This window comes from Thermothielavioides terrestris, chromosome 1, assembly GCF_000226115.1.
Source record: "Thermothielavioides terrestris NRRL 8126 chromosome 1, complete sequence".
Taxonomy (NCBI): Eukaryota; Fungi; Ascomycota; class Sordariomycetes; order Sordariales; family Chaetomiaceae; genus Thermothielavioides; species Thermothielavioides terrestris.
In genome coordinates, this window is record NC_016457.1 from 4,072,258 (window position 1) to 4,332,810 (window position 260,553).

Consider the following 260,553-nt stretch of genomic DNA (forward strand, 5'->3'; position numbering starts at 1 on the left):
ATACTGCCACATGGACAGCCTCCCAGGGCGCTGGGACAGAGTCAACACTCCCCCTCCGTGAACAGACCACGCAGCAGCCTGGAAAAGCCCCTCCCCACCCCCGAGTGAACACAAACTACGCTAGTGTAGGTGCCAACATAGCGTCCGGAGTAAGCCCCATCGAGGTCCAGACGACACCCGCGCCCCTCCACCTCCTCCGAGTCCCGAATCCACACTTTCACCCTTTGGTGACCGGGAAAGCCCTGTTTCGACCGGCTTGGGCCGACAGCGCTTCCTGCGGGCGGCAAGGCAAGTCCAAGCAAGCCGTCGGCTGTCGACTGTCGAGGCGCCCGACGCGCCCGCCATGCATTTCGTTCCCTCTGCCTACCGAGTTACCTTGTTCGACGACGACGCCTCCTCCAGGTTGCATGCTCCTCGCTCAAACCGGCAAGGCACCGTACCCATGCGTACCCATGCGCAGCAAAAAGCCCATCCCACAGAAATGAGAGAGTGGGAACAAGAACACGCGCGCGGCAAATTCCGCTACTTTCCTTTTACCCCCTCATGATCCTCATCATCCTCTCACCCGTTCACCGGGCCCCTGTCCAGTGGTCAGCCAGTCAGCCAGTCTGTCAAGTTAACCTTCACCGGGATGTGTAATCAGTTGTGTAGGTAGTGAAGTGACTCAGTACCGCGTGAAAAAGGCTTAGATGGGGCCCTGTCCAGTGTAATGTGCGGAATAGAGGATACATAACATCCAAGCAGCGACTCACTGGGCGACCTTCTTGCGGCGTAACTTCATCCATACCCTGGCTGAAGTCGTGGATTGAGTTGTCAGGTAAGAAACGTTCACGTTAACCAGTGAACCATCGGCAGCGTAACGATACGAATTCGGATTACTGTACTGTACAGATACACAATGCACATCCGTAACGAAATCCAAAAGGTAATCAGTCCGTGCTCACTTTCCCAATTATGCGCGGCGGCGGCACGGGCGGGTGCCCGCGTCCAACCAGCGCCGCTGTTGCTGCGTGCCGTGCCGGGGACGTCGGCATCGGAAATTGAGTGCTGCAGGATGGTCGGCGACCACTTTCCCCGTGCATTTGCAGACCGGGCGTCGGCCTTCCTTGCTGTTGTTGTTTCCCACAGCAAGGTTAAGTTAGTTCCTGTGTATACGAGTTTTTCGTTGTGTTTTTCTTGGTCTCGTTCATCCAGTCCGGGTCGTCGACGGCTGCGAGCCGGGCAGCGTCACCGCTTGTCTCTCTGTGTTTCTGCACGGGATCCTTGTGTTGGTTGGTCTGGTTGGATCACGAGGAGTGATAATGGAAGGAATACGGAGTAATACGGAATAACTAAGCCAGGAGGTAGTTACTGGAGACCAATCAGGCGTGTTGTTGCCTGCTGATCGCTGTGGCCGAGAGAGAGGCAGTTCGTTTCAGACAGTTCCAACTCAGAAGCGAAACACACTACTGCGGTGCTGTTTACAGCTCAGACTTGGGAAACCAAAAAGCTCACTGGCCAACCCGCCGGGCGGGGAGGCGGCCAGGTGCGAGCACCCCGGAGGTCGGGTTTTGCTTCGCGACGACCCGGCGAGCGCCTCATTGGGAGTCAAAAGGGATTCTTCTGAGCGTCCTCAACAAGGTCGAATGCACCGGGAGTCGAACGGTAGACCTTATAAGCGTCCTCACAAACATCGCCCGTTAACGGTTGCCCGGCGAAGTCCCCGTGCCCCCGCCATTGAGCTGCGCAGCCCGTTTCTCAACGGCGGGGCTGATGATAGGGGGAAGACGCGCGAACTGGTTTATGTAGGGGCTGCCACCGACGTCACCATCTCTTCCACCTCGCCGCCACCATATCATTGTCACAAGTCATCAATGTACACCATCCAAAAAAGCCCAGGCGAGACACAAACTACAACACGTCGCCCCTCCATCCCAACATGACGGTCCCAGACCCAAGTGGGACCGAGTCCGCAACAAGCTGGCAGTACTACGAAGGTGTGGTCGTTGGGTGCGCATTCAACGGCCTCGAAGTTGCCCGAAGCGTCATCTCCAGCTGTTCGGTTAGGCGCTTGAATAAGCTCCGGGGGAGATGAAACAGGAGACTGACATGCTAGAGACCAAAACGAAGTTCATAGGAAACAACTCGTTGTATGAGCCAAGCCTTGAGATACTAACCCCCTTAGCAGGTGGTGATCTTCTCCGTGCAGTCACTTCTCCAGCTATGGGTATCTCGCCCACCGAAGAGTGGATGTTCGGCATAGGAAAGAGAGACAGACCCCTTGCTCTTGGCGATAACCCGCAAAAAAGTATATGATTGAACGTCGAGTAAGTTCTGGTTGTGAGCACAACCGGTTCAAGAAGCGATCTGCTCCCTCGTCAGTAGCTATTTACCTAGACGACCTCTCGACTCGGATGTTCTCATTCGTGATAAGTTGCCTGTTGTGGTTGACGGGCTGCAACGCAACCGCTAAAAGGCCGGAGGTGCCGACAGCAGAGAGGTGCTACGGCAGCAGAAACATTGATGAATGGGTACAGAACAATCGCCTGCGCTGCCGTTGAGGAGCTTCACAATCAGTAAGGTAAGCGTAAAGGCAAGGCAGGAGTAGACTAACTAATGAATGGTACACATCAGGGAGGGATGGGTTTGCTTTAGATGTTGGCTTTGTGAGGAAAGAGAGTGTGTGGTGAGAGCGAGAGAAGAGGGGGGCAGGAGAGAGAGAAGAGAGAAGGGGAAGAGAAAGCCAACAAGACCTGAAGCCATGATATTTCCGTGGCTGGCTTATTAGAGACAAAGAGTTGAGGAAGGGAAGATGCACCACTTCGGCGAGGTCTCAATGCTTCTCGCAGGAAGCTCAAACAACCCAAGAGAAATTGGCCACAATAGAACCCTTGAGCGTGCTCCATACCCCTTACCTCATCCACGACTGCCGATGCGCTAGATCCAGGACGATGGCCAGGAGAAAATAGAACCTACCCAACGTTTGCTAACGACCCTCCCCGTTCAGCGGGCCCAAGACTCCGCATGAGATCAACCTAGATTCAACATGCTGTAAGGGGAAGAACCCAGAGTGTGAAACAGGAAGACACTGGCCGCCTGTCTAGCCATCCGGCGAATGTCCTCACAGCCGGACCAGCCCGCGGGTTGTCTCTCCCTCTGTCAAGATCATGCCCAACACCCGCAACGCGCCTGGCCGATCCAGTCGCTCGGTCCGGGGCCCAACTTGCGTCTCTCGGCATGAAGAAACGGAGGGAATTGCTCAGAGGACGGTGCTAGTTTGACGCCGGCAGATGTCCATTCACATCCCGTAATTCTAGTAAGACATGCCGAATATTAAGCCCCAAACGCCATTCGCCGCCCAGACTCAAAACAAGCCAACCTCCTTTGAACACCGACCAAGTGAGAACGCCCAGAAGAGAGCCATAAATGACACCGAGATCAAAAGCTGAACTCAGGCCTCAAACTCTTTCTGCAGGTAGACGCAAGATACTATAGCGTGGTCGCGCTCGTACGGTTCTGTAGCCGTCATCAGTACACGAGGCCCAGCCTCAGCGTGGTGTGCTCGCGGTTGAACTTACCGAGAGTAAGCTGCTCCTTGGGGAAGAACTTAGCTTCCCGAAGCTTCTGGACTTCGCTGGCGAAGACTTGCTCAGGGGGCGCTGGGGCAATGTGAGCGATGCATCAGGGAAAAGACAGATGAAGTAAGAACCGGCTTACCAGTGCTGTCAATGCAGCTGGCCTTGATGGAGATGAGGAGGCCACCGCCCTGTTTCAGGAAGAGCTTGGCGTTGATACCGACAATTCTGGCCTGATCGGGCTGGGCAACATCGGCGAAGATGACATCGACCATCGGGAGAAGCATCCGGTAAGCCATGGGCTTGCGAGCATCCTCCACAATCCTGTGACGGTGTGAGCCACATTAAGTCCCTCGGAGTTCCCAGATCAAACCGTTGCTTACGGGATAACGTTGGTTCGGCGCGTCTAACAAAGAAAGTGATCAGCATCTCTTCGAGCCGTACAGCATCCGGTTGGGAGGACATACCGCCATGTTGATGAGATCTCTGCCGGAACGGTGGGAGAACTCGACAGCCTATACGGATTTGGTCAGAATTTGACGGCATCCAAGTGGCATGATCGTCGACATACGTAGACAGAACCAGTTGGCCCGACGATATCGGCAACGTGGGAGACTGAGGTACCGGAGGCCGCACCCAGGTAGAGCACCTTGGAACCGGGTTTCATGTAGATGGTCTCGAGACCACCCAGGATACCCGCAGCAAGCTTACTCCGGCTGTGTCATATTAGCATGTGACGCGGGGTGCTTGAAATGGGAACAACTAACAAGGGGTTCCAAATCTGCGCGATTCTAGGTTAGCTGACGCGTAACGACAGTAGAAGGCCTAAGTGGTCCCAGAAGTGAAGAACTCACGCGGTACTCGGTCTTGGTAGCAACACCATCCGCTCCTTGGGCAGCGTTCTCGACCGAGATTCTCTTCTCGCCGTACACGGACTCGCCAGGAACCAGGTTGGCAGTGGCAAGCAGATCCTCCTTTCCACCACGGGCGACGAAGACGCCCTTGTGACGGTGGGGTTCGACGACAACCTTCTTGCCGCCCTTCGCTCCCTTCGAACCGCCCTTGGCACGGCCGCCACGAGCACTGCACACGCACGTTAGCAAGACCAGGCATCGGCCGATTCAAGGGACACAGTACACACCCTCCGCGGCCACGACCGGCAGGGCCACCACGCCCGCGACCAGCAGGGCCACCACGACCACCGGCACCTGTAACCATTCTGGTTAGCGACCACGTTGATTTCGTCGAGATGGTTCAATGGTAGCGGCAGGCTCAGAAGCGGCCCCAGCCGAGGGCAGAGAATATGAGTTCCCAGATGCGAGAAATCAAAACCCTGCAGCAAAACGTCGCGACAGATCTGAGGATCGCTAGACTTACCACTACCGCGACCGCCTTTCGCTCCTCCCCGACCGCCGCGATCACCGCCGCGGAAGTTACCCCCCCGGCCGCCGCCTCTTCCACCACGGTCAAAGGCCATTGCGTCGAAAGTGTTGTTACGTCCGAGACCCGGCGCGTTGGTCTTATATCGGTCGGACTCGGTTGTGCCGAATGGGTTGTTGTACACACGCGGCCCTCGAAGCAATGGGTGCGAATACGCGAATACGCGGCCTCGTTGAAGTCGTCGAGAAGCTTATGGAGCTGGATGCAAAATTTCCTTGGACTCGACAAAAAAAAGCGGGCCGAGCCTTGGCTCTGGCCTCCGTCGGCTGCGAGTTATGAGGCGTTCTGAGTGGTCAGCATTGAGGTCACGGCAAGCTTGTTTTCAGCCTTATCTCGCGCGAGGCGAAAAATCTGTGCAGTTACGTTACTATCCTTAGCAACCTTACCCTTGTCGAGAGCGGCTGGAGCCAGTCTGGAGCCAGTCTGCAGCCCTTGCCTCAGGCAGAAACTCCGCCCACACAAGCCAATCAATCGCAGCCCACAGAGCCCTAATCGCGAAAATCCATTTGGCGCCAAAATTTGGGAACAGCCATCTTTCCCGAACTCCAAACTCGGTCGATCCCGTCCTCACGTCGACAAACAGTCAAGATGGTTAGTCACCTTCACGAGCCCGGGGTTGTCCTCGATTTCTGCGAAATGCGACGTTCTCGCGGAATTTCTGCCGCTCAAATGGGGAGCGTTGCAGGGGGGAAGGATGCTGAGCGGACAGTTCCGAGACCAGGCTGACCGGAGCTTCTACGATACGTTAGGTTCGGTACGCTGCGACTGAGATCTCACCGGCGAAGTCGGCTCGCTCCCGCGGGTCGTACCTCCGGGTGTCGTTCAAGAACACCCGCGAGACGGCCCAGGCCATCAACGGCTGGAAGCTCCAGCGCGCCCAGAAGTTCCTCGAGAACGTCATCGAGAAGAAGGAGGCCGTTCCCATGAGACGCTACGCTGGCTCTACCGGCCGGACCGCCCAAGGTACGAATCGATGAAGCGAGCACTTGCTGGGGGTGACGATCTGGGGGAAATGGGGCATTGGAGGAACCAAGGCGGCCGACCCGCCAACATGCAATTTGGAGCCGAGTTATGGGGGGAGGGGGCTGACATTATGGGTTGGGGAATGGGGCTGATTGTCGTGGAAAACAGGCAAGCAGTGGGGTGTCTCGCGCGCTCGCTGGCCCGTCAAGTCCGCCCAATTCCTGCTCGGTCTCCTCAAGAACGCCGAGGCCAACGCCGATGCCAAGGGTCTCGACACTGGCAACCTGATTGTGAAGCACATCCAGGTCAACCACGCCCCCAAGCAGCGCCGCCGGACATACCGCGCCCACGGTCGCGTACGTTTCTCGAATTCCGAGCATATGCTGGGCAGGGCGTCGAGCGGCTGACATTGGCACAGATCAACCCCTACATGTCCAACCCGTGCCACATCGAGCTCATCCTCACCGAGGCCGATGAGGCCGTTCAGAAGTCGGAGGCTGTCGTCCGCGACGAGTCGCACCTTAGCTCCAGGCAGCGCGGTGTCCGCATTCGCCGGGCCATCACGGCTGCTTAAGTCGAGGGACTGGTAGTTGCGTTGGGGACAGGGGGTTCTTTTTGCCTGGGCTTGGCTTTCTTCCGGAACGGTGTACGCGAGCATGGCATTTTTTCGGGTCAAGGCTACGATTCCACAAAATGAGGAGTCGGTCACGAACGATACTCAATACAGAAGGATTGAGGACCGTTGAGGGTGCACGCGGAGCCGGATGGGATACAGGGGCGCTTAACCGAATACCATTGCATTGACTTGAATGCCGCCGCGACGAAACGCTCCGAGAATAGAGGAGAAGGCATGCCGTTCTGGCCAATTCAGGCTCATTGTCTGCGTCGCTGGTGAACAGTTACCTCTGCTTTCGGTCCTGGTGCTGTACGCTCCGTACTGAGCGCTTCCCCCGTGGTAACTGAACCGAGGCTTTAAAAGCCGCCAAGGGAGGGATGTTATCGGACAGTTGGTGATGATAGTGGCAGTTCGCCATCTCTTCAGTTCAGTTTATCGAGGAACGACTTGCTCAACCCCGGCATGGGTATATCCGATTTGCTAGAGTTTGAAGTGATAAGCTGAGCCTACCACACACTCCACCATGTCCAATGTCCGCCATCTCTTCCCCTGCTCCTATTCCTACCCGGCCATCTCGACATCCTCTCCGCCACCGCCGCCCTTCTTGCGCTCCTCTATCCTTTTCCTCATCTTTTCCTTGCCCTGGTCGATCCACCTCTCATACGCCCCCTCTCCTTCCTTCAGCTTGGCCGCGACGACGCCTTTCAACACCTCGCCGGCGAAGCCGACGAAGTTATGCCTCCGCAGCGCATTCTCGAACTGCCAGTCGCGCCGCTTCCGCTCCTCCCGCGCCAGCAGCTCGGCGTCCCCGATCTCGCGCGCGCGGATCCGCAGGTCGCGCACCATGGCGAGCAGGTTGAAGCGGATCTCGGCGGCGTCGTAGCGCGCGATGCGGCGGCGCAGCACGTCCATGACGCGGGCGGGGAACTCGCCGCGCGCGCAGGGCCCGTGGGCGATGGGCGCCGGCTGCAGGCCGTCGAGCTCGTACAGCGTGCCGCCGACGGGCGTGTAGGCGACGAAGTGGAAGGCGTCCTCGCCGGCCTCGTCGGCGGCCCGCTGCGTCTCGTCCGCGAACGGCGACGACCGCGCGAAGCTGTTGTGCACGCCCCGGATCAGCTCCGAGTTGGACAGCGCCTCGCCCCGGTACTCGGGCGGCAGCGCCATGGTGAACTCGCGGAAGTCGCGCAGCGCCTCGCCCACGTCGACCGTCTCGTCTTCGTCGTCGCCGCCACCGCTGCTGCTGTTGCTGTCGCCTACCTTGTTAAGCAGCACGCTGAGCAGCGCTTGGGTGCCGCAGGCGTTCTGGATGGTCTGCGCGGCGAAGAAGAGCCGCTCGGCAGCATCGTGGTCGAACGTGCCGTCCAGGGGCTTGTCGCTGGCGCGGTAGGGGGTGTCGGTCGGGTACTTGAAGAGGAAGATGACGCCGTACACGGGGTGGAGCTGCGCTAGGGCGTCCGGGTCGAGCGACAGGAGCTCCTCGAACTGAACGTTTTTCACGCCGAGGTTGTCGAGCAGGTAGGTGAAGACGCCCTGGTGCCGTCACCCGTCAGCTACTGCTCTGACGCTGAGCGATGGAAGCGGAGACCGCTCCCCGTTTGCTCATGCTGGGATCTGCCAGTTTGGGTAATGGAATGGCGGGAACGTACGGCATCGGACTCGACTATGATTCGTTGGTCAGCGAGTTTAGCTGCTTGGAGCATATCCGGGGATGCGAGTGAAGCCTACTGGTATTCCAACCGCCGCTCATCGTGGCCGCCCCGACACTGCTGCGGCCCCTAAGCTCTGCTTGTTGCTGATTCTCTCGTTGACGCCCCTGCCGCCGAACAAAGAAGTGCACCTAAGAAAGTGTGCCGGTGGCAGAATCTTTAGATCTTCAAGAAACGCCGAAATGCTGGTACTTGTCCAAGGTTGTGACCGATGATGCAGTTCCTTCGTTGCCTGTCAGATTGATAAGATAAGCTCAAAACGGGGAGCTGAGGCTGGAGCTTGAGCTTGCTTGGCAGCTGGTATCAGCTGAAAAGCAGACTGCTTGAATCAACAAAAGGGGCTCAAGGTTAATTCGCCAGTGATACGGAACACGGAGCTTAAATCTCGCAAATTCGGGAATGGGGGACACTCGCTCCATGACATGCTGGTACGCATTTCTCAGTCAGTGGATGCCTCTGTACTGGGGCATCAAAAGTACAAGCGACTAAGCCTAGATGCCCCGTCCCAAGGCACCAAAGATGCAGACAACGGCTTCTCTTCCCCCTCTCAGCCGGACTCACAGAGACAGTGGAACATTGTCTGTGTCAGTGTCTGTACCCATAAGGCTGGCCGACGCAGCCAAAGCCCACAGTGTCTGCCCAAGAACCCTACCACGATCAAAACGGCTGGCGGAAAGGCTCCGGGGTCGGGATTCTGGGTGAGCCCGTCCCGTCTGTTGCGTTCTTCGACCCAACATGGGATCGGTACTGCTCGAAGCTTCCAGCCTCGTCGCAAGAGTCCAAGGCGAAGGAGGCATTCCTCGACTTCCGGTGCTTTACCCAGTAGACGAGCCTAAAGAAGGCCCTCACCATCCACGGCCACTCTCCGCGCGGGCGCCACGACCAGTATTCCTTCAAATCGTACTTCGCAGGGAGGATGTTTCCACCGGAAAGTTTGACGACGATCCAGACGGCTCCGTTAATGACGGTGTAGGTGAAAAGGCCGCTGGGCGAGGCTTGTTAGCTGGACAGAACGCAAGCAGAGGCAGAGCAGTGGCCGCACTCACGCGATCAGCCCGTAGGCACAGCTGTAGCTGAAGGGAATGAAGGCCAGCGTGACAAAGGACGGCACCGCGTCGCCGATGTAGGCCCAGTTGATTTTGGTGACCTGCCGAATCATCATGCAGCCGACCTGGGGGAGCACAGTTAGCTCTTACCCTGTCTCGTCTTTCAATCTGAGCAGGGACGGGGAGCCTACCAGTATGAGCGTGCTTCCCGTCGCCCAAGGCGGAATCGACGCAAACAGCGGAGCAAAGAACAGCGAGACCAGAAAGCACAGGCCAGTGACAACAGCGGTCAGACCGGTGCGACCACCCTCAGCAATTCCAGCGCTGCTCTCAATGAACGCAGTGACGGGCGAGCACCCGAGCAATGCCCCGAACGAGATGCACACGGCGTCGACGCAGAAGGCGACGGTGGAGCGCGGGAAGTCGGACTCGTCCCGGCGCGCCCTGCTGCAGAACCGGGCCATCGAACACAGCGTCGCGGTGCAGTCGATGATGTCCACGTACAGGAAGGTGAACAGGGCGAGGGCGAAATGTGAGCCCCCCTTTCCGGTGAGATCCCACTGCTGCCGTGCCAGCGTGTGGCGGATCGGATGGAAGTTGACGACTTTGGAGAAGAAGTCGAACCGGTGGTTGCCGTCGGGGGTATCGGGGAAGTACGTCAGCGGGGTGTGGCGCCTGGTAAGCCGCATGTGAGCAGGTGCGTGAATGCTTCAGGGGCGTTGGTGTCAGGAGGACTCACGGCCATGACAAGAAGGAAACAATGGCGATGCCGATGATGATGGCTCCTTTGACGCGGAATGCCATCAGGATGGTCGTGAGCAGCCCACCACACATGATACCAACCCACATCTATCCGATCTTGTCAGTTGCCATGTCAAATGGCGGAAGACACCAGGGCAGTTGGTAGGCACATACCTTTGGGCTTGTCAGGATCCCCGTTGTGCACTGGTTACTTTCATGGAGATCCTCAGCTGGACACCCTGCCAGGGCGAGCGGCGTGGCAATGCCTCCGGTGACGATGCCGATCCCTGAAGTGTACGACATGCCGATGAGAGTCAAGAACAGGCCGATCCCCACGCCGCTTGCGATCTTGATGGTGCCAGGAATGATCTTGATCAGCCAATGCCGCATGCCCGTCAGGGCCAGGAACATGAATATCCAGCCCTCCATGAACACAGCAGTGAGGGCGATGCGGTAGTTGATCGGTCCCGTGCCTTTGGCACCAACGACTTGGTAAGTGAAGTAGGCATTGAGACCCATCCCGGGACTGTGAGTGCAGTCAGTTAGGCTGCATCTACGCCGTTGCTCACTAGCACGTACGCAAGAGCGACTGGGAGGTTGGCCAGAAGACCGAACAAAATGCTCGAGACGCCGGCCACTGCGCTGGTGGCGGTTATCAGGTCGAGCTTAACATCTAACTCGAACCGTCAGCGAAGCGAATTCTCCCAGCAACCTCCGCCGTCTCTCAACTGACCATTGTAGCATTCGGTCCACTCCGCCATGTTGGCGCAGTTGCCCGCCGGGTCATACGGCTTTTCACATGGGCAGCCATAGCCGGACTCCGCGAGGATGGATGCCTGGAAGGATCAGTCAGTTAATGGCATTTGGAGAGCGAGAGAACGGAGCCGCTTTCATACATTTACAGCAATGATGTAGGCCATGGTGGCGAACGTCGTCAGACCTGCACGTATCTCGGTCGATAGGCACGTGTCTTCGATTTCCTTGGGCTGCAATAACACGGTTTTGTCAGTGACATTGCTTGTTGCCCAAAAAGAAAGGAAGCTCTCTTCAAAGGCACCACTTACGTGCCCACATCCTCCAAGGCGGAACAACAAGCCTACAGGCGACTTGCTGGCACGATAGTTGACACGCTGGATAAAACTGCTGATCCCATTTCCCCATCGTTCAAACCAACTCGGGCGACCAGCCTGGGGTTCTTCATCCGTGATCCTGGTGGCATTCGTAGGGTGCATCTCGATCTCCTCGCTGCGAAGGTCAGCGACAGCGCTCGTCATTGTAGACAAACGGAAACGGAAACAGGATGTGACACAGGGACAGGCGGTAGTATCGTGAGAGAGGGGGCGAACAAGGTAAATGCCATCCAACGGAGGAAGCCGAGCGGCTTGGGCAGCAGGGAGGGAAAAGAGGGAGCTATCTCTCAAGAAGCCAAGGCATGGAAAAAGTAGACTGGCTTACATTTCGACCCGAGGCATGGAGACCGGCCGCTTGAAGCGGGTGAAGAGTCGGCGGATCATTGGGAATCCAGTCGCAATGTTTCTTGTTGTCGGGATGTGGGAGGATGGTTATCGTATTGTAAGAAAGGTTGCGATGGAGGCCGAAGAATGAACCTTGTGAGTAAATGTCGAGCCGATCTTGCGAGTAAAAAGGGCACTGCCAGCTGGCCAACAAGAATTGGTTTCGGCCCCTTGGTACCGTCGAAAGAGCGATCAAATTTAGAGATGGCGTGGATGGAGAAGCAGGGTTTTTAGAGATGAAAAATGGATTGTGTGGGAAGATGCCTTGGCTGGAAGGAGTGACCAGGCGTGGATGGCCTCAGTTGCTCGAGTCTCTGGGGCTTAAGGCGGGCTAGGGCAGGAGACGGAAAATGTAGTCGGGTATCCCAACCACTAACGACCAAGTCCAGCTAAGTGAATTATGTGTCAGTGAGATTGGCAGACGGAGGATGCATTGACCAAGGTGGGAATCGTCAACCAACAGCCCGTTTACAGCGTTCAACCTGCCTGGCTCATGCCGAGTGAGACTGAATAACTCTTTCTCTGGATGCAGGACAGAGCAACTGTTAATGGATGCCTCGTTGACCTCCTCATGGGTTGCGAAACGAGAGCCACAGTTACGCCTCCAGAGATCCTGGAAATGCAAGTAAGAAAAAAGAATTGCCTAGGCGTGCCATATCCGAGAACGCTACACGTTATATGGTACAGGAAAGCCGACTCTCCTCTGGACTCTATGGCAGCTTACTATCTTTGTGGCCATAGATCGTGCTGATCCTCCCGAAACTGAGCTGAAGAGATTGGTAGTCATCAACGTGCCAATACAGCCGGCAAGCGTCTTTGGTTGATGAGTTCAGAACTGAAGGAAGCGACTGGAGGGTTGTGGCACGCACTGTGCCTAATGGCGGTAAGTCGGGACCAAGGAGGCAACTACAAAGACTCAAAATATGTGAAGCACGAACTTCTTGATGTCCCGGTCCAAAGGCCACGGAGTCCAGCTCGGCCACGTTGAAGGAGAAGCAGCCAGGTTGCAGTCGAAGGCCGGCGACAGAGCTAAATCCTGCCGACTCGCATGACGCAGCGGTGCTAACGTTGCGTTCCCTCCAAGTTGACGCTCGGTATCTGTACACCCACCGAAACGGCTGTCCATCTCTGTGGGCAAGCAGACAGCCGGCCTGCCGACTGCGCTCGATGCTTGCAGTACCACGGAGTGGCGTTGTTTCAGCCTTTCTGAGGCACACGAAGAGTTATCCATGAGTTCATGAAGTTATGCCGCTGCCCGGTAGCTCCAGTGTATATCGTGTTATGCATCGGAGAATATTCCCTGGGCTAGGTTTGCAATTACTTCCCGCGTTCCAAGCCCGGCGCTCCCATGGAACGCCTCAACTCAGTCAGTTAGCAGGTCTGTATCGAAGGCCCAGCCCCGGGGACGCCACACGAAGAACAGGTGTTGCTTGGCATGGCATAGTTTTATCAGGCTGACGCTGTTGCACGGGCCATGGAAACGCCCTCGTGCGTCCATGGCAAAAATTGGTGATCACGATGAGGTTGACCGCAATCGGCAGAGGTTCAAAGACCATGCCGTTTCTTGGCGAACCCGGAGCGGGCCGACGGTTGCGGTGACAAGCGATTTCCCAAGCAGGCAGCAACCGGCTTCTTATTGGTTCTTGGCTGGGACCCCATCCTTGTCCCTTGAAGCAGCCCCAGGGTGAGAGAACATCACGGTCTTGGCAGGGCTGTGCTGTGGGGTGCGGTGTGACAACAACATCCTAGTGTACCAAGCTACCAGGTACTGTGCAGGCATCCATCCGGCTCGTTCAACCCATGGACACTGCCAAAAGGAAAGAAAATATGAAACAATCATGGAAGCTGGCTGCTTTGATCGGCTTTGAGCTTTCAGGAAATCGTCCGTTTAGTGCTGCCAAGGCAGAGTAGAGTACTCGGCGCTGAGCCACGACAGTTCCACTGTTGATAGCAGGTAGCACTGCAGTTGAAGAAATAGGTGATCCGAACAAACACGGTTTCTGAACACACCATTTGCAAGTTCTTGGTCCTTGCATATCCGGAGCTCGCCTGACCTAGGCACTCCCCGGTATCTAACGGCGGACGGCGCAACAAGAATGGCCCGGCTTTCCCCAAGCAGGGGAGTTACTCTCGCGCCACACTGATAAAATCAAGCCTCAGAACCGAAGTCTCTGCTTAGGACCTATCTCTGCCAATCATTCTAATGTGCATGACTTGAATGAGGTTGGAATCAAGCAAGGAATACCCACGCCCCCTGTCGTCCCTTCGAACGAAGCCGTGAAGCCTGCCACGTCTGATATTTCTGCGTTCGGTATCCCGCTTATGAGTGACCAATGCTGTGTGATTACACCCCATTCTTTTTTCCCACCAACCCGTTCCAGCTGGCAACTGCCGTTGAGGAGCCGCCTGCAGGGCCGTTGGAATGATAAGTAGTGGGCGATCTGGCACCAGCCCGAGTTTGGCGTGTCAACCCGGAATATTTTTCTGGGTCCGGACTTGCGAGGTCCGAGTTAAGAACATTTATGGTTGGTCTCTCGTGTCTCTGATCCAACAGTTTTCTTATATGGAGAAAGTTCGCCAGATGTAGCTAGTGATGTCCCGCAGTCCTCTTGACCCAGAACGACGGCGACGGAGGGAACTACCGACTGTCTAGCACTTGGTTGCTTTACAAGCTGACCTTGGCTGCCGAACTTCGAAACCATTGATACCTACAAGAAACAAGAAGCTGCAGCCTAACGGCCGAGACATCGTGTCGATGCCTCAACAAAGAATGAAAAGAAATGAAAGGTAGTGCCAGGCTTGCCAACTCTCATGCCATTTTGCCACTTCAGGCGGCCAAAGTAAGAATTAGGCCACTTTCTGGATGACTTGCCTTTCTTCTTCGAGTTTCCGGGCTGGGTCGGGCTGAACTGAAAACGGCTGGTGCAGGAAGGCGCGACCCAGGAGCCCGCGAAGAATTCCCGTACCTCTTCACGACTTTGAGACCTCGCCGAGCTATGGAAGCGAGAGCAACCGCAGGTGTCTCGCTCACTCCAGGCTTCGTCAAGAGTAGGATTTATCAGACGGCGCTACCTTAGTTTTGTGTTTCTGCCTTCACATCGGCGGATTCCAAGGTGCCAAAACTTTGTTCTCGGCAATGCTCGCAGAAGATCTTCTCTGCTTTCGTCCAGTCGACCAAGCAGGAGGGCACAAGTGATTTTTTTTGTTTTCTCGACCAAACTTGTGCAATTTCAATTTTGAGCCTCACTTCCTGTTCCTTCAGGTGACAAGGAAGCTCGGTGAGAGAGCTCAATTCACGATTCTCGCGCACTTCTAATCGGCCACTCTGCCCTCACCGGCTTCCGTCTCGAGGGAATTTGATCGGCCCTCAAGATTCCCATCCTACCGCAATTCTTCTCAAACCTTACAAACTTCTTTCACGGCTACCGTCCCTTGTGGTTTAGTTAGCCCGTCCGAGCTCATCGCCTTCCATCTCGAAGGAGCTGGTCAACTCTCAAGATCTTTCTTCGGCTGCATTCCTCTCCGAGCCTTGACAACTTCCTCCACGGCTACCGAGCTCAATTGGCGCAACTGCTGTTGCAACTTGCCAAAATGTTTGAAGTCGATTGGTCCGATTATACCACCGAGCGCATTGGTCAGCGCCGAGCCAGGAAGGAAGCCGAACGAGAGTTGAAGAAGAAGGAGGAAGACATTGGCAGCAGTTCCGGGACCTTATCTACGCGCACATCACGTTCGTCGGGCCAACAGCGTTTGAGCTTTGGAAGCTTAGGCAGGAAGACTCTCGCCAATGTTTTCAGGAGCGAGAAGCACGAAACGACCATACCAGAGTCGAGCGCGAGGGCTGCAGAATCAAAGCGTGGCTCGGGTGGCACACAAAAAATCGCAACGGAGTTGACCGAGAAGCCAGTAAGTAAACCATCGACGAGGCTGAGAAACACGCCTTCAAAAAGTCCACGACCCATCGCGACGAAAGCCACCGCTGGTGGCATGGCTGAAGGCTGGCGGGAGTCACCCGACCAATCATCGAAAGGTATTCACATCTTCCCTCGAGTGGTCCTCATGCACTAAAATGAGATCAGAATCAATGCTGTCGAGAATGACATCGATGACTGTCTCCTCTCAAGCGTCTCAAGGGGGTGGCTCGATCACCGAAAGAGCATCTCCTACTACGACACTTGCCCAGGCCCTTGGCGAGGAAGGCCGTTTCGATACTAAAGGAGCAATGACAGCCTACGAGCATGGCGAAAACAATCCCTCAGCTTCTTCCAGAAGTGGTCGCCAACCGAGGACGACGGCCAGACCTGAGGCATCACGAACTCTGAGGCCACCCCCCCTCCCGTTCACGGCTCCTCTTGACAGCGATGCGCTGGTGTTCGAGGCCATCGACGAATGGTTCGCCGCCTTACTTGGACCAAAGCGCCAGCTTCCTCAGCCGGATCCCGATGGGCCAATCCGCAGGGGCAATGTTCTCCTGCCACCTAACTTCCATCGACCGGAGCCCGAAAGCCCGACCCGTCGCGTGGCAAAGAAGGACTTGGCGATTGCGCCTGGAGCTTCGCGGATAAAGTTTCTGGCGGACAACCCAGACGATTGGCACCCGGTTCCCGGATGGAAAGACACCTCTTCCATGGTCACCGAGTATTCGGCTTCCACAGACCACAGGCTTGAGAAGTTGGATGAGGAGGAGGTGGTGGTGGGGTCGTTGACTGCCGACATGGACGCCATCCACGTCCAGGAGGGAGTGGTTAAGGAGACAAGCGTCTCCCAGAAAGATCATGATTCGGCGGCAAATCTGCCAGCGGACGGGATTGGAGAGGTTGCCATCCCGCCCGGTCAACCAGCAAAAAGGGGCAACGCGGGAAAGTTCGACCCGTCCATGGCGATATCTACCTGGATCTAGGTTCCTCCCGCCGTCGGCGTTCCCGCACATGCCCAGCACCGTGCCTTGGGCTTCATCACTGGTCCAACAGCGGGCAAACATCAGACATCAGTCAGATAAGGAGAGAGTTAAAGATGATTACATGCGGAGTTTGCCCGGGGTATCGGTCGGGAATGATTACAATGGAAGAGGGTGTCGATATCAGTTTGCTTGTCCTGAACGAGGGACCATCAGCTAGTGAGATCTGAGCATCTGCGAACCATCGACCGGGAGCTGAGAAGGGCAATTTTTTTTTTCTTTGTGTGACGGACAAGGAGGGCGTTAAGGCGGAGCGCAGGAGGAATTTTTTTCCTGGGACATCGTCCGGGAATGACTATATGGGAAGATGGTGTCGATATCAGCTTGTTCGATCTGAGCATCTGCGAACCATCAATTGGGGATTGAGAATTGCTAGGTTTTGTTCTGTTTTTGTTTGACGGAGCATGCCCATTGGCAGGGTCAGAAGGGGAACCAGCCAGATATTCGAAGGGCCAGCACTCTCCGTAACTTGGCCTGGAACCGCGTGCCGCGAGCAGGGACGAATCTGGTGTGACGTGCCAGGCCTCGGCTGTACCAGATGTCGAGTCACACGAGAAGCCTCGAGAGGTGGGCACGTCTCAACACCGTCGGTGAGCCTGTCTCCTGAGACGCGTGTCCTGCGGGAAGTCAGGGCCGTGTATCCACCCATCGATTTCCGCTCGGGGGCCACCCGCGACGTCTCGATGACTACTGTTGTTTCGGGGCGCGAAGAGTCTCTTTTCTCCTCCGCGGCCAGGGGGAGGGGGAAGAACAGGAGGATGAGGAGGAGGAAGAAAAGGAGAAGACGGAGAGAAGGACGGAGCTCGTCGTCAAGCGAAGCAAATGCAGTGGTCCAGTTGTCGCTACGCCTCATGACCGCGTCTCTTGGGAGTCTCGTGCTCTTCGTCACCTCGGAATGCAACGCTAGCAGGAGATGTGCGCTACCAACATGTCGGATGCAATTTCTGGCTCCGGTCATTCATTTCAGATTTGCTAAATTATACGGGCGCAATGCGTGAAGGTTGGCTCGTGCTTGTATTACAAGCATCCAAGTACCTAAGTAGGGAGCGCCGGGTAAGTCTGGAAGCTCTCTTTGTCTAGGCTTCTTCAACATGAACCAGACAGACCTCGTTGGTATTGGCGACAATGATCTGGCTGGAAGACGGCAGCCGATTCTACCACACGTGGAAAACTGCCCACCCCACGGAGGACAACTTTCTTCGACGCACACTGTTTCAGCGGTGAGAAGGGAGTTGCCAGTGCGCCATTGGGTTGCCCGGAGGATCAGCACAATATCATGATCTGAGGCACGCACAGGCCCCTTTTCGCGAGCAATTGGCATTGGCCCCCAACCGACGACTCTTCTGCAGCGTGCAGGAAGGAGCGCCAAGATGCAGGCGACTTGGAGAGTGATGGAACTAATGTATACTGCAGCAGCGTGATTCCGTAGTTAGCTCCTGCGCCAGCTTCCCCAGACGAGAAGCTAGCTCGCCTACGAGGCTGGTGACGGACTGCGTGCATTGCAGCGTGAGGACTACCTCGGAGAACATCATCTTACTAATGCTCAGCGAAGCACAGAATCCTCCACCAGCCCCGGTAAAAGGAGCAGTTGGAAACGGCCCAAGCTCGAGCTCACTCGTCTTCTGCATGTAACTGGTAATTACCTTGTGTAGCTACTTCACAATCCTTCCCAGAACTCGGTACCAGGCATGCAGCCAGCTACCGGGTGCGTATGACGACGACGAAACCACTGGGGGCCAGGTCTGGGATTGAGGCTAGTGTAGTGTACTGTGTAGTGTGAGCTTGGAGATCAAAGTGCCAGGTAGGTAAGGAAGTTGAAGATGAATTACACGAGCCAACTTCACCAGCCACCTCGGGGCGCGCCAGCCTAGGATCTTGGCGGTTGAGAGGCGTGTCGCTGCTCATATGATGTAACTACACTAACAACCCCGCCGGCTTCTGCTACACTAGCTAACGTTGGCTGGTGACACTAACTACACTAGTGTACGCTAACTAACTACACTACCTTAGTGTAGCGTACACTTCACTTGTTACCTAGTTCTGACAAGCGGCTCATCAGCCGGCGGAGATCACAATTCGAGGCGGCCGGGGGCGACATCACGGCTTTGGGGGAGCCACCACGGCTTTTGCGTTACTGGGACTGACCGCGGTGTCGGCGAGGATGGACAAGGGAATTGTTCGCCCGCCCGCCGATCTAAGGATTGAAAATCCGGGTCTAACGTTAACGGTAAGTCAGGACCAGGCCCCCCCTTGCTAGTTACCTTGCCTGTTGAGGCCGCGAGGAACCAGGTTTCGGGCTCGGTGGAACTCGGTTCCAGTGTTCTGCGCATGCTAAACGGCTTGGCCCCGCGCACGTCCCCTGACTCCCCTCTGCTGGCGTGGCACTGGACTCTTGGCCTGCTGAAAACGGCGATGATGCCCGCCTGGGGTTGAACTTGGCCTGCAAGACGTGCCGGTGTGACGGGCAAGGCTTCGCATGGCATTGAAACAGATCCGCCGGGATGGTTTGTTTGGTCGCGTCAGTCTGCAGCGTTTCGAGGTCCGTGGACAATGGATCAGCTGACATGCGCTGCAACTAGTGTCGTGTACTGCGGTAGTCCCGGTCGGCAGCGACGTCCAAATTCGTCCAAACTGATCGTCTCGTTCGGTCGGTGGGTAACTAAGGTGGCTTGGGAGAGCTGAGAATTGAGGCTGGGATCGCCTTGTTGCGGAAGCTCAACGTCGAACGATGCTAAAGGAGGCAAACGGGCAAACGGGAGACGGCCTGGCCCATTCTTAGCTTAGAACGTTGGGTTTCCGAGAGTACACTATACGTACCTTACATGCACTATTGTGGGGAGGTACACAAGGCTCCGCTTGGAATCCATAGTTCCGCCGGTATCAAAGCATCGAAGTCGGGCCGTGGAATCTGGGCCCTGCTTTGACAGACCCACGTCTTGTTTCAGTCTCATGTGAAAATTGCTGGCAACCAACTGCGATGGCTGGTCGTGCCAAGGGATGCCAAGGGATGCGGAGAACACAACCGACGTGAACACTACACCACACTATATGGACCTAGTGTAGTGTAGTGTAGTCAGTTCAATTGAGATGCACAGTACATACACTAAGGGCGGGGTTGATGACCCCTGAACAGTCAGTGCCAAGTGAGGAAACTCAACAACTGCATATACATACATAGATTATGTAATCCGTAATGCGTCTGTCGTACCATACCGTGGTGGTAGTAGGGCTGGACCGAAGGTGGCAGTGATATGCGGATTACGTTGCATCCAGATGGAGAATCCGAATGAGACATCTCCGGCAGGCACCGTGAAATAGGAGGCCGGAGAGCGTCCAAACGAGGTCGGCGAACCTCACTAGCCTGCATGATTCGTACTGCAGGAACGCACAGGTTTACTGTGTACGGAGTACACTACCTGATGCCGGGCTCGTGGATTGGGTCTACCACAGGACGAAGACCCACGGACGCACCTTCGGCCGACTCAACAACTTTCTTCGTTTGGGAAGTCCTGATCTGTGAAGTAGTGGAACCCGGCCCCGTTTCAGAATCGACGGCGAGGCGCCGCCAGGTTCGGCAGTGCCAGCCGAGACACCGGCAGATATCGATTTACTGCGGTAGTCCTGAGTAGTCAGCGTACTGCTGTGTAAGTGCTATCGTTCGCAGTCCCAATAGTTGAGAATCGTGTAGACAGCGGCCGAAACCGAGTCCAGTCGGGTTCCCAAGGTAAGAGACCCCCAGATCGCGGCATGTCAAGTCCGCATACCTCTCAGATATGAGGTCGCCACCGACGTCAACTCGACTGGGGTCCAAGCTTCGGCACGGGCGACGTTCGGAAGCGAGGTCCAGGATGCGCACATCCAAGGCCGTTTCGCAGCGAGGAGCAGACGGAGGAAGCCGCAGTCGACAGGCATTGCACGGCGGACGCATCGACAATCTTGGTGATCTCATCGACGCTCAAATCCGCGCCAAGGTCGCTATTGCGCTAACGATGAGGGGAGATGTCGATTGGCATTCGAACGTCAGTTAGTTTAGTGTAGTGCAGATCTGGTCCGAGCGCGGTCGCAGGCGCGGGGTAACGAAGAGGCCGCAGAAGGTTGAGGCCGCCATGGAGAGCCGCCTGTCGTGTACCACAGTGTTGTTGAACACTAGCGCAGCGCGGCGATGAATGTTGACAGAACGGTGGGAAACCGCGCCCCCTTCCGGCATATTGGCGGGGAAATTGAGTGGTGAGTGGAGCTTTTTTCCCACGTGGCTGGACCCGACCCCCTGACCGCCTCCCTTTCCTAACTGGGCTTTCTGCTTTCCCGTTTCCCCGATCAAACTTCATAGTGCGCCTCAAAAAGGGTTCGCGACATAACTACCTTGTGGCAGCATTTCTGGCAAAACTGTTCAGCTGTGTCCCTCTTGCAACGGAACGGATCCTCGACGAAAGCAGTGAGCCGGGTAAGTAGCCAGCGAAACACCCGGCATCCCGAAAACAGCAAGCATCACCAGTTGCCGCGGACTTCCAACACGAGATGAAGCGCAGGCTATTCTTCAGACTTTCTCGCTTTGCGTCTGCCATCTTTTTCCCCTGCGGTGACCCAGTCTCACGTACCACGGTAGTGTAGGTGGTGTAGTGTGCACAGACCTAGCGACGGCCTGCTACTCTACACTACCGGGTATGTAAGGTACGCAGCATGTCCTCGGGGTATCGGCAGCAGAGACGCGACATGTGCCTGAGTTGGTGTGAACCCCTCCTGCACGGAGAGCCGTGCGAGTGCCACCCTCCGTCGCGGCTCCGTCGCGGTGAGCGACATGGCGCGCAGGGGGATGTCGAGGTCGGCCCTTGCTTGTCAAGTCTGACTCGCATACACTATATACTGCGTAGGGTTCAAGCCAGGGGATCCATTGCCAAGTCGCCCACGTCTGGGAAATGGCGAACGAAAGAATGGAGCCAATCCAACGATTCTGACCCCGCGATCAGCGCCGCCCATCATCGCCGATACTTGGGAGCTGACTTCCAATCTCCGCAGATCTCCACAGCGAAAATAACGTTAACATGCAAGGCTTGCTTGGCACATTGCACTAGTATAGATCAGTCGTGTGGTGCACTTCGTACGAATTGCACTTTATTGGCACGGTACACAGGAACCTATCCAACGAGTTCCTTTGTGTCTTTTCTTGCAACGTCAGGTGAGCTGGTGAGCTCAGAACAGAACGTGGGCCAGATCGTCGCCCTCTCAGCATCAAAAGTCTCCAGTTTCGCAGCGGGAGGGTTACACTGCAGCATGCGAGCCCCCCGGCTTGAATTTCCGTCAGAACCAGTAACAGATTCGCCCCCTGGCCTGTTACCACCCACTGGCTGCAAAACACGCAGCCAATCCGGCCGGGGGGAGGGGGATGGGAAAAAGGGGGGGGGGGGGGGTGTTGTTCCCCTTCCGCTTCGGTCGTCAGCAGCCACAGTGTGCCCCGGGAGGCGGCAATTCTGGCCACTTCTCGCCAGTGTGCACCTGCATTGCTGTCTCCCTGAGGCGATCGGAAAGCCTCCCGTCTCTGGTTTTCGCGGGTACCCCCCTCCACAGTAACTACACTAGTGTACAGTCCAGTATGCACATGCCGAAGGTACCTTATGTTCGACGGTCTGATGTGGCCCCACGATGGTTGCCAAGGGGCGGGGCGTGCTGGCGTTGTCGATGCTCGTCCCGCATGAGATCCATAAGTTGGGTTTTGGCCCCATTCAGAGATGGATTCACCAGGGTCCCCCGATGATGCCTGTGCTCACGCAGAGGATAACGCTCCAACACCCCAGCTAGCCTCTCTCGGCTATCGTGTCGTTCTTCTCGGCCCTGCTGCCGTGGTGGCTCCTCCAGAACAGGTCCCACCGCGCCGAGTACTTCAAATCCACAGCCCCCAGCCCCCTCCCCATCACTGCCAGGCGGAGGTCCCACTGCTCGTCCGCCTCTCGAACCAGAGTTGCGGGAACCAGACGTTCGCTCAAAGGTCTCTGCGAACCCGGCTTCCCTTTGCTCGGCACTCGTCTTGGTGTCCGACAGCTTGACAACCCACCGGCCGTCACCTATCGCTGGCCGACTCGCCCCTCCCTCTCCCTCCGAGGCTCGCCGCCGGGGTGTATTCGCATGACGGGACGGGCCCTGGGATACCGCGTGCGGCACGACATACTTCCTTTCGGGTAGTTTACGCTGCGTCTTCTGACGCCCCGCCGCCAAGATGGATCCAGGCCTCGCGGACCAGCAGGTCGAGATCTTCACCATCCTCGAGCGCGCATGTTCGGGTCTCTCCCTCGTCGGGTGCGTGTTGGTCATCTCGACCTTCTCGCTCTCCAAGGCCTTCCACAAGCCCATCAACCGGCTGGTCTTCTACGCAACGTTCGGCAACCTCATGACCAACGTAGCCACGTTGATGGCTGGGTCCTTCATCCACGACGTGAACTCGGCCGGCTGCCAGTTACAAGCCTTTCTCATCCAGATGTACGTTCACACACCCACGTTCCAGTTCTTCCTTGCCGCCCTGCCCTCTCGGCTTCTGCTGACGCCTGGCACAGGTTCATGCCTGCCGATGCTTTCTGGACATTATCCATGGCCGTGAACGTGTATCTCACCTTCTACTTCAAGTTCGACGCCCAGAGGCTACGCAAGATGGAGATACCCTATCTCCTGTGCTGCTACGGCATCCCGTTCATCGTGGCGTTGGTCTTGGTCTTTGTATCGACTCCAGAGAAAGGGCGGATGTACGGAAACGCCACGCTGTGGTGCTGGATCGCTCCCGATTGGGACGTGTTCCGCATCGCCATCTTCTACGGGCCGGTCTGGTAAGTACTTCTCTGGGTCCCCTCCGAATGAGAAGAGGTCAAGCGCGCGCGACACGACCGACTGCTGACCCCTCCCCGCCTAGGATCGTGATTCTGATCACGTTCTTCATCTACATCCGCGCCGGCCGCGACATTTACAAGAAGCGCAAGCAGCTGCGGGACTTCAGCACCAGCCACCACGAACCCGAATCTCACCACCCTCCCATGGACGACCCTTTCAGCTCAACCAAGACCACCGAGGTCTATGTCACGACCGAAGTCATCGACAAGAGCGGCGCCATCGATCTCGCCCCGCTGGGCGGCGGCGAGCGCCGCAAATCGCAGGCATCCTCACCGCAGAAACCGGCGGCCTACTCGGTCACCATCTCGTCCAACCCGCACGGCGAGCCGCGCGGCGGCGACGCAGAGAACCAGCTCCACACGACCATCACGGCCGGCTCGCAGACCGCCGGCGGCGGTGTGGGGCGGAGCCCGACCACCCACACGCACACGAACAAGGTCACGACGCTCAAGAGCGGCACGGGCGCGCAGCACGCTGGACCCGGCGGCGGCGGCGGCGGCGGCCCGTCGAACCATCTCCGGCGGCGGGCGGCGTACGAGGCGAACGACGCGACGTGGAGCTACACCAAGTGCGCCATCCTCTTCTTCACGGCCATGCTGGTGACGTGGATCCCGTCGAGCGCGAACCGGGTCTACTCGGTCATCCACCCGGGCTCGGCCTCGCTGCCGCTCGAGTACATGTCGTCCTTCGTGCTGCCGCTGCAGGGCTTCTGGAACTCCATCATCTACGTCGTCACCTCGTGGGGCGCCTGCAAGATGGTCTGGCACGACATCCGGTCGTGGTTCTCGCGCGTGACCGGCGGCGGCGGCGGCGGCGCCAGGCGCGGGCTGCCGGGCCACCACGCGCGCGACCGCGGCGCGGGCGGTGTCGGCGGTGTCGGCGGCATCGGCGGCGGCATGCACCGGTCGCCGTTCCAGATGATGGGCAACTCGCGCAACGGGTCCAAGGCCAGCGACTCCTCCAAGACGTACGAGACCGAGAGCACGGCCGAGCTCGCGGGCAGCCGGCCAGGGTCGAGCGACGTCCCGACGATGGATCACAAGCTGGACGTGTGATGGGGATGCAGGTGATGGTAATGGTGTTGCTGTCGTTACGGGTTCACACACACCCTTGGTGCCGGCCTTTTGGTCTCCTTTGCCGCTACCTACTACCTTACCTAATTGGATGGGCAGTGCCTTCTCTTTTCCCGATTCCATTTGTTGTTTACGCTTCTGAACTACTGTTTTTCAAACGGAGTCTAGCTTTTAACTTTGTTCTAATACTTAACCCCTGGATTACGTGGGCGGCGGGTGCTCGACGAACTGGACCATACGGTTACGGGCGTTTTTTTTTTTCTTTTCGGTCAACGATGGCAACGGATATACCCTCTCATTTTTGCTAGCTTTCTCTACCTTCACAATTGGGGCTGCGGTCGAACACTGTCGTGGTATACCTTGCCTCCTCTCTCGGCGTTGAACGTTTTGCTGCCGCGATTCCTTCAGGATTGGTTGGACCCAGGAGCGAGGCAACCACGGAACCACGTCCCGTGGGATGGGATGATGACTTCAAATTAGAACCGGGAGCAGTTCTTGTTCTGTTCTCACCAAATGGATCGTGTCAGTGGTGTTAATTTTGAAGGTGCTGCCGTGCGCGGTTTTGGGGCTGCAGCGCACCCTGTGTCTACCGCACTGTGTGTTCTTCAAACACGAATGAGCAGTTGGTTGCACACGACACCAGCGTGTGTCTGACAGGATTTTTGGCTGATCTGCAATCTCGTCCCGGCCAATCCGGTGTGCCGCGTTCCTGAATTGCGCCGCGCGGATAGGGCCGATGCTGCACTCTCAACCCCTTTGTGGTACCCAACCTTGCAGATATTGCCTGCCCGCGCGATTACAAAGGCTGGCTGGCCCATCCCGTTGGTCGAGGAGGATAAAATGGACGAACGGGGCGGGTGAATGGGGAAATTTGTCGTGAGATATGTACGGAATACTTTCCGTAGACGTAGATACCTACTCGGCGCACTCGGCAGCCCGGGCTTTTGGTTTTGCTGCTTTTCTTCTTTTGCTCTGCTCTTTTCCGTTTGATGTTACTGCTTCTGAACCGGTTATTCCCTGTAGGGCTGGCAGTGCGACGCCGCCCCCGCATTCTGCGGGTGCGACGGTGCGCGAGATCTGGATCACGAAAAAGCATCAATGTGGCGGTGGCTGCCACGCTGGTGGGCGGTCGCCCCGTCCCGTGACGTGCTCCGTTTCGGGCTAAGCTCTCCGGCTGCCCGCGTTGCTTTTCGGCGAAGGTTCGGCATGTGGCCGGATTCAGCCTCTTCGGCCCAGGGGGAATTCCGAATCCCTTGGGTGACCTTGCAGCTGCTTGTTGGTTCTCGTCTCTGCAGCGAAGAAGGGTGGTATGCAGAATTGCTTCTGTTTTCTTGCTCACATCATCTAGGAAAAGACACGGTCACCGCTTGTTACTCAACAACTGACACCGATGAAGTGCTGCCGACTCCTCCAATGTGACTTCGTGTTTTGTTCGCTTCGGGCCGACCCCCTTTGATTGAGACTTTGCGTGTCTCATTTCGACCACCGGAATCCCCACCAAAACCGCTTTATCCACGGGCTACATTATGTCCAGCATGTACGTACTGGAGTGTAGGACGGGTGCGTGTGCCGAACGTCTGGCCTCGGCTGAGCAAAGGCAGTGTCGTCCGCTGGGCCAGATTCTTGGCCGAGGTTCATGTGCGGGTGTGCAGTGCTGCTGCTCTCCGTTGCGGCCGTTTTCCCCGCCGTTTTTGCCGGCTGCAGCGTTGCAAGCCACCACGGGGTGGATAGTGTACCCTGCGTTTCCGAGCCGCGCCACACAGACTCCCGTTGCTCGCCTTCCGTTCGGTGACAAGCCGAGCCGTGTCCGCAGCGTTGCCCTGCTCAAGCACGGATCCAGAGTCATCCCCAGCCAACTCCTCCGCACACGGACACAGTAGCTCTTCTCGGTCGATGACAGGGCCGTAATAGGAAATGCTGCTCCGATTTGAGGTGGCTTTCGGCTAACTACTGTGTAACAGACTCGCGAGGACAAGTGCAGTGCCTCGGTCGCGCGCTCAGACCTCGACCAAGCTCTGGGCCTCTTGTCCAGTCCCCAGCGCGACTGCATGCGACCCTCTCTGCGAGGCTGTTGGCGACGGTCCAGAAGCGTCCAGACTATTGCTGGCCTGCACCGGGAAAAATCAAGCGTCAGTGGGGGAGCCTCTTGGTACTGCTGCCCGTCATTTCTGCCGCAATTATCCGCCACGCTATTCCGGACTATGTGTTCAGTATTCCGTACTTTGTATGCGGTTGGCTTCTGCACTTCATTCACTGAGTGAACTGACAGCATCGTACCGCAGTACGCTACGGTATGTTCCGTACTAATCATGCTCCGTACAGGGCCCACAGGGCGCCGATCTCCGTGGGTATGGTTCTGCCGCTCTCGCTTCCAAAATACGACCTGGAGATGGCAGGGCCGCTGCTACCCTTCGGTGTGTCCGTGCCATCTCCGCGGCCCAGAACACTTGGCACAATCCCGGTTTGCTGCTGCGAGCCTGATGGCGATGTAGCAGTCCGACGCATCATGAGCTCGAGCGCTACCTGGTACGGGAGAGTCAGCGGAAGACTACCGCGGTACCTTAGTTAACCGTGCGACTGCTGGTAGCGAGGTAAGTTGGGCACGAAAGCAGCCGTGAACTGCCCAGAGGCACGCAGCACCACTAGTGTACGCAGTAAGTAAACGGCATCCTGACAACACTTCCCATGCCGTGCAACGCGCCGCTTAGGTAACAGTCCAGATTGCTCCTACCTTAGGTACCTACTAAGGAAAGAGAAACCCCCCAGCCCATCCAATGCCAACCCAATGCCAACCCAATTTTTGCGCAGCTTCGACCTCCCCGTGATGTCTATTCGCCCATCCCAGCCCCTGAACCAACTCACGCCTTTCAACGGATTACACATAAATTACACAGGAGCTATCGGGCCGTCTCCACATAATCGGGAGCTGCATCTGCACCCCTGAAATCGCCTTGCACACCGCCCGCACTCACCAGTCACTCCGGTCCACTCCTGGGTACGAACATGCTCCATACCGCGCAGTAAACAACGACATTACAGAATCCACAGTGCTACAGTAAAACTCCAACAAAGGGGCTGCCGGCAAGCATACCCTGACTTTCGACACGTAAGCCGGAGCAACACACACACAGAGACCTCTTTGCTTTGAACAAACCCGGGTACCCGGCGAGTGGGAACGGCCGACGATCCTGCGACGTCCAACTCTTGCTCATGCGACGGTCGGCGGCGCGAGCTACTCCAACGGGGCTGAACACCGTCATGCGTAGTAGTGTTAACTATCTTGTTACTATGGTGCGTCATAGGAAATGTGGATGCAAGACGTAGGGAGGGAGGCTCCGGTCCGGGTAGTTGTCCTGGGCCACACCCTGTCTTCTTCGTTGTTGACCGCGGTCAGGGATGCAACTCTGTTTTGCTTGTTGTTGACATCTCCGGCCGGCAGCGGGTTACAATTGGCGGGTCACCGAGACGAAGAGTGCTTTGGATGTCGGGGCTGTGCAGTGTTGCAATCGAATTAAACAGGAGATTGTGAGGGCCCGCCGGTATCCGTAGTTGCTGGTGTATTCCGTACATACCCGTGCACCCCGTCGTTCCTCTTTGACTTACTCAACACCGTCAACTTCCATAACCTCGGATGTACTGTGTACCATCCCGTGGCACACGAGTGCGACGGAATCCTCACTCCCCCTGCCCCACTACCACCGCCGCCGCCCCTTCTGTTGCCCCCTCCTCCACGACCGCCCCCTTCTCCTCCACGACGCCCACAAACTCCCAGCCGACCCTCAAGTTCTCCACCCCGCTCAGCGCGCGCTCCACCATGGCCTCGCGGCGCTCGCACACCAGCCGCCGCAGCGCGGCGACCAGGAACTCGCCGACAACCTCGACGGGCCACTCCTCCGGCAGCAGGCCGAGCACCTCGACGACGTCGAACCAGCCGCCGAACCGCTCCAGCAGCGCGCCCGTCTGCGCGGCGCGCTCGTCGCCGTCGCGCAGCGCCAGGAACTCGCCCAGCAGCGCGCGGAACAGGCGCGTCTGCTCGTCGCGCGTCCAGCGGGGTGGCGGTTCGGCGTCGGTGTCGCGGCGTTGGTGGGGTTGGTCGCGGTAGTGAGTGCCGGACGGGGTGAGGGCGGCGGCGCCGCGCAGACAGTAGGACACGGCGGTGTCGTAGTCGCCTAGGCGGTGGACGAGGAGGCGCAGGGCGGCGGCGTGCTGGCCGGCGCGGGCGGCGAGGATGATGAACTCGGGGACGAGGAGATGCTGGTGGTCAGTTGGGGTGTTTCCATCCAGTTCGGCGAGTTGGGGCGGTGATGACGCGGGGAGGGCGGAGAGTGAGTCCTCGATTCGTTGTCGAATGGCCGACGCATCATAGTCGTGCCCGCCGCCGAGGAGTTGGAGGAGCCGCAGCCGGCTCTGCCAGACTTCGTCCGAGGGCGGCGCGTTGTCCGTGAGAAAGCGCAGGTAGGTCGGCTTTGGTGGGCTGAGGGCGCGGTAGGTGTCGTAGGAGGCGGCGACGTTGTCGCGGGACGCCGCGGAGGCCTGGAGGTCGGTGATGACGATGTCCAGGTAGTATGTGATGAGCTCGTTGACGTAGGATGTGTTGCCCTTGTCGAACACGAGGTGCTCGAGGTAGTACTTGACCGCGTCAGGGGCTTCCTCACGGAGGAGGGCGATGACCCGGGTGTGCTCGAATTTCGGGGCTTTGCCCTTTTCATCGGTGAAGACTTGGACACCGAGCTTGGGATTTCGGCGGGCCAGCCACAGGCCGTACTCTTGCACGAGCGCCTGGTTGCTAATATTGGAGAGGTAGCTCCTGACGCGCTGCTCCCCGTCGCCAAGCTCGCCGCCTCGGTCTTCCTCGCCCTCGATGATACGACGCCATGTCGCGAGCACGTCGGCTGCCATCTTGCGGTGTTGGTACAGCCGGCTGAGAACGAACAGTCGGTGGTATGTCTCCAATATGTCCACTGCTCTGTCGAAGCAGTCGACTCCATGGTCGACGAGTTCGTAGAGCTCCTTGCGGGCCGAACCGCGCTTGCCAGTCTGGCCGCTTGGTGTGTCCTGATCTAGTTCAAGTAGTACCAGCAGCAGGGATGCATCCACGGTTCGGAACACCTCATCCGGTATACTGCCGAACCCCTTCTTCTTCCTCCAAGCGGAGAGGAACCGTCTCAGGAACTGGAGAACATGCGAGGGCAAGGAGCTGACTCCTTGCATCGGAAAGCCGTCCGCTTCGGCTGAGATGTAGCTGTTGACGGTGCTCCTGACGCCATTGTATATCCATATGCCTCTCCGGTTCACGACAATTTCGTTACGAAGCGCGGGTATCAGAGACAGGACGACCCGAGCGTCCAGGTCGCCGCTGACGAGATTCTCCTCCATCGCTCTCGTCTCGGGCTCCGTGAACGGGGGTTCTGGCGAGCTCAGAAATGACATCAGAAGCATGACGCTGGCTTTTTGCCTGATGTAACCGAGCGTCATGAACTCGAGTTCCGTGGTTGCTTCACGATCCTTGATGGTGTTGAGAAGGGAAAGGAGCGGGCGCCTAATCTCGAGAGCACCTGGATTTGTCTGCTGACCCGGAGAAGCAGCGGCCAACTCCAGGGCCGAATCGAGCTGCGTGAGCAGTGGATTCCGCACAGCCCACCATATGTGGCTCCCAGCCCAGACGGCCAAGCGTGACGATGTCCTTGCCAACCGTCGCACAAAGTCCTCTCCTTCTTGGTTTCTCTGCTCTTCCCAGTCTGGCGGTAGTTTTTCATCGTCAGACTGGTCAAACAGCTCCTTCTCCTGAGACAGGCGTTGAAGGGATAGCGCAGTCCGGGAGTCACTGCTCTTTAGCGACATGGTCGGGGTTTCTGGCTGTCCCTTGAATGGCGAGAATCGCCTCTGGCACAGCCGGTCGACGACGTCCTCGAAAAGTATCTCCTCGCTCTGCAACAGTGGCCGGATGCCTATGGGAGTACTGGGGGACAGTCCTTTGGGCGCGCTGTCCTTGACTTCCAGCCACCATTTCTCCGGCTCGTCCTCGCCTATATTGACGTCGAAGCGCTGGATCTCGAGACCGTGATGCAGACCATCTTCGAACTCCTTGGCCATCGAGGCGAGAACGTAGCCCTCCTCTTCGGCAGCCAGAGACAGGCGAGAGGTCGAGAGGTCGGTTGCACCGCCGTCAACTGCGATTTCCCGGGGGTATCTGTCAAATTCAAGCGTCGGGCGCGTAGGGTCTCCATCCAGGTTCACAAACATGCCAATGCCAGGGTCAAGCGGGCCCGTTCCGGTGACCAAGAGAAACTCTTCCGCGGTAGGGGACACAATATGCGGCTTCAGGAAGACGGAGCCGGGCTTGGGGGGCGGGGTGGTCCGCACCGGCGGGGTTGCCGTCTGCGCGGCGTGTGTTGCTGCCGGTGCCGGCGTTGTTGCCGTTTGAACCGGCGGTGTTGCTATCCGCGGCGGGGGAGCAGCAGGAGAAGCAGCACGGGGAGCAGCAGGGGCGGCCTGAGCGGCCAGATAATTTTCCGCTTCCCTCGGCGGAGCGGGCAGCGGCTTATCCGTCGGCGCCGGGCTCCGCGATGGTGGTGGCGCATCGGAGTCTTGGAAGACGGGGTCATCAGGCTCTCCCGGTCGCCTGTCGTTCCTGCGCATACCCGAGATGAAGTCACCCAAGCTCGTGCTTCTGGAATGGCCAAGAGCATTCGCGGGCGCGCGCGCCGTCGCGGATGAGGCGCTCCTGGACAAGCCGCCTTCGGCAGCGCCCGCGATGTTCTGGGCTTGACCGAAGGCGCCGTCTGGCTGCGAATCGTCGAGAGACGATATGCTCATGAGGGGAATCTTCAGCTGGCGGTCGACGTCCAAGAGAGCATAACTCCGCGAATCAGCCACACATGCGATCGAGTCCCGGCGCACCGAGAGTGTGCTCCCCGCAAAATCGATTTTCTGGAAGCCGAGTCAGACGGGCGCTTTAAAGGGAGGGCTGATGAGACGGCAAATACCCTGATGACCCTGGCATCCTCCTCCCCTATCCTCACCACCTGTATCCGGCGGTTCAGGGACAACAAGATGGTAACGCCCGGTGCTTTCTCGTTTCCGCTCCGGCTCATGCCCTGACCGACGCCCTCGTTCAAGTCGACACCGCCGATCCAGTTACAGTTTCTGACCTGGGTGGCGCCGAACACGGGGCTCAGCTCGGGCAGCGAGTAGAAGGTGACGGTCCAGTTGCATAAGACACACGCCTTGCCGACCCGTGGCAGCAGCAAGATCTGCTGCACGCCCGGCCGGGAGCCCTGGATACCGCCCGCGGGCTCCGAGTATACGGGAGGGAGACGGGATGCGAGGATGAAGGTGGCAGGCCCACTGGGGTCGCTCGGGTCGGGTGGGATACGGAAGAAGTGGAGGAGTTCGGATGCGCTGGTGCCGACGTAGAGATTCCCGTCTGCGAGCGGCGGTCAGCAAGGGCTCCCCCCCTTCGACGGCCGGTTTTCCAAGGTGCGCATACCGTAATAATCGACGCAATTGATCTTGACGTCCTCGTCATTGCCATCGGCGGACAGGGGCACGTCGTGCAGCAGCGGGCGCAGCGTGTAGGGCCCGGCGCCGGGGAGCGCTGCGGCTCTGCCCTGCTTCCTCTGCGGGTCGGAGGCCATGGCACATCCCGAACATTGTCGCCCGGCGGTCGGAGAGATGCGCGATAACCGGGGCACTGTGGCACAGGGGCCAATGAGTGGAGCAGCGCGCGTGTTTGTGTCGTTGTCGTGTTTGAGGGAGTGAGGCTGTCATGAGGTCGGTGCCGGGAAGCTCCAGGGCGATGGCGCTACCGAGTGTCCATAGGCAGGCACTCAGCTAATCCCTGTCGCCAGCTTAAGGTCCCCGCCGCAACCCACCACAGCACTACACCACAGTGGTGTACAGTAGGAGGCACAGTACTGAATACCGCAGTCAGCCCCGCCATGCCAATAAACAACAACTCAGGGCCGCAGTTGCTGGGCTACACAGTACACAGATCGGCCGCAGTTACTAGGCTATACAGATCGTTGTGGAAGTTTTAGAGGCGGTCAATCCGAGCTCCAAATGGCTTTTTAATGGCAGTATGGGCCCCTGTTGCTCGAGCTTGTGGTCTTAGCTCAGGTGTAGGTGCGGTACATACCAGGTGAAGGTGAAGCACCTCAATATCTCTACATCAAGCCCGTCTCGAGACTCTCTATGACACGATGTCCCGAAGCACAAAGGAACAAGACATACACTTGGACGACACGCCCAAGTTCCGCAATGAAGGTGCCTCTCCTGCTCCAAGCCGAATCCTTCAGGACGTAACTCCGCGCGGGCGCGGCCTTCCGCCGTATCTCCGCACTGTATGCCTAAACCTTCGCTCTCAACAGCCTCCAACAGGCCTTTCTTTGGGTATCGACAAACATAAGTACCCCGTACTACATCGACCATTGGGCTCAGTTGCTATATGGGTGCCCCTTCATCAAACAGCAAACTGCTTCCGCGCTATCTTCGGGACCAATCTTTCTATCTCAACTCCCGACTCTCCCCAACAAGCAAACAGACATAATGGCAAGCCCACGAGCCCAGCCGTCTTACACCAAAGTGGTGCACAATGCTACCTACCCGGCAATTAACCCCCGGCTTCCGGCGTTGGCCAGCACGGGGAAAGTTGTCGTGATTACCGGCGCGTCAGGTGGCATCGGGCGGGCCACGGCTGCGTCTTTCGCCGTGTCGAGGCCTAAAGCGCTGATCCTGCTTGGCCGCCGCCCCGACGAGTTGGCCAAGACGGCGGAACTAGCCCGCTCTGCGGACGGGGCCGCGGCAGACCTGGTCATCGAGACGCATGCGGTCGACCTGCGGGACTCGCCGGCCCTGCGCGCCGTTTTGGATGGCGTGGTGAAAGCGCTGGGCGCCATCGACGTCTTGGTCCATTGCGCAGGCGTCTTGGCACCTGTGCAGCCGCTCGTGGAGGCCGACCCGGCGACATTCCTCAAAGGCTACGAGATGACGGTGGTCGGCACGCTGGCGATCGGGCAGGCAGTCATCCTGGCAAACCGAGGCAGGGAAAGCAGCGCTGCTGCATCCGGCGAGCAGCAAATCACCTTCCTCAACCTGACAACTGCCGGCATCCTGTTCCCGCCGTTCCCAGGCATGGGCGCCTATGCCAGCAGCAAGCTCGCCGCCGTCAAACTGCTGGAGGCCCTGGCAGCCGAGAATCGCCACGTGCGTCTGGTGCACGTCCACCCGGGCTTCCTGCGCACCGCTATGTCGGCCGAACTCGCCAAGACGACCAAGCTGCCTTTCGAGTACGACGATCGTGAGTGCTGAGATTTACTCATCCTCCCTTTCCATCACTCTGTTTCGTCAGTCACTGACAGACGAACTTAGTCTCGCTCCCTTCGGACTTCCTCGTTTGGGCCGCGTCTCCGGAGGCGGACTTCCTCCGAGGCAAAATCGTCTACGCCGCGTGGGACGTCGACGAGCTCAAGGCGCGCAGCAAGGAGATTGTGGGTTCCCCCAAGCGGCCGGGCAGTGGTGAGTTGTGGCTGGGCTTTCAGGGATTCCCGCGGTACATAGGAGAGAACTTGCTCCCGGGACGTTGAAGCAAGCCTTCGTCCAAGCGGAGGCGTAGCTGTGCATTCAGATCTTTGGAAGACCATGGACTAGAAAGAATAGAAATCATAAAAAAAGAAAAAAAAATAGAAATCACAAAAAAAAAATGAAATCATAAAAAAGAAAAAAGGAAAGGGAGCACGAAGGGGGGGAGAGAGAGGGAGGGAGAAAGTCCGCGACTCAAGTCCGCGCCGCGATCACTGATGGCCAAGTTTCAATTATCGCGGCACCTGGTGAAAGCCGCGTAGACGGCGACAAAAGTTTTGTTTCCACCAAATGCCCGAAGGTCCTGGTGAAGGAGTAGTCTAGTAGAGTTGAGACAAGCGTCGCCAGGCGTCCTGCAAAACCTGGATCTGGTTTGGGTTTTTGTATGGCGAGCAAGGTTAGGAGAGGTTCTTGGTGTTGGGTGAAGAAGCCCGAGTTCCAAGCCCCACAACCCCACAGCCGGCCAACCACTGCGCAGCTGCGCGGCCAGCCTTGGCGCCGCTCCTCCGGCCACCTGGACCGCTTTCCCGTCGATCAGTTCCAGCCGAATCTCGAGAAACTCGTGAGCACAAACAACGCGACGCCGAAGCACGGTTAATGTCCGCAACACCGCAACGCTGGGCCCGTTGCCGTCCCCGATAGTCCCGCCACGGTCTGCGGGAGCAGCTACGACGTAATGGCCGACAGCACCAGTTCCGGCGCTCCGGGCGCAGGAGCAGCCGCCACGGTGACACCCGCCGCCGGGGGTGCGGTCAACAATTTTCAACACGCAATCTCACAATGGAGGAGTACGCTGTGATCTGACCCGTCTCAAGAGTTACGAGGCGTCTCGTCGTCTAACTCAAGACCCGGTCTAGATCTCGATTTTACCGCGCTCGTCTCTAATCTGGACAACACGGCATCCGAGATCGTGGCGTACCAGCGAGATTCGACCGTGCAGAGGAAAGATCTGGCGCAGAAAACGAAAGACTTCAGAAAGCTAGACGACGCCAGCAAGCTTACCGAAATCAAGGCCTTGCTCAAGGGTACGTACGATCCCCGTTTCGGAACATCCTGCTGTGGCCGGCTTGGACTGACCCCGTCGCAGCCTATCAAACCTTCATCGACCTCCTTACCAATCACTCCAGGTCCGTCAACTCGGCCTTTCTACAAGCATACACGGCACTGTCCGATGCACCGGATCCGTATCCACTGCTCGAGGCCTCAGTGGATTCTATGCTCGTCTCGGAAGAGACGCTGCCGAAACTTAGCCAAGAAAACCAGCACCTGCAGGAGACTGTCTCGAGACTCACGACTCAGCTTGAAGACACCGAATCTCGACTCCAAGCAGAATGTGACACGAGGAAGAAGCTGGAGGAGAATCTCGAGAGCAGGGTCAAGGAGGTCGAGGCGTCGTGGACTGCCGTGCTGGCGGAGAAGGAAGACAACTGGGCGGCCAAGGAGAAGGCGCTCGAGGACAAGGTCGAGAACCAGGACCGCCTCCTCAGCGAGATCAAGGCGAGCTATGAGGTCAACCAGCGGCTAGGAAAGTCTGACGATGCAGGACAAGGTCAGCCAGGCCACGTCACTAGCGCCGAGCTGGAGATGGTGCAGTCTGACCTTGAGCGGACCAGCGCCCGGCTTGCCGAGGTGGAGGCTCGCAACGAGCAGTTGCGGCTGGAGCTGGCTCAGGCCAAGTCGCAGGTGCCTTCCCAGTCCTCGGCAGCCCTGGAAGACGATCCGAACTACATGCGTGTGAGGTCGGAGAACTCGTCCCTGATCCGGAAGCTCGACGCTGCGCGGGTGGAGAAAGAAGGCTTGAAAAGGGAGCTGGATGCGAAACTTCGGGGGCTTGAGAGAGAGGTCGGCTTGCTGAAGGAGGAAAGGGACGCGCTGAAGTCGAAGGTGCAGAAATGGAGTGACTACGACGACGTGAAGCAAGAGCTCGAGGTGCTGAAGAGCATCGAGTTCTCCACAGGAGACGACGACGAGGGCCGGGATGTTGCGGACGACGCCAACGGCTCTGCGAGCACGGGCAAGGGCGACACACTCGAGCAGCTTCTCCTAGCCCGCAACAGGAAGTTAAGCGAAGAGCTCACGATCTTGCGCGTGTCGCACCAGGATCTCCAGAGCAGGCTGCAGAATCTGCAGGAGGAGCTCTCCCGAACGAACGCCGAGCTCGAGAAGTCGCAAAGCCTCAACGAGAAGCTCGAGAACGAGCTTTCGACCATCCAGGCCGAGGCGCCCAACGCGTTTCCCTCGGGCGCCTCCGTCGCCGGCACCTACGTCAGCCGCTACACCCCCTCGATCGCTCCCGGCCGCAAAGGAGGGCGGACATCGCCGACATCGTCCATCATCAGCGGCTTCAGCCCGCGCGACCTCTCCGATGACAGGTCCGCAGGCATGGGCGGCGGCTCGGGTATCCTGCCCATGATCACGGCGCAGCGCGACCGCTTCAAGAAGCGCAACGCGCAGCTCGAGCAGGAGCTCTCGGAGACCCACCGCACCGTCTCGCAGCTCCGGCAGGAGATCGCCGCGCTCCAGCGCGACAACCTCAACCTCTACGAAAAGACGCGCTACGTGTCTACGTACAACCGCGCCACGACCTCCTCCTCCGCCGCCTTCGCCGCCAACCCCAACCCATCCAGCGTCCCCATCACCACGCCCACCACGCCAGGCTCAGGAACCTTCCCGCTCGGAGGCGGAAGCAGCAGCGGCGGCGGCGGCGGCGGCGGCGGCATCGCGCTGGACCGCTACCGCAAGGCGTACGAGTCGAACCTCTCGCCCTTCGCCGCCTTCCGCGGCCGCGAGTCCGCCCGCGCCTACCAGCGCATGAGCCTGCCCGAGCGCCTCGTCTACGCGCTCGCCCGCACCGTCCTGGCCAGCCGCACCAGCAGGAACCTGTTCGCGCTGTACTGCGTCGCGCTGCACGCGCTCGTCTTCGTCGCGCTCTTCTGGATGGGCGCCGCCGACGCGGACCGCCAGAGCTTGGCCGGCGGCGCTGCGGGGCTGGCTGCTGCTGGGGTGGGGCCGGGGCCGAGGGCCGGTGTGGGCGCTGCCAAGGGGTTGAAGGCGGCTGCTGCGGGCGGGGTGGGCGGCGGGTGAGGGGGAGAAAGGGGCGGGGGAAGGGATGAGTGAGTGGGAGAGGTGGAATCGGTAGTCGTCACTCTGCTGTGTCGGTGTGTGGAGCTGACGGATCCGCGGACTGCGGGCTGCGGACCGTCACCAGACCGGCACGCCTACACGGCAACTATGTTCTTGGGATCGGACGGTAAACCGGCCCGAGAGTTATGTGGCGCGTCTACATGGGCAGGCTGTGGTTTCGGTGTTCAAATCTTACACGGATGGATACACGCATGGTTTGCGGCAGGAGCGGGAAGGAAGGCGTGAGTGGTCGACGCGGGCCGGTGAGGGGATCCTGCAATCTTAAAGCGACGGGCGGTCCAGCGCGAGGCGGCCAGCCGTCTCGACGGGCGGCTGCGGACACGGGGCCCCGGGATTGGCTGCCGGCGTGGCGCCACCGTCCTCCCCATGCACCCATGTGGTGGGCCTTTACTTGGTAATGTTGATGGAGTGGAGGGCATGGGACTGTGTATTTCTCTGTATCATACCTCGATGATGTGGATGTGTCATGGTTCATACGGCGCGAAGCTTGACGTGTTCTGTTGGGGAATACAATGCTTTGCCGAGAGCGATGGAGCAGGAGTTGCGGATAAAACAGCGAGCGGCTAATGGTTACGTGTAAGAGACTCAATTTGAAGCTCGAGCATCACAACGGGCCTGTGTGAAGTCGCACTCAAACAGGACGCCGCGCCGGCGACCCGTCAATGTGAGTGAGAAAACAGAGCTTCTCCGACAATCTCCGTGCCGACTCATCCGTGTCCCACTCACAGTGGACAGATGGCAAGCCAGCTTTGCCCTGCCGATGGACTTTACCGTGCGTCTAGACATCCAGATATAGCATGTCTGTCCAGGACTCCCTCCCTCCCTCCACAGAAAAAAAAAAAAGGAAGCCGCAACGGCAGGCCTCGCTTCCTCCACCGTCCCACGCGCCCGTAAGACATGCAGCGGGAAGGAGTGGAACTGGCAGGGGGTAAACCGGGAATGCAACGACGGGATAGGACACGCGAGACCTGGCCGCGGCGGGCGGCCAGCGTCTAAATACTGCAGGGGACCGAGTGTTTTGCTGGCTGGGAAGTGCCCGCTGCAGGGTCGTTTACTACGCATTAACCAGGGCTTTTGCCACGAGGATTGATGGCATCAGCTGGCTGGCGTCGAGACAGAGATCCGGCCGAAGCGAGTGCCAAGAGACCAGGCTTTTTGGCGAGCGAGTCCGCGGTATGCTGCTGCAAGATTGTTTCGGCCGTCGAGTATTGCGTACTTGGTAAACAGACACAGATGCGTAAGGCGTGCTGGGGAAAACAAGAGTCCCTGCAGGAGCGGGGTTGGAGGTATGATGAATTGGGATTGTTGCGAGGGAGGCGACTCATTCATCTCGCCGGATATGAAAACCTTAGCGCGCCAGGGGGGGGTGGCAAAATGATCTCTGGGACCATTTTGGAGCGTCAAGATATTTCGCCTGGAAAACAGGCTCCTACCGGTCCCGAGTTCAAAATATCTTTCGAAGAAAATGATTTTCAACTAAGAGGATTAATTTAAATCAAATAGGAATTTAAAGAGTAAAAATATCTTATAGTAAAAATAATCTTTTACTAATAGGATTATTTTAAATAGATATTAATATTAGTAATTAAAGATAATTTTTAATAAGAAAAAGAAATTTAAAATTTAAAATAATTTTAATTAATTTAAAATCAACTTTTAGATAAAAGATTATCTTTTAAAATTTTATTACCTATATATAAAAGTAAACTCTCTTATCTATTCTAAGCCCTCTACCCTTTTTTATCTCTTCTTTCCTCTACTTCTCTCTTCTCTTTTTTTTTCTTCTTTTCTTTTTTTTTTTAGTTGAAAAAACTGGACTCTACGAGGAATCGAACTCAAGACCTATACAATACAAGCTTACGGATTTACCATTATACTACGAGACTACGAGATTACGATTTCACAGTTATACTTTTGAATTTCACACTTATCTAGAGGGCTTAAGCTAAGGGGCAGTAGGTTAGAGAATATAGAAAAGAGGTAAAAGCTATCTTAGAGATAGAAAATCATTTTTAGAGAAAAGAATCTTTAAACTAAAAAAAAGGTTTAACTTTAAAATCCTTCTATAGATCTAAGATATATATAATAGAAAACTAGTATAGTGATTATTTTACTATTAAATATATAATTTATATAAGTAGTTCTTATATTATATAATGATTTTAGCTCTACGATAGTAGTAGTAATCCTTTTTATAATATAAAGTATATTGTGAACTAAAAAACTATTTTAGCTCTAGAAAACTATAGTAGAGATGATTTTGCTACCCCCCCCTGGCGCGCTAAGGAAGTTCCAGGAAAAGAAGCGGATGCTGACGTTTCCGCTGTCGGTAGCCGCGAACCCGAGAGGAAGCTAACAAAGTACGCAGCTGCTTATACGAGCAACATACCGCCGGCCCGTGGAATTAGGGCACCAGCACCGTATACTACCCAGGAAGGGCTCCGTGCAGAACGAGATCGGGGATCTTCAATGCTAGATCTTGGTTACTAACAAAAGTTGGGTTGGTCTGGGATGAAGGTGGGTTAATCCGGAGCCGCGAGATCCCGTCTGCAACATCAGCGTTGACAAGCGGAGCCGTGCCGTGGAAATCCAGGCGATTAGCGCGGGCGGCTAATGGCGGCAGCCGAGGCGGGCAAAAATAGCTCGGCCAATGGATGCGCAGGAATTTGTGGGTTAAATTCGATAGGTTGCGGTAAATTAGCCCAATTTCCTTGCTGTGCTATTCTGGAAGCGCGATCTGATAAGCGCACACCTGGCGCCCGAAATGTTCTGCGGAGCCGGAATTGTATGGAATACTGCGTGCAGAAGTAAGTAAATCGCAGCGCACGAAGGTCCAGTTGAGTTGGAGAATCAGAGATGCTTAGCTATGCAGTCTATTCTGTGCCACATAGAACTTTGCGAGTGTTGTGTAGAAGCTTTATCTGGTTTATACTAGGCCCTGAATGCCTGCTCCAGGTACAGATCGATCCAGGGTTCTGCATCCGATATGCGAGAAGCGAACTCACCTCGTTACTTTGAACTCTTGATGTCTCCATACCTAATCCATCACTGAACATCAGCCAGGTTATTTTGACATTGCACGCAGTTTTCTCCGCTTCCCGCGCACAGAGAGTGGCTCAGTTGTCGTGGAAACTTCCACTGCGTCTTCGAAGATCGGCGCATACCGCCCAAGGCCCAAAGTTTGGAAAACACGCGCCCCTCGCAGCACAGGGGTGCACCTATAAATACAGAGGAGCCAAAAGAAGGTTGAGGCGGAAACGGCGCTTGCAGGGGGTCAGATGGACATGGGGGGTCGGCCAGCCCCTCCAATGTTGACTGGCAGCTCCAGCGGCCAGTTGCATCGCAGCATTCGGATCCAGGGACCTCTTCCTCCCGCAATAGCGGGGCCCTCGGCGGCTGCTCGCCGGACTAGCGAGCCTGTGCATGCTCGGCCCTGGACGGAAAGAATGCCAGCCGCGGAGGATCTGGAAAGGCGGCTACCCGCCGCGCCATGTGCCGCCATGTCCGGAGAGTGGTATAATACTCAACCAGCCTCTCCATGATGAGCTTGCTGTCCACCGTGTGCATTCCGCCTTCATCACGACTCCATACCGGTATATACCATCCGGCCGAAATATCCATCTCAACCCCCACTCGGATCGGCCTCGTCTTTCCTTTTTGTCTCCTGTTTCTTATTCCCTACGCTCCGTCTGGTCCTCAGCTGCTCCTCCGGCTTCTTGGATTTCCTTCCTGATTCGTGATACCCCTCCATCGATCTGCAGTCAACTGCCTGCACCGACGAGACTCCGGCAGCCACAACGATGCATGCCTCATTACTCCTCGTGTCGGCGCTTAGCGCCTCCGTCTGCGCCGCTCCCACGTTCCCCACCATCAGCGCAGACACAGCCGTGCCAGACGGCATCAACGCGGTCGCCGACTACTTCAACTTGTTGGCCACCAAGGTCCAGGAAAGCAGGTTGCTGGACAAGGCGCCGGCTTGCGACCTCTCCCAGGCCGTTCTCCGTAGGCTCCTCCTCCCCTCGGAGCTTCCTCCGCCAGCACCGAACACCAAACTGACAAGCTCCAGCCTCATCCAGCCTCCCACCACCCTCCCCCGGCGTCAGACTCAAGCACATCGCCATCGGCCGCGGCACCCAAAACTACACGTGCAGCACGGGCAACCCAAGCGACGCGCCCAAAGCCATCGGCGCCCTCGCAACGCTCTTCAACGCCTCCTGCCTCGCCACCACCGACCTGGACCTCGCGTCGGCGCTCGCGCGGGCCGCCCTGCGCTTCGACCTGACGCAGAGCCAGACGGCGCAGAAGCTGGTCCCGTCGGACCTGGCCGTCAGCGGCCGGCACTTCTTCCTGGGCGACGGCACGCCCTTCTTCGACCTGGACGTCTCGCCGACCTGGCAGCTGGGCGAGCTGCCGTGCGCCAAGAACGGCAGCGCGCCGGCGCCGGCCGACGCGCCCAAGGGCCTGAACGGCGAGCCGGCCGTGCCGTGGCTCAAACTCACCGCCAAGCAGGGCGCCACCGGCGGCCTGCAGGAGGTCTACCGCGTCAAGACCGTCGGCGGCAGCGCGCCGGCCACGTGCGAGGGCATGGCGGCGAGTTTCGAGGTGCAGTATGCGGCGCTGTGAGTAGTGGTCACCCCCTGAACGCACTACTGCCTTCTCCCCCGGAGATGGTGAGCTTGGCGCTGACAGGTCGTGATGCCAGATACTGGTTTTACGCCAAGTAAAACATGGCGGGTAGCTGCGAGTCGGGAGCCTGAAGGGGTGAGATAGTAAAAATTGTATCGGTATGGGAGGATATCTGTATTGTTGCGTGCATATTGCATCTGCGTTGCGGGCGTTCAGGGTCTTTGGGGATTCACCTTTTATTGCCTCGACTCGGTACTCCTCGGTCCATACTTTAATGGAGCGGCTGCGGCTTTGCCTGGAGCAAAGGAAGGACGGCAATGCAAGTTTGGGCAAGGAGGACACACATACTTACATGTACAGTACATATTGCACATACTCCTAAATAGGTAAATAGCAGCAGAATGTTCTCAGAAATCCGTGCTCAACCTTGCGCCCGCGCACTGTCTCTCTGTATTGCCGAAGTTGGAGACTGGTGGAAAACCGGCATCGGCATGAGAGACGTAATGCTGTTAGCACAACTTAACCTCGTATATGTGCAATCGTGAGATGAGTCCGAGGTGAGTAACAGAGGGAAAGGCTTCGCGTGGGATGGCTGTTGCAACGCGGGGAAGTGTAAGGGTTGGGTTAGGGGGGAGAGGGCAGGTTCATGTTCAATGTTGGTCAGGGTTGCGTGTGCGAAACTTTACCCAACTTACCGTTACATTTAAGCACATTAACGTAAACTTCCGCTGGCGCCTAACCTCAGGTAACTACCACTTAGGGCAAAATCACCCCAGTTCAGTCCAACCGACACATCGCCTCAACTGAGAGCAGACGAACAAAAAGAGCCCCGACAGGAAACACAACCGGGTGCAGAATTCTGTTCCAATGGGCGATCGTAGCTGAGTAGCTGAGCGCTGGTTGGTCCTAAGAGACACTCGGGCAAATCAGGCACCCAAAGCGGCTCAAATTTTCTCGAAATGAGAAGGAGGCTACCTACGGCTCCTCTGCTCTCATCGGCCTCGTCACGATTTATCTCGCCCCTGTTGCCGATTTCCTTTCCTACCGCGCATGCGCAGCCACTTTCTTCTCAGAAATCGTGCCAGGCAGCCGTGGCTAAATCGGTAGCTGTCGCTTTGGACTCCACCCCGCAGCCTGCGACTCATCTTCGCGTTCACCCTTCCGAAACAGAAACCCAGGCGCTGGGTAGAGACGACCAGCGCTCTCTAGAGCGCTTGTCACTTTCAGAAGAGAGTTGGAGAACACCTGTACAGAATCTCATCGAGACATTGCCAGCTAAGAAGATACAATCTTCACAACCCGCAAAAATGGGCCGATACCGACCCAGGAGCCGGAGCCGGCACAGGCAACCCGAAGGAGAATACGCGCCGCCGGCGCTGAACGATTTCAGGCAAGGCGACAGATATGTGCCGTCCATGCCGAATGCCTTCAACCAGTTCGGCACCCAGTTCGGGACACAAGTCGTCCCCTCCAGTAGTTTCTCCCCCTTCTACACCCAGCCACCGCCTCAGCGCCAGGACCATTCGGCGTACCCGACGTTCCCGCAGAACGGTGGCCAAACCCCCCCCTACGGAGCCTTCAACCGGGCAGTCCCAAGTGGCCCTCCTCTCCCGGCTAATCGGCCGGCCCAGCAAAGCAGTAACAGAGCGCGGGGGCGAGAACGATACCAGACACCCAGGCAGAGACGAGCGCAACGGAATCAAGAGCTGGCCGCGGAGCAACGCCGGGCTTCTTTCCCTACGTGGCCGTGGCCAGAAGAGCGGGCACTGCCATCTCCCACGGACAGCGCGACCCCAGGCCCCTTTGCCTCCACCAAACCGCTCCAACGGGATAATGGGTTCCGCGGCCCGATAGACAACAATCAATTACCCTCTTCAACCCAGCCTCTCCCTCACAATTCCCTCCCCCAACAAATCCCAGGCCTCGCCATCCCCGCGCCGCCCACCGCAGCACCAGTCGCAGCAAACACCAGCAACGGGTCGCGTCCCGCCCCAAGCCCGACCGCCGAAGCCCGCGACGCCATCTCCCCGCCGTCCGCCGAATCAGGCGGCATCCCCGAGCCGACAGCCGCCTACCTCATGCGGGCGTTCTGCCCTCCGCTCCTGCTGCCGGCGCCGCAGCCGCTGCTGGTCGTGATCGACCTGAACGGCACGCTGCTCCACCGGCCGAACAAGCGGTCGCCGACCAAGTTCATCGAGCGGCCGCTGGCGCGGGCCTTCCTGCGGCACTGCATCGACACGTACCACGTGGTGATCTGGTCGTCGGCGCGGCCGGAGAACGTGCAGCGCATGTGCGCGCAGCTGCTGCCGCCGGCGTACCTCGCGCGCGTCGTCGCCGTCTGGGGCCGCGACCGCTTCGGCCTGACGCCCGCCGACTACGCCCGCCGCACCCAGTGCTACAAGCGGCTGACGCGGCTGTGGGCGGACCCGGCCGTGCGCGCGGCCCACCCGCAGAGCGGCGCGACGGGCTGGCCGGCCGGCCCCCGCTGCTGGGACCAGGGCAACACGGTGCTGATCGACGACAGCGCGGAGAAGGCGCGCAGCGAGCCGCACAACGCCGTCACGCTGCCCGAGTTCGCCGGCGACCTCGCGGCCGAGCAGCAGCTGCAGCCCTGGGAGGAGGAGCTGGAGGGGGAGGATTCGCAGCAGGTGCTGGCGCGCGTGGCCAAGTATCTCGGCGTGCTGGCCTGGCAGGTCGACGTCAGCGCGTACATCCGGGCGCGGCCGTTCACGATGGGGCCGGGGAAAGGAAACATATCAGGGCCCGGTGCGTAGCCGTCGCTTTTTTCTTCGCTTACCATGGGAGTTGTCGTCAGATTCAGAGGGGGGGAGCCGAGAAGAGGGCGAGTGGCTCCATCCTGCTTGACGTGATGAGCTATGGTGTATTGAGGAGGCGCAGGGCTGAGATGGACAGAAAAGTTGCGCCGAGTAACCGGTGCATGGCTCGTTGCTGTCGCGCTCCGAAGTCTTTGCATGTAGCAATTGTCACAAGGGATAGCAAGCTCGATACCCAATTCACCATGACGAGGGTTGGAGGGCGAGGACACAGGGAAATAGGAGTTAGGTGGTTGTTGCTTAGATGGCATTGTCCTTCCGGCATGGGGCTCTTGTAGGATTAGAGGCGCAGGAAGAAAGGCGATACACCTTGAAACGTGTGGTGCGCAGCTGTGTCCCACGTAGGGCAACCCGTGCTACATGATGATCATCAAATAAGACTGTTAGGGTGCGGGAGGGCAGGCTCATTCAGCAGCAGGCCCCGCGGAATGCGGCGGCTAGTGTCTATTTCGTCGACTCATGCCATGCTCGACTTGACTGCCGGTGATATCAAAGATCACATGAGCCACCAGCGGGCCCGAACCCGTCCCGTAATGTCCCGTACATTCCCGTTCATCAGTCATATCCCATAGTCTAAGCACACGGCCACGGTCGGCCTGTAATGCGCTAGATTCCTATTTTCTGGCTTATTTGAAGACCTTGCCGGCGGCATGCGGGTACTCCTTGCCATTGACGACGATGGGCTTATCCCACGACCACTGAGCCTCAACATAAGCGCGATCCTCGGGCTTGGTGGGATCGAGCTTGGTGAACTCGTAGCTCTCATAGTCGGGAGCAACATCGAAGACGGGCAGGTAGTCCTGGCCCCGGATGACGAAGGCACCCTCGATGATCGAATCGTTGTTGGTACCGAAGACCGACGCGCAGCCGAAGAGGTACTTGCGCGACGCCTCCAGGCGGTTGTTGAAGCCGCCGATGAGGTTGCTCGACATGAAAGTCAACTTGAGCTCATCGTTGTACTTGTAGGCAGCCTTCCAGAGCGAGTACTCCTCGAAGTTGACATGCTCCCAGAACCACTTCAGGGCCTCCGGAGTGTCCACGTTGGAGTACTGGCGCTTCCACTCGTCAAGGGGAAGCGAGGCCTTGGGGAGGGCATCGAGAGGGTGCTTGGGCTTGGGGGCCTGAGCGGGGGCCTCCTCCTCCTCCTCCTCCTGGGGCTTGGCCTCCGGGGCAGCCGGCTTGCGGGCCTCCTTCTCCTTCTTGGGCTGCTCAGCCTTCTTGGGAGGGACGTTGGTCAACTTGGGGGTATCCAGGAGGGAGAATGGAGGAGCAACAGCCGAGTAGATGGGCTGGTTGTAGACCGTCTCGTACCAGCGCGAGACGTTGGGGTTCTTCTGGCGCCACTCCTTGTCGAAGAAGAACTCGAAACCACGGGCGATGAGGCCGGTGGCGAAGATGTCAGCCAGGGTGATACGCTCGCCGACGAGGTACGTGTTATCACGGAGGTGGGCATCGACAATTGACACGACCTCGAGGGCAGCCTTCTGCGACTCCTCGACGGCCTTCTTGTTGTAAGGGTCCTTGCCCAGAAGGGGGCGGAACCAACCGCCGAGCTTGGGCAGCACCTCGCTGTTGAAGAACGACATCCATCTCAGGATAGAGGCATAGCTGCCAGCGCCGTCAGCGATGCGGCCAATTCCAAGGGAACACGCACACAGGGGGCTTACTCCTGCTTGGTTTTGCCGAGAAGGGTGGTCTTCTCGTTCTGGGAGGTGACTGGAAGATTGGAATCGTTAGCTCAGGGCTCGCGAGATGCGCGCATGCAGCAACAATCCAAGCGAAAGAGAGAAATCCAGACGGTCAGAAGTTAGAACCAAGTCAACATTGCGTTTGTTTTTCAGATAGGGATAACTGTTATTGAAATGCCTAGATCATCATCGTCGCAGGTGGGCAGCAGCTAAGCTTGAGCTGAGCCGGGAGAAGAGGGGCAGGCACGGCGGGGAAGCGCGAAATGCGACATACCGTAAACAGCGATGGCGATGCACTCGGTGAGCACAAAGCCATCAGAGCCGACGAAGGTCGGGACCTTGTGGAGGGGGTTGGCCTTGACGAAGTCCTCGCTCGGCTGCTTGGTGTCGCTCTCGACCTCCTCGAGTTCGAGGTTGTTGGCCTTCGCAACGGCGCGGATGGCCGTGGAGCGGGGGTTGCCCTGAGCAGGCGGGGAGAAAAGTCAGTCACAGGGCGGCCAAACAAAACAGGGGACGCCGGTGAAGAAATCTAGCGCCAGACGAGTAAACCGCGCAGCATACCGCGTAGGTGTAGAGCTTTCCGAACGCCATCGTTTCTTGTGCTGCAGGTGCGCAGGTGCGGTCGGGCAGAAGGCTGATGATGGTTCGAGGGGGAGCTGTCGCTGAGCGAAATGGTGATTCACAGAAAATTTATCTGGCGGGGTAACGAACCTGAGTGAAGGTGGGGTCCAAGCTCTGCCGCGTTCTGACTGGAGGGTGTCGGAGGCACGGGACGGGGCCGCAATCTGGCTTGAGCTCCTCACAGGCGCAGCCAGGCTGCGCCCGGACCCGCAAGGACTCTGGAAAAATTGTTGTGAAATTGTTCCGCCGAGGACCGCTGGCCGCAGCGAAACCGATCCCGTGTCCCGACGACACTCCTGGCGCGGCGCCCCGAGAATGACGGGTGATGCCAGCACGGAATGATGGCATCTTCAACACAAGGGCTCACCGCCGCCCTCCGCGGCGTCGCAAGGGGAATTCATGCTGGGAAACGGCAGACGCTCGAACAGCAATTCCAATCACTGCAGTTGAGCCCGTTGCTCTCACGAGGAAGGAGCCGGCGGTGCTTGTCCACCGATACTCACGAAGCCGGAGACATCGAACGGGGCTCCATCACCGCCGCCCCCGGAATCGGTAGCGGGCGTCAACTGAGCATCAAGGACTTCAAGATTGCCCAACATGCCCGAGCGCTGCCCGTATCGCCGTCATACTTCTCGCGCACTCCCGGCTTCAACGACCGCTACCTCGCGCTCGAGAAGCTGGCGAGGAAATACGCTCATCTCCCCTTGGTTCCGGCCGCCGACGCCGAGCGCGTCGCCTGGAAGACGCTGCCCGACCTTAAGCTGTCATTTGGCGAGCCGGTCAAGGCGCTCGAGTACGCCAGGTGTCTCACCGTCATCAAGAAGTTGCACCGAATCCACCCGGACCTGAAGCCCGCTGAAGTGACGGAGGCGCTGCAAGCTTTCAAGCGCGACGTGCAGCCCTTCGTCAACGTGGCGGCCCCGATCCCGATCGACAAGTTCGGGCGAGCTCTCGGAGTCGGCAGACGAAAGACCTCGACGGCCCGCGCTTTCGTCGTCGAGGGCGACGGCCAGGTTCTGGTCAACGGCAAGACTCTGGCAGACTACTTCGGCCGGGTCCACGACCGGGAAAGCGCCGTCTGGGCACTGCACGCGGTGGATCGGATTGACAAATACAACGTCTGGGCTCGGGTTGAGGGGGGCGGCACCACCGGGCAGGCCGAAGCGCTCACGCTAGCCATTGCAAAGGCCCTGTTAGCTCACGAACCCGCTCTGAAGCCGGCATTAAGAAGAGGTGAGTGACACGCGGATCTAACCGGCTACCGCCAGATCGCGGACTCCGCTGACCGTGTTCCCCAGCCGGTTGCATCACGCGCGACCCGAGGAGGGTGGAGAGGAAGAAGCATGGCCGTGTCAAGGCGAGAAAGGGGCAGACATGGGTCAAGAGATAGTTCGGGCCGCGCAAACCGGTGTGTTGCTGCGCTGGATGTGCACGGACGACCAAGCGCTCGGCCCGATCACCATCACCTGGTTTTGCTCTCTGTAAGCGTTTCTTTCTGTACCAACTGAACCAATAAACAGCTGTACAATACAAGGCATCGGGCGTTCCAGATCCGTATCCGCTACCGAGCTGTTGGCCGAGTCGGCGCTTTGTTCTCGGCGCTGCCTGGGTGGTCCGGCTCAGACGGCATGAAGGTCGAGGTGCCGGTGGCTTGGGATGGCGTCTCAGATGGAGCAAGCGGTCAAACTCCCCCCGGGCGGGCAAGCTGTCAGAACCGCCTTTCCAAAAAAGCAGGCGCCGTTGAGGAATGCGGGCGGGTATGAAACGTGACACTCCTGGCCCGGCTCCCCCGTGCCCCCCGTGCCCCGCCGCCCTGGATTGTCTGCAAGCTCTGGCCTCACAAAGCAGCAATTTGCCCCGATCGCCCACACGCACTGTTCACGGCCGGAGAGGCAGTAAGTCACAGGGAGTACCGATTTGCTCAACGCTGTGATTCCCACCCGTTTGCTTATTGCGGCAACGCCGCGCGATGTCGGGCGGCTGTCGGCTGCAGTGATCTCAACATGCCGGCCACAACCTCCCGTTGCCGACCCTCCTTTCCCCTTGCAGCTCCCCTGTGCACCATGCCACATAATATAGAGTAAGGGCAGCATCGGTATAAGACCGTCTGTCTGGCAGCCTGTCCATGCCCGGGATGCTCCACTCTTTGGTACGGCATTCGCCGGCTGGCATTGCTCGGTCTGGAACCAGAGGCCACTACTACCCTTACCGATACCCTCTCGCATTATATGGGTCTTCCCTCCTCGAGGGTGGATGGATGCTGACACTCTGGCTATAGCCAAGTTGACTGATACCAAGGTGCCGCGAGGCTGCGAGATTTTCTTTAGATTTATTCCGTACACTGGGTAGCACTGGGTGCCGGCCGTACTGTGTACTGTACGGAATACTCCGTGATGTGCTGCAGTGGAGCGCATTAGGTAACTACTGTGAACAAAAATGGTGTGCGGAAGGCTATCCGCTTCGGTCCACCAACATGACGTTACTGCAGGAACGGAGGTAACTCTCGACAACTTTATTTTAACGTTGCCAAGCCCAGTCATGCGGCTGACCTGGTTAGATGATTTGAACGACAACTGGTTGATTTTTTTCCCAACTTGGTCGATGGTTGGAGCGTGCCGCCGACCGTGTACTTGTACTATGCATGATACACGGCACGCAGTGAAGGAGCGCAGCAACGGGGCGAATGCCTCACAACATGAGAACCCATGGACGTGTTTCGAGCGAAGGACGCCCGGGCCGGGGGAAGGTGAGGCCCGAGCATCTCGCTATGCCTACACAGTACGCCTTGGCCCATTGACATCATGCCGTCGCTCCGGCGGGTAACGCTTCCGGGTTGGCGGGCCCGGCCGCAAATGTCGACCCTCCAGCGACAGAAAATTGACTGCTACTATAGTGAGGCTTGAAGCGACCCAGGCAACATTGGTTCTTCTATCTTGCGCGAAGTTCATTCATGCGGGCGGCAGCGCGCTCGAGCCACTATTAACCAACTCGTTCGTAAGCAGCAGAGGAATCTTCCTTGATCAAAAAGACTACAGATCGGCCTCGGCACACTGGGCACTGCGCAGGCACATCGCGGGCACCACGGTCATCCTGATCCCGTGCAGGTAAACGCAGGTAGCCAGGAATGACCGAAAGCAACATAGGCATTACAAAAATGGGGAACAATAATTGCAATTGCCCGCGAAGCGGGCGAGAGACCCCCTAACTAGTCGTAACTAGTTACCTATACGCCGAGAAGCATATCACAGAAACTCAGGTAACTATCCGCAGCACAAGCAAAAGCGAGCAGGCCGACATTGGACGGGTTCTGCCGGCGTTGTTGCCCATGTGCGGGCTTCCGGCTAATGTCATCCTCATGCACGTCAACTGACTCGCACCCAAAGGTAGCCATACCTCCTTCCCGTCGGTGTTCGGTAAATGATTCCAGAAGACGCGTGGACGCAGGCCCTGATTCGTGGGCGCAGGGAGGTCTGGAAACTTGAGCCACTCAACCCCGGTCGCCCTGCGTCTGCAGCCCACTTCCAGGTTGAGCACGGACAAGGATCTACAATGCAGCTTTGGACGTCCCCTCTGCGCCTGTCGCCTGCTTCATCTGGGGAGCGGCTGGATGTCCGATGACGCATACACTACTACGATTCGGGCGATGATAAGGACTGAGGTTACCAAATTTTCACAGCCGACCTCCGCAAGCCAAACCGGGGTAGTTCCCAAGGCGACCGAGAGGGAGAAATCGGACCTAGGGAGGAACTGGAAATCTGAGGTTGATCTTCGCCCGAAGAGAAGCTTTGGGGCTGCCGACCTAACGAACGCTGCAAAGCGGAGGAAGAACCAGGGCGATGGCCCAGATTCCCCACCAGGGCCAATGTGAAAAGTAATCCGTAGTGTAGCCCAAAAAGAGGGCGGAAGGCAGAAGATTGCGGCCTGGCCATTGCATTTGTTCGTGGGCACACTGAGCGCCTAAACAAGGGTTTATAACCGACCTACACTACTAGGTAGTATGCTACCTGTCTTGCAGTGGGCGAGTTAGCTGGCAACGCTGCAGCGTGGCGTCATGCTAGCATCGTGCACCGGGCCGAGATACCTACCATGTGCTGCCCGAATTGTACTTTCCTTCTCCACACCACACAGACTCTGTCATGGAAGGTAGTGCAGGTCAGGCAGGCAATGTCTAAGGTACGGTTCCGGAGGAAGTAAGCACGCACAGGCAACCCGGCTCACCGAGGCAAGTTTGTTTGGCATGAGTGGGCCCCCTTGAAGCGTCTGCCTTCCCGGCAATGGCCGTCCACAACAAAGCCCCTTCCCCAGAACAGACCCATTCGCCCCTCGGACCCTTGTCCTTGATCTTTCCTGCTTTCGCCCATTCACCTGCCAGGAGACCGCCGGAAGGCACCCCGATCGTGTGGGCCTGTAAGCAACTGCCCATACCCTAAATCGGATCTCTCAAATGAGGATGCGGTGGTATGATGGCAATAGCGGATTCGCCAACCTGGCTCCGAGATTGGTAGAGAAAGCATTTCAAGACATCTGCAACCACGTTCCGCAAAGACGGTTCCTTCTTCCCATCGCGCATCGCGGCTTTTCTGGCAACTTCTCATGTTCCTCGCCATCCGGCGCGGCTCCCCGCAGTGGCGGTCCTGGTTTCAACATTACCCAGGACCTTGTAGCAAAGCAGCTTCGCGCCCGCCCTACTGGCAACCTAAGGTACGGAGATACCTCAGGTATCAAACGAACACAGATGCGCCTTCCTATCTAAGAGACGAAAGCACACAGTACACAGTGCCCAGTACCGGGCATGGACACCGCCGAGAGAGACTAGCCTCTGCATTGGCTGGTGTGATTTGGGAAGGAGCCACACCCGGGGGTAGCCGGGTGTATCAGCCCAGACCGTCGGCATCGGTCAGGACGGAGAGCACCTCCCTAACTGAATCGTTTCCGGCTTTCTGTTGCTTCATTCAATCAGTCCAGTCGGCACCAGACTACCTAGGCAACTACTACCACGTGTGTGTGTCTACCCTTTCCATTCTCTCGCTGCAGACACACATCCCAGCTTGGCAAGCCTCCCGGTTGCAGATCTGTCCGCCCCCCTTGAGCCAGCGATCCAGTCCCTGCAGTGTGAGGCGTCTCCCCCGCAGGGGGGTGTCGCTGTAGATCTTTCGGCCCAGCTTTGGTTTGAACTCTGAACCCATTCTCGAACGCGCTCTCCGAGACACTCCTCTTATGTCTGAGCCAAGCAGTCGCTCCGTCCAGGTATGTACACACCCGTACACAGTACTTGGTAGTCCACCCGGACGAACTAAAATGGAATGGCCGCTTTCGTGGAGCCCTGCCTTTGACCCTCCGGATCGACCTTGGGACCTATCCATTCGACATGCTCTTCCCCATTGGTTGCGTTTATGTATACCATCGACCGCCACTGGGACTGCACCGTCTCCTTCCACGATCGTCGCCTTGCTTTTTGTCTTCCGCTGGCATTTGGGCCTTTGCCTGGGACTCCCAAGCCAGCATTGCGTTTCTGCTGGACATCTGAGACCATCGCCCGCGGCCGTCCGACGTCTCCTCTCCACAACCGGGCCGCGCAGACGAGACAGGCGCTGTTGTTGTTTGCAGAACGGTGCACCAGGTCAATATCTGCCAGTGAGCGAGTGGGCGCAGAAACCGGTCCCTCTGCATGGGAAACCAACCTGGTCCCGGTCCGCTTCCCAAGACGGCGGTCCCCTGTCCTCAACAGCTCCGTTGCCCCAAAAACTCTGCCACCACTCGGCCTATAGCAGACAAACGCCGTGACGCTCGCTGCCTTACCGACGCTCGCTGCCTTACCGCGTGTTTCCGGATACGGACCTGGCAACGGCAGAGGTTTGGTCCGCCACCGGAGCCTAGGACCGCATCGTGACTACCGGCGCCGTCCGAGCGCTTGCTATCGAAGTTGTTCGCGGCGCGGGCCTGGCAGTAGGCCTCGGAGAAACGCCTTTCTTGAGTCAGAAGACAAGGCCGCTGCTTCTCGTCTCGCGATCTGGGATCTCCCTAGTCAGTCCTTGCTGCCATTGAGCGAACTCGTCCATCCCGGTCTCTGCACACAACCCTAACGTTTATCCGTCACTCGCGCGTCAAGTCCCTCTCTCTAGCTTACTCGAGAGTTTCGCCATCCCCACTTTTGAGCCTCGAGACCAGCGCTCAGGGTCATTGCGACGGCACGCAATCGTCAGCATTGCACCGGCCTTCAGCTGCGAGAAGAAGCACGCACGTGGTCTCGCCATTTTGGAAAGATCAACTTTCTCTCGCTCTCGGCAACCTCCTGCGCCGGTGTGCTCTTCGGGACTCCTATCACAGAAAATCTGCGCCGCGCTTTCTCCTCTCCTCGCCGCTGGCTACGTTTTTGCCATCAAGGATTGTGAGCTGTTTCTCTGGCGGTCGACATCGAGTGGGGAATAGACCGACGCTTCCTCTTCCTCGGCGCGCCGCATTCTTTACGTTCGCCTTTTGCCGACATCGAGAAGCTCTTGGGACGACGACTCCGGGGCCTGATCGCCGAGAAAGCCGGCTTCTGCATCGGCGGACTCGTTCCTGCTCCAGTCGCAGCGGCCTCCCGAGTGGGCTTGGGAGGGGCTTTTCCGGTTGTTGGGCGGTTGCTCAGACCTGATAGGGGCATGGACGACAACAGGGGCCAAAGGAGGCAGAATGAACCGCCCGTCTATTCCGCTTCCAGTTCGCGACACCATCAAGCGCTGCATGACCATTCGCAGCAACGGCGGCCCTTTGGGGCCGCGCAAGGGGAGAGATTCAGGCCCGCGCCACTCGGTGCGTCACCGTCCGGGGCAGCACGGGGAATGGGCGGCTCGACTGGCTACGGCGGGTATTACCAGGACACGTCAGCAACCGGATTTCCAACAACGGCGATGCCGCAGGGTGCCATGGGCTATCACCATTCCACCGCGGACTACGGACAGCCGGATTCGCGGCAGACACAGAGCTTTGGGGGCACATACACCCCGACAATGATGTACAACGTGCAGCAAACGGGAGGTCCGCAGGGCGCCGCCGTGTACGATGCCAGCCAGCAGTTTCCATCACGGCAGGCTGCAGGACTCCCGATGATGGCAACGGATGTCACGGCCCCTTACTTTTCAAGCGAGCCAGCCAATACGCCGGCCCCGTCGACCCTGCAGGCCCAGACGGCGTCTTCCAGCGCCACCCCGGTATATCAGCAGCCCGGCTTGCATGGCTATTCCACCGGTGGCATGGCTGCCATTGGAGGGATGGCGGCGCAATCCACCCCAGCAGCCGAAGTGAGGATGGAGGAAGAGTATCCCGCGGCCGAAGGCCTGGACGAAGCGTACGCAGCTTATCAATCGGCACTCAAGGAGATCTTTCAGAACATCCGAAACGGCGTGCTTGCGGAGGCCAGCGAGTCCCTCCTCAATGTGTCAAACTGGCTATTGTCGCACGTTGTGGACTTGGGTATGTCTTTCTTTTCTTTCTCTTCTTTTCTTCCTTTTTTTATTTTTCTTTTTTCTTTCCTTTTCTTTTGGCCACCGACGTGGTGTTTCTTTTCCACCCGACAGCAAATGGAATGCGGCTGATACGGATTCCACTGGGTCTAGGCCTTACTTCTGACGACCAAAATCTGCATGGAGAGCGAATCAAGATGTGGAATGACTTCAACCATGCCTGGTTGGCGATTTGCCAACGCCAGAAAGAAATGATGGAGTCCGGACAGCAGCTGCAGCGCTCCCAGAGCCTCATCCCTCGGGAAGGGCTGGAGAAGATGGGCAAGGAGTTGGTCAAGCTCTGCGACGGCATTGAGCGCCACGGTCTCGTCGATTACCAATATGGCGTGTGGGAAGAACAGATCGTCGACAGTATGTGTGGAATCGCCCTGCGGTGGTAGCGCTCGGACCTTTGGTTGGATACGTTTGTGTGGCTGACAACATTGTCCTAAGTTCTCGAACAGTGCTTGGATCTCTATGAGCCTCCGAGCGCATCCCCCGCCGGCGGCGGCGGTGGTGGTGAAGGATCGTCGAACAACCGCCGCCGCTGAAGGAACCGAGATTCCCTGGGGCTTCTGCTGCTAGCTGACCCCAAAATGCCTTCATCTGTTCCTACCTTCATCAAGACGCTATGTGCCACCAGACTGTCTCCCTCGCTGACATGCCTGACTTACGTTTTTATTGATTTTGTTTCTTCTTGCCATCTTCGACCGTTTGACGATTTCAAAGTACTACGGGCACCGGCAGGGAGTTGCTGGATCGTCTGAGTGTCTACTATGCGGAGTCGGCCGGAAGTTGTAAGAACAGACGGGTGGTTTACAGGCGCGGTGCATTCCTCCCATTCACTTGGCTGCTTTGCTTGCGGGGTGGTTTTCTGATTTCTGTTGTTTTCCTACTTTGGGCTGGAGCTTATCACAGAGAAGGGGGATTAGAAGCTTGCCTTGCGGCACCCCGATGAAGGGAGTAAGGGGGAGGTCAAACCCCCCTGCTGGTTTTGGAGTTCTGGAGGTTCTTGCTTTTGTTCCAATAGGAACGGGGAAGGGGAAAGCGAGACACGCAGCTGGACGTCCCGCTTAATGGCAGGCACACACACATACAACACGCACACTCCCGCGAGGGAGATTCATGGGACGCGGACTCGGCGTATATCGCACGACAAGACGTCCGATTGGCGATCACGGCGAACCTCAGCGGGAATGTGGAGAGAAGAGACGATACGAGAACGACTGGGCCATGTTGTACATGATGGGAGACGAAGAAGATATGGGGTGATGAGATTGGACACGGCATGGCTACACGGCATGGTTCTTGGATCGGAAAAGAAAAAGGGGAAAGTCAAAGTTGGCTGGTCTGACTGTTCGCTCCGGGGTGGCGCGGTGTATCTGTACGTAGCCCTTCTCTTCTGCTGCGATGCGGGCAAAGATGGACTGTTCAGCGCGGGCGGAAGGGCGTGTTACCACAGCACGGAGGTAAGGGTGGATGCGATGCAGGCGGCGGAGATACCCGTTGGAGGCGCTCTTTGAAAATGGACATGCATTGCCAGTCAAAATCGAGGCATTTCGATATTCCGAGAGCCTCGGCGCCATTGTGGCTGAATGACATTCCAACCCCCTGAATGGGATCCAGGACTCCCGTCCTTGTTTTGGTCTGCCGATTGGGCAAACGGAGGTAGAATCTGCTATGTAGGTAGGTAATCATTGGATTAACCTTTCTTTACAGAGCAATGACAAAAAAATTCTCTCGGAAGTGCTTTCCGTATTGGGGCAGATACGGATTAGTGTACCGCGCCGAGAAAGCCTGAAGAAACCACTTTTTTTTTTTTCTTTCCGGTCGGCAGTGGCAACATTCGGTCCATGGCAGCTGAAGAAAATGACTCTCCTCCGACCCCTCCCCCTCCCCCCTTCCCCCCTCCCTCGGCGCTACCTCCGTGATCAGCTTGGGTCTCCAGTTTGCCATGGGCTGCAGGATCGAGTTGCTGCGCCGACGTTGCATTCCGGATCTGGGAGCAATTTTGTCTCCCAGGCTGCGAACCGGGGCGGCTGGCCAATCGCAAGGTGCAGGACCCCGGCAGCTGCCTGCACCAAACACCCCCTAACCGCACCGCCGGGACACGCTATGCGTGGTTTTGCAGCCAATTGGGTTTCGAATTAGGCCCCTCCCGTTTCCTCAATCTGCCATTTGCTCGCCGCGGCATCCACTGCAAACGACCGGCATCGTCGGCGATCTCCCAGGTTGTGAGAGGCCGCAGACAGCCAACTCGGAGGCAGACTTGTTCACATGTGAAAACTCCAACTTTGCATCGTACTTTGTACAGTACATGTATGACGGCCGTTACACCACGCCGGCTCCCCTCCCGGACCGACAGAAATGAATGTCTTGGACACCAAGTCGACGTGTATGTGCAAGCGTCACTTTCCTTCGGCAGGCAGCTGTCCCTGCTGTGCCCTGCAGAATCGGTTGTGACGAAAGCGTGCATGCTGCGAGGAAGGCTCCGCGGTACACAGTACAACCTACCGATGTCTCAAAACCTCAAAACTCGAACTGACTCGGGCAACCAATCACAGCGCTGAGACGGCACGGATATTGTGCCCTGTCAGAGACGAAACATGGAAGCCAGCCGCCGTTGCCACCACTGCCTAGTGTAGGTCCATCTCGAGGGAAGACACAAGCAAGATCGGTCTCGGCCGTGCTTTGACGTGTCACAACAGGGACCCCACTCGTTGCGCTAACACAAAGGTAGTGTAGGTCGTCTATTCCGTCCACTAGAGGAGTATGTGTACAGGTGCATGACGGCATTTGCACCATTTGCGTTGGGAAGACCGAGGCAAAGCCGGGGGCGCAGCATCGCAAGCTTCAACTCCGTGCGGAGTAACTAGCGTAATCGGTGACAGAGGCAGGGGCTCCACCGTCGGAACAAGCTCCGTTGGCGGTCTCAAGCTGCCGGAAACAGACGCCGCCGACAACCATCTCGGCGGTTTTCTTCCCTCTCACGTCGGACTCAAACACGTCACCTGTGACGGATACATTGAAACCCCCTTTTTTCCCGTTTTCTTTGTTCTTGCACTCGCAATTTCCCCGGCTGCATGCTCCGGAGCTACACCGAAGTTAGCGCCGCCAGGCCCCGGGCCCGTGGCCGGCTCGGGCTCTCGGGCGAAGCGATCTTTGCGCATCCGGGCAAGAGGATCCGCAAACGACGCTGCCAAGAAGAACGCTCTCGCCTATCCAAGCAGTTGCCGTTCGATGCGATCTGCCATTGCTCTTGCAGACCCCAGTCCCGATGCCGAGGATTGGACGCACGACTGGCAAGTTCCGAGGAATGTGCGGATAAAGGTGAGGCGAGCAAGCCGACGCGGTCCGACAGGCCGGCCAGTGAAACGGAGGCGGGTGAGCGGACCCCTGTTGCCGGCCCTCGTTTGTCGATGACAACAGCCTCAAAAGTTCGAGGCGAGGTCCGGCGCGCTCGCAGCTGAATTGCCCTGTCACATCGACCTGACCGACAAGTCGCCTGGAACGAAGTGAGGCTGCAACGTCGATCGCGAGCCTCGTCACCGCACCTTGTTCAGCTGAGCCGAGCTGCTGGAATCGCGACTTATTCTCTGAGTACACTAGCCCGGCACAGTCTTCGTTCCTTTTCCATGCTGATCTCCATGCTGGCACATCTCCACCACCGACCGCCACCAAAGCTCGGAACACATGGACAAAAAGCCCCGTTGCCCAATCGGGCCTGCTGCAGCGCGCCGTCTCTCAGCGCTCCTGAGACAGTGATCCGTACTGCAGTGTACTTGGTACGAAAAGGAACCCGGCTCTTCACGCGCCAACGCCTCCCCCCCGCCCTGCCCCCTTGCCCCTCCACCATCGTGGCGTCGATGTGTCCACATGCAAGCGCGGAGGCCGGGGCTAGTGTGCTGGCCCACCCTGCGTGCGGCCGCATCTGTCAGATCCGGCCGGTCGCATGGAGTCCTGTGCGCCCCGTGGCTTCGAGCCTTCCTCAAACGGGCAAGCAGCGATCGTCACGTAGTATACACTGCTGTCCAGCGAAGGACGACCCCCTTAGATTCTGACTGGACCATCAGCATCAACGTCCCTGGCTGCCTGACGGGGTGCGTCTCTGTGCCGCCTCGCCTCGTATGTGTTGCCATGTCGTCACATAGCCGTAGCTCTCCAAGATCCAAACCCAGACATGTATCTGTATTCTGTAGATCCGTACACGCCACACCGACTCAACCCCGTTCCAGCGAGAAGGCATGCTCGCAGAGATATCTTCACACCGCCTCCGTGATCCCACCGTTGTCTGGTCTTCCATGCCCAGCCCTGCCGTCAAACTCCGCCACACCCGCTCCCGTGCAACTACTGCCTAGATTTGGCTACGATCGCCCGCCCAAGACAGCGGCACGTCTAGAACACGGGGATTCACCTCAGCTCCGAGATCTTACCGCTCGCTGACCGACCACGGTAGCCAGATGTTGGCAAACGCGTGGAATGGAACGGGAGGGATTCCTCGCACACCCCCCCTTTTACCACCTCCTTCGGTTGACGTCACGAGAAGCTCTCCAACTGCACCGATGACAGCTGAACTTACTTCTTACGACTACTCCGCAGTGAGCGCCAGCAAATGCTCTGCGTCATCCATGCCTGTTTCAGCTACTAACTACCGAGGAACAGTCTTGCGCCCGGCGCGGACGGCTGGAGTCGTCCTCACAAGTCGAACCCGGCCTGGCCGATCTCCGGTCTCACATCACAGCGGAACAAGCATGAAGAAGCCGACATACATGTTGCCGATATGTGTAAGTACTGTGAACAAGAGGCGCTATGCCGTCGGAACATAGAAGTCTAGCTTCCCTTGGCGGCCCTGCCAGCAGAAGGCCTGTGGGGGGTGACCGGCCGGAAGGGAGCAGGTAGGGTATGTATGGATTGGTCGTTCAACCCCAAGTTTCTGGGGGTAACTAGCTCACCGGGATGGTCTTGATGACTACGTCCGGACAGAATCATGCCGAGGGACGGCAAAGAAGATCTGGGAGGTAGGGAGTGAGACTGATCGTCTCCTCCTCATGGTTTTTTCATTGACAAAAAGTCATGGTGAAAGAAAAGGAGAAAATAAGCTCATCATATATCTTCTTGTCCAAGCGTCATGTCATGCCATGGTATCTCATGGATCTCAACCCTTTCCCATCGCTCAGAACTGATCTGCACCGCGAGTCAGCCATCAGCCTCACAAAAAACGGCAAGATAAACCCCAGAGAGAAGAGAGAACGCACCCAGCGTCATGCTTATGCTCACGTCCGTGTTCTCGACCATCCTAGTGAACTCCTCGAAGCTGATCTTGCCGTCCTGGTCGAGGTCGGCCTCCATGATGGTCTTGTCGACGATCTGCTGCAGCTGCTGGTCCTTGAGGTTGCTGCCGACCATCATCTTGAGCACGATGAACAGCTCGCCGTTGCTGATGTAGCCGTCGCGGTCGATGTCGTAGACCTTGAAGGCGAAGCGCAGCTTCTGCTCCTTGTTGCCCTTGCTGCTGAAGGCGCTCAGCCCGGACACGAACTCCTGGAAGTCCACGTCGCCGCCGCCGTCCTCGTCGAAGATTGCTATCATTCTGCAGAGGAGAAAAAGAGGCGGTCCGGTTAGTCTCGGCGGCATCTCGTGCTAACCAATGCATTTCTCCCTTTAAAATGCGGGATAGAATGCGCACCTCGTGGCCAGCGGGTTCGACGATATTTGCGGCAGGCTCAGGAACTCTTCGCGCTCGATTGTGCCGGAGTTGTCCTGCAACAACGGCCAACATCAGCAACCTGATTCCGTTTCCCGCGCCGCCACACACTCCTCACCAAAGCTCTCGATCGAGATAACGCACCTTGTCCAACTTCATGAACCTCTTCCGTAGCCTGTCCACCTCCTCCCTGTCGACTATTCCACCGAAGGAGGAACGCCGGTCAGTTCCAGCCCACTCACGACCTCACGCGACAGGCAATAGAGAAGAGGGAAATAAAGAAAAAAACAAAAGTCGCACAGTTGGACCCCTGGACAATGTTGTCCAGCACCGCGCTGGTCGTGTTGCCCATCTTGCCGGCGACACTGTGATGTCCGCTCAAGCTCCCTGCTTTTTCTTATTCGGACTTCGTCCGTCCGCCCGGAAGGTCGCCGGATCGCTGGATATGGCCTCGAAGGTGAAACTTGAATGTCGAGAACTAAGGGTAGCGTTGTGGTTCGCGATCGAAAGCGAGATGAATGGGGTGCGATGGGGTACTAAGGCAGGGTAGCTCCGTTTGTCGGCAGGGTCCCCCGAGGAATTCGATGGGTACTCGGCCGTTCGCTGGGTAATCGCCGTTTAGGAATCAAAGCGCGGTGTGATCCGTCGAAGTGCGACAGACACTGGTAATTGGGCTTGTGGGAATGGGTCAGGCTCCAGCTCGCGGCTCGATCTCAGGCGCGGGAAGGTGAGGTAAGGCTGAGGCGGTAGGTGGGCGGTTGGCCTTGCCTGCGCCGAAACCAAACAAAAGCTTGGGCAGAGCATGGGGGAATGGCGGGGGAAAGTGGAGTCGAGACCGGTCCAGGTTGCGGGTTGCATGCCACGTTTGGGTTCGCACACTGCACAGTATACCTATACGAGAGCCACAGAAAGGTAGCCACACTTCGCCAGGCAAACATGCTCATGCAATGCGGCCCATATACTACGCCAGACGAACGACGCTTTCAGCGTTCCTGGGCAAGGGAATAATATCAAGGATGTTGAGTACCGAAGAAGCGCAGATGCACCCCTGGGAGTGTGTATTTGCAAAGCATCTTCTGATACATAGTATTGAAGTTGGTAGATTATCTGTGTTTCTCGACAACTCTGAGAATATGATTCTCTGAGAAGCGAAGCGAACCAAAAATGAAAGGTGTTTGGCACCACACCTGCAGGCTGAAGGGAATTCACTTCAGGTAGGGTAGGAGCGTCATCTGCTGCTGCGCCTCTGTGAAATTTCGGGGGTGATGCACGCGGAATGAGGGGCGAGGCAACATTCATCGCTGGGCAATTGTTCTCTGGCCAGGGAAAGTGGGTGTGGGGCAACCCCCCTTTCAAGGAGCCAATCGCCAGAATCGGAGCACTGGAACACGCCGCCAAAACAGCAAACTCTGCGCTGGAAACATCAACGACACTCCGTCAAGAGGCGACACTTTAGCCATCAAAATATCAACAACAACGCCGGTTTTCCATCAAAAAACTCGGCAGATCGGTTTCGCATGGCCCGTTGAATGACAGAAAAATTTTATTTTTGGGGTTTCCCCAGGCTTCTGGCCACACTTACCTGCCCCAGCAGCCATGGCGACCCGCAAAGTCCGATACAAAAAACTGAGCGTGAAAACGCCCTTGGCAGTGCTCAGAGAGGATCAGATCGATCCGACAGAGTATGAGTCGCTCACAAATGAGGCCCAGATCGCGACAGGCGTCGAACAGGCCGAGGAAAATGTGAGTAGAAACGTGTTCACCGAAGCATGACAGCGAGTCACGTGCACTTGCACGTGATTCACATCCCTCGGGTGAGGAAAGGAAGGGGTTGATCGTGACTGACCTTCACCCCACAGGAATACCATCTTCAGGCAGTCCTGCAGAGCGCCGGGGTCGCGGCGGATAAGGAGATTCCTGTCCCGCCTCCGCAAGAGAGTGCCCTCAACTATGATGAGCTCTATGCGCGGCCGTTCTCGAAGACGTCGACATACATCCGCTTCTCCCAAACGGTGGAGGAGTCCATCGGATGTATGTATGACATGACCGCGGATGACGTGGTATTTCTCAAGTCGTACAACCAGAAGCGGCACGCGGGGGCCCAGCTTTCCGAGGATGACTTCGAGAGGATCATGGACGTGTTCGAGGCGACGTCGGAGCTGAAAGCCCCCTACGCCTCGATAGACCAGACCATAGTCCCGTACGATGAGATGCTGCAGGGCCTGCAAGAGCTTGACAAGGCCAAGCTCATGCCTCACGCCAAGGAGATCTATGAGTACTGGAAATCCCGGCGGCAGGCCCTGAACAACCAGCCGCTCCATCCGACGCTCAAGTTCGAGAGGCACCTGGAGAGCGATGACGCCGATCCGTATGTTTGCTTCCGGCGCCGTGAGGTCCGCCAGACCCGCAAGACACGGGCGAGGGACGTTCAGAGTGCCGAGAAGCTCAAACGCCTGCGGAAGGAGCTCGAGGAGGGTCGCCAGTTGGTTTTGGCTGCGCACAACCGTGAGGTGCTCAAGGCAGAGATGCTGAAGGCGGATCGTGCTATCTTTGAGTTGCGAGCGCAGCTCAAGGAGCACAAGATCCGGCTAGGCATCAAGACCGACGACGAAGACCTCATCAACCAGAAGGTGAGCCCGCCACGATCCATGCGTCGCAAGACATGCCGTATGGTACTAATGTCTCGCAGCCGCAGAGGAGGAAGGCTCCCGAGGCTCCTGCAGTGCAGCGGCCGCCAGCGCCCGCACAGCTGCGCATCGCCGTGCGGCCAGATGGCCGATCTGCTGAGGCTGATCTCTCGCTGCTTTCTGACCGTCTGGCCGAGAAGGAGAATGAACTCCGTGCCGATATCGAGAAGAAGGTGCAGAGCCACAATGAGTGGAACCGCGACCATTTGGACCTCACCCGAGGCCCGCTGTCGCCGGTACAGTGGCCGAGACGGAGCGCCGGCTTCAGGCCCGCAAAGACGCAGTATTTGATCACGCCGCCGGCCTCTGTGTCGTCGGTGTCCTTGGATGAGCCCACGCCTATGGAGCTTGACAAGCCCCATCCTCTCCAGTCCGTCTTCAAGTTTAGGGGCGTGGCCCGGGACGAGCAGTCGAGGGAGAATCCGCCTCTCTATCGGCGTCGGATCGGCCGGCTCAACCGGTTATGGATTGACCGTCGCGGGTTGGCCAGTCCGCCCCGCGACGTCGATGCCGAGGTGTTGGATCGCTGGAAGTATGATCAGTCGTCGGACGACGAGGACGACCGGCCGATGTACGAGGTCGATCCCTTTGACACCAATGCTCTGAGATTCCGGGCTTCGATCCCACTCCCGCCGTGGATGACGAATCGAGGAGCGACTCCTCATGCACGACCGCCGCTGCCACCACCTCAGCAGCAACCTCAGCCGCACCCAGCAACACAACCACAGCCACAACCACAACCGCAACCACAACCGCAGCCGCAACCACAACCGCAACCGCAACCGCAACCGCAGCAGCAACCACAACCACAACCGCAACCATCACAGATACCTCCACAAGCTCAAGCAGCAGCTTGAAATCCGGGCTTGTTTGCTGCGGTGTGCGTCTGCAGTTTGCGGTCGTTCATGACAGACAGCGCATGCGCGGCCGGGTAGTAGCAAGAAAGATGATATTCTCGCTGTGTATACCCTCTCAACACTCCCATGATTGCATTTAACGACGGGCCTGGCAAAAGACGGGATAGGCCTGACCCGGCGTTTTGGCGTTACGGGCTTTTTCTGTAGATAATAGTGTCTGGCCAACGCAGGCTATGTATATAAGAATGGCCGATGACTGCGCGGTCTTTTTGTCGGCGGGAACAGCGACGTTTTGGTGGCCGTGAATGGAAACGAAGAAGCGTGTTTGTGACATCCCGTCTTCGCCCTTTTGCGGTATGGACGTGTGAATCTGAACCGATGGGTACGTCGTTGCCCGGGGTTGAGGTAGGATGGTGGAGAAGCCTCTGTGTAGATGGGTTCCGATGCCGGGTCTCGACAAGCCCAGTGACGCCCATCAGACGTCATGCCTGCCCGGGAGTTCTTCAAACAATGCGGAACAGGGCGGGCCGCTGGTTGTTTGCCAGCTCATCCGGGTGGGTTGGGGTTGGCGAGGTGAGGAGGACTGGATAGAGAGTTTCCAGGCGAGTTTGGCGTTGATGGGCAGGACCGACTGTGTGCTTATGACCGAGGGGGATGCCCGGTTTGACCCGAAAAAGATGGGACGCGTGTCGAGTCTCAGCAGTCCCCGCCCAGAGCCAATGCGTCTCGGGCAGCACGGGAGGACAAAAGAGCAGACGGGACTCCTCCCAGAGTGTCGTCGTTCTTGCCCCTCGGACCGTACACAGCGTGTTGCATAGCGGTCGATCCCGATCGGCGCTGCGTCGCCATGTGGCCCAGGCTACACCAGCGTGCAGGGTGCGCGGCCGGGAGTCGAAAATTGGATATCCAGACAGTGTGCCTCACTCTGACGTAGCCAGCAGGCAAGGCCCGGCAGACGTCCGTTATGCCACTCCTGGACTGCCCATTTGTATGTACAGGCACGTGCGAGGTGCGGTGAGCCCTAGCCGTTCCGCATTGTGTTTTTGCCGCATGGGAGGGTTGGCGATAGAGGCGCAAAGCGGAGTGCGGAACGCGGCAGCGGCTTTTGCAGGCCTCGTCCTTCTGCAGAGTAGAGAAAGCTTCTGCGGCGATGGCGAAGGAAGATGGTGATTGCTGCTCCTGGGTACGGCTAAAGCCCTGAGAAAAGGCCAGCCAGTCAGTCTCACTGCTCCCAAAATTCTCAGCGCCGGAAGGAAACCCTCCGTGGATGAGAGGAAGCTGTATAGCGTGGACAGCTTGATGCTGCCCAGCTAGAGAGAAAAGAAAACATACCTCGAGGAATATAGAGTGAATTACAAGCCAGTGGCTTGTCTACTCCTCTTCGTAGTCCCACAACTTGGGGAAACGACTTGGAAATAGCGTGCCGGGAGGTCTGCTCAGCTCCATGATTCTCACCTCTCGCAGATGACGAGGAGCAGGAGTTCGAATTCAGAGGGAAAATGTAGACAAGCGCAGAGTCCTGAGTCGATACTGGATGGAGGACGTCGTAGTGCCTGCGCACATCGTGGCCCTCGTGGTGGGAAGAGCTTTGTTACATGGAGGTGAAGGTCGAATTGCCCGAGTTGTTCTCGGTGCAGTGGGGGTGTGACGAAGAAACCCCGAGGGTGGTCCGCCCACTGGGCGGAGCTGTGCGTGAGCGTGGGCCACGGCAGCAGGCCAATCACCATTGACCAGTGCATGCGCCCACTGTTTGGTACCATAGGTACGTACCTTTCAGGGCTGATCAGCAATTGAAGGAGACCCCTCTGCTGCTGCCCCGCCGACGGCATATCAGTGGACAGCAACACGGCCCGAAGGCGCCTCAAACAACGAGCTCCAACCTCAGTCAATCCCTAAAATACGGCTTTCACTCCCGGAAAGCCCTCGCAATCCACCGCAGCAGTCGCCCGAAGCAAGAGAGTGCCCGACTTCTATACGATCCACCGCCGATTTGCAGTAAACCAACCCCACTCCAGTCCCAAGATGGACATCAGCACAAAAAAGCGCCGCATCGCCCTCGGCTGCGAGGGCTCGGCCAACAAGCTCGGCATCGGCGTGATCCTGCACACGGGCGATCCGGGCTCCGCCTCCAGCACGTCCACGGTCCTCTCCAACGTGCGGCACACCTTCGTGTCGCCGCCGGGCACGGGCTTCCTGCCCAAGGACACGGCGCAGCACCACCGGGCCTTCTTCGTGCGGCTGGCGCGGCGGGCGCTGGCCGAGGCGGGCGTGCGCGTCGCCGACATCGACTGCATCTGCTACACGCGGGGGCCGGGGATGGGCGCGCCGCTGACGTCGGTGGCCGTGGCGGCGCGCACGCTGGCGCTGCTGTGGGGCAAGGAGCTGGTCGCCGTCAACCACTGCGTCGGCCACATCGAGATGGGGCGGGCCATCACGGGCGCCGACCACCCGGTGGTGCTGTACGTGTCCGGCGGCAACACGCAGGTGATCGCGTACGCGGAGCAGCGGTACCGCATCTTCGGCGAGACGCTCGACATCGCCGTCGGCAACTGCCTCGACCGCTTCGCGCGCGCGCTGCAGATCAGCAACGACCCCGCGCCCGGGTACAATATCGAGCAGCTGGCCAAGCAGGGCGGGCGGGTGCTGCTGGATCTGCCGTATGCTGTGAAGGGGATGGATTGTTCGTTTAGCGGCATCCTGACGAGGGCGGAGGAGTTGGCGGCGCACATGAAGGCCGGTGGGAAAGGCCCCGATGGGGAGCCGTTTACCGCCGCGGATCTGTGTTTCAGTCTGCAGGAGACTGTGTTCGCGATGCTCGTGGAGATCACCGAGCGGGCGATGGCGCATGTGGGGAGCACTCAAGTACTTATCGTCGGCGGCGTCGGGTGCAATGAGCGGCTGCAGGAGATGATGGGCGCCATGGCGGCGGACCGCGGCGGGAGCGTCTATGCGACGGATGAGCGCTTTTGCATAGACAATGGCATTATGATTGCGCATGCAGGACTGCTGGCCTACGAGACGGGGTTCCGGACCCCGATCGAGGAGAGCACATGTACGCAGCGGTTCAGAACAGACGAGGTGCTGGTCAAATGGAGGAGGTAGAACGCTATCTCATATTTCCGCATAAGCGGGACCAATCTCCTAGTGAACATACATGCATGGCTGGCCCTCCCATCGCCGACGCTGACGTTCCGTCTCGACGCCGAAAACCAAGCAAACTCCATATACCATGACCTCAATCCTTAACCGAGGGCTCATGTGCTGACTGAAAGAAAAAGAGAAAGCTCTATCAGGTTGTAGACCATACCGATGCTCCTGGATCCCCGGTGCGCCGCCGCTCAAGAGGGGTTGCTGCGGCCCCTCTGAAAATCTAGACTCATATGCCCTCCGTCGTCGTGGGCTTGTACATGATAGTCGTCACATACTGGACAAGCGGTTAATCCCTTCGTTCACGAACTGACCACGGGGGGCAGTCCTAGACTTACTTTGCTCTTGTATCTCGTTGTCGCCGAGACAGCGAGCACATTATTCTTGATGCTGCTCGTGGCCAGGTGGTTGAGGACCGTGTGGTTGGGCTGGGTCAGAACGCTGTTGTCATCCTTCCTCGGAGTGGCCGCGTTTAGAATCGGCTTGCTGAGGAATCCAGGGAGGGCGGGCGGATTTGGTAGTTTCTCGGTCGCCAGGTATGCATTGTGGTAAAGGGGAGAATCCTCGGGCTGGTCCAGATCGAGGAGATACTTTGGAATCTTGTTCTGGAACTGACTAGGCGGCGGCACATCCCTATCCCTGGGCGCGGGAGCTTTTCCCTCTTCCTCAGCCGGGGGTTGGCTCTCCTGCGGCAGCTGCTGAGAACTCTTGACCTCGGAGGGCCCATCCGTTTGGGCGGGGGCAGGCGGCAGATCGTCGGGGTTGACTTCGATGTAGTTGACTAGGTTGTTACCGAAATCAACTGTCGTCGGGTAGTCGGGCGACGTCTGCATCTGGCCGTCGACCAAGAACCGGATATGGTGCGTCCCTGGGAGAACATTGACGGTGGCTCTGAAGACGCCTGGCTGCCCCTCGCTGTCGCCGACATTTCCGCACGTTAGCGCTATCACGACCGGGACCTGATGGCGGGCCTCCCCGGCCAGCCAGTGGCACTTACACTGGGTGTAGCCGCGTCTTGCGATTCCACTGGAATATTGTCCCGGTTACGTAGATCTTCTCGCCGCCGTGTCGCCATTCCAGGCTCGTCGGCACCGTCGGCCGCGTTTTGTCGACCAACAGCTCCTCGGCATCCTCTTCTTCGAGCCCGGAGGTGTCGCTGAGGTTCGAGATTGGGTGCGTAAGGTTGGCGCTGTCCAGGCCCTGAAGATCGTCGATCGGCTGGCTGTCATCGGTTGGGGCGATGATGGGCGAGCCCGGCGTGTGGAGCTCCTCCTCAATGGGGAGCGGCAGACGCGGCGGGCGCGTCAGGTACGACACGTCCTGCAAACTGCTGTGCGGCATGGGGGCAGATTCGTAGATGTCGTCGGACCGGGGGGAACGCGGGGATCTTGGCGATGCGGGCAAATTGTGGGAGTTGGGCACGGCTACGGGCTTGGCAGGCACATGGCTCGGGCCAGAGTCGCGCTGCTTGACTTCGACCGGTTTTGCAGAATTCGTGGAGCTGGCAGCGGTGGTGGAAGACGAAGCGGTCGAAAAGCCGGACGAGGCGCCAGGGCCGAGGGGTCGGGGCTGCAGCGGCTTGGGCCGGCTGCCGGTGCTCGACAGCGGTTGGACAGAGGTGCCCTGCGCTTGTGTGAGCGAGGGTTCTGGCGGGGCAGCAACCCGGGGGTTCTGCACCGGGAAGGGGTTGTGGTAGTCCGGCCTCACCGGCCGATCATGCTGCGAGGGCGCTTGGGGTGACGATGACTGGCTCGCGGCTTTGGATGTGGACGGGCTGTTGCCCATTTTTGTTTATTTTATTCACCCGCCGATCTAGCTGCGGGCTTCTCATACAGTAAGCGACAGGACGAGGGCAAGGGACTCGGGGCGCTGTGAACGTGATATGCTCAGTTCAATTTCTGGCCGGCTCGGAAGGCGTGCGATGCGAGGTGCATGAATGAGCCAGCCGGTATGTCAGGCGCATCGCACAGAGGCTCGCCTTCGATTTGGACACAGCGTGGCTATGGATTGGTGTTGATGGAGGAATGAGGGATGCACCGAATCCAGGTTTCAGTGAACAAGCACCACCACGTTCCAGTGCCGGGATCTCCCTGATAAGTGAGAACACATCTGCCCCACTCGCTTTCTGCTGTGCCATCCTGTCCGAAAACTGGCTGGCAAGAGCTTGGCTGCCGCACCTGCCTGGGACATGCAACTGTTACGCAGTACCCCCAAGGTCAACGTTCACAAAGACAAGCCCCACCAACTCAACTTGCATCTCACTGACCCTGACCGAACCGCAAACTCAACAAAGCTCACATCTACATCGTTCTCGCGCGTATTGGCCTTTACCCTCTTCTCAACCAGACAACACACAATGTCAGAAAACTTCGTTGCGCCCGGCCAGCAGCGCTACCTGCGCGCCTGCATGGTCTGCTCGATAGTCATGACCTACGCCGTGAGTTGCCCCCAAGCTCTCACCCTCACCCGCCCCCATTGACTACCTATGCACAAACTGACCTTCCCAACCACCCCAGCGCTTCCGCGACGAAGGCTGCCCCAACTGCGAGGAGTTCCTGCACCTGCAAGGGTCGCCAGACCAGATCGACAGCTGCACGTCGCAGGTGTTCGAGGGGCTCATCACGCTGGTCGACCCGGCCAAGTCGTGGGTGGCGAAGTGGCAGCGGCTGGACGGCTACGTGCGCGGCGTGTACGCGACCAAGGTGTCGGGCCAGCTGCCGGACGATGTGCGGACGACGTTGGAGGAGGAGTATCGAATCACATATATCCCGTATGTCGCTTTTTTCTTGTTTGTCAACTTTGGTCTGCCGCCGGTTGAAGACGGCGTGGCTGATGTTCTGCTAGACGCGATGGCAGCGCGACGGAGGCGGATTAGTATTCAAAGAGCGTGTGTTCTTGGGCAAGGTTAGCGTTTGGGGCTGGAGTTATGGCGTTGGTTAGGACACAGGCGGCATCTCGGTTTAGCGCCATCTAAACGGTCTACCGACGAGTGAAGACACGACATCATATCATGCATCATCCAAATCCTTGGTATCATGCCCATGCTAGAATGCGATACGCCCAACGCCAGAAAATGCTTGCACCGCTTTCCACCCCTCCCTGTCGGATTGGTAGCTAGAACCGCGGCTTCTTGTGAGGAGGCCCGCCGCCGGCCTCGCGTGCCCTCTTTCGCTCCAGCTCTTCCTTCATGATCCTCTCGGCCTCGCTCATCTTCTTTGGCTGAGCAACCATGACCTTCTTCGGGGCACCAGCAAAGGCGTTCTTGAAGACATTTTTTGGCTGCGGTTTGCCGCCAACCTTCAGAGACACCGGTTTCGCCGCCGGAGGCGCCGCTTCTGTCGGTGTCGTCTCTTCCTGCTTCTTCGCCTCGCCATTGCTCGTATCCTCTACGACCTCGGCAGCGCCACCCTCTGGTGTAGGAGCCGCGCTCTCAGGCGTCGCACTTTTCGCCGCTGATTTCGCCGCCCCAAAGTTCAGCTTGATCTTCTCGCCTTCCTCCCGCTTCAACTCCTTTGATCCGCCCCCTTCCTCCCCCTCCCCATCCCCTACCGGAACCCCCCTGGCCTCCGCATCCCTCTGCGCCCGCCGGATCTGCTCCCGCAGTATCATCTGCTCCCGCTCCTCGTCGCCCTTATCCTGCATCTCCTTCCGACGCACCGCCTCCCGCCGCCTCATCGCCTCGGGCGAGTCGTCGATCCAGGCGATGAAGATGCCGTCCTCCTTCTCCTCGGCGCGCACGATGCCCTCGCGCGAGAGATACTTGACGAATTCGGTCAGCGAGTGCCAGCGCGTGGCGTTCATGTGGACGTGGTCGCGGCGCGCGATGACCTCCTGGTAGAACTTGTTTGCGTGCACGCTCTTCTCGCCGTGCGCCGTGCGCAGCTGCGTCACAAAGTCGTGCAGGAACTGCCGGCTGTACTCGTCCTGCACGGCGCGGAAGTTCTGCCCGGCCTCGAGCGCCCGCCGCGTGTGGCTCTCCGACTGGCAGTGCATCTTGAACGCGTTCTCGTCGCGGCACGCCTTCTCGCATATCTGGCAGTACCAGCGCAGCCGCGTGAGGCCCTTCTGCTTCATCTTTTTGGAGAGGTATTTGATCGAGCCCGGCTCGGCTTTGCCCATCTTGGCGATAGGGGGTGCGACTCGCTACGCGGAGTCGAGCGGCCAGGGGAAAGTTTGGTTGTGACGGTTGAATTGGGAACGGTCGCAATGGCGTGGCAGAGAGGAGGACGTTGGCGCGGAGGTGGCACGGTGATGCGGTGACGCGATGATTCGAAGTTAGTGTTGGGGATGGAGAGGGCCGTTGCTGTGTTGCCGGAAGCTGATGCACATGCGGCTGCACTGCGAACTTGGGTCGTAAGGCGATCGCTATCACTGGAACGCCACGCCGATAAGAAGCAGAGCGGATCGCTGCAGCCGACCCTAACCCTGCGCGACCATGTCGGGTGCTGGCCCGTTGAACTCCCGTTCATTCAATACGTAAAACACGGTATTCAATACGTCAAACATATCTGTCTTGAGTTGTCCAGAAATGCTCGAGGATTCCAAACCAGTGAGATCTACTGCAGTTTAAAGTGTGCATCTCCTCCAGCCGACGATGCAAGAACAAATGTCTAATGATCTGAGCCCGCTCGCCCCACCAAGCATCTAAGCGAATCCTGTACCGGCTTAAGAGAAGGCGAGGACCAAAACGGTCTCTCTGGGTATCCACAGTGACGCTGTGAGTCTTCCAGCGCGAGAAGACAGGAAAAGTGGCAAAAAAGGAAGAAAAAGGAGTTACTCGAGGAAGGTGAAGAGGTTCGTGTGCAGGATGTTCATAGCCCTCTCCGCGTCGCGAGCATCAATAACGCACGAGATGTTAATCTCGCTGGCACCTGAAACCCCGGGGTTAGTTTTTCCGCGAGCAAGGGAAGAGGCAGATGATAAGAAACCTCATCTTACCCTGAGAGATCATCTCGATATTGATGTGGTACTCTCCAAGCGTCGAGAACATCTTGCCGGCAATGCCCACCATGTTCTTCATCTCGGCGCCCACGAGGCTGAGGATGCTCATATCATGCAGGACGCTGACCTCGCCGCACTCGGCCCGCAGCTGCTCCACCGCTTGGTCGAAGTTGCCGAACTCGGAGTTTGCGGTGTGGACCGCTATCGACACGTGGACCTCGCTGGTGGAGATGAGGTCGACCGAGATCTGCTTCTGGTTGAGGATGGAAAACACCCGCGCCAGGAACATGTGCGCTATCGACCGCTTGTTGGAGTGGATGTTGATAATGGAGATCTTATCCTTGACCGTGACGGCCGTGGGCCGCTTTGGCTTCCTCCGCAGCGTCGGGTCGGATGGCTGTCTGGACCGTTGGATAAGTTGGTCCGCGGCCAAGAGAGGATCCGGTTTCACAATCGTGCCCTCGCCGCGCGCGTTCTTGACGTTCTTGATGCGGATCGGGATCGGCGGTACCGCCTTGATGACCTGATCCATGGTCAGGTGGTGGATGACTTCGGAGCCGTAGAACGTCAACTCGGCGGCTTCGGACGGCGTGATGGATGGGATGAGTCTCGCGGTTGGCACTTTTGTCGGGTCGGCCGTGAAGATGCCGTCCACTTCCTTCCAGATCTGAAGCTCTGCCGCCTTCAGCCCAACCGCCACGAGCGAAGCGCACAGGTCCGTGTACCCGCGTCCGATGTCTCCGTCCAGTAGGCTGCCGGGGACATTGCCAAAAAAGCCTGTGACGACTGGTACCCTGTCGCCACAAGCGAGAATTTTCTTGCAGATCACGCTGGCGGCGTGCTTGTAGAAAGCCGCATCAAGACGGCCCGGGCTGTCATAATGTATGATGTCGGCGAGGTCAACGTACTCAGCATCCACCCCCTTTAGCGTCCCGGTCAGTCAGCCTGAGAGTATCCAACGGGGACGAAATGGCGGACTCGACAGACTCACCCTGTCCTTGAGCAGACACGTCATGAACCTGCAGCTCAATTTTTCCCCAAAGCTGACAACTCTGTCTTTCGCCCGGGAGTTGATCTCGAGGTTGAAGCGCTTAGCAGCCCCCAAGTAATCAACCAGCAACTGGCATTCCATCTCGGTATCGGCCTTCAAGAGTGCGCCAAGCTCCGGGTCCCGGATAAAGCTGTCGGCAGCCGCGACATGGTCACTGCAGATATCTTGAACGATGTGCTTGGCATCGTTCAACAACTGCTCCTTCACGTCATAGTTGCTGGCCGCGGCACCTATGGCGCGCAGTTTCTTGTACACCTCAATTAATCTGCAGGGAGAGGCCAAGTTGTCAGCCATTTCGCAAGTCGTTGAGAAATCAGGGGGCTGCCGAGCCGCGATCCGGCTGCTGATTGCGCCGGGGGGGAATGCAAGACCACAAAGCGTCCGAGAACTCCCACGTCACACTAACCTGCTCGTAGTCCCCGTCGCTTTCTTGCCGGTGCTCCGGGCCGAGCACACGACCACGACCCGGTTGCTTTCGACATAAGATCTGTTTCTCATGTGTCAGCCAACCGGCACATGCGTTTTATTCACTTCTTGTTGGGTCGACAACAGAGCAGGCCCGCACCTGACGATATCCTCGGCAATCTTGTCGGGAAATTTGCCAACGCTGGTGCCGCCGAACTTCTGCACGACCCAGCCGAGGGCACTGTTGTTCCTCAACAGTGACCGGCCCATCTCCTGACGGTCCACCGAAAGCGGCGGGCTCATTGACTCAGAGTGGCGGAGACGAGGTGGTTGAAGCTGCCACGGGATGCGCAGGGTGCCTGAGTGGACTTGTTCCGGGAAAAAAGACGTCCGCGAGAGAGCCTAGAAGAGCCAATGGCGCCTCTGGCGAGAAATGGGTCTTGTTGAAAGTCGAGATGGGCTCGCGGCAGAGGAGACACTCGGGGGGAGGGGCTGCTTTTCAAGACGTCTGCTGTCCAACGTTCGGAGGGAAGAAACAACGAAAGAAGCCAGGCAAATTACTCCAAACAGGGCTCGGTCTAGAAAAGACAGATTCTCCCTTCTTTGGGAAGGAGGCCAAGGGTCGTCGTGCGGGATGCGCTGGGAAAAGAGCGTGTGTAAGTTCGCAAGTGAGTGGGCAGTGGTGAAGGCCACCCTGGCGCAAAATGGGGGCAGCAGTTGCGTGGGTGAGAAGAATATGGGGGGAAGGTCTCCGTCACGCAATGTCTAGTCTACTTCCGTACAAGTAAACCCGCACGAAATGGAGACGAGAGGCAATGACAGAAAAGGCACACGGAAAAAAAGGCACAAAGGAGCCAATCTGATCCAGCCGGGCTCGCCCGCCTCCTGCGGCGAGTCACCACCTGCGCAACGCAACGCCTAAGTCGGAGGCAAGGTTTTCCAGAGTTGCCCGTCGACGCCGTGGATCCCTGCCGAGTTACAGCGGCGGGGCCAAGCGAGCGTGGTGGGGTTCACGGGACGCCACGGTGGAGTTCATGTGCTGGCTCTTGAACGGGAGCAAGTTGACAAGTTCGTGAATGCGAGGAGAGTTCACATGGAAACTTTGTAAGGGCAATTTTTGCAGGTAGGCTTTGTTAGGTTGTGCCTATGCCTTACCTTACAGTGAACGGACTACCTAGACGATCTGGACCTTCCCTTTCATCTTTGTACATCTTGCAGTGGTGAGGTTCAGTGAATGTCAGTTTTCCCAAGTCGTAATGACTCACCTGGAATCTACGGTACGGAGTGCGGCCCGTAATGTACACGTTAGTTACTTAACTGCGGGACCTAGGGTACAGGAAGCAGTGCCCCTGGTCCGTGCAACACACCACCCTGGCAATCTTGAGATCCAGAGGGCGGCAGGGACAGGGTAGCATGGACCCATGCCGCCAAGCCCCCGGATTCGCATGTATTTCACTTCAATTCCATCCCAGAATTGTTGACATTGGGTACGGAGGTCCTTCCATCCGTATCCGTACTCGCATCGGGTCATCACAAACATTTCCGCTTGAAACTGGGTGCATGAGAACTGGTGAGCCTCGTCGGTGGAATCTATCATTTCTGTCTGAACTGTATTTCAGCAAAATGGCGTTTCCTCAAATAAGAGACGCACAGTGTCTCCCAATGGGCTCAGAGCAACGGGTCACCGATCACCCTACACTACACTAGAACAGACCCCAGACACGCTCGACACCGAAGAGACAAATGCGGGATGTGCTCGCGTGTCCCATCTCCCGCGCGGGAGCCAGCCGCTCAAGCCACTCGTTCCCGAGTCGTCCTCATGCGGGTGGCTGCCGTCAAATTGCCGGCCAGCTAGTCCAAGAAGGTGACCGAGGTCGCGTGAACATCCCCGACTTGCACGGCTGCGAACCCCACATATCCCCGGACGATGCCGTACATTACGCTACATTAGGTAACTCACCACATGTCCACTGGTGCATAACCAGATCCCGCATGTGCTGTGAAGGCTGTGGGTATGGGGGTTGCTTTGATGAGTCGGGGATGATCACGTCTTGGGAGGCGTTGATGTTCTGACAGTGCCTGCTGCTCTTGGAAGATGCAGTGGCTATGTTAGCAGGACGGTCTTCAGGTTGTGCAGACATCGTTTCTGTTACGCTAGGGTCAATAGCCTCTCCGCGGAGTCCAACTGCCCATGTTCTGCAGTTGATCTAGCCTTCACAGTCAGTTGTAGACAGATGTCTAAGTTCTGGATATATTCAAAGCAGCAGGCATTTAGTGGACCTACACAGGAGGTAGAGACGGAACTGCGTTGAGGCTTGGACAGAGGAAGCACGGAATGAACTGTGAGGGAAGACGAGCCAGTTAACTGCTCGCGAAAAGCTGACCGGAGAAGGAAGGGAGGGCGGGAGGGAAGAGGGCTTATGAAAGTCGTGTAAACGTAGAGAAAGAAAGGGAGACGTAAGACAAATCAACAAATCAAAGAATAAAGACGGAAAGGAAAAGAGAGGAAGAGGAGGAAAGGAGGGCAACACATATATTCCGAACAGAGATAACCACAGGACAAGAGGGCAATGGGGGGAAAGGAGCCAAAAATGAGGACGCAAGGCTTGAACATCAAACCATACTCTGAACGAAATTTCTGGACCGACCAGCATGAGTGACATGGGAAGCAACATCTGTGAAACAAGAATGAACCCGCGGCGAGGTGTGTGACTGGCCGACGACGGCGCCCAACCACACGGGTAGACTCAACGCCTCGGCTTCTCGTTCCTGTCCGAGAGGAGAGCGCAATTTCTCGAGTGCCATTGGCACTATGTACAACTATTTACATTCGACAACGCCGCGGGAAAAACAGACCCCTTTCATGCGCCCCAATATGCATATCTATTTCATTTACAAGCTTTTAAAACATATAAAAAGCATGCAAACCCACCGCAGACCAAATGCCCCCCCAGCCGCCGAAACATCCAGGCGGGCTGTATGCAGCCCGGGTATCCATCCCCCCCCTTGGGGATCCAGGCCTTTTCCGCATGCATGCCGAAAATAAAAAAGAAAAGGAAAGAAAAAAAAAAAAAAAAAAAAAAAAAAAAAAAAAAAAAAAAAAAAACATCGCGAAGGGAGAGGAGAGGGGAGGCCGCGGGGCGGCTCAGGGCCGCTTACCGTCCTCCTTTCTTCCCCCGCCGTCCTCCAGATCGTCATGCTCCTCCTCCTCCGCCTCCTCCGCCAACTCCTCCTCGATCTCCTCCGCCTCGGAGATCGGCCCGCCGCTCTTCTTGGGCGGCCTCTTCTCGGGCGGGACCTCCCCGCCGCTCATCTGCCACTCCATCAGGCGGCTGAAGGCGCTCTCCTTGTCGGCGCTCAGCTCGGCGTAGCTGCCCGTCTCGGCGACGGTGCCCTCGCTCGAGAGCACGATGATGCGGTCGGAGCGCTTGATGGTGGAGAGGCGGTGGGCGATGGAGATGGTGGTGCTGCGGCCGCGGAGCAGGGCGGCGAGGGCCTCGTTGACGAGCGTCTCGGACTCGGCGTCGAGCGCCGACGTGGCCTCGTCCAGCAGCAGGATGTCCGGGTCCTTGAGCAGCGCCCGCGCGATCGCGATGCGCTGCTTCTGCCCGCCCGACAGCTGCGCGCCCCGCGCCCCGACCTGCGTCTCCAGCCCCTCGGGGAAGTCGCTGATGAAGCCGCAGTTGGCCTTCTTGGCCGCCGCGATGATCTCGGCCCGCGTCGCGTCCGGCTTGCCGTACGCGATGTTCTCCGCGATCGTGCCCGAGAAGAGCACCGGCTCCTGCGCCACCATGCCGATGCGCCGCCGGAGGGACTTGACGTTCATCTTGGAGATGTCCACGCCGTTGATGGTGATGGAGCCCGAGGTCGGGTTGTAGAAGCGCAGGAGGAGCGACGCCACGGTGGACTTGCCGCCGCCCGAGGGCCCGACGATGCAGACGTTGCTGCCGGCGGGGATCTCGAAGTCGAGCCCGTTAAAGATGGTCACCGCGGGGCGCGTCGGGTACGCGAACGTGACGTTGTTGAACTTGATGGGGCCGTGGGCCGAGGCGACCTTCATGCCCACGGTCTGGTGGATGGACGGCTTGCGGTCCTGAAGCTCGAATAGACGGCTGGCGGCGCCGACACCTTTCATCAGCTCCGAATAGAAGCCGCTCAGGCCGAAAAGGCTGGACCCTGCGAAGGCCGTGTACATCATGAACGAGGTCAGATCTCCGAGCGACATGGCGCCCGTGCGGACGAGGTTGCCGCCGACGATGAGCATGGCGAGGATGGTCATGTTGCCTGCCCAGCTGGTCGAGGCAAAGAAGGCGCCCGAGATGAGTGACTCTTTCCGTCCGAGTGCAAAGATTTTTCTGACTTGCTTGTTGTACCGGCTGATCTCCTGAACCTCGCCGGCAAAAGCCTGGCTCGTCTTGACGTTGCCCAGACGCTCTTCAGCGATCTTCACCATGGTGCCCAGGTTCTTCTGGATCAGCCGGCTCAGGTTGCGGATGCTGCGCCCGTACAGCACGGCGCCGATGGCGATGGGCGGGACCATGACTAAGATGATGGACGTCAGCTTGGGGCTCATCCAGGTCATCATGACGAACCCGGCGGCGCCGCTGACGAGCGCGCGCAGGCCGTCCGACATGTTTTGCGTGATGCTCTTGCCGACGATGACGGTGTCGGAGCTCAGCCTCGAGATCAGGTCGCCGACTCGGTTGGCGTCGAAGAACTCGGCGTCCTGCACGTACGTGCGGCGGTACAGCTGGCTCCGCAGCCGGGCGACGACGCGCTCGCCGACGATCCGGAGCAGGATGATGCGGCCAAAGTTGGCCGTGGCACCGAGAGTAAGCACCGCACCGAGACCGTAGAAGAACTGGCGCAGGGTGAGGCCGAAGATCTGGACCTCGTCCACGGGGCCCTTGGTGGAAAGATCCATGATTCTGCCGACGGAGAAGGGAATCGACATGGTGACGGCCGACGAGATGAGCAGCAGGAGGAACGCGGCGGCGAGCCACCCGACCTCGGGGCGCGCGATCTTGATGAGCCGCCAGACTTCGGCCAGCCCGGGCTTCCCCTTGACGCCGACGCCTTCCTTGGAGAGTCGGGCACTCATGTTGATGTGGGCAGCCTTGGCGGCTTTCTCGCTGCGCTGGAAGCCGTGCGCCTTGAAGTGCTGGTCTATCTCCTCCTCCTTAGGTTCCAGCACGGTGGGCACCTCCTTGTTGTTGTCGTTGTTGTTGGTGGTGGTCAAAGCCTTCGCATCGTCCTTATTTTGCTGGCGCGCGGGCTGCATCGTTGAGAGGCGCCGGAGCGCGTTGACGGGTGACTCCCAGCGTGGCTGTCCCAGCAACTGGCGAGGAACACGGGGGTTGGGGTGGGAGATGCCGGTCGCCGGGCCGGATACTGACGGGCGAGGGGTCGTAGAGGTCTTCCAGGTCGTGGCGACGGAAGAAAAGAACGGGCGAGCTGTCTGTCGCGAGGGGAAGAGAGGGGCCGGGGCCGCCACGGCGGCTGCTGGCGCGATTGCGAAGCCGAGGCCGGCGACTCCGCCCACGCCGACGGCGCGCTGTGGGAGCAGCACGGCGCGGCGCATGGCCGCAGCTGCTGCTCCCGAAACCATGGTGATCAAGGTCGCTTTTGGCCGCGCTGTCGCAAAGCTCGAGTGTCTTTTTTTTTTTCGTTACTTGGTGATGCGCGCGGGCTGGAAGCTTGTCATGTCGCGGTGGCGGAGGTCAATGGCAGTTTTCCGGCGACCCATGCCCGCTCCGGACTCTGTGCACCGATCGGAAAAGAAGGTTGGAGGAGCGAAACAGGCGCAGGAGAGAAAAATGCCGGGCCGATCCATGAAGTCCTGCCGGAGCCCCGGCCAGAAGCGGGTCTATGGCGCCGAGCCGCACACATCTGCGGCCGATCGAGCCGCTTGCGGCTGGGGGGGCGGCAAGGGGAAGGGGGTTTGCCTGTGTTCTTTGGTGTGGACCAGGGGTGAAGCTAGCGCGGCTCATGCACCGAGCTCCGGCTTGGCAGCCAAGAGCTCCGTTACCCCTGCACATCACAGCGAACAGTCCTGTGTCACTAACAGCGTCCTTCCGCACTTGGATTGCATTCTCCTGCTCAATGTCTTGTCCAGACGGAAGCATAGTCTTAGCCAACCCAATTCCATGATAACTGGCTACCTTATAAGAGGGAGCTCGCCGAACGCCATCATCTGTGGTCTCCTAGTTTCAATCCCTTATATCCCATGTGCAGTGCAAGCACGAATATCTCCTTCCAACCCAGCCCGTAGCAAAGGGGGGAATGAAACCAAGTCAATAGGAAGAAAGTTGAATGCCCCAGAGTCGCCAAACCTCCAACCCCTCCGACTCCAAGCAATAAAAGACAGGTAGGTCACACTTCTCCACCCTGTCCAATCAGCCGCTGTTCAAGAGCTGTGGCTTTCCTTCCTGAGTATTTCCTTGACATCGGCGTCAATCCCATCATCGCCGCCCAGATCCGGGAACTCGTCTGACGTCTCGATCTTGCGCTTCTTGGATCCGTTCAGGGGCACGGCCTGGTATTGCGAAGCAAGGTTCGAGAGGATCTCGATGCCCGGAGCCGAGCTCGGGAACGCAGCCTGGCCGTCTCCTGGGGCGGCTGCACCCTGGAACGCCGTTGGCTGAGGCTGGCCGTTCTGAGGTTGATGGCCGGCCGACGAGGAGTTGCCGTGGAAGTCCTCGACATGATCCTGAACGTGGGGCGGCGTGAGTGCCTCGACCTGCGGACGGTCCGGTTCGGGAAGGGGGCTCCCGGATGCCGCACCGCCCGACAGCTCCTCCGTAGTGAGGCCGCCAACAATGGCCCGCTCGATGGTCTGCCTCTTTTGCTCCACTTCGGTCCGACGACCGCTCAGCTCCATCATCTGCTTCTCGTCCGAGTCGAGCGCCTCGCGGTTTGTCGCCAGGATCTTCTCCAGTTCCCGAATCAAATCCCTGCGCGCCTGAATGCACTGCGTGACAGCACCTTCAGCATTCGCCAGGGTCTTGAGAAGCCCATTGAGCCTGGCAGCCTGTACCGGGAGTGGTGCGCTGGTAGTTGCTGGGTCGACCGACTTCTCATATTCAGTGTTGGCGTTTTTGAGCGAAGTCTTCATGGGCTGGACAGCCTTAGCAACAGCCTGCTGTGCTTTCGCCAAGGCAATGAGCTCTGCAGGAACCGAAGAGGCTGACGACGAGCTGAGCGAGTGACCGCTCCCAAAGACACCGACGTGAGCGGCTGGGCGAGTACGATCAATCTCTGCCAAGTACTTCACGTCAGCATCGCCCAGGGCTCGCCATGAACAATCTTCAACGGCCGCAGACTCACCCGCCAATTTGGCATCTAAATCCTGTAGGATTTCACGGTCAAAGATGCTTCGCTCCCGCCACACGTCGACGACCCTTCGCAGCTTTGCTTGGACGTCGATCGGGGCGCCCTTGTATGCAACTGCCGTTGCATCTGCGATGAATGGGGAGAAGGCGTTCAGGAAGTCTTCCTTGTGCCGAGCCTTGGATTGCTGTGTGACTTCTGCGAGCGAGACTGCAATCAGCACCTAGGATATACCAAACCAAACACATTGCGTGCATATTGCACATACCGTTGGCAAGGTAAATCATGTTTAGCCTCTTGGCGCTGGGGAGGTCTTTCAGCTTGGTCAGCCACAGATGGACCGTCTGGGATGCATGTCGCCTACGATGAGCTGGTTAGCGGCAGACGATCAAGTAAACTGACCCCGGCAGTACGCATGCTTACCGATGGAACATAATCCACTGGGCTGTGGTGGCGATGCTCTCGTGGGTCTCGTTGAGCGCCGACAGCTTGGAGAGCACGGCATCATCCGTGTACGCCATGGCGGATGATGGTTGTCGGGGGTTGGAAGCCCGGATTTGGTAGGTAGCGTGGACCTGGCGGCCGGACTTGATGACTCCGCAAAAGAGCTGCAAGTATTGAACTGAATGGGTAGGTAGCCGGTGGTGAGTGCCGCGTCGGGGTCGTTATTTGGATGCGTTGAGATGGGATATACTTGGATTGTTGTCCCAATCAGAAGCTCAGGTCATTCTACTACGATCCTGGATGTTGATTCCCGGCTGAGAATGACAGCTTCTTGCCCACCTCGGTCGGTTTCTTGCAATCTACCAAATGCAGTGGAAAATCGTCCAACGTGGATCAAGTCAAACAATCCAGTATCTCGGAGAATTCTCTTCTTGTGTTTCCCAAATGCCCAGCGTGGCTTTCGCGCAAACACAATATGCACGACAGCGATGATGAGCGGCCACTTTGTTTTGGTAAAGGTTGAAAACGGAAGAGTTGGAGAAGCAGGAAGCTGGGATTGGAGCGAGCTCCCCAGTTGCATCCGTCACTGTTTTCGTTCTAGCAAGCTCGTGTAACGTTATTCCGTAGTGTAATGTTTGAAGGGGGGATTAACTCAGCACCCCGATATTAAGATAACACACCCCTGCACATCTGTGCCAAGCAACCCGGAAGTTGGGTAGTGTCGTTAAACGCCCCCGTTTGTGGGACACTTCGCTGAATGGACCACCTATTGCGACCCAGCAACCTGTCGCGATCAAAGCGACCATTTCGATATCCAGATTCCTGGGCTCACCGTACATCGTTCAGCTTGCGAACCTTCCTCCAACCACCGCGGTACCACTGTTGCGAAAAATTACTTGTCCTAGGTCCTGATTGCCACCATGGCTGACCGATTCCCATCGCTGGAGGACTTCGACTCGGGCGGTAAGTCGAGCGCTTCCCAGCGCCTTCCCCGTCGCGCTCACTAATGCTGTCCGCAGCCCAGACCGAAATTAAGAATGCATCGGACGTACCGTCGGCGAGCAATTTTTTGGAGCGGGAAAAAGCGATCCTCGGCGAAGATGCCAACCAGTTTGCGACAGTCGAGGATGCCGGCTTTGGTGAGGGCGACAACGATTTGCTAGGAGGCGGTGGTGGTGACGCCCTGGGCGGCAACGCCGCATTTGAGTCCCAGTTCCCCGACATTAGTAGCCGCAACGAGGTATGTCGCGGACACCCAGTCGTAGTTTGGCCGCACGCCACGATTCTAACTCTAGCGAACAACAGAGCGTGGCACCCGGCGGCACCACCATCACAGGTCCCTCGGTTAGCTACAACTCGGGTTACCGGCCCTATGCCGAAGAGGAGGAAGAGCCCGAGGTCATAAAGAACTGGCGCGAGAAGCGGGATGCCCAGATTGCGAAGCGGGCAGAGCAGTTTGCCCAACAGCGCGCCGAGACGATCCGGGAAGCCCAGCAGAACATTGACGACTTCTACGAGAACTACAACAACAAGAAGGAGAAGATGATTGCGCAGACTCGCAAGGAGGCCGAGCAGTTCCTCGCCAGCCGCGAGGACACGACATCGGGCGGGACCAGCTGGGAGCGTATCTCCAAGATCGTCGACGTCAGCGGGAAGGGCGCAAAGGGCGGTGCCGCCGGCTCGGGTAAGGAGCGCTTCCGTGAGCTGCTTATGAGCCTACGGAAGGACGAGAATGCTCCCGGAGCTTCAGGGTATTAGAGGCGCGCGCCGACGGGCACAACGATAGACTTGGAACAGATGGCCGGGCCCTTCCCAACCCGGACCATCAACCCATCTTTGACAATGTCAACCGTCAATTACGCCAATTCATGTTCATGTACTTTTAGAGGGGGCTTTGACCCTTCCACCGCAGGTATGGGGATTCTGGTATTCAGCAGTGAAGGCGTCAGAGAGCAATGGGAACACCAGGGTTTGCACGGACTCAGAGCAGCACTTCGCATGGAGAGTGTCGGTCTGTTGGCCTCGGTTTCTTTCACTCACAGACTGCCCCAAGCAGCACATCTCCGCAACGGCCACGCCTCTATTGACCTCCCCGTGCTCTACTTATACAACAAGTCTGCACCCGCTGTATCCTCCGCCTGACTGCCTATCACCGACCACTCCAACTTAGTCGCTGAACCAGGTGTTGTGGCCGAGGATCCTGCGGCCCATGGCGTACATGGTGGCTGTAGACCACATCAGAGACAGATCCATCAAAAGGAATGTTTTGTGTGAAGACGTACCGGCCGCGGTCCCCCACAAGAGGATGGTATACGGGGTCAGCATCATGGAGCTGCGGGGGTGCTGTGTGTCGAGCGATGCGCGGCAAGGCGACTCTGTCAGCCCAAACCATCCATCCATTCCACTTCTTCTTCGCTTTCTTTTCCCCATCCCTTTCTCCCACCCCTCCAACCATCCTCTCACCCCATGTTGTCCTCACGCACCAAACCAAGAGGTCTGGCGTCTGCCATATCGGGAAAAGAGAGAGAGAGAGAGAGGGAAGAACTCACGATCCGCCAGAGGCGCTGGTGCGAGCGGTACGCGCTCTGGTAAAGCCGCTGGTACTCGGGAACCTTGTTCGGGCGGTCGAGGAGACTGTTGCGCGTGCGCCGCGGGTCAGCTTTTTCCTGCTCTGCTTTCCATCGATTTGGATTTGTACGGCGGATGGCGCGGCAAAATCTGGCTTCCTCCCTCCAATTCCCCCCGGGCAGCGGCCATTGAGAACTTAAAAGCGCCGTCTTCGGAAGCGGATCACGAGAAGAGGGCAAATTGGTTGCTTACCCCATCTTGAATGCGTGCAGTTCGGCGTGCGGTTGAGCTTTTGTTGCTGGCGCTGCGGGAGATGTGGTGATGGCGTGGTTTGCTTAATTGGAGGTGGGAGCTCGGATCGGGTGTTGTCGCTTCAAAGACGAGTGGGCTGATGAGGGATTGGCCAGTGCTGGGGTGACTAAGCATGTTTGGTTCCCAGTGGATACCCAAGCTCTTGACCTAGAACCCCGACCCGACAGTTGATCTTGCTAAGCTCGGCATTTAAGGGAATGTGAAATCGGGCCTGCATTGCGGAATACAGTGTAGAATGAGAGGAGGAGACAAAAACTGGGGGATGATACAATGGTGAGCGTGCTTCACTTGGCCCTTTCAGTCGCGGCTGTCAAGAGGCTCGCACCCTGCCATTCACCATGATGGAATCCCGGGTGGCCAGCGGAAAGGGGTAAGACGAAAACAAATATGCGTGAGACGCCCTTTGAAGACGATCGCTCATAGTCTCAAGCCCTAGTGTACATAGAAGAGCTCAAACCGAGAACCTCACGCCACGGCCCCCCTCTAATCGCGCCCAATCCTTCTCTATTAAACAGCGCCTTTATACACGCCCGGAGTCTCAACCCTTCGTGGGTAGGGGGAGATGCATGGTAGTCGCATTCACCACATCCGCGACTGAGCCGGAGTTTCCGTGGGCCAGGTGGCGAGCCGTGTTAGCTCTCGCCTTCGGGAGCCCTGTGCTTCTTCGGCTTGATGATCAGCAAGATGATCATTGCTGCAATGATCAACAGTAGAAGGAAGATAATCTTCCGTTTGGTCGTCTTCTTCTGGTACCCTTCCGCCGTTTTCAGCTCCTTCTCGGCTTCCTTGACATCGCTGGCCATGCGTTCCACGTTGTAGTCGATCCGGTCTAGCATAGTGCCCTGGTCGATGACCATGGTCTGGAGGTCCCGGAAGAGGTCTGCCAGCTCAATGATGCCCTGAGCAATATCCTCAATCTCCCGTTCGCGCTGTGATATGACAGCGTCGTTGGACGCCAGCAGCTTTTGATGGGACGCGGCCTGCAGAGCCGATTCCGAGTAGGTCCGGTCGGCGTCGGATTCCAAGAGCGACGGGTCGGTGTAGCTGCCACCCGCCAAGGGGGTGGAGTTACGTTCAAGAGGAAGAGGACTGGCAAGCCCGCTCATGTCCCGGAGTTCTGTAAACGAGCGTCAGCGCCCAGCCTTGTGCACGGCGATCTGCATATGCCACACTGTACTTTTGAGATAGGCGCTCTGCTTCTTGCGAAAGCTGGCGCTCGCTTCCTGGACTCGCGTTGCCAGGTTGACCTTGATATTCCTGGCCATTGTCTCATCTGCCCGGCTCATCTGGCCATTCGCCTTGCCCTCGCGCACCATCTGCTCAATGCGCTGGATGCACCGGCGGCACTCGTGAAACCCGCGCGTGATGTCCTGCGTCAACCGCTCGATTTCGCCTTCCTCGGCCTTCTTCGTCTCCTCGTCGTTGAATCCTGGAAGGACGTGTTTCTGGTGCAGTCGTTCCAGCTTTTGACTCTTGCTCGCGATGCCGGCCAGCAGCTCCGTAACCTCGTCCGACACGTCGGCCCACCGCGGTGGCAGCAGATCCATCTCAATCACCGCATCGCCGTCGTCCACGTCGTACGCACCGGAGGAAAGCAAGCCCCGCCGGTCCTCGTCGGCCGAGAACAGCACCCCTGTGCTCGCCGCGCCGCCGCCGAAGCGGTCGCTCGCGCCGGACGGCGCATACCGGCTGCGCTGGGTCGGATGGTGGGCGTACGACTGTCGGTATGAAATGTAGCTGCGGCGTGGTTCGTGTCAGTGCTGTTGCGGAGAGGGGTTGGCGATAGTTTCGTCAACACGGCTTCTTACAGGTTTGTCCGGTCTCGCCACATGGCGGACGCCGGAAGGGGGGAGTAGCGATCCCCTCAGTCCGCACCGGAGTTCGAGGGGAGAGGGACAGGGCCGTCGTGTGTCTGCTGGCGAGGGCCGAACTGGAGCGGCATCACATCGTAAACTGTTTCCCGCAATGCGCCGGCTGACGAGCTAGCTCCAGCTTCTGGGACACTTACATTCGGCTGACGCGAGACGACCAGGGAAGCAGACACAGTTGCCAACTGCTTGCAGGCCGCGGCCAGTTGCGAGGCGCCCGGCAGCTGTGCGCAGCTGTGGAGCGGAAATCGCTGGCCCATGCCTGGCCAGACTGGCGACCCTGAAACCAAGGCGCCAGGCAGGCCCGCTCTTTTAGGTAAGGTAGGCGCTGTGCCCCGCATCCCCTTCTTGAAATCTCCAGGTTGCGGCCTCCCGTCGTCAATTAAAACACAACAACCCAGTTCAGCAACACAACTGCCGAATCCGTCGCTGTTGGCTTGTCTTTCGGAGGCCCTCAGCGAGAACGCATTGAATCTTCCTATCTGAACTGACGAAGCAAACCGTCAACATGGTCAGTCCCAGCAAAGCGCGATCTTGCCGGGAGTCGGCCCCGCCGTCGAGGGGCAGTCGGGCTGCGCCAGTCTCCAAGCACACCGATGAGCTGACACCGCCTCAACAACAGGCCGACTCCCTTACCGAAGAACAGGTCTCTGAGTTCAAGGAGGCTTTCTCCCTGTTCGTAAGTTGCTAGTCACCTTATTTTTGGACTGATCTTTGTTCTAGCTTGGCAGTGCTGACCCCTGGACAGGACAAAGACGGTGATGGTTAGTGTTTCCGTCCTCCTGTACCGTCCGGCCCGCCCTGTGCGAGGCCAGTTATGTGCCTTCACACTTGCACGGCGACAGCATTCCGTGCCTCCGGACGCCTTGATACCCAGGTAGAAGTGGTTGGATGCTAAGGCGGGAGCAGGACAAATCACAACCAAGGAGCTGGGCACCGTCATGCGCTCGCTTGGTCAGAACCCTTCCGAGTCGGAGCTGCAAGACATGATCAACGAGGTCGACGCCGACAACAACGGCACCATTGACTTCCCGGGTATGGGCATCTGCACCAGCGCTCTGGTAGCGACGGTTCGCTGACCGCCAGCAGAGTTCCTCACCATGATGGCGAGGAAGATGAAGGACACCGACTCGGAGGAGGAAATCCGCGAGGCGTTCAAGGTGTTCGACCGCGACAACAACGGCTTCATCTCGGCGGCCGAGCTGCGTCATGTGATGACGTCGATCGGAGAGAAGCTCACCGACGACGAGGTTGACGAGATGATCCGCGAGGCCGACCAGGACGGCGACGGGCGCATTGACTGTGGGTGTCCTCACTCGATTCTCGGCCGTCCATGGTACTGACGGTCAATCAGACAACGAGTTCGTCCAGCTTATGATGCAGAAGTAAACGCTCTTCTCACAACATCTCAACACTGATGCCCTTTACGAACCAATGCGCCTTCTCTTTCGGATTTGCTCGATTCTGGATGGATGGATGGATCCTAGGTAGCTTCTGGAAGCTTTTTGCGCAGGGTTTGATCTTCCGGCGCAAGAGACCATCTTGCTGTCCCATTGGGCGTTATGCTTCAAGATATCTCCGCTCTTCGCTGTTCAAGGGATGGGTGATAATGAGAGCCACGTTTGAATGGGGCCACACCCACTCCTCGTTGACGTCGCGTATGTCCCTCTCGCAGCGACGGCAGTACCGCCGTCAGACCCGTCCGTCCCTGGCCTAGGAACGCCGTTCTACGTCTCCCTCTCGCATCGCTTCAGTGGAGCCTATTGCTCAGACGGGTGCCGGCGGTCTGGGATCTCGAAAGCAGGTAGTTCCACTCAGCTATGCAGGTACATCGTGGCAGTGCTCGAGTTAGTGGCACCCTTTCCCGCACCTCCAGTTCCTCGCTTTTCCCTCTGCAGCCCTACGGATATACGGGGATGCCACTGGCCGGCGGCTTGGCTGCAGGGTAACTCTCCGGTCCTGTACCCTAATCCCCGTGGACGTCCGGACAGGGCTGAGGTGCAGCTGCACTGCCTCATTCGAGTCTCGAGCGGGCCGCGACATTTCACCGCCGTTGTCTCTTGGGATCGGACGGGAAGAGAGCTTGCACGGCCGGCGCTTGAGGTTGCAATCATATGACGATAACCAATTTTTGTGTGTTACCGAACTATGGATAGAAGCCCTTCCTCTCTGCTTTGAGCTGAGCGCCGTCTTGAGGAGATAGAGATTGATGGAGGTCCAAACAGGTCCATCCTTCAGTGAGACGCTTCTCTCTCTGGAAGAGGACACCAGAGCTGCGGGGTTTCAGGGAGCTCTGCATGACTCCCGTTGTCCATGAAAGAAGGAGAACGTCCATGTTTAATACGGGGACCGATCCGAGAGACAACTTCAAAGGTAATGCTGGCCAAAAAAGGAAAAGAAAAAAAAAAATGGCGTTCTCTTTTGCAATACGAGGGCTGTACGTTACGCTTGTATCTCATGTTCCAGCCATGGGCTTTCCCTCGCATAGGGGCTAAGGCAGCGAATACATAACACGAGCGGCGGCTTCTCGTTCTTCAATGGACTACGTTGAATGCTTGATAACAGGCCCGCATAATGAAGGGCAGTTTTCCCGTCAGAACCGTCGTGGTATCTTCCCACAGGGCGAGCCTGTAGTGTAATCCTGTGTGGTCTTTCGCGCTTTGGAGAGGGACAGAAGAGTGGCAGGGGAGGAAGCCCCACACCCCGTTTGGGGAGTTAACGTTAGGGGGGCGAGGCAGCTTCCTGCCTCAGGCACAAACCATTAGTTATCGGCATGCCGTCCACCAGCGACCGCCGTGCCACATCGCCAGCGATAGCTCCAGGGTCTTGAGGTGCGGGCAACGGTCGACTTTGAATATATTCACCCGCCAGCTTTTCGCGCAGCACCCGCTTCCCACCCCTGGAAATCATCCTTCTCTAGGCCCCCTAGCGGGCCGGAACCATCTCACCATGAGCTCTCGTGCGTATTACACTCCCTGAATTGCGGCGCATTGTGGTTGCAGTTACCAACCTACATCGCTCTTGACTGGACTGTCCGACGCAGCGGCTGACCTCCCTGCTCCCCCACAGTCAAGCAGTTCATCCGCAACGTGCGCGCTGCAAAGACCATCGCCGACGAGAGGGCCGTTATCCAGAAAGAGAGCGCATCGATCCGGGCGAGCTTCAGGGAAGAGAGCGCCGACCACAGCGTCAGGTACGCCGAAGCGGCGGCCGAGTAGCCGCTGGGGCCGCTGGGGAGGACGATGTGCGTGTGTGCTGATACGAGTGCCTTCGTAGGCGCAACAATGTGGCCAAGCTGCTATACCTCTTCACTCTCGGCGAGCGGACCCATTTCGGCCAGATCGAGTGTCTGAAGTTGCTGGCCTCGCCCCGCTTCGCCGACAAGCGGTTAGGACATCTGGCGACAAGCTTGCTGCTCGACGAGAACCAAGAGGTCCTGACTCTGGTTACCAATTCCCTCCAAATGTGCGCTAAGCTCTGGCCAACATCACACAAACGCACATACGGGCGCTGCCTGCTGACCCTGCGCTGTTGCCAGTGATCTGAAACACTCGAATCAGTATGTCGTCGGCCTCGCGCTCTGCACGCTCGGCAACATCGCGTCCGTCGAGATGTCGAGAGACCTCTTCGGCGAGATCGAGAACCTGATATCAACCGCAAACCCCTACATCCGACGGAAAGCTGCGCTCTGCGCCATGCGCATATGCAGAAAGGTGCCGGACCTGCAAGAGCACTTCATCGAGAAAGCGTCGCAATTACTCTCAGACCGGAACCACGGCGTGCTACTATGCGGTATCACCTTGGTCACGAGTCTCTGCGAGGCGGACGAGGCCGAGGGGGGCGAGGAGGGTATCGTCGAGAAGTTTCGGCCGTTTGTGCCGGTGCTTGTGAGGACGCTAAAGGGCTTGGCTTCGTCGGGCTACGCTCCGGAACATGATGTGACCGGAATCACGGACCCCTTCTTGCAGGTCAAGATCTTGCGCCTGTTGCGCGTTCTAGCCCGCGGTGACGCCCAGGTTACGGAGCAGATCAACGACATCCTGGCGCAGGTTGCGACGAACACGGATTCCTCCAAGAATGTTGGCAACTCAATCCTCTACGAAGCGGTACGGACCATCCTGGACATCGAGGCGGACTCGGGTCTGCGTGTCCTGGGCGTGAATATCCTCGGCAAATTCTTGACCAACAAGGACAACAACATCCGCTATGTCGCCTTGAACACGCTAAACAAGGTGGTGGCCATCGACACCAACGCTGTGCAGAGACACCGCAATACCATCCTGGAGTGTCTGCGGGATCCGGATATCAGCATCAGGAGGCGAGCCCTGGACCTCAGCTTTACGCTGATCAACGAGAGCAACGTCCGGGTGCTGATCCGCGAGCTGCTGGCTTTCCTCGAGGTTGCCGATAACGAGTTCAAGCCGACCATGACCAGCCAGATCGGCATTGCAGCTGATCGGTATGCGCCGAACAAGCGGTGGCACTTTGACACCATGCTGCGGGTCGTTACGCTAGCGGGAAACTACGTCAAGGAGCCCATCCTCTCGTCGTTCGTCCGCCTGATCGCCACGACGCCCGAGTTACAGACGTATGCGGTCCAAAAACTCTATGCAAACCTCAAGAAGGACATTACGCAGGAGAGCTTGACGCAGGCTGGCGCATGGTGTATCGGCGAGTACGGCGATGCTCTTCTCCGGGGCGGCCAGTATGAGGAGGAGGAACTTGTGCAGGAGGTCAAGGAGCACGAGGTCGTCGACCTGTTCTCGACTATTCTTAACAGCAGCTACGCCACGCAGGTCACTACCGAGTACCTGATCACGGCGCTGGTCAAGCTCACCACCAGGCTCTCGGACCCCGCGCAGATCGAGCGGGTGCGCCGCATCCTTCAAAACCACCAGACCAGTCTGGATGTGGAGGTGCAGCAACGCGCTGTCGAGTTCGGTAATTTGTTTGGCTATGATCAGATCCGCCGCGGTGTTCTAGAGAAGATGCCGCCGCCCCAAATTAAAGAGGAGTCGCGAGTGCTGGGAGAGGCGGCCAAGAAGACATCCAAGGCGGCGAACAGGAAATCAAAAGCCATCAAGCCGAAGGAGGAGGACCTTCTCTTCGATCTCATGGGTGACAGCAGCGCTCCTGCGCCGTCGCCGGTCAATGGCAAGCAGAACACCGATCTCCTTGCGGATATCCTCGGCGGCGCCAGCTCATCGGCGCCCTCTCCTGCCTCACCACCACCTTCCAGCCAGTCCAACGTCGCCTCCATCATGGACCTGTTCTCTCAAGGGCCCGTGTCCACGCCATCCCCTGCGCAAGCCGCTGCCGCACACCCAACTCCTGGCGCGGATCTATTCGCAACTACCGCCCCCCCGGCCCCGCAGGTGGCTGCTGCCGCCGCACCGGCGGGCTACCCCTGCTACGACAACAACGGCCTGAACGTGACCATCCAGACACAAAGAAACGCCGAGGGCACCATCCAGGCCATTGCCCGGTTCCGTAATACGTCGCCCGCCGGGGCGCTCTCAAATGCCGGCCTGCAGGCGGCCGTGCCCAAGTCGCAGAAGCTGCAGCTGCTGAGCATTTCCTCAACGGATATTGCACCGGGGGCCGAGGCGACGCAGATGATGAGGATCGCGGGGTGCAAGGGGGTAAGTCCATTCTCACGCTTTGCTTGCATTGCAGTGCGCAAATTGGGTCTGCATGGATGTGTGGCTGACTTTCAATGTCTGTGGTAACAGCCTCTGCGGCTGCGCTTGAGGATAGGGTACTCGCATCCTACGGCGGGACAGGTCGTGGATGTGGTCAACTGGACGGAACCATCTTGAGGGTGGAGGAGGTCCTCCTGGAGGGGGGTAGCCGAGGGGTTGAGTTTGGGTTTGCCAAGTTTACCCAAGTCCGGCCACGCAGCTTCAAGTGGTAAAGTGATGGCGATGCGCAGCCTCACTGCTCGGTTGCTGTGGGCCATCAGTAGTATACTGAACGAAGCAAGCTGCCAGTGGGCTGTGGATCAGATCCTTACGAGAGACAAAGATAGAGTTTGTGTGAAAATGATGATTCTTGAATCCCTTGTGTACTCATGCTCACCTGCCCTGTTTGACAAGGTACCCTTCGACAGGTGCTTTCATTTGATTTGGGCGGCCTTGTCAAGCCTGCTTCCCAGGACATTGGAGCGCGTCGTTGGGCAAGACCAAAATAGTGGGCCTTGCCTGCACTAACACTTTGCGCTGAGATTTGCCGGCAAATGTGTTAGTGACATAGTGAGTGTTGGCTTTTCCCAACCAGGAATTTTCATGTTCACTGATTGCTATTCGTATTGTACGGATACATCGACTTGCTTCATGAAACTCCAACCGAGTATACCACAACGAGCCAATGACGCGCAACGTCAAAAAGCTGGATCCTGCCGTCTTCGCATCTTGCATACCTGAGTGAATTCCAACTGGGGGGATAGTATTTGACCCTCTAACTCTCAAACCGCGGCACAGCAACGCAGGCTCCCCACGGCCTCCCAACACTCGCAATGTCGTCAGTCAAGCGGAAACAGCCGCCGGCCAGTTTACTGCAGCGCAGAGTCAGACCTAGATATGAGCCGGAGCCCGAGTCGGAGGTTGAGGACGACGTGAGCGAGGCGCCTAGCGAGGAGGGTGCTGGCGACTCCGGTTCGGATGATGAGGACGAGGGACCCAGCGAGGATGAGTCGGGGAGCAGCAATGAGGTAGAGTGCCATTGCTACTGTTCTGCTTTGATGGGGAAGGTTCTTAACAATGGTACAGGGCAGCTCTCATGGGGATTCAGATGAAGAGGGAGAGGAGGACGAGGACGAGGACGAGGACGACGAGGAGACGCCGCAGATCGACGCCTCGCAGCTCTCCTTCGGTGCCCTCGCAAAAGCCCAGGCGGCTATGGGCCCATCGTCGAGACGGAAACGTGGAAACCCCCCAAAGGAGAAAGACACCGACAACCTCAGCCACAGCTCCAAGAGCGACCATGCCGCCGGCGGAAAAAAGCCCGAGAAGCGCGCCAACAAGCACGCGCCGGTCGAGATGAGCAGCACCAAGCCGGTCTCGCGTCTGCGGGACTTCCTCACCGTCACGGCGGAGCACAAGCGGCCGCAGGCGCGCGACCCGCGCTTCCTGCCGCTCGGCGGCGGGGGCGGCGGCGCCAGCAAGATCGACGAGATCAAGGCGCGCAAGGCGTACGCCTTCCTGGACGAGTACCGCGAGTCCGAGATGCGGCAGCTGCGGGAGGCGCTGGGCAAGACCAAGGACGCGGCGCAGCGCGAGAAGCTGCAGCGGGCGCTGCAGTCGATGGAGAGCCGCAAGCAGGCGCAGGAGCGCAGGGACCGGGAGCGCGCCGTCCTCGAGGAGCACCGCCGCCGCGAGAAGGAGCTCGTCCGCCGCGGCAAGAAGCCCTTCTACCTGAAGCGGTCCGAGCAGAAGAAGCGGCTGCTGGTCGAGCAGTTCCGGGGCATGAGCAAGAAGCAGGTGGACAAGGCGATCGAGAGGCGGCGGAAGAAGCTGGCGGCGAAGGAGAAGAAGCTGCTTCCTCTGGCGAGGAGGAGTGCGGAGGACAGGTGAAGAAGGTAGAGTTCAAGGGGGAGGAAAGGGGGGAGGGGGGAGGTCTTTGGATCGTGTGCAACCGATTCTATGATACAGTCTATGATACAGAAGTTGTGTGTCTATATGGTTCACATTATATACATACATCCTACATCCCATCGCCGATTTACTCGCTCTCTCGTTTGTCGATATACCCCGTCTTCGCCAGCGCCTCCTCAAACAACTCCCTACACCGAATCCTACTCCCCAGCCGCGCGCACAGCAGAAACGCGCCGCTGAGCTTCCGATGCAGGCTGTACGTCTCCTCAGGCGGCGGCGCCAGCCGCTCGTTCACCATGACGGGGATCAGCGCCCTGACGCGGTCCGTGATGGTCTGGCCGCTGAAGTCGTAGACCTCGGGCGCGGAGCGCATGAACGGCTCGGCCAGGGTCAGCACGCTGGTGACGTGGGCGTCGACCATGGCGCGGCTCTCGAGGCCGGTCAGGTAGCCGAGCTGCTGGCTCAGGTCGCGCACGGCGGGGCGGTCGGCGCGCGAGGCGGCCTCGAGCAGGCGCACGTACAGGGCGACGAAGTCGGGCGGGTACTCGCGCGCGGCGCCGAAGTCGAGCAGCTCGAGCCGGCCCGTGCCCGCGTTGTACAGGAAGTTGGTCCAGTTCGGGTCCGTCTGCATGAAGCGGAACTCGGCGATCTCGCGCAGGCACAGCCGCAGCAGCTGCGTGCCGATCCAGTCGCGCTGCTCGCGGCTGAGCGTCGGCGCCGCCCGCGTCACCGCCACCCCGTCCATGAACTCCATCGTCAGCACCTGCTTGCCGCTGGCGTGGCGGAAGACCCGCGGCACGGAGAAGACGGGGTCTTCTGATGATGGGGGTGAGGATGATGACGAAGAGGAGGAGGAGGGGCCGAGGAGAAGCTCGCGGTAGCGCTCGGCGCACTCGGCTTCGCGTACGTAGTCGCATTCCCAGGCGAGCTCGGTGCGGGCGTTGTCGATGGTCTTGTTGAGGTAGAGGCCCTTGGGGAGGAGCTTGGTGGCGGCGAGCAGGACGGAGAGGTTGTCGAGATCCGAGTTGATCGAGTCGGCCACGCCGGGGAACTGGATCTTGACGGCCACCCGGGTGCCGTCGGATTTGAGCGTCGCGCGGTGGACTTGACCGATGGAGGCGGCTGCGATGGGCTTGTCCTCGAACTCATCGAACAGGTCGCGCCAGTTCTCGCCCAGGTTGGCGACGAGGACCCGGTCTCGCTGCCAGGCCGGCATGTAGTCTGCTCGGTCCTGGACTCGCTGGAGCACTTCCAGCATGGGAGCCGGGAGCATTTTGGCGTCCTGGAAGCTCATCATCTGCCCGAGCTTGAGCGCCGCGCCGCGCATCCGGGAGAGCTTGGCTACCAGCCGCTCCAAGTTTGCGGCGCTGAGCATTACCGACCCTGAGCTGCTACTGCCGCCGACCGCGCGACTGATCCCCTCCCCGATTGCGCCTGCGAACATGCCTGCTGCAAGGCCGCCGTAGTTCCACAGCCGGCCGATCCGCGAGGAGGGCACGCGGGACTCGCGGAGTTGGTAGCTCGCAGCGCCAGACGACACCGGTGATGACGAGCCCGTCAACTCGGCAATAATGCTCGCGTCTTCCTGGGATAGCGTCTTCGGTTCGGTGGGTTCTGGCGCCGGGGCGACCGGGATCGCCGCTGCGGGCTCTTGGCGAGGCGTCTTCTCAGGGGCTTCCCGCCTGCCGGCGTCGGTCATCGTAGATTCTTCGGCAATCTCTTGGGATGTAGGTGATTGCATCGGCTTGGACGCCAGGCCCTCAGAAGCGGCTGACACAGCCGTTCGCTCGACGTCTTCCACTGCTTCGGTCCTGTCCGCTACTTCTCGGGGCGCGGCCGGCGTCTCCTCTGTACCAGGCGGGATAGGTTTCACCGGTGTTTGCTCCTGTTCCTCGGCCTCCTTCAGCGCCTCGAGGATTTTAGAGCCCGGTATCGTCCGGAAAACGTTGAGGTCAACATCAGGACGGCCGACAGCCGGCATTCTTCCAGATACTGGCGGCGGCCGTTTTGGCGGGACGAAGCCATGCTGCAACATGGCAATCCCACCGTCCGCCCACGGAGCACGCACGAAGTCGGGCTTCCCTTCGCTGCTTTGATGAGGTGTTTCTCCCGGGGCGTCCGCCATCGGTTCGCCATCTGCTGTCCGCGTTCGGGGGTCGGCCTGAACCTCGGGTTCCCGTTCCCGGGCGTGCACCCCGTCCTCCGCAGCCGCAGCCGAGGCGGCCATCCCCGCCTCGTCCGGATTCCGCTGTTCCACCTGCTCCGCCTGGACTCTCTCGTCCGCTTGCCCTTCAGATTCCCGCTGTCGAGTCTGGGCACTCCGTGGTTGCTCCTCCTCCGGCGCCGCCTCCTTCCCCCCTTCCGACGCTCCCCGTCTCAAGACATCGCGCACGACGGTGGCCTCTCGACCATACCGCTCCAGTTGCCTCGCCCTCAGCGCGACATGTTTTTTGGCCACGGAGCGCGACGCGCTCGCGACGGCGGCGAGGTCGACGAGCAGGTCCGCGAGTCGCATGTTGCGGGTCTTTTGTTTGTATTATATTCCAACAAGAAATACTCCGTAATGGAACAACGGGGGTCTACCTCAGTAGTACCCGGGGGCTGTCCATCTCGTCTTACAGATGGGCGGGATTGCAGCCGGGGCACAGACTGACCCGGCCAGGTCGGAAACCGGATCGGGTGGATGGTTCCCGAGGTCGTGTACTGCGCAAGTGCACAGCGATCAGAACCCACTGCAGGAGCCGCAAATTTTTGGGTGCGGGTGCCTTTGCTGGTAGGGCGACAGGGGCCCTTGCTAGCGCCGGGAGCGACCCGATCTGCCGGGACGGGACAAGGCTGTCCTGGGCCGATCAGGTGTGGAGCGACATGCATTCCACCCGACGCAACGCGCCGCATGGATTGCTGTGTGGATGTGGCGGGACTAAAACAAGTGTACCTAACTACATACCATGGAGTACGTGTTAGAATCGATATGTCTTGGAAGTGGACACATCATCGTTGAACTGTGCATTGCACAAGACGGGTCGCCAGATTGCAACACCCACGTAGCCGTTGCGATTCGAGCGAATGGAGCGTGCGGAATACAAATATACATTTCTACTATCTATCGAACCGGGTATCGTTAACGCCCCAACCATGCAATGACCAACCCAATATCCCCTACTTAGCAACATTCCTCAACCTCGAGCCCTTTGGCCGCGGCGTAGCCTTCGGCGTGAACTCGAGAGAATTACCAAACGGCGACGCCGAGGGCCCCGTGGCCCCGGAGCTGCCGATCTTCCCCCACAGCCTCTGCGCAGCCGGCGTCAGCCCTCCGACCGACACCCTCGGACTGCTGGGGAACTTCGGCACCGGCGTGCGCTCCACCTTGCCCGTAAGCCCCAGCCTGGCCGACGTCCGTTTCGACTGCGAGATCCTCTCCACCAAGCGGTGGTGCAGCGCCTCTCTCTTCCTCTGCTCCCGGATCTGAAACGGATTGGGCGTGGCGTCCCCGGGGCCGAGGTCGATCAGCGGCAGCTTCTCCTTCTTCTCCTCCCTTCCCGACCGTTGCTGTGGCGCCGGCTCAGGCTCCTCGTCATCCACGAACGCATACCCGTTCACCCTCGGCGTCTCCCCGCCCCCACGACCACCACCACCAGCCACGCTCGACTCGGCATCGCACGCCCTCCGCTCGCCCGCGATCGCGCCCCGGATCTCCGACAGCGTCGGCGACCCGGCGCGCGACGACGACGACGACCTCCTCTCCTCCTCGGCCCTAGCAGCGGCGGGCTGGGGCACGCGGGTGTTCTCGTAGACGACGCGCTTCGGCCCGGCGCGGCTCTCGGCCTGGGCGCGCTCGGCGACCGTCTCGAGGCGGCCCTCGACGCCGTCGGGCACGAACATGAGCTGGTTGTCCGGCCGGGCGCCGCGCCAGTGGTCCGGCGCGGCGGGGCGGTCGGCGGCGTCGCGGTCGCGGATGGCGAGCCGGTCGCGCGCGAAGCCGTCGTCGGACAGCGCGCCGGCGCCGCGCTGCGCCAGCAGCTTCGCCTCGACCTCTTTCTGCTTGAGTTGTTGTTTGGACGGCAGCTTGTTGCCCGTCCAGAGCCAGGCGTACTTCTCGACGCGTTTCTGGTTCTGCTTGTCGAGCAGCTTGTAGAAGGACTCGTTGTCCTCGGAGGTGTATTTCGATTGGAAGGCGGCGAGGGAGAGGCTGGTGTCGACGGCGGGCTGCCCTTGGGTTGCCGCAGCGCTGGTTGCCGCGGATGCGACAGACGCGGGCGTGTCACCGACGAAGTTGAGCGGCGTCTTGCCTGCGGCGGCCTGCGGCTGGCGCAGGGGTGTCGCGAGTGTCCGCCGCCGACCCGGGGTCATGACCTGGCGCAGCCGGCGGCTAGCGCTCTCGATCCATTCTTCGTCCTTGGATTCGAGGGCGTCGAGGTACTCGTGCTGCGTTTCGCTCTCGAGGAGGCCCGGGAAGAAGTCGCGGGCGATGATGTGCGAGAGGGCCTCGGTGTAGGTGTCTTCGTCGAGCACGCGCTTCGGTCGTTTGATGCGCTTTGCGGGCGGAGGTGGCGGCATCAGCTCCGTGTCTGTCCGCTTGCGCACAAGCGCAGTCGACTGGGCTCCCGGCAAATCCATCGTGCTTTGGTGTCGCGCAACGACGTAGCGGGAGGACTGGGTTCATTCGGGGTTTCCGGGGCGGCGGCGGTGTCAATCACACTGATTGTCGCTGGTGGAGGGGGAGTTATCGGCAGCCCCACACAGTAAGGATGACGAAAACGTTAACAGTTAGTTATAGGCAGGTTTGAATTGTCATAACCAGGTAACTAACGTTATCCGCAGTCCATCCGCACTGTGATAATCCATCCTGAATACGTCAATACAACAAGAGCAAGACCCCCCGTCCTCCATATCCAGCATTCCCGGATGTCTCATCTCTAAGTGCTACCCACTGATCTGCGTTGCCAGACCTCTTGAAGTTGTCATGCAGGAAGCCACAGAGGATTGGTGCCCGTTCCTGAGTGAATTGAGGGGCTTAAAGCTAATTACTTAGGCACTTCGTCCTGGCCGGGAGCAACGCCTCCTGTGAAGATAGAAGCCTCCTGCATAAAAGTGGGCAGACCGGGCTCTGCATAAGACGTAACTGTTCCGTACTTAGACGCCAAACCGGAGGGACGTTGACCGAACTGGGCACCTGAGCAGCCCGACCCTATGGGCACGGGTAACACGGAGGTTTCGGCGAGCCAGTTGGTCTGGGAGCGGCCGTGTCAGGGTGATCTCATCTCGGCGGGAAGGGGGTGATAAAGCCCCTTTCCTCTCCGCCGACCAAGGTTTCTGTCGGTTTGCAAGTCTGCGACTGACACACCACAAATCTTCGGATCGATCACCAATTTTGCCTTGTTTGCCTAGCCCACCTCACGCTTCCTAGCTGCTTGAGCGGCCGGCTTCATCGAGAACCTCCGAGTGACTGGCGTGCGGCCCAGCTATCGACTTGCCGCGCATTCGCAATTCCCCCACATCACTCACTCCGGCATCTCGTCGCCATTTTACGCACGGCGGTTCTCACGATGGCGCGAACGACAAACGGCGGAACCAGCATGGAAACGTCCAGCAACCAACCAGCGCAGGCGCCGGGGGACAACACCTGTCCCATATGTTGGCAGCCCATCCTGCCCCCGACCGTCGGCCGCGCAGGTCGCGAGGGCTGGAGCGCCCTGCCCTGCGGCCACCGCTTCGGCAGCGTATGCATCAAGAAGCACCTCGGCATGGAGGCCCATAACGAGCCGCTCTGCCCCGTCTGCCGAAGCCCTGCCTACCACGAGCCATGCCGCCACCCCGTGCTGCCCTTCGTGCTCGATCGGAACGGCAACCACCCCGAGCTGGTCAAGGACGCGTTCGGGAAGCTGCGGCACGTCAGAGGCCCGGCGTACCTCGCCAAGGAGCTCTGTGCATACTGTCTTCCGCCGTCCGGCCGGGACACGGCGCTCCTCCTGGCGGCGGACGTCAGTCGTGTCCCGCCCGGGTCAGCACAAACCATCGTCGTGATGTCGGAGCAAGATCTACTGTCGTCGCCAACCGTGATCAGGCAAGATATGGGCACTTATCAGGTCATACGTTACATTGGAGGAGGATGGTGGGACGAAATTGTGCAAGCTCGGTATCTGGACTGGAAAGACTGGTGGAATGAGCAAGTGCCTCGGACGGTGTGATGGTCAGCCGCATGGGGCTTGGGAGGGAAACGGGAGTTGAACGGGAGTTGAAGTTTACCTCATGGTTGCTTTAAGGTTAGGGTGCACAGTACGGAGTCTAGCTACACACGGTTACCTTATTACCTACCTTAGCTCATTCAACCACTGCGCTCAACCACCTCACAAACCAAACACCCACGATAACAGTGGGGTTCACATCACACAGCACCCCCTCCAACTCGAACGCCAACTCGATCTAGATTTCGACCTCAATCTCGACCTCGGAATCGATTTGGATTCGGCCATAAATTAGTAACCCACACGTCAACAACCATACTTACGGAGACCTACCTTAGTTTCGGGTGGATGCGCCATGCGAGCGCATGACCCCCTCGGGCCTGCAAGATGCGGTTCAAGACCGACCTCAAAAATGTGAGGACGTTTTCAAGTGAGCCACTTTGGTTGCCGTTCCAACCCCAGCGGCACGGATACACTCTAATCCTACGCAGAACTCACCGCGGCGCTGAACTCGCTCGAGAAGATCGCATGGGTGCGACTCGACGATGACACGGTCCGCTTCACCGTCATCCCCGACACGGGGTCCCAAGTATGGGCGTATGCTTACCCCCGTTCCCTCGGCCGGCAAGCCAGCCAACCACTTACTAACCAATCGCCCAGCTCTCTCTCGGTTGACCTGATCTTCGACAACTACCACATCCAGTCCGCCGAGCCGAACAACACCATCAACCTTGAACTGCCCCTCGGCCCGCTGCAGCGCGCGCTCAAGTCCGCCGTTGGCAGCAGCTATGCCAACCTGCGCCTCACCAAGCGCGACGGCATCCCCATGCTGTCCATGACCATCCACACCATGACCAAGGACAGCGCCCAGGACGCCCGCGGCTTCGGCTTTGGCGGGGGCCCCGGCGGCTTCGCGGGCGCCGCGGGCGGGCGTCACCACCATCGCAACCAAGCCGACGCCAACGCCGACCCGACTGACCAGGACCCCTTCGCCGACCCGGACCTCTTCCCGCAGGAGTCTCTCGAGCTCACCATGAAGCGCGAGCGTGAGAAGATCATCACCCAGGACATCCCTGTGCGCGTGCTGCACCCGGACACCGTCGAGACCATCATGCAGCCCAAAGTCCGCGAGCCCGACGTGCACATCCAGCTGCCCCCACTGCTCCAACTCAAAGCCATCTCAGACCGCTTCACCAAACTAGCCCTCACCGCCAGCAGCAGCGGCGGCGGCATCACCACCTCCTCCGCCGCCAGCCGCCCCAGCGCCTCCAACCACCCGAAGCTGACGCTCTCAGCCAACATGCACGGCTCGCTGCGCCTGCGCCTCGCGACCGAGACGCTGGACATCACGTCGGTGTGGCACGGGCTGGACAACCCGGAGCTGGACCCGAGCCAGCTGGCGATGCCGCTGGCGGAGCACCCGAGCACGCGCTTCCGCGAGGCCGGGCCGGACCGGTGGGCGACGGTGCGCGTCGACGGGCGCGACTGGAGCCGCGTGCTGAGCGTCGGCCGCCTCGAGGGCCGCGTCATCGCCTGCTTCGCCGACGAGCACGCCCTGATCCTGTACGTCTACGTGCCCCACGTCGACGACGTCGCTGCCGAGGACGTCGTGACCTATTACGTGTCGAGTTATAGCGCTTGATTTCCTTTGCTCAAAAAAAGGTTGGTTGTTCTCGGAGCTGGTGCTTATGGGTTGTTTGCGTCTTTGCTAGCCGGTTTGAGGACAATAAAAAGGGACGGGCGTTACGGGCGCGCTCGGCATCAATGAAGACGTGATACCGTTGTTCAGGGCAGAAGTCCAGCTTCAAAACGGGCGAAGAATAGCCAAGGATGTTGCTTTTATGGATTGTTGGATCCGTAGTTGTGTTGCGCCCCATGACTTCCTGCAGTGCATCTGAGAGCGAATTCGGGGTGACTCTTCCCCTGGTCTGGCTGCAACACAGCAAGCAAGACCCTTCACGAAACCATCAGACAAATTCAAAGAACCCCAATTCAATGAAGCATCCTGGACTTGTTGCCGAGCTCATGCATGATTTGCTCCTCTCCATTAAGGCAAGTTCATACAGCGTTGCGATAAATATACATCCAAAAAAACACAGTTTCCCCTTTCAAACCTTCCCAACCAAAACATCGCAGCCAAAACCGTCACCGCCTCTCGCTGGAGGCGGCAAGCACTCCTGGCCGAACACCCAGTGATTACAAATCTAACAATAATTATACAATCCCCCATCCATACATACGCCAACTCCCTCTCGTTTAGAATCATCCCACCCACTCAACCCCCCGCAAAAACAACACACCGCATGGAACCCCGGACCCGACTCACTGGCCCATAACATCCACATACCGCGCCGCCTTCCGCCCCTTCCTGGCCGCGCCGGGCTTCCTGGGCCCCGCAGCCCCCAACAAGTCATCGATACTGCTCGAGTTGCTCAGGCTGGTCGGCGGCCGCGGCGTGCCCGCGCCCGTGCCGGTGCCCGTGCTGCTGCCGCTGCCCGCTCCCAGCGGCGGGGCACTAGCCGTGCTGGTGTTGGACGCGGACCGCAGCATCGACACCGGCCCGGCCGGCGGCGGCGGCAGCGAGCCGCCTGCGGCGCCGGATGCCGGGAGGCTCGTGTCGGACGAGGAGGACGGGGGCGGGGGGCCGACGCTTGAGGAGCGCGCCGATGACCTCGGCGGCGGGGCGCTAGCGCGGCCTGCGTCTGGGCCTGAGCCTGAGCCGGGCGGAGGACCGGCAGAGCTGGCGCTGACGGACCGCGGGCTGGGGCCCTTGGGTGGCGGGGGCGTGGCTTTCTTGGTTGTGTCTTCGGGGCCGGCGTTCTTGTTGACCCAGCGCTTGAGTTCGGGGTCGTAGTAGAAGGAATTTGGCTCTCCTAGCTTGGCGCGGATCGGCTTGTTCGGAGCTGATGCATCTTGGGACGCCGAATCCTTCTTGGCGCCGCCGCCGAACCAGGATGTGAAGCCCCAGCCTTTCTTGGCTTGCTTGGCTGCTTCGGCGCGTTTGGCTGAGCTGGTGTTAGCGTGCTCTGTTATCCAAGTGCTTGCTTGTAAGATGGGCTTACCATCTTCCTCGGCCACCCTGCGGATCAACTCGGCGTTCTCCCGGTCCTTCTCCTCCTTGGTCTTCTCGGCGGGCTTCGGCATTGGGAAGTCATCCTCGTCGTCGTACATGATGCCCTTCTTCTTCGGCTTTGGCTTCGACTCTTCGCCAGAGTCAGCATCATCGTTGGATGACTCGGGCCCCGGCTCGTAAGACGGCGGTTCGTAGCCATACGGCTGGTACGAAGGCGGCTCATAGGAGCTGCCTCCAGAACCCTCATCAGAAGCACTGTTCTGCCCCTGTGCAGGCGGCTCGTCTGCTGTGAGCGAAGGTGGCTCGTACCCATAGGAAGGGGGTTGGCATCCAGACGGTTTAGGAGATTGACCAGGAGCGTCCGAAGCGCGGTCGGAGTTGGTTTCACCAACCGACATGCCGGGATAGCCAATAGTTTGAGGGGGAGCACTCGCGGGGGTTTGAGGCGGCGCTGACGTAGAGACTGTGCTGTACGGTGACTCCTGTGGTGCGCTATACCCGGCACTATAAGGCGTGTACGCCGCAGCCGGCGAAGCGCTCCTGACCGGGCTGTCCGAGCCCGCACGTTGTTCCAAAGACCGCCTGGGCAGCTCGAACGAGCCTCGGTTCAGATCGCTCGATGTCCGCTCCATCGATGACCGAGGTGCGTATGCCGAGGTCGAGGGTCTGCTGCTGGTGCCCGCGGGTTGAGCAGCCCCCGGCGCATAGCGAGATGCAGCCCTAGTTGGCGGCGCTGAAACCGGGACCGGGCCGTTAGGCAGAGGCGGTGGCACGCCGTAACTGGGCACTGCAGCGCCAAACGTCTCCAGATTGTTGGTCGAGGGCGACCGGCTGATGGTTGGGGTGCCCCCCGCGATGCGAGCAAACGGCCCAGACTCTGCCTCCCCTGTTGATCCTTGGCCAGACACTTCGTCGTCGCCGGCGACAAACTTGTTGAATCTGCTCCATACCGAGTCCGAGACCTTATTCATGCTCGGCTTGGGGATCCAGGAATTGGATTCCTCCTTGGGGGCCGACTTGAGGCGCCTCAAGAGGTCCTCAACAGCATTCTCCAGGATGGGATGGTGATACGGAGATCTCTTGGTCTGCGACGTGATTGCCGTTGCGATCGCATCACAATACTGTAAGGCCTTGTCCCTGAACCCGTACTCGGCCAATACCAAGGCATGTTGCAACTTGTAGGCCGCTAAGTGCGGGTTCGTGATGGGCACGCTGGAGCCTCCAGCAAGACTCTGGCCATACTCGTAGACCTCGCTTAGCAGGAGTGGCTCGATCTCCTTGGCGAATTGCTCGGCCTGCTTCTTGTGGTCCGATCCGACAAGCACAAAATGCGAGTTTGGGTCATCTAGGCCACCGAAGACGGTGTAGCTGCGAGCGAACATGAAGCAGATGTGGGCTGCCTCTGCTCTCCCATAGCCGGACAGCAATACGCCGAGCGAATTAATCGCCCGCACGTCATCGGAGCTCCTGTTGCTGAGGATCAAGCTGAGCGTCTCCCGCCACTTGTCGAGCCCTTCCATGGCATCCTTCGAAGGCCCAGATGCCGCATTTGTGGCCATGAGCTGCAGTCCGGCACGGGCGTGCACTGGCACGAGCTCATCGATGCTCTCCTCATGATTCCCAGCGAGTACCTCGTACAAAGCAGCAAGGGACTCATTGTTGTGGCCTGGGAAGTTCACCTCTTTCTTCACGAACTCTTGCGCAACCTGCTTGTACAGATTGGGCATGAGGGCGCCAGAAAGCAGGAGAGCGTGACCCCACAGGCGCTGGTCCACCGCTGCCCAGATAGCCTTTTCGGACTCGCCGGCAAGGAGATGCCGACGAATCTGCTCAACGGTAGAGGAGCTGACCCCGTCACCCTGTACACCGGTTGCCGGGGCGCCGCTGAGCCCGAGGGCGGCCGCGCCGTTCGTATAGGGCGCTGCGATTTCTGGGGGCTCAATGCCAGGTGACAAGATGTCCCGAACGGCCTTCTCGACAGTTGGGTTACCCTCCAGGACGCCGTCGTGCTCGACGAAGACGCGAAGTATCTTCCATAGAAGAACTCGCTCAATGGCGCGTTTGTCTTCATGAGATAGATGGGCAGGGGGAAACAAGGTCGACGGCAAACCCTGTTCCAAACTCTCGATGCCGGTGGTCAGCCAGGCAATGGTCTCTTTTTTCTTCGACTTGCCCTTCAGAGGGCCCGGGAACTTTGCCAGCCGCTCCTCCAAAGGAATGATGTCCTTGATGTTTTTGATCCTGACCTCCCCCGGACTGCGGACCACCGCGGGAATGCTTTGGTTCATTCCGTACCGCGGCACCTCCTTCGGGAACATTGTGACGAATGTCCCACCCACACCCCAAGAGATCAGAGGCGCACCTCGCCATCGCTGGAGCGGATCGTGTTCTCGACCATCTGTGGGAGGAATTACGTTGAGATTGAGGGAGGCACCCCTGGGACGGCGATGAGTTGGGGCGGCGGGGGCTGGGACGGGCGCGGATGTCACCATTGCAGCAGGATGCGCGGCAGCGGGATATGCTGTCGACCGCGGAGAAGTTGAATCGTTTACCGAAGACGGACGGGGAATTGGCTCGACGGGCTTCGCGCCCCGGTTGCCATACAATGCTCCAGGGGACTGCGTCTGCGAGCGGGCGGGTGGCGCGAAGTCATAAGGCGGCGCCAAAGGACTGTGGCTGGACGCGGCGCGCTTGGGAGGCGACAACATAGCCTGGCCTGGAAGAGCTGAAGGCGGGGGGGTTTGTCTCAATCCTTGGGGAGGCGGGGCGTATCTCGACACGGGTGGCGAGGTTGGCTGGGACGGCATAGCGCCCCCGGGCGATGGCTGCACCTGAGCCGGGGCTTCCTCTTCCTCAACTTCCCTCGTGGGCGGGAGGGATGGTACCCTCTGGAGCCGCAAGTCGTGCAGGGAACTGCTGCTTCGCCTCTCGGCCAGCACGCCGTCAGCATGGTCAACCTGTGCATGGGGTCGCGCACGCTCGTGGGACATCTCGAACTGCGCCAGTGGGCTGGAGGTACGAGGCTGGTGAGGCAAAATCGGCGGGCCCGGGGTTGTGGGAACCGGTACATAGCCACTGCTCGGTGGTCGTGACGCTGGCGGGGCGGGAGAATACCGGCTCGATGCCGGGGCGGGGACAGGGCCATTAGCATAGGGTGCCGAAGGCGGGGCGGGAGAGTAGCGGGTCGAGGCGGATGCAGGAACTGCAGGCGGGAGCCCGGGGCCGGTGCTTAAGGAAGCATAAGGGTTAACGCGCGGCGGAGCGACGAGGTCAGGAACACCTGCATCGGACTTGGGGGGCCCGTGGGTTCCAGGAGGCATCGGGTGGGATGTGACCGAAGGCGGAGCGGTCTGGGGTGGGAAGCCATAGGGAGCCGGTGGCGTCGGCGATGGGATGCTCTTCTGGCTTTGCCGGGAAGCAGGGCGCGGCTTGGTAGTGACGGGGAGTTCCTCGAAGAAGCTCTCGTGGGATGGCTTAGTTCGGGTCGACTGTCCTTGCGAAGAGTGGCTAGACCCCGGGCGGCCCGTAGCAGGCGCCGGGGCACTGGTCGGAGGGGACGGGTACGTCTGCATGCTTGCGCTCCGGGGTGGTGGCGGCACGGCGGCAGGCGACCTCGGTCCCGGGATGTTATTTTGGAGTGGCTGGGCACTCGCCCGCCTCTTGGGAGCCTTGACTACTTCCATGGGAAGATCGTACGGCGAGGTGTATCCGCCCTTGGACTTGTCCACGAAACTTTGTGCCTTGCTTTTCTCCTGAGGCGGAGGAGGAACACCATATCCATACTGTGCAGGTGCTGGTGGGGCAGTTGAAGGCACGGCGTAAGGGGTAGCCACAGGAGGCTGGACTGCCGGAACCGGTGCCGCGGGCAGATAAGAGTTTGCTGGCGTCGCAGGGGATGCTGCAGGAAGATAGCGTTTCGTCGTTGGCGTGGTCACCGTCGCCGTTTGATGGGGAGGCAGATATTGCCCAGTGACTGTGTGTCTGCTTGGGTCAGGAGCCGGCACAGACCCGAGAGTAGCCTGGGGTTTGGTTGGCTCCGCCTGTTCGGCCTCGGAGTCCTCGAGAAGGCCCTCATCATCGCTCCCAAGAAAAGCGGCTGCGTCCAGCTCCTTCGTGTCGGCCCCTTCCTCCGGAAGGAAATCCTCGTCTTCGTCCTCGGCAAACATTTCTTTCCACTTGGCATCCAGGTTCTCCCCCTCCTCTGCCCGCGGCTGACCGGTTGCATTTTCTGGGCTCTCTGGGGGCGGGACTGCGTTCTCTTTTGGCCGGGGGGCATCCACCTCAGTTTCTGATTCCTCGACAGTTTCCTCCAAAGGGGCGAAGCCAGTCCCCGAGGAACCCATGTTCATGGACTTCAGCACATCCATCGTAGACTTCCGTTCGACGGGCGGCGGCTGGAAGTCGTTCTGCTCGCCGGAATTTTGGTCGCGCACATTGCTGAAGAAGTCGTCGTCTTCCCCGGCCGCATCCTCGGCGAAAAGGTCGTGGCCATTTGCTGTTGAGTCTGTGTGGGGGTCATGATGCTGAGACGACGAGACCAGCGGGACCCCTTCCTCGAAGCGAGCCTCTGAAGCTTCCTCAGCTGTCGCCTTCAGATCACCGCCGATATACTGGTGCGCTGTAGAGCCATCTTTCATATCCTGTGAAACAGCATCGCGCCGCGAGCTTCCAGCGGCAGCATCGGGAAGTGCTCCGTGTTCTTGGCTCTCCTCTTGCTCGATCTCGCGCATCAGATCCTCGGCCTGGTTGAATGATATGGGCTGGTCCAGCGCATGCGGCGGCGCAGTCTCAACTTCGGTTTTGGACCCAGTGCCATCTTCCAAGGGAACCACGGGTGGGAAAGAGTTTGTCCGGTTGCTCTCAGGCATGAACTTGAACGGATCGGTGGTGGTGCGGGGGAGGCTCCATTCGGCATCGCCATCGTCATTCCAATTCACCTCATGCGGCACAGTCCGGGTGAAGGACATCGTGCTGAAGTGCTTTGAGGCCGTGCTTGACTCGCCCTGTGGCGCATTTCCTTCGTGTTCGGCAGCATCTCGCCGTTCAGCAGTCCTGACGGTGCCATCGGCCGGCGCATTGCTAGAGGCTGCCATCCGATCGTCGCCGGTGCCGTCCTCATGGAACCCAGCTTCAACCTGCTCACCAGACGCAGCCGGCTGCACTGGTGCTGTTATGACACCATTGTCATGTGGGGGAATTGGCGCGGCGTCGTCGGGCTCGCTTCGCGCCAGGTCGGCGAGCGAGTTTGGCATCGTGGCAGGATGCCATGACGGATTCGGCGCATCGGACATTGTGCTGGATGAATTAAGCGTGGCGCGAGGGGCCGTGGCAGAGGCGCCGCTGCGCTACGAAAAAGAAGAGAAATCCTAGAGAGCAAAAAGCCGGGTATCAGCAGCCCATTTCAAGGTCTGGCCAGGGGGTCAAAAAGTCGAGACGGGCACCGCGAGAAGAGCGCGTCGCCAGAACCGGGCCCCTGTCGCAGCTCCCAACAGGGGGGAAGGGACGGAAAATAAAATTGCATACTTATACAAGCACTAAACGACTGGCTAACATAAACGTCTAGCAGGAAGGCATTTTTACAGGGTTGGCGATGATGGCACTTCGAGCACTGACCGTGAAGTTTGAAAGTTGGCAACTTCGGAGATGGTGACGGAACGGCGGACGGGACTCGGAAGCGGCGCTGCGCATGGCGCAGCCAAAAGGGCAACGCTGGCCTTAGCAGATGCAGGTGCCAGGGCAGAAGCGCAGGAGGGCTGCAGGAGTTTGCGTTAACAGTGCTATTCTTATCGGCAGTGCCCCGTGTTAACGACTCCCAATTTCGCTGCTGCGAATGGCTATAAAGCTAGCGCTAAAGAGCTGAGTCCAGCAGTACCAGTTAACAAATAACAGAACACAGGAGTCTGGTATCGGCGTCATCAGATAATGCACCTCCGTTCCTCCAGATGCATTGGAGGGCGAGGACCCTTGTCACCAACATGACCTCTAGCCAGCAGTCGTCATGCAGTGCATCTCTGTTGGCAACTCTGGCAGTTTCATGCCGCAAGCACCCGCGCCTCTCATTGCACTGGCACTGCCATGTCGCGCCCTCTTCACAACGGCTGACCGGGCTTAACTGCACGGAATTTCAGGCACCTTTGGTTCCACGCTTTTTATAGCGCGAGATCTTCCTGTCATGCACGCACCGTGATCCGAGACAGCATCGAGGACTAGGCAGGCAAGCCCGGGAAGGAGCCGGCATCAACGGGTGGAAGTTTCTCTACGGGGCTAGAAAAGGAAGAGGCAGATTTAGATCCACGACTTGAATTTCCCACCGAATAGCTCCGTCCCTGCCCTGCGCTTGGTGTCGCGTTCGCCGAGGCCTCTGGCCATCGCGGGATGCCTCCCTCAACGTCTCGCCACCCTGCCAAGCCGCCAGACTCGCCGGTCGACGACTCCGACTCTGACCTCGAATTCGATCTTGAAGAGCTCGACCCCCAGGTTGCGGCGGGCAACGAACAACAGAATAGTGGAGGCTTGCTGGGACGGACACGCGACACTGCCGAGCACCAGCCCCCGACGAGAATTGCACTGCGCACGCTCCGCATGGGTGGGCTACGGCGCGGCGCTAAACGCAATGGATACGGCGAGCTGGGTCGCAGCCATGCCAGGGGCGACGAGGACACCGAAGCGTCGCTGAGGGACGGAGATGGCGGCGACCCACGCTATTCGGACGCCAGCGCCGCCGGCGGGGACGATGCGCCACTGCTCAGCGGGCGCAGACGGAGCGCCAGCAAACGCCGGCGGTCGTTCGCCAGCGATAGCTTGCGCAAAGTCGGCCTGCGGCTCCCCAGTTTCATGTCCTCGCCTGCCGCGGACCAGCGCGATCAAGACGACGACCTAGGGAAGGAGGAGGACGATCCGTCGTCATCGAGGCTGGTGGCCGTTGGCTCGTCCCAATCCACTCGCTTCCCGCCCAACATCGTGTCCAACGCCAAATACACGGCCTGGAGTTTCTTGCCTATCACGCTTTACAACGAGTTTTCCTTCTTTTTCAACATGTACTTTCTCCTGGTCGCTCTCTCCCAGGCGATTCCGGCACTCAGGATCGGCTACCTCTCGACATATATTGCTCCTCTGGCGTTCGTGCTGGTCATCACGTTGGGGAAGGAGGCCTATGACGATCTCGAGCGGCGGAGGCGAGACAACGAGGCCAATTCGGAGGAGTACACGGTTCTTCAGTTTAACGAGCCCGGGAAGGGGGCAAAAGGCGTTCGACCGAGGAAGAACATGAAGTCAACACACGTGCGGAGAGGATCGAAGCGCTATGTTTCGGAAAGAGATAGGCTCTCGGATATACAGGAGGAGGAAGAGCAGACTGAAGGCGACGGCCTCCGCCAGCGCCCGTCTTGGATTGTTTCGGAGACCAGCAAGAAGTCGCGGGATCTCAGAGTAGGCGACGTCCTGAAGCTGAGTAAAGGACATCGCGTGCCCGCCGATGTTGTCATCTTGAAGTGCCTGTCAAACGACCCGGCTGCGCACAAACAAGAGAGAGCGGCGGCGCTGCAAGAGGAGCCATTGCTCCTGGATCACGCAGCTGAGTCCGGAGAGGGCAGCTCCGTGGTTGAGCCCTACTCTGAGGACGGCGCTGCTGAAGGAGGCTCGAATGGAGAGACTTTTATCCGGACGGACCAGCTCGACGGCGAAACCGACTGGAAGCTGCGACTGGCGTCCCCCTTGTCGCAGAACCTCCCCACGGAGGAGCTGGTCCGCATGCGGGTGACGGGCGGAAAGCCGGACAAGAAAGTCAACGAGTTCATCGGCACTCTGGAACTACTGCCAACACGGCAGGATGCCATGGGCACCACCGCCTTCTCCAAAGATGACGGTCTCTCAAAGGCCGCGGCGCTCTCCATCGACAACACGGCATGGGCAAACACCGTCATCGCGTCGCATGCGACAACTTTGGCTGTTATTGTTTACACTGGGCCGCAGACGCGCTCTGCCCTATCCACGTCCCCGTCCCGTTCCAAGACCGGCCTTCTGGAATATGAAATCAATTCGCTCACCAAGATTCTCTGTTTTCTCACTCTCGCCCTCTCCATCATCCTGGTCGCCTTGGAAGGATTCAACAACACGACTGGCAACATTTGGTATGTCAAGATCATGAGGTTCCTGGTCCTCTTTTCAACGATCGTACCGATCAGTCTCCGCGTCAATCTGGACCTTGGGAAGAGTGTGTACTCTTGGTTTATCCAGAGGGACCCGGGCATCCCGGGAGCTGTTGTGCGGACCAGCACGATCCCCGAAGATCTGGGGCGAATCGAGTACCTGCTCAGCGACAAGACAGGAACCCTGACCCAGAATGAAATGGAAATGAAGAAGATCCACGTCGGAACTGTGTCCTACGGGAACGACGCCATGGACGAGGTCTCGGCCTATGTGAGGCAGGCTTTTCACTCGGCCCCGTCAGCCGACGACCTGACGCTTGCGACACCGTCGACATCGCTCTTGTCCTCCGCAAACGTCGGCGCCACTAGAACCCGCAGAGAAATCGGGTCTCGCGTTCGCGACGTTGTGCTCGCACTTGCTCTCTGTCACAACGTGACACCAACCACCGAGGAAGACGAGGACGGTCGCATGGTGAATTCATACCAGGCCAGCTCGCCCGACGAGATTGCCATTGTGCGGTGGACCGAGTCAGTCGGGCTGCGCCTGGCATCTCGAGACCGCAAGAGCATGGTGCTCGAGTCCACCGAGACGGGCCGGACCGTGGTCAAGGTCCGCATCTTGGATATCTTCCCCTTCACCTCGGATGGGAAGCGGATGGGCATCGTTGTGCAGTTCTACGAGAAGCTGCAGCCCGGCGTCCCCGGCCTCGACAGCGGCGAGATCTGGTTCTACCAGAAAGGCGCGGACACCGTCATGGGATCCATCGTCGCGGCCAATGACTGGCTGGACGAGGAAACGGCCAACATGGCGCGCGAAGGTCTCCGGACGCTCGTCGTGGGCAGAAGGCGGCTATCGACGGCCGAGTATCAGGAGTTCACCGCCAAGTATCAAGAGGCATCCCTGACAATCAGCGGCCGCGAGGCCGGTATGCAGGCCGTGGTGAGCCGGTACCTCGAGCACGACCTCGAGCTGCTCGGCGTCACGGGTGTCGAGGACAAGCTGCAGAAAGACGTCAAGCCGTCGCTGGAGCTGCTCCGCAACGCCGGCATCAAGATCTGGATGCTGACGGGCGACAAGGTGGAGACGGCACGCTGCGTGGCGGTCAGCTCCAAGCTGGTCGCCAGGGGACAGTACATCCACACGGTTGCCCAGCTGAGACGGAAAGACGCGGCGCAGGAAAACCTCGACCTGCTCCGGAGCAAGACCGACGCCTGCCTGCTGATCGACGGCGAGAGCCTCGGCATGTACCTGACGCACTACCGGGCCGAGTTCGTCTCGGCCGCGGTGCTGCTCCCGACCGTGGTCGCCTGCCGGTGCTCGCCGACGCAGAAGGCCGAGGTGGCGAAGCTGATCAAGGAGTACACCAAGAAGCGCGTGTGCTGCATCGGCGACGGCGGCAACGACGTGTCGATGATCCAGGCGGCCGACGTCGGCGTCGGCATCGTGGGCAAGGAGGGCCGGCAGGCCAGCCTCGCGGCCGACTTCTCCATCGAGCAGTTCCACCACCTGACCAAGCTTCTCGTGTGGCACGGCCGCAACAGCTACAAGCGCAGCGCTAAGCTGGCCCAGTTCGTCATCCACCGCGGCCTGATTATCGCCGTCTGCCAGACCATGTACAGCATTGCGCTTAAGTTTGAGCCTGAGGGTTTGTACAAGGTGTGTTTGCCTCACCCATCCCCATCCCTTTTGTCTATAAATAACAATGAGCGGTATTTGCTAAGTCCCAATTTTCTCCCCCATCTAGGACTGGCTCATGGTCGGCTACGCAACCGTGTATACGGCCGCGCCGGTGCTCTCGCTCGTGCTCGACAAGGACGTGGACGAGAACCTGGCCAACCTGTACCCGGAGCTCTACAAGGAGCTGACGTCGGGCCGCTCGCTGTCGTACCGCACCTTCTTCGTCTGGGTCTTCGTCTCGGTCTACCAGGGCTGCCTGATCCAGGGCCTGTCGCAGCTGCTCACCGAGGTCGACGGCCCGCGCATGGTCGCCGTCAGCTTCACCGCTCTCGTGCTCAACGAGCTGCTCATGGTCGCCATCGAGATCACCACCTGGCATTGGGTCATGATGGTCTCCATCGTCGGCACCTTCTTGATGTTTGTCGGCTCGGTTCCCTTCTTGGGCCGGTATTTCGACTTGGGGTTCTTGTTGACTGTGTGAGTATCCCGCAACCCTGTCTCTGTTTTCGTCAGAGTGGTTGTGGGGGAGTACAACGGCTAACCGCGGCGCAGGGGTTTCTATTGGCGGGTCGCTGCGATCATGGCTATGTCGCTGATTCCAACATACGCGGCCAAGGTTATTCAGCGGACCATGAAGCCGCCGTCGTATCGCAAGGTTCAGGGTTGACTCGGGAGGAATTATGGCGAGCATGGGTGGCGTTTGGAGCTGTGGAGTTTTACTTATTTGCCTTGCAACTAACGAGCGTTTTGGATGTACCCGTCCCCCCTGAAGTTGCCGATGTGTCCAGGTGCCTCCGTCTATTGTCTACACAATAAATTCTACAGCCTTTTTATAACCTTCCCGGTAGGTGCCGCCCTCACATCTTCAGGACCAGCCAGTCCTCTTCCAGGGCCGGGTATTTCCTCTTCAGGTCGCCAATGACGCCCTTAACTGGGCCCTGTAACTCCTTCCCAGCGCCCCATACCTTGGCGCCGGCGTAGTGCGCGATGAAACCGTCGGGTCCGGAGATGATGAGCAGGTTCTTGCCACCCGCCACGCGGTTTTTCTTGCTATCCTCGCACCGGCACTGTTCGGCGCCTGTGCCCGCCGGCGCGTCCCTGTCGCCAGATGTCACCAGCCTCTTGGCAGAGTGGTAGGTGCAGGCGTCGGAGTTGACCGAGTCGACAGGCGAGGGCGCCGCGCTGCTGGCCGGGCTTGCACTGTTCGCCCACAGCCGCCACCACGCCGGCCCGCCCGCTCCGCTCGATGCTGACGTCGCCACCCCTGTCGACCGCACGACGGTCGCGGCGTCGATGAATGAGCTTTCCTCGTCCACGGTGCACGAGTACGTGAACCGACCCGCGTACTTCCGCCGGAACTCCTCCAGCAGCGCAACCACCGCACCCGTCTGCTTCTCCTCACCGCCACGCCCCTCCCCTTCTCGGCCCCCGCAACCCACACAGTCCTCACGCCGGCGATTCGCCCAGATGACCTCCATCTCCACCCCGGGCCTGTCCATCAGCGCCCTGGCAGCCTGCAGCGCAGGCGCAATGCCCGTGCCGCCCGCCAGAAACACCACCTTCCTCCCCCTCCCCGCTCCTCCCTTTCCCTTCCCCTCCTCCTCGACCACCCCTTCCCCCCCACCAACCCCAACCCCAGCGCGGGCGCACAAGTCAAACCCCAACCGCGGGCCCCTCAACTCCACTGTCTCCCCGACCCGAAGCCGGGCGAGATAGCCCGACACCTCGCCGCGCTCCATCCGGCGCACATACAGCCGCACCTTGCCATCATAATCATCATCATCATCATGGCTGCCATCCAGCCCAGCCGCAGCCGCGCGCACCACCGCCGACGGCGGCGGCGGCGCGGGAAGCGGCGTGTAGTCGCGCGCGACCTGCAGCTGGGGCTGCTTGACCTCGACGGACCACAGGCCGTGGCGCCAGGCGGCGGCGACGGCGCGGGCGGTGGGGGTGCGCTGGGCTGCGGAAGAGGAGGAGGCGGCTGGCTCGAGGGTGAGCAGGAAGGTGGTGGGCGAGAGCTGTTCGCGGGCGGTGATGGTGAAGGGGGTGAAGGTGGTGGGGTTCAGGGGGGTGGTGTCGGAGGCGGGGGAGGCGAGGAGGTAAGGGGGTAAAGCGAGGAGGAGGGCGGCGAGGAGGGAGAGCCCGACCCAGCGGGCTCTTCTCGGTTTGGTGCGGGTTGGGTTTGGAGTTTGGTTAGGCCCCGCTTTGGTATCGGCTTTGAATCTGTCATTGGGAAGCTGGGTTGGTGGTTGAAGTCGGACCCTGGTCGGGGGCGGTGTGGTGTGGACGGCGCGGCGTTGAGGCTGTTGTTGGAGTGAGCGATGGGCGTCGTGGCGAAGAGTGAGTGAGCTTGGCCGACGACATGAGACAGGCGGCTGCAGTGGCTTGCACAGCGCTATCCTTGGGCCCGGGAACCGAGCGGCGCAATGCACCGGTGGCCGCACCATGATCTGAAATCCAGGCCGGAGCCGGCGGTGCGGCGTGCGTGCCGGCCACTTTGAGCACCAGTTCACAAGCCCGAGCACGAGAGAGCTGAGTGGATTGAAGTTGAGATGCAGTGACAGGGGTAAGAGTAGGATGTATGCATATATGCAGTACACTAGTTACAGTGATCCGTACGTGTGTAACGGAGTATCCGCCCCGCCAATGGCTATCGTGCTCCTCGGACATAACGCTTTTAGCGATACATGCGCTTTTAGCGATACATGGAGAGCCATACATGGATGGCTCTCCGGCTGCTGTTCTCACTCCAGGCAAGGCCCAACATATTTCTCCTGTCTATAGCGTCAAGATCTCTCCCTCCTGAGTGATCCCTCCCCTGAACAGCTCCTCAATGACCCTGCCCCGCCGGATCGTCTCGCGTACAATCCCCTCGACGTGTCGCGGCTCGACCCTGCCATACCAGATCCCATGTCCAGCCAGCGGGTGCACCTCCCCGTCCTCGGTCCTTAGCCCAGGAGGCAGATAGACAATCACATTCCCCGCAAACTTGTGCCCGCCAATGTGGCTGATCAGCCCCACGCGCGCGGCCCACTCCCGCCCCGAGGCAACCCCTTCCACGGCAGGCCCATCCTCGCCCTCCACCTCCACCGCACCGCGTAGCACCTCCACGCCCTGCTCAGGCAGCCGCCTCTCAAACTCGCCCCGCAGCAGCGGCCCGTACAGGCCGCACCGCCGGTCGCGGCCGCCGTGCCCGCACACCAGCACGACCACCTCGCGCACGTCCCTGACGCCCCACAGCAGGCTCTGGTAGGCGGGCTTGCGCAGCAGCCGGTCGCGGTGGATCGGCGACAGGCCGTCGTGCATCGGGTGCAGCCGCTCGGGCTGCAGGTAGCCGCGGACGAGGGCCTCGACGGATTCGAACGAGACGCGCGGCAGGTACGGCACGTACTTGAACTGCGGCAGGAGGTAGACGGAGCTGGTGTGCAGCTCGGGCCGCCGTCTGGGCGGCGGCGAAGAGGGGAAGGAGGCGTTGAGGATGGCGATGTTGTGGAACGGCTGGTGCGGAGGGACGCGCGGTTAGTCTCAGCGGCATATTGACATATTGACATATTTCCAAGAAAGGCTTGGAAGGCGGGCGGGCGAGGGAGAAACCAGGGCTTACATCGCTGAACTTCCCGCGCGGCCCGACCAGCTCGCGCAGGTCAGCCACGAGGTTGTCGCCGCCGTGTTCCTCCTCGATGCGCGACGGCCAATCGTCCTTGCCGGTACAGACGAGCACGTGCTGCGCGTAGTTGGAGATGAGGCCGTTGAGCGGCGCCTGGCGGTCAATCTCGAGGCCGGGCAACGGGTCGGGCGTCGCGGCGCAGGCGCATGTCGGCGCCGGGCAGGTGGGTGTTGTCGGGAACGGGGCGGCCTTCGTTGCGAGCGCCCTGCGCGGCACTGCGGCTGCTGGTGCTGCCACGGCTGGTTTGGTGCACGCTCGGGCGAGCAGCCGGGGTATTGTCATGGTGGGCGGCAGTGGGTATATCTTCGTGATCTTGACCGGCAAGATCGGCGAGATTGCCTGTGTTGCATGTTAAAGAGGGAGGCAGTTCGGGGTGGGTTCGAATCGAATCCTGGATGGAATCGCCGGCCCAGCATGTCGGTGATATCTTGAGGGCGGGTTTAAATCCGAGCAGATCGATATGCACTAAAGCAAAACGTGCGTTACAGTAACCTCGGTTAAAACATTTCAGGTTGTTAGCGTCAGTTACATTCAGAGAAGTTACGGATCTCACTTATTCCTCCTTCTTTTAGCTGAACATGGAGAAGGACACAGAATACGGAACTTCAAAAAGACGGTTAACTGAGTCTGGAGTCTAACTCATTGCGGGAGAAAAACAAAATGAGTCTCTGAAAGAATATGCCTTGCCAATATCGAGTCGAGAGCAGGTAGCTGAATGCTCTCCTCTCGCTTCCTCTCTGTCTGCCCTCTGTCCGGATTCTCGTAGTCCAGGGCTCGCCCGGCGCCTTCACACGTTCGCGACTCATACTGATCCGTAACCCCAGAGCATGCCCCGCCTGCCTCCAGCGCTCTTTTGGCGCGCCCGGCGCGAGGTCTCGCCCCTGGCGGCCCAGCTGCTCCCAGCCTGCCGTGACCTGCAATCGGCCGCCAACGAGCTGCGCTGGATCCGCGAGCACGTCCGGGCAACGCCGTCGCCCGTCCCGGAAGGCCTGCGCGTCTGGCAGCTCGTCGAGCGGCGCGGGAGGGGCATCCCGCTGCAGTATGTCCTCGGCACGCAGCCGTTTGGCGACCTCGAGATCAAGTGCCGCCCGGGCGTGCTGATTCCGAGGTGGGTCTCTCCGAACTGGATTCCCCCTTATCGCCCGTTCAACGCCATACATACATACCACAAGAAGCATGGACTAACCCCCGCCAGGCACGAAACGGAGGCCTATACACTCTATCTCGCCTCCCTCCTGGCCAAAGAGCAGCCCGCCGCGGGTTCCAGCAGCAGCAGCAGCAGCAGCACCCTCTCCATCCTCGACCTGTGCACCGGCACGGGCTGCATCCCGCTGCTCCTGCTGCAGGCGCTCCTCCGCCGGCCCCCCTCTCCACGCCCTTCCCACATCACCGTCCATGGCATCGACATCTCCCCGCGCGCCATCCGTCTCGCCCGCGCCAACCTAGCCCACAACACCGCGCTCCGCCTCCTCCCGCCACCGTCCCCTCCCTCCGCCTCAGCCTCCCCATCCCCTTCCTATTCCGCAACGTTCACCCGTGCCAGCATCTTCTCCCCGACCCTCCTCCCGACTCTCCAATCCCTGTCCCCGGGGGGATGGGACGTCCTGACCGCCAACCCGCCATACATCTCGCCCGAGGGCTTCGCCCGCTCGACCGCGCGCGCCGTGCGCAACCACGAGCCGCGGCTGGCGCTCGTCCCGCCACCGTCACCACCACCATCACCACCATCACCGCCATCACCACCATCACCGTTACCAGCAGCAGCAGCAGCAGCAGCAGCAGCAGGCCCCCCCAACCAAGCGCGCAGCGCCGAACCACCACCGCTGCTGCGGCAAGAAGACACCTTCTACGCCCGCCTGCTGCACATGGCGCAGCACCTGCGGCCGAAGCGGGTCGTCCTGGAGGTGGGCGGGTGGGCGCAGGCGGTGCGGGTGGTGCGGATGGCGCTGCGGGGGTTGCCGTCGTCGTCGTCGCCGGCGGCGGCGGCGGCGTACGGGGACGCAGACGTCGCGAGCAGCAGTAGTAGTAGTAGCAGTAGCTACGCGGGCGGCGGGGGAGGGGAGATTGCGCGGCTGTATCCGACGGTGGAGATCTGGCGGGATGAGCCGGCTGGTGTTGCGGGAGACGGGACAGGGGACAGGGAAGGGGGAGGGGAGGTGGTGGAGGTTGCCGGGCGGGAGGTGCGGGTGCGAGGGGTCGGGGATGGGCGGGTGGTCTATTTGTGTCGTTGAGCAGACTCGGACGGGGAGGGACGGGGAAAGGGATGGTTTGAGGAGGTTGGGTGGTAGGTGGATGGCAAGGGCTGGGTGGCAAGCATCTAACCCGTCTATTTATGCCAACTATCCATGCATAAGGTAGTTAGGCCGGCTGTTGTACATTAACTAAAATACAAAGTTTACAAGCTTCCCGTCCCGGATGACAATGACCTTCTTCGCCCTAGTCACATCAACGCTCCCGTTCGCCAGCTTGGCCCTGCCCTCCTCCGTCTTCAGGATCTCCGCCACGATCCAGGCCCGCAGCTCGTCCCCCGCCAGCCCGTTCGGCGTCGGGATCTGCACCACGGCCCTCAGCTTCCCATTCACCTGCACCGCGCAGCTCTGCATCCGTGGCTGCAGCAGCTCCAGCTCCAGCGTGCCGTCCAGCCCGGGGAACCTTGCCCGGCCCGCGCCGCGGAACATCGACCCCCCGCCGCCGCCGGCCGCCGGCTGCATGCCCAGCAGGCTCCAGCACTCCTCGGCGAACGCGGGCGTGATGGGCGCCATCATGCGCAGCAGCGCCAACACGGCGTGCCGCTGCACCAGCCCGCTCGCCGCGCCGGCGCGCTCCTGGATGGCGTTGGTTAGGGCCATGAGGTCCGACACGACCGTGTTCAGCGCGTACACCTTCTCGTACGAGGCCGCCACCGACGCGATCGTCTTCTGCACGCACCGCCACAGCGCCACGTCGGCGTCCCACCGCGCCTGCTCCTCTGTGCTCAATGAGGAAAGTCTGTGTGCGGCGGCCTCAAAGTAGCTTCTCGGCGTCTCCGCGACGTCGGCATCGGCGGCGGCGGGGCCGAGTTTCTGCACCAGCTCGTACACCCGCCCCAGCCAGCGGGTCACGCCGACGATCTTGTCGCCGTCCCAGTCGAGGACCTCGCTGACGGGCGCTTGGAAGAGCATGTGCGCCCGGGTGGCGTCCGCTCCGTGCTGCGCGATGACATCGGTCGGGTCGACGCCGTTGTGCTTGGATTTGGACATCTTTTCGTACGAGACTGTCGCCGTCTCGCCTGTAGCGATGACCTTTGGCCTCGCGGGGTCGCTCAGGTCTACCTCGTCTGCCTTGAGAAATCTGCCCGTCGACGGGTCGCTGAACGTTCTACCATGCACCATGCCCTGGGTGATCAACCGCTGGAAGGGCTCGTGAACCAGGGGGTCCGAGGATTCCCCATTCCCGGGCGCGAGCGACGAGGTCATTAGAAACTTGTAGATAAAACGGGCATAAAGCAGGTGCAGGATCGCGTGCTCGACGCCTCCGATGTAGAGATCGACCGGCAGCATGGACGCCGCCTTCTCGGGCGAGAACGGAGCATCCTGGTTATGCGGGTCGATGAAGCGCATGTAGTACCAGCTCGAATCGACAAACGTGTCCATGGTATCGGTGTCCCGTTTCGCCGGCCCGCCACACTTCGGACATGATGTGTTCACCCAGTCCTCGAGCGTCTCGAGCGGGTTGCCCGTCTTCTTGCCGGCCCAGTGCGCGTCAACCTCGGGCAGCACCACGGGAAGCTGCTCATCAGGGACCGGCACGGCTCCGCATGAGTCGCAGTGCACAACAGGGATCGGCGTGCCCCAGTACCGCTGGCGGCTGATGAGCCAGTCCCTGAGGCGCCATTTCTCGACCGGCTGGGCGAGTCCCGCCTGCTGGAGCATCGCAACAAGCATCTGACCAACCTCCTTGGACGGCTTGCCCTTGTACGGCCCGCCGTGTTCTGTCATGATGCCGTGGTCCACGAACGGATCGTTGAACATCGCCGTCGTCGATTCGTCCTCGGAGCCGGCGAGAACGAACCTGACTGGCTCGTCGAAGTGGTGCGTCTTCCAGAAGGCGTGATCACGCACGTCGTGCCCCGGAACTCCCATCACGGCGCCTTCGCCGTAGTCGCCGATGACGTACGGCGCTACGTACACCGGGATCGACTGCTTCGTGGCCTCGGGTGTATCCGCGTGGTAGGCGAGCGGGTTGATGGCGCGGATGTGGGGCAGCAGGTATCCCAGCTTAGAATCCGGGGGCAGGCCGGGCAGCGTATCCAGGAAGGCCTGCAGCTCGGGGTCTCTCTCTGCCAACTGGGCAACGACGGGATGCGTCGAGGCCAGCGCCAGATACTGCACCCCAAAGAGGGTGTCCGGCCGGGTGGTGAAGACCTCGATGGCAGCATGCATACCGTGCTCGAAGGCCATGATGGGAAACTTGATGGTGGCGCCCGTCGACTTGCCGAGCCAGTTCTTCTGCATTGCCAGGACCCTCTCGGGCCAGGCTCCGTCCTTCGCCAGCACTTCCAGGTCCCGCAGCAGCGACTCTTGGAACGCGGAGATGCGAAGAAACCACTGCTTCAGCTTCCTCTTCTCAACCTTGGCGCCGGACCGCCACGAGCAGCCGTTCGCATCGACCTGCTCGTTCGCCAGCACCGTCTTGTCGACGGGGTCGTAGTTGACCTCGGCCTCGGCCTGGTAGGCCAACCCTTTTTCCAGCAGCAGCAGGAAGATCTTTTGGGTGTGCTTGTAGAAGCTCGGGTCGCAGGTGGCCAGCTCGCGAGACCAGTCCCATGACCCGTTCATCAAGCCGAGCTGCTCCTTCATCTTGGCAATGTTTGCCCTCGTCCAGGCGGCTGGGTTGACGCCCCTCTCGATGGCGGCGTTCTCTGCGGGCAGTCCAAACGCATCCCAGCCCATGGGGAGCAGGACGTTGTGCCCCTGCAGGGCGTGATATCTCGCGACGACATCGGCGATGGTGTACACACGGAGGTGTCCCAGGTGCAAGTAGCCCGAGGGGTACGGGAACATGGGGAGGACGTATTTGTCCTTGGCCCCGCTGCTGGTTTCACAGGCGGTTTCCGGCAACGCAGCCCATTTCTGCCGCCATTTGGCGTCGAGAGCGGGCAGATCCAACTTGGCGTCGGCGTATGTCCGCGTCCAAGCTGTGGCGCCGACGTGTCGAACCGCCGGCCACGCATGGCAGCTGTGAGCGAGTGCAGGCCGCAGGCGCAGCGAGCCCAGCTGGACTAGCGGGCGGCCAATTGACCTCATATGAATAATGAGCGGCATTGTGGGATTACATCGTTGATGGCAGGCATGACTCAATCCATTTCACCGAGAGTGTTCGTCCGTCGTGAGCTAAGGTACGATGGCGAATCGAATCCGACACAGGAACATGCGAGCATGGGTGAGAGCTTGTTGGAGCTCGAAATTAAAGTGGAGACCTTCCAACCCAATGGGCGGCACAGTGCGAGCTGGCAACTTCGTACTAATCCGTACGGTGAAAATCAAATGGCGAAATCGCGCAAGTAGGTTGCGGGTTCTGGGCAAATCGACCCAAGAAAGTGCAAAATGGCCTTGTAGCGTAATGGCTAACGCGTTACTTTCCGGTGGTAAAGATTCCAGGTTCGAGTCCTGGCAGGGTCGCTTTTTGTCCGTGGGACCTCACTGAGGTGGTTGGTTTCGACTGCTTGGTCTCCCCTGGTTACTCCGTGCAGGCAAAGCATCACCGAAGCCTTAGACTGTCATACTACTTCCCACTCATCCCGGCGTCGCAGAAGGTCCAAACCTCGTTGCATGCGACAAATGGCTGATGCCCTCATGAGCGGGAGCGCCGCGTGGACGGGAGGAGCCGAGTTCGAAGGCGAGTACAAAGAACGCATCGACAAGTTCGTCGCCAACATCAACCACGACGCTCTGCTGGCGTATGCCTCAGGACTTCGGGGAGGCCGGCCGTGCGCCTTGTCTCAGGAGTTCTCCGTAGGCAGCTTCAACCTCGTGCGCAAGATCGAATTCGACGACGGCCTAGCATGGATCGCAAGGCTGCGGATGCCCGCCCTCCCGGGGGAACCAAGCGGAGCCGCCGGTCCCCACCCCAGTGAGCGGATTCGCTTGGAGATGCAGTCCGAGCTGGATACTATGGAGTTCATTCGGTAAGGACGTCGGATGAGATGGTCAGTTTCGCCAGCACTCACCACTCTCTCTGGCCTTTACAGCCAGAAAACCAACATCCCCGTACCCCGTGTCTACGCGTACGATCTGGACCACCACAACACCGTTGGCTCCCCGTTCTCGATCCTCGAATATTTCCACGGTAACACCGCAGAGGAAGTGTCCGCGAGTTATCCCGGCGACCATGAAGGGATCCCGGCGCAGTTCCAAGAAAAGTTTTGGCGCCAAGTCGCAACCATCATGACCCAGCTTGCCGCAATCCGTTTGCCAAAGATCGGCTCGATCTTTCGAGACGGAGCCAACTCCTTCGTTGTTGGACCGCTGGTCGAGACCGGTACAGGCCCATACGATTCTGCCGCTGAGTTCTATGCAGACTATCCGCTGGCGCTGAGGAAGAGCTTTGGTGAGAAAGTTGTGGCTGGAGATGAGGAACTGGTACAGGCTTTCCGGTCCGTTGCCGCCTCCTTCCAGCGCCCTTCAGCGAGCGATGGGGATGGCCCGATCGAGGGATTTGGCCTTGCCAACTACGACCTCAACCCGAACAACATCCTTGTCGATCGAGAGTTCAATGTCCTGGCTGTCATTGATTGGGACACCGTCGTCGCGGTCCCTGACGCGGCCCTCTATCGCTTCCCTTTCCTGATGGGTGTCGGCTGTGCCGTTCCGGGGGTCGTGGACACCCACCCTGCAGTCTTGAAGCGGCAGGAACTGGGGCTCCGCTTTGCCGAGGTCGTCGAGACTGTAGGACGGGAGCATAATAGCAGCGGCCGGGGAGACGATGGAGGGCATGCTGCCTATTGCCAATTCACCAAAATCGGATTCTTTTCCAAGGAGGCACTGGCATTCCGCTCACTGGTCTATCTCAAAATGAGGCAGGATTGGGTCAACCAGGAGTGGGTGCAGGCGCTGAAGTGGCTGAGCGAGCGCGACGAGACGGACATAGCACATTTCTATCTATGTTCAACACTGACGTCAAGCGATAATTGTAGTGTTCATGGCGGGCGGACAATCAATCAAATTCAATGATAACTCTTTCAAGTCGACTGGCGAGAATGAGGGCTGGCCCTCATAGCCCAACCTCCCCGAGAATGGCGACTGTCAACGCCAGCGCCAACAACTTGGACTTCCAGGTTGGGTCTCAACCAACCACGCAACATCGGGAGCAAGTAGGAGTCAATTTCAGAAAGAAACTATTGTATTTTTCTCCTCTTTGCTTGACCAACTCCTCAGTCTTTAAAAGTCCCGTCTCTGCGCAGAAGGGCCCGGAGCTGGTAACTATAAAGACAAGGAATTGCATCCTCTGACAGCATTTGTAAGGAGGGCGAAAACGTAAATCTATTCCGGATAGTCAACTCCTTTTTCGGGTTTAAACTGCTACAGTAGTAGATATAGGTCACATGTTATTGACGCAATCAGAGTAACACTGCTAGTCAGGTTTTAAGCAGTAGAAAGCGCTTACCCTCTTAGTTTTCACTATTCCATTCTTAGCCTGGTTTTGTTATCAGAAAGTATTGCGATTGTGACCCTAACGTCGCCTCGTAGCTACTTTAGTTGCAGCGTCAAAATCTTGACCCGGCAACCTCAAGACAACTGCGTCGCCATACCCCACCCTTCTCGACCTCAAGACGAGACGATCCAGCCAAAGCGCCCCATTAGCTCAGTAACCTCTGGTGCTAAAACTCCGCTGATACCCTCTGGTATGAAAACTCCGTCGAGAACTTTGACTAGAACTTTGAGCGATGAGGGCCGCTGCCTCAGGCGGGCATCAACCTGGGACAGCATCTGCTCAACAGATCCCGCATCGGCAGCGTAAAATCCCGGCAAGGCCAACCTCCGAGCAAGCGGCCCCTGCAGATACAGTTCCAGTGTCCTGAGACCGGCGCACCTCTCAAGGAGAAGAGACAGCCCGCGCAAGTCTTCTTCCCTGATCGAGACGGAGCCGGAGAGGTCCTCCATGCCCGGGAAGCTTATGTGGATGTGGGACAGATGGCTCGCATTTACTGGCCCGATACTGCTGAGAAAGGACTGGATAACGCTGGCTTGGCGCCTCGAACCGTCCACCAGATTGAACTGGTTGACACGGTACAGCACCGCGCTGGCTTCGATGTGCAACTGCCGGCTGGTGTAAAGCAGGGAAAGCCAGCGAGCGGGCTTGTCAGGAGCAAAAAGCTCGACTTTCTGGGCGCCTGGCTGCTGGAAGATGTAGAGAGCATGGCCCACGGCGAGAACTAGTCGGTAGATGAGGTCCCGGATCTCGCGCGGCAGGGCCAGAAGCCTGCTATTTTTGGGGAGAGAAGTTTCAGGTCGAGTAATGAGATGGCCTTGGATCATGTTGGCTGCCGCGGGGCTCAGGCTGGTGCTCACAGTTTCTCGTCGTGGGCGGTCGCTTGGCCTGAAGGAAAGTAACCTGGAAGTGTTAGACAGCCCGACTTCCGGTGCGAAGGTTTCCCCATCAGGCTTTGTGGATTCAATCACTTGCATTTCAGAAATCATCGGTGCTCGGACGCGGCGGGTGAGAATAGTCGGTCTTCTTGAAGGACTGCACCGTGAAGAACTCAAGGCGAAGAATGGATGGTCGCCAGCACGAAGGCAGAAGTGCGGGAACCTCCTGTTGTTGGGTGGTGGGCGGCGGGCGGCGGGCTGCAGGCGGCGGTTTATGATCCACCTCTCCTTTGTGTCTCTCGTGTTGGGGTTCGCAACACCTCCTGACGCTGCGTTACTCAGATGAGAATATGGCGCTACTGTCTGGCTTGCCATTGGTTAAAGCGAAGTCACCCAACAGCCAACATGATCACCCAACATCATGTTGTTCACCCCTAGTTCGGCCGAGGCATTAAGAGAAACCGGCTGGTTCTTTCATTTATTCGCTGTCCTCCAGCCCATTCGTTGTCACCAGTAACCCACAAAGGGCAAACCTGCCCCAACTTCGGACCAGCCATCCACGATGTCTGCGCCCGCGGCAAAAACACGGACCATCTGCCAAAGGATCCGTGACAAGCTCAGTCACCGGCGATCCAAACCCGAGCAGCGTTCAGAACCTCCCAAGGATAACTCGACCTCTCCAAGACGCGGGGGCGTCCTCGCGCTGGTCACCATGTTTGTGCTTCTTGGGAACTCCTGATTGCAGACCATCCTGGCTGACGTCAAAGCAGCCTAGGGTCCGGCTCTAATAAGCGCGCTTCATCCTCCGCCAGCCCAAGCCATCTCGGCCAGGGCCTCGACGTACGGGAGCAGGCAACTACTGCTTCTGAAAAGCCTGTACTTGAACTCCAAACTGAGCATGGCCCTCGTGGCCCCGCGAACGACCCTGAGAAGAATCCTTCTGTTGTCCGTGCAACTAGCCATGAGGGAAGCGACACTCCCATATCAACAATCTCGTCATCCTCGGATCTCTGGAGCAGCGCGTACCGGGAGGCCGTGAACAGTCTCGGGAAGGACATCCATGTTACCATACTGAAGGGCAACAGTGTTGCCGACCTGTTCAAACAGCTCGAGAAGCTGGACAAAGACGCCGGCCAGGAGTCTGCCTTTCAGAGAGGGGTCAGGTATCTGAAGTCGCTCCAAGTTCCGCTGGAGCGGTTCAAGCTCTTCTTGGATCTCGCGCATCCCCTGACGAGCATCGAGCCTACCACGGCAACGGTCTTCGGGATGGTCAGAGGCGTCACTGCAGTAAGTACTTCCAAATAACTCCCTGTACGGCAGGTCATTGGACTGTACGGATTGCTGATGATATCGGATGTACAGATTGCCATCACTTTCTCAGCGGCAGATAGTAACTTTGCTGCTCAAATTGGAAAGATGCTGGAACAGCTATCCTACATCGATGACTGTGACACGTTGGGTCAGAAGACCGGCAAGAAGGACATACACTCAGTAAGTCAAGTCTTGCCCCATACCAACGCCATCCCGACTGTATTGACTGAAATACCTTCTTGCAACTTGAAAAAGGCGCTCGTTTCCGTCTACCGAAAGTTGCTTGAGTTTTACAGTGCCGCATTGGATATATTGTCGTCGAGAAGGGGGGTTACAATGATGATCAACATTGTGCTGGAGAATGGCCGGCTGCCTGCCATCGTTGAAGACTTTCTGAGGCACGCCGAGCAACTGCGGAAGTTATTGGAAAAGGCAACCTTGGAGATCGTGGAGGACATCAGAGCGATGCTCTATGATCAGAAAAGTATGTCCTTATTCATACATTTGCTGCAAGCATCTCAAGCTGATTTGGTGCGCAGTCGTAGGCTGGCTAGGAAACGGCGGCAAGTCGAAAGGGTCGAGCCAACATCATGCCAGTCTGCGGAATCTTCGATCTGATGATGCTTGCCAGTTCCTGCTGGAAAACAGCAAGTTCACACAATGGTACCACGGCACCGGCCCTCGACAGCTCGCAATTCTTGGCGCCATGGGATCAGGAAAAACCGTCGCGATGTCTTTTCTTATCGACGAGCTGCGCCGGCGGAACCAGCACCAGTTGCCTCAGCCCAAAGTGTGCTTCCACTATTGCCGAGATGACGGAACAGGCGAGGCCGTTCACGTCCTCTCTTCTTTGATTCTTTCACTCCTCCAGCAGCTTCCCGGTCTGAAGAAGGGCTTCGTCGAGTGGTATCAGCAAGCGACGTCGTCCGGCATTGACCCAGCCACGGACTTCAAGACACTTGAAGAGTGGCTAGCGAACACCCTGCAGACGCTGGATCGCCCCCTCATCTTCACCATTGACGGACTAGACGAATGCGACAAACAATCGCGGAATCGTCTGCTTCAGTCATTGAGAAACCTGACACGAGAGACTCCGAGGCTCAAGATCCTGCTCTCCTCCCGTCCAGACCCGGCCATTATGAAACAACTGAGAGGAGTGAGCACAATTTGTGTGCCTTCCGATGACGCAACAAGAGACCGTCTCATCGTCAAGAAGACTGTTGAGACTCGCTTGACCGATCTGCCTGAACAGGTCAAAGCGCTCACCATCGAGGAGCTTTCCCGTCTGGCGCAGGGAAGCGCCATCTGGACCAAGATGACCGTCGAACTCATTGAAATCCGCAAAATCAGCGCCCTCGGCCCCTTGCGAGCTTTCTTGAAGGAATTGCCCCAACCAGAAAGACTGTCGGAACTCTATGCCAACCTCTTCTCCCGCTACACCGGGGACGATCCCGAGAACCAGAAACTTGCCATCGCAGCCTTGGAGATCCTCGCCGTCGCCCGAAGACCGCTGTCCATTTTGGAACTAGGTTGGGCGGCGAGCCTGGGAACGGCTACCGATGCGGTCACGAGAGTGGGCGCGCTCGCCGAACTGGCGGATCCTCTCAGGATCCTGAATCTAATTCGGCCTTTTGTCGTGCCGGTCTATGACAGAGACATGACAAAGCGCCAAGTCAAGCTCGTGCACCAGTCAGTCAAGGAGTTCATCGTTCAGCAATGGGCTGCGCCGGAGCACGCGCAGCCCCAGCAGCGGATTGAGAGGCTGGAGGCAAGGCTCCTGAACATCTGCATCAGATACCTTCTTCTTCCGGAGATGGGCAATGAAGATCTGTTTTCCGATGTCCTTCTTGCCATCGGCGAGTTACCCCATGGTTCCGACCTGTTTACCGACGATGACCAGCCAAACGAATACGACCACTACTGCTCGTGGGAAGCCTGGGAAGAAGACATGATCCACTACGACCCCGTCGCGCGCGGCTTCGGCGAATTTTTCGTGTACGCTTCGTGTTATTGGACCGAGCATCTCGGCGCCGTCTCTACCGAGACCCTGTTGCCATCCCTAGACGACATTGAACTGGTCTGCCAGGCGGGCTCCAAGCGGCTTCAGAACTGGATCCTGCAGAACTGCCGCCCAGATTGCGCCATCAAGCCGCGGTTCCCATTCGACCCCAGCCTGTACGACCCGCTCAGCATCGTTTCGCTCTACGGTTCCGAAGCGTTGCTGCAGCGCATGCTCGACCGCGCAGACGTCGGCAACACGGACAGGTATCTCCCCGATGCTGCCATGGCAGCTGCCGACCAGATCCTGCAGTTTGGCGACCTGTCTCGGCTGGAGCTGCTCTGGCGGAGCAAGCTCGGCCCTCAGATCCGCAACAGGACCTTCGCCAAGCTGGCCGTGAAGCAGTGGTCCATGAGACCATTCGACAAGCAGCGCAGTCGCTGGGACGTCGTGTTCGGACTCATCGATGGCATGTTCGATTTGATGGTCAAGGAAGGATGGGATGGAGAGCTCTTGCGCGCAGCCACCCAGACAGGTTGCACGCCTATGGTACAGCTGTTGTCGGACAAGGTCCAGCAGATTTCTGAGGCTAGCCACTAATTATCGCTGAATGAGTCCTGGGCCATCAGTTCACGGCCCCTAGATCAGTCGCTGGAGCCAGGTAGGAGAAGCCTAAGCAGTCGAAAAATTTTCCGCCGTGGTACAGCAAACGAAGCAAATGGTACATCGCTTTCATACTGGGGCAAATGATCTTGCCAAGTCTGAGCTTGAAACTCAGACAGGATACTGGTGACAATGCTGGGATCCATACTACCGTCAATCAACGAACCACGAAAGTTTTTTCCCCCCATCTGTAAGTCCTCTTCAGCCTGCGCGAAAGAATGAGCAGCCGGTGTCCCTCGATCCGCGACTTGTGTGGCCGGTGCACCGTAATTGACCGCTTCACGCCCATGCTCTCGGGCGGCAGAAACGAATAGGCGGAACCGAGCTTGGGTAGGACGGAAAACCCCAGTCCAACCATTGCCGCCACGAAATCCGCCCAGTTGACCGCACCGCGCGACTGAGTCTTGTCAAACAGTGTCCAAGGTCGGCTTTGCCAGCGTTTCTGATGCCGCCTTGTCGGACTTTCTGGGCATCTCCTTGCTGACCCTAGTTCGAGATCCCTCGTCCAGGATGTCGTCGATAAGGATGACGAGGCACTGGGTCAGGTAGAGCTGCCTCTGCAGGATGAGTTCCCCCCTTGACTGGGGAATGCAAAGACCAGCGCGAATTGCCGGCAGGAGAGGAGCAGCGACCTCGTTCACTGCACCACAGATTCTGTAGGACTCCCCATATTGATTCTCATCCAAGAACAGGGAGAAACATCTGTCGAATCTCTGTGCGTGGCGGAGCCCTCTTGTCCGCTCCATCTCGGCAATGACCGCATGATCGCCCGGGTGGCCGCCTTGGCTCCCGCAGTATTGTTGGAAGAGGGATGTTGTCGCGCGGTATTTGATGAGGTCGAGGAGGAAATCAGGTCCCGACTCTGCGATGTCGCGCAGATTGCACTCCGGGATGAACTTGCAGACATCGCCCAGGGTCTCATCCGTCGAGTGCCTCAGCACGACGCCCCCTGCGGCGCCAGCCTTAAGGCATGCTGCACGCTGCGTCGCGTCGAATGACCGCCAAAGCGTCTCAATTGCCGCCTCGTGCTTCTTGTATTTTCGGACAAGGTCCGCATGCAGCTGTTTCAGCAGCGACACGTTCGAATTGGAGGGCTCCGCCATGACGACAAGGCGGGGTTCGGGTGTCGGGGTGGCGAGGGCAGGAATATTTGATCAGCAACACTTAGGTGTGCGAAAAGGATTGCTTATGCGACGTGTAGTCTATGAGGTGGTGGCATTGAGTAGTATCCGTAAGTAAGGCTTTTGCCATCCTCTAGGTATGAGAAGTATGGCGGGGTGGAACTGTTTGCGCAGGATGATGGAAGGCGTGTTCATGGCTTGAGGTGGTTGGCAGCTGTCGCGATCCCAAAACGGACCAGCCTCCGTCACAACAGCTGATGATCAGCCTGAGAGCAACGAACGGGCGTGAGACACATGCCCACCATACCCACCGCCATACGTCATCCAAGCAGCAGGAGAGCCCCCGATCGGCTAGGCCAACCGCCACAATGCAGGCGCGCAACCGCCTAAGCAGTTAGCCTGGGCGAGAAACGCAAGTTTCTGGTTTGTTTCCCGGTGGTTAAGGTCTTCTTATTGGATAGAGCTCTTCGTCTTCCAGCTGCACACAAGCGCCTATGCATGCGCCGTTCGGATTTCACAAATAACCACATCTTTTCCTTGTCTATTGAGAGAATGCCACATAAAACGGAGACGAAGAAGAGTTGAAAAAAGGAGAAGCGGGGAAGGCTAGGTACATTACTGCTTTTCTCCCTTGGCCGCCTCATCCGCAGCAGCCGCCTGATCTTGACCCGCCACCGTCACCGACTCCGTCGGCTGCACCTTGACCTCGCCATCCGTAGTCTCCGTGGACGGGCTCTCCTTCGGGTTGCCCTTTTTCATAGACCCCCACCTGATGCCGGCGCCGACGATGGAGGCGGCGCTGAGCGCCAGCGTGACGTAGAAGGTCATGACGATGGACGCGCTGATGGCGCGGAGCGCCTCGTCGCGGCTCTCCTGCGAGAGCGAGTCCAGAATCTGCATGAGGCCCGAGCCCAGGATGGCCGACGCGTCCTCGGGCGGCACGAGCGGGGCGAGCCGGCGGCGCATCTCGCCCTGGAAGATGGCCTGGGCCACAGCCACAAAGATGGACGCGCTCAGGTTCTGCACCAGCGTGATGAACGTGACGCCGATGGGCACGTCCGACACCGGCAGCAGCGTCTGCACCACGTAGCTGGGCTGGCCGAACCCCATGCCGACGCCGAAGCCGTAGAGCAGCTGGTAGCCGACGATGCGGGCGGTGGATCTATGGTGGCGAGAGTCAGTTTGATTCCAGTGAATTACCGCCCACATCGAGGTTTCCGATGCGTCGGCCCTCGCGTTGGAGGGTCGCAAAAGAAACAACGTGGGGCTACTCACGAGTTGAGATTGATGGTAGTAAGCAGCGCGGATCCAGCGACGGTGAGCGCAGTACCGAGCAGGATGGCGGGGTTGTAGTACCCCACGCCGCTTGTAAGCCCGCCGGCTACAATCGAAGAAACGACATAGCCAGCAATCAAGGGCGTAAGAAGCGCTCCTGACGAGAGCGGCGACTGCCCACGGATGTCTTGAAACCAGACGGGCAGGTACAGGATGGAGACGTACACGGCCCCGGTGATGCACATGGAATAGACAGCCGCGAGCCATATGTCGCGGTTGCGGGCCAGAGTGCGCGGGATGGTTGTCGAAGTCGCCATCACCTTCTGGATGACGAGGAAGGAGATGGCCAGGACACCGGAGACGACGAAGAGCGCGATGATCCGCCCGTTGTCCCACGGATACACAGAGCCGCCCCATTGCAAAGCCAGCAGCAGACAGATGACGGATGCCACCATGCACACAGTCCCGGGAAGGTCGAGCTGTTGCAGACGCGCAGAGAGGGTGAGATCGCGGGAATCCCAGGGGGTTCGCACGAAGATGGAGCACAGCACGACGGTGACCGCGCCAAGCGGGAGGTTGATCCCGAAGCACCATCTCCATGTGGAAGACTGAATCAAGCCTGCGCCGAGGAACGGCCCGACAATGGCTGCGAGTCCAAAGAATGCCGACATGATCCCTAGATAGGCAGCGCGTTGGGCAAGCGGAACTGATAGCCCCTGGTATCAGCAAAGACTGCCAACCTGAGCAATCGTGAAATCCCTCTCAGGCGACCACGACCACACCTCACTCATTCAACCTTACCTAACTTGGACAGAATGAGGACACTGCCCGAGAAGATGCCGGCGGCACCCAGACCGGCCAGCGCTCGGCCGATGATGAGCGCGACCGAGTTGGGCGCCGTGGTGCAGACCAGGGATCCGATCTCGAAGATGATGATGGCGACGAGGTAGACGATCTTGATGGGGAAGAGCGAGTACAGCTTGCCGTAGAACAGCTGGAAGCTGCTCAGGGTGAGGAAGTACGCGTTCGACCACCAGCCGAAGTCCTCGGACGTGTTGAACTGGTTGCTGATGACCGGGACGGCCGTGGCGAGGATGGTTTGGTCCTAATTCCGGCGTTGCGCCTCATGTCAGCTCAGTTTTTTTCGTTTCGTTTGAAATTCCCGTCGGTTCAAGATGGGCTGTGAAGCTCTGCATTTACCATGCCGGTCAGGAAGACGGCGACGCAGATGCCAACCATCACCAAGGTCAAGCGGGCAGCGCTTGGCTTGGTGATGGGCTCGCCATCGCCATCGCTAGGTTGGGACTCCATGCTGCGTTGTGTGCGAGTGTTCCGCTAGTCTCGAGATCCCGTGTTTTTTTGTGGCGTTCTCGCTGCGTGGGCGAGCCAAACGCGCGTTTGCGAAACAGGAAAAGCGAGAAGGAAGGGAACCAAGGAGAAACAGCCGTGCTGGGCGGCAGGAAGAACTCGGAGAGAGCCCCCTGGCAGGTACCTAGGTACCTCAGCAAAGGTGCCCAACACGGAGGAGATAACTGCTCGGTAGCAGCCAACATGCAGAGCCAATTCAGCCGGCTGCTTGTCTCACCGTGCCATTTCTCTTACCACTGTGCCGCAGCGGCTATCTCTCACCGACCTACATAGTGTACAACGCATCAGAAAATTCGGCACAACGTCACTTTCGACCAGTGATCGATCAGTAGGCCGAACCTGTTGAGTGTCGTGGCACTCCACGCGGAAATACGATTGGGCGGAAGACGACCTAGCCGAGGTCCGGCCCCCAAGCAGTCCCGTCTTTCCCGCCTTCCCCCAGCGAATCACAGGGGCTGCCCAGTTGGAACTTCCAGGTTGATAGACGACTGCCTAAAGGGGTTGCAACCAAGACCTCATGCCGCGCACTTACACTACACTAACTATTCTGGTGCCGCGCACTTAACACTATCTGAAAGCTGCCTAGTCGTCCGATGTGGCTTTCTTGGATCGACAGATCGGTGGGAATAGGTGGGGCTTTGGAGCGGTACTTGAACGCGCAGGAGGGGAAGCCAAGAAGCTGACACTAACTTTTTGGAGTGTAGCAGATTGATTGTAATTGGGGGGCGGGAGACCACGCTAAAATCCTTGTTGGTGGCTTTGGCTAGCCGCGAAGGTTCTCCACTCTCGCTAGCCGCGTTGGATCTCCACTTTCAACGTCGCACATGCAATTTGCAACCCAAAGAGCGCTCTCGTAATCAAAAGCGGCGCAGTCACCCCTCCCGATGTTCAACTGTTTACCGTACACTACATAAACGAGAGTTACGAGTTGGCCAGAACGAAACTCCGTAGCAGCGTTTCCCAGCCTGTCCCATTTCTCCCCCCATTGGCCCTGCCAGGCGCTGCTGTGCCGCTTGCAGGACGGCGGCGGCGGCTTGGCGGAGGGCGGGGACGGACGATCAGATATCCTCCCAATGCCGACGCCCTACTCCGTACACTACACTGCCGCAGTGCGGAATAGGTAGTTAGCGAGCTGTTGAGCGAACTGTCTCTTTTCTATTTTCTGCCCGAGGGGCTTGGCGGGACGTACCTCAATGCTCTCCATCCGCGCGCTGCTCACAGGCAGCACGCCTCCGGGTTGATGACATCAGAGTTGTCGAAGACGGCGTGGCTGCCGTGGGCCTCGGGCGCCGGCTCCGGGTCCGGAACGGGGATCGCCATGGCGATGGTGGCGAAGAGGGCGACGAAGAGAGCGGTGGCGCGCATATTGGAGATTGAATTGCTCAGACGCTGTTCTGAGTGGGAGGATGGTACGAGATGCAAAGCTGCTGTGCTGGGGGGCAAGATCGATGACGGGATGTCTGAAGCTCGGTGGTGCAGAGAGAAACCTTGCCGGGAGAAAGTGCCAGTAAGGAAGTCTTTTATCTTCCGCAAGTGCTTTGCCGTCACGCCTCTATCTACTGTGGTTGGGACAGGTACCGGTCATGGACTGGAACTCTGACAGTGCCGACTCTGTTGCAGCCTCAAAGTTCTCTGCCTTCCCCCCTCATCTTGCTGTTCTAACCGAACCGCCAGACACAGCCAAGGAACTGCAGAGTGAAGAGTGGAGCTTCAAATGCAGACGGCAGCAAGCGCCCGAACTCTGTGGTTGCGATGTAACAGGCAGGGCTAAAGTGCCGGACGGTAGAGAAGTCTTGCAGAACTAGTTCTACACCCAGTGGTAGACCAAGCCGGAATGGCCGAATAGGGAAGGTAGCAGATGTTGCGATTGTTGATGTAGGAGCGAGGCGCGTTGTGATAGTCTCGGACTTGCTCTCCTGCGCCTTAGTCCTGCATATCAAACTGTGTCTTATGTGTGCCGCACTTGTATCTTTCCCCTCCCGAAGACGTCCTAGCAGACCCCGGATGCAACGCCATTCACCACCCCAAGAGCCCGTCTGCGCCTGTCTGCCTGGAGTGAACTCTCCGGCGGTTGCACCGGTGGTCCTGGGGACGTTCCGGAATAGCGGCGTGCTTGGACCAAACTGTGAGATTGGCTATCTTGGCTGTCCCCGCGCGTCACATCTGGGGTGAAATCAAGCGAGAGAGGAACTTCAAGAATTGCTGCCAAGGATAGTGCGGAGGTTACACGGTCAGGATCATCAAGGGTGCTCTAATTCACCGAGGCCAAGCAGGCACAGCGGCTTACTACCTAGTCTAGCAATACGATACATGACAGGCATGAGGAGCGGCACCGCAATATCCACTCCTGGAGAGCGAGATCAGAGCATCGCCGGAAGGCCGTACTTCTCACCCTGCAGCTGGGCGATGCAGGCAACCGCCGAGTTGCACCCGCTGGCGATGGCGGCGTTCGCGGCCTTGTACGGAGTCACGATGTCGCCGGCGGCAAACACGCCGCGGACGCTGGTCTGGAAGAAGGGCGGGGTGGTCTGGATCTCGCCCGTCGGCGTGAGAGCGAGGCCGAGCTGCTCGACGAAGGGGCCCTGGGCGCTCGTCTTGGGGTTGTGCACGATGAAGGTCTCCTCCCTGGTGGAGCCGTCGGTGAACTCGACCGTGATCGAGTCGCCGTTGTTGATGAACCGCTTGATCGGGCGCGGCTCGACCGTGAACTTGGCCTTGGCGGTCGCGGCGACTTGGGTGACCTGCGCCGTGAACTCCTCGTTGCCGTGGGTGTAGAGAGTGACTGCTTCACTGAGCTGTGCGGCGTTGCCACCCATGTAGAGGCCCATGCCAGGGTTGATGGGGGGCACGACGAGCACGCCGGTGGACTTGGCGCCCCGGTCCTCGTAGCCGAAGCAGAAGAGACAGTGGAAGCTGGGGTCGTTGTCAGCATGCTGCATTTCCCGTCCGGTAAGCAGCCGATACCCACATGCGGCGTGCCCAGGCGTCCTGGTATCCCTCGATGTCGGGATAGGAGTCGGCTGCGCCTACGGCCAAGATGACCTTGTGGAAGTCGTATTCCTTGCCAGACTCATCAACGACGTGAAAGTGCGAATCGCTTTTCTTCTCAATCTTCGCAACGCCGACGTCGGCAAACTGGATGGTGGAATAACGGTCCAGAATGTCGCGCTTGATAGCGGCGCGGAAGTCCTTGGGATCCTTGTGGTCCCACGTGGGCACCATGTGCATGTGGCTGGACCTGGCGTTCCGGTAGCGGTGATTGTCGAAGACGACAGCGGTATGGAGCTGGCGGGCAACGGTCGCCGCCGCGGTCAGGCCGGCAGGACCGCCTCCGATGATGGCGATATCGATGAAGGAGGCCATTGCGACAGAGTCAAGAGTCAATCAGAGTCGGGATGGGATTCCAAACAAGGGAAAGCGCGCGGTTGTGGTCAGCCGAGGGGTTGGGGTTCCTATTCCTCTGACCTCTCAAAAGGTCGACGGGAGAATGGCTTCAAGGGAACCTAGCACTTTTTGGCTTCGCTGCGGCAAGCTCTTGGAAATTGGTGCAAAGCTGCCCGGGCATTTGTGTCCCGCCGCAGGCCAACCAAAACGGCGCGGAACAAGTTAATGAATTGGCTTCACACGTCGCGGTGCTCGGGCTCTCGTCTCTCCGCAGCGGGTTTACGAACTCACCAACAGCCCGAAGTCCAGACACATTCAGTACTGTGTGACGAGTGACAGCCTCTCACGATCAGCGGCAGGGCCGCAGGACTGCAGGGACAGAGGGTCACCTAACTCAGGTAGTGTATAGCCGCTGTCGTCGCAATGTTCTGTACTGTGTATGCACGGAGGTAACTGTGGTATGGAGATGCAGTCGGTGCCGCACCTTGAGGTGGGCCTGCAACTGGAAGCAGGTTGGGCCCCGCTCAACGGTTTCACCCGGCCCCGCGGTCGAGGAGGGGGCCCGAGATGCCCGGATCGTTCGGCGCCTACTCTGGCCCCGTGGCACAGTAGGCGCCTAGGTAGTCAACGGTTGTTGATCGCCCGGAGCCGCACGCATGGCCCGGGCCTGCTTGCATCCGGCAGATAAGCGCATGCTGGTGAGGTCGGCGGGGAGATAACAGGGGCACTGTCCAGAAGGGTGCCAACGGTAAGCGAAAAAGCGGGGCTTGGAAACAAAAAACCCGCCGACTGCCACTGCGCCTCAGCACCTGAGCCACAATGCTGCATAAAACGGGCCGTTGTTGGCTCGTCCAAGCATCCAGAAGCGGGGATGAGCAAGGAAAGGAGAGTGTGACACTTGTCGAGCATGCGAGATTCCGGGACTGCGCTGATGAACTTTGCAACGGACAATCAAGCAGTTTATGGAATAGTTACACGCTGCGGAAAGAGCCAGGCAGAGTAGTGCTTGCGGTATGTAATTTACACTGCATGCAGAAAGATACCACCTAATCCTAATTATAGCTTCGCCCTGCGGGGCTTACCCACCCACGGCAGCACCGTCTTCCCCTCCTCGTAGGCGCCGCCGGCCGGGCGCCACATGATCGCGATCGGCTCGGCGTGCAGCCGGCGGACGAGATGCGGCCACTCGGCAGATGGCGAGTCGGATTTGTTCTTGGGGAAGTACCGGAAGACCATGACGGGCCGCTCGAGCAGCACGAAGCCCTTCTCGAGGTACAGCGACGTCGCCACCACGCTGCCCTCGAGGTAGCTCTCGAGGCCCAGCCGGTCCACGTCGGCCAGCCAGAAATCCAGGAGGGCCGCCCCGGCGCCGAGGTGGCGGTACGCGGGCATGATCCACAGGGCGTGGCCGTCTGCGGCAAGAACAGTGGAGGCGTGTTAGACAAGGCGCCGACGGAAGGGGAAGGTGCTGGGTGGGACTTGCATGAATGGGGCCGGTTGTGCATCACCCGGGGCCGCCAGCTCAACATCTGCGCGTAGAGCTGGCGCATCAGAGAGTCGCGCTCCGATCCTGCAGGGTACCCCAGTCCCGGCAGGCTAATGTCCGGCAGGCGCTCTTCGTCGTCCTGGGCCGGCGCGGCGACTTTCTTCGCGTAGTCGGGAAAGGCCCCGTCGGGATAGGTGGTGTACGCGCCGCCGCCGACGATGCGGTGAGGGCCCGGGAGGGCGCGGTCCTCGATCTTGATCCAGTGCTGGTTCGGGTTGGCCCGCGCTTCCGCCTGGTACCCCCGCTTTGCCGCCTCGTAGGCAGCCGCCTCCCGGGGGCCCCCCTCGCCCAGCCAGGGGAAGGTCAGCAGGCCGGTCACCTGCGGCGGATCTTTCCACGCATCCCAGTAGGTCTTGAAGAGTTCATCCCACTCCTTGTCGTCATTGACGTCGATTCGCTCGCAGTGGAAGTCTGGTTCGTGGTCCAATGGTGGCTGCGCCTGCGAGACCGTGCTGCTGGTGGGGGCCATTTTGTCACGAGCGACGGGGAGGGATGAAGCGGACCAGCGGAGGAGGAGTGTGATGCCGTGGTGCGTTGCCGAGAACGAAGGTGTTGCGCCGCATCCGACAGCTGGTCAGCGAGGCCTGCTTTATACACGTGGGTACCTCGTTTGCGCGGCGTAGCTTCCATGGTTCACTACGCCGCATGCAGGTCACCTCTGCTTAGCATCCGGGTGATCAAGGGGTGCTCGGTAAGGGGGTGAATCCCAACTCCCCGCACGCCGGTTGTTTCGCCGTCTTCATCTTCGCTTTTTCCGGTGTCTTTTTATTCTTCTGGCGGCCGTTTTGAACTAGGCAGTTACCTGGTGTGGTAAAATCACCTCACCCGGCTGTCAAAAAGGGTGTGATGGCAGGTAGGGTATACATCAGACGAACGATACAGAACAAGGATACCATTGCATCTGCCTACTCCCCTTTCGCTTCCCTCACGCAGCATGTCTTGCACAGGAAATTCGACAATTCCCCGTACACTCATACACAAACGGCTATCGCCCAAGTAAACAACGGTAGCTACGTACCCTACAGATACATACAAATAAAAAAAAAAAAAAAAAATACATGATTTGATCTCAGACCACCGAGTCGTTGACTTTGACGCGCACATGGCCGTTCTGCATGCTGGCCAGCTTCATGTGCAGGAGGTCCTTCTGCGACTCGCTCGGGCCCATGTAGACGCGAGGCGGATAAGCATGGAGGCCGTGGTGGTCCGCGTCCTCCATGCTCGGGTGGTGGGACGACTCGGTCCCGGGATCCGTGCGCCGGAAGTTGCTGGTCGACGCGCTGCCCTTGGACGACGTGAAGGGCCGGAAGATGCTCGACCAGGCCGAGCTCTGCCCGAGCCGCTGCCAGAGCATGCGGTCGCGGAAGAGGAAGTTGAGCGTCGGCAGGTTCGCCACCATGGCAGACGTGCCTCCCTCCACCATGGACCAGTAAAACAGGGTCGTCACGGCCTCTGTGAGGAGCCAGTTCGTTAGCATAATGAGACTGATGATAAGAAAGCAGCATAGCATACGGTTAATGTCGTATCCGGCGCCGTATCCCTGGTTGAGCACGGTAATGTGCATTGCCAGGCGTGTCACGCTGGCGGCGAGCGACATGATGCCGACCAGGAAGACGGCAGTGACGGCTAGCTTCTTGCCCGTGGACATGTTGAGGCGCCAGATCTGTGCGTCCCGATGTCAGCAAAGGATGCATAGCCAGTGCGCACGCATATCGTAGCTTGTGGACGACGCACCGAAGGGAAAGGAAGCACCAGGATAAGCAAGTCCAGGATCGGGTCGGAATACAAGTTCGCCTTCTCGGGGGTGATGCCGTCGCAGCCCGACTCCTCGAGCACCTGGAGAGGAGCCCAGTGAAGGGCTACATTTTTGCCGCATCCGAAGATGAGGGCAAAGAGGAAGCCGACGGACCAGAGGACGACAATGGCCAAAAGGATGGCGGAACACCAGTCCATGAGGGTCCCACGGCGGCTGACGAAGATGCGCCGGCAGAACAGGATGATGCTGGCCTTGATGAGGCCGAATTCGAAGCACTGGAGGAACTGGAAGGCGAACTCCAGCTTGGCCTCGGTCATGTAGGCTTCGTTGAAGAGGCCGTACGCCTTGGTCGGATCGGTGCCCACGGGGACCGGCATCGGGTATCCCATGATGCCCATACGCTCGCCCGTCATCAGGCACGCGCCCATGCCGATCAGGAACGGGATGCCCAGCACGGCCGTCCAGTCGTCCGGCCCCAGCCGCTGCCTCTGCAGGCGGCGGACATAGAGCCGAGCCCCCGCCAGGCCGATGCAGACGAGGGGGAAGACCAGGCCGACCGAGAAGACCTCGCCGGGTGTGACGAAGGGAAAGGGGAGGGGCTTCCACTGCATAGTAGCCATGGTCTCACCGCGGTGCAAGGAGAACGACGAGAGAGAGATACACAGTAATGCAATGGAGTCCAAGCGGCATGCAGGCCGTTGTCTGGTCGCTTGTCGCCGCGGAAGATCCCAGGCGGCAAGTCCTTGGAGGTTGTTATATAGGCAGGTGGGTAGACATGCTGACTTGCTGACGTGCTGAGCGGAAGCGAGTCTAGCCGCTCTCCGCCAGCTGCCAGAAGCCCTCACACGAAACCTTCAGAAAAGGCACAGCAGCATGTGCCACACTATGGCAGCGCTCACGGGGTGGGACAAGACAGAGCCGGGCGCTTCAGCTGGCAAGTCCTGAAGCACGAAATGTGGCGCAGGAAGGCAGTCCAGCCGCCGGTCCTGCAAGCACTCAAGGCCCGATCCCAGAATCCTTCCTCCTCGCCGGACCCAGAGGTCCGCCGCGCATTCCTGAAGACGATGCAACTCCTCAAATATAGAGGTTGCATTGTGAGGTCGGGCAAGGCCGCAGCGTCGCGGCATATGTACTTCACTTGTGGGGGACCGGGGCTAGACCGCCGCAACCCCCTGGATGGACAAACAACCGGCCGATGAGCGAGGCTGTGAGGCTCGCTCGGGTTCTGGAAGCTGGAGGGCCGCAACAGTTCGCAATGGAGGGTTACAAGAAGGCGCAGGAAAGACCGGCGTAATAGAGTAGTACACTGCGGCGGGGGATGCAACCCCTCCTCGGGGGTTTCGACGAAAACGGGTTGAGATTGCTTACGGATACACAAGGAAATATTACAAAGTGAGTACCCTCCGCATCGCCTGCTTCCTGCAGTTGATTGAAACACCCTTGGGGGCGGGAGCAGCCAGATACCGCCCTGATGGGGTTGGATCGGGGCATTTGCTGAACCGCACACGCGCAGCGAACCGCTATGCAAATTGGTGACTGGCCATGCCAAGCAGAGGTCATGAACAAGAGCAGCGAAAAGGTCACATCACGGAGCGGGGAATGGGGAGAGAAAATGGCACGAAAGATAGGAAAAAATCCCTCCAGCTGGACGCAGTTGTCGTCATCTGGGCCTACCGACTTAAAGTCTGTCTGCTCCAGGTCCTGTGCTGTCCAGTGCCGTCCAGGCGTAGGAAGCCGGAGGGTGGGCGCTTACACGGTAGTCCAACCGCAGGCTCGCCTTTGATTTTTATCGAGTATTCCAGATATCTTTCTGTGTGTCCTAGTTCCCACTGACTTCCTGGCCTCACCCTAAGTCCTACCTGCCCACGGTCTGCTGTGTACATACCCCTCGGTCTCTCAGCAGCCATGGGGCGTGACGAGTCGAAATACCGTCTGCTTGAGAACCGTGACGACGACGAGACATCGCATGACTCGTCGCAGCCCCCTGAAGGACAATGGCCAACGTATTTCCAGAGCACTCGTTCTCGATGGCTCTGGGGCGGGCTGGCCGTGTTGCTGACAATCGTCTGCGGCGGGGCCGGCTTCCTCTGGGGCCTTGACACGGGGAAGAGCATAGCCATGAAGTCCGTCCGGACGCCGTACAGTGAGTTCCCCCGAACCGAGCACTCAGCACAGACAGCAAAAAAGAAAAAACAAAGCGCTGACGTTATGTCCCTTTCGCGCTCTCCAGTGCAGCTCGAGTACAACCAGCCGCACACCATCTGGTGGAACACGGAGTTCAGCAACGCGTCCAAGAAGGCGACGGACGCCGAGATCGACAGGCTCTGGGACACGCAGATCCCCTGGGAGCAGGGCATCATCGCGCTGCGCAAGGACGAGGCGGCGGCGATGGGCCTGCCGGAGTCGGCGCCGTGGCCGTGGGACAGCAAGAACAAGGGCATTTACATCGTCAACGCGCACCACCTGCTGCACTGCGTGCGCATCCTGTACATCTCGATCCAGCAGTACCGGCGCGGCAAGGAGCAGACCATCTCGTACGCGCACGTGCTGCACTGCCTCGACAGCCTGCGCGTCGAGGTCATGTGCCACGCCGACGACACGCTGCGCTACGTGCCGCCCAACGGCGACCCGCCCGACGGCCGCTACCCGGGCGACGGCCAGGAGCGCACCTGCCGCGACTGGAACCGCGTCATGGCCTTCACCGAGAAGCACGACCCGTGCTACCAGTACTACCGCCCGGGCGACGACGACCTGCCCAACCTCGAGCGCTTCAAGTTCTGCCCGCCCGGCTCCCCGTACCTGCCCAAGATCCGCCAGTTCTTCGGCTTGCCGGACGACTGGGTGCCGCCGGAGAGGGATGGCCCGAGGGAGCTGGACTGGTGAGGAGGGGACGACGGTGTGCAACGGTCGAGCGATCTTGTTTGAATTTTGGACCTTCTGCGGGTCATGGTGTCGGGTTGTATGTGCTTACTTCTTGACTATGTTGACCAGGGGTTCAAATGCGTGACGATTGGGAGTGCTTTCAGCGACCGTATGATGGAGAGGGCCGAAGAGCGTCGTCTCGACGGTGAAATTTTTGGTTTGTCCAACAGTCTGTCCTGGTTTGATAGCTGCTCGTTTCGCTCCGCTTCCGATCCCTCGTCGAGTCTCTCACTCTTGGCGACGACACCTTTTGCATGAGTTGAGCGTTGATCAGTTGAGAATATTTGAATCATGGTGCACAGGACTGGTTTTTTCAACAAAGGCAGTTGAGACGGGTGTCGGATTGTAAATGTCTAGGCCACAACGCAAAGATCATCCCGTCACTTCCTAGCACTCCGTTATCCCTGCCACAGTGCGGCGTGACTCGGGAGAAACAGATGAATTCAGTGCCCAACAGTTGCCAGAAGTCTGCGCAGCGCTTCACCCAAAGCAGCTGTTTAGTGAAACAGGCAGGCGGTGACGGGGGTTGCTGCGTGGCTTGTCGGGGCTAGCCCATCGGTAGCCCGTACCTTAGTTAGCTCAATCAATGCCGGAACTGAGAATCAAAGTTGCTGTGCACGGAGCTAACGAAGGTTTAAATCATCCCTGCTGTTACCTAGAAAGCGCAGCATCAACGATTTTAGCTGATTTCCCCTGTTCTTCTTCTTGTTGTTCTGCAGTAATTTGCGTAATCCTACCGGATTGTTCCGTATGAATCGCATCGCCAACGTGGGAGCCGAAATCCCAAGGCGAGAAAAACAGGAGCTCAGAGGGAGTGGTTGTGATAGCGAGTTTCCTCAGACTTGAGAAACACACCTCTTCTCTTAGCCCGCTGCTGGTTTCAATTACTGAAAGGGAGATCGGAAAGGATCTCAGATCTCGGCCAAGACGGCACTTTGACCGGAGTGGGGACGTCCCCGCACAGACCACTCAAAGTCTTGGCGCTCGTTTCGTTTGCCCAACCGTCAATGTTCGCTGCCCCTTTCCGGCCGTCAACCAACGCCCGGTAACGTAACGAGGTCCATAGACTGACAACTCCTTTTCCCCGTCTCTTTTCTTCGACCCGGCCGCACTTTTTTATGATACCCTAGCAGCTTGGCGTTTGACGGCGGCTTTACGTTTAATTGACATTACATTCCTTGTAATCAGCCCGGAAGACGTCAGTGTCGTCGTCTCGAGCCTCCGTCTCGACCAACCGAACCCTCGAACCCGAACCAACAAGCAAGCCGGCTTTGCCCGCACCTCTTCCGCTCCTCGTCGTCCACTTACCAGCACGGTCTTCACAGTACCGGAGACATAATCACATACCTACGAGCCAACGACGTCGAGCCAACGACCGTCAACCCCGTGGCACACCCACGGCTCCGACCCGCCATGCCGGCGCTCTACTCCAACCTCCCCCCAGGGGGTGCGCGTGACTCTCTCGAACTCGCCTCGCTGGCGAGCTCCAGCCAGGGCGCCGCAACCACCGAGACCGACTCGCGGCCGAGCATATCCTCGTCGCGACGCGCCTCGCTCGAGCGCGACGACCCGCTCGACGACGCCAACCCTGCCGCGCCCGGCAGCAACAGCGGCAGCCCCAGCCGGCGGCCCGCATACCACGGCCGCTCCTTCTCGGTCTCGTCCACCTTCGAGTTCGCCGCCAACCTCTTCCCGCTGTCGAGCACGGCCGGCGGGTACGCGCCGCTCGGCGCGCCCACCTCGGCCGGCCTCGCCCACGGCGGGCTGGCCGGCGCCTCGCTCGAGAAGCACAAGACGCTGACGTACCTGAACGGGCTGTCGCTGATCGTCGGGCTGATCATCGGGTCGGGCATCTTCTCGTCGCCGAGCCAGGTGAACTCGAACGTGGGGTCGCCGGGCGCCGCGCTCATCATCTGGGTGGTCGCGGGCATCCTGGCCTGGACGGGCGCTGCGAGCTATGCGGAGCTCGGCGGCGCCATACCGCTCAACGGGGGGCCGCAGGTGTATCTGTCCAAGATACTCGGGGAGCTGGCCGGGTTTCTGTTCACGTGGGTGGCCGTGCTGGTGCTGAAACCCGGCAGCGCGGCCATCATCGCCATCATCATGGGCGAGTACCTGGTGCGGGCGGCGATCGGGGCCGAGGCCGAGACGGTCAACCCGTGGATCAACAAGTCGGTTGCGTTGGTGGGCCTGGTGACGGTGACGTTTCTGAACTGTGTCTCGACGCGTCTGGGGACGCGCATCAACGACATGCTCATGTTTCTGAAGTTTGTTGCCTTGCTCGGTGTTACGATTACTGGGATTGTGGTTGCGGCCACGGGATACTCGTCGTCGGGCACGGCGAGTCTGGACTGGAAGAACCATTCATGGTTTGAAGGCACCAAGGTGGATGCCTCGGCGTGGGCGGTGGCGTTATACGCTGGCTTGTGGGCGTTTGATGGGTGGGATAATGTGGGTTTTACCTGCTCTTATAAGCTCTGCTCCATCCCGTTCACTGACCTCTGCTGCGCAGACCAACTACGTAGTTGGCGAGTTCCGTAACCCCTCGCGCGACCTGCCGCGCGTCATCCACACCGCCATGCCGCTCGTCATCGCAAGCTATCTCCTCGCCAACATCGCCTACTTCTTCGTCCTCCCGCTCGAAACCATCAACTCGTCCAACACGGTCGCCGTCATGTTCGGCGCCAAAGTCTTCGGCACCGCCGGCTCGCTCATCCTCGCCCTGATCGTGTCGGCCTCCTGCTTCGGCGCGCTCAACAGCTCCACCTTCACCAGCAGCCGCCTCGTCTACGTAGCCGGCAAAGAAGGCTACATCCCGTCTGTCTTCGGCCGCCTGGGCCTCACCAGCAGCGGCGGGGGCCTCCCCGACGCGCACCACGACCCCCATCACCTCCACCACCCCGCTTCCTCCTCCCTCCCGAACACCCTCCGCACGCGGTCCTGGCTCCGGCGCAAGCTGGGCTCGCTCGTCGGCGACGAGGACACGGGCCTGTTCTTCACGCCGGTGCCGGCGCTGCTGCTCAACGCGGCGCTGACGGCGGGCTACATCGCGGTCGGCGAGTTCGGCACGCTCGTCACCTTCTACGGCGTCGCGGGGTACACCTTCTACTTCCTCACCGTGCTCGGCCTGATCGTGCTGCGCGTGCGCGAGCCCCACCTCGAGCGCCCCTACCGCGCCTGGATCACCACCCCGATCGTCTTCTGCTGCGTCAGCCTGTTCCTGCTCAGCCGCGCCGTCTTCGCCCAGCCCCTGCAGACCCTCATCGTCGTCGGCTTTGTCGTCGCCGGCGTGCCGGTCTATTTCTGGCGGGTCAGGCGCGGCAGGGGCAGGGCCGTGCTTGCCATCAAGAGGGAAGGGACGGGGGAGGGGGAGGAGGGGAAGCGGAGGTGGTGGATGTTCTGGAGACGGAGGAGGTAGAAATGAATGGGGGAAGGGAAGGAATGCATTCCGTGGGTGATTCTTGACTTCAATCATGGCTCCTGGTGCAAGGGGGCGGCGAGGTATTTGGCTTCGGGAAGCTGGATATGACTACCGCATTACTTTGCCCTGATCATCGAGGGGTTTCTCCTACATATACCCAAACCGCTTGTTGAGCAGGTGAGTTCGGGGAATAGGCCGGACTGGGGCCGCAGTGCCTGTCCGAGCCCCCTGTATAGTATATACCATGCTCAACATCAGACAGACGCGAGACGATACAGCGTCGAGACATAATTATATATTCGCAACCTCACTGGTTGGTTGTCTGAATCTCGCAGACACAAGCCGCCTTACAACCGGGCAAATACCACCCAGCCTGCTGCTCCGGACATAAGGGCGTTTGGACTTGGTAACTAGTTCCTATTCCTTCATAACTCATAACTAACCAAAATACGCATCCAGCACACGCTGCGCATTCTCAGCGGGCACATGCCGGCGGTGATTATACACAATTTGATCCTCCTCGGCCCTTCGTTCCTAATTCCGAACGGAAGCGCAGGAAAAATAGAAACCTTCCCACCCACCAAATTCACCAGCCTACGCAAATTCATCAGCCTACGACCGCGTCTGCCTCTGGCCGTACGCCTTGGTGGCGTAATCGCCGTTGTGCACAATCAGGTCCTCCGGGCGGTAGTCGAAGCGGCCCGACAGGTAGCTCTCCAGGATGGCCTTGGTACCGGCGGCGTAGCGCTTCTGGGCGTCGAGCGAGGTGCCCGACATGTGGGGCACCATGGCGTTGCCGCCGCCGAAGGGGTTCTTGGCGGTGCGCAGGGGGTGGTCGGCCGGGGCGGGCTGGGGGAACCAGACGTCGCCGCCGTAGCCGCGCAGGTGGCCGGTGCGGAGGGCCTCGGCGACGTCCTCCTTGACGACGATGGCGCCGCGGGCCGTGTTGACGAGCCACGAGCCGGGCTTCATCTTGGCGATCAGGTCCTTGTTGAACAGGCCGCGCGTCTTCTCGTGCAGCGGGCAGTTGATGGTGACGACGTCGCACTGGGCGACCATCTCCTCGAGGCTCTCGACGCGGCGGCAGCCGATCTCCTTTTCCTTCTCGGGCGACATCGGCTGGTAGTCATAGTAGAGCAGCTCCTTGCAGTCGAAAGGCTTGAGGCGGCGCAGCACGCGCTCGCCGATGCGACCGGCGGCCACGGTGCCGACCACCTTGCCCTCGAGGTCGAACTCGTTCTTGGCCGCCTCGGCCACGTCCCACCGGCCGGCCTCGATCATCTCGTGCGCGGGCACGAAGTTGCGCACCAGCACCAGGATGGTCATGACGACGTGCTCGGCGACCGAGACCACGTTGGAGCCGGTGACTTCGGCGACCGTGATGCCGCCGTTGGTCTTGTTGGCCGCGTCGAGGTCGACGTGGTCGGAGCCGACGCCGGCCGTGATGCACAACTTGAGCTTCTTGGCCCTGGCCAGGCGCTCGGCGGTCAGGTAGCCGGGGTGGAAGCTGGGCGATCTCAGTACACGACTGTCCAGCATGTTTTCTCCTTTTGAGAACCCAGGGCGACTCACGGGGTGGTGATGATGACCTCGGCGTCGACCAGCTCCCGGTCAAAGGTCGAGTTCTCGCCATCCTTGTCCGAGGTGGTCACCAGGGTGTGGCCCTGGTCCTCGAGCCACTTACGGAGACCGAGCTCATTTTCGGTGGTTCCGAGGAGGCCGGGCACCTGCGTGATGCATCGCAGCGGTTAGCCCAAAGCTCCGTTGGCTAACCGGCTACTCTCGAAACGCCGGAAGCCCCACACCGCCCGTGCCGTGCCGTGCTGCGACGAACGTGCGGCCAAGACGGAGGAGCTGCCCCGTAATCGCGTATTTGTCCCCACTTCCCCGAAGACTCCGAACCACCGTTGCAGCCTGCAGGCCCCAACGCATCCTTGCTCCACGGTACCCCGCATCCATCCGGCAACCGTGTTCCACTCTCACCAACTTCGACAAGTGGCACAGGAGCAGTGGGTTTGGGGGATGTTTTTTTTTTCTGGGGCGAGGGAGGAAGGACCTTACCTCCTGGGCGTGCTTGCCGCCGTCGTACAGAACAGCCAGAACTTTGACCTTTTCGCGTTGAGTGGTTAGCTGCCGGCTGGACAATTGCGGACCGAATCTCGAGGCCCGGAACGTGCTCCTGCTCAGGAGGGTGCTGGATCCCGGGGCGAGAGTTCGAGCGCGCGGAGCAGCCCGCCATGAGCAGGAGCGCGTGGCAGCAAAAAGCAAAGAGGCAGAGCGAGCAGTAAGTACCATTGTGACAGATCGTGAGCGTGGAAATTGTTGAGATCTGGGCGATGCGAAAAGGAGACGGCGGGATCAGGATGCTTTATAGCCGCTGGAACCGAGCGCCGGAGGTTAGTATCATTCAAAGCGGGACAAATGCAAGGTGACTTCAGAGGAAGGCACAGTTCACAGGGGTGGGAGGAAGGAGATACCTTATGAACTTGGAAAGTGAACGAAGAGAGACGAACGGATGGGGCTTATTCCAGTCTGGGAGCAGAGGTCTCGGGCATATTTATGTGCACCTTGCCCCCCCTTTGTTCAGGTCTGCGGCGTACCGTCTGTGGAAACCGATCATCGCCCGGCAATCCACTGGCTCCCGAGGCTGGGAAGGTGTTCGGAGAGTGATACAAACGACCAGGTCGACCAATGCCGAACGAGTGGAGTGTGGTTTCCCACTCGTGCAGGCTCGGCAGGCTGGGGAACCTCATTGGCGCCCGCAGGCTCGTTGCTTCCTGCTTTGCCATGCGTTGCACCGTTGATCGGTTGCATCCCCAGTCCTGGGAACAGGACACAGGACATGGTGTGGTAGCAAGTGAGGGGTCGTGTGGGAACAATTCGTCATTGGATCACAGCATGCAGTGCTGAATTCCCAGCACTTCGGAGTAGAGGAGTGCGGTTTCGCCGGCAGACGCAGCTGGCCGTGAAGGGCAGGGAAGAGGCATAGTGCACTTGCGCTCACGCAGGTATGTATGTTCGGGAAGGCACCTCGATGGCCGCTTCCACAACGATTCAGGCAGCACCGGGCGTGGACTCAGGCGTGGAGTACTCCGTAAAGTGTCCTGAACTGATCGTCAAGTGTCCTGAACTGATTGACCCCTCTCTCCTCTCTGGGGCTGAGCATGCGGATGGCCACTTCCCCCTCACGCGGGAGGCTAAAACCGCCAGCCAACAGCCAATTGCACGCGGTGCAAGCTGCGGTCGCTCATTAACCCAGGCTTTGGCCCCTTCGGTACTTGTTGGCCGGCGTCTGATGGATTGTTCCCTGCTCCGGAAGTGAGACGGTTGTAATTCGGCGATGGCTCGGCATTCTTCAAGGCAGCGAGAGTGCCCCGCTGCATTGAGCGGGGCAGCCGTTGCTGTGGAAGCGAGGCTGCGAGCGTCGTGTTGCGACGCCCGGGCGAGCGGCTGGGGGCGGCATCATCCACGGGCACTTGGCGTGCGCGAATGTTCGCCCAGATGCTGAATCCACTGCGAGAGTAGCTGACTTCGCTGGGTTGTCAATGGATGGCTCTTCGCTACTGATGCTCCCCAACAGGGCCACGAATTCCTGGGGCATCTGTTGTCTATGCAGGCCCCATCGGCATACTCACGTTTAGCAGTGTGCTAGATCGGATCATTCAAAGGGTTGGTTGACGCGGACTTCTATGCCTTGAATCTCAAGGAAGGGCCGCTCCCCTGGAGACTGAATCACTTGGGAGGAAACGATCCGAGGCTGGGCCGCTGTTGATCAGTGATCCATGTACGGTCGACAAAAGCCCAGAGCGAGGAAGCCCCAAATCGCGACTACGCGACTCCGCGACTCCGAACATTACCGTAGACCAAGATCCCGCTCGTAGGAAAGAAGAGAGGTTTCATTACAAGATGGCATGTCTATGGCCCCACGTACATACAGCACATCCCAGTGTGGCCTCTATATATCGCCATACTCCTACCGTAAACCCGACAATATGCACGCTCCGTCGAACTCCACAAAACCAACATACATGCTGTTCCCAGAATGCCTCACATTGCTCCGTTGCCCACCCGGCAACTCACACCCGCACGCCTCTATACCTCTACTCTCTAGCCACAAGCACATCTACCCCCATATCTGCCCAACCAGTCATAGGCTATACGGCGGCGGTAGTTCCTGCGGCGTGCGGGCCCCCGCAGGACCCGCGCCGCCCGACGCAACTGCGGAGCCAGAGCTAGAGCCAACTCCGTTCATCAAGGCCGTCGCCTTGGCCATCATCTTGGGGAAGTACTGCTGGATAAATGACTCGCTGTCTTCTTGTCAGCCTGCCAACTTTATGCGGGAAACGGAGCGGCGGGGGTGTTAAGAATGGCAACCACTCACGTGTAGTAGCTGTGCTCCGACCCATGCGGCCCAACCAGGTTGTGCGCCAGCTCGTGGGCAACGACGACCCTAGCCCCAGCACGCGTCAGCTTCATCTTTCCTTCTGTCACACAAAAATAGAAGCAGCTTTGATATTAAGTCAGTAGGTAGCAGCCGGGAAAAGCACTCACCACCACCAAGTCACCGCCTCCACCCTCGCCTCCGGGCCGGCGGCGCCTTCCGCAACTCCCCTCAAATGCAACTGCTCGAAAAACCGCAGGTTACAAAACACACTCCCGCCGCTATTGAACGCGATCGTGCCGCCCTTCTCGTCGTAAAAGATATGCAGCGCCTTCGCGCCGAGGCCGTACACGTCGCCGACGTCCCTCAGCAGCGCCTCGAACGCGGCGATGCCCCGCACGTGCGCGGCCACGAACTGGCCCGGCGCGACCGACAGGTCCTTAGCCGTGAACACGCGCATGCCGCGCGGCGCCTCGGCCGCGAAGGTGATGTTCTGCGCCGGCGTCGCGTCGCAGTAGGTCGCCTGCTCCTTCACCTCGGTCTGCTGCGGCGGGGAGAAGAGCGTGGCCGAGTCGTGTGCGCGCGTCGACTTGATCGCGTTGAGCAGGTTCTGTTGGACTGCGGCCGGTGAGGTGACGCGGCCGTCGTCGACGGCGCCCGCGGCGGGTTTGCCGCCCGTGGGTTGGGATGTGGGTTGTTCGGGAGCGGGGAGGAATTGGTCGATTTCGGACGGTGGTGCGGCCAGGGAGTCCTCGCTTGTGTCGAAACCGAGGCGGCGGGAGAGGGTCGAGAAGAGACCCCCGCCGCCCCTCTTGGGACGTTGCCGCTGTTGCGGTGGGGGAGACGCGGGTGGCTCGCTCCCTGGTGAGTCGTCAAAGCCGCCGGGCATGCGCACACGATCCCGTTCGGGCGTTTGCACGTCTGCTGCGCTCGTCTGTGCCGCCCACTGCCTCTCCAGCTCCTGGATCTTCCGCTGCTCCGCTTCCAGCGCCTTACGCCGCTCCTCTTCGGCGAGCCGCGCCTCGGCCGCCTTAGCCCGCAGGATGCGATCCACGTTGTAGCCGCGCGCTCGCAAGTCGAGCAAGCCGAGCTTCAAAAACGGCTCGAAGAAAAAGTACGCATGCTGGTTGGGGCGGTTCAGCAGGAGCTGGCAGATGGCCTGCCCGACTTGGTACATATCGGGCTTGCCCTCAGCGGCGACGTACAGGGTCCATCCGTTGGCTGTGTTGGAGCTGGCCGCCGACCGCTTCTCTTGGTGCGACTTGGCGTGCCCCTTGAGAGACCGCCGCAGGCCCAACGAGCTTACCGACACGACTTGCAAGTTCTTCTCGAGCCACCGCGTGTCATGCTTGACCGAGTCCCTCTTGTCCTTGGAGTACTCGTGCAAGAAGAGCTTCGAGCGCTCGAGGACGTGCTTGCGCAACCATTCGGCGCCATCTTGGTTCGCGGTGCGATGTCCTACCCACAGATCCTCCTTCACCCTGCTGCCTAGCGTGTGGGACCCGAGGCTCATGTAGAAGGCCTCAAGCAAGTCGTCCTCGGGAGCGCACAGTAGCGCTTCCTTGAACAGCCGGTAACTGATGTAATCGTCAAGCACCACAATGTCTTCAGCGCTTGCGAGCTGATAGTGCTTGATGGGTGCCTCATCCTCCTCGATTGACTCTGATTCCTTGTTCTTCCCCGAGGACAATTCCCGGGAACCAAGCAGCCAGGCCGATGTCCTCATCTTCTTGAAGAGCTCTTTATCCCTCTTAAGGGTCACGATGTCTTCGGCGATCGACTTGAGGAGATTGAGGTACTTTTCCGGACTCTGCAAGGTGCTCAGCAGCCGCGCCGGCTCACTGCAGGCTAGCTGAGCAATCTCGTGCTTTGTGGGCTCGCTCTTCGCGCCACACTTGAATAAGAAGGTGTTTGCGTCGGGCCCAAAGTCGACAAAGTCGAAAATGTCCTTATAGGTTGACGAGCTTCCCAGATAGCAATGAGGAGGCCGGACGTGAACCAGCTGCGACCCGGACTTCTCATTGGTCGCGGGTCGACGATCCTGCGTTCTCACGACAGGGACGATCGCCGCATCCCGCAGCTTGACCAGGTTGTTGTGGTCCAGGTCGCTCAGGCGAGTAGAGAAATACCCAAACAGGGTGACCGCCTGGTTGCGGTCGGGAGGCGGCCTCGCAACAAGCCGCGCCACGCACCCCGAAATCGGGGGATCGCGGGCAACGCCGAACTTGAGAGCATGCTGGTGCAAGTCTCTCCTGAGAATGTTGTATCCAAGCACGGACGCCCTCTCGTCCGTGTAGCAGGCAGATGGCCGGACGAGTTGTTTCTCGTCGCCTTCAATCGGAAGAATAGCCTTGTCGGTTGTTGACAAGTCGAAGGACGAGTATCCGTTGAGGTGATGGTTGGCAATGAAATAGGACATCGCATTCTTTCGGAGGTTGTCGTCCGGCGAAGCCATCATGTCAACAAGTTCCGGCACCGACGGATACGGCCGTAGACCGAGGCCGAAAAGGAATCGAGCCTCCGCGCTCGTGTTCCTGAAACTCCCTGGTGGCCCCGGCCACTGGAGGATGGGCAACCCCAAGACCCGCAATGAGTCCTTGGGCTCGTAGAGTTCCGAGACCCTGTATAAGCGCGTTGTGCCTTTCGTGGGCTCCATCCCGCGAGAACCGGCCTCGGCAGGGCATAGTGGTGATTCCCGGAGCTTCTTCATGTCGGCAGCCGGAATATCGTCCTTGACCGAAGCGAGATACTTGATCAACTCGACATGACTCCATTTCGCACGCACGCCGTCACCAGCAGCGGGAGACGGGCTCAGCAGCCTGGTAAAGATGGTCTCCAGATCAACAGTCTTTCGGACACCCAAGGCGGTCAGGAACTTGTCCTTCAGGTTTGCACAGCCCTCGAGAGTCGGCAAATCGTCGAACAGTTTGACGGAGGGGAAGAAGGACTCGCCCGGCTTCTTCATGCCCGCCTTGGTTGGCATAATGGTGACATTCTGCAGTGCCGATACCACCGATGTCTTGGAGCTTGCACTCAGATTGTCCCAATTCTTTGAGAGAACCGTCAGGACCTGAAGCGCAAACTTGTCCGATTTTGTAAGATTCTGCTCGTCCGCTCTCCCTGGCGCAGACTCGATCAGGAACCTAAGCCAGGGCACAATGCCCAAAGGATCCCAGCCCAGAGCCTGCAATCGGGCCTCAGGGATGCCGGCCGTGAACGCTATCGGGAGGGTGGTGGGTGGGATTGGGAGTGTCGCCGGGATCTTGTTTGTTAGGTAATTCTTGATCGTCCCCAGGGCAATGATACCGCCTGAATCGCCGCCATCCGTTATGGTGGCAACCGCAACATCCAATAGCCGCTGAACGCTCGGGCGGTCAAGCTCTCCGTCGAAAGCTCCCCTGGTGATCCACTGAAGGAAGTGGTGAAGCTGGTCCTTATCCAGCGCCTTGGCACCAAGTTCCTGCCAGATGTCGTCGACTGTTATGTCTTTGATCAACGCGAAGTCGATCAACTTCTTGATGAAAGGATCCTCCTTCATCTCCTTCAGAACAACCGGAATCCCTCCGACGAATTTGGCGATCTCATCCGACGAGATCCGCACCTTCGTTGTCGGCAACACGCCCCTGGAGGAGAACACCTCGATGGACGGGCGTTTGTAGGCCGTCCAGAAGGCTTCTTCAATGATCTGAGCCACGTGCGCACTCGGCGTCGAGTCTTGGAAGGTATACGTCTTCAAGATATGCAAGGCCTCGGGAATGCAGTTCCGCACATCGTCTAACGAGATGGTCGATCCCTTCTTGGTGCCAGACTGGGACATTCTCTCGAGTTTGTCATTCAAGTCCGTCATTTCGTTGGTGAAAGCAAGTCGGGACATGATACCGGCGGCTCGAAGCATCTCCATGTTCCAAGTGCGCACCCAGCGGGCGTTCAAATCGATGGCCTCGCGTTCGACCGTGGGGATGACTGAGGGAGCAGAGATGTGCATCCCGGCGCCGGTCGTTTGTGTTGTTGGAAAGCCGATAAAGATACGGCCCCCGGGCTTCTTGCTTGGCAGCACGGAGGCAAAAACATCTGCTATCTTCGCGGCCTGGCTTGACGAGGATGTCTCCGAGGCGACGGTTTCGTCGTAGGAAGAGGTTAAGATGGAGATCTTCGTCATTTTTGGCGGGGGCTTCTTGGTAGCCCGCTCCAACTCAGCAGCGAAGGAAGAGGAGACGTGTGTGGCAATGTGCGCCGAGGTCACGCGAAGGAAGATGGATGAGGTCGAAGTCGCGGTGAGGTCTTCCGCTATTGCCTCCCGAGCCGCCTTCTCTTCTTTGGCCGCCCTGCCGCGAGGCCCAGAATGGGACGAGCCCGAAGTCAGTCTCGAGAAGAACTTCTTCAACGAAGGTAGCTCCGAGCTATAGTACGATGACTCGGCAGACTTTGCAGCTGCGGCGGTCTGTGGCTTCCAGCCAACGACGCTCATGAATGCGGCATCTATCTGCGTGCTGGTGCGGTCCGCTGTGGCAAGCTTCATCAGCCCCTCCTTGGTCCTCGTCTCCAGGTCTCGCGGAATGGGGACGCTCAGGCTGGGGGACGATTTCTTGTGCAGCGCCAGGATCTTCCAGTCGTCGATCCAGAACTCAATGCTCTCAAGAGCGACAAAAGTCAGGCTGGTACAAAGAAATTGACTGACAGACAACAGGTTCGGGACCGGCGTTGTGGTACTCCTGTAGTCGAGAACAAATGTGGTATCTGGGCTTCCCTCGTCCGGCGGAAGAGTCACTTTCCTTGTGAACAAGGCATTTCCCTTCCAGTAGAAGGCCATGGCCTCGTTACCGGAGCTGACAAAAGGCTCTTCGCAGTCGGCAAAGACGCTGTAGAACCCAACACCAAATGCGCCGATTTTTGTCTCGTCCGGATTGCCCTCGGCAATTTTCTTCAGTCTGGCCCAGTCTGTCTGGCTGAAGGGCTGGCCATTGTTCTGGACGACAAGCCGCCGCAGGGTGTGGTGGGAAATGACATGCTTGATGAGCTCGGAACGGCTGGTGGTCGCGGGAAGCGGGACTTGGGTTGAAGGCAGCGTCTCCCACTTGACCCTTACTGTGGTCGCCTGGGCATCTGCGGCATTCTGAATAAGCTCCCTCAGGGTCGTCCACTCTCCGGAGTACCGAGCCAAGACCTTGTCAATGAGCGCCCGGGTATCGACGGTAACCGCTTCTTCATCCTCGCCGCTGAGGGCGGCAGCGCGCAAGCGCGCATAATCCATGATGCGAGTGCTGTGTGTACCTCTATGTACGGCAGGTCAGGCCCGCCAGGTCAGGTCGGCAGGTCCGAAGGATGAAGGTTCGCTCGGCGACTCGGCGCAAGAGAAGACAGAATGAAATCGGAGTCGACCGCCTAGTCGAAGTTTTCGTGAAAATCGGCGGGATGGCACGCGGTGCCTCACATCTCTTCGCACCCCGAGAGGGAAACGGCAATGCGGGAAGTGTTTCGGAAGAGGGCGAGACGTCAGCGGGCTGTCAGCCTAGCGCAAGAACCCTGACGGTTGGAGGCTTGGCCCTGCGGTGTTGCGAAGGCAGACCGCCACCCCCCTTGTCCACTCAGCCTTATCTTATCACTTGTTGGCCAATTAGCTGCCTGCACATGTTGAGCTTGAACACTGTAATGACAGTAACTACAGGTAACTGCGGAGTGCGGAACGAAGTCGACGTTGCGGAGGAAGAGCAGCGCATTGAAATGCATGCGATGACGGGTTGCGAGTTGTTCGAAACCCACTTGGTTCATTGTCACGTCTCGAGTGTTCCCGCACTCATACAAGGTTCCGGGGTTTGTTTTGTTAGCTCGGTACGGCCAAGCCACTAGTTGAACCAGGGGGGTTGCTACACTTTTCAGGGGCTATTTAGCCGCACAGAGCAGTGTTTTATTGTACTGCCCTCAGCCTTTCTGCACATCTGCAACCACCTGGAGTACAGGCGTATTGGACTTGCCGGGCCGTGAACCCAGTGAACTTGACGATCTGGGTAAAAGTGAATCTTCCGTATAGATAAAAGTCTTAGATCTTGATCCTCTCGTCGCGCGGAAGGTCTTTGGATTTAGCTCTCTTGGTAGGTGTTGTATCAGCAATTTGCAAGACCACTTGGAACTACGGGTGTGGCCTATGCACCAGAGGATGGAGGTCACTTCGCCATAGAAACTGCGAGAAAAGTGACTTGTTGGGAGAGACTTACGTAAGTGGCTCCTTAGCTGCGTCCAGGACCCTGGTCAGTCACGAAAAATAACAATTCAAACCCCGGAACCTTGTATGACCAAACAAGAACTGGCGAACTCGATTCGAAGTAGTTAACCGGCAGAAGATATGCTCTGGTGTGGGGCTATCTCCTGTAGTCCCGGTCATGGCGCCTCGTCCTACTCCTGCTCCTGCTCCGCCGTCTGCCATCGGCCCTCATGCTACCAGCTCTGTCCACGCTCCTGCTCCTACTCCGCCGTCGGTCGTCCCTCCAGTGACTTCGTTCACGGCTGCGACTCCGACTGCGACTCCGGCTGCGTCGCTCGTCTCGCCGTCTTTCCTGTCGACGGCGGTCGTAATCTGGGCTAAGGCTCCTCCTCCGCTGACGGTACTCTTTCTCTCTGTCATCTAAGCTCTCCCGCCTCCTTTGCCGGCTCCGGCTACGATCCCGATATCTGTCCCGGTCGCGATCCCTGCTCCTGTGCCTCCTCCTGTGCCGGTCTGAGTCTCTGGGTCGGTTCGAGTCCCTGTGCCTGCTGCGTGATTCCGTCGCTGGTGCCACATTCTTCGAATCTTCGTCTTCGGTGTTGCGGGTTGGCACTTTCGAGCTGTCCACCTCCACAGCATTGGCTCCTGTTGCGCTGCGCGGTTTGATGGGCAAGCCGAGCGCCCGGGATATCGCTTCTTCTTCGGCCTCCTTGATCTTGCGGATCTCCTCGCGGCGCTCTCGCGCAGCCTTCTCCTCCGCCGTCTCCCCCGAATCGGCGGCCGTCGGGTCGGCTTTTGCATACCAGTTTAGGTCGCGCCCTTTGGCCCATCGCCCGACAGGCGCCTTGAGACTGTGGCCTAAGTAGTTCTCGCGGTACTGCGAGGTGGCGACATCGTCCCAGCTGAAGTTGACGCCGCCGCGCGAACCCGTTTTGCGGACGGTCGAGAGGAGGTCCATGGCTGTCTGTTTTTGATTGCGTCGTAGTTCGTAGCACCGATGTCAGCGAAAGGAAAATGGTACGGATTAGTGCGGCGCCGCGTCTGCAAATGTAAGGCGCCGGTGGAGAGCGAACCTTGGATGAGAGTTGAGAATATCAGTGTTACGAGCTTGTTGGTCGGCAGCCAGTAAGATCAAGGCGACAGATCCGACTGCAGTTGCCAAGCTTCCGCCCCACTGTTCCATGCAGGAACCCCTGCCACAGCGAGCAGAAGCTCTAACGTGCAACTGGTGTACCAGGGGGCTCCACTTGCACCTAGTTTTAGTTGCCCCCTCTCCTACGGAGAGGGGGGGACAAAATCATAGGACAGCACAAAATTGGGGGACACTCCACCATACATTTTTCCCTACATTCGCGTCCACCCGCATTATCACGCCCACATTCGCGCTCCAAACCGCACTTCGAACTACACTGCAGATGTCACACGCAACTGTGGCAAGGGCACCTATAACCGCACCGCGGTCAAGGGTAACGAGCGTTCCTTTAAAAAGGAACCTTACCTAGAACCCCTTCGTAGGAAGATAGACTACATCAATATACTTTTATAATATATACTAGTATTTAGGAGTACCGCCTCATTAGCTGACGAGGCTAAGAGGCATTGATCTTTCTTACCCTTATACGTTTACCGCTAGATAGTTACTAAGGACCATCTATATATAATAAGTAGTGCCTACTAACGATTTAAACCTATTTACTTCTCTTCGAAGGGAACTAAGTTCGGCTTAGAAGATATTACAAGTTATACCTAATAAGTTGTATAGAGCAACGTCTAAGGTAGATAATACTCCTTTTTAAAGGAGTAAGCTTTAGGAAAAGCACTATATAACGAACTAGTTCGCTTTACTACTATTGTTAACCTAGCCCTAGGTATCTTTAAGGCGCTAGGAACTAGATAAAGTTAAGCCTTATAAATATAAACGTCTATAGAGATATATAATAGACACTTAAGTTTATTAAGGACTTTAGAGTTATCTACAATATTCAATAGGTTACTAGTATTAGCCTATAGAAACTTAAGTACTTAGAAGCTATAGTATCCTTTAAGATAGTACTAGAAGAAGACAATTATATATAACAATATATTTAAAAACTATATATCTTAGAGTATCCTCCCTCTTAGATATTTAATAATTATATTCCTTATATCTATTTTATAACTATTAGGTATAAAGTCTAAATAGCTATTAATAAGAACTTTATCCTAGACCCTAGGATCGAAGACGCTGCTTTAGAGACTAAGGACTTAACCTAAGAAATGCTAAAGACATTAGTACTAGAGAGTTAAGGACCGCTAAAGACCCTAAAGCCTTAGGAGATCAACGATTAGTAACTAGGACTAGCTATATCGCTAGAAATATCGATAAGAACTAAATATAATCCAACTAAGAACTAGCTAATAACTTTACTAAGCTTAACCTTTTAAAAGCAACTAAAGCCCTAAGATATATTAATTATTCTTTAATAAAGATATAAAACCTATATCGTTAATAGCTATAATCTTAGTAAACGCTATTAAAGATTACTAAAAGGATTATAAGATCTACTACCTTAGAACTAATAATTTAAAGAGGAAGATCTATTATTTCTAATAGCTTAGCTAATTAGCGCTTTTAACCAAGTTCCCTAGCTACTACTATAGACGCTTAGCTAACTATCCTAGTATCTATCTAAGCTTCCTAAACTAAGTACAATTATTTAGAACCTTAAAATAGAACGTATAGACAGTTTAGTCGATTCTAATATCTCTTTACTATTCTAAGAGATACTAAGCCTACTATATAAACAAGGAGCTAGACCCTCTAGACAAGTAGCTAGAGCTATAGATATCTAAGCTGCTTTCACTATATAGGACTTTCTTACTTAGATAGCTTAAATAATAGAGAACCTAAATGATATAGGGCAAGAAGAACAGGGGGGTTATGTGACCTATATGTCTGTGTACGTAGATTAGATAAAGGTGCTCTACGCCCCGCGTTGCAGACTTTGCAACGCTAGGCCCATTCAGGCAGGCGGTATACACATATATGTTCTGCCCTACAGACATATATTTCTTAATGTACTACCGCCTAGATCTTCGATCCACTAGTATCATCAATCTACATCTTGTTATTCTACGTATCTACGGCACTTCTCTATATTAAGTGGTAGCTACAACTTTAAGATCATTAACCTAATTATTCTTTTCGTTATTAATCGACTAGCCTATATAGCAGCTTTGCCAATAGTAGTAGCCAGTTGAACCCCCGCTTTCTTCGTATAGCGACTTGACGAGGTCGACAGCGTTGAAGGCACCTAGTCCTACCTTCGAACGACGGTTTAGTCGAAGAGCCTCGATCGTATAGTAGTTCTACCGATAGCGATTACGATCTTTAGCTATCGATCGATTAGTCTATATAGTAGCGATCGCCAATAGTATTGCTAACAGTAGTAGCTAATCAACTACCTAGTTCTTTTTATATAGCGGCGATAGCCGATAGCGATTGGAACGCCCTTTCTCTCTAGCCTAACGACGAACCTTTTATTAGGCCTTCGTCAACTATCAGTATGTCAATAATACGCCTATTCGACCTAGCTTCTACGATTTAAACTAAGGCAATAGTTAAGATAGCTGATTATAGCTACAATACTTGTTCTTATACTTCCTCGCTAGCTAAATAGCTCTCTAAACGCGATACTACTATATCTAAGAAGATTAAAGAGATGATATACTCTTTGTATAAAGGATTTATTTCCTTGGCTCTAGAGCCGCTAGTTCCAAAGGATCCAACTTATATCGATCTTGGCCAAAAGGATCTTAACAATATACAATTAGGCAATAAGCTATCTTTCGAAGACGCTTAGAGCGACCTTAAAGAAGCGGAAGATATTCTAAACCTCCTAGAGTATATTAAGGTTAACACTAATTAGCCTTTTATTAAGTGGCTTAGCTAAACTATAGACGAATATACCGCTCTACTCAAGGATACTATCGCTATAGTTAATCAACTTCGAGCTAATGTTACTAAGATTCGACTTATACTCGATAGGTTAATAAGCTTTTATAACTGCTTTAAGGACTTGCTAGAGCTTATAAATCAACTCTAGATAGCTATCACCTAGACTAGAGAAATCGTTTAACAAGTTTAGTACTAGGATAAGCTCTTTGCTCGATATATATAATATATTAACGATCGGCTAAATAAGATCAACGACGTTATTGCCTAGCTAGCTACTAAGGACCGATCGGCTAATCCTGTTCTAGCTAAGGAGCCTTTGCTAGCTACTTCTATATCAACTATAGAACTATAGTTGTATACCCCTTCTATTTAGAGCCACTGCTCAGTAGCAATAGTAGCTTCTCTAATAGAGAGCCTTTATACGCCTCCTCTAGTCTAGCCTACTCGACCTTATATATAGACCGCCTTTCCTATCTCTCTAAAAGGCGTCAATATCGGTATAGCCTATAACCTAGCTATAAGTATACCGCTAGTACATTAGGCCTATATTATATACTCTAACAATTTGCGCTTAGGCGGCTAGCGCTAGGCTATATCGCCTCTTAGCGACCTATACTATACCGAGTCGCCTTAAGGCGACCTTCGCTAAGGCGAGCCGCCTTAGGATAGCCAACACTAAGCTACATCGCTTTTTAAGTAGCCCTCTAGCGCTAGCGGCTATAATCTAAACGACCTAAGCGACTTAGATAATAGCGACGGTAGGCACTATCTAAATAACCGTTTAAACAACCGTCTACCTTTTCTACCTCCTCTAAACTACGATTACTAGAAGCATTCCTATAATACCGTAGGCACTAAAGGTAGCTGATCCATCTCTACCTTTAAGATTAAACGTAACGATATTAGTACTTTTAATCCTAGTTATAAGGACCTTAACAATATAAACATTATTATAGATAGTAAAAATGTGATTTTTACCGATATCTATTGCTTTATTTAACGTTTATCAACTTTTTTAGAGGACCCTAATACTAGCTACAACGTAGCCTAGCAAATCCTATACCTCCTACCTATAGTTCTCACTAGCTAAGCCCTCCTCTAGTAGAATAGCGAAGTTATTATATAGGAGCGTTTATAGTAGCGTTAAGTAGGCCTTTATATAGTCTTTAATCAATTAGTAAAGCGTTTTATAATAGATCGCTAAATAGCTATCGACAAGTTTAACCGAGGACGGTTAACTATTAGGTATATTGTAGAGAACCTTAACGCCCTAATAAACTTCTTTTAGAAGAAGTTACGTTTTATATATATAGTAGGCTAGATCAATTATAATAATTCAAACTAGTATAACGCTATAGGCACTATCTATAACCGTTTAGATTCGACTATTATATCTTTTCTTCTATAGCCTAAGACAAAGTATACTCTAGTACGCTATATATATAAGATTATAGAAGTATAGCCTACACTTATTACTATAGTTTATAATAAGTTCCTAGAGTTAAAGAAGTCTTCGCTTATTAGTAAGTCTACTATTTCTAGTAATACTAAGTCTAATAAAAAGCTCTTTAGATGCACTGATCGCTATAGCGACGATCACTAGAACTACGACAATAACTACTATAACCGAGATCGTGACCAAGGTAGCAAATACTGCCTAGATAACTACAATTCTAAGTATAACGATCGAGCCTAAGACTAAACGTACCTTATCGACAACGCTAATTCGAAGACGTTATCCGATTTAGAAGCCGACGACAATACTAATACTAACCGCAAGTCATCTGCTTCCAACGGTATCGACGAGTTAGATATCGCCTATATAGCTTATAATTCGAAGCTAACCTATTACAAATGTTATTAGACCTTCAATATAGTACCTACCACCAATATATACATTCGCACTTATAGCAAGATAATCGTTCCTAAAAGCATTCGCCACTATCGAGCTAATTAGGCCAACCTAGGCTAGCGAACCTACAAATACTACGATACTTTGTTCGATTCCTAGAACTAGCTCTTCAAGTACCTAAAAACCTGTTCAATAGCCGCTTCTAGCACTATTAAGTGCTTAGAGCGTGTTATCGCTACTACTAAGGACGCCTTAGAGGACAATATCCTACTTACCAAAGGCTCTAGTCTAGCTATAGACTTCGCTACCGACCTAGAGGTATAAGAGGCCCCTAAAACGGCTAACCTAAGTATTAATAGCCTATATAGCGCCTACACCTACTTATATATTAAGGCCTATACTTAGCCTAACTACGAAGACCTAGAAGTTTACCTTAATCTGGGTACTAGCCATTCAATCGTCGATAAGACCTTCCTAAGTACCTTCGAGTACTCGATTAAGCACTACAATAGCCAAATTCATAGTATCAAAAAGACTTTGCCTACCTAGTAGGCGACCTTCGTCATTTACCTACTAGGCGTTACCGCTACTAGCCTAGTACTCCTTAAGTTTATTCGGTCCGCTTAAGTAGTAGATAAGCTATTCGCCAACCTCCTATTAGGAGTTAACTTCCTAGATCTATATTAGGCCTCTATCGATTATAGTACGAAGGTCGCTAGCCTATATAGTATCCTAAGAGGATTCGATATACTATTCGCTATATATACCTAGACGTTCCCCTATATACGTAAGGTTAAGACTATATATGCCGTTACCTTATAGCCTAAGCAAGAAGCGTTCGTCGCTATAGATTATAAACCTCTTTTAATAGACTAGTCTATAATGTTCAATACTCGTTATTCTACTATTCTAAACGCTATTGTCAACGCTAAGACCCCTAAAGTAGTAGCTCTTAAAAACCCAACTAAGGGAGTTCTCACTATTCTAAAGCGCTACCCTATTAGCTAAATCGAGGATATTGACGATAGCGATTATATCGCCTATTCCTAGGAGATAGCCTTTATAGCATTGACTATAGCAACCGCTTTAATAGCTATATCGTCTACCGCTACGAGCTCTAGTTCAGTTTAGACCACTGTTCAGTATACTAGCCTTGGCGTATTAACTGCATTCGATATATATAGCCTAGTTTATACTATTTTAGGAGACTCTATGTAACTTATAAACGATGTTTCGTCTTAGACCCTAGCATCTTTGTAAAATTCGCTAGAGCTATCGACGCCTTATAGCAATATAGTATATTAGCTAACTACTTTATCTGAATCTAGACCTATATTATACTAATTAGCGTACCTACTAGGCTAGCCTACCTAGCTTATATTACGCTAATCGATCTAGGATCCTAGCACTGATAGTTATTGAAATAGTGCAAAACCTCTACACCAACCTACCCCACCACACCCAGGACTAGGCATACGAGATAGCTCCCAAAGGAATACAGTGTCCCTCTAGACGAATAAAGATAGTACATATCAAGTAGTAGGAAAGATATCTCTTAAAAGGAAGATATATAGCTTAGGCGTGTCTAGTAGGATATAGTAGAAAGACAGAAGACAACGAGAATACAGTTAGAGCTCAACAGTTCAAATACCTATCGTCTAGGCAAAGGTAGAACAACAAAAGAAGAGGCTCAATAGCCCTCCTAAAAGAAGGAGAACTACCAACGTAGTATTAACGAATATATATTGACAACTACTTAATACTTTACTTAATAACAAAGAAGATAGGTTTAGCCTACTTAAATATATATAATCAGAGGGCTAGACCCCTTAGCAATAAATGCAATATACTAAAATAATTAGAAAAACTAGGTCCCTATATCTAGGTAGTCTATTACCCTAATTCACACTTCCCTTTTAAGCTTGCTATACACTCCTATAGGCAAGTTCGTACCTTAAAAGCTCCCTAGTATATACCTCTTATCGTCGCTACTCCTTAAGCTACTCTCTATATATAGCTCTCTTAGCTTACAAAGGCCTAGCTAGCTATAGTAGCTAATTACACTATCTTTTGTACTCTTCTACTTCCTTGATATATACGTCCTATCCTTACTACTATACTAGATACTTATATTTATAGGCGAAGGTATAGTCGTATAGGTCGTATAGTAGTAGACGAAGTAGCTATTCGAGCTTAATAAGCTCCTTACGAAGGCGCTTACTACAGTACTATACTAAGGGTAATATATAGCTAGATAATACAAGCGATCCTTATATCTACAAATGCTTCTATACTAGCAAATAAAGCATCTTAAGATAGTTCAGCCTCCTTATAAGTATATAGACAAGCGTCTCCTCTTCCTAGAGATAGAGATCAAGTACTATCATCCTAAGTGCCGCCTATACTAGGGCCCCAAGCTTTTTAACCTATATACTACCAAGGAGGTACTCCCAGTTGAACTTATCTATAGGGACGTCGACGAGCCTTCGAGTTGTAGTCGCCTACATCGTAGCAATCTCTATAATCTTAGCTTCAACGTTCGCCTAGGTCGATATATTATTAAGATCCTCCACTAGTATAGCTAATAGTTCTAAAGTAGCATTTTAGTCCTCTACTTAGAGTAGTAAAATAGCCTTAGATACTAAAAACATAGTTTATAACTATCGTCCAAAGTCGTCTACAAGGTCTTACAAAGATAGCCCGCCATTTAGCTATCTATCTAGTAGAAGCCCTATAATCCTATAGTAGTACACTTAGTATATTACCTCTTACTTTGATTAAGATATAAGGATTAGCTATATAATAGCAATTAGTCCCTTCTCGCTCTAGTTAGAGATCTAGGCTTACTTAAATACCACTGAGTATATAGCTAAGATTCTAAGCTCTATATCGCTAAAGTAGTTACAAATATACGTAGGTAGGTCATTGAGCCTAAGAATATCTAGCTTATTAGGTATAAACACGTTGTCGTCCTAAAGGACTTTAATCACCTTGTCTTCGTTGTACTCTAAAAGCGTAGACTATATAGGTTCTTAGGTCGAAGACAATAGGTCTAGAGGGAGCTTATACATCTTACCTTCGTTCTATTATAGCGAAGGGATCCCTTTGACGCAAAGTAGACAATCTTTGAAGGTGCGAAGAGCATTCCTACAAGCTCCCAACCATAAGTACAATATACACCGCTATACAACCTTCTTATTGTCTCCCCAAAATGACTTAGCATCTTTGAGTCTAGCTCTTGCCCTACAAGGGAGGCGTAATACCTCGCTTAATCGCTATCTCTAGCAAGCTTCTATAAACCTAGTAGCATATAAAACTTAAGCTCCCTAAGCAGCTGCTTCTATCCTAGGGCAATGGTCACATTAGCCTAAGATTATATAGGCCCTATAAAATCGAGAATCTTGCGACGACCTATAGTAATGCTCGCAATAGCGTATAAAAATTTAGCTCAATAGAAAAGTCGCTCTCTAGATAGAAAGATCTAGACCAATTAAAGCGATCGTAGGAAAATTTAAAGTATAGTAGGCAAGGCGAAAGAAATAGTTGATTATAAGAGAGCTAGCGAAAGGATCGAGAAAAGGGGTAAGCAAGCCTTTAAAGGTAGAAAAGCTACTTAGCTCTTTTCTAATCTAGACGAAAGAAAATGGATAAGGCCTATAGCGCCTACTAATTGGCTAGAGATAGGCTAGAAAAGAGCGTTCACCTCCTAAATTCTTAAGGCCTTCCTTTCCTCTTTACTATTCTAAAACTATTTCCTTCCTCTAACTTTTTTACTACTTTATTCTAGTGCCCTTATCTCTCTAGATAGATTAGGTTCTTAGTAGTCGAGTCTTCTACTTCCCTTTCGAATTTATATATAGCTCCTATATATAAATTTATAACCTAAAAAACTAAGATATCGAACAACTAACGTACCTACGACGTCTTATAGGAAATTACTAATAAAGTAGACGACTAGAGGCTATTATTATATAAGATTACGAACTGCTAGATCGATCTTTCGCTAATATCGAAAACAAACATTTTTATAGCCTAGAAGTATATCTAGGTAGTCTAGAGCAAGATAAGGGATCCGCCAATACTAAAAGATAAGTACTATACTAATAAATATACTACGATCTTAGTTAAATATAAAGCTATCTACAATATAATTAAGATCTTCTAACTAAATGTTAGGCTACTATATATCTAATAGGTCCTACTAAGTAATTAGCAAGATTAATATAGGATATAGTAATTAGTTTATATCAACGATAGGCTAATTGATATAATTAAATAGCACTATAACACCTTAGTCCTTTGTCCAATATACGTAGAGCACTACAATAGTAGACTACTTAGGCGTTAGATATATTATTTCGCTATACACTTAAATCAAGCTTTAGCTCTCTTAATCTAGGTATAAGGTCGTAAATAAGTACTACACTTCCCTTTTATACTTGCTCTCTAAGTAGAGGAAGACTAACACTCCTATAGCAACAAAGTTCTTTACTAAAGCTATAAACTATTATACTAACGTTCGACAACTCCTTTTAACAAAGATGGAGATATTTATATGACCTAGCTCTTTAATAGCTACGCTTTTCTTACTCCTCTCTTTACTAATAAGTATACTAACTGTATCTAGTTAAAGAAGAAATATATCTAGATTTACGTCTATAAGAATAATTAGAAGCACCTAGCTTAGGACTTGATCTTATAGAGCTATCTCCTATATAATCTAAGGAATAATCCTAAGTTAAAGCTATACCTAGAAGAAGTAGACTAAAAGTAGTTTATCTTACTAAAGGATATTATTAAGGAGTAGATAGTATAGTACTAGGTTAACTATAAAAGTTTATACTACTAAGGGACAGAGACAATAGACAAGGATAGGCAAAGGGTAGGATATAGTCTAGGAGCTTAGCCTATAGACAATAGATTAAGAGATGATATACCTTAATCGTAGATTTTTCTTAGCCTTAACTTTAGCTCTAAGAAACTTAGTCCTATATAATAAGAAACTATCTATCTAAAGGGCAGAAGTAAAAAGAAAAAGGTATAAATGACTATAAGGCCCCTAAGAGTAGGGTCACCCCCTAGGAGGAAAACTTAGGTACTAGCGAAAAAGAATAAGGTCCTAAAGGCTAAAAATAAACAAAAGACAATAGATAGACGAAGACTAAATAAGATATAGCTAATAGAAATATTATTAGCGAATAAGAGACTAATATAACAACGGATATTAGGAAAGAAATATAGCTAAATACTAATAAAACCATTAGAGATAGCAGCTTCTACGCCCTTCCCCCCTTCTAGAATGTATATCCTTATATATCTAGAGGGCTAGTGTTAAAAACTAGGTAGTTTTCTATAAGGGATTTCGACGATAAGCTCTTAACGAGGTTGCTCCTTCCTTGCCCCCTTCACAGTCGAGTAAATCTAGCTAGCCTAAGGCGCTATAGTACAACCAAGGGTTTCTTCCTTAAAGACCTCCTCCTTAACTACAATTGTAGCGTCCTCTATACTATCTTCTCTTAGTAACCTATTACTATAATCGCTTATACTATAGACCTCGTTATAATCTAGAACTATAATACTATCGTAGTGAAGCCTATTTAGGTAATTAGCGTAGCTACCTAGGCTAGTAAAGACGTAGGTATAGTCTCCCTCTACCTAGTTAAGGCTAATACTATTAGCAACGCTATATTCCCCTTCGCTATCGTCGATAGGCGTCGAGTAATATATATTTATAAAATCTATACCCTCGCTACGATTATCGTCACTATTAGCAGCTCCTAAGTAACTAGCATTTATAGAATCCCGCTTCTCGTCGCTATAGCCTTCGTCGCTAACCTCGTTGCAATACCTACCGTTATAGCGCTCCTCTCTACAATAGAACGGAGTTAGCCTATCCACTTCTAGCTAGACGTTATCTAGCTTAAAGAATTTCTTTATATAGTTCAAAGGATATAGTATCTAGATAGGTATACTATTTAAAGTCTCTAGGAAGTAAATATTCTAGTCTTTAATTATCCGAATATAGAATAGGCTAAACCAATAGTATTCTAGCTTCTAAACTAAGCTTATATCTAGCTAGTACACATTGTTATAGATAAGGATGAGATTACTAATGGATATAACCGCATTTTTAGAGCGAAATTTACATTCATAGGCCTTATTACAGTATTTAGCTATCTTTTTATAGGCTATAGCAACTTATTTAATAGCAATCTTATAATTATACTCTACTTTCTAGAAGATATAAGTATAAAGGGCAATGAGCTTCGTATAGACTTTTATAGGATCTTCTTTCTCTAACTAAATATAGATAGAGTCCTAGGCAAGAATTCGCTATATAGGAATATTAAACTCAACTAAACTAATAGGCTTATAATTATAGATAAGAAAGAAAGGAGATATTCTATAAGAGCCTTTGACAGTCGTACAATCTATATATAAGATATATGGAAGGAGCTCCCTCTACCTCTTTCTTATACTATTAGTCATCTTTATAAACAAGGTAGCAATCGGGATATAGCTAGCCTCATTTACACCATTTATATACGAATTGTATAGTAAGATAATAACTCTTTTAATACCTAGTTTATAAAGGATCTCCTTGACTTCGCCTTTAAATTTAGAGCCTCCGTCGACAACTACAACTATAGGGTAACCTTAGCGACAAAGGATATACTATAAGATAAAGGACTTAACGGACTTAGAGGACTTATTTAGTAAGATCTTAGCTTCAATGTATCCTATAAGATCGTTATAAGCCTCAACGAGGAAACACTTCTTCTCCCTATAGCTAGACGGTATATATTAGATATTAAGGTGCTATTTAGTAAAAGGAAAAGACGGAGGCGCTATCTAACCTGCTACTTCCTTAAACCTCTAAGCATTATACACTTGATATAGGGCGTAAACCCAAATCTAGTTTACTATATCTTTGTATATATCGCGCTAATAGTAGTGGTTTGTCACTTATTAGTACGTTAGCTCCCTTCTACAATAGCCAACCTTATTATAACACTAGTCGAAGATTAAACGCCTTTCTTTAGAGGTGTCAATAATACGCCTATAACACTATATATAATTCGTACTTTAGAGGAAAAGGTAATAATCCTCGACAAAGTACTTCAATACTTCCTTTTTAAGTTAACGTCGCTTCTAGTATAGACTATAGCCAAATAGAGCTTCTATCATTAATAGGAAGTAGGCGATGTCCTAGAAACACTAAGAGTAACTATCTTAAAGGCAGATAGGTTCTAGCTTCCCCTCTAGATATAAAGTCTCTTCGCCTATATAGTTAACAAAGATTTAGACGTCGACCTAGTCGTCGATATCCTTTTCTAACTCCTTCTCTATATAGTTAGAGGGCCTAGGTAGCTTATAGGATAACGCGTTGGCTATAACGTTTTTAGGACCTAGGATATATTTAACTTCGAAGTCGAATAGGCGAATCTAGGTAATCTAGCGTATTATAAAAGTACTTAGAATATCGCTTGTAGTACTATTAAGCTAATAGACTAGAACTAGAGTATTGGTCTCTACAGTGAAATATACGCTAAAGAGATAATAGCGAAAACGCTTTAAAAGGAAGAGTAGCCTCCTTAGCTCCCTCTTTATAGTATTATACCACTTCTCTACCTTTAACTAAATACTACTCTCGAACCTATATAGGTATCTTTTGCTATTGGGACCAACCTACTCGAATATACCTCCCTAGCCAAGGATACTAACGTTGTAAACTAGGAAGATTATACTATACTATAGATTGCTATAGATAAGCATTATAAAAACTAAAGTAATAGTGATTTTCTCCTTCAACTTATCTATCGCCTTCTACTTAGTAGGCCCCTAAGTCCACTTAGCGTCTTTCTTTATTAGGGTATAAAGAGGAATCGCAATAATCGTAAAGCCTTTAATCTAGATCTAGTAGTATCTAACTATTCTAACGAAGATATATATCTCTTTAACATTAGAACAAGTCTTCTACTCCTTTATTTTAATCACCTTCGCTTCTTTAGGAAGGTGTCCATTAGATATATAAAGATAACTAAGTAGGACTATTTTCGGCTATACCCATTTCGACTTTACTATAGCAATGGTCGTACCTACTAGCTCTACGTTTAGCAATACTATATCAATATTCTTAAGATACTTAACAATAAATTCGTAATATCCCCCTCTATCTAGATAGCCATTATAATTAGATTGAGGACCATTTACTATAATATCGTCTAGGTAGACTTAATAGACATCTAGGATAAAATTACTAAAGATCGTCGTTATAGCCTACTAGAACTAGGCAATAGAATTTATACCTCCTATTAGCAATGTATATATATAGAAGAGATCGATTAGCGTTAAAAAGGTCGTTAAATTATAGCTCTACTTATCGAGATTAACCTAGTTATAACTAGAGAAGAGATCTAAGAGAGATATTAGCTTATAGCTACTAAAGTCCTTACTAAATTCCTCTATAGTAGATAGGACAAAAGCGTTGTAGATCGTTATAGCATTAGCCTTTTAAGTATTATTAATAAGCTATAATCTATTGTCCTTCTTAAGAATAAAGAACTAGTTATTATAGTAGCTTATATAGCTATATTTAATAATCCTATATATCTGCCTCTCTCTAAGTAGATTAATAACCTTCTATATTAGTAGCTTTAGAATCGGAATAGACTTGCTCTACTAAGCTTTATATAGGATAGTCTTAATATACTAGGGCAAGACAATATCCTTATAGATATATCTATACTTAGTAAAATCCTATATAAGCGTAGCTTCCTAGTTTTATAAGAGCTTAGCGAATATCTCCTTTTCTAGCTTATTAAGGAAACTATCTATAGTAACGAACATTGTTTAAAAGTACTTCTTAGTAAGCTTCGAGCCTAGTTTAAGATCTAAGAAACAAAGGACTATAAGATTATCCTATTCCTCTTTGAACTATATCTTTGCCTTAGCCTTTATAAGCTACTTCTCTTACTATAATAGGTCTCCCTCTAGTATAGAGCTATCTAATAGTGCTAAATCGACTAGTTAAACCTTATTTATAATATTCTTTTAGAGTATAAACGTCTTTAAGGTATATCTAACCTTATATTTAAACTCCTACCTCAGTCTCTAGTTAGAAAAGGGGTTTCCAATTAGGGTCCCCCTCTTCCCTTTTAAATAGGATAATAATTCGATCTTCGTCTATCTAGACAAAGAAGATAAAGAATAAGAATATACAACGTGAAAAAGAGTATTAAAGAGTAGTATATAGGACTTCTATAAAACGAAATAAAAAACCGCTTTACCTATATTATTATCGAAGAAACTAAGGGTAGTCTCACCTTCCTCTATCTCTACCTAGTCAAAGATTCTTTTAAAACTCTTTGTCAATCCCTAGAATTACTCCTAAATAGCTAATTATATTAGAGATAGTAGACGATTCTACTAGGCAATCTTCTTAGAGACGATATATATTTAGACTATCTTTTCCTCTATAAGTAGATTAGCAATGATTAGGTTACTATTATAGTAATCGAAGGTTAGAGCAATATCCTTAATAAATGGTATACTAAAGATTGCTTTATACCTATTAACAGTATCCTTAGTTACAAAGAAGTAAAGGTTAATACTGACTCTATCTAAGTAAAAAGTGACCTAGGTCTCTCTAAAGAACAGTGCTAAGCTATAAAGACCCTTTAAGACGATTTTAATAGGCTAGTACAGTAGTATATACTTCTTAATAACGTTTATCGAAATATAGTTGTACTTTGAACTAGAGTCGATTAGAGCGAGATACTTATTATAATGACCTTTCTTAAACTAGATATACAAAGTAGGAAGCGACTATACTCTTATTATTATACCGAGTTCTATATACTATAAGACCGAAAGCATTAAGACAGACTTTTAGAGTAGGGTATAGATATAATCGTCAACATCTCTAGGTAGACCTTTATAAATCCAATACTCCTAGAGGCTTCCTATATAGATATCCTATATACTGTCTTTAGTAACTCTAAAGATCGCTAGAACTGTCTTAGTCTAACTAGAGTAAGGACTATCAAATATATTTATATTAGTATATAAAGCCTATATATAGACCCCTATATCTTTTAGTATAGTAGCTAGTCTATTAGGCTTAGGAACACTAGACCCCTTATAGTCGATAACCTTAATATTAGTAGAAATAGTTTACAAATATATAATTAGAGTGTCCTTATACTTAGGCGAGATACGAACCAAGTCGTTAAAGGTTAGACTAGTCTTCGCCTTTATTATAGTATAGATTATATCCTTTATATACAAAGGAAATATAGTAACCTTCGACGTAAGTAGCTTAGACTATAGCTCCTCTTTCTTTATACAATTCGCTATAGCTAGGTTCTTAAGGATAGTTATATAAGGAGGCTCTACTAGAGGTATAGGAATACTACCTATTTGGATATCGTCTTCCCTTTCGTCTTTAGTAAACCAACGCTTAGTAGGTAGTATACCTTGAAGTATAGTCTCCACTTCCTTGTCCACTTCCTCCTTAGCTTCCCCCTCGGTCTAGTTAGAGAGAGGAAGAAGTAGTTAGTAGAATTCGTTAGCCTTTAGTATAAACTATAGAACAACCTTCTAAGTCAAGATATAGCCTCCCTCTAATAGAACTATATAAAACAATAACTAATTAGACGCTATATAATAGAAGGCGAAGGTAAGCTTAGGCTCCCCTTCGTATATAAGACAATTAATCGTCGTCTAGATGGTCGTAGGCTCCTAATATAGCTTAGGCTACTAGAGGTAGTACTTATTTAGCACTAGGGACATATCTAGCTTAAACGGACGACTATTTAGGCGCTTATACTTACGATAGTACGCCTAGTATATAGGGTAACTGTTATATCGTAGGCAATAGGCTATATATATAAGAACAAGCTAGCTAATCTTGCCGACCTCTCGTACACTATTAACATCTGCCTTTGCAAAGGTGATCGTCTTAGCTAGTATATAGCCCTTCTTACTCCTATCGCTAAGGCAATAGTCTATACCCTTATAATATATTAGACCTATAGCTATAGCTTTTATAGCTTCTATATATTTAAGGACTATATAGTTAAAAGTCACTGCAATAGTAGTAATAGCTAGAGCTTATAGGTCTACTATAGCTAAGAGGACGACTATTAATATAAAGGCTAGCGACGAAGCCAATATATCTCTCCTATAAGCGGCTCCGCTATTAGAAATACATCTAGAGAACCTTGATCTCGTCAAAAGTAGGATCGATTCTATATAAATAGAGGGCCTCAATCTTCTACTCGAACTATTTAACGATCTTCTACTTCTAGATATATAGATACTAGAGCTAATTAGCTAAATCGTCGATATCGTCGAGTATAGGTATAAGAGCTTTCTTTAGCTCTTTCTCTTCTTGCTCCTATAGTTTAAGAGTCGTCTTGACAATAGACGTAGCTAGAGGCGAATAGTACTTCTATAGATCGATCTTATACTTATAGATTTTAAGAAAGAGGTCTCCTATATTAAAACCCTTCTAAAGAGCATCCTAAACGAACTTAAGGAAGTCTATCTACTTTGTAGTATAGATAGAGTCCTTATCGTCCTTCTTTAAGGTACGCCAATAGTCTTTAAGAGCTACCTAAATCCGCTAATTAAGTATATACTATATAGTTAGAACGATTATATACTATAGCTCCTTATAAACTTTAATAAAGGCGACAACGTATATATAGTCGATCAACTCGAAGTAGTTGTAGATAACCTTACTAACTAGCTAGTATCTCTCTTCGATTAAATTATAAAGGTAACCTCCGTCACTATATTACTTAGGATCGTCGCCTTTCTAACGCTTTAGGAACTTAGCCTTAAAAGCTACCTAGGTCTCTTAGTCCTTTTTCTCCTAATAACAGATAATAAGCTGGATTATAGTATTATATTAAAGCTTAAACAAATATATATAGGTCTTGTTATTAATAATCTAATAAGCTTTATATATCTTCTTAAAAGTCTTGATCTATTATATAGTATTCTAACTAAAGAAGTAGCCTTAAAGGCTAGCCTTCGCTAAGGTTAGAAAGGTCGTACTAAGTATAGTAGTAAGAATATATTTAGTCATCTTCTTTAGAGCTTTAGCTTCAGAGAGACTAAAAGGTATTATTGTAGATGCCTCTATATAGATAAGCGAAATAGAGGTATCTAGCGAAGATGGAAGGGGTATCTATACTACTTTAGCTAGGTCTTCTTCGCTTAGTATACTTTAGAAAGGCTATAAAATAGATATATCTTTAGACTCTCCTTTAAAGGTTAGTATTAGGATTAATAGTGTTATAGAGGTCAATGGGATTCCTAGAGCTTCTATAGACAATATATATATATATTGTTAGAGTCTAGTCATTAGGCGCTTTACTATCGTCTTTAAGAAAGGCAACGACTATATCGATAGACTATAAAAAGACTGATATATATACTTCTATAGGAATGTCGACTCCTTCGACGTCTATCTAGAGGAAGAAAACCTCTTAAGAAGCTAGGTTCCTTCGAAATATATAGTCTAAAGGCCTTAAAGAATAACTATAGGTTCTTTATAGATCACTTAGATACCCCTAGCAACTAATGTACTAAACTCAACTAACGTAATAGTAGTAGGAGTATAGCTCTTAAGAAAAAAAGTAAAAGTCTATACTAAGACCTTATATCCAATATAAAATAGTGCTAGATATACTATTAGAAGAAGCTAAGTATCGTAAAGGTATAGCCCTAAGCTTAGAAGCTCGCGAATAGCTACTACGCTTAACCGCTTTTATAACTAGTTCGGCTAAACTAGAGAAGAAAGTAATAATCAATGAAAATTCTACCCCTATCTCTACTTAGGAGGATAGAACTATCGTCTTTCGATTAGGTTAGCGTTTTACAACTACTACATTGATAATAACGAAGCTTTAATAGGTCTTCGAAGTATTAAGGATAATAGGATATCTTTTCGATACTCTATACTATCTAGGTAAAGGAAGGTCTCCTAGGACAAGGTCTCAACAGACCCTTAGAATATATACGCCTCAATAGGTTTCTATACCTCCTAGAGATATTAGTATTAGTATACTAGAGCCTCAACAGGTTAGCTATATCGTCGTTGTAGAGCTATTAATATAGCATTGTATAATTCTATAATCTTAGAAGACTTTATAGTCTATACTATCCCATTTAGATATAGAGCTAAGCTCCTCCCCAATTAAGCCCCTATTTGAAATAGTATAAAACCTCTATACTAATCTACCCTACTATACCTAGGACTAGGCACGTAAGATAGCTCCTAAAGGAATATAGTATCTCTCTAGATAGATGAAGATAGTATATATCGAGTAGTAGGAAGGATATCTCCTAAAAGGAAGATATATAGCTTAGACGTATCTAGTAGGATATAGCAGAAAGACAGAAGACAACGAGAATATAGTTAGAGCTCAACAGTTCGAATACCTATCGTCTAGGCAGAGGTAGAACAATAAAAGGAGAGGCTCAACAGCCCTCCTAGAAGAAGGAGAACCACCAACGTAGTGTTAACGAACATATATTGACAACTGCTTAATACTTTACTTAATGACGAAGAAGATAGGTTTAGCCTACTTAAATATATATAATCAGAGGGCTAGACCCCCTAGCAACGAATACAACATACTGAAATGATTAGAAAAACTAGGTCCCTATGTCTAAGTAGTCTATCACCCCAATTCATTATACCAATAGGTATAATCCTAACCTTGAGTTGCCTTCTAATAACCGTAAGCCAATAGTACTAGAGAAACACTCGACTCTAGGCTTTAAGATACCTACCGACTTACTAGAGATATTTACTTTAGAGGGCGTATATATATATATCTAAGATCGTAAGTTGGTATAGCGATTTGTAAACATCGTTAAACGTTATCCCTACCTATAGAAGGATAAGGGCCAAGTTGTCTAGGACAAAGAGGATATAATACAAGTACCTCTTATAGAAGGCTAGTAGCATTAGAAGATCTATACTCGCCAATACCCTCTAAGCGCTCGCAATTACAAAGTTCTTAACGCTACTTTCGACGAACTATACTAATAAAAGCGTTTCGAATAGGCTATAAAGGCTACTCCTTTCGTGTACCTAGTATTTGTCGTTTAATATACCTCTCGTAGTAAGATTAAGGGCCGTGTAGTCATCGATTTATATACTCTCAACAAGGTTATAGTACCTAACAACTACCCTCTATCTTTATAATCGGATATTATTATATACCTATAAGGCAAGAAGTTCATTACTACGATCGACGCTATATCCTTCTTCTACTAATTCGATATATATTCTCTATATTGCAACCGCTTTACTCTAATTAGTCCTTATAGATTAGAATAGCCAAAAGTATATCTAATAGGCTATTGTAATACTCCTATATATATCTAGCGCTTTATAGATCAGTTGCTTCGCTTTTACACCTCTTTCGCCTATATATTTATCGACGACATTATTATCTTCAACGATATTATAGATAAGTACACTAAGTACCTAGAAACTATCTTCAGCTTATTCGAGAAGAAGAATATCTCTATTACGCTAGCCAAATTATATATCGCGTATCCTAGTATAGAGCTCCTCGACTTCTACGTCGATAGATTCGAATTAACTAACATTAAGCACTATATAGCCGTCTTTCGGAACCTCGCCTTTCCAAATAACCTAAAGGCCCTAAAGCAGTATATTAGCGTATTAAGATTTTTATATCACCTAATCCTATATTATATATAGCTTATCGAGCCTCTCTAGAACTATAAGACTATACTACTTATAAAAGGCTAAACTACTAGCCAAGTAGAGAACGGTAACCCCGATAAACGCGCTACTTATTACGCTAAGACTTCCTTCGAACCTACGCCTACTAAGAAGGCCTCCTTCAAAGCTATTTAGGATACTATCTATAAGCTAGACTCAACTATTTTAGTCTACTTCGACCCTAACAAGACCCTCTTCTTATAGATCGATAGATACCTAGAGCGTAGCTTTGGCGTTATAGCATTCTACCTTACTAATAGCTACAAATAGAAGCTTAGAACTGTTATTCTATTAACCTAGGTTTAGCCTATTATATTTCTAAGCTAGTGCCTTACTAAAGAAGAACTTCGGTATAGACCTTCTAAATAGGAGGTCGTCTACCTTGTTTAGATAGTCAAGAAGCTATATACTACGATCTATTCGTTGTATAAGCCTATCGTCGTCCTTATAAATTACACCTCTATAAAAAGCATCGTCAACTAGACTATTTTAGATATATCGTCTACTAAGCGAGCTAATCGTAGGCTTATTAACACCTCTATTTACCTTTTATAATATAACTTAGAGATCTATTACCTTCTAGGCCATCTAAACCTAGTACTTAATACGCTTAGCCGTTTAAAAGCTCTATAGGATAATCTAAACTACGAGAATAGCTCTAGTAACAACAATATAGTCCTTAACAATATCTAGTTCACCTTTATAAAAGCGAAGCTAGATAATGACCTTTAAGCTCGCTTTATAGCTATATACTCTTATAACGCTAAGTACGCTACTATTATCAAAGATCTTACTATCGAATCGACTACTAAAGGCAATAGTAAGGTTTTCTCTTAGCCTAGCCTCCCGTTTATCCTTATAGATAGCCTTCTCTATAATATTCGACCTAATAGATTATATTTACTCTATATACTTTATAATATAATTTAGACTATCTTAGAAGCTATCTATAATGAGAAGTACTACTTTAGTACTAAGTGGATATTGTACAATTTATAAGGAGTGTCGATAGCCTATAAAATCTACAACGTTAAAAAGTATATTAAACTGTGTCTAAAGTACTAAGTTAACGTAATAGATTGTCGCTTTAAACTAGGCAACTATCAACTGATTCGACTATCTAATACCTTGCCGATATATATTATTGCTATCGATTTTATTTTAGGCCTACTAAAGGTCTTAGCTGCTAGTTTGCCCTAGTAGCTCTTGAACTACAACCATTTTAATAGCTTACTTATAGTATTTTACAAGTTATTAAAGCGTACCCTCCTTATTCTAAGCAATTCTAGCTATTCGACTTAGGAATAGGGGTATATTCTAATTTACCAACTGCTTCTTAGCGACTAGGGTATACCTACTACGATTATCTCTAACTATAATCGCAAGTTTACTTCTAACCTTTAGCAAGGCGTTTAGAAGGCCCTAGGTACTAAGTTGCTAATGACAACGTCCTACTACCTATAAACGGATAGCCTTTTAGAGTATAAGAACTAGACTATAGAAATTATAATCTACTTCTATATATTTAAACACCCTAAAGGCAATTAGCTAGATGTTATCGTACCTCTACAATAGTACCTTAACAACGTTTATACTAAAGCTGTTAAATCCTCGCCTTATAAGCAACTCTTCGACTTCAAGCTTCCTAGACTATTAGAAGCTTTTACCAATTAGGCTACTACTAAGCTAGCTACTATTCTAGCCTTGTAAGATACTCTATATTAAGATGCTTAATTGAGTATAGACTTCACCGTAGTACGTACTAAGTACTATTACAATAGTAAATATCGTAACATTGAGTTTAATATAGGCGATAAGGTTTATTTACGCTTATACTACGGTTACTATCTCCTAGGCAACCTGTCCTAGAAGTATTTATAACAATGCGCTAAGCCTTTTCTAATCAAGCGCTACGTTAGGCGTCTAGTATATAAACTAGATCTCCTAGCTAATATAGGTATCTACCTAGTCGTTTCTATCGCTTACCTTCGCCTAGCCCCTTAGGAAGAGGATCTATTTAGCTATAATGCGTAGCCTCCTAGCTTAATCGTCGACTCTCAATTGGACCGCTCCTCTAATAACAACGAATTAGGCGATAAGTACAAGGTTGATATAATCCTTAACTACAAGGTCATATACAAAGGCCTTAAATACCTAATTAAATAGACTGGCTATAGCTGAGAAGAGAGCGTTTAGAAGACTATATACAAGCTACGTTATATATAGCGCTTGATCAACGAATACTAAGCTCGCAAAGGCGATTATCTAGATTGCCTAGTCTTTTGAGAAGAGCCTCCTATACCTGATTAGGTACCTCAACCAGCCTATAAGCGCGGCTAGCCTTATAAAAACCCTGTTCCCACTAATAACGACAAGATATAGAAAAAGCTAGTTGATCGCTATCTAGATCAATCTAGCATTGCGCTTCTAGCCCTGCGTTGTAGCACTCGATTAAAGGGTATTTAATAGTATAGAGGATCTAGATAAGTAAGGCAATAAGGGCATTGCCGTTTTTTCCTATAGGCCTAGACTTAATATAGGGTAGAAGGAATAGGGGGGTTAGATAACCTATATATCTATATACGTAGATTAGATAAGGGTGCCCTACGCCCTATATTATAAACTTTGCAACGCTAGGCCTATTCGGGTAGGCAGTGTACATATATATGTTCTACCCTATAGACATATATTTCTTAGCGCACCACCGCCCAGATCTTCGATCTACTAGCATTATCAATCTATATCTTATTATTCTACGTATCTATAGCACTTCTCTATATCACTAAACGTTATAATCGAAAGGGCGAATAGGGCTATAGGTATAGAAGACTATTAACTTAAAACCGAGGTCGAAAGTACTACGTCTTTACAACTATCTATACCTATATTGAAATAAAAGATTTAAAACATTAGTCTCTTCTAACTAGATATAGAGAATAAGTCTAAAGAACCTTAGGACCTATAGTATAACAAATAGCAACTATACTATAGGGATATCAACCTTTAGGTTAAGTAGGTAGATTAGATTATTAGATACTACTTAGTAAGAGAAGAGACCCTATATATAGAGATATAGACCTTACTTCAAAGCTTAGCGCTATAATAGTATAAGTAGCAGCTCTCTACTATAGAAAAGGCAGTACTAACTATATCTATAAAAGTATAGACTAAACATTTAAAAAAAGAGTTTAGTATTAAAAGATATAAAGTAGAGAAATAGCTAAATAAAAACTAATATACTATAAGGGACAACTATAAAGATAAACTAGTCTAGAAATTTGCTATAGAATACTTTAAATATATATATATTTAAAGAGATACTATCGAGGAGTAACGTCTAATATACCTATATAACTACCTCTATCTAGAACTTCGCTAGTTATACCCTAAACTAGATATAACTATAGAAATAGATATATTCCTTAGTATCTTTAACACTAAAGTATATATCGTTAAAGACAAGCTCTACTAAAACGCTACTAAGGGCTATATTATCAGCTATAGTCCTATTGCTAACAACGTAAATATAGAGTATAACGATAAAGGACGAGGAGACGACTAGGAGAATAGTGGAGCCTTCTAGATAGAAAGAGGTAGAAAAGGATATTATAATTCTTAGAGAAGAGACAAAGATAAACCTTAGCGACCTAGAAACAATTAATATAAAGATAGTAACTAAGTATAGCTATTTAGTAACTGAAACTTCTATAGTATAACTAGATATAGAAGAGGATACTAATCGTTCAACGATTATAAAGGAGGACTTAGACCGTTCAACGGCTAGAGAAGAGGCGACAATAGCAACTAGGGAAGACTACCTCGACCTCAACGACTTTAACGAATTTAGATATATATATATAAGAAGTAGTTCAAAGATAGTACCTTCTTATACTATAGTAAGATCATAGTAATAGAAGACAACGAAGACACTAACCTTTACTATAAAATACTAGAGAAGACTAGGTATATTCTTATCGACAAATATAATACTAAAGCTAAGGACGAGGAATTAGAAGATAAGGAAGCTAATAGTTCTTATTACTTATATTACACCTTTCGTTAGCTTAGACTAAGTTGGAATAAACTACTATAATAGCTCCTATAGATTTAGTAATATACTGCCTATAGTAGAGTCTTTACAATATATTGTAAGCTTTTTAAATATATAGCCGATAATAGCGACGAAGATAAGTATAAACCTATATAACCTTAGATAGACCGCTAATGTAACCTTAGTAATAACGAAGACGACTTTAAGAGTAAGGCAATAAACTTTATATTAACTAAAGGATAGATTATAGAAGTATAGCTATATATACTACTACTAAAAGTATTAGATAAGTAAGCTATATACTTTATAATTAACATTAGTATAAACCTAGGTAAGCTAAGTACTAAGGTTTACTTTAATATAAGTAATAATACCAACCTTATCGACAAGGAGTTTATCTCCAAATAGGCTAAGAACCTATATTAGATTAATATAAAGCTATACTTTATTAAAGGCGTTAGAGCCTATACCAAAGTTAAAAAGTAAGTTGAGTTTAACTTCTATATCTAAAGAATTATCTATAGTATTAATATAGACAATTACTTTACTATAATAGCCAATATCATTGAAGGTTTAGGAGTAAAACTGTTGATTTAAACTGACTTTATACTCTATAATAGAGTAAAGATTGACCTTAATACGTCTATCTATTACTTTTAGTCTATTTATAATATAAAGGTAAAAGTATATATAGAATAGAAAAGAACAATCTAGAAGGTGAAAGCTATAAATACTATAACGGTTGTACCTATAACAGAATATCTAATCGAGACTACGTTTAAGCTTATAGACACTAATAACGATAATCTAGGTAGCTAGAAATATAAACTCTACTTCGCTTTATATATCAAAGGTATACTAGACACTATTATAGACGCGAAGAGTATATACTAAGCCGTTATAAAGAATAATACTATTCGCCTAATTACTATTGTCGAAGGACAGTATATTAGACACCTCCTCTAGTATAGCCTAGAGGAGGATATCTAGGCAATAGTATAGAACCTTATATAGTAGACCTAGGATAACGTTGTAGATAGCAAATATATATAGATAACGACAACTATATAATAGGAGCCTAGTAGTAAAGAACCGATAACAAAGATACTAATAAAGGATAAATATAAGCTATCTACTAAATAGGAGTTCTATATACTATCCTATAGTATTAAGAAACTAGACGATATCCTATATATTAAGTCAATAGTAGAAGTAAACGTCTATAGCAAAGATAAACAATATATAGAAGAAATAAAGGTACTACTAGACAAGTATAACGTCTTTTATAACTATAGCATTGTCCCTATACTAGAGGATCAAAAGATAAGAATTCTACTTATCGACGGATAATAGAATTAGCTTAAGCCTATTTAGGTTTACCTATTAAACGCCAAAGACTAAACGATCGTTAACGAAGAATATAATAAACTATATATATAAAGAAAGATAGACTTTATAGACTAGCCAACCCCTATCGCTTACTTAGTCTTTATAGTCTACTATACAGTTGTTAAAAAAACGAAAGGCAAAGCTATAGTAGACCTCTAGCCTTTAAATATATTAGTAGTATTAGATATATACCTATTATTCGACTAAGACAATCTTATAAATATAATAATAAGCAATATAATCTTTATAGTATTCGACGCCTCTAGATTCTTCTTCTAGCTTCTAATTGTAGAAGAACACTATAACTATATAGTAGTTATTAGTCTTAGAAGTTTAGAATACTTAAACGTTGTACTAATAGGATTTAAAAACTTACTAACTTTTGTATAGCGCTTTATAGACCGTTTATTCTATAAGTATAAACACTTTATATATATCTAGATCAATAATATTATTATCGCTAGTAAGAATATAGAGGAGTATCTTAAGTATATTAAGACGGTTCTCAATATCTTCGATAAGGTATATATTTATATTTTAGTAGAAAAATCCTTTATAGCCTACCTATCAGTGAGATTTCTTAGCTATATAGTCAATAGCAAAGGAGTAGCTAAGATAGACGATAAAATCGCTATATTTAAGAAACTTAAGTTCCTTAATATCTTTAAAACCTTAGAACAGTACTTTAGTATAGCTAAATAGCTATATAAGAGCATCCTATAGTATATAGTAAAAGCGTAGCCTCTATAGGACTATAAAACTAAGCTCCTTACTTAAAGGAGAGTAAGCGAAGACCTTCCTATCGCTAAGTCGAAGAACACTAAGAAAGCATTTACTTTGAACACTAAATTCAAGCCTATACTAGTGGAACTAGAGTCCTTTAGGTTGCTATAGAAACATCTATATAAGTAGTACTTCCTATATTATTATCGCCTTAATAAACTGCTATTTATTAAGTTCAATGTAAATAGCAAAGGATATAAAGCAATCGTCTTTCAACTCTATAGTAAATAGGATAGTACTAGTATCCTTAGCTAAGATATCCTAAGTAGTAAGATCTAGCCTATTATATTCTTATCCTACCTAACTTCCAATGTAGAAAGGAAGTATAGGAGTACTAAAGTAAAAGTTGCTACTATCGTATAGGCAATTAGGAAGCTCTAAAAGATAGTACAGTTAAACTAATACCTTATAAATATCTTAATAGACTATATAGTAACTAAAGGCATTATAAAGTATACGTCTCTTACTACTATAGACTTTATAAAGGCCAACCTAAAGTTCACTAACATTGTAAACTAGCTATCTTAGTTCGACTTTAACATTTTCTATATATTAGGAAAGCTTAATGTTATACTAGACGCCTTATTATACCTATCGACCTTTGAGGAGGACGCCTCTAATAAAACCTAAGACGCTACCAACGAACTAAAGGACATTTAGTCTACTACCTAGATTGATACTAAGGAATACTACGCTATAGACACTAGTACCTTTAAGCTAGTTATTAGTAACAAGTTTAAAGCTAAGCTAACTATAGCTTATTCCAACGATCGCTAATATAATAAGATCATTAGAAGTCTCTATAATATAGAAGAATAAACTAAGAAGATCGCTAAATAGAGAGAACGTAAAGAGCGAGAAGGAGAGCTGCGAAGAAAGTAGTATCGAAAGCTATAGCTTAGACTCTACGAACTAAAGGACAGTCTCCTCTACTATATCGATTGTAAAAGAGCAAAGAAGCTTTATATCCCTAGTAGCTATATTAAAGATATTCTTACTATTATATATAACAATACTTATTACTTTAATATAGATAATATAATAGTAAACCTCTTAGTATTTATATTTAACTAAAAGCGTTAGATAGTATATAAGTATATTTGGCATTGCCCTATATATAGAGAGAACTAGACCTTAAGAGAATCGAAGCTTAGAGACCTTTAGCCAATTTAGACATTGCTATAGCCTTTCTATACTATTACTATAGATTTTATTATTGGTTTACCTACTATACTCTCTAAAGGGACATTATAGTCAATAAAAAAGTACTTAATCCTTAATGCTATATATACTATCACCTATAAGTTTAATAAGAAAAAGCTTCTTATAGCTAGAAACGATAAAATATTAGTAGAAGAATAGGTAGTTATAATCCTTAGAGCGTTAACGTATATAGATTAGAGACTCCTAATGTAAATTATTAGCGACTAAGATACTAAGTTCACTTTTGACCTATAGAAAGAAATCTTTTATATCTTAGGCGTTAGCCTCTTTTTCTCAATAGCCTATTATCCCTAGATAGATAGGCAGTTAGAAAGGACGAACTAAATAGTAGAAATCGCTATCTATATAAAAGCTATAGAAAAACTAGAGACGCTATAGCCTCTACTTCTTTCTATATTATAGTACAACCTTAATAATATATTCGTAGTCACTATTAGAAGATTATTAAATAAGTTGGTATATAGCTTTAAACTATACTCTATCCTAGATATACTTCACTATAAGAAAGATACCATTGCCTTTACTAAAGCTATTAATATCCTTAGACAGCAATATTAGAAGAAAGTAGCGGAATAGATCGATTATATAGGCGCTATCGCGAAGATATATTATAACAATAAATATATATCTACTAAGTTCGAAGTAAGAGATACTATTTACCTACAACTATACAATAGATACTATCTCCTAGGAAAGCCTAAACGAAAGTGGTTACTATAGCGGATAGGACTATTTAAGATTGTCTATAAAATCGATAAGAACGCCTATAAGTTTGACTTCCTAGCTAGTTAAAAAGTCTATTCTATAGTTTTAGTTTCCTAGTTATAGAAACTAAATTAAAGGAAAGACCCCTTTAGCTATAACGTAGAACTCCTTAGCCCTATAATCGTTGATAGAGACAAGCATTAGGAAGTTAAGAAAATTATATAATAGTATATCACTTAGAGGAATAGAAGACCTAAGGTTAAGTATCTAGTATAATAGAAAGGGTATATTGCTAAGGATGACTAGTAGATTAAATATATTTAGCTCGTTAACGACGCTAAAGAGCTTATTGAAGAATATAAAAGAGTATATCCTATCGACTAAGAGAAGAAATACTATAACAAAGGTATCGCTATTAAGGAGTAGAAAGTAGTAACGGAGATCCTTCGATTCTAGAACTAAGTTGTCGTCGAGCTATTACAAAGGAAGGGCAACGACCAGTGATAGCTATACTATTATTAACCTTCTCTTTCTTTCTTTCCTATTTCCTTCTCTTCCTTTCGTTCGCTTATACTTTCTTTATTAGAATATATTCACTTTAGTATATCTGTTACCGCTATACTACTATTAGATATATAAGCGCTACCTTCTATCTTATAGATCTCCTAGGTTTTCTTCTCTTTACCCTTTATTTAAATATTACTAACGCTTTTAGTTATAAAACTATAGTTATTTAGTTCGTTAAGCACTTTACTTATCCTAGTTTTCCTATATATAGATTCGCTATTAACTTTAACCTATAAATGGTTAAGGAAAGCTATTCTATTGCTATAAAGGTATAGGGCTTCGAGCCTTAAGGGTATAATGTTCTATTCTCTAGCTACCATTAGATAGCAACACTGTTCATTAGCTATAGGCACTATACTATTATTTTTATTTACTTCTAGAATAGCTTAACGTAGGCTACTACAATTTCCTTTCTCTTTATATATTAACCTCAATATATCTATCTTCCTCAACAATTCTTTATTATAGTTATTTACGTTTACTATACAATCGATCGTTAGACCTTCTTATTACTAAGCTATATATATTTATACGAGCTATCGTTAGTCGATATACGTTTATACTATATTCGCGACTTGAAATAATCTATTATACGTTCTTATAATACCTATGTCAACGATAGAGGCAACTATATAGTCGATTCTCTTAGCTCGCTAATGTTATTAAATAGCAAAACGCTTAAGTACAATTGTATTGACATTATAGAGGGAGATACCTAACTAGCCTTCGTTGTATATAAAATGCCTCCCTATATACGAAAGACGCCTACTAAAGGCTATACTACTAGCACTTAGAAGAGGGAAAGTACCTATCTTGCTACTAAGCAAGCGAGAGGTATAAAAAGGGCTAACAATACGCCTAATATTCCTTTATATACTATAAAAGTATATATGTCCTATTAAGCTACAAGTAAGAACGTCGTTTCTAGAACTATATAAGATAACGAGATAACGGCTACTAAAGAAGCTGATATAGCTAGAGCAATTTAGAATAGTTTAGAGACCGTCTATAAAGAATAGTAGTAGGCTACTACCTTAGGCCCTATTATAGTCTCTAACAACGAGTATAAAGTTGCTAAAGACAATAATAAAGCGCTAGACAATGACGTAATATAAGAGCACTTAGAAACTTTCTTTACTTATAAGTATATAGAGGGAGAGTAGCCCCTCTAATATATATCTAGGATTTAGTATCCTAATACTAGCAACGTTATATCTACCTATATACAATGTAAGGAAGTACAATAAGCTCTATATATTATATCCGAAGACAAGGCTATTATAACCGATAATGATTAAAATACCTTTAACAACGATAGAGCTAAGTACACTAGCGACAAAGAAGATGTAGCTACCGAACTACATTGTATTCTAGAACTCTAGGAGACTTATATATCCTATAGATATTCTCGTCGCCCTATAAAAGCTATAAACAAATATATTGTAACTATAAGCAAAGCACTTGCTTATATATACGTAGACTTTAGCTATAATGAGGAATATATAGCTAAACTTATAATATAATTCGCTAGATTCTACTATATAGTCCTAAAAAAGAACTTCGATAACAAACCTACTAGTTTTATATATAACCTATACGTCTATAGAATTAAAAGTATAATCAAAAAAAGCCTTTAAGGAGTTTTAAGAGACTAATATAGTTACTATAAGCTAGATACTAATAGCGATCGAGATCCTCGCTTTACAATATATCTCGTCTAAAGGAGAAGGCAACCCTATAATCAACGTAATACTAGGAGAGCTTAGGTTTATCTATTATAATAACGTTAGGGCTATAGACGTAGTAAGCGGTACTAGCTATATAGTTACTATAAACGACAATACAATTAAATCTCTTCAAGTAGATATAAAGGCTATATAGGCACTTACTAAGTATCTACTATAGTTCGTTTAAAAATACTGAGCTTATATCAAAGAAGTTGAGAAAACTATAGTAGAATTAACGAAGTGTATTAGTACCTTAGACGTAAATAGGAAAGCTAGTAACCTAGACCCTAATAGCCTTGCCTCCTAAGGCGACCTAGACGATATACACCTTTACTAGATAAGGAGAATTAGCAATATACAACTAGCTTACGACAAAACTATAACGGAACTCCGTTATATAGACAACGCACTTCAAAAGGAGATCAATACTGCTACTCGAACAGTAGTGAACGTATATAATAGAGTTTATATAGGACTAGCGTAGTATATATAAGACATCGAACGCCGTCTTTCGGCTATTAAGTCCTAAACCACTGTAGTAGATTTATCTACTACGAAGATAAACATTGTAAAGTAGGCTATTATAGCTATCTAAACCGTTGGACACTAAGAGGTAGCGCCTAAAGTTAGCTATACTATAACTGTAACAACTATATACTCTATTAAAACTATATAGCTACCTACTTAGAGAACGCCTACTAAGGCACCTATCGCTAAAGCTACACTACTAATTGTATCAACAACGCTAGCTAAGACGCTATACAACTAATATAATAAAAGTACCTATTCAACGTCGGGAGCTAAAACGGCCGAAGTTACTACCACTAAGCGCTAGTGTAAAGTAACTATTAACAATAAGGTTATAAAAGACGCTAATACGTCCTCCTAAGAAACTTAAGAAGGTACCTACTTCTATTAAATGTAAAGCGGTAATAAAGGTATCTAAGGCTAGAAGAGATGACCTTTATACTAGTAATAGTATAGTCGATCTTAATAAATAGAACAAATGAATAAACATATTATAACAAAGGACTTTGCTATAGATTAGGATAATAGATATAGAAATCCTATATAAAGTATAATATAGATTAGTTTTCTTCCTTTTCTATATACTCCTTTATCCTATATTAAGTTCTATAATAATAGCGAGGACACCATCTTTTCTTCTTGTCCCTAAGCACTTATTATATACAACTATAGTAAAGGCACCTATAACTGTACCACAGTTAAAGGTAATAAGCGTTCCCTTAAAAAGGAACCTCACCTAGAACCCCTTTGTAGGAAGATAGACTATATCAATATACTTTTATAATATATACTAGTGTTTAAGAGTACCGCCTCATTAGTTGACAAGGCTAAGAGGCATTGATCTTTCTCACCCTTATACGTTTACCGCTAGATAGTTACTAAGGACTATCTACGTGTAATAGCAGACCGCACTACAGGGCGCGCCTCGAACCGCCCTATAGACTATACTACAGAGCGCGCCTTGAACCGCCTTGCAGACCGCACTATAGGGCGCGCCTCGAACCGCTCTACAGACTACGCCTCGAACTACCCTACAGACTGTACTACAGGGCACACTTCGAACCGCACTGTAGACTATAGTCTAGCCTAGTAATGGACTATCTTCAGGAGCCTATAAGCGTTTAGGCTATATAGTAGCTACTCGATATAGTAGAACGCTACGATTGCTATATTTATAACTATTGTAAAGCTAGGAAGCTCTCGCTATATAACGCTGTAAGACGCTTTAAGGTGTCGAAAATATAGGTCGCCTATCGTATTAAGTCTCTAAAGGAGGTCGGGCGGTACTATAGCTTGTTCAACAAGAGCGCTAGGAGGCCGACCGCCTTTACAATCGCCAAGGATACTACCCTCGAAGCCTATATGCTATAGCTTATCTAAACTAGCTCTCTAGCAAGTAGAGACCTAATCGAAGCTATAGCTAACTAGCTATATACCTACTATAATTCTCCTACTCCCCTAGTTAACTGTTACTAGTAGCAACGTTAGAAGAAAGACTATCCTATATATAAGCCGTTGTACTATATTAAGCCTATCAAAGTAGTACGCCTATTAGCTAAGCAATAGATCTAGGATTTAAAGGAGTTCTTTAATATACTTAAGGCTATAGTTGACTAGTACTAGATTATAATATCTAGCTATTGGAATATAGATAAAGTAGATATTCTAATAGCGATATTAAGTAGGAGGTTTAAAGTATTGTTATTAAATACTAAGAAGAAAATACTAGTATATTCTACCCCCTTTTCACTCTCTTTTCCTTAATTCCTTAGCATTGACGATAATAATAGTATTTAGCTAAAGGTTATCGACTTTTATAATAGGAAGTCTATAACGATCGTTAGCGTTAGTAATACTATTAGAGATACTATCCTACTATATTATATCTTTAAGCAATAGCTAAGCGAGAACTAGGATATCGATACCCTTAATTCTAGAATATAGTTCAATCGATTAGATACCGCCTTTAACAATGCTAAGATTACAATAAATTAGATCTAATACTTTAACTACTACTCCTTTCTATACTATACCGAGTTTAAATGCTATAATATAACGATAGAAGATTGGTTTAACTACAACGAAGAGGGTAACCTAGATGACCTAGCTACTTATATACCTTACTAGCGTATACTAAGGTATAAAGTCTATCGCCTATTAGTAATAGATAGCTTCTTAGACTATTATTTATTTAAGTTCTATAAATACTACCTTATATTTAATATTATCTTTATCTTCCTATCGCCCTATTTATTATACTTTATTTAGCTAATAAATATAGGCGTTTTCTACTATCTAAAGTACACTTATTAGCTATAGCTCTATAAGTTTATTCGCTAAGGAAATATATTGTTTAGTATAGCAGAGTTTATTAGAGGTATCTAAATAATCTCTAATACTAGCTTTTAACGAAGGAACATTATAGCTAGGTTTAAGAAGATAAGTATCTTCCTACTAAACTACAACTAAGTCATTGATATAATCTAAAAGAAAGTAAAGAAGGCTAATACGCTAGTTTACCTATCTTTAATACCCTAGGAGAGCTAGTAGTTAGAGGCTAGGAAAGGAATTAAACGTATTAAAGAGAAATACCTTAATCTATTTAGTTCCCTAACCTAAGAGCACTTCTTCGTAGTTAAAAGCATATTCTATAAAGGCTAGCTTACTAAGGACTATTTTAACTAATTCAAAGCTAACAACAAGGACTGGCTTACCTCTCTCTCTTCTAAGAAAGCCTATAGCTACTAGGTCAAGCTATCTAGTGGTATTATTATAAATATTACTATCAAACAAATTCAATAGACCTAGGAGCTTTAAGATTAGGAATATATTTATAAATAGTAGGCCTATAGCTAGAAAGCTATTACCTAGATCGTCAACGATATAAAGAAGGATTAGAAAGCTAAGTAGAGGATATAGAGGAAGCTACTAAAGAATAAAAAGCGTAACCCTATTATAAACCGCCTAGTAATAAAGTTATACAACAAATTTATCGATAAGATCAAAGGCAATATCTATAAATGAGATTATATATATATAGATAAGCTTAACGACGAGTAGGTACCTCCTAGCAATAGGAATCTAGGCTACGTTAATCTTAGAGACGGGAAACGTACTATTATTCCTCACTCAAAGTATAAAAAGATATAGATATACAAACTCCTAATTGAAACACTATCTAAATCTACTATACTGTCTAAAGGCTAGTTTATAATCAACATTAGCGATAGCGAATCATCTAGCTCTAAAGAGGAGGATTAGGGTAGCACTAGCTATTAGGAAGAAGACTAGGATAACACTGGCCTACGCCTAACAGGATATTAGCGTATTATATAGGTACTCGAGAAGACTAGGGCAAAGCAGGCTAAAAAGAAGGCTAGGAAGACTGTTAAAAGCGGGGGCTCCTAGAAGGAAGGGGGTATACGTTGAAGTGATGGAGTACAAGCAAGGTATAAGCAGAGCACGCGCTATAGGGTAGCTACGGGTAGGGGGGAGTACAGGTAGTTGCATTGAACGCTGGCCTCTCTCACTGCCTATAGGTTCTATCCTCCTTATCTCTCCTATCCTAGCCCTCGATCTTCCTCCGCATCGGCTAGCCTCTATTCCTAAGCTCGTAGATCCTTTCCTAAGCTATCCTATAGCGCCTATATAGCTCCCTAAGTACGTCTATCCGCTCTATTGTCAACCCAATGTCTTAGTTCCCTGTATTTGCTTAGCTTAATGCCCTATACTTCGCTTAGCTTTATACCCCTCCGATCGCTCCTCCAAGTAGCTCGTATAATCTAAGCTACTGACGTACGCCCTAGTAGCGTATATAGATGACCTATATAGTGCCCTATAGTTGGCTAGGCTATACTAGGTGCTAGATGTAAGGCGAGGTGGTTGGGCTAAGGGTTATACTAGGTGCTAAAGCGTATTCCGAGGGCTATACTGGGTACTAAGGCGGGTCCTATAGGTTAGGGTGGTTCTAGGGTATAATAGGGCCCTCCTCCTTTAAGGTCCTTAACCCTAGGGACTACTGTGCTATAGCCTAAGGGGCGTAGTGGTCGCGCTTTAGGGTCGTAGCCTTATATACCTAGCGGCGAACTATATAACGGTAGTTTAGATAGTATATATATAGCTTACGATCTTGCTATACATATAGTTCTTGTCGATCGTACTTCGGCCTATAGCCTAGTCTACTAGCGGCAAATTATATAGCGGTAGTTTAGGTAGCGTATATATAGCTTACGATCTTCTTATATATATAGCCTCTATTAATCCAACTGCTCCTCTATATATATAATCTAGGGTAGCCTAGATAGAAGTGGCCTATTTAAATCTAGGGCTGTCTATTTAGGGCCTATTTAGACCCGAAATAGGAAGGCAACAATAGAGCTAAATAGAACTAAATAGAAGGTATATATATTTAGGGTGATAGTAGGAAAGAAAAGGGGTAAAGAGTATATACTATACGTGTCCTAAGCGCCTTCGCTATATATATAGAAAAGGGGAATTGAAACTTCTATTAGAACATTGTAATATAAGAAATATAGAATTTTAAGCCCTCTAAGCTTAAGCTACTTTACTAAGTATATTTTCTAGGCTTATAGCTCCTAGCCTTCCTTTCCTCCTTTTCTTCCTTTGCGCTATCTTCGTAAATGCTTTACCTACCTAAGTGCTTAGCCTACTACGATGATAATACGATACTAGCCTACAATTACGATCGTGTATATACTCTTTGCTTCCTTTTAACGCTCCCTCTAATTGTATATATATAGCTAACTTCTTTACTCTATAGATAATTCGTTTTTTAGCGCTCCCGCCTTCGCTTCTCCTTAGTAGGTCGCCCTATAATAGTTTAGTCGATTAGTAGGATAGCTCTTAATTAATAGGATAGCTCTAGCAATTCTAGTGTATAAGGGCTATATAGTTGGCGAACTCGCTATATAGTCGGTAGGAAGAATATAATAGTACACTAATAATATAGTAGATTTAAATAACTCATTTATTTCTAGCTACGTCTTATAAATGACCTTTAATGCTAAAATGTCGATAGATAGTATAAGGTAAACGTTGCTAATATACTAGATAGAAGCAATTATATTAAAGTTGTTCTTAAGCCTAGGCTTCTAGCCTATTAATATAGCATCTAAAGAGTGCTCTACTAGCGAGGTGGAGTCGCCTACCGACGATACGCTTATAGCTCTTATAGAGTATATATCTAGTGTAGCGGCTATACTCGTTAACGACGACGAGAAAGAGGAAAAGAAGGAGGAGGACGAAGACAAAGAGATAGAGGAATCTAAGCCTCCGACTCTATATAAAGGCAGCTTTGGCTATAAGAGAAGGGCGGTATATAGAGAGGGCGTAGATAGGGAGCAATGCGATCGCTAATAGTATAGTAGTCCAGTGACTTTGACTCAACGTTTAAGAAGAGAGTCCCTATAGGCGTTGCCTATATTATTTTATAAATGTAGAGAGCGTAATTAAAGTGTGTCGAAGGTATAGGCTATATATACATTGATAATAGTAGCTACCGCTATTGTATAGCTAAGTTTTTTAATAGTAGTAGCGCCCCTATCTACTACTATTAAGCTAGTATATATCTATATATAGGTTATATGTTTATTATATCTAATATATTTATAGGTTCCGGTTTATACTACGTTGAGTATATATAAAATAACTATATTTGCCTAGCTATAAGTTGCCCTCCTCCTTTAAAGGCGCTAACCTTAGCGCTTTAAAGCTAAAACCTATATTTTTGTTATATATATATTATACTATTGCTAATCCCTTTAAAAAAATGAAGATTTATCTTATTACCTTCGCTATAGTTTATAGCTTTATCGAAGCCTTTAATAAAAGGGACTACCCTACTATCGACAAAAAGGTAAGTTTTTAAATATCTCTTCTATATATACGATATATATATTAAATATATTCTAGCTAGCTACACTTATCTAGGGCGTTGTCGATGTGTTTACAGTAGCCTATAAGGCTATTAGCGGTGCTTTAGTCGCCCTTATCGCCTGCTCTAAGAACTTCTTAGAGTAGTAGAGGGAGGTATAGAAGGCGGAGGGCGTACTAAAGAGGCGCCTCCAGCGCTTTGTTGGTATGTCTACGCCGCTTTTATCTTCTTCCCCTCCTCCTAGTACTACGCTAAAGGAGGTAGTAGAGAGGCTAGCTAAGCTAGAGGAGTAGCAGAAGTGTATAAAGAGGGTAGTAGTAAGTCTATAAGTCCGTTACGTTTATAAAGTATATATATAGCTAACAATTAAAGAATAAAATTTTAGTAGTAGTAAAGAGCTAGGGCTCGCTACTAGAGGAGGGTAAGGAGAGGGAGGGGGGTAGCGAGGAAGGCGCTAATAACGTATAGGTAGACGAGTTTATAATAGAGTCGATCTAGGGCTTGGAGAAGGACTTAGCGATATAAGGGGTAGCTATTAGGTAGGTAGATAGTTCTTACGTTGTTTTTTCTTTTTCCTTTTCTTTCCTTTTTTTCTTAATTAAAGCGCTATTTAACGCCTTCGTTATATTTCTACTATTTATTACCTACGTCTATACTTATCTTAAATATATACTTTATAAGTATATAGTAAAGGCCTATTATTAATATACCTATATAGCTTCTAGGTATTCTCCTCTAGTAGGTAGTTCTTCTATTTAATAAGGAAATACTTGTTGAGAGGTAGCCTTATATAATTAAGAATAGCTTCAACCTTCTAATGCTACTCCTATATAACGACCTATATACAATTATAGTATATAAGTGCTTCTTATAGGTTGCTATTGAACGGCTTAAGCATTGTAATAGAGAAAATAGGATAGAACTTAAACGTAGGCGAGAGATGTAAGCGATATACTATCTTCTTACTACCTACGTTAGCGATGATTTTAAAGAGCCTAAGATACCTATTTATAAGTTTGTTGCTTAGGCGTCGCTAGCGAATATACTTTGAATTGACTTAAATCTATTAGCCAACTCTAAAGATTATAGGTATACGCTTATAGTTGTACTACTTTATATAACTTTCGTTAGCTTATATTAGAGCCTTGTAGATTCTTTCTCGATTCTTAGCGAGCTTCCTAGCACGCTCCTCCGTAGTAGGAACGTTGCTCGAGCTATTTATAAGCGGGTCTATTAGATTATATAGGTAGTAGCTGTAAAGGAGGTATACTAAGGTCGCTTTTATAGCTAAATACATTGAGGTATTATAAATGTATTTAGCTAGAGCTAACTTCTATACCTAGTTATACTACTCCTATATATAGTAAATATATAGGTAATGCTCTAACGTTTGATTTTACTTCTCTATCTAGCTATTAATCTAAGGATAGTATATAGTGCTTAGCTTTTATATAATATCTAAGAGGTCGTAGAATACGCGCTAAAACCCGTTTATAAATAAGCTTCTATAGTTGGAAACAATGGTCTATAGTAGGCCGAATAGTCGATAGACGTAATCGAAGAAGAGGTAGGCAAAGGCGCTAGCCTAGAGCTGCTTATATATTACAATATAGAGGGCGTACTTAGTAAACTTATCGACGATAATAAAGATAGCGTCGTAGAGCTTATATATATAGAGGTTGTTAGAAGGCTAGAGCGTTAGTTGCCGAATTTCTTTAGAATATCGTAGGATAGGAGCGAAGGCAGGATTAGTAGATATTGCTTCCTTAGTTGGTTGAAGTTGAAAAGGTAGATAGATTCGTAGGATATAGAAATAGTAGATTCACTAGTTATTAAAAGACTTGATCACTGAATAAGTAGTTCTACTTTTAATAAAAGTAGGGAATAGGTAGTTCCACTTTTAAAAGTGGAGAAAGTGGATATATATTGATAAAAGTGGGGATGTAATAAGATAAGTGATATAGGGCAAGAGGAATAGGGGGGTTATATAACCTATGTGTCTATGTACATAGATTAGATAAGGGTGCCCCGCGCCCTACGTTGCAGACTTTGCAACGCTAGGCCCGATTAGGCAGGCGGGGTATATACACGTGCTCTATCCTATAGGCACGTATTTCTTAGCGTACCGCCGCCTAGATCTTCGATCCACCACTATTATTAATCTATATCTTATTATTCTATATATCTATAGCACTTCTCTATATCAAGTAGTAGCTACGACTTTAAGATCATTGACCTAATTACTCTTTTATCGTTATTAATCGACTAGCCTATATAGCGGCCTTGCTAATAGCAGTAGCTGGTTGAACCCCTACTTTCTTTGTATAGCGACTTAACAAAGTCGATAGCGTTGAAAGCACCTAGTCCTACCTTCGAACGATAGTTCAGTCGAAGAGCCTCGATCGTACAATGGTTCTATTAATAGCGATTACGATCTTTAGCTATCGATTGATCAGTCTATATAGCGGCGATTGCTAATAGTATCATCGATAGTAGTAGTTAATCAACTACCTAGTTCTTCTCGTATAGCGGCGATAGCCGATAGCGATTAGAACACCCTTTCTCTCTAGCTCGACGACGAACCTTTTATTAGGCCTTTGTCAACTATTAGTACGTTAATAATACACCTATTCGACCTAGCTTCTGCGGTTTAAACCAAAGTGATAGTTAAGATGGCTAATTATAGCTATAATACTTGTTCTCGTACCTCTTCGCTAGCTAAGTAGCTCTTTAAATACGATATTGCTATATCTAAGAAGATCAAAGAGACGTTATATACCCTATATAAGGGCTTCATTCCTCTAGCTCTAGAGCTACCTACTCCCTAAAAGCGTATTTATTATAATATCGACATTGGCTAAGATGATTATAACAATATATAACTAGGCGATAAGCTATCTTTCGAAGACGCCTAGAGCGACTTCGAAGAAGCTAAAGACATTTCGAACCTCCTAGAGCACATTAAGGTCGGTACTAATCGGCCTTTCGTCAAATAGCTTAGCTAGACTATAGGCGAATATACTACTTTACTTAAGGATATTATTGCTATAGTCAATCAACTTTAAGCTAATATCGCTAAGATTCAACCTATACTTAATAGGTTAATAAGCTTTTATAACCACTTTAAGAACTTGCTAAAGCTTATAAATTAACTTAAAGCTACTATTATCTAAACTAGAGAAATCGCTTAACAAGTTTAGTACTAAAATAAGCTCTTTATTCAATATATATAATATACTAACGATTAGCTAAATAAGATTAATAACGCTATTGCCTAGCTAGCTACTAAGGACTAATCGACTAATCCTATACTAGCTAAAGAGCCTTTGCTAGCTACTCCTATACCAACTATAGAGCTATAACCGTATACCCCTTCTATTTGGAGCTACCACTTAGTAGCAACGGTAGCCTCTTTAATAGAGAGCCTCTATACGCCTCCCCTAGTCTAGCCTACTCAACCTTGTATATAGACTGCCTTTCCTATCCCTTTGGAAGGCGTTGATATCGATATAGCCTATAACCTAGCTATAGACACACTACCGGTACATTAAGCCTATATTATATACCCTAACAATTCGCGCTTAGGCGGCTAGCGTTAAGCTACGTCGCCTCTTAGCGACCTATACTAGGCTAAGTCGCCTTAGGGCGACTTTCGCTAAGGCGAGCCGCCTTAGGATAGCTAACGCTAGGCTATATCGCTTCTTAGGCGGCCTCCTAGCGTTAGCGGCTATAATCTAAACGACCTAAGCGACCTAGACGATAGCGACGGTAGGCGCTATCTAAATAACCGCCTAAATAACCGCCTACCTTTCTAGCCTCCTCTAAACCGTAATTACTAAGAACATTTCTATAATACTGCTAGTACTAGAGGTAGCCAATCTATCTCTATCTTTAAGATTAAACGTAATAATATCGGCACTTTTAATCCCAATTATAAGGACCCTAACAATATAAGCATTGTTATAGATAGTAAGAACGTGATTTTTACCGATATCTACTACTTTATCTAGCGTTTATTAACTTTTTTAGAAGACCTTGACACTAGCTATAACATAGCCTAGCAAATCCTATACCTTTTGCCTATAGTTCTCGCTAGTCAAGCTCTCCTTTAGTAGAATAGCAAAGTTACTATTTAGAAGCATTTATAGTAGCGTTAAGCTAGCCTTTATATAGTCTTTAATCAACTAGTAGAACGTTTTATAATAGATTGCTAAATGGCTATTGATAAGTTTAACTAAGGACAGTTAACTATTAGGTATATTGTAGAGAACCTTGACGCTCTAATAAACTTCTTTTAGAAAAAGTTGCGTTTTATATATATAGTAGGCTAGATCAATTATAACAATTTAAACTAGTATAACGCTATAAGTACTATCTATAACCGTTTAGATTTAACTATTATATCTTTTCTTCTATAGCCTAAGACGAAGTACACTCTAGCACGCTATATATATAAAATTATAAAAGTGTAGCCTATACTTATTACTATAGCTCGCGACAAATTTCTAGAGTTAAAGAAGTCTTTGCTTACTAGCAAGTCTACTATTTTCAGTAATACCAAGTCTGACAAGAAGTACTCTAGATATACTGATCGCTATAGCGATGACCGCTAGAACTACGACTACGACGACGACTACTATAACCGTAATCGCGATTAAGACGGTAAACGCCGTTTAGATAACTACAATTCTAAGTATAACGATTAAGCCTAAGACTAAACGTACTTTATCGACAATATTGATTCGAAGACGTTATTCGATTTAGAAGCTAACGACGAAGCTAAGGCCAATTATAAGTCATTCGTTTCCAATGGCACCGACGAGTTGGATATTGCCTATATAGCTTACGATTTAAAGCTGACCTATCACAAGTGCTATTAGACGTTCAATATAGTTCCTACTACCAATGTATATATCTACGCCTATAGCAAGATAATCGTTCCTAAGAGCGTTCGCCACTATCGAGCTAATTAGGCTAACCTAGGCCGTTGAACCTATAGATACTACAATACTCTGTTTAATTCGTAGAACTAGCTCTTTAAGTACTTAAAAATCTATTTAGCAACCGTTTCTAGCTCTATTAAATGCTTAGAGCAAGCAACCATTGTCGCCAAGGATACCTTAGAGGACGATATCCTATTCGCCAAAGGCTCTAGCCCCATTGTAGATTTCGCTGCTAACCTAGAAGTATAGGAGGCCCTCGAAGTAGCCGACCTAGGTATCGATAGCCTATATAGCGCCTACACCTACTTATACGTCAAGGCTTGCGCTTAGCCCGACTACGAGGACCTAGAGGTTTGCCTCGACCTAGGCGCTAGCTATTCGATTATTAACAAGACCTTCCTAAGTACTTTTGAATACTCGATTAAGCGCTATAATAGCTATATTCGCGATATTAGAAAAACCTCGCCTACCTAGTAGGCGACCTTCGTTATTTACCTACTAAGCGTTACTGCTATTAGCCTAGTACTCCTCAAATTTACTTGGTCTGCCTAGGTAGTGGATAAGCTATCTACCAACCTCCTATTGGGAGCCGACTTCCTAGATCTGTATTAGGCCTCTATCGATTATAGTACGAAAATCGCTAGCCTACGTAGTATCCTAAGGGGATTTGATATACTATTCGCTACGTATACCTAGACGTTCCTCTACGTATATAAGGTTAAGACTACGTATACCATTACCTTATAGCCTAAGTAGGAAATGTTCGTCGCTATAGAATATAAGCCTCTCCTAATAGACCGATCTATAATGTTCAATGCTCGCTATCCTACTGTATTGAACGCCGTTGTCAACGCTAAGACCCTTAGAGTAGTAGCTTTTAAGAACCCGACTAAGGGAGTTCTTACTATTTTGAAGCGCTACCCTATTGGCTAAATCGAGGATACTAACGATAGCGGTTATATCGCTTATTCCTAGGAGACAGCCTTTATAGCATTGACTATAGCGACCGCCTTAATAGCAATGCTTACTGCTATGAACCTTAGTTTAGTTTAAACTGCTATTTAGTATACTAGCCCTAGTGTATTAACTATATTCGATATATATAGCCTAGTTTATACTATTCTAGGAGACTCTATACAACTCGCGAACGATGTTTTATCCTAGACCCCGTTATCTTCACAAGATTCGCTAGAGCTATCGACACCTTATAGCGATGTAGTATATTAGCTAACTACTTTATCTGAATCTAGACCTATATTATATTAATTAGCGTATCCACTAGGCTAGCTTGCCTAGCCTATATTACACTAATCGATCTAGGATCCTAGTACTGATGGTTATACTAATAGGCGTAATTCTAATTTCAAATTGCCTCCTAATGACCGTAAGCTAGTAGTACTAGAGAAATACTCAACTCTAGGCCTTAAGATACCTACCGACTTACTAGAGATACTTACTTTAGAGGGTATATATATATATACTTAAGATCGTAAGCTAGTATAGCGATTTATTAATATCGTCAAGCGTTATCCCCGCCTATAGAAGGATAAGGGCCAAGTTGTCTAGGACAAAGAGGATATAATATAAATGCCTCTTGTAGAAGGCTAGTAGCATTAGAAGATCTACACCTACTAATACCCTCTAAGCGTTCGCGATTACGAAGTTCTCAACGCTACTTTCAACGAACTATATTGACAAAAGCGCTTCGAGTAGGTTATAAAGGCTACTCCTTTCGTATACTTGGTTTTCATTGTTTAGCGTGCCTCTTATAGCAAGATCAAGGGCTATATAGTTATCGATTTATATACTTTTAACAAGGTTATAGTGCTTAACAACTATCCTCTACCTTTATAATTGGACATTATTGTATATCTACGAGGTAAGAAGTTCATTACTATAATCAATGCTATATCCTTCTTCTACTAATTCGATATATATCCTCTATATCGCGACCGCTTTACTCTAATTAGCTTTTGTAGATTGGAATAGCCGAAAGTATATCTGATAGGCTACTACAATACTCTTATATATATCTAGTGCTTTATAGATTAGTTGCTTTGCCTTTACGCCTCTTTCGCCTATATATTTATCGACGATATTATCATCTTTAGCAATACTATAGACGAGTATACCAAGTACCTAGAAACTATCTTTAGCTTGTTCGAGAAGAAGAACATCTCTATTGTACTAACCAAGTTGTATATCGCGTATCCTAGTATAGAGCTACTTAGTTTCTACGTCGATAGATTCGGATTAACCAATATAGAGCACTGTATTAGCGCCTTTAAAAACCTCGCCTTTCCAAATAACCTAAAGGCCCTAGAACAGTATATCGGTGTATTAGGATTTCTATACTACTTAATCCTATACTATATATAGCTTATTAAGCCTCTTTAAAACCGTAAGACCATACTGCTTACAAAAGGCCGAGCCACTGGCTAAGTGTAAAATAGCAACCCTAGCAAGCGCGCCGCCTATTGCGCTAAGACTTCCTTTGAACCTACGCCCGCTAAGAAAGCCTCCTTCAAAGCCGTTTAGAACGCTATTTGTAAGCTAGACCCAACTATTTTAGTCCACTTTGATCTTGATAAGACCCTCTTCCTATAGATCAACGGATACCTAGAACGTAGCTTCGGCGTTATAGCGTTCTACCTCGCCGATAGCTATAAATAGAAGCCTAGAACTATTATCCTATCGACTTAAGTTCGGCCTGTTATATTCCTAAGCTAGTGCTTTACTAAGGAGGAACTTTGGTATAGACCTTCTAAATAGGAAATCGCTTGCCTTATTTAGGTAGTTAAGAAGCTATATACTATAATTTATTCGTTGTATAAGCCTGTCGTTGTCCTTATAGATTACGTCTCTATAAAAGGCATTGTCAACTAGACTATTTTAGATACGTCGTCTATCAAACGAGCTAATCGTAGGCTTATCAACGCCTCTATTTACCTTTCGTAGTACAACTTGGAGATCTATCATCTTCTAAGCCGCCTAAACCTAGTGCTCGATATACTTAGCCGTCTAAAGGCTCTATAGGATAACTCGAATTGTAAGAATAGCTCCGGTGACAACAATATAGTCCTTAACAATATCTAGTTCGCTTTTATGAAAGCGAAGCTAGATAACGATCTTCAAGCTCGCTTTATAGCTATATACTCTTATAATACTAAGTATACCGCTATTATCAAGGATCTTACTGTCGAATCGGCTACTAAGGGCAGTAGTAAGGTTTTCTCTTGGCCTAGCCTTCCGTTTATCCTTATAGATAGCCTTCTTTATAACATTCGACCTAATGGATTATATTTACTCTATATACCTTATAATATGATTTAGACTATCCTAGAAGCTACCTACAATGAGAAGTACTACTTTGGTACTAAGCAAATATTGTATAACTTACAAGGTATATTAATAGCCTATAAAACCTATAATGTTAAGAAGTATATTAAACTATACCTAAAGTGCTAAGTTAATGCAATAGATCGTCGCTTTAAACTAGGTAACTATTAACCGATTCGACTATCCGATACTTTGCCAATATACGTTATTGCTATCGATTTTATTCTAGGCCTACTAAAGGTCCTAGCTACTAGTTCGCCCTAGTAGCTCTCGAATTATAACTATTTCAATAGCTTGCTTATAGTATCTTATAAGTTATTGAAGTGTACTTTCTTTATTCTAGGCAATTCTAACTATTCGGCTTAGGAATAGGGGTATATTCTAATTCGCTAACTGCTTCTTAGCGACTAGGGTGTATCTACTACAATCATCTCCGACTATAATTACAAGTTTACTTCCGACCTTTGGCAAGGCGTTTAGAAGGCCTTAGGCACTAAGTTGCTAATAACAATATTCTACTATTTGTAAATGGATAGCCTTTCAGAGTATAAGAACTAGATAGTAGAAATCGTAATCCGCTTCTATATATTTGAGTGCCTTAAAGGCAATTAGCTAGATATTATTATACCTCTATAATAGTACTTTAACAACGCTTATATTGAAGCTATTAAATCCTTGCTTTATAAGCAGCTCTTTAGCTTTAAGCTTCTTAGACCTTTAGAAGCTTTTACCAACTAGGCTATCGCTAAGCTAGCTACTATTCCAGCTCTACGAGATGCTCTACGTTAGGATGCTCAATTGAGTATAGACTTCGCTATAGTATATACTAAGCGCTATTATAATAGTAAACACTACGATATTAAGTTTAATATAGGCGACAAGGTTTATTTATACCTATACTACGGTTACTATCTCCTAGGCAACCTATCTTAGAAATACTTGTAATAGCGTACTAGGCCTTTTTCGATTAAACGTTATATCGGCCACCTAGTTTATGAATTAGATCTCCTAGCTAATATAGGTATCTACCTAGTCATTTCTATCGCTTACCTTCGCCTAGCTCCTTAGGAAGACGATCTATTCGACTACAATACGCTACTTTCTAGCTCGATCGTCGACTCTCAATTAGACTATTCCTCTAATAACAACGAATTAGGCGATAAATACGAGGTTGATATAATCCTCGACTATAAGGTTATACGTAAAGGCCTTAAATATTTGATCAAATGGACTAGCTACGGCTAAGAAGAGAGCGTTTAAAAGACTATATATAAGCTACGTTATATATAGCGCCTGATTAACGAATACTAGGCTCGTAAAAGCGATTATCTAGATCGCCTAGTCTCTTAAAAAGAGCTTCCTATACCTAATTAGGCACCTTAACCGGCTTATAAGCGTAGCTAGCTTCGTAAGAACCTTGTTCCCGCTAATGACGATAAGATATAGAAGAAGCTAGTTGATCGCTATCTAGATCAATCCGGTACTACGCTTCTAGCCCTATATTGTAGTACTCGATTAAAGGGTATTTAACGATATAGAGGATCTAGATAGGTAAGGCAATAAGGGCATTATCGTTTTTTCCTATAGGCCTAGACTTAATATAGGGTAGGAGGAATAAGGGGGTTATATAACCTATATGTCTATGTACGTAGATTAGATAAGGGTGCTCCGCGCCCTACGTTGTAGACTTTGCAACGCTAGGCCCGATTAGGTAGGCGGGGTATATATACGTGCTCTGCCTTGTAGGCATGTATTTCTTAGCGTACCGCCGCCTAAATCTTCGATCTACCACCATTATTAATCTATATCTTGTTATTCTATATATCTACAGCACTTCTCCGCATCAAGAGTGGTTGTGACTGTGGTTATAGAAAAAGTGTTGTGTATAAGGAAGAAGAAGAGAGGTCAAAGGTAGGAGGTTGGACCTTGATATATAGACTTCTTCCTCCTAGTTATTGCCTGCTTTATAGGCCCACTTTTAATCCACTTTTAGACCTACTTATAATCGTCATTAGGATCTATAGTAGACCCACTTTTATTCGTCATTGGGCCCACTTTTATATTCCTATTCATTGGTTCGATCTTTGTAGCTAAGAACCTTAGTGCTAATCTTCGTTTTTCGAGATCATTTAATCGTAACCCTAACCCTTAAGCTTATCTTAAGCTTATCTTATCTTATCTTGCGTATGTAAGCAGTGCTTACTTATTTAAGCAATATATATATATATATAAGGGTCTTTTAAATAGGAACTATTTTTAACAAAGGTCGATAGAGATAGGTAGGCCAATGATAAAGTCGACTATAATATCCTATTATAGGCGCTTAGGAACTAGCAACGCTATAAGCTCGCTATAAGGGCAGTAGGTTCTTACTTTCGTATAGCTATATATAATGTATTCTACTATATATTGATCGATCTCCCTATATATATCTAGCTAGTAGTAGTAGTGTATTAGGCGTTTACAAGTCTTCCTAATATCGCTATAGCCACCTATTATAGCATTGTAGTAGTATACTAAAAGCGTATACTATAGGGCTATTAGTATATAGATCCTACTACTATAATATAGGATACTATTGTCTCTATACTTCTACTACCTATATATATAGGCTATCTTCTAAGCGCCTTTAGTTACTTAGGGATTGACTTTCTATACCTAGATTAGTTGCTACTTAAAAGGCTAGCCTTCGTCTTCTACTAGCTTCCTAGTAGCGGTAGCAATATATAGGCAGTGATTAAGTATATATATACTGCTAGCTAGACTACTACGAGCTATCTAGTCCAAGGGGGGTTGCCGCCTAGGCCCTAGATAGCTAGATTCCTTTATATATATTTCCTAGGCCTCTAGGGAGCTACGCTCTAATAGTGGTTTACTAGGTCTATCTAGGCTATAGGTAGCACTTTTGTCTATACTATAGTTGACTAGTGGAAAAGCGTTATCTAGGCGGAGCCTTTATACTACTGCCTCTCCCTCGTCCCTAGCTATAGGCTTATAGTGACGTTTGCCGCTACCTATACGTTGTAAGACCTCCTAATAGCCCTCCTCAAGGCGTATATTAGGCGTAACACTCTTATTAAACTCCTGTTTATATAGCTTATATATATCCTCCAACTCTCTAAGGCCTATACTAGGTCTCAGCTATATAGCTAGAGTAATAGCTCTAACTATAGAGCTGTACCCTAGTATATAGTCCTTTCCTATAGTAATATACTCCTCTAAGAGTCGTAGTAGTAGGTTCTTAGCGCCTTCGTTGCTAGGGCTTTCCGCTAGGTCTAGTCTTTAAGAGAGTCTGTTAGTAGAGTTCTATAGGCTAGGGCGATACTTAATAACGAAGTTAAATTCTATAAGCTTATCGCTTTAGTATAGCTGCTATATAGAGGGTCACTTCTTCGTCTTTATATACTTGAGATTTAGGTAGTTAGTAAAGGCGATTATAGTAGTCTATAAGTATAGGAGGTAATACCGCTAGGCCTAAAAGGCGTTGACGAGTATAAGTAGCTCCTTATTACTAGTACTATAGCGTATTTCTTTAGAGCTAAGCTTATAGGAGTAGAATGTAATAGGGTGCTACTAGCTCTCGAACAGTTGGGAGAGGACTATGCTAATAGCGAACTTCGAGGTATCTACCTTAATGTAGGTTGGTAGGCTAGGGTCGAAATAGCGTAGGATAAGTGCTTTCTAGAATCTATACTATAGCTTATAGAATATATCGATCGTATTCTATATTAGTTCAAAGGTACAATTGCTTCGGAATAGGTTAGTTAGGGGGGCGTAGATCTTCGAATAATTACAAATAAACTTATAGTAGAAGCTAGTAAACCTAAAGAATACCTAGATATCGTAAACGCTATAAAGTAGTAGCTACTATACAATGGCTTCAATATACAATAGTTCTATTTTAATGTCCTCTAAGGTAACAATGAACCTAAGGAATTCGACTTTATATATATAGAACTAGCATTTAGGGAGGTTGATATAGAGGTTAGCTTTTTACAACTGTTTTAAAACTTCGTATATATACCGCTTATACTTAGCTTCGTCGTTGCTAAAGATTAGTATATTATCCAAATATACGATATAGGTAATATCAATAAGGCTAGAGAGAGCGTAGTTGATATAAGTCTAGAAGGTTATAGGTACATTAGCTAGGCCTATTAGCATTATAATAAACTTAAAGTAGCTATAGTATATATAAAAGGCAGTTTTCTACTTATTGCCTTTACGTAGCTAGATCCGATAGTATATATCCTTTAAATTGAGCTTAGTATAGATCTTTATAGAAGATAGGCGATTGAGGATCTTACTAATTAAAAGAATAGGAGCGCAGTTCTTATAGGTAATATAATTAAGTGTACAATAGTTGACGATAAGGTGTAACTCGCCTCCCTTTTTTAGAACAAATAGAATAGGCGTGCCTATAGGACTAGTAGAAGGTCGGATCTACTGCTTCTCTAGAGCCTCTATAAGCTACTTATATAGGGTTTCTAATTCCTTTTTACTAAGAAGGTAGATTAGCCCCTATAACGTAGTCGCACTGTCTTCGAGATTGATATAGTGCTTAAGCGTAGTGTAGCGAGGTAGAGGAGGTCGATCTATAGTAGAGAAGAGGTCTTGATAGGCCTTATATACTTCTAGAAGCTTAGGAGTAGTAGGCTATAAGTTAATAGTAGATAGGTCTTTAGCTAAGTCGTTTAGGTTAGCTAGGTTAGTTAAGTTAGCTAGGTCGGTAACTAGTATAAGCGTAGTAATAAAGAAAGCATTGTCGCTCTAATCCTACTTAGGCTCAACTTATAAACTAAGATAACACTTCGAGTTTAGGTAAGTCTAAGTCTTTTCGTAGTAGTTAAAGAATAGCTTAGCTATCTTTATCTAAGTCTAGCCTAAGAGGATTATAAATAGCTCGATATCTACGATTATAAAGTATAGTAGGTAGGTCTAGAAGTATCTAAGGTAGTTGGTAATATAAATATATAAAGGGTATACACTATATATTAGAATAAGTATATTACTAACAATAGTAAATCTAGAGTATTAAATAAATTTAGTCAACTATAAATATTTAGCTAGAAAGCTACGACTAATTATATTATAATCCAACCTAGTATCTAATATTACTACTATAAACTTCTAATTCTTATCTAAGTATATAAGGACAATGCTTTTAATCTGAGATAACCTAGGCCCCCTAAGTTCCTAGGCGACGTTAGCGCTATAGTTGCGTTTAAGCGGAGTAAAGTTTAAATTATTCTAGGCGTTTGGATTTAGAGGCTCTAAGCAACGAATATATTACGGACCGGGCTATACCCGGGCTAGGTATGTGGGGCTACGCCTAGGATCTATAGCGGTCCTATGATGGGCCCGCCACGGGCCCGAGGCGGACCCGCCTTACGCCTGGAATAACATTGGCCCGAGCCCCCTACATACGAGCCCCTGAAAACTCTGTGTACGAGAACCGTAGCCTATACTTCTTCTTTTCTCTCCTTAAAGTAGTTGAATAGAACATTGTACGCTTATCTGCAGACGCTATAAGGCCAGTACGTTATAGTTCAACTACCTTCTAGTAGATAGAGTAGCTATTGCTTCTAGGTATAGACGAGAGTAGTACGCTAGGCGTTTCGACGCTAGCACTGAGCGGACTAGACGTTACTATAAACAACCTAGGCGTCTCGTAGGTCCTAGACCTAGATTAGGTCTACGAACATTTCTAGCTCCTATAGGAGACGATCGTACAATAGAACGTAACTATTGAGGAACTTCGTATAGCCTAGATTGCTATAGTTTAGACTATGAACACCTCTATAGTAGCTAATACCCCGGCTCTAACGATTGACGCTATAGCTCTAGCAGCTCCCTAGACGTAGTAGAAACGCCTCCCTATAGGACAACCCTTCGATGGTAAAAAGGAGCTCTTTACCGCCTAGAAGGCTACAATAGTGTACGTCCTAGTGGCGGACTAGGACTTTATCGGGGGCCCTTGCGACCAATAGGTGTTCATTTAGGGGAACTTTAGCTAGGGAGTCTAGGCCAAGGTCGTAGCCTTCTACGGATTAAGAGGACCTAGCTGCAACTATAACCTAGGAGCGTTTTTCAAGTATCTCTCGACAATCTATATAGATCTCTATAAATAGGTTATAGCTTTGACAAAGCTAGATATACTTCGCTAAAGAGACAACGAGCTATTCTTCTCCTTTATTGTTCGCTTTAAGGCGAAGCTATCGAAGGTTGGAGAACTTAATTAGAACAACGAAATACAACTTATTAGACTATAACAATGCCTTTCCTCGAAGTTGAAGTATATCGTAGTAGGACAGAGGGTCTTGTAGAACGACTATATTACGGCTATTACGAAGTACTATAAGATTGCTACCGACCTAGAGGCCCTTCGCCTAGAGGAACGATACTAGCGGTCCTAGGGTAAGCGACTTAGGCCTAACGTAGATATAGAGAAGGATATAGATAGAGATATACCGATAACTAGGATCAATACGACCTACATTGCCCTAGCCTAGGGGGGAGCCAATAGGGGTTATAGAGGAAAGTAGTAGTAGAATAGAGGAAAACAAGGTACGAATGCACTATAGGCGAAGTAGGTGAGTGACGAAGTACGTATAGTACGCTAATAGGCTAGAGCCTATATCCGTTGTAGGCGCTAGGGCTACTTCGTAGCTACCTATCCCTTTGCCTTAGCTAAGAGACTAGCTCCTTAAGTCGATATTAATAAGTTGGAGGCTAAGAAATAGGTAGAGGAGGACTCCCCTTCTAAGGAGGAGGAGGGAAAAGAGTAGCCCCTATACAAAGTCTTGTATAGGGGCCGAAAGGACCTAGCCGCTTATAGAACAAGTTCGTAGAGATTAGAGAGAGAATAGATAAGCCCCCCTTTCTTATCTTTGTTTTCCTAAACTCCTTTGGTTTTATAAACATATAAGTGGATAGTAGGTACTAGAGCTATAGAGCTATTAGCGAGAGAGTATATTAAAGGTTAGGGATCAAATAGGTAAGCTTGCTAACTCCTTATACCTTAGGTATTGTAGTTAAAGGGGTATAAATTACAAAGAAAATTATATATATCGTCTATATTACAATGGATATCGATAGGTAGATCAGTACTGCTATATTCTATATAGTCTTAGGGCTAGCCTACAACGTTATATTAGGGCTCCTTTAGATGAACTACTATAGGATTATACTAGACCTAGCTAACAGGGTCTTTACCGTTAATTCGTAAAGTGGCCTATAGGTATATAAATGCTCCTTATAGTAGAAGGAAATTAACATTACCCTAGTTATAGGCGTAGTGTTTATAGGTATAGCCTATAGGGTATAAAGGAAGAAGTCTAAAGGGGTATAAGATATATTCTTCGTCACTAGTATCTACGAGATAACCACTATACTAGGAGTAGCTGTCTCCTAGCCCAATGTTGACCTAGACCTAAAGGTCGCTCTACTAGAGGAGCTATATAACTTCGCCAACCTCTTCGATAAAGAAAAGGCGAACGGCCTACCCCTTTATTAGGGGGAGGCCGACCATTATATCCGTCTTAAGATGGGCCTAGACGGAAAACCTCCTAAGCTTCTATAAGGACCTCTATACAATATACTAAGGGACTACCTCTTAGAGATTTAGAAGTAGGTTGTAGACCTGTTGGATAAGGGATAGATCTAGGTAAGCTCCTTATCGGTAGCCGCTTTAGTCCTTCTTATAAAGAAGCTAGGAAGAGGATAGAGGTTTTATATAGACTACTAAGCCTTAAACAAAATTACTAAGTAGGACTAGTATCTACTCCCCTTGATCAAGGAGACTCTTTAGTCCTTAGCTAAGGCTAAATGGCTTATAAAACTAGACGTTAGGGCTATATTCCATTGTATCTAGATAGCCAAAGGGGACGAGCACCTTATAGCGTTTTATACGAGGTTCGGACTATTTAAGTAGCTAGTCTACCCCTTTAGGCTCGTAGGTACTCCTACGACGTTCTAGAGATATATCAACAATGCCCTTGGTCTAACGCTAGAAGATTATATAACAGTATATCTTAACAACGTCTTAGTATACTCGAGTAGGAGCCAAAAGGACTATATAAGAAAAGTATATAAGGTCCTCCAAAGATTAAGGGACATAGGCCTTAACCTAGACCTTAAAAAATATATATTCGCGGTAAAAGAAGTTAAATATCTAGGGTATATCGTAGAGGCAGGGGTCTATGTCTATCCCGACTTTAAGAAGATCAAAGCCATCTATAAGTAGGAGGCGCCTTACAAGGTCCAAGGAGTATAGAGCTTCCTAGGATTCACTAATTTCTATTACGACTTTATCCCTAACTTCTCTGAAAAGGCGGCCCTACTAATACGCTTTACCTATAAGAATGTCCTATTCCACTAGGGCAAAGAGGAATAGGAAGCCTTCGATATACTTAAGGCTACGTTTATATCAGAGCTGATCCTCGCCTAGTAGGACCCTAAGAGGGAGATAGTTGTAGAAGCGGACTATTCTAGTATAGCGTTTAGCAAGTGTTTATCTTAGTAGAGAGAGGATAAGGTTCTCTACCTTATAGTTTACTACTCTACGAAGCTAAGCTCTACTAAATGTAACTATACTATCTACAATAAGGAGCTACTAGCTATTATCTCTTACCTTAAAGCTTAGTCGGTAAAGCTCCGAAGTATAGTAGCCCTCTTCACTATCTTAACCGACTATAAGAATCTTAAGTACTTTATCTAGCTACGTCCGATTAATAAACGATAGGCCCAATAGGCGAAGACGCTCTCTCTATTTAACTTCGAACTAAAGTACTAGCTAAGATCCTAGGCTTTACGCCCTAATATACTCTCTTGATATAAATAGGACGAGCCTAAGGATAGCCAGTATATCGCTTAGCTACTCCCTCCGATCAAAGTGTACTAGACTAGTGTATAGGAGGAGGCTAGGTTATCTATAAGAGAGACGCTCTTCGAGGATAAGTAGCTTACTGCCCTATAGGATAAGGGCGTTGTCGGAGACGAGCACTATACTTATCAGCTCTAAGCCGTTTACAACGGAGCCTAGAAGTTTCTAAAGGAGGCGAATATAGTATAGACCTAGATTGTAGACTACTCCCTCAATATATAAGGCGTACTCTAGTTCTATAGCTATCTCTAGCTCCCTATATAGGAGCCCCTAACTACTACGATTATCTAGTAGATCTATAACTTAGCTATATTAGGATACTTAGAGCGTAATAGGCTATTTAAAATACTCTAGAGAAATTACTACTAGGACCTTATATCGTCTAATATAAAGCGGTTCGTTAAGAACTATAATTAGTACCATCGGAGCAAGATCTTTCGATAGCTATGTCAAAGGCTTTTATAACCTCTATCTATCCCTAATCGCTTCTAGAAGCAGATCTCTATTGACTTTATAACCGACCTCCCTATAAGGGATAAGGGGGCGCCTAGCTACCTTATAGTGATCACCGACTACCTCTCTAAGTACGTATAGCTCGAGGCAATATACTTGATAGGAGTAGAAGAGTATACCCTTTAGTTCTATAACGTATAGTAGCGCTTCTATAGGTTCCTAACTCAAATTATAACCGACTGTAGGTCGGACTAGCTAAGTAGGTTCTAGATCGTATTATATAAGGCGATAGAGGTGGAGCAGCTCCTATCGACGTCTCACTATTCCTAGACGGATAGAGAGATAGAGCAGGTTAATCAAGAGGTATAGGCAATCCTCTAGATCTTCGTTTCCTTTACATAGTACAACTAGCCCGAATATCTTTTAGCCTACTAGTTTACGCTCAACAATAGGGACTCGTCTATAACTAAAGTAAGTCCGAACTACCTTTTCTATAGGTTCGATATAAGTCCTATACAACTTATTATAATCTCGATAGCGTTTGTAGCCTCCCTAGAAGGCTATGCTACTAGGTTCCTCTGCTATTTAAAGAAGGGAATAGAATAGACCTAAGTGGCTATCGTATATATATAGTAGCGGTAGTAGGTGAATATAAATCGCTCCTATCGCCTAGTCGAACGGTTCTAGGTTAGGGACAAGGTATAGCTCTCTTTATATAATATAAAGACGAACTGCCCTAGTAAGAAGCTCGATTAGCTGAATACTAAGTATAAGATAGTTATAGTACCTACCCCCCTAACGGTAATGCTCGATGTACTAAGCGGCCTATACTCGACCTTCTATATTGACCTAGTCGAGTAAATAGCCTCTAACTTACTCCCTTTATAGAAAGTTACAAATAAGCGACTAGACCCTATATAGGTTATATCGGAGAAGGGTGTTCCTTAGTAAAAGTATAAGGTAGAGGCGATCCTCAAAGCTTAGAATATAAGGGGGAGGGGGAACAACCGTGACGTGTACGTTAAGTGGGTAGGTTACGATAAACCGATATAGAAGCCTTTAGAGAACTTCTTAGATATTGCTATGTTTGACGAGTTCAAATAGGAATAGGAAGACGCGTAGTACAACGATAGGCTAGTATCGAACCGGAGAAGGAAGGGGAAACGTTATATTTATATATAAACTACTCTATAAAGATTAACAACTTAGATAAATATAACTACCTAGGCGTAGAGAAACTATAGTACATTCAAATCTAGTTATCCTTCTAAAACTAAATAGAACGTAGCTACGTACGAAAAGACAATAAGATATATAAACGACACTACCTACTCTAGCTCTATAACAGGTCCTATATCCAGTAGGTCCTCCTCTTTATCTTTAAACAGGTATATAGGTAGAGTAGGTATATATGGAGGCGGATTAGGCGTATAAAGGGTATAGGGCAAGGGCAGCATATACGTTTAATAGGCGTATAAAACGTCCTCTATAGGGGAGGACAGGCGTCCTCCGTAGTGTAGGTCGTAGGGGGACGTACGTATATAAGGTAAGTAGTAGGGGCGGGACCCCCGAAGGGTATAGACGGGCAAAGGGGAGGTGAGCGTAATAACGTATTCTACAAGGTACGAATTTGTCTTAAGGACGGTTGTTTAAGACTACGCTATAGTATAGATAGCCTCTACGATACACTGATTCTCCCGTTGGGAAGAATCGAGATGTTATACTATATACTCGACAAGGCGACTATAGTACTATATAGCGAGATTATCCTAAGGGGCCTAGTACGGAACTAAGGCTCCTCGCTAGCCTAGGGTCAAAGGAGATGAAGGGGGGGCTAGAAGTACGTTGAGTACGAAGGTAGAGTACATTAGAGACTAATGTTGTAGAGCTATACTAATTACGTTATAGAAGTTGTATATAAAAGTATTAAATTATAGCGTTAAGATAATACAATAGGCTAGCTCGGTCTTAGTCTTCTTCTAGGTAGGCTTAGCGATAGCTTAGTCGTCGATATAAAACTTGACTAAGCGTTTTAGACTAATATATAGAGAGGCGTTCGTCGCTTAGAGTACTAGATCCTAACGGCACTTAGTATAGGCTTTAGTATATTCTAAGTAGCTTTCTCCCTAGCCTTAAATATAATCTACTAAGTTACTATAAAAAAGCCGCTCAATATAATTGAAGTAGACGTCTCCCTCCTCCTCTAGGAGGGCGTTATCTTTATCGTTAGAATCTCCCTCTACAATGTAGCTACTAATAGCGCGACGAAAGGAGTTGCTATAGTTGTTATAGTTCTGTCTAGGACGCTATCAACTTCTAGTCTAGGGCCAAAGTAGGCCTAATATAGGGTAATATATATTATAATCTTGGTTATCGTCCCCTCTAGGACGACGTCCTTCGCTACTATCTCTAAGAGAAGCGACTACTACTAACATTATAGTAGGTAAGTCTCAAGAACATATTGGAATTATAAAGGAAATAGGAAGCTACTATAGAGGGCGAAGCAAATAGATAGAACGTATATAAGCTATACGTATAGAGGAGGCGGCTAGAGGACCGAGCGAGCACAAAGAGGAAGGATTATAGGACAAGTCGAGTATAAAATGGAAACGTAGCGAATACGGTTGGTAAAGTGGTTAGACGTATAATAACGACAATAGGGCCAACGTAATAGGAGCGTAGACGCTAGACGACTACGTAGCTTATATAAGAAGAGGCCGACAATGTATAAGGTGAACGTTCGACGGAGCAAGTAGGAGGCGAGAAAAAACGCGAAAAGCGGAAGATATATATAGGATAGAAGTGTAATAAACGAGGAACGTATACGAAGTGGGATAAAGAGAGAAATGTCGGTATACGAGTAGGAGGAAGACAAAGTCGTAGAAATGGAGAGAGGGCGTACACTAGAAACGAGAAGAGAACGTAGGAAGTAAGTTCGTATAAAGGGAGGGGTTTTATTGGCAATAGGTAGGGGGTCTGTCGTACTCGATTAGTAGGTACACCTTATACGATATAGCTACTATAAAGGGGAGTATAGGGCGAGGAAAGGGCTAATTAACGTCTCGTAAGAGCGAGGTAAATAAACAACTTATAGCTAGGTAGTAGGATTATAGGTAGTAGCGCTAAGCTACCCAAATATTGGGTTGGACATTGGCGTTCACTATAATCGACCCTATACTACGCTAGATCTACGCCTAGTGCTACGCTATATATACCCTAAACCAGCTCTCTATCCGGGAAAGGGGGGGTATATTATAGACCAGGCTATACCTAGGCTAGATATATAGGGCTACGCCTAGGATCTATAGCGGTTCTATAATGGGCCCGCTATAGGCCTAAGGCGGACCCGCCTCGTACCTAGAATAACATCGGCCCGAGCCCCCTGTACACGAGCCCCTGAAAACTCTGTACGCGAGAACCGCAGCCTGTACTTCTCCTTTTCTCTCCTTAAGGTAGTTGAATAGAACATCGTGCGCTTATCTGCAGACGCTATAAGGCTAGCACGTTACAGAATAGCGGTATAGCCTATACGCCTATAACGATAGTAGATAGCTTTAGGGTAGAATATAGAGATATAGCCAACTTCGTTGTAGGTATAGTAAACTAGGTGCGATTTAGGTGTAGTAGCGGGTGCTATAGTAGTATCTAGGGCGGGTTACTAGGGTATAGGCTATGTAGGAGGGAGCTAGGTAGGTGTAGCTATAGGTGGAATAGGCTAAATAGGTGAGGTAGAAAGCGAGGTAGGCTAGGTAGGAGGGCGGTTCTTAGGGCAATTGGTATAGCGATAGCCTTCTCTACTATAGGTAAAGTATCGAACAAGGCGTTGGAAGGGCGTAGGCAGGACATTAACAGGGCGTAGTAGCTATAGAGCTATAGAGGCGTTGTTTAACGAACGAGGGCGATAGTGAGAAGTACTAGCAATATACTAATTATACTCGATATAGTAGGCGAAGCTTATAAGCTGCTAGAATATAGTAGGTAACTAGGGGGAGCAGTTAAAGATAAAGCTAATCTCTAGGCGAAACTTCGGTAGAAGGGTAATTATATAGGTAGGTTTATTCTACTTCGAAGGTATATTAGCGATTATATTAGTGAACTATTTAATAAACTCTAGAACAATCTTGTCTTTATATTATATAAGGCGTTTAAGCTCTAAGGCTATACTAAAGGTATATAAGTTAAGATTAGATAGTTCATTTTAAAGGAATATAACGAACTTGCCCTAGGTAATAGCTAAGAGACGAAAGTTAGGATTAGCCTCCTACTCCTAGATATACTTTACTTAAACGTTCTTAGGTAGACCTCGGAGGTAGCTTACTATATATATAATGTAGTTGCTACTATCGAGTAAGTAGCCTATAAGCTAGAAGTTGGTATAGTAGTTGTATAGGAAGGCCTAAAGTAAAGAAATATCTTTACTACTATATATAGGGTAGTTTAAACTAATGGTATACTAGAGAGGAGCTTCTATAGTACTAGGAAGGATCATTAAAGGTATAATAGGAGTATTAAACTTAAGATTGGTAGTAGACAAAGTGGTATTAATAGCGATAGGCGTAGCTATAGGTGTAGCTATAGGTATAGGCGTAGACGTAGCGGCTATAGATATAGCTTTAGGCGCGTTAATAGGTATAGAAGCAGATATAAAAGTAGATGTAGAAGCGGGTATAGGCGTAGGCGTAGTAATAGATATAGCTAGTATAGTAGTGTTAGTAGCCTAGGTAGTAAGAGGGTTAGAATTCAAAGAGGTAGTACCCTTAGCAATATATATAAGCTAGGCATTCTAGTGTAGGAGCTATATATACTAAGCTTATAGTTGGAGGATAGCTTGACGACGGTGCTTAAAAGCGATTTTAGCGCTTAGACAACGCTCCTCCTTAGTAAGATCGTACTCCTAAGTAGAGAATAGAGGGTTGATAAGTACTATATAGGAGCCGTTTAAATTAATCTAGGTGTACTAGGAGCTCTTACCTATAATTACATTAAGCGTAGACAATATAAAGAAGGTATATAAAGAGGTTAGATCGGTAGAAAGTGCCTAAGATTGTAAAGGCGTAGGGCTCTGCTTAAGCGTAGTATAAACGTAGGTCTAGGCTATAGCTCGTCTCCGTTAGTTCAACTCCCTAGGGTAGAATAAGAGCGTTCAACTTATTAGGAGTAGGGGCTCCTAGAAGGAAGGGGGTATACGTTGAAATAACGGAGTATAAGCAAGGTATAAATAGAGTATACGCTATAGGGTAGCTATAGATAGGGGGGGGTATAGATAGTTGTATTAAATACTAGCCTCTCTTACTATCTATAGGTTCTATCCTCCTTATCTCTCCTATCCTAGCCCTCGATCTTCCTCTATATCGGCTAGCCTCTATTCCTAAACTCGTAGATCCTTTCCTAGGCTATCCTATAGCGCCTATATAGCTCCTTAAGTACGTCTAATCCGCTCTATTGCCGACCTAATATCTTAGTTCCTTACACTTGCTTAGCCTAATGCTCCGCACTTCGCTCAGCTCTATACCCCTCCGATCGCTCCTCTGGGTAGCTTACGTGATCCGGGCTACTGACGTACGCCCTAGTAGCGTACGTAGATGACCTGTGTAGTGCCCTGTGGTTAGCTAGGCTATACCGGGTGCCGGATACAGGGCGAGGTGGTTGGGCCGAGGGTTGTGCCAGGTGCCGAGGCGTGTTCCGAGGGCTGTGCTAGGTGCCGAGGCGGGTCCCGTGGGTTAGGGTGGTTCTGGGGCATGACAAAGACAACGGCTATAGCGCCTATCGTAGTAGATAACAACGAATCTAGCGATAAAAATAGTGATAATAATACTAGCGTTGTAAGCTCTAGTAAATTCAAGGCTACACTGCCAGTTCCATTGGATACAGATGACGAAGAACAAGACTACTAAGTGGGCAGATACACAGATAGCTAGGCAAGATGGCACGCAGATGGCTGGGCAGGATAGCACGCAGATGGCTAGGCAGGATAGCACGCAGATGGCTAGGCAGGATGGCACGTAGGCGCGCACGCAGGCGGGCACGCAGATAGTTCCTAGGATAGCACGCAGATGGCTAGGCAGGATAGCACGCAGGCGCGCGCGCAGGCGGGCACGCAGATAGCTCCCAGGATGGCACGCAGATGGCTCCTAGGATGGCACGCAGATGGCTCCCAGGATGGCACGCAGATGGCTAGGCAGGATAGCACGCAGATGGCTCCCAGGATGGCACGCAGATGGCTAGGCAGGATAGCACGCAGATAGCTCCCAGGATAGCACGCAGATGGCTAGGCAGGATAGCATGCAGATGGCTCCTAGGATAGCACGCAGGATAGCACTCTCTAGGTTGAAGCGGGTAGGCAGTTGTATAGTATATATGGTATACAGGAAGTTTAGGATGACTAAGCACAGCTTACAACAACAACTGGTTCGAATTGAATTTTATTGCGTTTTTAAGCTATTTAAGGCCGTATCTACAACTAGGCCAAATTGCGATGCAGTGCGGTTCGAAGTGGCTAAGCAGTTAGGATGCAATGTAGGCGTGATAATGCGGGTGGACGCGAATGCAGGGAAAAATGTATAGTGGAGTGTCCCCCAATTTTGTGCTGTCCCATGATTTTGTCCCCCCCTCTCCGCAGGAGAGGGGGCAACTAAAACTAGGTGCAAGTGGAGCCCCCTGGTAGTTGCTTGCCCGCTTTCATCAACTCCAGCAGGTCTCGCCGTCTGAGGTGTTTCTTAAGCTGGCACCTCGCGCGACTGCACCACACACGACTCACGGCCTAGGAATAAGCATACACAGATACTAATCCCAGGAGATTACTACTGGAGGATGGCCCAAAACCCCGCGACCAGCGCGGGTCCCCCGCTGGACGAGATCCAGTGGCGGGCGCCGCCCGACTTCGAGCAGGGCATCCACAATAACAGCGTGCTCTATTACTTCGCCCAGTCGCCCTTCTATGATAAGACGTCCAACAACGAGGTTGTCTTCCAGCAGGGGCTCAACAATCCCAACATGACGCAGTTCCTCGCCACCCGCGAGCTCTTCGAAGGCCGCCTCAAGACCATGTCCGGCCTCGAGTTCATTGTTGCCCAGGAACCGGCCGAGACGGGGCCCGGCGCGGGCACCGGCGTATGGGTCATCAACAAGCAGACTCGGCGCAAGCGCCAGGGCGAGGAGGACGAGATCACTGTGCATGCGGTGTACTTCATCGTTGGCGAGAACATCTACATGGCGCCGAGTCTTTGGGACATCATGAGCTCGCGCATCGTAGGCTCCCCGCAACCTTCCCAGTTGACCCCGCCGCAACCGCTGGCTAAGTGACCTTCCTCCGCAGGCGTCCATTTCCACGCAAGTCTCCAAAATCCTACCCATCTCCTCCAGCGTGGAATCCTGGTCTGCCGCCCAGGGCCGCACCTACCACCAGCCCGCCGCCCCCGGAACGAGCTCTTCCACAACGACCAAACAACCCGACGGCACCGCGCTCCCGGACGCCGCTCTTCCCAGCCCTTCAGTCCTGGAAGAAGCCCTCGCCATCCACACCCATTTCGGCGACCACTACATGAACGAGAACCCGATCACCGGCCGGCCGGGAGACTTCCACCTCTCGTCCACGGGCCGCAAGCTCGTGAGCCTGTCCGCCCCGGCCGCTGGGAATCTCAAGAAGGGGCCGGCCCTCCCGGCGCTCAACACCAAGGTGGGCGACGGCGGCGGCAGCGAGAACCCGCTGGCTTCGAAGCCGTCGGGCAAGGAGACCAAGAGCCCCAAGACGCCTGGCGGCGGCAGCGCGATGCAGAAGGCAAAGAAGAGGAAGGGGAGCAAGGCGGTTGTGACGCCGCAGTAGGAGGACGCCGGGAGAGGGGGAGAGGGACGACGACAGATGGGATCGATAGTTTTTTTTGGTGGGTTGTATGAAACTGTGATTTAGGACGTGACTTGCTGGATGGAACGGGCCGGGCGTTAGGCGGCGATCTCGCATGGACAGGCGTTTGGTTAGGTTGGCGGTTTCTAAAGGTAATCATGATGATACCCCGGGTTCTACGATTTCAACGCTAGAAAATAGAGAGCGGCCAGCCTTCTGGGGCGGTGGGCAGTGGCGATAGCTTGGTCATCGAGCAAGTGTCATGGTAGATAAATTGGGGGCATCTCTCTCCCGGATCCCAAGTCAACCACCGGCGATGAACCGGAGATCCCACAAACACGCCACACAAGACAGGCTTAGAAGCTCCTCGGCACACCGCCAACAGCTTCCCTTTCACGGATGATGCTGGACACTCGATGAGGACATGTAGATGCTGACAGCTAGCATCACTCCTCTGTTCCATATGGCAATCCCCCAAACCCCACCCCTACCCCCGGCTCGCAGATAGTGGACCGCCTGAGGACCTAACCTCCTAAGCACCAGTTAGCCGCTTGCTCGTTCCAAAGAGCTTGTCAAATAGGATTCTTCTTCGACGGCCGCATTCAGAAGTAGAACAATGTAGGTGATAGTTTATAATCATGAGTGATTCATAAACAGCCTCTTGCGAGAATTCATCATGGCAGGCTCATTTGCGCATGACCAAAGGGAGAAAAGAGACAAGGAAATCGACTTGAGGAGCACACACCTTTCCACGATCGATCCCAACTAGGTGGCCGCAGGGTAGGCTTCCCTAGCCCCAGGCTCGAGGAATCACTCAGTCACCCACCCCTTGCCCAGCACCCTCCGCTGCTTGACTTTTCTCATAGGTAGTGGCCTAACAAACATTGTTAGCCACATACGCGCTCCGCAGGCGAGGGACAAGGCAAGGTGAAAAACGAAGTTATAAAGAAGAACCAGAAAGGACTCACCATCCCATCCCCCCGGTGCCCTCCGCCCTCAAGTACGGCACAACCCACACCTCCCGCGTCTGCCCTCCCTCGCCATCGGCGCCCGACCCCGTCACCTCTTTGACCGGCTTGCCATACGTGAGCAGCGGCGTCCCCTTGGCAATATTCGCCAGCTGCCCGCCCGTCAGGTCCGTCAGAGCGTGCATGCGCGTCTTGGGCCTCTTGCCGTCCTCCCCGTCGCCGGCGCCGGCATTCCCCGCGCGCTGGAGGTGCGCGTACACGACATACTCCGGACACTCCTCGACGCTGAGGTGGGCGAGCGGCGACGACGGGTGGATGTAGACCAGCTTGTCGGCCGGGTCGGCGGACGGCGAAGGGTGGTCGGCGTCGAGGGGGATGAGCGGGAGGTAGGGCACGTCGATGGCGCGGCGCGGCTTGCGGTGCAGCTCGGGCGGGTTGGGCGCCTTGTCGGCGCGGATGGCGACCTGGTCGACGAAGCCGGCGGCGACCATCTGTTTGAGCGCTTGCACTTGCTTCTCAGAGGGCCGCGGGAGCTTGTCGGGCATCTTGAAGTTGGCGAAGCCGGCTATGTTCGTCTTCACGAGGTTGGCCAGCTGGGACTGGAGTTGCAGGATCTCCTTGAGCACCTTGAAGCGGACGAAGTGGCTTTCGCACCACTGCTCGGTGGGCTCGTGGGCGAACTCGCCGACTACCTGAAGGATCTTCATCGCATCGGACTTGTCGTCGAGCGAGCAGAAATTCTTGTGGACTGCGTTGAATGCTTTCCGTATCCTGGCCCGCTTGTCCTCGGCAATGACTTCCTCGTTCGTGCGGAACTCCTCTGTCTGCTCGGCGGCGGCGGGGATGGCTTGGTTCTCCGGCACAAAGATCTCGCCGGCTGACAACCCGGCGATCATTGCAATGGTGTAGGGCAGGCAGTCGTGGAGATGCCCGACAAGCAGGATCCTTGCGAAGCGAGGTGCCAGGGGGAACACAGACATAGTTTTCCCAACCTGCGTAATTTGCCCGCTCGGTGAGATGGCTGACAGATAGGTCAAAAGCTTCTCAGCCTTGACAATGCTCTGGCGGTCTGGCGGGGTTGGGAAAGGGAAGTTAACAACGTGCTGGAGGTTCATGGACTTGAGTTGCAGCACCACGCCTTCAATGGGCATCCGGAGAAGCTCGGGCGCGGAGAACTCGGCGAAGTCTCGTTCATAAACCGCGGACGAGTATAACCTCCAGCAGTGGCCAGGGCCTGTACGGCCTGCACGTCCAGCCCTCTGCTTCGCGCTGGCCTTGCTGATCCAGTCGATCTGGAAGCTCTGCACACCGCTGACGGGATCATACTTGCGCTCCTTTGACCTTCCGCAGTCGAACACGTATCGAATGCCGGGGATGGTCAAACTGGTTTCGGCAACGTTCGTGGCCAAGATGACCAGTCGCGAACCTTCTGGGGGCGGCTCGAAGACTTTCATCTGCTCCTTGGTCGGCAGCAGGGAGTACAGCGGCAGAATATGCATCTTCCGCGGCCCGGTCCCACTCTCCTCGTCCTCAATCTCAAACGCCTTTTCTTCTTCTTCTTCGTCGTCGAAAGCGAATTCGGTCTCGTCGTACTCATCGTGAGCATTCCGGTCGTCAACTTCCCCGAAATCGATATCCTCCACCTCAATGGGGGCCTCGTTGCCGGAAATGCGGACTTGTGGCCCGGTCGCGGAGGTCATCCCCCCGAAGGCGGCCTTCAGCCGTTTGCTGAGTTGAGAGATCTCGCTTTGTCCGGTGAGAAACACAAGCATCCCACCAGGGGGCAGCTTACGATGGCCCCTGCTGATCTTCCGAAAGGCATCCTCGACATAGTCGTATCGTGTTTTTCGAGCAAAGTGGATCGTGACTTCGTGTTGGCGGCCCTCAACTTCGATGACGCGCGGGGGAGTCTTGAAGAGTCTGGTATTCTGGGTGAACTCTTCGACTCGCAGCGTTGCGGACATGATGACGAGCTTCAGAGGCTTCACGGATGGATCTTCCTTCACGAGCTCCGCTCTGAGCTTGACCACTCTGCTAAGAATGGCAATCAGGATATCGGTGTTCACGCTCCTTTCGTGAGCTTCGTCGATGATGATCGCCGAGTATTTTCGGAGCGCAAAATCCTGCGCGACCTCGCGAAGAAGAACACCGTCTGTCATGAACTTGATAGCAGTCCTGGGGTCTACGGTGCCCTCGAACCGAATCTGGTAGGCCACGACGTGGGAGTAATCGCCCAGCTCCTGAGCCACTCGTTTCGACATGCTGACAGCCGCCACTCGCCTCGGCTGCGTCACGCCAATCATGCCAGGAGTCGGCCCGTCCGGGGCGCCGTAGCCGGCTTCGAAGAGGAATTGCGGCACCTGAGTGGTTTTTCCAGAACCGGTCGCACCGCAGATGACGACGACATCGTTGTTGTGGATGGCTTCCATGATCTTCTGCTCTTCGGCAACAACGGGCAGCTTGTAACGGGCCTCCTGGATCTCGGGGTCTCTCGTTACCCCCACGACATATGCTTTTCTGGTGATGTTTGTCGTGGGCTGTAGCTCTATCGGCAGCGGATCTTCTTCGACCGGCCGAGGCGTGAAGTTTGCGGGCTTGGGTATGTCCAGGACCATGGGACCCGAGTCGATGGGCTGGTACCCTAGCGCTTCGTTCCGTTGTTGATGTGCCCAAGCCTTGAATGCGGACGATCTTTGCTTCCGTTCTTGTTTGGAAGCTTCATCATCGTCCTCGGAACCGAGGTCTCCATCTGAGCTCTCCAGGTCGTCGTCCGAGCCGCTCCCGCTGGCATGCTCATCTGAGGTGCCTTCACTGTCGTCGCCGCTAGATTCACCGCCCTCGGAATCCTTGGCCGACGCCTCTGCCTCCGAGTCGTCGTTTTCAGAGCTGAATCCCTCCCAACTATCTGAGCCCGACTCCTCGTAGACCGCGGGCGCTGCTATTGAGTACTTGGTTTTTACGCCTCCCCGCTTCTGTCGTTTAGCAAGCACGGGGCGACCCGAGTCGTCAAGCTCAAGTGGCCGCTTGAGGCCGGAGCCGACGGCCAAAGGGGCAGGCCGGGCCGGTGCTGGTGGCTGCTGCGGTTCTACCGGAGCAGTATTTTCCTGGTTGGCGGCCGCGTCCTCCTCGCCGTCTTCCTCCGCCTCGCTCGACACCTCTTCTCTCGGGAACTCTCCCTCCTCAACCTTCCGGCGTTGGTACAGGAGACTCGCATCCGACTTGCTCAGGGCAAGACCAGCCTTCTGTTCCCTCAGGGTGCGTCTCAGAGCCTCCCTCTTGGACTCCTTGGTCTGGCCGAGTGCTTTGCTGCTGGAGAATAGGCTGGTGTCGATCTTGTTGGCGGCGAGTCTAGCCAGCAGCTCGCGCCTTTCGTCCTTCTTGAGCTTGTTCTCAATGTACTTCTCGAGCCGCTTGGCCTTTTTGCTGCTAACCTTGACACCCTGGGGTCTCAGCTGCTCACGAAGCTGGGCCCTCTTCTGCTCCGCCTCGGCCTGTTGCGCCGGCGTTATCTCGAGGGTGTTCGTGTCGGCACCGACATCGTGGGTAGCTCGCTCCTCCGCCCTCTGCCTGTCCAGGACCTTGCGCTTGCGCTGTCGGGGGACGAATTTTTTCGTGGGCGGCATCTTCGCGGTTCAGAGCGCGATTGCCCCGCATTCACAAACGTGTCCAAGAACGCTGGAGACTGATATGCCCGGCAGTGAGCTACCAGGCGTGCAGAGTGGCCCAGCCAGAAATTCGGGCACACTCAGAGCGGCACGTCCAAAAGCCAGAAACAGGCGTCCGTCCGGGGTCCCGGATCCTGAGATGACACAGCACAGCTGCTACGTCACCTGCCCAAATCAAGTGAGACCCCTGGCGCGCACGACACGGTCTCAAATCATGGCCCGGTCCAGCATTGCGACCGAGCATACACGACCGAAGTGTTCTGAAGCTCGACAGCCGTCCTCTGGGAATTCAAATCTTGTCCGCCCGGCAGAATTTTGGCGCCAAGAAGTCGGGCTGATGTGGGCAGGGCCGCCACTGTGCGTACTACAGTGCGCGTTTGCGCGGCTCATCCAGCGCACCTTTCGAACCACTCAACCGTCAGGATCCAAGCTGTTGACAGCCGGGTGCACCAGTGCTTTGCCTGCGTTGTAACCTCTCCCGCTCACAGTTGACGCAAAATGGATGGGGAAGACGTCCGGCCCGAGCCTTTCCCAGCTCCATCCAAGAGAACAGTGGGACCGGTCAACGGGATCGCAACCGAGGTCGAGTCTGTCAGCTTCTCGGACAAGATCATGATTATGATCTCGCAGGGTGGCCGAATCGCCCAGTGGGTTAGTTTGTGTTATATCCGACGATGATTCGCACTGCGCCGCTGACTGTCATCAAGATCCAGGTTCCGCTTTCTGCTCCTTCCTCAGCTTCCGTCGACATGGCCCTGCCGGGGGCCGGGTTGGGTGCTCTTCCCTCGGTCCATCTGACTCCAAAGACTCTTGTCGGTGTTGGCAGCGAGGAACGAGAAACCCTGGGTCACCTCTATGCCAGCCAAATTGCGAGTCATCTCGCCTTACGTGACCCCAACGAGAAGCGAACACTGCTTCTAGGATTGGGTCTAGACACGGTGGAAGGCGGAGGAGACGCGTTCTATGACCTCCTCGAATTGGTGTTGCAAGTCCTCTGAATGAGTGGGCGAGTTCATTCAGATAGTCGGACCTGGCAGCTATACAGTAAAGCCGACGGTCGTCGTGAATGAATGCAACCTTTTCGACTGAAAGCAATATAAAGGTCGTCAGGATGTGAGTGCGTTTTGTCTGCGCCACCAATAGTTACCTGAAGTGGACGGAGTAATCCGCATGCAGCGGATGTCACAGATCAGGTTGGGGGTTCCAGGTGGATACCTAAGAGCTGCTCCTTGTTGAATCCGACCCTAACCCTGCATCGCGGTGGGGTTCCTGCTTCCAGGTTGGGGCGCTCAGCGTAACGTGAGTGGTGAAATCCCGAATTACCTAAGCATGCCATTCTGTGCCCACCAAAAAATTAGCCAGCCCTAACCTTCCTCGAGGCGGGACCCGAAAAAGCAGATTTGCGAGAGAGCATCACTGTCGAGGAACTGCGACCTTCATCGACACTAACCAGCAGCCACCATGGTATGCCAATCGATGCCGCCCGGAGCGTATGCAATTGCTGACTATCGCAGCCTACCCGGTTCTCCAAGACAAGAAAGCACCGCGGCCATGTATGCGCCCCTCGTCCCTTTGCTTTCCCCCAACCGAAATGCTGACTGTCCTGTTCTTCTAGGTGTCCGCCGGTAAGGGGTACGTCGCGACGAACCGATCGATTTCGCCGAATTCATATTGACGAGATGATCCTCCAGTCGTGTTGGCAAGCACAGGAAGCACCCCGGTGGTCGCGGTATGGCCGGTGGTCAGGTACGGCAATAGACGAGGGGTCTTGGAAAGCGATGAACACGGGCTGACTCGACGAAAAGCACCACCACCGCACGAACCTCGACAAGTGTACGCAACCAGCACCCGCGCCCGGTGGCAGATCGGACATGTTTCAGGGATACGCGAGGAACTCCCGACTCCCGCAGCATGCTTCGAGTCTGCCCCCAAGACACTCCAGGATTCACAGCTAACGACATCGACTAGACCACCCTGGTTACTTCGGCAAGGTCGGCATGAGGCGTACGTACCCGGACGATGTTTGAATACCTCGGCAGAGCATTGGGTGTTGACTTGGCGGCAGACTTCCACCTCCTCCGTAACCACTACTGGGCCCCGACCATCAACGTCGAGAAGCTGTACGTCGCACTCCGGGGGAGTTCGTGTGAACGAGGCGTTTGCTAAAACATCGTGCAGCTGGTCTCTCGTCCCTGCTGAGACCCGGGAGAAGTACATCAGCGGCGCCAAGACCGACTCTGCTCCCGTTATCGACCTCCTGTCTCACGGCTATGCCAAGCTCCTCGGCAAGGGTGAGGACCAGATATCCGTTGGGGATTGGAGGCAGACAGGATGCTTGGAGCTGACACAAGATACAGGCCGTCTCCCCGAGATCCCCTTGGTTGTCCGGGCGCGGTACGTCAGCGCAGAGGCGGAGCGCAAGGTGACGGAGGCCGGTGGTGTGATCGAGCTCGTTGCTTAAGTCGGACGCGGAACGGTTAAATCAAAGGCGCTATAGCGATTGGCATTTTTCGGTTACGAGGGAAAACCGGATAGCGAACCCAATGGCAACGGATCGGACGGTCAGACGAGCGTCAGCTATGAGTGCTAGGTCCCGGAGTCCTGGTTGGTTCCTGGGGGTGATGGAAAAGCACCCCCATATTGCAGCATTGGGGAATGGGATGTTTCTTTGCATCTTCAGGGGGTGTGCTGGCCGTCACGTGTTCCATATCCATCTCGAGGTTCGAGCAATTGAGTTCTCACGTTTACGGCGAGGATATGGACACGTGGTTGCCCCGTGAATCCATGTGTCTCGTATGAGCGAGGCTCGCTCCCCGGAGTGCAGTAATGGATCAAGAACAAAATTCGCCTTCTCAGCACGACAAGCAGACTTCAACAAGGCGTATATCTGGCTCGCAAACAGCTTGGGGGGAGCGTCTCTGGGGACCATGCTTCCACCCTGACTCATCTTGGAAACCAAACGAGCTTGTTTGGATGTTCCATCAACAAGCCAGATGAGAACCCTTGCTTCTGCTCGCCCCTTTCCCACGTATAATGCGAGGCATCAGTCTTTCTCCTGAGCAAGCCGGTCGCATGGTTCTCCTACCTTGCGATTCTCTGGCGGGTGTGGCTATAAGAACCTGGAAGACCGGTTGATGGCTACGGGCGTACACCTGGGAATCGATGGGCCATCAAAGATCGTCCCACACCGTATCAAAGTTAAGCTGTTGGAGAGGAATTGACGAACGGCAAGGATTGAAGAGTTCCGTCTTCCTGCTTGTGTCGATATACCGGGAGAGCTGCACAAGTGAATAGCGCATCGCTCCGGCAGACACAAAGACGCCTAAGCCAGTGCCCCTCAGTCGATGAAGGACGGCGGAGACGGCGGTGAAGATTGAGATCAAGGTTGCCGCCAGGGATTCGCCGTTCACGAAGTACACCAAAGAAACCTGCCGAGGTCATAATCCGCATTCATCAATCAATGTTTTTCATCAGTCGATGTTTTTCCCGACGCGCGACTCCGTACTCAAGACGGGGTATCTCGTCTTGCTACCGTATTCAAGGCATGATAAACAACGCAGAAGGCACGTTTCCGCCTGCCTATAACCGCATGCTCCATTAACCTCCCGGGGGGATCCAACGACCATGGATATCCTGCCACTGCCACTACGGCGCCCCCTCCCCCCAATACTCCAACCGTGCATCAGAACGGACCCAATTACCGTTTCCGATCGCTGCCGTAGATATGTTAGCAAAACGAATCCACGCACTCGATGCTGCAATCTCGACGGGGCGACTCACGTGCTCAGCCTCCTGGAGAGCGTCTGCAACTTCTTATCCTGCTCGGCCTCGCGGGCGGCCCGCTCGAGCGCCTGGGCGCGCTCCTCGTCCTGCTGTTTCTGGACCTCCTCCGAGGTGGGCGGCAGCCGCTCGTTTTGCAGATCCACCTTGCGCGCGTCCTCGAAGCTGCTGATGGCGTTCTTGATGCCCTCGGCGCCCAGCATGAGCGTGCCGGCGGGGAGCCGGCCGCCCGACACCGTCTTAAGCTCGGTAACCCGCTCGGACTCCTCGCGCAGGACCTGGAAGACGCGCGACAGGCGGCCGATGGCGAGGATCTTGTTCTTGATCGCCCGCCTCTTGAACTCGATGGACTCGGGATCCTGGCCGCTGGCGCTTGCGGCGGAGGGCAGGGACGGGGAGACGGGGCCGGGAGACGTGGTCGAGCTGTCCTCTCTAAGCTCCTCTTCCGAGCAGGTGCTGAGAATGGCGATGAGCATGTCGGTGATCTTCTCGCCGACGAAGGGCAGCGACCAGGTAAACACGTCCATGAAGTTGGGAAGCCAGTACGGATGCGGCGTGCAGTTGAACTGGCGGATGTTCATGACGTTGTTCTCGTACTTGAGCACAGCCGCCTTGTTGTTGTAAACGTCCAGGTAGTTGGGCGCCGAGAAGATCGTCATGACGCTGGGAAAACCGGTTGTGCGCGTCTTACGGTACATACGGTAACCCGCATCTTGCGCTTCGTGGGCCCGGATAATGGACAAGAGGTTGTTCTTCTCGAGGAAGTGGCAGGCGGCCGCGTAAGAAAAGAAGTAGGAACACCCACGCACGTGGTTGTGCACGAAGAAGTCGGTGGTTTTCTCCTGCCCGAAGTCTTCGAGCGGGTCGGCCCAAAGGATGTCGCACATTAGCCCCTGCGTTGGGGGCTCCCTGAAGCGGTCAATCTACCCCAAGAGGTTAGCAGGCAGAGGCTGGGCGATTTGGTGCCAACAGAGAGACAAACATTTCTGAGGTCATCCAGAGTGTGAAGCTCCGGGCTGAGGCCGCCGTGAATGCACAGGAATTGCTTGTTCATGATTGCCGCCAGCGGCAGGCAACAGAAGGACTCCATGCAGGCCTCGTAGACAGCCTCGGAATACTTGTGCTTGCACTCGAGCTTGAAGGTGAAGTAGTCGGTCAAGTGGCGGCATTCGTGGTTGCCGCGCAGCAGCCAGAGGGTCTTGGGGTAGTGTATCTTTAGCGCCCAGAGGTAGAGGACGCACTCGATGCTGAAATAGCCCCGGTCGACGTAATCCCCTAGGAAGAGGTACCTGGTCTCGGCCGGGTCGCCGCCGACCTCGAACAGCTTCATCAAATCATAGTATTGGCCGTGGACATCGCCGCACACGGTGATTGGGGCGTCCATCTCGAGCAAGTTGGGCTCGGCTCGCAAGAGCTCGGTGCCCTTCTTGATGATCCATAGCGCTTGCTCCTCTGTGAGGCGCCCTTCGCGGTAAAAGTGTTGCTTGAGAAACTGCACATTGGGCTTTTGGCGAGTCTCGTCCTCAAAGAACTGCTCGTCGGTCGGCTTGTACATGGCGGGCGCTTGTACATCTACCGACAGGCAACAGCAAGTCAACAATCACATCACGGGCGTGATAGCATAGCCGAGAAGAGCGGTCTCGTGCTACAGCGAAAGGGGGCGCACCTTTGCAGACTCGCTCCAACGTGCTGACCTGCGTCCCGTCCTCCATGGTGTGGATGGTGAAGTCGATCTCGGGGAGCGGCTTCTTGTGCTGGATGGCGCGGATGGCATTGTCGACCTGCAGATCTCTTACTCGGCGTTCCTCTTGAGCCGCCATCGTGCTGGCGTCCTCGGCGTCCATGTTGGTCAACCGTGAGGGGTGCGAGCGAGATTGCGGGTGAAAGAGAAATCCTTGAGCAGACGGCGATAAATCCGTCGGCACGCGGAGGTCTCGGTCGGTTCGGCCGTGAACGAGCGCTTATCTGCTGTGTCCCGCAGCGAGTGAAATCGTTTGGTCGAGGTCAAGTCGCCAAACGGTTGTTCAGGGTGATCTGTGTACCCAAACCTCCAGAACTCTGCCGAGAGTTTTGACGCCGGCGGAGAATAGTGGAAGAATCAGGGTCACGTAAGGCTGAGTTGGGCGGCCGGAGGGCGGGAGAGACAACTTTGGGAACTACACTAGGTAGGTGGTGGGCGGGAGCTCCAGATGCTGTGGGGGGAGGGGTATCAGGACGGAGTACGGAATACTTTGCCGTTTCAGCGGTTCGTAATTTCCTGCATGCAGCTTGTAAAGTACGGGGCACGTGCTGTGGGGGCGGCATCGGACAATGGAAACGTAACGTAACGGAGCTTCACAGGAGCGTGGTCAATGGCGTTCTGGCTCACCTGCCCACCCTTGCTCTCTTAGGTGCTCCTATCTTTCTCCTGGACGCAATTGGCGCCTGACTGCCAAGATTTAACTGCCGCGACTGAAGCATTTGTTGATCTCAGAAAGATGTTTCGAGTCACGAGTCACGCAGAGACCCTCGGATTCTGGAGTGCGTTACCCACCTACCACCGTACATTCCACTTGCTGCGAGGGGCCTGCCATTAGCTCACGTCTCAATTGAGCTTCAAGATGAAAACCAAACATGCAGGTTGACTTCAAGCTTCGAGCTGCGAATGGATGATTACTGTGCTTTTCCCTCGTGTTAACCAACTCGTCAAAAAACAACCTTTCCGGGTAGGAAGTAAGCGTAGGGTTAGGGTCAAGTACGAGGCGAGCAGGTTGCATGGACGTCTCTCGCGGCGATTAACTTGCACGCTATCTCATCCATGACGACCGAATACGTAGCAGCAAGGACCTTACCATGCTCCCTCATTTTATGGGTATACTATGGTCTATCTAAGGTCTATATGGCCCCCTCTCTGCCCCAGAACTCCCCAATGGTGATCTGGTTTTTCTGTCCGTGCCGCGTTCCGCTCCTTGGCGCCGTCGACCACATCGTCTCGCAGGAGAGCGCATCATGGCGCGCAATACCCGCCGTCAACGGTGATGTCGGCACCCGTGGTATACGATGACGCATCCGACGCCAGGTACAGGTACGCACCCTTCAACTCGCTGGTCTCGCCCTCGCGCCTGTCGCCACCAACGCATCAGCACACGAAGCACCCCAAGCACACGAAGCAAAGCAGAACCAAGCCAGGCAGAAAGAAAGAGAAAACAAAAGAATCTCACCCCATAGGAATCTTGTCCTTCCACGCCGTCTTGGTCGTCTCGTCGCAAAAGTCCGAGATGCTCGTCCTGATGTACCCGGGACTGACCGAGTTGGCGCGCGCGAACCCGACCCACTCGACCGCCAGGCTCTTGCACAGGTGCACCACGGCGGCCTTGCTGGCGTTGTAGCTCGCCTGCAGCTGCGGCACGTTGGCGATGTGCCCGCTCATGCTGGCCGTGGCGATGAAGCTGCCGGAGGAGAAGGGCGGGTCGAGCGGCTTGCCGCCGGCGTCGCCGAAGGCGGTGCCCTCCTGCTTCTGGCGCCGGAAGTGCAGCCCGGCCGCCCGCGCGCAAAAGTAGGTCCCGTCGAGGTTCGTGCGCACCACCGAGTCGTACATGTCGACCGGCCCGTCGAGCATGGCGCCCTTGGTCCAGGGCACGCCCGAGTTGGCTACGAAAACGTCGAGGCGCCCGTTGAAGGCGCGCACCACGGTGTCGACGGCGGAAGAGACGGTGTCGTACGAGGTGACGTTTACTTGGTAGGCTTGGCCTGGATTGGTCGCGTGCGAGGGCAGGAGTGAGATTATGTCCTTGTCCACGCCCTAGTAGGGGGGAAGAAAGGGGGGGGTGGGGCCAGTAGAGTGGGAGAGGACTTACATCTGACGCCGTACTCCTTCTCGATCGCGGCGGCCGCCTGTTCGGCTTCGTCTTTCCGCGTGTTGTACCATATCGCGACGTTGGCGCCGGCTTCAGCGAGCGCCTGAGCCACGGCGAGCCCGATGCCGGAGCTGGCACCCGCCACGATGGCCGTCCTGCCCTTGAGGGAGAAGAGCGGCAGCACGCGGTCCGACTTGGGCGCCGTCGTGGCGTCGTGGGTGAACTTCCCGTCTCGCGTGACCGGCATGTTTCAGCTTCGAAGAATAAGGTGTAACGATCTTGGACAAACGGTAAATCGGACTGATCTCAGTGTCTTCAACGTCCGCGCTGCAACAGGAAGGGAAGTGTTACAGAGAAGCCGAGATAGTATACTCTATCTCACAAGCAGGTAACCGAAGTACGGAAATTCCACCGAGAGAACCCTGAACAGACGAAAGAGAAAGAAGCGAGAAAGATCAGGGTCTAGAGGGGGAGGGGAGGGGGGGTTTTGAAGCGCCCCGCACTGCGCAACCCGAGCCCCAGAGTAGTTTACCCGAGGGCCAAAGGAAAAGTGGGTATTTTCGTAGCCCTCTCTTCTTCCAGAAGAGAGGGGCACAAAATTGCCGGACACCCCAAAAAAACCGGACACCTCCCCACCTAATTTTGTATACGAACGCGTCCTAGCACGGGGGATTACAACCGTGTCAACCGCATTAATTTGAAGCTATTGCCGCTAGCCAACTTGCAAGTGGTGATGTTTTTTATGGTGTTTTGATATGCCTAGATCTTCGAACCTCCCGCCCAAGCCGCGTAGTGTACGCGCCGCCCGCTGGCTCAACAACGCCTTTGCACGCTACTATACCAACTACCTTCGAGGCAAGGCCAATGGCCGTACGATGCCTTCTCTTCGTATTGTAGCCAAGCGGTTCGGCTATAGCAAATCGTAGCTCGCTATATATCTTAAGGCTCTTCGTGATACTAGCTCGCTAGCACTGAATACCCGTTGTATCGCTAGGCGACCGTATACGCTTATAAATATAGAAGACAGTACTCTCGATATATATACGGAGTAGCTATCTACTTTAGGATCCTTGTCTACGTAGGATCTTATCGAGGGTACTACGAATCGTCTATAGGTACGCTATATTCCTCCTATAGGCCCTATTAGCTACGTCTAGTAGGTACGTTGGTGGTTCGATTATCCTATATACTTTACAATAAGTAGGAAGCTAGTGGAGGCTATACAACTATCTGCTTAGTAATAGATCGATAAGCTAAACAAGTTCTTTAACTGCTATAAAGATACTATTAAGAGGTTTAAGATTATAGTAGCTAGTTGTTAGAACGTCGACGAGATAGGCTACTACTTAGTAATGTTAAGCAGGAAGTTCTAGATCCTAGCTATTAAGACGAAGAAAAATAGGAAAGTTAAAGGTTGTTCTTTGATACTAAGGGTCTACTATCTATTTACTATACTATTTTCTTAGCTAGAGCTCCCTAACTTCTATAATAGGGAGTCGATAACCTTGATTAGTTATACTAATACTGTTGGTAACGCTATACCTATATATAGCATCTTCAAGTAGTAGCTAAACAAGAACTAGAATGTCGATAGCCTCAATAGCGAGATACAATTCAACGCCTTGGAAATAGCGTTCAATAACTATGACATTATAGCCAACTAGATCTAGCACTTTAACAAACACTCCTTCTAATACTATCCTATCGTTTAGGTGTACGAGCTTACGTTCAAAGAGTAGTTTAGCTATAGCGTATATAGCTTCTAGAGCCTTGACAATATTGTAGAATCTAAGTGGAATAATATACGTCCTAAAGATCGTATCTACTACCTATTGGTAATAGATAGCTTTTTAGAGCACTATACGTTGAATATCTACAAATACTGCCTTATATACAACATTATTATCGAGTTCCTACTACTGTATTCATTATATAAGATATAGCCAATAGATATAGGCGTATTCCAATATATCAAGAAGGTATATCAAATATACCTTCGTTAAGTAGTTCGCTAAAGCGAGCTAACCTTTATATATATATAGTTCGTTGAGAACCTCTAAGTTCATTGCCTTACCTAGAGCTAAACCTATTACCAGTTCTAATATACAACTAGCAAATTGTTGATAAAGGCTTTACAAAGAATAGGATTATCTTTGGCTTTATAAGGTCAGGGATATAGCTATCGAACTATACTATCTATATCGCTAAGCTCGAAGATGCCGACCTCTAAGCTAATAACGTAGTATATCCTTCGTTATTTCCAAAGTAGGATCGCTAAGAGTCGGCTACCAAAGGCGTTGAACACCTTTAAACTAAGTACAACAATATATTCAGCTCCCTAACACGCCATTATATTATAGATATCGCTACTATAATATAAGAAGGTTAGCTTATATAGGAGTACCTTACTATATTTATAGTCGACAATAAACAATAGCTAGCATTGTACATCGTAAAGCGAGCTAAAGGGCGTTTAGTCTAGCTATCTAGCGCTATTATTACTAGTATATTCGTTGAAGATATCTACTATATATAGGCTACTTACGATCGGAGGTATATAGAGGCTGTTACTAAGGAATCTTGTAAAGCAGTGAAGAACATTGTATATACTAGGGAAAAGGAGCTTAAAAAGGAATAGATAGAGTGGAAAAGGATACTAAGCAACAAGGTTATAGGCAATAACCGCCTATAGATAGCAACCTTCGAAGAATTCCTCGAAAAGATTAGCTAGACCAACGATATTATACCTTTTAATCCCAACGACCGTTCAATCTTCAATATATAGTATAGCGAGGATCCTCTATCTAAGCCCTTCTTCTTTATCGATATAATAGGCGAAGAACCAGATACCTATAGGCTAGAGCGACCGCTATATAATTTCCCAATGCTAGAGCTAGAGCTAACGTAATGTAGTATCTAAGTAGGCGATAAATAGGAGCTACTTACCGACGAAGATAATAGCCTCTCCTAGATACAATTTAACGACGATAATACTAACGATAATGCCGACGATGATACTAATTCGCCTCTACTATATAGAAGTACTTATAATAGTAAAGGCGCTCGTTAACCGGTCTACAATAGGATCAATAGGCTTATTGCGAAGTGGCGGGTATACAAAGCGAGGAGGTATATAGCGTAGGAAGCTCAATACTAAGAATCTGTAGCTAGGGAGGATCGTAATAGTTCGCTATATATATAGATATACCTAGATGGCAATAGCGAGCTAGTATCTATAGGTTTAGCCGCCTTGTAGTAAGTAGGTAGTAGTTAGAGGCGTGTAGTTAGGGGAGTAGTCGGGGCGCGTAGTCAAGGTACGTAAGCCGGCTATGTATTATATAAGTATATTTCAATTTGATCTAGATCGAATTTTATTGCGTTTTTAAGCTTTTTAAGCTATCCTACGTATTTGTAGGGTGGTCGAATTGATGTGGTTACAAATTGCGATACTTTGTGCTAGGACGCGATTATATATAAAAATAGGTGCGGAGGTGTCCGGTTTTTTTGGGGTGTCTAGCAATTTTGTGCCCCTCTCTTCTAGAAGAAGAGAGGGCTGTGAAAATACCTACTTTTCCTTTAGCCCTCGGGTACACAGAGCGGGCCTAATCGCCCTATTTTCATCTTATGTGCTAGGTTCGTTAGCGCAAAGATCCCATTGTCGTTTGTAAGCACTAGGTTAAAGTGGGTCCAGATGCCTACAATACACCCCCAATTTGAACAACAGTAGCCAACAGTAGCCAACAGTGGGCAACTATCGCCATCGAATTTGAAGCTGTAGATACTGCAAAAAAAGGCCTAAATAGCTATTTTCTAGTGTTTTCGAGTGCTTGTTGATGTTTTGATACTTCCTTTTTAGGCATCTCCTCTGTTGCGTATATCGGGCCCGTTAAAACACTTTACGTAGGCGACCAACGCCTATATACTATATGCCTACGATATCTACGATGTGCTTACGATAGCTAGGATAACTACGATATCTGTAACCGCTGTTGAGTATCCTGGGCGCCGACCGCTATGCCGACCGCTATGCTGACCGCTGTGCCGACCACCGTTCGATATTCTGGGTGCCGACCGTGGTGTCGACCGCTATTCAATATCTAGGGCAACGACCGCTGTGCTGACCGCTATGCCGACCACCGTTCGATATCCTAGGTGCCGACCGCCGTACTAACCGCTGTTCGATAACTAGGGCGTAGACCGTTGTACCGAACCGCTGTTCAATATCCTAGGTGCCAACTGCTGTACCGACCGCTATACCGACCGCTGTTCGATAACTAGGGCGTAGACCGCTATACTGACCGCCGTACCGACCGCCGTTCGATATCTAGGGCGTAGACCGCGGTGTCAACCGTTGTTCAATATCTAGGGCAACGACCGCTATGCTAACCGCCATGCCAACCGCTATGCCGACTGCTGTTCGATAACTAGGGCGTAGACCACTAAACCGATCGCCGTTCAATATTCTAGGTGCCGACCGCTGTGCCGACCGTTGTATTGACCGCTGTACCGACCGCCGTTCAATATCTAGGGCGTAGACCACGGTGCTGACCGCTGTTCAATATCTAAGGCAACGACCGCTGTACCGACCGCCGTACTAACCGCTATACCGACCGCCGTTCGATATCCAGGGCGTAGACTATGGTGCCGACCGCTATTCAATATCCTGGGTGCCAACCGCTATGCCGACTACTGTGCTAACCGCTATACCGAACTATTGTTTAATATCCTAGGTGCCAACCGCCGAACTGACCGCTATACCGAACGCCGTCTCGACCGCTACTGCAGTGACTACGATACCTACGATGCTCGCGATGCCTACGATGCTAGCGATATAGCTATAATGCCGCGGTGCTAGCGATATAGCTACAATGCCGTGGTGCTAGCGATACCTACGATGCTAGTGATATAGCTACAATGCTACGGTACTAGCAATACCTACGGTGCTAGCGATATAGCTATAATGTCGTAGTGCTAGCGATGCCTACGATACTAGCGATATAGCTACAATGCCGTAGTGCTAGCGATATAGCTACAATGCCGTAGTGCTAGCGATACCCGCGATGCTAGCGATATAGCTATAATACCGTGGTGCTAGCGATATAGCTATAATACCACAGTGCTAGCGATATAGCTATAATGCCGTGGTACTAGCGATACCTGCGATGCTAGCGATATAGCTATAATGCTACGGTGCTAGCGATATCTACGATGCTAGCGATATAGCTACAATGCCGTAGTGCTAGCGATATAGCTACAATGCTATAGTGCTAGCGATACCTGCGATGCTAGCGATATAGCTATAATACTACGGTGCTAGCGATATAGCTACAATGCTACGGTGCTAGCGATACCCATGATGCCAACGATATAGCTACAATGCTATAGTGCTAGCGATACCTGCGATGCTAGCGATATAGCTATAATACTACGGTGCTAGCGATATAGCTACAATGCTACGGTGCTAGCGATGCCTACGATACTAGCGATATAGCTATAATGCTATAGTGCTAGCGATATAGCTACAATGCTACAGTGCTAGCGATACCTACGATGCTAGCGATATAGCTATAATGCCACAGTGCTAGTGATACCTACGATGCTAGCGATACCTATGGTACTAGCGATATAGCTATAATGCCACAGTACTAGCGATGCTCGCGATGCTAGCGATATAGCTACAATGCTGTAGTGCTAGCGATATAGCTACAATACTACGGTGCTAGCGATACCCGCAATGCTAGCGATATAGCTATAATGCTACAGTGTTAGCGATATAGCTATGATGCTACGGTGCTAGCAATACCCGCGATACCAACGATATAGCTATAATACCACGGTGCTAGCGATACCTACAATGCTAGCGATATAGCCACAATGCCGTAGTACTAGCGATATAGCTACAATGCCACAGTACCAGCGATATCCGTAATACTAGCGATATAGCTATGATACCGCGGTGCTAGCGATATAGCTACAATGCCACGGTGCTAGCGATACCTACGATGCTAGCGATATAGCCATAATACTACGGTGCTAGCGATACCCGCGATGCTAGCGATACCTATAGTGCTAGCGATATAGCTATAATGCTACAGTGCTAGCGATGCCTACGATGCTAGCGATATAGCTATAATGCTATAGTGCTAGCGATATAGCTATAATACTACGGTGCTAGCGATACCCACGATGCTAGCGATACAGCTATAATGCCGCAATACTAGCGATACCTACGATGCTAGCGATATAGCTACAATGCTATAGTGCTAGCGATACCTACGGTACTAGCGATATAGCTACAATACCATGGTGCCAGCGATATAGCTATGATGCCACGGTGCTAGCGATATAGCCACAATGCTACGGTGCTAGCGATACCCGCGATATAGGAAGGAAACGCTAAAAAAGGAAGTATCTAAACAATACGCTATCATCAAGATATTGCCAAATGCATTAAGAGCTTCGAATTTGTGCCCAATACAGTGATTCAAGTGGTTCTATGCCTATGTTGTTGTAGGCGTTGTTGTAGGCATTGCTCGCCTACGCAGTACGTGTAGCGCCTCCGACGTATACAACAGAGGAGATGCCTAAAAAGGAAGTATCAAAACATCAATAGGCACTCGAAAACACTAGAAAATGGCTATCTGGGCCGTTTTTTGCAGTATCTATAGCTTCAAGATCGATGGCGATGGTTGCCCACTGTTGGCTCCTGTTGTTGTTCAAATTGGGGGTGTGTTGCAGGCATCTGGACCCACTTTAACCTGGTGCTTGCAAACGACAATAGCACAGGTCAGGTACCGTGTTGACCCTTTCTCCACGTAGTTGTGTAAGAGGGAGGGGCAACTGGTGTGGTGCGCTCGGTGCCCAACAAAGAGAGTACGGGATGAAGGGGAAGTGGAGTGCAGACTTCATGCGGGATGATGGCATTGGTGGAGACGGAACGGGGATCCCGGAACCGGAGCGGTGGCATGTTGGCCGGAGAGCCGAGGAGACGGTGAAGTGTCCGGGATGACGGTTCTTGTTCGACGCTCGGTCGCATAATCCTGCATAGAGCACGGCGGGCTAGCGGGTTAGTATTCACACCGGAACTTGTCTGGAGGAACCGAGCGGAAGAGGCTGCAATACTGTGTATCTACATGGCTGCTACTTTGCCGAGGGACTTCCCAACAACGGGCACCAGCGGAAGACCCGCAGCTCTGTTGCTCTACTATTGATGCACAGAGGTATGTACACACACAGAGAGAGAGAGAGAGCCAGCTTCGTATCAAAGCCTCGACCGGAATGGCCTCTACCCCAAAACTCTGTCAATGACTTCTTCCCGCTTGTAGTTCGTATTTCTCCAGCGGGAGATGAAGTCGTCTCTGTTGACTGGCTCGGTTGTCAGCTGGTGGCTCGCAAGGATAACGGAATCTCTCATGCTCAGGTAACTCACTGTATCCTCCGCAGATCCTCCTGATACCCGTGAAAGCGCTGCGGCCGTGGAGCACGCGCCAGTTGTCGAAAACTTAACATGGCCAGTCAGCCCATCGCGATCCTACACTAAACTGACCAGCGCTGGGCGATGAGAGCTTACTGAGCACCTTGCCAGGTTCCAGTTGGAGCCAGCACTGAAAGTCCTCCCTCGACAGAAGCTCGTTCCATTTCCGCGCGGCTTTGTACCACATTTGAGGGGTTTCCGTCCAGTTAAATGGAACCACACCCCTGTCCGCATTGTTCCACCGTATCCTATGCACGCCATTGGGACCTAGCTGTCCTCTGAGCTCTAGCACTGGGTACAGCTTGTCGGGAGCGATGGTTATCCCCGCATTCCCGCTGGCGTGCCAGGGGACTGCGACCTTCGTCAGAGTAGTCCAGGCCGGCTTGTCAATTTGCTGTAGGAACCGCGCTGCCTGAAACCCGTCCACGAGCACCGTCTTGCCGCCGGAGACCGCGGCCTCGTCAGCACTGGCGCCGGGCGCCGGCTGGTGAGAAAGCAGGTGGAAAGCCTGCAAGCCGGCAGGTTCGGTGAAGTAGGTGGTGTCGGTGTGGGGTGGCAGGGCCTCGTTGGTGTAAGCCGTGTCGGCCATGGCAAGGTTCGGGGTAAAGTCGTAGAAGCCGCCGTAGTGCGTGACCCTGATAGGTCCAATGCGCTCTAGGAGCTCCTTCGTCCTGTTAGGGTCGTCGAACGGGGTGTTCTCAACGATGACGAAGCCGATTCGTTTCTGTTCTCCCATCAGACTCTGGCACCGACCAATAGATCCAAGGCAAGAGTAAAACTGACGATAGTATCCGTCAACTTAGCAACTCCCTCTTCCGTGTTCATGACTGCTTCATAGTCGACGGTTGGAAGCGACTTCGCAATCTTAGAGTCCCACATCTGGATGCTGCATTTGTCGATGGTATCAGTATGAAGCCGCCTTGGTGTTCATGCACAACATGCTTACACATTCTCTCGGGGAAGGTGGGTGATCTTGCCCGAATTCTCGATGAACCCCCAGGGGAAGACACTCTCGTGGCCATCAGACCCTGCAGGCCGTCAGCGGAGCGCGCCCTAGAAACGTCTGCATGGAACGCGGCAACCCACATTTCAAAGTGACGGTAGACTTGTTCGCGGTGAACTTAGTAGGGCGAAGATCTCGGGGGATCTGACGCCGCGTGAGCGTAAAGCAAGGCAGAGCGGCGCCGTCCCCGTACATACATCAAAGGTGTTCAGGCTCCGCTGCATAGTGGCCTGGTTGACGCATTCGGCGCACCGGCAGTTGTCCCTGGCTCGTTCGCCACCGTTCAGAACCAGACGCTGCCGCCCCGGCGAGCTGAACCGGACTTACCGAAGCCAGATGAACGGACTTTCACGACCAGGAGACCGGTCGGCCAATTCAGTCAGCCGGGTAGTTTCCTCAAAAAGCCAGCTGGCCAAGCTGCCAAGCACGCGGGCAGCAAACTTCACGCCGAATGTTCCTACAAAATCAAGGGAACGCAGCGGCCTCATGGCCACCTAGACACCGGGGAGGGGACACACGGACGCCACTCACAGAGTGCGCGGCTTCGGGGCCTTGGAGCTAGGCTTCGGCCTGCGCAGAGGCCGGCAGAAAACAAGGCTGGCCCCGTCTTTGGCGAGGGACACCGGTTGGCCGGGGTCGGGGTTTTCGTGAAGAACACTCATCGAGTCAACGTTTTGGAGGTCACCGTGGACTTCATCGTGGACGTCACTGAAGGCGTCACCCTGGAGGTCACCGTGGAGCTCACCGAGGGCGGCACGGTCCCGGCGGGCGTGCCGGGGCCGGTAGACGTCCGGGTGCGGGTGGTAGTGCCGCCTGGGGAGAACAGTTGGGGGGCTACCCAAGGATCGAACCCAGGGGGGTGGTCTGGGAAGCCTGATCATCAGCTTCGCTTCGCTACGCTCCGCGCTCACCCCCGCCTGGATGTGCGAGCTTCTGGGTCCCGCGACGCCGGGCTGCGCATGAACTGACCTCGCCAGCAGCTCGCACCGGACGAGGGCCGGTCGCAGGGCTTGTAGAAATCTCATATTTGCCGATTGTGCTCGGCCTGCTGCTGTTAGACTCAAGTGTTTTAAGAAGATGGTCCTCAAGGTTGCTCAGTTCAGAGAAGTTCCCGTCACCCGAGGTTGGACGAAGTAAAGTACGGAATGCTACCTAGGTACCTTAAGGTAGGTCGATTCCAGCAGGCGGCCCACAGTTGCCCCGCGGCAACCCGGGGAACTCCGTGCGGATAGTTAGTGTATGTACAGTACAGTGACAACAGGGGAGCTAAGGGGGGTGAGGGGCCCTTGTCGCCTCGGTACAAGGTAGTGCATTCGCACAACGGAACGACAGCTCCCAGTTGGATTGCCAAACAGAATTAAGATGAGGGATATGGCGCACAGCAGCGACGACAGAGTCTCTTGAAAATATCCAAAGCAGTCCCTATAATTAAACTCCAAAGCCTAACGACTGAAGCGTATCCCCTCCAGCCTTCCTGACATCCTGACATTCGACGAAAATTTCACCCATCAATCTCTCGGAACGTCCAGACCGTACAACAACCCCCCATTCTCCCCTCCCACCCCCCCCCCCCCCCCGCGCGCAAACCTCTCTTTATATGCCAATCTTGAGTTTGTCCCAGAACGAGCCACTGCTCTTGCCGCCCACAACCGGCGGCGGTGACAGAACAACCGTATTCCACACCTCTGCGCCATCGATGAATAGCCTGTACTTCAGACTGCTCTGCTCGCCGCCCTCCAGGTTCTCAATGGTGATGGCGCCAAACTTGGAGTTACCCTTGTGGATGTACCTGCATGGGGACGTCAGCCAGCCATATCGCTTTTAAAGAAGACCTTCCAGAATGATGAGAAACATCAAGCATACTTGACCAACACATCCTCCCGATCGGTCTGCTTGTACGTCGGGAAAGGCGTATAGAACTGGCTGAGCGGGCTGACCGAGAACTCCCAGACGGTAGCGCTCTCGGGCCAGGCGCCGTCCTCGGGCGGCGGGAACTTGGTCGCGGCGAACTCGTGCCGGTCGCCGCTCAGCACGACGACCCCGACGCCGCGGCTCGCCACGTCCCACATGACCTCGAGCACCTTCCGCCGCTCGGCGAGGAAGCCGCCCCAGGTGTCCTTCCCGTTGACCGGCCAGTTCTTGGTGAACGGCACGGACGAGGCCACGATCTTCCACTTGACGCCCTTGGGCTCCGGTCGGCGCAGCCAGGCCAGGAGATCGGCCAGCTGGTCCGGCCCGAGCATCGTCTTGTTGGCGTCGTCCGTCGGCAGCGCGTTGCTCGAGCGGAACGAGCGCGTGTCGAGGAGGAAGAAGCTGGCTGGGCCCTGGGTGAAGGCAAAGTACGCCGTGTTGCCGGCGCGGGCGGTCCGCGCGCCGGCTTGGGGCGCCGGCGGCGGGTTAAGCGCCGCCTGGTAGCGGTAGAAAGGGTCGATGGCCTTGTCGTAGACGCCTGTCGAGTTGGCGGACCAGTCGTTGGCGATCTCGTGGTCGTCGAGGACATGGATCCAGCTGAGGTTCTGGCCGACGGCCGGCCAGTCCGGGGAGGCGTAGATTTGGCGGTACTTTTCGCGGTAGTATGCGGTGGATTTGTCCCAGTAGCGCGGAACGTCGGCATAGATGAAGTCGCCCAGGAAGAGCATGAACTGGGCGTTGAGCGAAGGGAGAACCTTGGCGAGGTGCTTGAAGCCCGGGATGGAAAGGGGATGATCAAACGGATTGTAGGGAAGCCGCGGCACGATGCATGAGGTGGACAAGAAGGTAAAGGGACCGTAGTTGGTGTCCTCTGCATGGCCGGCCGGCGGAGGAACCGTGAACTCGCCAGAATGGTTGTTTGAGGTGCGCCATTCGTATGTCCTCCTCTTCGGGTGTCGCAAGGGGACAGTTACGACCGCAGTGTAGTCAGTATCGTTGGTCGTCCACCTCACGCCGCCGGCGCTCTGCCACAGCGGATTGTCAAACGGAGGTTGGGGGTCCTTGATGCGAACCTCCACGCTGACGGGCATCTTGGACTGGTCTGGCTCACGAATCAGGAGCTTGGCCTCCTTCTCAGACACATAGCCAACCCTCACGAAGGACAGGCCGTCATTGGGGTAGTAGCGCTCCCGGAATAGACGGTCGGCCACGAAGCCAACACAGAGACCGTTGAGGAGGAGCGCGCCAAGGGTCAGGGCCAGGCTTCGTGGGTTTGGCGCGCCAGTCAGCAGGGTCTGCCAGGCATTCAGCGGCCTGTTCTCAATGGAAATGGTTTCCCGGATGGTAACATCATCGGCAACGACCTCCTTGTCGCCGTTGGCCGACCGGCCGCCTCTCTCTTCGGGTTGGGTTTCGTTCTCCACAGCGTTCTCGCCCTCCACGGCGGTCTCAGTGATCATGACATCGACTTCATCAACCAAGTCGCACTTCGGCTCGTTCCGGTAGCTTGAGATGAGAGCAGGCACATAGATAGCGAAAAGCGTAAAAACGAGGGCGGGGATGATCTTGCTGTTGTCAGCGCCGATATGTCCTCGCGCACGCACCCTGGTGGTACACTTACAGGAATTAACGCCTAGGATTCTGCGTCAGCACCAATCTCTCCCGATTCCACAATGTCTCCGGTAAGCCAACTCACCCATCGCAGGAAGATGTATGACAGGGCACGCAGCGCGATTGAGGCCGCGGTTGCGACCTTCGTCTGTGTCAGTACTGCCATGTTGCCAATCTTGGGCGTCTGTCAAGCCCGTATCTCGGCATTAATGCTGGGATCTTGGAAAGCCAGATTCCGTCACTCGAATCTGGAGATCATGTTACGTTCCAGGTCTCGGATAACCAAAAGAGGACGAGTACGTCGAGGTGAGGCCCAAAGTATTAAGTAATAACTGAGCAATCAAGTGTGAAAGAAAGGACCCTTGTATGTAATTGCAGCCCGGAACTCTAAGCATAAGGCCAGCCCCAAGGGTCTTGACGTGACGTAAACAGTCAGAAGGGGTGGTGTGGTTTGGCCGTCGCTAGTTGGTGATGTCACTGCCGGAAGCAGAAGGCCTCTACCTAGTGCACACCACGGCGATGGAGTGGAGGGTAGTCCCGGGCGTGAACTAAGTTAGCGTCGGGCGCCTGTGGGTGTTACACTAACGAGCATCACCGGCACTCCAATTTAGCGTGGGAGCTTGGACCCACAAACAGGTCCTTGTTGCTGCTTGGCTGGCCGGGACGTTGGTTGTTCCGCGAGGAAGCCGAAGTGGGTCGCATTGCCAACTGCAACATTGGATCCGTGGCGCTTGTAAGGTCGGCGGTGTGTCTGGTGAGCTGTCCTAAAGCGCACAGCAACGCATCGATTCCCCCGACGCATTTCCCAACACACTGCTCGCGATGCAGCTGCCGCTGCTCTCATGCGGTCTCTGGGCCCTGTTGGCCGTCCAGGCGGCGGCGACAGCATTAACGTACAAGCTCAATGCAAACGAGGAGGCGTGCTTCTACACGGTCACGAAGAACCCTGACGAGAAGATCGCCTTCTACTTTGCAGTATGCATGCCCGAATTTGTATACTTGGTGCATTCTGGTGTGGTGCTGATTCGTCGTCTTGCAGGTGCAATCCGGCGGCTCCTTCGATGTCGACTACAAGGTGACCGGGCCAAATGGGAAGTACATCATGAACGGGGAGAAGGAACGGCAAGGGGACTTTGTGTTCACCGCGAGGGAAGTTGGCGAGTACAAGTTCTGCTTCAACAACGAGATGAGCACCTACACCGAGAAGTTCGTGGACTTCGAGATCGCGGTTAGTAGAACAATCCCCCGATACCCCTTCCCCTCCCCTATCCGTCACCTCTCGCCTGACCCGCGACGCTCCAGGTGGAGAACGAGGCGCGCGTCAGCCTGCCTGCGAAGCCAGGCGCCTCCCCCGAGCAGACCAGCAGCCTCGAGGAGTCGCTCTTCAAGATCTCGGGCCAGTTGTCGACCATCACCCGCAACCAGAAATACTTCCGCACCCGCGAGAACCGCAACTTCAGCACCGTCCGGAGCACAGAGAAGAGGATCATCAACTTCAGCCTGATCCAGATCCTTCTGGTCATCTGCATGGGCGCTCTGCAGGTTTTTATTGTCCGGTTCTTCTTCCAGGGGGCCAGGAAGGGCTACGTATGAAGGGACATGAGGACCCGGTGATTCTATGGAGCGAAAACTTGTCTGATTTGGCTGGCGCAACATCGCAAACTGGGCTTGCGTGCATGAAGGCATGTGTGTATCTTAGGGATGGCTCACGGTTTACGAGGGATGATTTCCAGACAGCCGGCCCATCTGTCGGTGCTCCCTGTGCGTGATGCACTGTACCTCGGCTGGGGAGACATACCACTACTTGCGATCTTCACGACGCCAGCCCAGACATCCCATGGGCTCACACGCCGGAAGTCTGTCTCTGGCGCTCTCCGCCAGCACGAACAGGTAAGCTCCAGTGCCGGCCGGTCCTCCTACACTGCCCCGCAGGGGTCGAGTCAGGTTAGAGGCCGGAAGAAAAGCGGACAGATGGAGAAGCACAGCAGCAGTCGTAGTTGTAAGTGTGTGCCTATCACGTACTCGGTCCCCGAAGAGCATGTCGAAGCCGCAGATGTTGCACTAGGGAATTACAGGAGACCTCGGGGAGGAGAAAAATAGGACACAATAGCGGACGCTGGAGAACCAAGAAAGTACCAGGCGGGAAGAATGGCGCCTGGCAAAGGTGCTGCTCGGCCGAAGTTACCTGAGACTGCCTCGTAGTTCCTCCTGGTGTCCCACAGTACAGAGCCTTGTGCCATGTCGAGGCGCAAAGTGGGTCCGCGTGTAAAAAGGGCGTAATCCGTAAGGTACTGTGTATGGATTACACGTCAGTGTATTGATTCAAGCGGTACTAGGCCAGGTGGGTCCTGCGAGAGCAATGAGAAAACGGTACGCAGCGCCTCTGACCCAAGTCCCACAGCTAACAATCATTCAACGATCACGGCTACTTGGGGACGACGAGATAACCAACGGCAGCGATGACCTCAATAGCTACAAGCCTTGCGCGGGTCCTCCCGAAACCCAAGCACAGCTCCGAACATGAGGAACAACGAACGCAGCAGCGGGGGCCACGAATTGTTGCCGCAGATCAAATCGATGAGAGGCAAATCGTATTGAAGGTCGGTGCGACCCGCGAATGGCCCTTCGATGCAGCGACGAAGCAGTCAACTGATATCAGTTTCCGACAGAGAGCCGGGCCGCCCCCGTACCCGAACCGAGCAGGCTGGCGTCCGCGCGCCCCGGAAGACTTTGGCGATGGCGGCGCGTTTCCCGAGATCCACGTCGCGCAGTACCCGTGGGGCAAGACCGACGGCTCCTCCAAGTCGAATGCGCTGGTCGTGCAGGTCGACGCCGAGGGCAAGGTGGACTACACGGCCATCGCGCGCCAGGGACACAGCGGCGACCGCATCATTCACGCGTCCTTCAAGGACCTGATCCCGCTGCGGCAGCGCGCCGAGGCCGGGGACCTCGACCTCTCGCGTCCCTCCAAGGACGAGGTCGCGGCGACGGCAGAGCGGACGAAAAATGCACTTGCCGCGCTGGTCAGCGGCGCGCTGGCGGCGCAGAAGCCCAAGAATGTGAACGTCGGCGGCAAGAGGGAGGCGACGTTTGTGAGGTACACGCCGTCGGCGCAGATGGGGGACAGCTCCAAGAAGCAGGAGAGGATCATGAAGATTGTGGAGAGACAACGGGGTATGTGCAAACCCCCTGCTCGTTGGTGCTTTGGTGGCTCAGCTGACTCTCCCCAGATCCAATGGAGCCGCCCAAGTTCAAGCACAAGAAGATTCCCAGGGGACCGCCGAGTCCTCCGCCACCGGTATGCCCATTCTGATTACGTCTTGGCTTTTATGCCTTCAGATTGCTGACTCTTTTTATTAGGTTATGCACTCTCCACCGAGAAAGCTCACCGCCGAAGACCAAGAAGCGTGGCGCATTCGTAAGTAGCGCCTACCCAGACTCAGCGCAGGCGGCATCTTCTAACAACGTGCAGCACCGCCCGTGTCAATGTGGAAGAACCCGAAGGGCTTCACAATTCCCCTCGACAAGAGACTGGCAGCCGACGGCCGCGGACTGCAAGATGTCCAGATCAACGACAAGTTCGCCCAGTTCTCCGAAGCGCTCTTCATGGCCGACAGACATGCCCGTGAAGAGGTGCGGCAGCGAGCCTTGATGCAGCAGCGGCTAGCAGAGAAGGAGCGCGCGCAGAAAGAGGAGCATCTCCGCCAGCTCGCGCAGCAGGCCCGCGCCGAAAGGACGGGAGCCGGCAGGCGGCGGTCGCGGTCGCGGTCGGGCTCCTACAGCGGCTCCGAGTCGGGTTCTGAGACGGACGACTCGGAGCGCGAGCGGCGCGCGGCGCGCCGGGAGAAGATGCGCGAGGAGGAGCGCAAGCTGCGGCAGTCGCGCATGGGCGCGGAGCGGCGGGCGCAGGTGCTCGCGCGCGAGATGAACCGCGACATCTCGGAGAAGATCGCGCTCGGGCTGGCCAAGCCCACCCAGTCGGCCGAGAGCATGTACGACTCGCGCCTGTTCAACCAGTCGAGCGGCTTCGGCAGCGGCTACAACGAGGACAACCCGTACGACAAGCCGCTGTTCGCCGCGCAGGACGCCATCAGCAGCATCTACCGGCCGCGGGCGAACGTCGAGGACGACGACGACGAGGCCGCCGGCGACCGGGAGATGGCGCGCATCCAGAAGGGCAGCAGGTTCGGGGAGGCCCTCGGCCGGGGCACCTTCAAGGGGACCGAGGAGGCCGAGGCGAGGGAGGGCCCGGTGCAGTTCGAGAAGGACACGACGGACCCGTTCAACGTGGACAAGTTCCTGTCGGAGGTGTCGCAGGGGGTCTCGTCGTCGTCGAAGCGCGGGTATGGGCTGCAGGAGGAGGGGGAGAACTCGCGGCAGTCCAAGAGGAGTCGGGTGGAGGATGATGATGAGTGAGGTGGTGACCACCAGATCAGGCTGTGGTTGTATTTTCAGAGGGCGGTATCACCACTTTCCTCGGCCTTACGGCGCCCGGGTCTCTATAATAAACACCCTCCCATGCACAACCATTACACAGTATCCATAACGAACCCCTTTGAGTGTGGTTTTCCTTGCGACTGCCTTGACCTCCCGTGGTCAAAAGGTTTCCCTTGCCGGGTGTGCCGAGCTAGACGAAGCCAAGCGACGAAGCCAAGCGTGGTCCGAATCCTTCGCAGCTTCCTGTCCCCCCATCCTCTCACTCTTCTGCCTGCTCGGTCCCCTGATGACAAAGTTCGCCTCACACCCTCAGAATCGCTTGGAAATGTCATGAAATGGAATGGAAATGGCTGGGCGGTCCTGGCCGCTAGCCGGCCACCTGAACCGGAGTGGCTCATTAAAACCAGAGCCGTTGCCGCCATTAACCCAAAATTCCTTCCTTCTTTCCTTCCTTCGTTCCTTCTTCCTCCCTTCATTTCCCTTCTTGCGTATTGATGTTGGGTGCTGACGCGGGCTGGCTGCCATGCGAGGACCTTGTGCTTTTGAACTCCGCCGCGGCGACGGATCCTTGGCGGCCCCCAAAAGGGTCTGTGTCTTGCTTGGGCGTTTTCCTTTCCCACTCTGCGAAGCGTATCCGCGGATATGATACGTCGTCCGGATAACGCTTAACGCTGGAGCTCTCGGGATTCGGCGCGAGCAATACATGCCATGCGTGTCCTCGAACTCAGGACGCTACGATGTTAAGCGGGCGGGACTCGCTTCTTTCATCTCGGTGGTTCCTTTGCGTTTGTCATCCTGGAACCGGGCGAGCCAGCCAGCCACCCGACTGTGTGGGCTCGCGGTTGGTGGTGTGGGTGGACGATGTCTTGGTAACCGGTGAGTGTGTATTGATCGGTTCTCCCGGCGGGTAGTATTGTGCTATCAAAGTGTATAATCAGAGAGTGAATCCTTTGGGCGAGATACGAAATTGGGCTTGTTCATGCAGGGACCGTGTTAACTTGGTGTGCTCGGCACGTTAGCCCCGGATCCCGGCTGCTGTAGGTTGTATCAGCGGACGGAGTTGAGTGGTAGCGAGTTATTCAAACGTTATAAACGTGTGCTGCCGCCGTGGGTGGCGGTCTCCTGTTCATGGGTATGTCCGGTCTTGTCTGAATCACCAAGCGCTCTACTCGTTCACGAACAGCTGGCTCAGATGAAGACCGGCGAGGCGGTCGTTTCGGTGTACGGAACCGGATCGCCGTCTCCTTCGCAACGGAATCCCCGGAGTTGGTCCCGGAGGGCGTGGCTGATCTTAGTGACGGCCCTCATCGTGATCGTGATCGTGATTGTCGGCGCCGTTGTCGGAGTCAGAGCAACGAGAAACAACAACCCCGACGGCACCAGTTCGAGTTATCCCGACTACACCCAGCTGAACTATACGCTGATCGACACATGTAAGTCGCAAAGGTTGGCAACTGGCGCGTTATTGGCGGGCTCTCAGGGGCTAGGGGTTGGTGCTGACTGACTCGGCGACTCGGCAGACTCGGGCACATCCTTCTTTGACAAGTTCGAATACTTCAGCAGGTCTGACCCGAGTATGCTCATCACCACACCAACAACTGCCCAGGACAACAGACTGACCAGACTGCGCTCCAGCCCAGGGGTTCGTCCACTACGTCGATCCTGGCTACGCCGCAACCTATGTAAGCCCCTCCCCCTGGGGTTCCCTGGCTCGATTCCGAGACAGAGAGTCCTTCCAACTTCTTCCAGCGTCGTTTTCTGCTGGGCAGCAGTTTGTCCAACCACACACACTGGCAACGTCTCGGTGGTGTAATGCATCTTCGCGCGATCACTGACTCCCACAACCCAGAACCTCACCTACGCCACCCAATCAACCGCCATTATACGCGTCGACACCACGGTCGGTCCCGGCTCCAACCCGGACGCTTCGACGGGTCGCTTCTCGGTCCGTCTCGAGTCCAAAGCGCAGTACGGCCCGGGACTCTTTCTCTTCGACGTGAAGCACACGCCCTATGGGTGCGGCACATGGCCCGCCTTGTGGCTGACAGAGTCCGTCCCTTCCCCCCCTCCACCCCATCTCACTTTTGTCCTTTTCCTCCGCCAGCGACTAACACGTCCACCTCAGTCCCAGCAACTGGCCCGAGAACGGCGAGATCGACCTGATGGAGGCGGTCAACCAGGCCAGCGCGGGCGGGCTGACGGCGCTGCACACCACGGCGGGCTGCACCATGGCGGACGTGCGGCGCGAGATGAGCGGCGCGGCAGGGCAGGACGACTGCCACAACGCTACCAACAGCAACACGGGCTGCACCGTGACGGGCGGCGCGGCGATGTATGGGCCCGCCTTCAACGCCGCGGGCGGCGGGGTCGTCGCGCTCGAGTGGCGGGCCGAGGGCATCCGCGTGTGGGTGCTGGGGCGGGACGGCGGCGGTGGCGGCAAGGGCGTCATCACGGCCCTGCCGGCGGCAGAGCAGCTCGCCGGGCCCGACACGGGCACCTGGGGTCCGCCGCTGGCCGATTTCCCGTCGACGAGCTGCGACGTGACGAGCCACTTCCGGAACCAGAGCATCATCGTCAACATCGACCTGTGCGGCGAACTGCCCAACGCCGTGTGGGCGTCGTCGGGCTGTAGGTCGCCGCCGTCTTGTCTCCCATGCCTCTCAGTGCTTGCTTGAGGGGCGCATGACTGACGCTGCGTAGGTCCGTCGAACTGTACCGATTATGTGGCCAACAACCCTCTGGCTTTCACGAATGCGTACTGGGAGTTTGGGGCTTTCCAGGTGTACAAGGCCGCGTAGCCGGGGAAAGCTGGTAGGACGACAGGGAATGCGATAACTATGATGAGCAGTCAAAGGGTATGTATGTCTACATCAATGAGTAGATATAGACAATACACAATGTAGAGGCTGGCAGCGTTTGTATTTGCGTGCTGGCAGTGCTGCCACTTCAAAGTCAGCCCTTTACCATTCTCTCAAAGATCGCGAGTAGCGGAGATTACGAAATTACCCCTGACACCCGCCGTCTATCCGGCCTTCAGCAGATCAAGTGACACTGGCCGTGCCGCCTGCCCCTTACCAAGGGGATATATGCCCGAGGTCTATGCGCCCAGCCAGAAGCAAGTACCCCTTAGCCCGTCCCATCTCTATGCAAATGACTCCCCAACGCCAGTGCCATGGACAACAGAACACAGACCCTCCCCAATTGGCACCAATACCCCACGCTCCTATCCAGCATCCCAGCCAGAACAGAACGACAGAGGCCATATAATAATACACCAGCACTCCAGGAACCACACGCACATCTTCCCTTCCGCGCTCAATCCTCGTCCTTGGGCATCCTCATCCACGCATCAATAGCGGCACTGAAGGCGGCAAAGCCGGCACAGCCGACGGCGGCCGCCTGCGGCCCGCCGTTGCGCGCCAGGATGGCGCCGGTGAGGCAGCCGGCCGCGACGCCGTTGGCCATGTCGTTCTTGGCGCGGAGGCCCTCGATGCCGCACTCGATGCCGCTGAAGAGGGCGCCGACGGCGCCGAAGTTCTTGGCCGTGCTCCACGAGCGCGCGCCCATGTCCTTGAACCCGTGCGCCAGCTGCTTGCGCAGCGGCAGCGACGACACCGTCGTGGCGGCCGCCGAGCCGGGCACGCCCGAGACCCCGCCCGGCGCGCCGGGCGTGTGGAAGGGCGTGTCGTAGGCCATCTGTACCAGCACCAACAGCGCAAACCAGCACCGGGACGGTCAGCAAGCTCTCGTGTCTTGTTTCCAGCCACTCCAAGCCTTCTTTCAGAGAAAGAAATGCTACCGGGACGTACCGAGGCCATGAACATGCCAAACAACCCGCCGAGCGCAAACCCAGCCACACCGCTCATCGCCGTTTTCGCGTAGCACGACTCCATCGCGTTGGTGAGCTGCCCCATTCCCCCGTGTCACACAAACCGCAGTCAGCACAGCCAGCAACGCATACCCCCCTTACATCCACGAATTGTTCGACCCGCCCACAGCAGCGGTGGGCGGGGAGGTGGGAATACACACCCATTTCACATTGGGATCATTCGGATCAAACCCCGGCGCGGCCGGGCCCGCGCGCGCCCCGCCCGCCCCAGGGATGCCCGGGACGCCGCCGCCGATGCCGCCGCCGATGCCGCCGCCGCCGACACCACCACCGATCCCGCCGGGGAAATTCATCGCGCCCGTGGCCCAGCCGGCGTCGAGTCTTCTATCTCTGATGTGTGTGTCTCCGGGGCGGGGTCAGTCCAAATGTGCCGGCTTCGATTGCACGCTTCGCTTCGGTTGCTGGTCTGGTCTGGTCCGGTGTCCCAGGGGGTTGGATGGGTTGGATATCTGAACAAGAGCGCGGATCGAAGTCCGGATGAATTCTATATATGGCGAACTAGAATCGTGTGGGCAATTGTCTACCGGCGGACGACGAGGAAGGAGAGAAAACGGGCGTGAGCGAGGGAGTAGGGAGTGTCGCGTGCTGCGGTCGTTACGGTGTTGCGGCTTTGTCGTCGCTGACACGCCGGTTATCGCTGGCGCTCTGGCAAAAAGTTGCTTATCGCCGTCGCTAGTCTTGTTCTGCCCGTCGCCACCGCCTGACCACTTCGAGTACCGATTAGTACGTTCGGTTTCCAGATTACGTTACATGTCGTGTAGCATCGAGTAACGTTACAGGACGGTATTGACGCAAGAATATGCTGGGTTACCACGACGGGCTTGGTTTGTGCAGGTACCACGAGGACTCGAGGACGCGAGAATACACAGCATCGCCAGCATGTGAACTTCAAGGCCCAATCTCCTACTGTATTGTCACTTTCAAAAAAAAAGCTGCGGCTATCACCAAGACCACCCGGTCTGCTCCCCACCACCCACCCCGGCCCCTCTCACTCTTGAAGATGCCTGCCAACCCCAATGCCTAATGCCACGCTCACATATAAGTCTCTGTGTTAGCGTGATAACAAGCAACAAAACAAAAGAAAAGAAATAAACAATTGGCCCAAGAGTCAAATGGTGGACAGGACCATGTAACTCTGATCCCAAGGCGCCACTTTTGACCAATAGCGAACCCCACACCCAAAACCGGGCGCCGTGACATAAGGATACACAATGCGCAGCGGCGTCGGCTTGGCAAGCATTGCATGCCCCAATGCATGAATGTGCAACGGGACTAGCCCCTGAGGAACAAGTCACCGGCGCCGTTACGCAACGACCTCGTCCGGTCGGGATGGTCGAGGCCGAGGCAGTCGTCAGAGTTCGCCGCCACGTCCCAAAGGATGTCATCTGACCCGAGCGTTAGCTCTCTGATTCCAGGCTGCGATGTGGTTGAAGAGAGGGAGGGAGAAGAAGAACTCGCTGCTCACCATCTGTCAAGTACTGCGGTCTTGAGAAGGATGCCCGGCGAACAACGGCAAACTTGATCTTCTCGAAGCTCTTGCCCTTGAGCCCCGTCCGCTTTTCCAGCCGTTTCTTGGTGTCCGCAAATCTTTCTCCTTCCTTGAGGAGGAACCTGAAGGGAATGCCGTGCGCCCTGCTAGGTTCGCCATGGAACTGGAATACAGAGATGAATTGGTTCGGATCTTGAACCTCTGCGTCCTCGCTCGGTATCCGCTCGGCGATCACCGTCGTGTAGTCGTTTACGCTGATCACCGGGTAGCTTCGATCCAGCTCCCGGAAGAACCTGTGGTTGCTGATCTCGTAGATGCGGATCCGCCCGGCCTCCTCCTCGCTGGGGATCTTCGCCTTCTTGATCAAGCAGTTGATGAGGTCCTCTACCTGCCCGTTCTTGGGAACCAGAACGTCGAGTTGTTCCTGAAGAACACAAGTTAGCCCGTAGCTGCTAGCACCACCAGCGTCACGTCATCACCGCCCCCCTGCTCCTCCCACCAGTTCGCGACACTGACCTCTTTCGTGATGCCCTCGCTCAGAAGCGTCAACCTGATGCTCTTCTTGGTGTCTAGTTCCGCTAGGCTCATGTCGAGCACCTCAAAGAACAAGGCGTCGTGCCGTTGGTTGACACTTAACTGACCGTACCCCGCCGGGACGAGAATGTTGCCGAGCGTCTGGTTCTGGCTCCGCTTGACGGCCGTCCTCGGGTTGTTGGAGCTGGCATTCACCGTATAGAACCGAAGGTGTGTCGGCTCCACCCCCAGCTTCTCGCCAACCTTCTCCGAAAGCCTGTCATAGCTCATCCTGGCGTTCAGAACCATCTCGAAGTGCGGGTACGCCTTGGGGTCGCATTTTTGTGGGTGAGCAAGGAACATGACCGTCCGCTTATTGAGAAGGAAGTCGTAGTATTCGCGTGCATCCTCGGCGCGATCCAGCGATTTCGCTCTATAACCAGCGTCAGCGGCCTCGTCTGCCTGTTAGAAAAATCAGGAGCCTTGTGCAACTTACGCCTCCTCTGACGATTGCCTCTCATTCTTGTCGCCCAGGCCCAGCCTCGACTTGCGCTCGTGAAGCCGCTGGAAGCAGATGATGTCTCCGTCCTGGAGCTCCGCCGCCTTGAGTGATTGTTTCCCCTTCAGTGTTTCGATCATGTTCGGTTTGATTTCCTGCGGAAGCGACCGATTAGCGATCAGGTGTTCGTCGATAATGGCCGAGGGCATTGGGAACCTTACCTCCCAAAGCTGGAGCTTCTCATCGCTTGCCAGTTTCTCCCAGCCCATCTTCTTCATGATGATGGGAATCAGCTCCTCAACCTTCTTTTCCTTGCTCATGTACAGGTGGCCGATCCCTCTCAGAGCTTGAGCCTCGGCATCGAACCACTTGAGGAAGAGCAGGATAAGGTCGTTCTTGACAACCACCCCGTTCGGCAGCCCCGAGTACGTCGGCCAGACAGCGTTGCCCTCGGCGTCAACTTCCTCGGTAGTTTCGACCCACACACGCAGCGCCTGCTCCCTGTGCGCTGCCGCCTTGTTGTACGTCTCCTCCACAGACGGACGCAGGTCCATCACGGGTTGATCCGGGCGGGTGGTCTTGTTTTGGCGGTTGACCATATTCCACAGGCGGACAAGTCTCGGGTCCTGCCCAAGATCGGCAGCAATCTTGTTCACCAAGTCTTGCATCGTCGCCGAACGGAGGACGCGATAGAACCTAGGCGCCGCCGGGTTCTGGTCTGGCGTCGCATCAAAGTCTGTCAGGTCAGTGCCGCCATGATGTCGGAACGTTTCTTCGGTGATGGCCTTCACTCCCAGATAGAGGTGCTGTTCCTCCCTCTCCTTGCGGCGGGCCTCCCTGGCGGCGTATTCCTCCTCGAATCGCCGTCCTGCAGAACCTGTTAGCAACCCGCCATATGCTCAATCAACAAACCAGAACGGGAAATAACTCACGGAGGTGCTCCGGCGTGTCGTCTGCTGTTACTGGACAGAGGATTTTGTCCAGTCTCGACTTGCGAATATATACCAGCATGTACGCGCTGTTCGGCCGCATCAGGGGCCCCTTCTTGTTGCCTAGGGGCCGAAGCTGGCCGTTGGGCAGCTTGATCGGACCGCCGAAGTTCTCTTCCAAAACTTCCCGTTTCGTGGCCTTGGTGACCTTGTCGTCGTCGTACTTGTACCACCAGCCCTCCTTGTTCGGCTTCAGAAAGGCGTAATAATGGCCCGCATTTTGGTCGCCGCTATGCACCAAGACGCCGTGCAGCTGGTAATCCCAGGGTTCCGACCTGTCGGCCTCCTTGTCCAGGTAGGGAGAGGCGTCAAACTCCTCGGGGAACTCGTATCGATCGTTGATCTTCATCATGACGTCGCGCTGGATGTCGTACTCGAACCTCTTCAGCTGCAGATGCAAGACGTCAGGGAAGCTCATGAAGATGACGCCCTTGTTGGCGTCTTGCAGTTTGTACTGGTCGCCGGCAAAGTACTGGTTCTCGCCGTCGAGCTTCTCCACCTGGATGTAGTCCTGAAAACTATCCAGCAGATTCTCGTTCCCGCTGACGTTGAGCTGGACATCCCAGAAATCCTCGACCCGGCTCGACTCGTATGGCACGTTGATGCAAGAGATGTACGTCTTGATCTTGCCACTGAACATCTGCGGGAGCACCTTCTCGAACTCGGTGCCTTTCATCTTCTCCTCCATCCGCTCCATGAGCTTGCGCGAGAGCTCCTGCACGTCCTGCTGCTCGAAGATGTGGCGCGTCTCCCAGCCGAACGACTTTGTCAGCTCGGAGGTGCCCACAGCCGTGTTGGAGGTTTGCAGTTGATAGAAGAGCCGCTGCAGCGTGTAAGCGCTGTTATTCATGCTTTCGTCTTGCTGCGTAGGGATTCGATAAATGGCCTATCAGATGTTAGCTGGCGGGGGTGCGCTGACGCGGTAGGTAGGAGGCGAAGCCGCTGGGATACAACCAACCTTCCGGAAGGCATTCGTGAAGTATAATGACTGCAGGAGCGAATTCAGATAGCACGTCGCGCCCTGGTTCTTGAGGCCGACGTAGCCCGTCTCCTTCTTTGAGTCGTAGTTGTTGAAGTTATGCCATAGGACGCCCGTTTCGTCCTCGACAACCCGCACGTATGCGCTGATGTTGATGCAGTCGTTATCAACAAGCGGTCGGTCGGCATTTTCCCAGACCGTGTTGAACATCTTCCGCGACTCCAGGAACCTAGTGAACCCCCAGTCGCTCTCCTCCTTTGTAAAGCGATGGTGGGCGGTCTGTTGGAAGAAGATGCTGGGGTGATTCTTGTTCCACAGCACAAGTGCGAATTGCACGCAGCAGCTCCAGTCATCGGGGATGTTGTTCGCCTCAAAGCCGTGTTCGAGGTAGATTGAGCAATGGTCGGGGACGTTGTTGCCGAACGGAAAGAGGAGGATCCGCCTGCGCCTGGTGTTAACGAAGCACGAGGCAACGCGCCCGTGTTGTAGCGTACCATGGATAGCCACCGGCGTGGAATATTGGGCCATGCTCCTTCTGTTTTAACGCCCTCCACCCTTCCACCGTCCACGTGTGTACCTGGTCGTCAAGAATCCGAGGCTCCTCTGCCAGGGGTTGGAGGACGTGCTCCTTCATGGCCTCGTCTGGCGCGAGTCAGCGCACGGGGGCCCGGTAGGAGAAGCAAGCGGGGCAACGGGCATGACGGGTCAACGTACAATCGCTCGCGAGAAGCGTGTCGACGTCCATGCTGTCGGGGTGGATGATGGCAACATCATCTGGCTCAGTGCCATTCGGTTCGACGACATGCTCCTCAGGAGCATCGACCATCATGGAGTTTGGCGAAGCGGCCTCGGGGGTCTGGTTGTCGTCCTGGAGGCTCAGATTAGCGAGGGCGTGGAGTGGCCGGGCAGTGTCGCCCATGGTGTCCATGTCCACGCTGTCCATGTTGCGAGGGCGGGTTTTGGCAGGACCAGCGAGGGACGGTCCGTACGGAACTTGGCTGAAGCGGGCGGGGATGGTGAAAGTCCGCAGATAACTAAATGCGAGGGAGAGGGAAAAGACAAAATCGAGCCATGAAGGAAGCGGCGGGTCGGATTGGTTCCAGAAGGGAACTCACCATCCTGGAGTAGCCGAGTTGTCAGGAAGGCACCAGCCAGCGAGGGGCGCGGGGCGGTTTTAAAGGTGGCTCCACTCGTGTTAGTGACCGGACCGTCTGCACACGCAGCAACTGCAACTTGGAACTGACACCGCAATGGGGAGAGACAGAGTCGGCTGTCGGGCAATCCGGCGCAAGGCACTTTCGGCACAGGCAAAAACGTGAGCGTGGAGGCCAAGGGAGGCCGGACGAGACAGGATCAGGACAGAAGCGAGCCGGTGCTGGTGACGGCAGCAAGTTGCAAGTAAGGTATCAAGCAGCAACGCACGCAAGCAGCAAACCGGGGGGACGGTGTCAGTGTGACAAGCGTCAAAGAGACCGAGACTACCTGGTAGGTCTGCTTGGTTGCAAGAAGGCGCAGCACGGCTTCCGGCTTTTCGGCGGCAGACATTTCAAGGCCGGTACCCGGCCTCTTGGACACATCAGTGAATACAAAAGCGTTCCCGCACATCGCGACATAAAAACGCAGAGCTGCAGCCACTCAGAAGGTATCTCTTTACCATGAGACTTTGGCAGTGACATATACCCCAACTCGAACCCCTCCAATGACGTGGGGCACCGAAGGAAGACAGCAGGCCGATCCTCCCGCCCTGGTTTACTCTGTACAGTACAGTACACAGTACGCAGCAGCTCACTCGTAACCGCTGCTTCGTTCGACAGAGGTTGCGACGCACAGGGAAATTGGTGCTGGTGATGTTGGCGGTTTGGTTCACTCTCTTGAACTCCAGCTTTGCGTTATTGCTCCAGCTTTGCATTATTGTTGAAAGTCCAAACAGCCGACCCCATGCGTTGACAGGTTGATTGTGTGTTAGGTACGGCCTGGCAGACGTCCGACTCCAAGGGCTCAGTAGGCTGTGTCTGCTGAAGACGCTGGCATCAGATGTGGACTGTAGCCCTGGTGGGAGGTTTTACCAAGCAAGTAATCCGTAATTTGAGTAAATAGCAGTGGCAAAGAGCAGCCCAGTGGACTCGAGTGCCGAGGGACATTTCTCACGCCACTCATCAATGAAACAGCCCAAGCGACAAAGCACAGTGTAAAGCACGGCAGCGAGACGGGCTTACACCGTGCTGCCCATCCCCGCGCCACTCACATGTAAGCAGCCAAAACCCAAGCTACCTAGGTACCTAGGTACAGATCGGTGTGGGGTATGAATCATTCAAGCTCCATCCACCACTGGATGCAATATACCAGAGTAGGTAGTGTACCAGTCATCCAACTTCACCATGGCGCAGGCGATGACTAGAATACGCCTAACATAGCTATATCCCTCCCGTCACAGAGCCACGCTGCAGCTGCCGCACTCACTGTCGTTGACTACTATTCAATTGCCATCGCTCTCCCCGATGTGAAGTTAACTGTCGTTCGCGGGCGTTGTTTGAGCTTCAAAGCTGGTCGAATCTCGAGTACCCAGCCCCTACCCGCGCTTCGACTGCCAAGCAAACGCAGCTTTTGTTTTTCGTATGGCAAGGACGGCATGCCGCGCTCCTTACTGCATCATGCCACGGCGCCCGGCCGGCTGACGGGCAGGGCCGGGACGCCGGGCATGGCGGCAGCACGTGTGCAGTTGCCGGATCGGCCTCTGGTGCGGCTCTCGCACACCTCTCACAGCCCGAAATGGCGCCCGGTCTCTGTCTTGGACGAGTACGAGCTTCTACCTCTCCCTCTGCCGTTACTCCCAACCATGCGTGCTCAAGCTCACTGCTGTGTTGTGCCATAGATGGGTCGCGAAAGAAGCCCGGCCCATAAGCTTGCGCCAGCTCATGGTGTTTGGCCGCTCCTTGACCGAATCGAGGCTGATCAGCTCGGCTAACTACGTCCGAACTGAGCTGCCCACGAGGCAAGTTTTTGCCCTTCCTGGTCTCGGTCAAGAGCTGTACTGACGCCACGGAGCGCTTAGAATTGCCCACCGCATCCGCGACATGCAGCAGCTGCCCTACGTTGTTGTCACGAACCCCCATCTCAACGAGGTCTATGACTTGTACTACACTGCCTTCGACACGTTCCGCAAGGTGAAGGACATCAAGACGCTGGAGGACAATGACCGCTTCTGCAAGACCATACGCGCCATGCTTAAAGCCCACCTAACGGTCATTCCCAAGCTAGCCAGGGGCATCCTCGAATGCAATGGTCTCATGGACGCGGCTGAGCTCGACAAGTTTATGAACACCATCCTCCGATCGGTTCGTGACCCTTTGCTAGCTCTGCGGTTCGCTCCCGGCTGACACCCCGAGCTCTCAGCGTATCTCTCGACGTGTCATCGCAGAGCAGCACCTCGCTCTCACCGACACGTTCCACGCGCCGTGGTTCTCGCCCGGCGCCAAGCTCTCCGAGTCCGAATTCATAGGCAACGTCTTCCTCAAATGCGTCGCCAAGGACGTCGTCTCGCGCTGCGGCAGAACCGTCCGCGAGATTCTCCGGCGCGCCTACGGGCCCGACGTCGCGCTCCCCGAGATCCGCATCGACGGCCACCTCGACGCCAACTTCCCCTACATCCTCAGCCACCTCGAGTACATCATCGGCGAGCTTCTGCGCAACTCGGTGCAGGCCGTCGCCGAGAGACACCAGCGGCGCAAGGACAGGGCGACCAACCCGGACGAGCCCCCGCCGCCGATCGAGGTAACCATCTGCGAGAGCCAGCAGCACGTCATCATCCGCATATCCGACCGGGGAGGCGGCATCCCCCGCGAGGTCTTGCCCTACCTGTGGTCCTTCAGCAAGGGCCCCGCCAGCGACACGATCTTGGCGAACCTGGGCAAGGTGCCCAAGATGGCGGCCACGATGCAGGAGCTGCAGGTAGAAGGAGGCCACGAGCACGCAGACGCACATGCAAACCCAGACACACACGCGCACGCGCACGGTCACGGCCACAGCCACGGCGGCCGCGCCGCTTCCGCCGCCAATCCCGCCGCGGGGAGCCCGGGCGGCGGAGAAGAGCCAGGCAGGGAGGTCAGCAGCTCGCTGGGGTCGCTGTCTAGCCGGCCGCCCAACCTGCGGCTGGGCATGGGCCTGCCGCTGAGCAGGGTGTACGCCGAGTACTGGGCCGGCAGCCTGGCGCTGCACAGCCTGGAGGGGTACGGCGTCGACGCGTTCCTGCAGATCTCCAAGCTCGGCAACAAGAACGAGCAGCTCACGACGCGGGCGAGCATGGATGCGGTGTGAGGGAGGCAGGCACGAGCCCGCTTGTCGGCCGGAGCCCGGCTTGCCGGAGCGTACACCCAAGCCCAAGCCCCAGCCCCGGCATCCGTGCCGAGCCGGGTAGGTAGCTATTGCACAGATGAGTTGTTAGATACCTTAGTTACTCAGTTAGGAAAGAGTTAAATCCAACATCGCGAAACTTGGCAGAAGGAGAGCTTGACAGAGACGACCTTGCTCATTAACTTGGTATCATGAAAGGGGCGGCTAAATTACATCAATCCTAGGGTTAACTAAAGAAAAAC

General features: G+C 53.3%; 67 protein-coding genes and 1 non-coding gene across 68 annotated transcripts in view; 33 read left to right on the plus strand and 35 right to left on the minus strand.

Annotated features, from left to right (window-relative positions):
* Positions 1-3,157: 3,157 nt before the first annotated feature.
* On the minus strand, positions 3,158-5,251 carry THITE_2108218 (rRNA methyltransferase NOP1). Its single transcript, XM_003649535.1, has 10 exons — positions 4,932-5,251; positions 4,696-4,762; positions 4,409-4,637; positions 4,322-4,335; positions 4,126-4,270; positions 4,022-4,069; positions 3,938-3,960; positions 3,697-3,878; positions 3,558-3,638; positions 3,158-3,495 (listed from the first exon to the last, which is right to left on the minus strand). Exons 1-10 carry the CDS (start codon positions 5,029-5,031, stop codon positions 3,431-3,433), a joined length of 954 nt encoding a protein of 317 aa, XP_003649583.1. The 5' UTR covers positions 5,032-5,251; the 3' UTR covers positions 3,158-3,430.
* A 303-nt stretch (positions 5,252-5,554) lies between these two features.
* THITE_162750 (60S ribosomal protein L17) lies at positions 5,555-6,832 on the plus strand. The gene is made up of 4 exons (XM_003649536.1): positions 5,555-5,585; positions 5,744-5,957; positions 6,126-6,313; positions 6,376-6,832. Exons 1-4 carry the CDS (start codon positions 5,583-5,585, stop codon positions 6,529-6,531), a joined length of 561 nt encoding a protein of 186 aa, XP_003649584.1. The 5' UTR covers positions 5,555-5,582; the 3' UTR covers positions 6,532-6,832.
* Positions 6,833-8,510, minus strand: THITE_2108228 (uncharacterized protein). Its single transcript, XM_003649537.1, has 3 exons — positions 8,299-8,510; positions 8,220-8,233; positions 6,833-8,103 (listed from the first exon to the last, which is right to left on the minus strand). Exons 1-3 carry the CDS (start codon positions 8,318-8,320, stop codon positions 7,135-7,137), a joined length of 1,005 nt encoding a protein of 334 aa, XP_003649585.1. The 5' UTR covers positions 8,321-8,510; the 3' UTR covers positions 6,833-7,134.
* A 426-nt stretch (positions 8,511-8,936) lies between these two features.
* THITE_2125792 (uncharacterized protein) lies at positions 8,937-11,580 on the minus strand (the record flags this gene model as incomplete). The annotated part of the gene is made up of 10 exons (XM_003649538.1): positions 8,937-9,264; positions 9,326-9,450; positions 9,517-10,000; positions 10,065-10,174; positions 10,241-10,592; positions 10,646-10,739; positions 10,800-10,902; positions 10,963-11,052; positions 11,131-11,311; positions 11,522-11,580. 10 exons carry the CDS (start codon positions 11,578-11,580, stop codon positions 8,937-8,939), a joined length of 1,926 nt encoding a protein of 641 aa, XP_003649586.1.
* Positions 11,581-15,171: 3,591 nt separating this feature from the next.
* THITE_112949 (uncharacterized protein) lies at positions 15,172-16,480 on the plus strand (the record flags this gene model as incomplete). Its single annotated transcript, XM_003649539.1, has 2 exons — positions 15,172-15,486; positions 15,764-16,480. The coding sequence occupies 2 exons, from the start codon at positions 15,172-15,174 to the stop codon at positions 16,478-16,480; spliced, it is 1,032 nt and encodes a 343-aa protein (XP_003649587.1).
* A 6,211-nt stretch (positions 16,481-22,691) lies between these two features.
* On the plus strand, positions 22,692-25,035 carry THITE_2108235 (uncharacterized protein). The gene is made up of 3 exons (XM_003649540.1): positions 22,692-23,008; positions 23,083-23,349; positions 23,433-25,035. Exons 1-3 carry the CDS (start codon positions 22,749-22,751, stop codon positions 24,463-24,465), a joined length of 1,560 nt encoding a protein of 519 aa, XP_003649588.1. The 5' UTR covers positions 22,692-22,748; the 3' UTR covers positions 24,466-25,035.
* Positions 25,036-27,970: 2,935 nt separating this feature from the next.
* Positions 27,971-32,310, minus strand: THITE_2108240 (uncharacterized protein). The gene is made up of 3 exons (XM_003649541.1): positions 31,973-32,310; positions 31,470-31,909; positions 27,971-31,413 (listed from the first exon to the last, which is right to left on the minus strand). The coding sequence occupies exons 1-3, from the start codon at positions 32,118-32,120 to the stop codon at positions 28,159-28,161; spliced, it is 3,843 nt and encodes a 1,280-aa protein (XP_003649589.1). The 5' UTR covers positions 32,121-32,310; the 3' UTR covers positions 27,971-28,158.
* A 235-nt stretch (positions 32,311-32,545) lies between these two features.
* THITE_2108242 (uncharacterized protein) lies at positions 32,546-34,213 on the plus strand. The gene is made up of 2 exons (XM_003649542.1): positions 32,546-33,781; positions 33,853-34,213. The coding sequence occupies exons 1-2, from the start codon at positions 33,031-33,033 to the stop codon at positions 34,065-34,067; spliced, it is 966 nt and encodes a 321-aa protein (XP_003649590.1). The 5' UTR covers positions 32,546-33,030; the 3' UTR covers positions 34,068-34,213.
* Positions 34,214-34,581: 368 nt separating this feature from the next.
* THITE_2108244 (uncharacterized protein) lies at positions 34,582-37,244 on the plus strand. The gene is made up of 3 exons (XM_003649543.1): positions 34,582-34,850; positions 34,920-35,087; positions 35,150-37,244. The coding sequence occupies exons 1-3, from the start codon at positions 34,739-34,741 to the stop codon at positions 37,144-37,146; spliced, it is 2,277 nt and encodes a 758-aa protein (XP_003649591.1). The 5' UTR covers positions 34,582-34,738; the 3' UTR covers positions 37,147-37,244.
* A 3,491-nt stretch (positions 37,245-40,735) lies between these two features.
* On the plus strand, positions 40,736-42,092 carry THITE_2108246 (uncharacterized protein). Its single transcript, XM_003649544.1, has 4 exons — positions 40,736-40,799; positions 40,968-41,208; positions 41,273-41,813; positions 41,909-42,092. Exons 2-4 carry the CDS (start codon positions 41,007-41,009, stop codon positions 41,928-41,930), a joined length of 765 nt encoding a protein of 254 aa, XP_003649592.1. The 5' UTR covers positions 40,736-40,799; positions 40,968-41,006; the 3' UTR covers positions 41,931-42,092.
* A 1,795-nt stretch (positions 42,093-43,887) lies between these two features.
* Positions 43,888-45,118, plus strand: THITE_2108247 (uncharacterized protein). The gene has a single exon (XM_003649545.1). The coding sequence runs from the start codon at positions 43,911-43,913 to the stop codon at positions 44,604-44,606; it is 696 nt and encodes a 231-aa protein (XP_003649593.1). The 5' UTR covers positions 43,888-43,910; the 3' UTR covers positions 44,607-45,118.
* On the minus strand, positions 45,119-47,167 carry THITE_2108249 (elongation factor 1 gamma domain-containing protein). Its single transcript, XM_003649546.1, has 5 exons — positions 47,066-47,167; positions 46,916-46,988; positions 46,629-46,815; positions 46,334-46,382; positions 45,119-46,274 (listed from the first exon to the last, which is right to left on the minus strand). The coding sequence occupies exons 2-5, from the start codon at positions 46,943-46,945 to the stop codon at positions 45,293-45,295; spliced, it is 1,248 nt and encodes a 415-aa protein (XP_003649594.1). The 5' UTR covers positions 46,946-46,988; positions 47,066-47,167; the 3' UTR covers positions 45,119-45,292.
* A 30-nt stretch (positions 47,168-47,197) lies between these two features.
* Positions 47,198-48,524, plus strand: THITE_2108253 (mitochondrial 37S ribosomal protein MRPS9). Its single transcript, XM_003649547.1, has 2 exons — positions 47,198-48,208; positions 48,274-48,524. The coding sequence occupies exons 1-2, from the start codon at positions 47,317-47,319 to the stop codon at positions 48,363-48,365; spliced, it is 984 nt and encodes a 327-aa protein (XP_003649595.1). The 5' UTR covers positions 47,198-47,316; the 3' UTR covers positions 48,366-48,524.
* A 4,331-nt stretch (positions 48,525-52,855) lies between these two features.
* THITE_2062598 (uncharacterized protein) lies at positions 52,856-55,589 on the plus strand. The gene is made up of 3 exons (XM_003649548.1): positions 52,856-54,430; positions 54,574-54,831; positions 54,913-55,589. The coding sequence occupies exons 1-3, from the start codon at positions 53,620-53,622 to the stop codon at positions 55,008-55,010; spliced, it is 1,167 nt and encodes a 388-aa protein (XP_003649596.1). The 5' UTR covers positions 52,856-53,619; the 3' UTR covers positions 55,011-55,589.
* A 3,883-nt stretch (positions 55,590-59,472) lies between these two features.
* On the minus strand, positions 59,473-60,902 carry THITE_2149004 (uncharacterized protein). The gene is made up of 5 exons (XM_003649549.1): positions 60,464-60,902; positions 60,308-60,360; positions 60,146-60,219; positions 59,715-60,049; positions 59,473-59,643 (listed from the first exon to the last, which is right to left on the minus strand). Exons 1-5 carry the CDS (start codon positions 60,513-60,515, stop codon positions 59,633-59,635), a joined length of 525 nt encoding a protein of 174 aa, XP_003649597.1. The 5' UTR covers positions 60,516-60,902; the 3' UTR covers positions 59,473-59,632.
* A 709-nt stretch (positions 60,903-61,611) lies between these two features.
* Positions 61,612-63,801, plus strand: THITE_2108273 (EPL1-like protein). The gene is made up of 3 exons (XM_003649550.1): positions 61,612-61,906; positions 62,023-62,793; positions 62,859-63,801. The coding sequence occupies exons 1-3, from the start codon at positions 61,760-61,762 to the stop codon at positions 63,705-63,707; spliced, it is 1,767 nt and encodes a 588-aa protein (XP_003649598.1). The 5' UTR covers positions 61,612-61,759; the 3' UTR covers positions 63,708-63,801.
* A 1,746-nt stretch (positions 63,802-65,547) lies between these two features.
* Positions 65,548-66,893, plus strand: THITE_2108274 (uncharacterized protein). The gene has a single exon (XM_003649551.1). It carries the CDS (start codon positions 65,730-65,732, stop codon positions 66,807-66,809), a length of 1,080 nt encoding a protein of 359 aa, XP_003649599.1. The 5' UTR covers positions 65,548-65,729; the 3' UTR covers positions 66,810-66,893.
* THITE_2108275 (carbohydrate-binding module family 48 protein) lies at positions 66,843-68,668 on the minus strand. Its single transcript, XM_003649552.1, has 3 exons — positions 67,852-68,668; positions 67,193-67,769; positions 66,843-67,131 (listed from the first exon to the last, which is right to left on the minus strand). Exons 1-3 carry the CDS (start codon positions 68,637-68,639, stop codon positions 67,084-67,086), a joined length of 1,413 nt encoding a protein of 470 aa, XP_003649600.1. The 5' UTR covers positions 68,640-68,668; the 3' UTR covers positions 66,843-67,083.
* Position 68,669: 1 nt separating this feature from the next.
* Positions 68,670-69,849, plus strand: THITE_2108277 (uncharacterized protein). The gene is made up of 3 exons (XM_003649553.1): positions 68,670-69,291; positions 69,371-69,624; positions 69,699-69,849. The coding sequence occupies exons 1-3, from the start codon at positions 69,211-69,213 to the stop codon at positions 69,727-69,729; spliced, it is 366 nt and encodes a 121-aa protein (XP_003649601.1). The 5' UTR covers positions 68,670-69,210; the 3' UTR covers positions 69,730-69,849.
* Positions 69,821-71,319, minus strand: THITE_2108278 (uncharacterized protein). The gene has a single exon (XM_003649554.1). The coding sequence runs from the start codon at positions 70,971-70,973 to the stop codon at positions 69,969-69,971; it is 1,005 nt and encodes a 334-aa protein (XP_003649602.1). The 5' UTR covers positions 70,974-71,319; the 3' UTR covers positions 69,821-69,968.
* THITE_2108279 (uncharacterized protein) lies at positions 71,301-73,787 on the minus strand. The gene is made up of 5 exons (XM_003649555.1): positions 73,412-73,787; positions 73,253-73,333; positions 72,787-73,111; positions 71,793-72,717; positions 71,301-71,725 (listed from the first exon to the last, which is right to left on the minus strand). The coding sequence occupies exons 1-5, from the start codon at positions 73,552-73,554 to the stop codon at positions 71,628-71,630; spliced, it is 1,572 nt and encodes a 523-aa protein (XP_003649603.1). The 5' UTR covers positions 73,555-73,787; the 3' UTR covers positions 71,301-71,627.
* Positions 73,788-76,292: 2,505 nt separating this feature from the next.
* THITE_2108283 (uncharacterized protein) lies at positions 76,293-79,109 on the minus strand. Its single transcript, XM_003649556.1, has one exon. It carries the CDS (start codon positions 78,830-78,832, stop codon positions 76,397-76,399), a length of 2,436 nt encoding a protein of 811 aa, XP_003649604.1. The 5' UTR covers positions 78,833-79,109; the 3' UTR covers positions 76,293-76,396.
* A 530-nt stretch (positions 79,110-79,639) lies between these two features.
* On the minus strand, positions 79,640-81,295 carry THITE_2108289 (uncharacterized protein). The gene is made up of 5 exons (XM_003649557.1): positions 81,275-81,295; positions 81,004-81,202; positions 80,849-80,940; positions 80,578-80,778; positions 79,640-80,508 (listed from the first exon to the last, which is right to left on the minus strand). Exons 2-5 carry the CDS (start codon positions 81,099-81,101, stop codon positions 79,658-79,660), a joined length of 1,242 nt encoding a protein of 413 aa, XP_003649605.1. The 5' UTR covers positions 81,102-81,202; positions 81,275-81,295; the 3' UTR covers positions 79,640-79,657.
* Positions 81,296-81,760: 465 nt separating this feature from the next.
* On the plus strand, positions 81,761-83,008 carry THITE_2108292 (uncharacterized protein). Its single transcript, XM_003649558.1, has 3 exons — positions 81,761-81,987; positions 82,044-82,264; positions 82,330-83,008. Exons 1-3 carry the CDS (start codon positions 81,945-81,947, stop codon positions 82,780-82,782), a joined length of 717 nt encoding a protein of 238 aa, XP_003649606.1. The 5' UTR covers positions 81,761-81,944; the 3' UTR covers positions 82,783-83,008.
* THITE_2108294 (uncharacterized protein) lies at positions 82,978-84,277 on the minus strand. Its single transcript, XM_003649559.1, has 4 exons — positions 83,845-84,277; positions 83,574-83,658; positions 83,307-83,367; positions 82,978-83,249 (listed from the first exon to the last, which is right to left on the minus strand). Exons 1-4 carry the CDS (start codon positions 83,847-83,849, stop codon positions 83,191-83,193), a joined length of 210 nt encoding a protein of 69 aa, XP_003649607.1. The 5' UTR covers positions 83,850-84,277; the 3' UTR covers positions 82,978-83,190.
* Positions 84,278-85,821, minus strand: THITE_2108295 (uncharacterized protein). The gene is made up of 3 exons (XM_003649560.1): positions 85,713-85,821; positions 85,082-85,641; positions 84,278-85,021 (listed from the first exon to the last, which is right to left on the minus strand). Exons 1-3 carry the CDS (start codon positions 85,733-85,735, stop codon positions 84,537-84,539), a joined length of 1,068 nt encoding a protein of 355 aa, XP_003649608.1. The 5' UTR covers positions 85,736-85,821; the 3' UTR covers positions 84,278-84,536.
* A 330-nt stretch (positions 85,822-86,151) lies between these two features.
* On the plus strand, positions 86,152-87,407 carry THITE_2169415 (uncharacterized protein). Its single transcript, XM_003649561.1, has 6 exons — positions 86,152-86,283; positions 86,395-86,451; positions 86,521-86,536; positions 86,682-86,807; positions 86,862-87,074; positions 87,127-87,407. Exons 1-6 carry the CDS (start codon positions 86,281-86,283, stop codon positions 87,159-87,161), a joined length of 450 nt encoding a protein of 149 aa, XP_003649609.1. The 5' UTR covers positions 86,152-86,280; the 3' UTR covers positions 87,162-87,407.
* A 1,143-nt stretch (positions 87,408-88,550) lies between these two features.
* THITE_2108304 (uncharacterized protein) lies at positions 88,551-91,922 on the plus strand. The gene is made up of 5 exons (XM_003649562.1): positions 88,551-88,731; positions 88,842-88,965; positions 89,049-89,237; positions 89,311-91,414; positions 91,505-91,922. Exons 1-5 carry the CDS (start codon positions 88,722-88,724, stop codon positions 91,589-91,591), a joined length of 2,514 nt encoding a protein of 837 aa, XP_003649610.1. The 5' UTR covers positions 88,551-88,721; the 3' UTR covers positions 91,592-91,922.
* Positions 91,923-92,053: 131 nt separating this feature from the next.
* THITE_2108306 (uncharacterized protein) lies at positions 92,054-93,417 on the plus strand. The gene is made up of 2 exons (XM_003649563.1): positions 92,054-92,481; positions 92,540-93,417. Exons 1-2 carry the CDS (start codon positions 92,287-92,289, stop codon positions 93,341-93,343), a joined length of 999 nt encoding a protein of 332 aa, XP_003649611.1. The 5' UTR covers positions 92,054-92,286; the 3' UTR covers positions 93,344-93,417.
* THITE_2108308 (uncharacterized protein) lies at positions 93,418-96,142 on the minus strand. The gene has a single exon (XM_003649564.1). It carries the CDS (start codon positions 95,877-95,879, stop codon positions 93,492-93,494), a length of 2,388 nt encoding a protein of 795 aa, XP_003649612.1. The 5' UTR covers positions 95,880-96,142; the 3' UTR covers positions 93,418-93,491.
* A 297-nt stretch (positions 96,143-96,439) lies between these two features.
* Positions 96,440-98,033, minus strand: THITE_70314 (uncharacterized protein). Its single transcript, XM_003649565.1, has 2 exons — positions 97,466-98,033; positions 96,440-97,372 (listed from the first exon to the last, which is right to left on the minus strand). Exons 1-2 carry the CDS (start codon positions 97,979-97,981, stop codon positions 96,524-96,526), a joined length of 1,365 nt encoding a protein of 454 aa, XP_003649613.1. The 5' UTR covers positions 97,982-98,033; the 3' UTR covers positions 96,440-96,523.
* A 656-nt stretch (positions 98,034-98,689) lies between these two features.
* Positions 98,690-99,704, plus strand: THITE_2108309 (uncharacterized protein). Its single transcript, XM_003649566.1, has one exon. It carries the CDS (start codon positions 98,911-98,913, stop codon positions 99,550-99,552), a length of 642 nt encoding a protein of 213 aa, XP_003649614.1. The 5' UTR covers positions 98,690-98,910; the 3' UTR covers positions 99,553-99,704.
* A 25-nt stretch (positions 99,705-99,729) lies between these two features.
* On the plus strand, positions 99,730-101,285 carry THITE_2108310 (uncharacterized protein). Its single transcript, XM_003649567.1, has 3 exons — positions 99,730-99,979; positions 100,041-100,138; positions 100,210-101,285. The coding sequence occupies exons 2-3, from the start codon at positions 100,095-100,097 to the stop codon at positions 101,189-101,191; spliced, it is 1,026 nt and encodes a 341-aa protein (XP_003649615.1). The 5' UTR covers positions 99,730-99,979; positions 100,041-100,094; the 3' UTR covers positions 101,192-101,285.
* A 523-nt stretch (positions 101,286-101,808) lies between these two features.
* On the minus strand, positions 101,809-108,282 carry THITE_2108312 (uncharacterized protein). Its single transcript, XM_003649568.1, has 3 exons — positions 108,146-108,282; positions 102,612-107,988; positions 101,809-102,554 (listed from the first exon to the last, which is right to left on the minus strand). The coding sequence occupies exons 2-3, from the start codon at positions 107,911-107,913 to the stop codon at positions 101,872-101,874; spliced, it is 5,985 nt and encodes a 1,994-aa protein (XP_003649616.1). The 5' UTR covers positions 107,914-107,988; positions 108,146-108,282; the 3' UTR covers positions 101,809-101,871.
* A 605-nt stretch (positions 108,283-108,887) lies between these two features.
* On the plus strand, positions 108,888-113,284 carry THITE_2108317 (uncharacterized protein). The gene is made up of 3 exons (XM_003649569.1): positions 108,888-112,426; positions 112,515-112,922; positions 113,000-113,284. The coding sequence occupies exons 1-3, from the start codon at positions 108,998-109,000 to the stop codon at positions 113,261-113,263; spliced, it is 4,101 nt and encodes a 1,366-aa protein (XP_003649617.1). The 5' UTR covers positions 108,888-108,997; the 3' UTR covers positions 113,264-113,284.
* Positions 113,285-114,987: 1,703 nt separating this feature from the next.
* Positions 114,988-116,594, minus strand: THITE_2108321 (uncharacterized protein). Its single transcript, XM_003649570.1, has 2 exons — positions 116,052-116,594; positions 114,988-115,945 (listed from the first exon to the last, which is right to left on the minus strand). The coding sequence occupies exons 1-2, from the start codon at positions 116,394-116,396 to the stop codon at positions 115,226-115,228; spliced, it is 1,065 nt and encodes a 354-aa protein (XP_003649618.1). The 5' UTR covers positions 116,397-116,594; the 3' UTR covers positions 114,988-115,225.
* A 347-nt stretch (positions 116,595-116,941) lies between these two features.
* On the plus strand, positions 116,942-118,345 carry THITE_2039596 (uncharacterized protein; the record flags this gene model as incomplete). The annotated part of the gene is made up of 4 exons (XM_003649571.1): positions 116,942-117,222; positions 117,310-117,819; positions 117,922-118,068; positions 118,153-118,345. 4 exons carry the CDS (start codon positions 116,942-116,944, stop codon positions 118,343-118,345), a joined length of 1,131 nt encoding a protein of 376 aa, XP_003649619.1.
* A 75-nt stretch (positions 118,346-118,420) lies between these two features.
* THITE_2108322 (uncharacterized protein) lies at positions 118,421-121,515 on the minus strand. The gene has a single exon (XM_003649572.1). It carries the CDS (start codon positions 121,397-121,399, stop codon positions 118,496-118,498), a length of 2,904 nt encoding a protein of 967 aa, XP_003649620.1. The 5' UTR covers positions 121,400-121,515; the 3' UTR covers positions 118,421-118,495.
* A 186-nt stretch (positions 121,516-121,701) lies between these two features.
* THITE_t8 lies at positions 121,702-121,774 on the plus strand. The gene has a single exon. It is a non-coding gene; the product is annotated as a tRNA-Arg (tRNA).
* A 26-nt stretch (positions 121,775-121,800) lies between these two features.
* THITE_2108323 (uncharacterized protein) lies at positions 121,801-123,365 on the plus strand. The gene has a single exon (XM_003649573.1). The coding sequence runs from the start codon at positions 122,294-122,296 to the stop codon at positions 123,323-123,325; it is 1,032 nt and encodes a 343-aa protein (XP_003649621.1). The 5' UTR covers positions 121,801-122,293; the 3' UTR covers positions 123,326-123,365.
* A 554-nt stretch (positions 123,366-123,919) lies between these two features.
* On the minus strand, positions 123,920-124,630 carry THITE_112981 (uncharacterized protein; the record flags this gene model as incomplete). Its single annotated transcript, XM_003649574.1, has 1 exon — positions 123,920-124,630. One exon carries the CDS (start codon positions 124,628-124,630, stop codon positions 123,920-123,922), a length of 711 nt encoding a protein of 236 aa, XP_003649622.1.
* A 1,834-nt stretch (positions 124,631-126,464) lies between these two features.
* THITE_2037841 (uncharacterized protein) lies at positions 126,465-128,591 on the plus strand (the record flags this gene model as incomplete). Its single annotated transcript, XM_003649575.1, has 1 exon — positions 126,465-128,591. One exon carries the CDS (start codon positions 126,465-126,467, stop codon positions 128,589-128,591), a length of 2,127 nt encoding a protein of 708 aa, XP_003649623.1.
* A 360-nt stretch (positions 128,592-128,951) lies between these two features.
* Positions 128,952-130,011, minus strand: THITE_2108324 (uncharacterized protein). The gene has a single exon (XM_003649576.1). The coding sequence runs from the start codon at positions 129,755-129,757 to the stop codon at positions 129,062-129,064; it is 696 nt and encodes a 231-aa protein (XP_003649624.1). The 5' UTR covers positions 129,758-130,011; the 3' UTR covers positions 128,952-129,061.
* A 155-nt stretch (positions 130,012-130,166) lies between these two features.
* On the minus strand, positions 130,167-132,495 carry THITE_2108326 (uncharacterized protein). Its single transcript, XM_003649577.1, has 4 exons — positions 132,251-132,495; positions 131,852-132,155; positions 131,051-131,756; positions 130,167-130,937 (listed from the first exon to the last, which is right to left on the minus strand). The coding sequence occupies exons 1-4, from the start codon at positions 132,359-132,361 to the stop codon at positions 130,391-130,393; spliced, it is 1,668 nt and encodes a 555-aa protein (XP_003649625.1). The 5' UTR covers positions 132,362-132,495; the 3' UTR covers positions 130,167-130,390.
* A 2,210-nt stretch (positions 132,496-134,705) lies between these two features.
* Positions 134,706-136,214, minus strand: THITE_2108328 (uncharacterized protein). The gene is made up of 3 exons (XM_003649578.1): positions 136,197-136,214; positions 135,387-136,123; positions 134,706-135,331 (listed from the first exon to the last, which is right to left on the minus strand). Exons 2-3 carry the CDS (start codon positions 135,779-135,781, stop codon positions 134,779-134,781), a joined length of 948 nt encoding a protein of 315 aa, XP_003649626.1. The 5' UTR covers positions 135,782-136,123; positions 136,197-136,214; the 3' UTR covers positions 134,706-134,778.
* Positions 136,215-136,683: 469 nt separating this feature from the next.
* On the minus strand, positions 136,684-137,961 carry THITE_2108330 (uncharacterized protein). The gene is made up of 2 exons (XM_003649579.1): positions 137,286-137,961; positions 136,684-137,214 (listed from the first exon to the last, which is right to left on the minus strand). The coding sequence occupies exons 1-2, from the start codon at positions 137,815-137,817 to the stop codon at positions 136,859-136,861; spliced, it is 888 nt and encodes a 295-aa protein (XP_003649627.1). The 5' UTR covers positions 137,818-137,961; the 3' UTR covers positions 136,684-136,858.
* A 981-nt stretch (positions 137,962-138,942) lies between these two features.
* THITE_17836 (uncharacterized protein) lies at positions 138,943-139,493 on the minus strand (the record flags this gene model as incomplete). Its single annotated transcript, XM_003649580.1, has 2 exons — positions 138,943-139,011; positions 139,056-139,493. Coding segments are annotated over 2 exons (507 nt in total), but the record flags the coding sequence as incomplete, so codon positions are not given.
* A 1,355-nt stretch (positions 139,494-140,848) lies between these two features.
* On the plus strand, positions 140,849-141,738 carry THITE_2062646 (uncharacterized protein; the record flags this gene model as incomplete). Its single annotated transcript, XM_003649581.1, has 2 exons — positions 140,849-141,247; positions 141,335-141,738. Coding segments are annotated over exons 1-2 (642 nt in total), but the record flags the coding sequence as incomplete, so codon positions are not given.
* A 1,698-nt stretch (positions 141,739-143,436) lies between these two features.
* Positions 143,437-145,772, plus strand: THITE_70334 (uncharacterized protein; the record flags this gene model as incomplete). The annotated part of the gene is made up of 2 exons (XM_003649582.1): positions 143,437-144,477; positions 144,539-145,772. 2 exons carry the CDS (start codon positions 143,440-143,442, stop codon positions 145,442-145,444), a joined length of 1,944 nt encoding a protein of 647 aa, XP_003649630.1. The 3' UTR covers positions 145,445-145,772.
* Positions 145,718-147,842, minus strand: THITE_2108335 (uncharacterized protein). The gene is made up of 4 exons (XM_003649583.1): positions 147,740-147,842; positions 147,509-147,556; positions 147,020-147,174; positions 145,718-146,954 (listed from the first exon to the last, which is right to left on the minus strand). Exons 1-4 carry the CDS (start codon positions 147,740-147,742, stop codon positions 146,060-146,062), a joined length of 1,101 nt encoding a protein of 366 aa, XP_003649631.1. The 5' UTR covers positions 147,743-147,842; the 3' UTR covers positions 145,718-146,059.
* A 2,023-nt stretch (positions 147,843-149,865) lies between these two features.
* On the minus strand, positions 149,866-155,204 carry THITE_2108342 (uncharacterized protein). Its single transcript, XM_003649584.1, has 2 exons — positions 149,995-155,204; positions 149,866-149,897 (listed from the first exon to the last, which is right to left on the minus strand). The coding sequence occupies exon 1, from the start codon at positions 155,077-155,079 to the stop codon at positions 149,995-149,997; it is 5,085 nt and encodes a 1,694-aa protein (XP_003649632.1). The 5' UTR covers positions 155,080-155,204; the 3' UTR covers positions 149,866-149,897.
* Positions 155,205-156,004: 800 nt separating this feature from the next.
* THITE_2108344 (uncharacterized protein) lies at positions 156,005-157,124 on the minus strand. Its single transcript, XM_003649585.1, has one exon. It carries the CDS (start codon positions 156,983-156,985, stop codon positions 156,185-156,187), a length of 801 nt encoding a protein of 266 aa, XP_003649633.1. The 5' UTR covers positions 156,986-157,124; the 3' UTR covers positions 156,005-156,184.
* Positions 157,125-168,278: 11,154 nt separating this feature from the next.
* Positions 168,279-168,473, minus strand: THITE_2042389 (uncharacterized protein; the record flags this gene model as incomplete). Its single annotated transcript, XM_003649586.1, has 1 exon — positions 168,279-168,473. A coding segment is annotated over one exon (195 nt), but the record flags the coding sequence as incomplete, so codon positions are not given.
* Positions 168,474-182,473: 14,000 nt separating this feature from the next.
* THITE_2039877 (uncharacterized protein) lies at positions 182,474-182,734 on the plus strand (the record flags this gene model as incomplete). Its single annotated transcript, XM_003649587.1, has 1 exon — positions 182,474-182,734. A coding segment is annotated over one exon (261 nt), but the record flags the coding sequence as incomplete, so codon positions are not given.
* A 35,067-nt stretch (positions 182,735-217,801) lies between these two features.
* On the plus strand, positions 217,802-219,004 carry THITE_2108345 (uncharacterized protein). Its single transcript, XM_003649588.1, has 2 exons — positions 217,802-218,326; positions 218,394-219,004. The coding sequence occupies exons 1-2, from the start codon at positions 217,889-217,891 to the stop codon at positions 218,898-218,900; spliced, it is 945 nt and encodes a 314-aa protein (XP_003649636.1). The 5' UTR covers positions 217,802-217,888; the 3' UTR covers positions 218,901-219,004.
* A 724-nt stretch (positions 219,005-219,728) lies between these two features.
* On the minus strand, positions 219,729-223,509 carry THITE_2084817 (uncharacterized protein; the record flags this gene model as incomplete). The annotated part of the gene is made up of 2 exons (XM_003649589.1): positions 219,729-219,792; positions 219,887-223,509. 2 exons carry the CDS (start codon positions 223,507-223,509, stop codon positions 219,729-219,731), a joined length of 3,687 nt encoding a protein of 1,228 aa, XP_003649637.1.
* Positions 223,510-223,731: 222 nt separating this feature from the next.
* On the plus strand, positions 223,732-224,645 carry THITE_2108349 (uncharacterized protein). Its single transcript, XM_003649590.1, has 3 exons — positions 223,732-223,908; positions 224,005-224,202; positions 224,259-224,645. The coding sequence occupies exons 2-3, from the start codon at positions 224,050-224,052 to the stop codon at positions 224,547-224,549; spliced, it is 444 nt and encodes a 147-aa protein (XP_003649638.1). The 5' UTR covers positions 223,732-223,908; positions 224,005-224,049; the 3' UTR covers positions 224,550-224,645.
* A 278-nt stretch (positions 224,646-224,923) lies between these two features.
* Positions 224,924-226,306, plus strand: THITE_2169422 (60S ribosomal protein L28). The gene is made up of 9 exons (XM_003649591.1): positions 224,924-225,015; positions 225,066-225,104; positions 225,167-225,183; positions 225,243-225,297; positions 225,357-225,384; positions 225,520-225,555; positions 225,617-225,671; positions 225,730-225,842; positions 225,909-226,306. Exons 1-9 carry the CDS (start codon positions 225,013-225,015, stop codon positions 226,010-226,012), a joined length of 450 nt encoding a protein of 149 aa, XP_003649639.1. The 5' UTR covers positions 224,924-225,012; the 3' UTR covers positions 226,013-226,306.
* Positions 226,307-226,921: 615 nt separating this feature from the next.
* THITE_2108355 (uncharacterized protein) lies at positions 226,922-229,255 on the minus strand. The gene is made up of 4 exons (XM_003649592.1): positions 228,998-229,255; positions 228,314-228,903; positions 227,332-228,254; positions 226,922-227,264 (listed from the first exon to the last, which is right to left on the minus strand). Exons 1-4 carry the CDS (start codon positions 229,173-229,175, stop codon positions 227,249-227,251), a joined length of 1,707 nt encoding a protein of 568 aa, XP_003649640.1. The 5' UTR covers positions 229,176-229,255; the 3' UTR covers positions 226,922-227,248.
* A 671-nt stretch (positions 229,256-229,926) lies between these two features.
* Positions 229,927-231,696, minus strand: THITE_2108357 (uncharacterized protein). Its single transcript, XM_003649593.1, has 3 exons — positions 231,168-231,696; positions 230,532-231,060; positions 229,927-230,432 (listed from the first exon to the last, which is right to left on the minus strand). Exons 1-3 carry the CDS (start codon positions 231,412-231,414, stop codon positions 230,318-230,320), a joined length of 891 nt encoding a protein of 296 aa, XP_003649641.1. The 5' UTR covers positions 231,415-231,696; the 3' UTR covers positions 229,927-230,317.
* A 6,756-nt stretch (positions 231,697-238,452) lies between these two features.
* THITE_2141433 (uncharacterized protein) lies at positions 238,453-243,332 on the minus strand (the record flags this gene model as incomplete). The annotated part of the gene is made up of 7 exons (XM_003649594.1): positions 238,453-238,532; positions 238,597-238,668; positions 238,738-239,365; positions 239,470-239,527; positions 241,269-241,433; positions 241,508-243,120; positions 243,252-243,332. 7 exons carry the CDS (start codon positions 243,330-243,332, stop codon positions 238,453-238,455), a joined length of 2,697 nt encoding a protein of 898 aa, XP_003649642.1.
* Positions 243,333-243,863: 531 nt separating this feature from the next.
* On the plus strand, positions 243,864-245,088 carry THITE_2108366 (uncharacterized protein). The gene is made up of 3 exons (XM_003649595.1): positions 243,864-244,141; positions 244,206-244,394; positions 244,469-245,088. The coding sequence occupies exons 1-3, from the start codon at positions 243,989-243,991 to the stop codon at positions 244,757-244,759; spliced, it is 633 nt and encodes a 210-aa protein (XP_003649643.1). The 5' UTR covers positions 243,864-243,988; the 3' UTR covers positions 244,760-245,088.
* Positions 245,089-245,625: 537 nt separating this feature from the next.
* On the plus strand, positions 245,626-247,690 carry THITE_70352 (uncharacterized protein; the record flags this gene model as incomplete). Its single annotated transcript, XM_003649596.1, has 5 exons — positions 245,626-245,766; positions 245,836-246,340; positions 246,397-246,464; positions 246,527-246,584; positions 246,639-247,690. 5 exons carry the CDS (start codon positions 245,626-245,628, stop codon positions 247,580-247,582), a joined length of 1,716 nt encoding a protein of 571 aa, XP_003649644.1. The 3' UTR covers positions 247,583-247,690.
* A 1,105-nt stretch (positions 247,691-248,795) lies between these two features.
* Positions 248,796-250,401, plus strand: THITE_2041028 (glycoside hydrolase family 16 protein; the record flags this gene model as incomplete). The annotated part of the gene is made up of 6 exons (XM_003649597.1): positions 248,796-249,036; positions 249,124-249,177; positions 249,239-249,285; positions 249,453-249,652; positions 249,729-250,231; positions 250,304-250,401. The coding sequence occupies 6 exons, from the start codon at positions 248,796-248,798 to the stop codon at positions 250,399-250,401; spliced, it is 1,143 nt and encodes a 380-aa protein (XP_003649645.1).
* A 493-nt stretch (positions 250,402-250,894) lies between these two features.
* Positions 250,895-251,717, minus strand: THITE_2108375 (uncharacterized protein). The gene is made up of 3 exons (XM_003649598.1): positions 251,574-251,717; positions 251,413-251,508; positions 250,895-251,299 (listed from the first exon to the last, which is right to left on the minus strand). Exons 2-3 carry the CDS (start codon positions 251,494-251,496, stop codon positions 250,919-250,921), a joined length of 465 nt encoding a protein of 154 aa, XP_003649646.1. The 5' UTR covers positions 251,497-251,508; positions 251,574-251,717; the 3' UTR covers positions 250,895-250,918.
* A 482-nt stretch (positions 251,718-252,199) lies between these two features.
* Positions 252,200-257,093, minus strand: THITE_2108379 (uncharacterized protein). Its single transcript, XM_003649599.1, has 9 exons — positions 256,676-257,093; positions 256,456-256,603; positions 255,941-256,403; positions 254,926-255,868; positions 254,215-254,861; positions 253,991-254,148; positions 253,498-253,927; positions 252,958-253,405; positions 252,200-252,877 (listed from the first exon to the last, which is right to left on the minus strand). The coding sequence occupies exons 1-9, from the start codon at positions 256,902-256,904 to the stop codon at positions 252,765-252,767; spliced, it is 3,579 nt and encodes a 1,192-aa protein (XP_003649647.1). The 5' UTR covers positions 256,905-257,093; the 3' UTR covers positions 252,200-252,764.
* A 1,713-nt stretch (positions 257,094-258,806) lies between these two features.
* THITE_2108382 (uncharacterized protein) lies at positions 258,807-260,538 on the plus strand. The gene is made up of 3 exons (XM_003649600.1): positions 258,807-258,953; positions 259,014-259,296; positions 259,355-260,538. Exons 1-3 carry the CDS (start codon positions 258,877-258,879, stop codon positions 260,273-260,275), a joined length of 1,281 nt encoding a protein of 426 aa, XP_003649648.1. The 5' UTR covers positions 258,807-258,876; the 3' UTR covers positions 260,276-260,538.
* Positions 260,470-260,553, minus strand: part of THITE_2108385 (uncharacterized protein) — a 2,075-nt gene continuing 1,991 nt past the window's right edge. Inside the window, exon 4 of the mRNA XM_003649601.1 lies at positions 260,470-260,553. This exon is cut by the window's right edge and continues 1,022 nt beyond it. The gene's annotated coding sequence lies outside the window, so the exon portion shown is untranslated.

Coding starts and splice junctions, on each gene's coding strand:
- THITE_2108240 (XM_003649541.1), bottom strand. CDS start 32,120: ATGGCCTCCGACCCGCAGAGGAAGCAGGGCAGAGCCGCAGCGCTCCCC. Junction 31,910..31,972: donor CAATTGCGTCGATTATTACG/GTATGCGCACCT, acceptor CGCCGCTCGCAG/ACGGGAATCTCTACGTCGGC. Junction 31,414..31,469: donor AGGATGCCAGGGTCATCAGG/GTATTTGCCGTC, acceptor CTCGGCTTCCAG/AAAATCGATTTTGCGGGGAG.
- THITE_2108247 (XM_003649545.1), top strand. CDS start 43,911: ATGCGGGCGTTCTGCCCTCCGCTCCTGCTGCCGGCGCCGCAGCCGCTG.
- THITE_2108242 (XM_003649542.1), top strand. CDS start 33,031: ATGGCAAGCCCACGAGCCCAGCCGTCTTACACCAAAGTGGTGCACAAT. Junction 33,782..33,852: donor GCCTTTCGAGTACGACGATC/GTGAGTGCTGAG, acceptor AGACGAACTTAG/TCTCGCTCCCTTCGGACTTC.
- THITE_2108324 (XM_003649576.1), bottom strand. CDS start 129,757: ATGGCGGAGCCCTCCAATTCGAACGTGTCGCTGCTGAAACAGCTGCAT.
- THITE_2149004 (XM_003649549.1), bottom strand. CDS start 60,515: ATGGGCAACACGACCAGCGCGGTGCTGGACAACATTGTCCAGGGGTCC. Junction 60,361..60,463: donor CATTGTCCAGGGGTCCAACT/GTGCGACTTTTG, acceptor TCGGTGGAATAG/TCGACAGGGAGGAGGTGGAC. Junction 60,050..60,145: donor TCGAACCCGCTGGCCACGAG/GTGCGCATTCTA, acceptor TCTCCTCTGCAG/AATGATAGCAATCTTCGACG.
- THITE_2108274 (XM_003649551.1), top strand. CDS start 65,730: ATGGACATCAGCACAAAAAAGCGCCGCATCGCCCTCGGCTGCGAGGGC.
- THITE_2108321 (XM_003649570.1), bottom strand. CDS start 116,396: ATGACAATACCCCGGCTGCTCGCCCGAGCGTGCACCAAACCAGCCGTG. Junction 115,946..116,051: donor CGCGCGGGAAGTTCAGCGAT/GTAAGCCCTGGT, acceptor CCTCCGCACCAG/CCGTTCCACAACATCGCCAT.
- THITE_2108235 (XM_003649540.1), top strand. CDS start 22,749: ATGGATCCAGGCCTCGCGGACCAGCAGGTCGAGATCTTCACCATCCTC. Junction 23,009..23,082: donor CAAGCCTTTCTCATCCAGAT/GTACGTTCACAC, acceptor CGCCTGGCACAG/GTTCATGCCTGCCGATGCTT. Junction 23,350..23,432: donor ATCTTCTACGGGCCGGTCTG/GTAAGTACTTCT, acceptor CTCCCCGCCTAG/GATCGTGATTCTGATCACGT.
- THITE_2108244 (XM_003649543.1), top strand. CDS start 34,739: ATGGCCGACAGCACCAGTTCCGGCGCTCCGGGCGCAGGAGCAGCCGCC. Junction 34,851..34,919: donor CGCAATCTCACAATGGAGGA/GTACGCTGTGAT, acceptor GACCCGGTCTAG/ATCTCGATTTTACCGCGCTC. Junction 35,088..35,149: donor AATCAAGGCCTTGCTCAAGG/GTACGTACGATC, acceptor ACCCCGTCGCAG/CCTATCAAACCTTCATCGAC.
- THITE_2169415 (XM_003649561.1), top strand. Junction 86,808..86,861: donor CGGCACCATTGACTTCCCGG/GTATGGGCATCT, acceptor GACCGCCAGCAG/AGTTCCTCACCATGATGGCG. Junction 87,075..87,126: donor CGGCGACGGGCGCATTGACT/GTGGGTGTCCTC, acceptor ACGGTCAATCAG/ACAACGAGTTCGTCCAGCTT.
- THITE_2108273 (XM_003649550.1), top strand. CDS start 61,760: ATGGCGACCCGCAAAGTCCGATACAAAAAACTGAGCGTGAAAACGCCC. Junction 61,907..62,022: donor TCGAACAGGCCGAGGAAAAT/GTGAGTAGAAAC, acceptor TTCACCCCACAG/GAATACCATCTTCAGGCAGT. Junction 62,794..62,858: donor AAGACCTCATCAACCAGAAG/GTGAGCCCGCCA, acceptor TCGCAGCCGCAG/AGGAGGAAGGCTCCCGAGGC.
- THITE_2108308 (XM_003649564.1), bottom strand. CDS start 95,879: ATGCGACTCGCGGACCTGCTCGTCGACCTCGCCGCCGTCGCGAGCGCG.
- THITE_2108375 (XM_003649598.1), bottom strand. CDS start 251,496: ATGGAGTCGTGCTACGCGAAAACGGCGATGAGCGGTGTGGCTGGGTTT. Junction 251,300..251,412: donor TTGGCATGTTCATGGCCTCG/GTACGTCCCGGT, acceptor GTGCTGGTACAG/ATGGCCTACGACACGCCCTT.
- THITE_2108328 (XM_003649578.1), bottom strand. CDS start 135,781: ATGGCCTCCTTCATCGATATCGCCATCATCGGAGGCGGTCCTGCCGGC. Junction 135,332..135,386: donor GACGCCTGGGCACGCCGCAT/GTGGGTATCGGC, acceptor CAACGACCCCAG/CTTCCACTGTCTCTTCTGCT.
- THITE_2108357 (XM_003649593.1), bottom strand. CDS start 231,414: ATGCCGGTCACGCGAGACGGGAAGTTCACCCACGACGCCACGACGGCG. Junction 231,061..231,167: donor GAAGGAGTACGGCGTCAGAT/GTAAGTCCTCTC, acceptor CGACCAATCCAG/GCCAAGCCTACCAAGTAAAC. Junction 230,433..230,531: donor AAGGACAAGATTCCTATGGG/GTGAGATTCTTT, acceptor TGGTGGCGACAG/GCGCGAGGGCGAGACCAGCG.
- THITE_2108283 (XM_003649556.1), bottom strand. CDS start 78,832: ATGCGCCGCGCCGTGCTGCTCCCACAGCGCGCCGTCGGCGTGGGCGGA.
- THITE_2108249 (XM_003649546.1), bottom strand. CDS start 46,945: ATGGCGTTCGGAAAGCTCTACACCTACGCG. Junction 46,383..46,628: donor CATCGCCATCGCTGTTTACG/GTATGTCGCATT, acceptor CCAATCTTCCAG/TCACCTCCCAGAACGAGAAG. Junction 46,275..46,333: donor CTCGGCAAAACCAAGCAGGA/GTAAGCCCCCTG, acceptor CGGCGCTGGCAG/CTATGCCTCTATCCTGAGAT.
- THITE_2108304 (XM_003649562.1), top strand. Junction 88,966..89,048: donor AGCGCCGACCACAGCGTCAG/GTACGCCGAAGC, acceptor GTGCCTTCGTAG/GCGCAACAATGTGGCCAAGC. Junction 89,238..89,310: donor GTTACCAATTCCCTCCAAAT/GTGCGCTAAGCT, acceptor CGCTGTTGCCAG/TGATCTGAAACACTCGAATC.
- THITE_2108312 (XM_003649568.1), bottom strand. CDS start 107,913: ATGTCCGATGCGCCGAATCCGTCATGGCATCCTGCCACGATGCCAAAC. Junction 102,555..102,611: donor CAGGGTGGCCGAGGAAGATG/GTAAGCCCATCT, acceptor ACACCAGCTCAG/CCAAACGCGCCGAAGCAGCC.
- THITE_2108379 (XM_003649599.1), bottom strand. CDS start 256,904: ATGGACAGCGTGGACATGGACACCATGGGCGACACTGCCCGGCCACTC. Junction 254,149..254,214: donor AGAAGCTCCAGCTTTGGGAG/GTAAGGTTCCCA, acceptor TCGCTTCCGCAG/GAAATCAAACCGAACATGAT. Junction 252,878..252,957: donor ACCGCAGTACTTGACAGATG/GTGAGCAGCGAG, acceptor CGCTCGGGTCAG/ATGACATCCTTTGGGACGTG.
- THITE_70314 (XM_003649565.1), bottom strand. CDS start 97,981: ATGGATTTGCCGGGAGCCCAGTCGACTGCGCTTGTGCGCAAGCGGACA. Junction 97,373..97,465: donor ACAAGCAGAACCAGAAACGC/GTCGAGAAGTAC, acceptor CTGCTGGCGCAG/CGCGGCGCCGGCGCGCTGTC.
- THITE_2108294 (XM_003649559.1), bottom strand. Junction 83,368..83,573: donor ACCAGCGCCTCTGGCGGATC/GTGAGTTCTTCC, acceptor CTCGACACACAG/CACCCCCGCAGCTCCATGAT. Junction 83,250..83,306: donor CTTGTGGGGGACCGCGGCCG/GTACGTCTTCAC, acceptor TGTGGTCTACAG/CCACCATGTACGCCATGGGC.
- THITE_2108246 (XM_003649544.1), top strand. CDS start 41,007: ATGCATGCCTCATTACTCCTCGTGTCGGCGCTTAGCGCCTCCGTCTGC. Junction 41,209..41,272: donor CCTCTCCCAGGCCGTTCTCC/GTAGGCTCCTCC, acceptor GACAAGCTCCAG/CCTCATCCAGCCTCCCACCA. Junction 41,814..41,908: donor GCGGCGAGTTTCGAGGTGCA/GTATGCGGCGCT, acceptor TCGTGATGCCAG/ATACTGGTTTTACGCCAAGT.
- THITE_2108344 (XM_003649585.1), bottom strand. CDS start 156,985: ATGGACCTCCTCTCGACCGTCCGCAAAACGGGTTCGCGCGGCGGCGTC.
- THITE_2169422 (XM_003649591.1), top strand. Junction 225,385..225,519: donor CCGCACGAACCTCGACAAGT/GTACGCAACCAG, acceptor GACATCGACTAG/ACCACCCTGGTTACTTCGGC. Junction 225,843..225,908: donor TGCCAAGCTCCTCGGCAAGG/GTGAGGACCAGA, acceptor CACAAGATACAG/GCCGTCTCCCCGAGATCCCC.
- THITE_2108278 (XM_003649554.1), bottom strand. CDS start 70,973: ATGGGCAAAGCCGAGCCGGGCTCGATCAAATACCTCTCCAAAAAGATG.
- THITE_2108322 (XM_003649572.1), bottom strand. CDS start 121,399: ATGAGGTCAATTGGCCGCCCGCTAGTCCAGCTGGGCTCGCTGCGCCTG.
- THITE_2108253 (XM_003649547.1), top strand. CDS start 47,317: ATGGCATCTTCAACACAAGGGCTCACCGCCGCCCTCCGCGGCGTCGCA. Junction 48,209..48,273: donor GAAGCCGGCATTAAGAAGAG/GTGAGTGACACG, acceptor CGTGTTCCCCAG/CCGGTTGCATCACGCGCGAC.
- THITE_2108326 (XM_003649577.1), bottom strand. CDS start 132,361: ATGGAGTCCCAACCTAGCGATGGCGATGGCGAGCCCATCACCAAGCCA. Junction 132,156..132,250: donor CCGTCTTCCTGACCGGCATG/GTAAATGCAGAG, acceptor CGCCGGAATTAG/GACCAAACCATCCTCGCCAC. Junction 131,757..131,851: donor CCTCATTCTGTCCAAGTTAG/GTAAGGTTGAAT, acceptor AGGGGCTATCAG/TTCCGCTTGCCCAACGCGCT.
- THITE_2108355 (XM_003649592.1), bottom strand. CDS start 229,175: ATGGACGCCGAGGACGCCAGCACGATGGCGGCTCAAGAGGAACGCCGA. Junction 228,904..228,997: donor GTTGGAGCGAGTCTGCAAAG/GTGCGCCCCCTT, acceptor GCCTGTCGGTAG/ATGTACAAGCGCCCGCCATG. Junction 228,255..228,313: donor CTCTGGATGACCTCAGAAAT/GTTTGTCTCTCT, acceptor CTCTTGGGGTAG/ATTGACCGCTTCAGGGAGCC.
- THITE_2108218 (XM_003649535.1), bottom strand. CDS start 5,031: ATGGCCTTTGACCGTGGTGGAAGAGGCGGCGGCCGGGGGGGTAACTTC. Junction 4,070..4,125: donor GGCCAACTGGTTCTGTCTAC/GTATGTCGACGA, acceptor AAATCCGTATAG/GCTGTCGAGTTCTCCCACCG. Junction 3,961..4,021: donor GAGATCTCATCAACATGGCG/GTATGTCCTCCC, acceptor TTTCTTTGTTAG/ACGCGCCGAACCAACGTTAT.
- THITE_2108349 (XM_003649590.1), top strand. CDS start 224,050: ATGGATGGGGAAGACGTCCGGCCCGAGCCTTTCCCAGCTCCATCCAAG. Junction 224,203..224,258: donor GTGGCCGAATCGCCCAGTGG/GTTAGTTTGTGT, acceptor ACTGTCATCAAG/ATCCAGGTTCCGCTTTCTGC.
- THITE_2108310 (XM_003649567.1), top strand. CDS start 100,095: ATGACACGGTCCGCTTCACCGTCATCCCCGACACGGGGTCCCAA. Junction 100,139..100,209: donor TCCCCGACACGGGGTCCCAA/GTATGGGCGTAT, acceptor CCAATCGCCCAG/CTCTCTCTCGGTTGACCTGA.
- THITE_2108323 (XM_003649573.1), top strand. CDS start 122,294: ATGAGATGGTCAGTTTCGCCAGCACTCACCACTCTCTCTGGCCTTTAC.
- THITE_2108228 (XM_003649537.1), bottom strand. CDS start 8,320: ATGAGCGGCGGTTGGAATACCA.
- THITE_2108342 (XM_003649584.1), bottom strand. CDS start 155,079: ATGGATTATGCGCGCTTGCGCGCTGCCGCCCTCAGCGGCGAGGATGAA.
- THITE_2108317 (XM_003649569.1), top strand. CDS start 108,998: ATGCCTCCCTCAACGTCTCGCCACCCTGCCAAGCCGCCAGACTCGCCG. Junction 112,427..112,514: donor AGCCTGAGGGTTTGTACAAG/GTGTGTTTGCCT, acceptor TCCCCCATCTAG/GACTGGCTCATGGTCGGCTA. Junction 112,923..112,999: donor ACTTGGGGTTCTTGTTGACT/GTGTGAGTATCC, acceptor ACCGCGGCGCAG/GGGTTTCTATTGGCGGGTCG.
- THITE_2108275 (XM_003649552.1), bottom strand. CDS start 68,639: ATGGGCAACAGCCCGTCCACATCCAAAGCCGCGAGCCAGTCATCGTCA. Junction 67,770..67,851: donor AAGACGCGGCTACACCCAGT/GTAAGTGCCACT, acceptor TGTCGGCGACAG/CGAGGGGCAGCCAGGCGTCT. Junction 67,132..67,192: donor CAACGAGATACAAGAGCAAA/GTAAGTCTAGGA, acceptor CCGCTTGTCCAG/TATGTGACGACTATCATGTA.
- THITE_2108309 (XM_003649566.1), top strand. CDS start 98,911: ATGGCGCGAACGACAAACGGCGGAACCAGCATGGAAACGTCCAGCAAC.
- THITE_2108366 (XM_003649595.1), top strand. CDS start 243,989: ATGCAGCTGCCGCTGCTCTCATGCGGTCTCTGGGCCCTGTTGGCCGTC. Junction 244,142..244,205: donor AGATCGCCTTCTACTTTGCA/GTATGCATGCCC, acceptor GTCGTCTTGCAG/GTGCAATCCGGCGGCTCCTT. Junction 244,395..244,468: donor TCGTGGACTTCGAGATCGCG/GTTAGTAGAACA, acceptor GCGACGCTCCAG/GTGGAGAACGAGGCGCGCGT.
- THITE_2108277 (XM_003649553.1), top strand. CDS start 69,211: ATGTCAGAAAACTTCGTTGCGCCCGGCCAGCAGCGCTACCTGCGCGCC. Junction 69,292..69,370: donor CGATAGTCATGACCTACGCC/GTGAGTTGCCCC, acceptor CAACCACCCCAG/CGCTTCCGCGACGAAGGCTG. Junction 69,625..69,698: donor TATCGAATCACATATATCCC/GTATGTCGCTTT, acceptor ATGTTCTGCTAG/ACGCGATGGCAGCGCGACGG.
- THITE_2108306 (XM_003649563.1), top strand. CDS start 92,287: ATGTCGTCAGTCAAGCGGAAACAGCCGCCGGCCAGTTTACTGCAGCGC. Junction 92,482..92,539: donor AGTCGGGGAGCAGCAATGAG/GTAGAGTGCCAT, acceptor ACAATGGTACAG/GGCAGCTCTCATGGGGATTC.
- THITE_2108295 (XM_003649560.1), bottom strand. CDS start 85,735: ATGTGGCGAGACCGGACAAACCT. Junction 85,642..85,712: donor TGGCGAGACCGGACAAACCT/GTAAGAAGCCGT, acceptor ACCACGCCGCAG/CTACATTTCATACCGACAGT. Junction 85,022..85,081: donor GCAGAGCGCCTATCTCAAAA/GTACAGTGTGGC, acceptor GCTCGTTTACAG/AACTCCGGGACATGAGCGGG.
- THITE_2108330 (XM_003649579.1), bottom strand. CDS start 137,817: ATGGCCCCCACCAGCAGCACGGTCTCGCAGGCGCAGCCACCATTGGAC. Junction 137,215..137,285: donor GCACAACCGGCCCCATTCAT/GCAAGTCCCACC, acceptor TTCTTGCCGCAG/ACGGCCACGCCCTGTGGATC.
- THITE_2108292 (XM_003649558.1), top strand. CDS start 81,945: ATGGCTGACCGATTCCCATCGCTGGAGGACTTCGACTCGGGCG. Junction 81,988..82,043: donor GGAGGACTTCGACTCGGGCG/GTAAGTCGAGCG, acceptor TGCTGTCCGCAG/CCCAGACCGAAATTAAGAAT. Junction 82,265..82,329: donor ACATTAGTAGCCGCAACGAG/GTATGTCGCGGA, acceptor AGCGAACAACAG/AGCGTGGCACCCGGCGGCAC.
- THITE_2062598 (XM_003649548.1), top strand. CDS start 53,620: ATGGACGACAACAGGGGCCAAAGGAGGCAGAATGAACCGCCCGTCTAT. Junction 54,431..54,573: donor GTCGCACGTTGTGGACTTGG/GTATGTCTTTCT, acceptor CACTGGGTCTAG/GCCTTACTTCTGACGACCAA. Junction 54,832..54,912: donor GGAAGAACAGATCGTCGACA/GTATGTGTGGAA, acceptor CATTGTCCTAAG/TTCTCGAACAGTGCTTGGAT.
- THITE_2108345 (XM_003649588.1), top strand. CDS start 217,889: ATGGCCCAAAACCCCGCGACCAGCGCGGGTCCCCCGCTGGACGAGATC. Junction 218,327..218,393: donor ACATCATGAGCTCGCGCATC/GTAGGCTCCCCG, acceptor CTTCCTCCGCAG/GCGTCCATTTCCACGCAAGT.
- THITE_2108382 (XM_003649600.1), top strand. CDS start 258,877: ATGGTGTTTGGCCGCTCCTTGACCGAATCGAGGCTGATCAGCTCGGCT. Junction 258,954..259,013: donor CGAACTGAGCTGCCCACGAG/GCAAGTTTTTGC, acceptor CGGAGCGCTTAG/AATTGCCCACCGCATCCGCG. Junction 259,297..259,354: donor TGAACACCATCCTCCGATCG/GTTCGTGACCCT, acceptor CCGAGCTCTCAG/CGTATCTCTCGACGTGTCAT.
- THITE_2108335 (XM_003649583.1), bottom strand. Junction 147,175..147,508: donor GCGGCAAGCACGCCCAGGAG/GTAAGGTCCTTC, acceptor TGCATCACGCAG/GTGCCCGGCCTCCTCGGAAC. Junction 146,955..147,019: donor GAGGTCATCATCACCACCCC/GTGAGTCGCCCT, acceptor GAGATCGCCCAG/CTTCCACCCCGGCTACCTGA.
- THITE_2108289 (XM_003649557.1), bottom strand. CDS start 81,101: ATGGCGTACACGGATGATGCCGTGCTCTCCAAGCTGTCGGCGCTCAAC. Junction 80,941..81,003: donor CAGTGGATTATGTTCCATCG/GTAAGCATGCGT, acceptor AGCTCATCGTAG/GCGACATGCATCCCAGACGG. Junction 80,779..80,848: donor CATGATTTACCTTGCCAACG/GTATGTGCAATA, acceptor TCTCGCTCGCAG/AAGTCACACAGCAATCCAAG.
- THITE_2108279 (XM_003649555.1), bottom strand. CDS start 73,554: ATGAGCCCGCCGCTTTCGGTGGACCGTCAGGAGATGGGCCGGTCACTG. Junction 73,112..73,252: donor GCGACGGGGACTACGAGCAG/GTTAGTGTGACG, acceptor CTCTCCCTGCAG/ATTAATTGAGGTGTACAAGA. Junction 71,726..71,792: donor TATCGAGATGATCTCTCAGG/GTAAGATGAGGT, acceptor CCGGGGTTTCAG/GTGCCAGCGAGATTAACATC.
- THITE_162750 (XM_003649536.1), top strand. Junction 5,958..6,125: donor TACCGGCCGGACCGCCCAAG/GTACGAATCGAT, acceptor CGTGGAAAACAG/GCAAGCAGTGGGGTGTCTCG. Junction 6,314..6,375: donor CATACCGCGCCCACGGTCGC/GTACGTTTCTCG, acceptor ACATTGGCACAG/ATCAACCCCTACATGTCCAA.